This window comes from Pristiophorus japonicus, chromosome 7 (genome assembly GCF_044704955.1).
Source record: "Pristiophorus japonicus isolate sPriJap1 chromosome 7, sPriJap1.hap1, whole genome shotgun sequence".
NCBI classification, from domain to species: Eukaryota; Metazoa; Chordata; class Chondrichthyes; family Pristiophoridae; genus Pristiophorus; species Pristiophorus japonicus.
This window is the reverse complement of record NC_091983.1, coordinates 211,538,046-211,826,403: the sequence shown is the minus strand read 5'-3', so window position 1 is coordinate 211,826,403 and position 288,358 is coordinate 211,538,046. Positions and strand designations below refer to the sequence as shown.

The following is a 288,358-nucleotide window of genomic DNA, read 5'->3' as shown; positions in this document are numbered from 1 at the left end:
ACAAATTGAGACAAATGGGTCTGATCTGATAGTTATTACAGAGATGTGGTTGCAAGGTGACCAGGACTGGGAATTAAATATTCAGGGGTATTTGACAATCCGGAAGGACAGACAGAAAGGGAAAGGAGGTGGGGTAGCTCTATTGATAAACAATGAAATCACTGCAATAGTGAGAAATGATATTGGCTCAAATGATCAGGATGTTGAAACGGTTTGGGTGAAGATAAGGAATAATAAGGGGAAAAGTCACTGGTGGGTGTAGTCTATAGGCCCCCTAACAGTAGCAACTCTGTTGGTCGGAAATAGTGGGGGCTTGTAAAAAGGGAACAGCAATAATCATGGGTGATTTTAACCTCCATATTGATTGGACAAAGCAAATTGGTCAGGATAGCCTTGAGGAAGAGTTCATACAGTGCATAAGGGATGGGTTCCTTGAGCAGTATGTAACGGAACCAACCAGAGGACAAGCTATCTTAGATCTGGTCCTGTGTAATAATAAACAATGTCCTAGTAAAGAATCCCCTTGGAATGAGTGATCATAACATGATTGAATTTCAAATTCAGATGGAGGGTGAGAAAGTTGGATCTCTAACCAGCGTACTATGCTTAAATAAAGGAGACTATGAAGGTATGAGGGCTGAGTTGGCTAAAGTGGACTGGGAAAATAGATTAAAGTGTAGGATGGTTGATGAACAGTGGTGTACATTTAAGGAGATATTTCACAACTCTCAAGAAAAATATATTCCAGTGAGGAGGAAAGGGCGTAAGAGAAAAGATAGCCATCCGTGGCTAACTAAAGACTAAAGGACGGTATCCAATTAAATACAAGGGCATACAAAGTGGTCAGAAATGTTTGACAAATTTGCTGGAGTTCTTTGAGGATGTAACGAACAGGGTGGATAAAAGGGAACCAGTGGATGTGGTGTATTTGGACTTCCAGAAGGCATTTGACAAGGTGCCACATAAAAGGTTACTGCACAAGATAAAATATCACGGGGTTGGGGGTAATATATTAGCATGGGTAGAGGATTGGCTGACAAACAGCAAACAGAGAGTAGGGATAAATGGTTGATTCTCGGGTTGGCAATCAGTAACCAGTGGAGTGCCGCAGGGATCAGTGCTGGGAACCAACTATTTACAATCTATATTAATGACTTGGAGGAAGGGACTGAGTGTAACATAGCCAGGTTTGCTGACGAAACAAAGATGGGAGGGAAAGCACAATGTGAGGAGGACACAAAAAATCTGCAAAAGGACATAGACAGGCTAAGTGAGTGGGCAAAAATTTGGCAGATAGAGTATAATGTTGGAAAGTGTGAGGTCATGCACTTTGGCAGAGAGCAAGTTACTATTTAAATGGATGAAGATTGCAAAGTGCCGCAGTACAGTGGGACCTGGGGATACTTGTGCATGAAACATAAAAGGATAGTATGCAGGTACAGCAAGTGATCAGGAAGGCCAATGGAATCTTGGCCTTTATTGCAAAGTGGATGGAGTATAAAAGCAGGGAAGTCTTGCAACAATTGGTGAGGCCACTCCTGGAATGCTGCGTAAAGTTTTGGTTTCCATATTTACGAAAGGATATACTTGCTTTGGCGGCAGTTCAGCGAAGGTTCACTAGGTTGATTCTGGGGATGAGGGTGTTGACTTATGAGGACAGGTGGAGTAGGTTGGGCCTCTACTCACTGGAATTCAGAAGAATGAGAGGTGATCTTATCGAAACGTATAAGATTATGAGGGGGCTTGACAAGTTGGATGCAGAGAGGATGTTTCCGCTGATAGGGGAGACTAGAACTAGAGGGCCTGATCTTAGAATAAGAGGCCACACATTTAAAACAGAGATGAGGAGAAATTTCTTCTCTCAGAGGGTTGTGAATCTGTGGAATTCGCTGCCTCAGAGAACTGTGGAAGCTGGAACATTGAATAAATTTAAGACAGAAATAGACAGTTTCTTGAACGATAAGGGAATAAGGGGTTATGGAGAACGGGCAGGGAAGTGGACCTGAGTCCATGATCAGATCAGCCATGATCGTATTAAATGGCGGATCAGGCTCGAGGGGCCATATGGCCTACTCCTGTTCCTATTTCTTATGTTCTTATGTGATCCTGACCAACGGATCCATTAGCTCCGTTGGACGGGCCACATCATCCGCATGCCCGACAGTAGACTCCCAAAACAAGCGCTCTACTCAGAGTTCAAACATGGCAAGCGAGACCCAGGTGGGCAGACGAAACGTTTCAAGGACACCCTTGACATCCTTGAAAAAATGCAACATCCCCATCGACACCTGCGAATCCCTGGCCCAAGACCACCCTAAGTGGAAGAAAAACATCTGAAAAGACACTGACACCGCCAGCCTGTTCGCCGAGAACAAGCTGAAGCCAAGCATCGACAGCGGAAGGAGCGCAGGGCAACCCAGGCACCCCAACCTCCCGTTCCTCCAACTACCGTCTGCCCCACCTGTGACCGAGACTGTCGGTCCCGCATTGGCCCCTTCAGTCACCTGAGAACTAATTTCTAGTGTGGAAGTGTGGAAATATCAGAATGAATTCACGATTAATAAGAATATAGCTCATGCATGAGTTTAAACTGAAAACAACAGGCACTTACCTCGGGGTGAAGGAGATAAGGATAAAAGCTGCAGAATAGTAAAGCCAAATTCAAAAATGTAAGAGATAGTATGTGAATAATGGATGTCAGTTAACAGGGTCCCTATAAATGCTAGTGAACGAACAAAAGGTCAGTTGTAGGAATAACAGATGTGGCCAAATGGGAGGGGAAGTTTACCTTAGCAGAAACACACTGTAGGAACAGCAGGGGTGGGAAGGAATGGAAAAATACCTAACTGATCAAGATATGGGGCACACACCCGTAACGAAGGCACCAACAATAGTAATAACTCATGGAGACAAGACAGGGTTACGATAACAGAAGAATATATATGTACAAAGTTGAAATGTCAGCAGAATCTGTCGAAACCAACACGTGTTTAACTGAGAGAAGAAAGGGTATAACTAGAGACAAGGTTTTGGAGGAAGTTAGCAAGAACCTAGAGCAACACTCGACAGCAGGAACCTGGGATAGAATCCCTAAGCTGAAGTCAGACGGCGATTGATCACCTCGGACCGAATCGGGTAATATCTATAGAGGTTGTGAGTACTATATTCTGTAATCCATATAGGTTGTGAATCCTATATTCTGTAGTAACTAATGAGCAGTGTTTGTTAAAGCATTTATTAAAAATAAGTTGGCTTGTGAATCTAGTGTTATAGTCTTTTGTTCAGGTTTAACTTACTGTGGGAACCCTAAAAGGAAAATTGCGAACCTATTTGTTCGATTTTTCGAACATCTAGCGAATTCGGCGCAACAGAAGCAAGTCATCCTCGACTCCGAGAGATTGCCTAAGTGAGAGAAGAGTCTCTGACCCTGTCACTCAGCAGCTTTTCACTAGCCATGCTGCAGCCACAGGGGACTTAGAATAGGTCAACTAAAGAGGGGATATAAGGAACTGCACCAGGGTGATGAATAAATACACATTCAAATTTTTTTTACTGTTTGATACATCATAAATGTTGATTGGAATGTTTAATGTTTGTTGTTGTCTCTCATTTCAGTTTTGGGGATTTGGTATGGAAGGGCAAATTGATGCGGTGGTGGGCGCCCCCAGGAACCGGGAAGCGGGATGGAAATCAGTAAAAACGAGCTCTGATGAGACAGTCGCGGACCTCCCTTGCAGGATCGCGATGGAGTCGCTGCCTCCACCATCGTGGCTGTTGCTGCTCCTGGTCCTCCTCATCCTCCTGCTGTTGCTCCTCCTCCTGCTCCTGGTCCTCCTGGTCCTCCTTCTGGCCCTCCTCCTGCTCCTGGGTGCTGGGGCAATGCCTGGTGGCAATGACCGTGCCCTCATGATGGCCAGGTTGTGCAGCATGCAGCTGACGACGATGAATAGAGACACCCACTCTGGCGAGTACTGTAGGGCTGTCGAGTGGTCAAGGCAGCAGAACCGTTGCTTCAGCTCACCGATGGTCTGCTCAATGATGTTCCTGGTGGCGGCATAGCTCGTATTGTACGAATGCTGGGCAGGAGTGGTAGGGTTGGGGAGGGGAGTCATGAGCCAGGTGCATAGCGGATACATGGTGGGCCGACCCGACCTGTGTGAGAACACCACCGCAGGTCGGGGCTATAAATAGAGCTGGAGCGCGGGCCCTGGAACATCATGGCGGAGATGCGACGAATGAGGGTACGGGGCCCAGAAGAGCCGAGGGCCCAGGGGCAGCACGGGTTTGCCCAAACAGCGACATGTGTGTGCATTAGGTCCGTGCAGCAGAGCAGGTCTCCAGTCATCCTGGTTAATCCTTGCCACTGGATAAAGGCCTTGCTCTGTTAAGCCTGTGTGGTGGCTGATGTGCAACGGTCACCACATGTTAAAAAAATTCACGCCCAGGCATCTTCCACCCCTTCGACTGGAGTTCAGGACTGGAACATCGGGTCCTTCATTGAAACATCTGTGCACTCATGTGGAAGCAAGTCATCCTCGTTCGAGGGATTGCCTATGATGATGATGCATAGCGGATAGTCCTTCTCTGCGAGCAGCCAGCTGCGAGCTTCATTTGGGAGCTGGAACAGAGCTGGCACACCGGTCTGGCACAGGATGAAGTCATCGTGGCTGATGCCAGGATGGCAGGCATTAACGGTGAATATTCTGCATGTGTGGTCGCACACCGACTGTACATTCAATGAGTGGTAGCCTTTGCGGTTATGGAATAGCGATGTAGTGCCCTCAAAGCGACATGATGCAGTCAATGGCACCCTGCACCATGGGGAGGCTCGCTATCCTGGCAAAGCCTCGTGCACGCTCATGCTGCTTCTCTCTGCTCATGGGGAAAGAGATATAGTCCCTCCTTCTTCTGTACAGGGCATCTGTGACCTCACTGATGGAGCAATGGATGCCAAACTGGGAGATGTTGGAGATGTCTCATGTTGCCCCCAGGAAAGACCCATTGGCGTTGAAATTGAGCACAATGTTGACCTTGAGAGAGACGTCCTCACCCTAGCATGATGTCTGGATGTGCTCACTGTGGGGCGCGCTTTGGGGAGTACAGGTCAGGCAAGAGACAAAACTCACGCCGGTGTCGCACCAAAGAACATTGCACACCGGCGCAGCTCTTCCGGGTTGTGCTGCCCCGTGCTGCCGCAAAACTGGACCCGAGGATCGCCGTAGGGTGCAGGAGGCTGACCACTCAGCCAGAACACCTCACCGTCGCCATTGCCGCTGCTCCAGGGTGAAAAACGAAGCAGAGAGGAGCCGAAAATCCGCCTCAAAGACTCATATTAGGAAACTCTATTTCACACAAAGATGATCAACGTGTGATATAAACTCTCAAATAGACTCCAATGACTGATGTATCATGCCACCCAGGTCTCGTTGCACCTCCCCTTTTACTAATCTGCCGCCATTCAGATAATATTCTGCCTTCATGTTTTTGCCACCAAAGTGGATAACCTCACATTTATCCACATTATACTGCATCTGCCATGCATTTGCCCACTCACCTAAACTGTCCAAGTCACTCTCTTAGCATCCTCCTCACAGCTCACACCGTCACCCAGCTTAGTGTCATCTGCAAACTTGGAGATATTACTCTCAATTCCTTCATCTAAATCATTAATGTATATTGTAAATAGCTGTGGTCCCAGCACTGAGCCCTGCGGCACCCCACTAGTCACTGCCTGCCATTCTGAAAAGGACCCGATTATCCCAACTCTCTGCTTCCTGTCTGCCAACCAGCTCTCCATCCACGTCACTACATTACCCCCAATACCATGTGCTTTAATTTTGCACACCAATCTCTTGTGTGGGACCTTGTCAAAAGCCTTTTGAAAGTCCAAATACATCACATCCACTGGTTCTCCCTTGTCCACTCTACTAGTTACATCCTCAAAAAATTCCAGAAGATTTGGCAAGCATGATTTCCCTTTCATAAACCCAAGCTGACTTGGACCGATCCTGTCACTGCTTTCCAAATGCGCTGCTATTTCATCTTTAATAATTGATTCCAACATTTTCCCCACTACTGATGTCAGGCTAACCGGTCTATAATTCCCCGTTTTCTCTCTCCCTCTTTTTTTAAAAAGTGGTGTTACATTAGCTACCCTCCAGTCCATAGGAACTGATCCAGAGTCGATAGACTGTTGGAAAATGACCACCAATGCATCCACTATTTCTAGGGCTACTTCCTTAAGTACTCTGGGATGCAGACTATCAGGCCCTGAGGATTTATTGGCCTTCAATCCCATCAATTTCCCTAACATAATTTCCTGGCTAATAAGGATTTCCTTCAGTTCCTCCTTCTCACTAGACCCTCGGTCCCCTAGTATTTCCGGAACATTATTTGTGTCTTCCTTCGTGAAGACAGAACCAAAGTATTTGTTCAATTGGTCTGCCAATTCTTTGTTCCCCATTATAAATTCATTTGATTCTGACTGCAAGTGACCTACGTTTATCTTCACTAATCTTTTCCTCTTCACATATCCATAGAAGTTTTTGCAGTCAGTTTTTATGTTCCCAGCAAGCTTCCTCTCATACTCTATTTTCTCCCTCCTAATTAAACCCTTTGTCCTCCTCGGCTGAATTCAAAATTTCTCCCAGTTATCAGGTTTGCTGCATTTTCTGGCCAATTTATATGCCTGTTCCTGGGATTTAACACTATCTCTAATTTCTCTTGTTAGCCATGGTTGAGCCACCTTCCCCGTTTTATTTTTACGCCAGACAGGGATGTACAATTGTTGAAGTTCATCCATGTGATCTTTAAATGTTTGCCATTGCCTATCCACCGTCAACCCTTTAAGTATCATTCACCAGTCTATTCTAGCCAATTCACTATCAAAGTTACCTTTTCTTATGTTCAGGACGCTAGTCTCTGAATTAACTGTGTCACTCTCCATCTTAATAAAGAATTCTACCATATTATGGTCACTCTTTTCCAAGGGGCCTCGCACAACAAGATTGCTAATTAGTCCTTTCTCGTTAAACATCACCCAGTCTAGGATGGCCAGCCCTCTAGTTGGTTCCTTGATGTATTGGTCTCGAAAACCATCTCCAGGAAATCCTCCTCCACTGTACTGCTACCAGTTTGGTTAGCCCAATCTATATGTAGATTAAAGTTGTCCATGATAACTGCTTTACCTTTATTGCATGCATCCCTAATTTCTTGTTTGATGCTGTCCCCAACCACACTACTACTGTTTGGTGGTCTGTACATAACTCCCACTAGCGTTTTCTGCCCTTTGTTATTCCGCAGCTCTACCCATACAGATTCCACATCGTCCAAGCTAATGTCCTTCCTCACTACTGCATTAATTTCTTCTTTAACCAGCAGCACTACCTCCCCTCTTTTTCCTCTCTGTCTATCCTTCCTGAATGTTGAATACGCCTGGATGTTGAGTTCCCAGCCTTGGTCAGCCTGGAGCCATGTCTCCGTAATCTCAATTATATCATATTCGTTAATAGCTGCCTGCGCAGTTAATTCGTCCACCTTATTACGAATACTCCTCGCATTGAGGCACAGAGCCTTCAGACTTGTCTTTCTAACACACTTTGTCCCTTTAGACTTTTGCTGTAATGTGGCCCTTTTTGATTTTTGCCCTGGGTTTCTCTGCCCTCCACTTTTACTTTTCTTATTTCTATCTTTTGCTTCTGCCCCCATTTTACTTCCCTCTCCAGCACTGTAACATCCTCCTTAACCAATCCTGCCACACCACCTCCTATCTTTCCTTCCCTATCTTTCATGAACACCTTATAACCAGGAATATTTAATACCCAATCCTCGCTTTTTTGGAGCCAGATCTCAGTTATTGCCACATCATATTCCCATGTGGCTATTTGTGCCTGCAGCTCACCTACCTTGTTTACTACACTTTGTGCATTCACATACATACACTGTAAACCCATCTTAGACTCTCCTGTGTTCTCTCTTAGTTTGACCCCACCCAATACCTTACTATTTCTTACTCTAGTGCTCTTTGTCTCTCCCAATCCATTGTGCACCTTGTTTTTCCTTTCTAATGCTACAACCTGGTGCCCATCCCCTTGCCAAAAACCTTTCCCAATGGCACTAGCAAACCTATCCGCAAGGATATTGGTTCTGGCTCTGTTAAAGTGCAACCCATCCAGCTTGTACAGATCCCACCTCCCCTAGAACCGGTCCCAATGCCCGAGGAATGTGAAGCTCACTCTCCTGCAACATCTCTCCAGCCCCCCTCCTATTTCAGTGCTCACAAGCACGTGGCACTGGGACTAATCCAGAGATTACTACCTTTGAGGACCTTCTTTTTAATCTCTTTCCTAGCTCCCTAAAATCTGCCTGCAGGACCTCATCCCTCTTTCTGCCTATGTCGTTGGTACCGATATAGGCCACGATCTCCGGCTGTTCACCTTGTCCCCTCAAAATTCTCTGCAATCGCTCAGTGACATCCTTGGCCCTGGCACCAGGGAGGCAACATACCATCTTGGTTCACGTCTGCGGTTGCAGAAACACCTCTCTGCTCCCCTAACTACCAAATCCCCTACCGCTATTGCTTTCCCACTTTTCTTCTTACCGCCCCTCCCCGTACAGCTGAGCCACACATGGTGCTGTGTGCTTGTCTCCGTCCATACTCCCCAGAGGCACCATCGTTCTCACCAGTACTCAGATTAGAATACTGGTTGGATAGCGAGATTCACTCAGGGGACTCCTACACTACCTGCCTGGTCCTCCTCTTCTGTCGGGTGGTCACCTGTGCCCTCTCTGCCTGCACACTCTTAAGCTGTGGGGTGACCACCTCCTGAAAAGTGCGATTTACGAAGTTCTCAGCCTCGCGGATGCACCGCAGTGATGCCAGCTGCTGCTCAAACTCTGGAACCCGGAGCTCGAGCTCCTCCAGCCGCCGACAGTTCCTGCACATGTGGTTGTCCAGGACATGGGAAGCTTCCTGGAGTTCCCACATGGCACAGGATGTGCATTCCACGGGACTGAGCTGCCCTGCCAAGCGTTTATTTAATAGACTATTAGCTAGGAACACTTACCAGCTACTGACCAATCAGCTCCTTTCCTAGTTGTGAGGTCACCTTAGCTGTTTTGCAGTTGTTGCTTTTGTTGTTGTTTTCGCTGACGGTTCTCGACCTCCTCACTTTCTCCTCACTGCCTCCTCCCTCGCTCCTCTGTGCCTCCTCTCTGCTGCCGCTGCTCTGAATTAAGTTTCGCCAAATGTCCTTTCTCATTACCTTGTGAACTTCAACAGTAGAAGAATGTATTCTCCTGTGTTAGTTTTAATGGGCCCAAGTTAGCCCCCCCCCCCCCCCCCCCGCTTAGAACAGCGCACCTCCGTGAGGTGCAGCGACTTTGTAGAAGAAAAACCGCGCTTAAAACTTACCTCAGTATTCTTCCCCCTGCTAGAACGTGCAGGCCCTTGGCGTGGCGCAGCACAAGCAGTGGGGAGCGGAGCCAAGTCCCGACGCTGAAAACAGTGCCGGGACCACCGCACATGCGCACTAGAGTACGCGCGCATGTGCAGTAGCTCCTCGCCCCCACAATCTCTGCAGGCTGTGTGGGAGGGGCCCAAAGCACGCTGCCCCTAGCCCTGGCCAAATGGACTCCCCCATTGGCGGCTGGCTGCCTTATCCATCCACACACACCTTGACCTGGGAAACCCGGCTGCTGAAGGGAGATGAGATCGGCCGGATGAAACAGGTTAAGTGTCTTTCCAGCACTGCTTGTGGATCAGGGGGAGCAGGAATGCTACCCCCGGCCCACCAAACTTACCTGTAAACCACCCGTGATCAGACCCCTGTAATCAGCCGACTCCCCCCAAGATCGGACATGCCTCCCCCCACCCTTCCCAATGTCAGCTCCCCTCCCGATAACGGATGCCAGCTGTGGCCTGGAGCCGCAGGCTTACCCACCCGACAGCCAGGGGAGGTGCGTCGGAGGCCAAAGTCGGTCAAAGAACCCGGCATTGTCAGGGACGTGGAGGCCCAGCCCCACCACCCCACCCCGCCCACTTACAGGCCTCCCTACCTCTCCGTCCAACCGGTAGCTTCCCCCACACCCTCCGCCTCCCCCGCAGGTCTCCCAATTGACAGCATCCCCCCAGCCTTTCTAATCGTCGACCAAGGCTGATGCTTCCTTCCTAGTACTGGGGACCAACCCAAGGGGACCAAACCCAAGGGTCCCAGGCTGCAGTCTCCTGCCACTGGTGGTCCCTCTCACCCACCAGCCGGACTGTCCATTTGTCTGGCAGCTGGGCAGGAGACAGTATAGACTCTGTGCAACAGTACCCAGCTGCTAGTGTTTTTCTGCAATAAAGCTTTGCTGAAGGTAGGATTTCTATTTTTTATTTGTTTATTTATTTATTGATTGATTGATTATGTGGTCCTAAATTCTTGTTTGATTTACATTCAAGTTTACTCTTCATCTGCTTTCAAAAGGAATTCTGTGAAATAGTTTGGCTGAAACTTTTATTTACAGGACTTGCTATATTGTATTTGCTAGTTTACCGATCCATTTTTAATCTAGTTGCTTAGTGCTTTGTAAGTCTTGGTGCTACTGCAGGTCCTTTCAGCTTCCTTGTATTTTTTATTTGTTTTTGGTGCTTTAAATGTACCTACCTGCGCTGATTTCTTAGCTCACCGTAAGGTTTTTCTGTGCAGACACAAGTAGCCACATACACTGGCCTAAGTTAGTTTGAAGTAACTTTTAGCTGTCTAAACTTGCTTAAATAGCCAAAACAGGCATAAGTGGCTGGTAACACCCCCTTTTGAAAAAAAAACTAAACTTAAAAAAAAACTTAACTAACTCACTTACACTGGTGCAAATGAAATGGGCAGAATTGCGATTTTTAAGATACTCCAAAAAAATCTAGTTGCTCCAAAAAAACCGGAGCAACTCCTGGGCAAACTTGGGCTCATTGGATCTTTTTTTAAATCCAGTGCAACTTGAATGATAAGACAGCCGATATAAGGAAGCACTTTGTGTTTGATTTTTAATTTACATTTTCCATATAACTACCAAACTCCCGCTGGAGTATCACGTTACAGAATATAGAAATCAAACAATATGGACAGGGACAGTGTGACAAAGATGATCAATAGAATTAATTGTGAAATCCAATATTGGTTGAGTAGACATTTCCTCCCATTGAATATTGGGAAGCTGTTGCCTTCGGCACCAGCCACAAACTTTTTTCCCTAGCTACAGATTCTGTCCCCCTTCCCTGGCCATTGTCTGATGTTGAACCAGTCTGTTCACAACCTCAATATTCTATTTGACCTGAGTCGAGCTTCTGGCCCCATATGCTCTCTATTACCAAGACCGCCTACTTCACCTTCATAATATCGCCCATCTCCACCCCGCCTCAGTCTATCTACTGCAGAAACCCCCATCCATGCTTCTGCCCAATATTTATTCCTCAATCAACATAACCAAAAAAAACAGATTATCTGGTCATTATCAAATGGCTGTACCATTGGTAGTGGGGAAAATGATGGAATCAATTATTAAAGATATAATAGCAGCGCAGTTTGAAAGCAGTAACAGGATCGGTCCCAAGTCAGCATGGACTTATGAAAGGGAAATCATGCTTGACAAACCTTCTAGAATTTTTTGAGGATGTAACTAGTAGAGTCGACAAGGGAGAACCAGTGGATGTGGTGTACTTGGACCTTCAAAAGGCTTTAGACAAGGTCCCACACAAGAGATTGGTATGCAAAATTAAACCACATGGTATTGTGGGTAATGTATTGACGTGGATAGAGAACTGGTTGGCAGACAGGAAGCAGAGAGTTGGGATAAATGAGTCCTTTTCAGAATGGCAGGCAGTGACTAGTGGGGTGCCGCAGGGCTCAGTGCTGGGACCCCAGCTATTTACAATATACATTAATTATTTAGAAGAAAGAATTGAATGTAATATCTCCAAGTTTGCAGATGACACTAAGCTGGGTGGCGGTGTGAACTGTGAGGAGGATGCTAAGAGGCTGCAGGGTGACTTGGACAGGTTAGGTGAGTGGGCAAATGCATGGCAGCTGCAGTATAATGTAGATAAATGTGAGGTTATTCACTTTGGTGGCAAAAACATGAAGGCAGAATATTATCTGAATGGTGACAGATTAGGAAAAGGGGAGATGCAACGAGTCTTGGGTGTCATGGTACATCAGTCATTGAATGTTGGCATGCAGGTACAGCAGGTGGTGAAGAAGGCAAATGGCATGTTGGCCTTCATAGCGAGGGGATTTGAGTATAGCAGCTGGGAGGTCTTGCTGCAGTTGTACAGGGCCTTGGTGAGTCCACACCTTGAATATTGTGTTCAGTTTTGGTCTCCTAATCTGAGGAAGGACATTCTTGCTATTGAGGGAGTGCAGCGAAGGTTCACCAGACTGATTCCCGGGATGGCAGGACTGACATATGAAGAAAGACTGGATCGACTAGGCTTATATTCACTGGAATTTAGAAGAATGAGAGAGGATCTCATAGAAACATAAAATTCTGACGGGATTGGGCAGGTTAGATGCAGGAAGAATGTTCCCGATATTGGGGAAGTCCAGAACCAAGAGTCACAGTCTAAGGATAAAGGTTAAGCCATTTAGGACCGAGATGAGGAGAAACTTCTTCACTCAGAGAATTGTGAACCTGCGGAATTCTCTACCACAGAAAGTTGTTGTGGCCCGTTTGTTAGATATATTCAAAAGGGAGTTAGATGTGACCCTTACGGTTAAAGGGATCAAGGGGTATGGAGAGAAAGCAGGAATGGGGTACTAAAGTTGCATGTTCAGCAATGATCATATTGAATGGTGGTACAGGCTCGAAGGGCCGAATGGCCTACTCCTGCACCTATTTTTAACTTTCTCTTTCTTTCTTTCTTTCTTTCTCTCTTTCTCTCTCTCATTCTCTCTTTCTCTTTCTCTCTCCATATTCGATTTTTCCAGACTTTAGCAATTTCAGATTGTTATGTCTCAAATAAAGCAATGTGACTGAGTACTGTAGAATTGAGTAAGTGTGACCTTAGTCTCTTTATTCTGACTCCAGAGTGCCGGCACAACATGGGAGGCCTGCTTATATGCAGTGCTCCCAAGAGATGTTGGGATCCCTTGGGACTCCAACAGATGCGCTCTCTGGTGGTGGTAGAATGCTGGTTACATTGGATTGCATATATAACATCACTCCCCCCGCCACCCCCCCCCCCCCCAAGTCAATAGTACACTTATTTACAGGGTGAGATGATCTGGGGCTTTCCGCTCCCTAGTCGATCCCTAGTACAAACACAGGTACAGGTGAGTTGGTTGGTTTGTCGCTGGTCTTGCTGGGCTGCTGGGAATGATGAGTTCAGCTTTGTGGTCAACCGTGATGTCGGTTGCCACTTGTGTGTGTATCGGAGGGTCGAAGTTGGTGGTGTCCTCTTCAGGATGCTCGTGGCCATCTGTGAATTGCAGTTTGGTTTGGTCCAAATGCTTTCTGCAAGTTAGTCCATTTGCGACTTTGACCTGAAACACCCTACTCCCTTCTTTGGCTACGAGAGTGGCAGCAAGCGATTTTGGACCATGTCCATAGTTGAGTACAAATACAGGGTCATTGACTTCAATATGACGTGACAAACTTGCGCGATCATGGTACATGCTTCGTTGATGCCGCCTGCCCTCGACATGATCATGGAGATCAGGGTGGACTAGAGAGAGCCTTGTGTTGAGTGCCCTTTTCATGAGCAGTTCGGCAGGGGGAACCCCGGTGAGAGAGTGGCGTCTGGTAGCTGAGCAGGACTCGGGACAGGCGGGTCTGCAGGAAGCCTTCCGACACGTGTTTCAAGCTTTGCTTGATGGTTTGGACTGCCCATTCTGGCTGTCCATTGGATGCGGGCTTGAACGGGGCAGATGTGACAAGCTTGATCCCATTGTGGGTCATGAATTCCTTTAATTCAGCGCCGGTGAAGCACGGCCCATTGTCGCTGACAAGGATAAATCAGGCAGGCTGTGTGTGGCAAACATGGCTCGTAGGCTTTCGATGCTGGCAGTGAACGTGCTTACAGACATTATTACACAAACAATCTATTTTGAATAAGCATTCACAACAACCAAAAACATTTTGCCTAGAAATGGGCCTGCAAAGTCAACGTAAATCCTAGACCACGGTTTGGAGGGCCATGACCACAAACTTAGCGGTGCCTCCCTGGGTGCATTGCTCAGTTGAGAGCAAGTGTTGCATTGGCGCACACAAGACTCCAATTCTGAGTCGATGCCGGGCCACCACACATGGGATCTGGCTATAGCTTTCATCATTATTATACCTGGGTGGGTACTGTGTAGGTCACATACTAACGTTTCCCTGCCTTTCTTAGGTAAAACTACACGATTACCCCACAAAAGACAGTCCGCCTGTGTAGGGGAGGATGAAAACCCCCTCATTTTACCCAGAAGGAAAAGGGCTGTGGGATCAGTCTGTGCAGTGAATTGAAACCGATAACAGTTTGACCTTGGCAGAGCAGTGATTGGACGGGGGAGGACACCGGAGGGCCAATGGTGAGACAGAGTCAGCCCGAAGCATGGGGCTTTCAAGCCAATGGGAGAGCACTTGCTCGAAAACTGTGGGACTGACTTACAGCCATTATCGGACTATTGTCTTCCCCATGTTTACACTATGGAAGGAAATTATGCAGATCTTCAGAAAACTAGGGAACCCAAAACAAACCAAGGACCTACACAATGGCTACAGGAGGCCAACCCAATTAACACCTACTCAAACCTTGAGTAGGTTAGAAAACCTGAATTGGAGGAACATTATGCAGACCTTTAGAAACCAGGGAACCCAAAACACCCCAAGGGCCTACACAATGGCTACAGGAGGCCAACGCAATCAACACCCATTCAAACCTTGAGTAGGTTAACATCAGTGGAAAAAACCCGCAATAATCTAAAACTGCTGCATTTTTCAAAATCACAAAGCCCACCAATGGGAAGAATCGATTTCAGCAGGAGAGGCGGACTGTACAATCTGGCTATAAAAAGGGGTTTCTGACGTAGTGTGGGTGGTTCCCTGCCCTCGTCATCCAACAACCACAACCAGCAAGACTCTCGACACTGAAGGAAAACCAGTGTCCGAAGATAGAAGAAACAAACCACTAGACTGCAGAAGGCACAGTAGTGAGTATAATCTCTGGTCCCCAGAACTCCCAACTCAGTTAGGCCAGGAAAGGTGGGAGGTTGGGCATTGTACTGCTAAACTTGTGTAAAGATTTTCGTTGTATCCGTTTAGTGGGATTTAGGGGGATTGTTTTGTTGGTGTATTGCTGTTTGTTGAGGTACACCTTGTCAAATAAATTGGAAGCCTAAAGTTCCTCTTGGAATCACCTTGTCTCAGTTCTATTGTATTACATCTCCTGATTGTGAGTCTTATGTCAGAAAAGTGTAAGGGAAGCTAGGAACGTCTCGAAAACGCTCAACTGTGTGTCACAGGCTAGAGAAGAAGGGATGAGGCGTGTTTGACACTCACAGGTGCCTCACAGGCTAGGCATAAGCTGTGGGGACGCACGAGTCTCAAAACCCCCTTCATAAGCTGTGGACACAGTCTCTCCAGGGGTGCTCTTGCAGCACTCAGAGTACCTCACAGGCCAGGCATAAGCTGTGAGGGCAGAAGCCCAGATAGAGAGACCCAAGGCACAACAACACTCCCTGAGAAAACCCCTTACAGAACATGGTGACCGTGGCAGGACATAAGCAAACAGGAGATGTTAATATAACAGATGAGGTGATAAGAGAGGAAACTAAAATGGAGGAGAGAATTTCCTCATACATTTTTGGCAAGGTGAACCTCACCAAACCTTGGGTGCAAGCCCTCACTCGGGCAGAGCGCCCAGTGGATGCTGCTGCCCAGTGGACAGCAGGGAAGGACCACAACCGCAGGGTGGAAAAGGCCATCTGGCTTATCTGCTTCACTCACCAAGTCCGAAAGCTCGACCAGCGGGTGAAGGACTTAGAACAGAGTCTTCAGAAATCAGAGGAGCTCTCTGCTATCCGGGCTGCGGTTGGGGACAACCTGCTGGCCGAATTAGCTGAGGAGCAGCAAGGGAAGAGGCAGTTGGAGGAGACCTTCAGAAATAGCCGGGACTATCTTCAGTGTCAGGTCACTGAGGCCAAGGGTAGTGAGGGGTCCCTCCGGGAACAGAACTCTCGGTACACCCAGAAAATTTGGGAACGAGAGAATAAATTAAAAGATGAACAGGCAGCGTATAAAGTGGCCAGTAGCAGTGAGTTTGCAGATCACGGTCCCTGCCAGGAGAGGATTAAAACTCTCACCCACGCTCTATCCCAGGCAAAGGGGATGGTCGCCCTGATGGGACCCAGAGGGTCCACAGGGGACAAAGGAGAGTATTGGGGGGTAGAGGAGAATCCAAAGGCAAGAGACGCCCGACCACCTCCTGAGGCACCGGTGGTTTGTCCGGCAGGGTACCAGGATGAGCGGGGCGCGCAGGTAGTAGCATACCCAGGGCTGGGGGCAGGACCAATGTGTCCCGCTTGGCAGCAGGGATGTGAGGCTCCAGCCGAGGGTCAGTTAAAGGCTGGATCAGGAGACCAGGCACTGTCTGCTGCACCGGGTATGGTGGGACAGCCGGAGGTAGAGGGACCAGCGCAGAAAGAACCTGAACCAGGGCGGATGTGCCCTGTCAGGCAGCGCAAGTACGGTCCTCCACAGGGAGGTGGCCAAGGTCGGGGAGCGCTGGAGAGCGACTTTATTATTCCCCATAGACTTCAATCACTCAGGGCCATGGTGGCCCATTTGGCCAAACTCACTCGCAGCGGGGACCCTTCTATCCACTTCATGAAGGTGATGCAGGCAGGGGAAATTAATGGGTGTGACGAGGAAGAGACAGCCAAGCTGCTGCTCTTCTCTCTGGACAGTAAATTGTACCAGGCCCTACCGGCAGAATGCCGGAGGGGACAGCGTACATTTGCTGAGGTCCAGAGGGCCGTCCTTGAGGCTATGGGTTTCGATGATGGCAGTCCTTTCGAATGGGTCGAAAGGACAAGGCAGCTCGCAGGGGAAACCCCGCAGGCGTTTGCGGACCTGCTGTGGGTGGTATACCACGCAGCCTGTGGGGAGCTCCTCGACCGGGCGAATCTTTCCGCGGTACAGACTGGCCGCTGGCTGAGGATGCTGGTGGCAAACTGCTTGCCCCGGCTCAAGGCCAGGGCAGAACTGTGGTTCGATTCCCGGGACCCCAACCTCACCGAGGAAGCAGTGGTCAGCCAACTGGCACTGGTCCAACGGAATGGAGGAGGGGAGGAGGAGAAAACCTCCAAAGGTCGGGTAAATGAAGTAAAACCCAACTCGATTCCCAAAAGGGAATGGCACCAGGAGGGTGGCCGCTCGATTGATAAGGAGGGAGTGTGCTACGGGTGCGGGAAAGCTGGGCATTTTAAAAGGGATTGCAGGAGCCCAGTAAAGAGATATGGGGGGAGAAGTCCTTCAGGAGCCGCCCAGAGTAGGGGAAGTGGAGCGAGCCCCTCACCATCCCTTGATGAGATAGTAGCTGCAGTGAGGACAGCACTGGAGGGGACTGGGAAGGTAGCCACGGCAACAGGCAGGGAAGCATCAGCAACCCTGCCAGTACAGAGGCCGTGACTAGCCCAGGCCCAGCCTGCATACCTGTGCCCACTAAAATACGACCCCTGGGGACGACCCTGGGTCAAGATGGAGGTTGAGGGTGTATTGGGTACCTACCTTTTGGACACTGGTGCTTCCAACACGATAGTCCATTCGGAAGACCCCGCAACCTCACCTCGATCAAACGCGGTGCCGTATCAATTAGTTGGGTTCACAGGAAATGAGAAGGCTGGGTTTTCTCAGTCCCGCTCGCAGTTCGTTTAGGAGCACTCCAAACACAATGGAATTGCGTCCTGATGAACTGGGAGCAGGTGGGAAAAGAGGTCTTGGGGGCTGATTTCATCATCGCTCGCCAGATCCTAGTAGACTTGAGGAATCACTGTCTATGGGGCACAGTGGGCACGGGAGCAGAGGGAGAAGTCATGGTTATTGATAAGAAACAGGGAAAAGGGACTCTGTGTACAATGAAGCCAAAAGGGGGTTACGACCTGGAGGTTCTGGTCTGTAACACCCCGGCCGAGTACCGGGCCTATGTGCAAGCAAATCTTGCAGCATTTGCCACCCATAAACACGACTGTGGGAGAGTCACAGGAGTGTAGGTTAGAATAGATGGGGATCCCATGTCCCGCCCGCAAAAGCAGTATTGCTTTCCCCGAGAGGCAGAAGCAGACTTGGAGACAGCTTTAAGCTCGCTTGTCGAGCAGGGTGTTTTGAGACTCATAGCCACCCATGTCAACTCCCCGCTTTGGCCGGTTAGGAAACCGGATAATTCTTGGAGGGCTACGGTGGATTATAGGGTGCTCAATAAAAACATCGCAGTTTGTGCCCCCACAGTAGCGCCGGTTGCTGATCTGATAGGGGAAATCCCTGCATCCGCAACCACGTTCACAGTGTTGGACATATCCAACGGGTTCTGGTCTATCCCTGTACGGAGGGAAGACCAGTACAAGTTTGCCTTCACCTTCCGGGAACAGCAGTATACATGGAGCTGCCTCCCACAGGGCTTTCATAATAGTCCCAGCATCTTTCACCAATGCATGGCGAACTACTTAAAAGGCTTCAGCCAACCACACCAGCTGGTCCAGTATGTGGACGACCTATTGTTGTTCACAGACAGCAGTGAGGAACACGGTCCACTGCTGGCCGAACTGCTGGTCTTACTGAAGGAAGGGGGTTTTAAAGTTAACCCCAAGAAAGCCCAGATTGGTCTAGGAGAGGTAAAATTCCTGGGCCTGACGATAAGGGCAGGAGAAAGGGCCATTGATGAGGCTAGAAGAAAGGCAGTGCAGGAACTCCCTGTCCCTAGGGATGTGTCGGGGGTAAGGTCTTTCCTGGGAATCAGTGGCTACTGTAGGGACTTCATCAAGGACTATGCAGCCACTGCCGCCCCTCTGCTCAGACTCCTACATAAGGGGGTCGAGTGGGAATGGGACAAGGGCTGTGAGCAGCATTTGTCCGTCTTAAGAGAGACCTGCAGGTAGCACCAGCCTGAGGGGCAATTGATGGGGGGGAGGAATTCTTCCTGGAGGTGGCAGCCAGTGGCGACAGCTTAAGTGCAGTGTTGCTCCAGGGGCGAAACGGTCAGCTGAGGCCAGTGGTGTACTTCTCCAGGGTCCTCACGGAGGTAGAAAAGGGATACTCCAATTGTGAGAGGCACTTGCTTGCCACCCACTGGGCAGTAAAGAGAGCTCAGATCTTTACCGGAATATCCCCATTACACTCCTCACTCATCATACCCCGACGCAGATGCTATTGGACGGGAGGATTAAGGACGGGACAGTGAGCAGTGCTAGAATCACTCGCTGGACCCTCCTCCTCTCCCAAATGACTTTAAAGGTCAAGGGCCTCTGCGAGCCCAGGCTCGCAGCAAATTTAATCTATCCAGGGCAGCCGCATCGATGCTCTGTGGAGCGGGTATGGGACATTAACTTTGGATTTCAGGCAGGGATACACCCCACAGGCCGCGAGATCTATGTTGATGGCTCCAGTTCAGTGTCCGCGGGTACAAGACTCACGGGCTGCGGAGTTTGGGATCCCAAGGCAGGGATTGCCTTGGCTCTTAAACTCCCATGCACCCTGAGCGCTCAACAGGCGGAACTCTCAGCGGTGATGTATGTGGTCACACACCCCGAGGAATTCCCTACCCCATACACGATTTGCTCGGACAGCACTTGCACTTCGTGTACAGAGTATCTGGCGATTTGGTCACGCCGGGGGTACACCTCTGCGGATGGGAAGCCCCTTGTGACCAAACCCCTGCTAGAAAAGATCGTGGCTGCAGTGGGAGAAACCGGGGATGTATATATCCATAAGGTAAAGGCCCACTCCAAAGCTGAGCCACGGGGGGAAGGTAACCAGCAGGCAGACCTGCTGGCAAGGGAAGGTGCTCGCACAGGTCGCCCATGGGACCCATACGAGGCAGGCAGGATAGCAGCAGCAAGAAGCAAGCCAGGGACACAAGGGAGCCCTCTGCCTCCTCCGGAGCCTCCAAATCCACTGGGGCCTGTTCTTCCCCAAGTGCCTGATTCCCTTCCCTTGCTCGTCCCCTCTGTTTTTTACCTCTTTTGGGGTCAAACAATTTACACTGATTAATGTGATACCACTTCACCCGGCGAGGCAATCGAACCGCATAGACCATAGGGCTATCCTTGTCGACTAAAGTAGTCCAGATGCAGGATCCGATCCTGAAGGCTGCCTTGGCTGCTATCAAAAAGGGGGAAAAGGCTGAGGGCCCATACAGTGCTGCAGATATTGCTGTGAGGGAAGGCATGTTGTTTAAAGGGGACATATGGGTAGTGCCGCCACAACACCGGAGGGAATTCCTTCAGCTGGCCCATGAGGGTCCAGGTGCGGGACAACCTGGGCCGGAATCTACCTGGCAACGGGTAGAAAAGGCAGGGTGGTGGCCAGGCCTCCGGGAAGACGTCCGCAACTTCTATGCGGGCTGTCTGGTTTGCGCTGCAAACAACCCAGACCCTCAGAAAAGGAAGGTGTCTATGGGACACGTCAGGCGGGTAGAGGGACTATGGCAGTCGATCCAGATCGACTACATCGGAGCCCTACCGGCCGCCCAGGGAGGTTATAAATACTGCCTCGTCCTGGTGGATGTGTTTTCCAAGTGGGTGGAAGCCTTCCCTTGCCGAACAGCTACCGCGGTGGGGACTGCAAAAATCCTGGTGAGGGAGATGTTCTCTCGATGGGGTCTACCTCAAATCATGGAGTCCAACCGGGGAGGCCACTTCACCGGCCAGGTGATGCAGGCCACCCTAAAGGTGCTGGGGATAAGAGCCAAATGGCATGTCGCCTACAACCCTCAGTCCTCAGGCCCCGTAGAACGCCTGAACTGGACCCTAAAGGAAAGGCTGTGCAAGGAGACGGGAGACTCACCGAACAAGTGGGTGGAGGTCTTACCGTTGGTCCTCAGGGAAATCCGGGCCAATCAGTCAAAGAGCACAGGGTACTCACCCCATGAGCTGATGGCGGGCCGGATCATGAGAACCCCAGTGCATGTGTTGGCGCCGGTTCTCACCGAAGGGCAGCTTCGAGAGGTGAACCAGGACCGGTTTGTCAGGAACCTGTTTGAACAGCTTCAACAGATTCACTGGCAGGCGGCCAACAACATGGGTAAACAGCACCGTGCCAATCGGCTGCTGCTGGATCCCCGCAGTCACCATGATTGGGAGGTGGGCGACCAGGTGATGGTGAGAAGCTTCGCCCGGGTCGGGGTTTTTGAACCACTGTATATGGGACCATACAACATAGTCGACAAGGCTAGCCCTATGGTCTATGCGGTTCGATTGCCTCGCCGGGTGAAGTGGTATCACATTAATCAGTGTAAATTGTTTGACCCCAAAAGAGGTAAAAAAACAGAGGGGACGAGCAAGGGAAGGGAATCAGGCACTGGGGGAAGAACAGGTGGATTTGGAGGCTCCGGAGGAGGCAGCGGGCCCCGAAGCTCTACAGCCGGGGCTAGTTCACTGCTCCTGTAAGGCTATCCCACCACTGGGTAGAGGTTCCCAGCCCACTAACAGAAGTAGGGAGAAAGGCTCTACCATTAGCAAGGTCCAAGGGGAAGCTGAACCTCCCATGGTGGATCAGCTGGGGCTAGCCCAAGAGGTGGAGGAGATAGCATTGCAGCCCATAACGTGGGACTCTGCACCGACTGTAAGGAGGAGTGACAGAGTGCCACAGCCCAGGGCGCCGTGGTCCCCTGTTTACTTAGCCTCCCGCCCCAGACCGATAAGGCGAAAGACAACAGGGAGGGTGCTCTGTTGCGCTAGCAAGGGTCTCCCACCGATTATCCGGGGCTCGGGACGGCCTTGGAGGGCAGCACAAGACTTATTAAGGGGGACTATACGAGCCCCTCAGCGGAGGGCATCCTGGTCCCCAGGGTACGGTCAGCCGAGTGGTCGACGACGCCTGTACAGTGACAGGATACAGCCTGGCCACCCAAGGACGGGTGGCGGTGTATATATTTTCCCTTCCTGTTTTGTTACTTTGTGTTGTGTGCATATGTGTTTAGGTAAGGCAGTGACGGTTGGGTACAGCATTTTATGTTCGGAACATGTTACGCGGGCCGAGCCTGGAGAGGTCTCTCAAGGCAAGGCCATGTTCTTCTTGCCTTTCAGATGTCCACACCTCCCTATTGGACGTTAGTGATGCTGGTATCGCTAAGGATCTGCACCGGGCACCGAGGGGACACCGAGGACTCCCTGGTTTTCAGATGCTCCGGGGGAAGAGCGCCGACAGTGACCACAGGAGAAGGGACTCTGGCAGCGGATGGCCGGGTCACCTACTCCCACGAGGGGAGATGGCCTGGGTGGTTGGGATCGAACTCCACCAAGTACTCCAACCATAAGGACTTTACCTACAGAGAGGCCTCCATCCCCTGCCCGGAGATCACTGTGGCCACTTCCAGAGTGAGAGTGACAGAAGGCAGGAAGGTATGCCTAACTTGCCAAGGGGACATACCTCTGGGACGGTGGTGGTGGCTCAGAAAGCTCAAGAGGGACGTGGGAGACCGATACTCAGACTGGGAACGTCTGGATAATGATATCTACCGAACCATCATGGGGTCATCTGGCGGGGTAACGGTGTGCTGGGAGAAATGGTGGGCGTACGACCAAGGAATTTATTTCTGTATGTGGGGATCCAATCGCGTGTGTTCAGAGGGGGTCTCCATTGTTTTCTATAGGTGGTGGTCAGGATGCCCGTGATGGGGGCGTCCCCACAACCAGCACCCCTATACCGAGTGGAGAATGTGGGAGTCATTCGTGGAGGGGTGCATGTTCGATTCCAAGAGGTCCCACCTTATGTCACAATGTGGGAGCACACTGTGACAGGTACAGACCTCTCGGGTTGTCAGAGCAGGGGAGCACAGGTAATCCTGTGCCCCCAGCACTTGAACGCTTTTGCAAGGCCACAATGCGGGTTCAGCACTGCTGGGGCAGAGCCCATCAATTGCACAATGGAGGTAATAGCCCCTAACCACATGCCTCCACAGGTACCATATGTAGGCAGTGGGACATATTGGGCCCAGGTTTCCACATGATTTGCGCCTGATTTTTAGGAGCAACTGGTGGAGAATGGACTATCTTAGAAATCGCAATTCTCCACATTTTTTTTTCTGCAGTTCTAGTCAGGTAGAACAGTTCTACTTTGGAACAGAATTTTTTCTTCAAAAGGGGGTGTGTCCGGCCACTGACGCCTGATTTGAAAGTTTCCACAGTGAAAACGTACTCCAAACTAAGTTAGAATGGAGCAAGTGAAGATTTTTGTAGAACTGAAAAAACCTGTTCTACACTTTAAAAAATCAGGCGCAGGTTACAAATTAGGCGTCCAGAACGAGGTGGGGGGGGGGGGGGAGGAAGGGAAGTCATTAAATTCTACAACAAATCCTTATTTATACTTCTACAAATATTATACAAATAAATCCAACCTGAATAAACATTTATAAGCAAAGAAAAGATTAAATAAACCATCTTCCTACCTGTGTGAAAGTGCTTCAGCCAGGGAGAATTCTGCAGTCAGCCTGAGTCTCCCGTTCTTCCCGCGGGGGGGAGGGGGAGGCGCCCGTTCTTCCCGCAGGGGGGGTGGGGGGGAAGGAGGCGCTCGTTCTTTCCCGCGGGGGGGAGGAGGCACCCGTTCTTTCCCGCGGGGGGGGGGGGGAGGAGGCACCCGTTCTTTCCCGCGGGGGGGAGGAGGCACCCGTTCTTTCCCGCGGGGGGGGGAGGAGGCACCCGTTCTTCCCCGGGGGGGGGGGAGAGGAGGCGCCCGTTCTTCCCGCGGGGGGGAGGGGGAGGCGCCCGTTCTTCCCGCAGGGGGGAGAGGAGGCACCCGTTCTTCCCGCGGGGGGGGGGGGAGAGGAGGCGCCCGTTCTTTCCCGCGGGGGGGGGAGGAGGCGCCCGTTCTTCCCCGGGGGGGGGAGGAGGCGCCCGTTCTTCCCGCAGGGGGGGTGGGGGGGAAGGAGGCGCTCGTTCTTTCCCGCGGGGGGGAGAGGAGGCGCCCGTTCTTCCCGCGGGGGGGAGGGGGAGGCGCCCGTTCTTCCCGCGGGGGGGAGTGGAGGCGCCCGTTCTTCCCGCGGGGGGGAGGGGGAGGCGCCCGTTCTTCCCGCGGGGGGGAGTGGAGGCGCCCGTTCTTCCCGCGGGGGGGAGAGGAGGCGCCCGTTCTTCCCGCGGGGGGGAGAGGAGGCGCCCGTTCTTCCCACGGGGGGGAGAGGAGGCGCCCGTTCTTCCCACGGGGGGGAGAGGAGGCGCCCGTTCTTCCCACGGGGGGGAGGGGGAGGCGCCCGTTCTTCCCACGGGGGGGGAGAGGAGGCGCCCGTTCTTCCCACGGGGGGGAGAGGAGGCGCCCGTTCTTCCCGCAGGGGGGGAGAGGAGGCGCCCGTTCTTCCCACGGGGGGGGAGAGGAGGCGCCCGTTCTTCCCGCAGGGGGGGAGTGGAGGCGCCCGTTCTTCCCACGGGGGGGAGTGGAGGCGCCCGTTCTTCCCGCAGGGGGGAGGGGGAGGCGCCCGTTCTTCCCACGGGGGGGAGTGGAGGCGCCCGTTCTTCCCGCAGGGGGGGAGAGGAGGCGCCCGTTCTTCCCGCGGGGGGGAGTGGAGGCGCCCGTTCTTCCCGCAGGGGGGGAGAGGAGGCGCCCGTTCTTCCCGCAGGGGGGGAGTGGAGGCGCCCGTTCTTCCCACGGGGGGGAGTGGAGGCGCCCGTTCTTCCCACGGGGGGGAGTGGAGGCGCCCGTTCTTTCCGCGGGGGGGAGTGGAGGCGCCCGTTCTTCCCGCAGGGGGGGAGAGGAGGCGCCCGTTCTTCCCGCAGGGGGGGAGTGGAGGCGCCCGTTCTTCCCACGGGGGGGAGTGGAGGCGCCCGTTCTTCCCACGGGGGGGAGTGGAGGCGCCCGTTCTTTCCGCGGGGGGGAGTGGAGGCGCCCGTTCTTCCCGCAGGGGGGGAGAGGAGGCGCCCGTTCTTTCCGCGGGGGGGAGTGGAGGCGCCCGTTCTTCCCGCGGGGGGGAGTGGAGGCGCCCGTTCTTCCCGCAGGGGGGGAGAGGAGGCGCCCGTTCTTTCCGCGGGGGGGAGTGGAGGCGCCCGTTCTTCCCGCAGGGGGGGAGAGGAGGCGCCCGTTCTTCCCGCAGGGGGGGAGTGGAGGCGCCCGTTCTTCCCGCGGGGGGGAGTGGAGGCGCCCGTTCTTCCCGCAGGGGGGGAGAGGAGGCGCCCGTTCTTCCCGCAGGGGGGGAGAGGAGGCGCCCGTTCTTCCCGCGGGGGGGAGTGGAGGCGCCCGTTCTTCCCGCGGGGGGGAGTGGAGGCGCCCGTTCTTCCCGCAGGGGGGGACTGGAGGCGCCCGTTCTTCCCGCAGGGGGGGAGTGGAGGCGCCCGTTCTTCCCGCAGGGGGGGAGTGGAGGCGCCCGTTCTTCCCGCGGGGGCGGGGGGGGGAGAGGAGGCGCCCGTTCTTCCCGCGGGGGGGAGTGGAGGCGCCCGTTCTTCCCGCAGGGGTGGAGAGGAGGCGCCCGTTCTTTCCGCGGGGGGGAGTGGAGGCGCCCGTTCTTCCCGCAGGGGGGGAGAGGAGGCGCCCGTTCTTCCCGCAGGGGGGGAGTGGAGGCGCCCGTTCTTCCCGCGGGGGGGAGTGGAGGCGCCCGTTCTTCCCGCAGGGGGGGAGAGGAGGCGCCCGTTCTTCCCGCAGGGGGGGACTGGAGGCGCCCGTTCTTCCCGCAGGGGGGGAGTGGAGGCGCCCGTTCTTCCCGCAGGGGGGGAGTGGAGGCGCCCGTTCTTCCCGCGGGGGCGGGGGGGGGAGAGGAGGCGCCCGTTCTTCCCGCAGAGTGGGGGGAAGGAGACAGTGAGATGGCTGCAGGAAGCCTCAGTGCTGATGTGCTGATGGCAATGTGCTTTTTAAAAAAAATGTTCAAAAATTAAACAGCTACAAAAAACTACAAAAATGGCCGAGTGCCAATGTTTTTTTCACACAGAGCATGCGCGAACGCTCCAACGCGCACGCGCAGCGTTGCCGGCAGGAAAAAAACTAATTTAAATAGTACCCACCCCCTCCCACTTACAAAATCGCCGCGAGTGTAGGCTCCGCCCCCCTGGGCGCTGGGCCAGGCAGACAAGGAGCTGCAGAACGCTCCAGAATCGCGAGTTTTTTTTAGGCGCCGTTTTAGGCGCGAAAAACGGGCGCCCAGCTCGGAGGGGCGCCCGTTTTTTATCGTGTGGAAATTTGGACCCATTGTGTCACCACAAGTGCCCAATGGTATGAACACGGACCGGGAAGGTGGTGTCCAATATTGTACAGCAGCTTTTGCTTTAAACCCAGGGCAGAGGTTCAAGTGGCACACACCAGAATCACACCCATCCCTGAACCTTCCACGATTCACCTCACGGTACAAAACAACCTCAGACACCTACAACAATATGTCGCCCATTTTGGCTACCCCATTGCCCCACTACCTGAGAAACTTACAGCCCTCCTCCAGGCAGTGGATTTGTCTCAAAAACATTTTTACACCATGGAGCAGAAAACTGAAATTCTAGCAGGGGAGATTGCCCAGATTAAACCCCCAGCATGGTGGGATTTGGGAATACGGGCAGACATACCTGCGTGGATCCGGGTGGGATCGCATGCCTTAGTAATCGGCCAACTCCTGATTGTAGCTTATCTGCTAGTTACAAGCTGTATGCTCAGGAGAAAAAGAAAAAGAAAGCAGTTCCTCAGGCTACTACACAGACAGGAGAGCCGTTGCTAAACACTCAAGGTGTGTAAACAAAGCTTGACCGCAACACTCAGGCAGCTTTGTTATTCCCAGGGATGACTGCGTTTTCATACATGGCCCCTGGGGAGTTTGCAGGACAGGTTTCTTTGTTTTACGGTTAAGACTGAAATGAGACTCAATGCACAATTGCTGCTGTAACCTTAAGTACATATATGTATATTGCTGTCGTATATTGTAACCGGTTGGATTCTGTGTTTTATACCGCGTTAAAAGGAATTACGATATATATCGACGGGATCAGTTTAGAGTTAAACTGGGGAAAGTTGGGCAATTTGGGAGACCGAGGGTTTTCTCACCACCCTGAACTTTGACACACTCGAGTGGTGTCTGACTGTGTCAGATGGGGGATTATGTAGGGGAGGACGAAAACCCCCTCATTTTACCCAGAAGGAAAAGGGCTGTGGGATCAGTCTGTGCTGTGAATTGAAACCGATAACAGTTTGACCTTGGCAGAGCAGTGATTGGATGGGGGAGGACCCCGGAGGGCCAATGGTGAGACAGAGTCAGCCCGAAGCATGGGGCTTTCAAGCCAATGGGAGAGCACTTGCTCGAAAACTGTGGGACTGACTCACAGCCATTATCAGACTATTGTCTTCCCCATGTTTAAACTATGGAAGGAAATTATGCAGATCTTCAGAAAACTAGGGAACCCAAAACAAATCAAGGACCTACACAATGGCTACAGGAGGCCAACCCAACTAACACCTACTCAAACCTTGAGTAGGTTAGAAAAACTGAATTGAAGGAAAATTATGCAGACCTTCAGAAACCAGGGAACCCAAAACAACCCAAGGGCCTACACAATGGCTACAGGAGGCCAACGCAATCAACACCTACTCAAACCTTGAGTAGGTTAACATCAGTGGAAAAAACCCACAATAATCTAAAACTGCTGCATTTTTCAAAATCACAAAGCCCACCAATGGGAAGAATCGATTTCAGCAGGAGAGGCAGACTGTATAATCTGGCTATAAAAAGAGGTTTCTGACGTAGTGTGGGTGGTTCCCTGCCCTCGTCATCCAACAACCACAACCAGCAAGACTCTCGACACTGAAGGAAAACCAGTGTCCGAAGACACCGAAGATAGAAGAAACAAACCACTAGACTGCAGAAGGCACAGTAGTGAGTATAGCCTCTGGTCCCCAGTTAGGCCAGGAAAGGTGGGAGGTTGGGCATTGTACTGCTAAACTTGTGTAAAGATTTTCGTTGTGTCCATTTAGTGGGATTTAGGGGGATTGTTTTGTTGGTGTATTGCTGTTTGTTGAGTTACACCTTGTCAAATAAATTGGAAGCCTAAAGTTCCTCTTGGAATCACCTTGTCTCAGTTCTATTGTATTACATCTCCTGATCGTGAGTCTTATGTCAGAACAGTGTAAGGGAAGCTAGGAGCGCCTTGAAAACGCTCAACTGTGTGTCACAGGTTAGGGAAGAAGGGGTTAGGAGTGTTTGACACTCACAGGTGCCTCACAAGCTAGGCATAAGCTGTGGGGACGCACGAGTCTCAAAACCCCCTTCATAAGCTGTGGACACAGTCTCTCCAGGGGTGCTCTTGCAGCACTCAGGGTACCTCACAGGCCAGGCATAAGCTGTGAGGGCAGAAGCCCAGAGAGAGACACCCAAGGCACAACAACACTCCCTGAGAAAACCCCTTACACCTGTATGGGCATTTCAACTTTGCGCCGCTGGAACAGCTTGATCTCTTCATGCATCTCCGCTGGGACGCTGGACCAGCTCCCATGGAGGACACAGTTTTTTACAAGGGACAGTAAAGGATCCTGGCTGGTCCAGGTCCTGATCTGGCAGGCCTTAATGGGTGACTTTTCGTTTTCAAATGCATCCATCACCAAGAGCAAGTCTGCAGGCTGTGCCATTTCCACCCCGGTGGTGGGCAATGGAAACCGACTGAGAGCATCAGCACAGTTCTCTGTGCCTGGCCTGTGGCGAATTACATAGTTATATGCAGACAGTGTGAGCGCCCATCTTTGGATGCGAGCAGAGGCATTGGTATTAATACCTTTACTCTCTGAGAATAACGATAGGAGCGGCTTATGGTCAGTTTCTAACTCGAACTTAAGCCCAAACAGAAACTGGTGCATTTTTTTCACCCCATAAACGCATGCTAGAGCTTCTTTTTCAATCATTCTGTAGGCTCTTTCGAATTGGACAAACTCCTTGATGTATAAGCGACCGGTTGCAATGTTCCCGATTTGTTTGCTTGTTGTAACACACACCTAAAGACGCATCGCAAGCTAGCACTAAATTATACATGGGTCATATGGAACAAGCAGTTTGTTGGAACATAACAGATTTCTGGATTTCTCAAAAGCAGTCTCTTGTGATTTCCTCCATACCCAATCATCTCCCTTGCATGTAGAGATTCTAGCAAGGTGCTTCACCCGGGTTGGAAATTATCAAAATAATTGAGGAGAACCAGGAACAAAGGCAGCTCCGTCACGTTCTGTGGTCTCGGCGTGTTCTTGATGGCCTCCATCTTGGATTCGGTGGGTCTGATGCCGTCTGCCGCGATTCTTCTCCCTAAGAACTTGACCTCTGGCGCCAGGAAAACACACTTCGAGCGTTTCAACCTCAGTCCCATCTAGCCGACTTCGAACCTCTTCCAGGATCTGCAAGTGTTCGATGGTGTCCCGACCCGTGACCAGTATGTCGTTCTGGAAAACCACAGTGTGTGGAACCGACTTTAGCAGACTCTCCATGTTCCTTTGAAAAATAGCCATGGCCGATTGAATCCTAAACGGGCATCTATTGTAGATGAACAGACCTTTGTGCGTGTTGATGCAGGTGAGGCCTTTCGAAGATTCCGCCAGCTCCTGCGTCATGTAGGCTGAGGTCAGGTCCAACTTGGTGAATGTCTTCCCTCCTGCCAGCTTCACAAATAGGTCATCTGCTTAGGGTAGCAGATCATGTTAAAAGCTAAACTGGTGGTCCTGCAGGGAAAAACAGTTAATCGTTACTTTATAGTCCCCACAAATTCTGACCGTGCCATCGCCCTTGAGAACCGGAACAATCGGACTGACCCACTCATTGAACTCAACCGGCGCGATGATGCCCTCTCATTGCAACCTGTCCAGCTCGATCTCCACTTTCTCTCGCATCATATATGGCACCACATGTGCCTTGTGGTGGATGGGTCATGTACCGGAACCAAGTGGATCAGCACCTTCGCCCCAGGGAAACCTCCGATGCTTGGGTCAAACAATGATGGAAACTTGCTCAGAACCTGGGCACATGAGGCGTCGTCGATGGACGAAAGCGCTCATGTGTCGTCCCAGTTCCAGCGGATTTTTCCCAGTCAGCTTCTGCCGAACAGTGTGGGGCCATCTCCTAGTACAATCCATAGTGGTAGTTCGTGCACCGCTCCATCATAGGAGACTTTTACTGTTGCACTGCCAATTACAGGGATCAGCTCTCTAGTGTAAGTTCTCAGCTTGGTAAGAATAGGGCTCAGCTTGGGCTTTTGTGCCTTGTTGCACCACAGCCTTTCGAAGGCCTTTTTTGCTCATGATAGACTGACTCACACCCGTGTTCAATTCTATGGATACTGGAATTCCATTCAGTTTAACTTTTAACATGATCGGTGGACATTTCGTGGTGAAGGTGTGAAGCCCGTACATTTCTGCCTCCTCGGTTCGAGTCTCTAGTTCAGTTTGATCTGCCATGGATCGGTCTTCCTCTGTAACGTGGTGGTTTGCAGAGTTTGCAGCTCGTCTGCACATTCACTGGAGGTGTCCCATTGTTCCACAGCCCTTGCACACATAGTGTTTGAAGCGGCATTGATGGGCTCGATGATCACCTCCGCAACGCCAACAAGGTGTTAATTGCCTCATATTCACATTTGATGGCGGACTCTGAGTCATCTGAGGTCATGCAGCTGCAGGCGTGTACGTTCTACCATATGCATTCCTGCCTGAAAACGACGTTACTTTGTGTACAGTACTTGCCGATGCATCTTTATGTTGCGAAATTTGTTTGGTGTTATCACTGGTGGACATAAATGCCTGGGCTATCATTATGGCTTTTCTCAGGTTCAGTGTTTCAACAGTCAGTAGTTTGCGAAGGATAACTTCATGGCCAATGCCAAGCACAAAGAAGTCTCTTAGCATTTGCTCCAGGAATCCACCGAATTCGCAATGTCCTGCAAGGTACTTTAGTTCGGTGACGTAGCTCGCCACTTCCTGGCCTTCAGACCGTTGACATGTATAAAACGCTCAGACCGTTGACATGTATAAAACCATCAGAAGGCTCTCCTTTGGATTTAGGTGCTCCCAGACTAGCGTACACAGTTCTTCGTACGATTTGGTTGTTGGTTTCACCGGAGCAAGAAGATTCTTCATGAGGCCATAGGTTGTTTCCCCGCAGACGGTGAGGAGGATCGCCCTTCGTTTGGCAGCGTTCTCATTCCCTTCCAGCTCGATGGCCACGAAGTATTGGTCGAGTCGCTCCACGAAGGATTCTCAATCATCACCTTCTGAGAATTTCTCCAGGATACCAACAGTTCTCTGCATTTTCGCGTGATGGTTCATTATCTATTACTTGTCGCCAGTTGTTAAGTCTCAAATAAAGCAATGTGACTGAGTACTGTAGACTTGAGTAAGTGTGACCTTAGTCTCCTTATTCTGACTCCAGAGTGCTGGCACAGCATGGGAGGCCTGCTTATATGCAGTGCTCCCAAGGGATGCTGGGATTCCTTGGGACTCCAACAGATGCACCCTCTAGTGGCGGTACAATGCTGGTTACAAGGTGTTGCATACATAACACAGATCATAACCACTGCTCCCATTTTTTTGGACAGCAGCTGTTGGGAATGATTATGCTATTGCCATTTACACCTCCTCCAGGAACAATCTTTTATTTCTTTCCTTGTTCAATTACCACCCCCATTGCTGTGCACTATCGTCCCTTTTGTCATTTAATCTCTCCTGCCTTCCACCCATCACAGACCTTCTCTTTTTTTCTTTCCTCCCCCTCCCCCCACCTCCACTTGCTTAAAACCTGTTGCAGCTTTAACTTTTTCCAATTCATGGCTGATCTGATCATGGACTCAGTTCCACTTCCCTGCCCGCTTCCCATAACCCTTTACTACCTTATCGCTCAAAAATCTGTCTATCTCCGCCTTAAATATATTCAATGACCCAGCCTCCACAGCTCTCTGGGGCAGAGAATTCCATAGATTTACAACCCTCTGAGAGAAGAAATTCCTCCTCATCTCAGTTTTAAATGGGCAGCCCCTTATTCTAAGACTATGTCCCCTAGTTTTAGTTTCCCCTGTGAGTGGAAATATCCTCCTTGCATCCATCTTGTCGCACCCTCTCATTATCTTATATGTTTTGATAAGATCACCTCTCATTCTTCTGAACTCCAATGTGTATAGGTCCAACCTACTCAACCTATCGTCTTAAGTCCACTCCCTCATCTCAGGAATCAACCTGGTGAACCTTCTCTGAACAGCCTCCAATGCAAGTATATCCTTCCTTAAACATGGAGACCAAAACTGCACGCAGTACTCCAGGTGTGGCCTCACCAATACCTCAGTGGTAGGCTATTTCACTGCAAACTGTCCACATACACTTTCAAGCAGCAGTCCCTGGATAGCAATTACGAGCAGGAACCCTTGCTGATTTTTACCCTCCCGAGCCTCAGGTTATTAAGGCCAATAGTATGCTGCCCCAGTGAGGTTAGCTAGTTCAGCATAGACCTGTATTTTCTCTTTATATCTGCAATGTTGGTCAATTTACCAAAGAGACTTATGTATCCAATTCCCTTTTGAATGTTACTATTGAATCTGCATCAACCACCCTCAGGCAGTGCATTCCAGATCACAACAATTCTGTGCATAAATGAATTCTCCTCATCTCCTCCCTGGTTCTTTTGCCAATTATCTTTAATCTGTGCCCTCTGCTTATTGACCCTTCTGCTGCTGGAAACAGTTTCTCCCCATCAATTCTATCAAAACCCTTAACGATTTTGAACACATCTATTAAATCTCCTTTTAACCTTCTCTGCTCGAATGAGAACAACCCCAGCTTCTCTAGTCTCTCTGAAGTCCCTTATCCCCGGTACCATTCGAGCAAATATTCTCTGCATCCTCTCCATGGTCTTGACATCCTTCCTGAAATGCGGTGCCCAAAATTCGACACAATAATCCAGCTGAGGCATTGACTTGTCTGTTCCGACTGACATTGAAACATAGAAAATAGGTGCAGGAGTAGGCCATTCAGCCCTTCGAACCTGCACCACCATTCAATAAGATCATGGCTGATCATTCCCTCAGTACCCCTTTCCTGCTTTCTCTCCATACCCTTTGATCCCCTTAGCCGTAAGGGCCATATCTAACTCCCTCTTGAATATATCCAATGAACTGGCATCAACAACTCTCTGCGGCAGGGAATTCCACAGGTTCACAACTCTCTGAGTGAAGCAGTTTCTCCTCATCTCGGTCATAAATGGCCTACCCCTTATCCTAAAACTATGTTCCCTAGTTCTGGACTTCCCCAACATCAGGAACATTCTTCCCACATTTAACCTGTCCAGTCCCGTCAGAATCTTATACGTTTCTATGAGATCCCCTCTCATCCTTCTAAGCTCCAGTGTATGAAGGCCCAGTTGATCCAGTCTCTCCCCATATGTCAGTACCCCCATCCCAGGAATCAGTCTGGTGAACCTTCGCTGCACTCCCTCAATAGCAAGAACGTCATTCCTCAGGTTAGGAGACCAAAACTGAACACAATATTCCAGGTGAGGCCTCACTAAGGCCCTGTACAACTGCAGTAAGACCTCCCTGCTCCTATACTCAAATCGCCTAGCTATGAAGGCCAACATACCATTTGCCTTCTTCACTGCCTGCTGTACCTGCATGCCAATTTTCAATGACTGATGAACCATGACACCTAGGTCTCGTTGTACCTCCCCTTTTCCTAATCTGCCGCCATTCAGATAATATTCTGCCTTCGTGTTTTTGCCCGCATGTTACCTTTCCTTAAGTTCAGGACCCTAGTTTCCGAATTAACTGTGTCACTCTCCATCTTAATAAAGAATTCTATCATATTATGGTCACTCTTCCCCAAGGGGCCTCGCATAACAAGATTGCTAATTAGTCCCTTCTCATTACACATCACCCAGTCTAGGATGGCCAGCTCTCTAGTTGGTTCCTCGACATATTGGTCGAGAAAACCATCCCTAATACACTCCAGGAAATCCTCCTCCACTGCATTGCTACCAGTTTGGTTAGCCCAATCAATATGTAGAATAAAGTCGCCCATGATAACTGCTGTACCTTTATTGCACACATCACTTATTTCTTGTTTGCTGCTGTCTCCAACCTCACTACTACTGTTTGGTGGTCTGTACACAACTCCCACTAGCGTTTTCTGCCCTTTGGTATTCCGCAGCTCCACCCATACCGATTCCACATCATCCAGGCTAATGTCCCTCCTTACTATTGCATTAATTTCCTCTTTAAAAAGCAACACCACCCCGCCTCCTTTTCCTCTCTGCCTATCCTTCCTAAAAGTTGAATACCCCTGGATGTTGAGTTCCCAGCCTTGGTCACCCTGGAGCCATGTCTCTGTGATGCCAATTACATCATACCCGTTAACTGCTGTCTGCGCAGTTAATTCGTCCATCTTATTCCAAATACTCCTCGCATTGAGGCACAGAGCCTTCAGGCTTGTCTTTTTAACACACTTTGTCCCTTTAGAATTTTGCTGTAATGTGGCCCTTTTTGTTTTTTACCCTGGGTTTCTCTGCCCTCCACTTTTACTATTCTCCTTTCTATCTTTTGTTTCTGCCTCCATTTTATTTCCCTTTGTCTCCCTGCATAGGTTCCCATCCCCCTGCCATGTTAGTTTAATTCCTCCCCAACAGCATTAGCAAACACTCCCCCTAGGACATTGGTTCCAGTCCTGCCCAGGTGCAGACCGTCCGGTTTGTACTGGTCCCACCTCCCCAGAATTGGTTCCAATGTCCCAGGAATTTGAACCCTCCCTTTTGCACCACTCCTCAAGCCACGCATTCATCTGAGCAACATGCGATTCCTACTCTGACTAGCACCTGACACTGGTAGCAATCCTGAGATTACTACTTTTGAGGTCCTACTTTATAATTTAGCTCCTAGCTCCCTAAATTCGCCTTGTAGGACTTCATCCTGTTTTTTATCTATATCGTTGGTACCTATATGCACCACGACAACTGGCTATTCACCCTCCCTTTTCAGAATGTCCTGCACCCGCTCCGAGACATCTTTGACCCTTGCACCAGGGAGGCAACATACCATCCTGGAGTCTCGGTTGCGGCCGCAGAAACGCCTATCTATCCCCCTTACAATTGAATCCCCTATCACTATAGCTCCCCCACTGTTTTTCCTGCCCTCCTGTGCAGCAGAGCCACCCACGGTGCCATGAACTTGGCTGCTGCTGCCCTCCCCTGATGAGTCATCCCCCTCAACAGTACCCAAAGAGGTGTATCTGATTTGCAGGGGGATGACTGCAGGGGACCCCTGCACTACCTTCCTTGCACTGCTCTTCCTGTTGGTCACTCATTTACTATCTGGCTATGTACCCTTTTCCTGCGGTAAGACCAACTCGCTAAACGTGTTATTCACGTCATTCTTAACATCGAGGATGCTCCAGAGTGAATCAACCCACAGCTCCAGTGCCACAATGCGGTCCGTCAGGAGCTGGAGGTGGATTCACTTCCCACACACGTAATCGTCAGGGCCACTGGAAGCGTCCCTGACTTCCCACATAGTGCAGGAGGAGCATAATACGTGTCCGAGCTGACCTGCCATGACTTAGCCCTTAGATAAACTTAATTTGGCAACAACAATGTTAAATGTTACTTACTGATAAAGAAAAAAAAAGCTACTTACCAATCACCAGCCAATCACTTACCCCCTTGGCAGTGACATCACCTTTCGCTTTCTTTCTACTTCTTTTTTGCCTTCTCTCCTCGCTGCAGCTGCACCAGTCGGCCTCTGCCTCCACGACCTCCCACCTCTCGACTGCCATCGCCTGTCCGACCTCCCGCTGGGCCTTTTGTTGGCCTGCTTGCTGTGCTTTCCATCATTTTATTTTTTGTTTTTGTTTCAAATTTGCAACTTTTGCTTTTCATTTGTATTTTTTTTAAGTTGTTGCTCTGTTGATTTGAACAACCTGTGACCTTCTTGATCCAGCTCTTTGGTAAATTGACCAACATTGCAGATATTCCCAGTGCTAGCCTGGCAGGAAGCAATGCATAAAAGTTGAAGGTCAAAATTACGTTGATAGCCCCTGACAGTGCGGACTGGATGTGGGCTGGAGGTTATTGTCCCTTTATTAAAACCTCTGCTTTCTTAGGCATGGTCTACTGTAACTTGTAGACAGGTGTGTCTAGTATGGCATAATTCACTGGGGGTGAAACTTAAGTTTTTCAGTCTGGAAAGGAGGCATCTGCGAGCTGATCTTATAATTATACAATATTGTTGAGGGGATAGAGAAGGTAGTTCTAGAATATTATTTTAGATTAAATAGTGCGAGTAGGACAGGGTGATACAGGTTCAAATTAACAAAAGACAAATTTAGATCTGATATCAAGAAATTCATTGAGTGATAGAAACAAAGAAACATAGAAAATAGGTGCAGGAGTAGGCCATTTGGCCCTTCGAGCCTGCACAACCATTCAATATGATCATGGCTGATCATGCAACTTCATTACTCCATTCCTCCTGCTTTCTCTCCATACCCCTCGATCCCTTTAGCCGTAAGGGCCATATCTAACTCCCTTTTGAATATATCTAACAAACTGGCCTCAACAACTTTCTGTGGTAGAGAATTCCACAGATTCACAATTCTCTGAGTGAAGAAGTTTCTCCTCATAGAAACATGGAAACATAGAAACATAGAAAATAGGTGCAGGAGCAGGCCATTCGACCCTTCGAGCTTGCACCGCCATTCAATGAGTTCATGGCTGAACATGCAACTCGTCTCGGTCCTAAATGGCTTACCCTTTATCCTTAGACTGTGACCCCTGGTTCTGGACTTCCTCAACATTGGGAACATTCTTCCTGCACCTAACCTGTCCAATCCCCTCAGAATTTTATATGTTTCTATGAGATCCCCTCTCATCCTTCTAAATTCCTCAACAACAGCAACTTGCATAATGTCATAAAACGTCCCAAGGCGCATCACAGGAGCGTTATCAAACAACATTTCACACCAAGTCACATAAGCAGATATTGGGGCAGATAACCAAAAGCTTGGTCAAAGAGGTAGGTTTTGAAAAGTGTCTCAACGGAGGAGATAGAGGTGGTGAGGTTTAGGGAGAGAATTCCAGAGCAGAGAGTATTAACGAATGTAATAGATTTTATTGTGTTCCTAACACAGATGAGACTGCACACAGGGAGGTTAAAGTAAGAGTGGCCTCAGTCTTTATTAAGACACTGCAGTGTGAGGAACAGGCCTTAGGGGCCGGCTTATATACAGTGCTCCCAAGGGATGCTGGGATCCCTTGGGACTTCAGGGGATGCGCTCCCTGGTGGTGGAACATGGGAGTGCATGCTTTACAGATGCACAACATCACTCTCCCCCAAAGTCAAAGTGAAAACTATTCACAAGGTGAGGCGGTCAGGAGCCTTTCTTTCCCTGCCTCGGTACAAATGTCTGTTCTGGTGTGTTGGCTGTGCCCTCGCTGGACTGGCGTGTTGTTGGCCCTGCAGGGCTGCTGGGTGAGCCTGGCCTTGCTGAGCTGTTGGGCGAGATGGGTTCAGTTTCCTGGTCCGGGGTGGTATCGTTGGTCCTTTGGGTGTGTGTTGTGGGCTCGAAAAAGGTGGTGTCTGCTGTTGGTTGTTCAGGTCAGTCTGTGAACCGCAGCCTCCAGGTGCTTTCTGCAAATTTGTCCATTGTCCAATTTGACTACAAACACCCTACTCCCTTCTTTAGCTATCACTGTGTCCGTGATCCACTTGGGACCATGTCCATAGTTTAGCACACACACAGGGTCATTCAGATCAATTTCCCGTGACACAGTGGTATGACCATTGTTTACATTTTGTTGCTGCCGCCTGCTCTCTACCTGATCATGCAGGTTGGGGTGAACCAGCGAGAGTCTGGTTTTAAGTGTCCTTTTCATGAGTAGCTCAGCCGGGGGCACCCCTGTGAGCGAGTGGGGTCTCGTGCAGTGAGCAGTTCTCTGGAAAGGCGGGTTTGGAGTGAACCTTCTCTGACTCATTTAAGGCTCTGTTTGATTGTTTGTACTGCCCGCTCTGCCTGCCCATTGTAGGCTGGTTTAAACGGGGCCGAGGTGACATGTTTGATCCCATTGCAGGTCATGAATTCTTTAAATTCAGCACTGGTGAAACATGGCCCGTTGTCACTGACCAGTATGTCAGGCAGGCTGTGGATGGCAAACATGGCCCTCAGGCTTTCAATGGTGGCAGTGGCGGTGCTTCCCGACATTATTTCATATTCAATCTATTTTGAAAAAGCATCCACCACTACCAGGAACATTTTACCAAGAAACTGGTCCGCATAATCGACATGGATCCTCGACGATGGTCTGGAGGGCCAGGACCACAAACTTAGTGGTGTCTCTGGACGCGTTGCTCAACTGAGCACACACGCTGCATTGCCGTACACAGGACTCTAAGTCACAGTCAATATCGGGCCACCACACGTGGGATCTGGTTATCGCTTTCATCATTACTATACCCGGGTGTGTGCTGTGGAGATCCGAGATGAACGTCTCCTTGTCCTTTTTTGGTTGCACTACGCAGTTACCCCACAACAGGCAGTCTGCCTGAATGGACAGCTCGTCCTTTGCCGCTGGAACGGCTTGATTAGCTCTTGCATTTCAACGTGGATGCTGGCCCAGCTCCCATGCAGTACACAGTTTTTTACTAGGGACAGCAGAGGGTCTTGGCTGGTCCAAGTCCTAATCTGGCGGGCCGTGACAGGTGATTTATCATTTTCAAACGCTTCCATGACCATCAACAAGTTTGCAGGCTGCGCCATTTCCACCCCCGTGGTGGGCAATGGTAGCCGACTGAGAGCATCCGCACAGTTCTCGGTGCCTGGCCTGTGGCGGATGGTATAGTTATAAACTAATAGCATGAGTGTCCACCTGTGTATGCGTGCTGAGGCATTAGTATTTATCCCCTTGTTTTCAGCGAACAGGGATATGAGGGGCGTGTGATCGGTGTCCAGCTCAAATTTGAGGCCAAGCAGGTACTGATGCATTTTCTTTACCCCGAACACACATTCTAATGCCTCTTTCTCAATCATGCTGTAGACCCCCTCGGCCTTAGACAAGCTCCTGGAAGAATAGGCGACAGGTTGCAACTTCCCCGCAACGTTAGCTTGTTGTAATACCCACCCGACTCTGTACGACGACGCATCGCAGGCTAGCACGAGTCTTTTACATGGGTTATACAATACAAGCAGCTTGTTGGAGCATAAAATGTTTCTGGCTTTCTCAAAAGTAGTTACTTCTTTTTTTTTTCCCCATACCCAGTTCTCACCTTTACGCAATAACACATGTAGGGGCTCTAAGAGGGTGCTTAACCCTGGTAGGAAGTTACCAAAATAGTTTAGGAGTCCAAGGAACGACCGCAGCTCTGTGACGTTCTGTGGCCTGGGCGTGTTCCTGATAGCCTCTGTCTTGGCGTCTGTGGGCCGAATGCCATCTGCCGGGATCTTTCTCCCCAAAAACTCCACTTCTGTTGCCATGAAGATGCATTTCGACCTCTTCAGCACCAGTCACTGGAGGACCTCCTCCAGGTTTGTAGGTGCTCGACGATGTCCCAACCCGTGACCAGTAAGTCGTCCTGAAAAAGCACCATGCGTGGTACCGACTTGAGTAGGCTCTCCATGTTTCTCTGTCAGATAGCAGCAGTCGACCGAATTCCAAACGGGCATCTGTTGTAGATGAACAGTCCCTTGTGTGTGTTGATGCATGTGAGGCCCTTCGAAGACTCCTCCAGCTCCTGCGTCATGTAGGCTGAAGTCAGGTCAAGCTTGGTGAACATCTTGCCTCCTGCCAGCGTTGCAAGTAGGTCGTCTGCCTTCGGTAGCGGGTATTGGTCCTGTAGCGAGAAATTATTAATAGTTACTTTATAATCGCCGCAAATCCAAACCGTGCCATCACTTTTGAGTACTGGAAGAATCAGGCTGGCCCACTCGCTGAATTCCACTGGGGAGATGATGCCCTCACGTTGCAGCCTGTCCAGTTCGATTTTTTCCACACTCTCCCTCATCATCTGAGGTACCACTCGTGCCTTGTGGTGAATGGGTCGTGCCTCTGGGACCAAGTGGATCCGCACCTTCGCCCCGAGAAGTTTCCAATGCCTGGCTCAAAAAGGGAAGGAAATTTGTTCAGAACTTGGGTACATGAGGTTTTATTGACATGTGATAGCGCTCGGATGTCATCCAGTTCCAGCGGATTTTGCCCAGCCAGCTCCTTCCAAGCAGTGTGGGGCCATCGCCCGGGAGAATCCAGAGTTGCAGTTCGTGCACCGTGCCCTCGTAGGTGACCTTGACCATGGCGCTGCCCAGGACAGTGATAAATTCTTTGGTGTACGTTGTCAGTTTCGTATGGATGGGGCTCAGGACTGGTCTGAGTGTCTTGTTGCACCACAGTCTCTCAAACATCTTTTTACTCATGATGGATTGGCTAGCATTATAGGTGGACATTTTGTCAAAAATGTGTGTACCCCGTGTACTTCAGCATCTGCCTCCTATCTCTGAGGCTCGAAATTGCTTTGATCCACCATGGACCGATCTTCCTCTGCCACGTGGTGGTTAGCAGGTTTTGCAGAGCTTTAAGCTCGTCTGCGAGCTCATTGGAGGTGCCCCATTGTTCCACAGCTCTTGCAAACATGCCCTTTGAAGCGGCATGAATCGGCTGAATGGAAGCCTCCACAACGTCAACAAGGTGTGAATTGCCTTGCATTCATCCTTTGTTGCGGACTCTGAGTCATCTGGGTCACCTGAGGCCTGCTGGCAGTTGCAGACTCGTGGTTTCTGCCCTGCACATTTCTGCTCGCAAACACAGCTCCAGTTAATTTATGAACATTGCTAGCACTTGTGTGCTGAGAGATTTGTTTTGTGTTATCATTGGTGGACATAAACGCCTGTGCTATCGCAATGGCCTTACTGAGGGTCGGTGTCTCTGCTGTCAAAAGTTTTCGTAGGATGGTCTCGTGGCCAAGGCCCAGTACAAAAAAGTCTCTGAGCATTTGCTCCAGTTGCCATCAAACTCACCTTGTCCTGTAAGTCGCCTTAGCTCGGCGACGTAGCTTGCCAGTTCCTGACCTTTAGATCGCTGGCACAGGTAGAACCGATACCTCGCCGTCAACACATTCTCCCTCGGGTTAAGATGCTCCCGAACGAGTGTAGACATAAGAACATAAGAACATAAGAATTAGGAACAGGAGTAGGCCATCTAACCCCTCGAGCCTGCTCCGCCATTCAACAACATCATGGCTGATCTGGCCGTGGACTCAGCTCCACTTACCCGCCCGCTCCCCATAACTCTTAATTCCCTTATTGGTTAAAAATCTATCTATCTGTGACTTGAATAAATTCAATGAGCTAGCCTCAACTGCTTCCTTGGGCAGAGAATTCCACAGATTCACAACTCTCTGGGAGAAGAAATTCCTTCTCAACTCGGTTTTAAATTGGCTCTCCCGTATTTTGAGGCTGTGCCCCCTAGTTCTAGTCTCCCCGACTAGTGAAAAAAACCTCGCTGCCTCTATCTTGTCTATCCCTTTCATTATTTTAAATGTTTCTGTAAGATCACCCCTCATCCTTCTGTACTCCAACGAGTAAGGACCCAGTCTACTCAATCTATCATAAGGTAACCCCCTCATCTCCGGAATCAGCCTAGTGAATCGTCTCTGTACCCCCTCCAAAGCCAGTATATCCTTCCTTAAGTAAGGCGACCAAAACTGCACGCAGCACCCCAGGTGCAGCCTTACCAATACCCTGTACAGTTGCAGCAGGACCTCCCTGCTTTTGTACTCCATCCCTCTCGCAATGAAGGCCAACATTCCATTCGCCTTCCTGATAACCTGCTGCACCTGCAAACTAACTTTTTGGGATTCATGCACAAGGACCCCCAGGTCCCTCTGCACCGCAGCATGTTGTAATTTCTCCCTATTCAAATAGTATTCCCTTTTTTTGTTTTTTGTTCCCAAGGTGGATGACCTCACACTTTCCGACATTGTATTCCATCTGCCAAACCTTAGCCCATTCGCTTAACCTATCTAAATCTCTTTGCAGCCTCTATGTGTCCTCTACACAACCCGCTTTCCCACTAATCTTTGTGTCATCTGCAAATTTTGTTACACTACACTCTGTCCCCTCTTCCAGGTCATCAATGTATATCGTAAACAGTTGTGGTCCCAGCACCGATCCCTGTGGCACACCACTAACCACCGATTTCCAAACCGAAAAGGACCCATTTATCCCGACTCTCTGCTTTCTGTTAGCCAGCCAATTCTCTATCCATGCTAATACATTTCTACTGACCCTGCGTACCTTTATCTTCTGCAGTAACCTTTTGTGTGGCACCTTATCGAATGCCTTTTGAAAATCTAAATACACCACATCCATCGGTACACCTCTATCCACTATGCTCATTATATCCTCAAAGAATTCCAGTAAAATACGAATTATCTGTGTGTTTCACCGGAGCCAGAAGATTCTTCATGAGGCTGTAGGTCGGTGCCCCGCAGACCGTGAGGAGGACCGCTCTCCTTTTTGCAGCGCTTCCTTCTCCGTCCAGCTCATTGGCTACAAAGTACGGGTCTAGCCATTTAACATAGACTTCCCAGTACTCACCCTCCAAGAGCTTCTCCAGGACGCCCACAGTTTGCTGCATCTTTGCGTTGGATTCGTATACTCGTCGCCAGTTATTGTGTTCCTAACACATCACACTATTGAAGCACATCCAGACGCCTGACCACTACCCCCCCCCCCCCACTCCCAGTGACTGAGGTCACACCTGGTCTCCCCCCACCCCCCCACTCCCAGTGACTGAGGTCACACCTGGTCCCCACCCCCCACTCCCAGTGACTGAGGTCACACCTGGTACCCCACCCCCCACTCTCAGTGACTGAGGCCACACCTGGTCCCCACCCCCCACTCCCAGTGACTGAGGTCACACCTGGTCCCCACCCCCCACCCCCACTCCCAGTGACTGAGGTCACACCTGGTCACCACCCCCCACTCCCAGTGACTGAGGTCACACCTGGTACCCCACCCCCCACTCTCAGTGACTGAGGCCACACCTGGTCCCCACCCCCCACTCCCAGTGACTGAGGTCACACCTGGTCCCCACCCCCCCCCCCACTCCCAGTGACTGAGGTCACACATGGTCACCACCCCCCACTCCCAGTGACTGAGGTCACACCTGGTCCCCACCCCCACTCCCAGTGACTGAGGTCACACCTGGTTCCCACCCCCCACTCCCAGTGACTGAGGTCATACCTGGTCCCCCACTCCCCACTCCCAGTGACTGAGGTCACACCTGGTCCCCACCCCCCACTCCCAGTGACTGAGGTCACACCTGGTCCCCACCCCCCACTCCCAGTGACTGAGGTCACACCTGGTCTTCCCCCACCCCCCCACTCCCAGTTACCGAGGTCACAACTGGTTCCCCACCCCTCACTCCCAGTGACTGAGGTCACACCTGGTCCCCCACCCCTCCCCCACTCCCAGTGACCGAGGTCACACCTGGTCCCCACCCCCTCACTCCCAGTGACTGAGGTCACACCTGGTCTTCCCCCCTTCACTCCCAGTGACTGAGGTCACACCTGGTCTTCCCCCCTTCACTCCCAGTGACTGAGGTCATACCTGGTCCCCCACCCCCCACTCCCAGTGACTGAGGTCATACCTGGTCCCCCACCCCCTCACTCCCAATGACTGAGGTCATACCTGGTCCCCCACCCCCCACTCCCAGTGACTGAGGTCATACCTGGTCCCCCACCCCCCACTCCCAGTGACTGATCACACCTGATCTCCCCATCCCCCACTCCCAGTGACTGAGGTCATACCTAGTCCCCACCCCCCCTCACTCCCAGTGACTGAGGTCACACCTAGTCCCCACCCCTCCCCCCACTCCCAGTGACTGAGGTCATACCTGGTCCCCACCCCCCACTCCCAGTGACTGAGGTCATACCTGGTCCCCACCCCCTCACACCCAGTGACTGAGGTCACACCTGGTCTTCCCCCACCCCCCCACTCCCAGTGACCGAGGTCACAACTGGTTCCCCACCCCTCACTCTCAGTGACTGAGGTCACACCTGGTCCCCCACCCCTCCCCCACTCCCAGTGACCGAGGTCACACCTGGTCCCCACCCCCTCACTCCCAGTGACTGAGGTCACACCTGGTCTTCCCCCCTTCACTCCCAGTGACTGAGGTCACACCTGGTCTTCCCCCCCTTCACTCCCAGTGACTGAGGTCACACCTGGTCTTCCCCCCTTCACTCCCAGTGACTGAGGTCACACCTGGTCTTCCCCCCTTCACTCCCAGTGACTGAGGTCATACCTGGTCCCCCACCCCCCACTCCCAGTGACTGAGGTCATACCTGGTCCCCCACCCCCTCACTCACAATGACTGAGGTCATACCTGGTCCCCCACCCCCCACTCCCAGTGACTGAGGCCACACCTGGTCCCCACCCCCCAATCTCAGTGACTGAGGTCATACCTGGTCCCCCACCCCCTCACTCCCAGTGACTGAGGTCACACCTGGTTCCCCCCCCCCTCACTCCCAGTGACTGAGGTCACACTTGGTCTCCCCCCACCCCCCCACTCCCAGTGACCGAGGTCACACCTGGTCCCCCCCCCCCCACTACCAGTGACCGAGGTCACACCTGGTCCCCCACCCCCCCCCACTCCCAGTGACTGAGGTCACACCTGGTCCCCCACCCCCCCCCACTCCCAGTGACTGAGGTCACACCTGGTCCCCACCACCCCCCCACTCCCAGTGACTGAGGTCATACCTGGTCCCCCACTCCCTCACTCTCAGTGACTGAGGTCACACCTGGTTCCCTCCCATCCCCACTCCCAGTGACTGAGGTCACACCTAGTTCCCACCCCCCCCCCCCACTCCCAGTGACTGAGGTCTCACCTGGTTCCCTCCCACCCCCACTCCCAGTGACTGAGGTCACACCTGGTCCCCACCCCCCACTCCCAGTGACTGAGGTCACACCTGGTCCCCACCCCCCACTCCCAGTGACTGAGGTCACACCTAGTCCCCACCCCCCCACTCCCAGTGACTGAGGTCACACCTAGTCCCCACCCCCCCCCCACTCCCAGTGACTGAGGTCACACCTGGTCCCCACCCCCCACTCCCAGTGACTGAGGTCACACCTGGTCTTCCCCCCTTCACTCCCAGTGACTGAGGTCACACCTGGTCTTCCCCCCTTCACTCCCAGTGACTGAGGTCACACCTGGTCTTCCCCCTTCACTCCCAGTGACTGAGGTCACACCTGGTCTTCCCCCCTTCACTCCCAGTGACTGAGGTCATACCTGGTCCCCACCCCCCACTCCCAGTGACTGAGGTCATACCTGGTCCCCCACCCCTTCACTCCCAATGACTGAGGTCATACCCGGTCCCCCACCCCCTCACTCCCAGTGACTGAGGTCATACCTGGTCCCCCACCCCCCACTCCCAGTGACTGAGGCCACACCTGGTCCCCACCCCCCACTCCCAGTGACTGAGGTCCACCTGGTCCCCCACCCCCTCACTCCCAGTGACTGAGGTCATACCTGGTTCCCTCCAACCCCCACTCCCAGTGACTGAGGTCACACCTGGTTCCCTCCCACCCCCACTCCCAGTGACTGAGGTCACACTTGGTCTCCCCCCACCCCCCCACTCCCAGTGACCGAGGTCACACCTGGTCCCCCACCCCCTCACTCCCAGTGACTGAGGTCACACCTGGTCTTCCCCCCTTCACTCCCAGTGACTGAGGTCATACCTGGTCCCCCACCCTCTCACTCCCAGTGACTGAGGTCATACCTGGTTCCCTCCCACCCCCACTCCCAGTGACTGAGGTCACACTTGGTCTCCCCCCACCCCCCCACTCCCAGTGACTGAGGTCATACCTGGTCCCCCACTCCCTCACTCTCAGTGACTGAGGTCACACCTGGTTCCCTCCCATCCCCACTCCCAGTGACTGAGGTCACACCTGGTTCCCTCCCATCCCCACTCCCAGTGACTGAGGTCACACCTGGTTCCCTCCCACCCCCACTCCCAGTGACCGAGGTCACACCTGGTCCCCCACCCCCTCACTCCCAATGACTGAGGTCATACCTGGTCCCCCACCCCCCACTCCCAGTGACTGATCACACCTGATCTCCCCATCCCCCACTCCCAGTGACTGAGGTCATACCTAGTCCCCACCCCCCCCTCACTCCCAGTGACTGAGGTCACACCTAGTCCCCACCCCTCCCCCCACTCCCAGTGACTGAGGCCATACCTGGTCCCCACCCCCCACTCCCAGTGACTGAGGTCATACCTGGTCCCCACCCCCTCACACCCAGTGACTGAGGTCACACCTGGTCTTCCCCCACCCCCCCACTCCCAGTGACCGAGGTCACAACTAGTTCCCCACCCCTCACTCCCAGTGACTGAGGTCACACCTGGTCCCCCACCCCTCCCCCACTCCCAGTGACCGAGGTCACACCTGGTCCCCACCCCCTCACTCCCAGTGACTGAGGTCACACCTGGTCTTCCCCCCTTCACTCCCAGTGACTGAGGTCACACCTGGTCTTCCCCCCTTCACTCCCAGTGACTGAGGTCATACCTGGTCCCCCACCCCCCACTCCCAGTGACTGAGGTCATACCTGGTCCCCCACCCCCTCACTCCCAATGACTGAGGTCATACCTGGTCTCCCACCCCCCACTCCCAGTGACTGAGGCCACACCTGGTCCCCACCCCCCAATCTCAGTGACTGAGGTCATACCTGGTCCCCCACCCCCTCACTCCCAGTGACTGAGGTCACACCTGGTTCCCCCCCCCCCCCCACTCCCAGTGACTGAGGTCACACTTGGTCTCCCCCCACCCCCCCACTCCCAGTGACCGAGGTCACACCTGGTCCCCCCCCCCCCCACTACCAGTGACCGAGGTCACACCTGGTCCCCCACCCCCCCCCCACTCCCAGTGACTGAGGTCACACCTGGTCCCCACCACCCCCCCACTCCCAGTGACTGAGGTCATACCTGGTCCCCCACTCCCTCACTCTCAGTGACTGAGGTCACACCTGGTTCCCTCCCATCCCCACTCCCAGTGACTGAGGTCACACCTAGTCCCCACCCCCCCCCCCCACTCCCAGTGACTGAGGTCTCACCTGGTTCCCTCCCACCCCCACTCCCAGTGACTGAGGTCACACCTGGTCCCCAACCCCACTCCCAGTGACTGAGGTCACACCTGGTCCCCACCCCCCACTCCCAGTGACTGAGGTCACACCTGGTCCCCACCCCCCACTCCCAGTGACTGAGGTCACACCTAGTCCCCACCCCCCCACTCCCAGTGACTGAGGTCACACCTAGTCCCCACCCCCCCCCCACTCCCAGTGACTGAGGTCACACCTGGTCCCCACCCCCCACTCCCAGTGACTGAGGTCACACCTGGTCCCCACCCCTCACTCCCAGTGACTGAGGTCACACCTGGTCCCCACCACCCCCCCCCACTCCCAGTGACTGAGGTCACACCTGGTCCCCACCCCCCACTCCCAGTGACTGAGGTCATACCTGGTCCCCCACCCCCCACTCCCAGTGACTGAGGTCATACCTGGTCCCCCACCCCCTCACGCCCAGTGACCGAGGTCACACCTGGTTCCCCCCCCCCACTCCCAGTGACTGAGGTCACACCTGGTCTTCCCCCCTTCACTCCCAGTGACTGAGGTCACACCTGGTCTTCCCCCCTTCACTCCCAGTGACTGAGGTCACACCTGGTCTTCCCCCTTCACTCCCAGTGACTGAGGTCACACCTGGTCTTCCCCACTTCACTCCCAGTGACTGAGGTCATACCTGGTCCCCACCCCCCACTCCCAGTGACTGAGGTCATACCTGGTCCCCCACCCCCTCACTCCCAATGACTGAGGTCATACCCGGTCCCCCATCCCCTCACTCCCAGTGACTGAGGTCATACCTGGTCCCCCACCCCCCACTCCCAGTGACTGAGGCCACACCTGGTCCCCACCCCCCACTCCCAGTGACTGAGGTCATACCTGGTCCCCCACCCCCTCACTCCCAGTGACTGAGGTCATACCTGGTTCCCTCCCACCCCCACTCCCAGTGACTGAGGTCACACCTGGTTCCCTCCCACCCCCACTCCCAGTGACTGAGGTCACACTTGGTCTCCCCCCACCCCCCCACTCCCAGTGACCGAGGTCACACCTGGTCCCCCACCCCCTCACTCCCAGTGACTGAGGTCATACCTGGTCCCCACCACCCCCCCCACTCCCAGTGACTGAGGTCATACCTGGTCCCCCACCCTCTCACTCCCAGTGACTGAGGTCATACCTGGTTCCCTCCCACCCCCACTCCCAGTGACTGAGGTCATACCTGGTCCCCCACTCCCTCACTCTCAGTGACTGAGGTCACACCTGGTTCCCTCCCATCCCCACTCCCAGTGACTGAGGTCACACCTGGTTCCCTCCCACCCCCACTCCCAGTGACTGAGGTCACACTTGGTCTCCCCCCACCCCCCCACTCCCAGTGACTGAGGTCATACCTGGTCCCCCACTCCCTCACTCTCAGTGACTGAGGTCACACCTGGTTCCCTCCCATCCCCACTCCCAGTGACTGAGGTCACACCTGGTTCCCTCCCACCCCCACTCCCAGTGACCGAGGTCACACCTGGTCCCCCACCCCCTCACTCCCAGTGACTGAGGTCACACCTGGTCTTCCCACCCTCCACTCCCAGTGACTGAGGTCACACCTGGTCTCCCCCCACCCCCTCACGCCCAGTGACTGAGGTCATACCTGGTCCCCCACCGCCCCACTCCCAGTGACTGAGGTCACACCTGGTCTTCCCACCCCCCTCACTCCCAGTGACTGAGGTCACACCTGGTCTTCCCCCCTTCACTCCCAGTGACTGAGGTCACACCTGGTCTTCCCCCTTCACTCCCAGTGACTGAGGTCACACCTGGTCTTCCCCCCCTTCACTCCCAGTGACTGAGGTCATACCTGGTCCCCACCCCCCACTCCCAGTGACTGAGGTCATACCTGGTCCCCCACCCCTTCACTCCCAATGACTGAGGTCATACCCGGTCCCCCACCCCCTCACTCCCAGTGACTGAGGTCATACCTGGTCCCCCACCCCCCACTCCCAGTGACTGAGGCCACACCTGGTCCCCACCCCCCACTCCCAGTGACTGAGGTCACACCTGGTCCCCCACCCCCTCACTCCCAGTGACTGAGGTCATACCTGGTTCCCTCCAACCCCCACTCCCAGTGACTGAGGTCACACCTGGTTCCCTCCCACCCCCACTCCCAGTGACTGAGGTCACACTTGGTCTCCCCCCACCCCCCCACTCCCAGTGACCGAGGTCACACCTGGTCCCCCACCCCCTCACTCCCAGTGACTGAGGTCACACCTGGTCTTCCCCCCTTCACTCCCAGTGACTGAGGTCATACCTGGTCCCCCACCCTCTCACTCCCAGTGACTGAGGTCATACCTGGTTCCCTCCCACCCCCACTCCCAGTGACTGAGGTCACACTTGGTCTCCCCCCACCCCCCCACTCCCAGTGACTGAGGTCATACCTGGTCCCCCACTCCCTCACTCTCAGTGACTGAGGTCACACCTGGTTCCCTCCCATCCCCACTCCCAGTGACTGAGGTCACACCTGGTTCCCTCCCATCCCCACTCCCAGTGACTGAGGTCACACCTGGTTCCCTCCCACCCCCACTCCCAGTGACCGAGGTCACACCTGGTCCCCCACCCCCTCACTCCCAATGACTGAGGTCATACCTGGTCCCCCACCCCCCACTCCCAGTGACTGATCACACCTGATCTCCCCATCCCCCACTCCCAGTGACTGAGGTCATACCTAGTCCCCACCCCCCCCTCACTCCCAGTGACTGAGGTCACACCTAGTCCCCACCCCTCCCCCCACTCCCAGTGACTGAGGCCATACCTGGTCCCCACCCCCCACTCCCAGTGACTGAGGTCATACCTGGTCCCCACCCCCTCACACCCAGTGACTGAGGTCACACCTGGTCTTCCCCCACCCCCCCACTCCCAGTGACCGAGGTCACAACTGGTTCCCCACCCCTCACTCCCAGTGACTGAGGTCACACCTGGTCCCCCACCCCTCCCCCACTCCCAGTGACCGAGGTCACACCTGGTCCCCACCCCCTCACTCCCAGTGACTGAGGTCACACCTGGTCTTCCCCCCTTCACTCCCAGTGACTGAGGTCACACCTGGTCTTCCCCCCTTCACTCCCAGTGACTGAGGTCATACCTGGTCCCCCACCCCCCACTCCCAGTGACTGAGGTCATACCTGGTCCCCCACCCCCTCACTCCCAATGACTGAGGTCATACCTGGTCCCCCACCCCCCACTCCCAGTGACTGAGGCCACACCTGGTCCCCACCCCCCAATCTCAGTGACTGAGGTCATACCTGGTCCCCCACCCCCTCACTCCCAGTGACTGAGGTCACACCTGGTTCCCCCCCCCCCCCCACTCCCAGTGACTGAGGTCACACTTGGTCTCCCCCCACCCCCCCACTCCCAGTGACCGAGGTCACACCTGGTCCCCCCCCCCCACTACCAGTGACCGAGGTCACACCTGGTCCCCCACCCCCCCCCACTCCCAGTGACTGAGGTCACACCTGGTCCCCACCACCCCCCCACTCCCAGTGACTGAGGTCATACCTGGTCCCCCACTCCCTCACTCTCAGTGACTGAGGTCACACCTGGTTCCCTCCCATCCCCACTCCCAGTGACTGAGGTCACACCTAGTCCCCACCCCCCCCCCCCCACTCCCAGTGACTGAGGTCTCACCTGGTTCCCTCCCACCCCCACTCCCAGTGACTGAGGTCACACCTGGTCCCCAACCCCACTCCCAGTGACTGAGGTCACACCTGGTCCCCACCCCCCACTCCCAGTGACTGAGGTCACACCTGGTCCCCACCCCCCACTCCCAGTGACTGAGGTCACACCTAGTCCCCACCCCCCCACTCCCAGTGACTGAGGTCACACCTAGTCCCCACCCCCCCCCCACTCCCAGTGACTGAGGTCACACCTGGTCCCCACCCCCCACTCCCAGTGACTGAGGTCACACCTGGTCCCCACCCCTCACTCCCAGTGACTGAGGTCACACCTGGTCCCCACCACCCCCCCCCACTCCCAGTGACTGAGGTCACACCTGGTCCCCACCCCCCACTCCCAGTGACTGAGGTCATACCTGGTCCCCCACCCCCCACTCCCAGTGACTGAGGTCATACCTGGTCCCCCACCCCCTCACGCCCAGTGACCGAGGTCACACCTGGTTCCCCCCCCCCCCACTCCCAGTGACTGAGGTCACACCTGGTCTTCCCCCCTTCACTCCCAGTGACTGAGGTCACACCTGGTCTTCCCCCCTTCACTCCCAGTGACTGAGGTCACACCTGGTCTTCCCCCTTCACTCCCAGTGACTGAGGTCACACCTGGTCTTCCCCACTTCACTCCCAGTGACTGAGGTCATACCTGGTCCCCACCCCCCACTCCCAGTGACTGAGGTCATACCTGGTCCCCCACCCCCTCACTCCCAATGACTGAGGTCATACCCGGTCCCCCATCCCCTCACTCCCAGTGACTGAGGTCATACCTGGTCCCCCACCCCCCACTCCCAGTGACTGAGGCCACACCTGGTCCCCCACTCCCTCACTCTCAGTGACTGAGGTCACACCTGGTTCCCTCCCATCCCCACTCCCAGTGACTGAGGTCACACCTGGTTCCCTCCCATCCCCACTCCCAGTGACTGAGGTCACACCTGGTTCCCTCCCACCCCCACTCCCAGTGACCGAGGTCACACCTGGTCCCCCACCCCCTCACTCCCAGTGACTGAGGTCACACCTGGTCTTCCCACCCTCCACTCCCAGTGACTGAGGTCACACCTGGTCTCCCCCCACCCCCTCACGCCCAGTGACTGAGGTCATACCTGGTCCCCCACCCCCCCACTCCCAGTGACTGAGGTCACACCTGGTCTTCCCACCCCCCTCACTCCCAGTGACTGAGGTCACACCTAGTCCCCACCCCTCCCCCCACTCCCAGTGACTGAGGTCATACCTGGTCCCCACCCCCCACTCCCAGTGACTGAGGTCATACCTGGTCCCCACCCCCTCACACCCAGTGACTGAGGTCACACCTGGTCTTCCCCCACCCCCCCACTCCCAGTGACTGAGGTCACAACTGGTTCCCCACCCCTCACTCTCAGTGACTGAGGTCACACCTGGTCCCCCACCCCTCCCCCACTCCCAGTGACCGAGGTCACACCTGGTCCCCACCCCCTCACTCCCAGTGACTGAGGTCACACCTGGTCTTCCCCCCTTCACTCCCAGTGACTGAGGTCACACCTGGTCTTCCCCCCTTCACTCCCAGTGACTGAGGTCATACCTGGTCCCCCACCCCCCACTCCCAGTGACTGAGGTCATACCTGGTCCCCCAACCCCTCACTCCCAATGACTGAGGTCATACCTGGTCCCCCACCCCCCACTCCCAGTGACTGAGGCCACACCTGGTCCCCACCCCCCAATCTCAGTGACTGAGGTCATACCTGGTCCCCCACCCCCTCACTCCCAGTGACTGAGGTCACACTTGGTCTCCCCCCACCCCCCCACTCCCAGTGACCGAGGTCACACCTGGTTCCCCCCCCCCCCACTCCCAGTGACTGAGGTCACACCTGGTCTTCCCCCCTTCACTCCCAGTGACTGAGGTCACACCTGGTCTTCCCCCCTTCACTCCCAGTGACTGAGGTCACACCTGGTCTTCCCCCTTCACTCCCAGTGACTGAGGTCACACCTGGTCTTCCCCCCTTCACTCCCAGTGACTGAGGTCATACCTGGTCACCACCCCCCACTCCCAGTGACTGAGGTCATACCTGGTCCCCCACCCCCTCACTCCCAATGACTGAGGTCATACCCGGTCCCCCACCCCCTCACTCCCAGTGACTGAGGTCATACCTGGTCCCCCACCCCCCACTCCCAGTGACTGAGGCCACACCTGGTCCCCACCCCCCACTCCCAGTGACTGAGGTCATACCTGGTCCCCCACCCCCTCACTCCCAGTGACTGAGGTCATACCTGGTTCCCTCCCACCCCCACTCCCAGTGACTGAGGTCACACCTGGTTCCCTCCCACCCCCACTCCCAGTGACTGAGGTCACACTTGGTCTCCCCCCACCCCCCCACTCCCAGTGACCGAGGTCACACCTGGTCCCCCACCCCCTCACTCCCAGTGACTGAGGTCATACCTGGTCCCCACCACCCCCCCCCACTCCCAGTGACTGAGGTCATACCTGGTCCCCCACCCTCTCACTCCCAGTGACTGAGGTCATACCTGGTTCCCTCCCACCCCCACTCCCAGTGACTGAGGTCATACCTGGTCCCCCACTCCCTCACTCTCAGTGACTGAGGTCACACCTGGTTCCCTCCCATCCCCACTCCCAGTGACTGAGGTCACACCTGGTTCCCTCCCACCCCCACTCCCAGTGACTGAGGTCACACTTGGTCTCCCCCCACCCCCCCACTCCCAGTGACTGAGGTCATACCTGGTCCCCCACTCCCTCACTCTCAGTGACTGAGGTCACACCTGGTTCCCTCCCATCCCCACTCCCAGTGACTGAGGTCACACCTGGTTCCCTCCCATCCCCACTCCCAGTGACTGAGGTCACACCTGGTTCCCTCCCATCCCCACTCCCAGTGACCGAGGTCACACCTGGTCCCCCACCCCCTCACTCCCAGTGACTGAGGTCACACCTGGTCTTCCCACCCCCCACTCCCAGTGACTGAGGTCACACCTGGTCTCCCCCCACCCCCTCACGCCCAGTGACTGAGGTCATACCTGGTCCCCCACCCCCCCACTCCCAGTGACTGAGGTCACACCTGGTCTTCCCACCCCCCTCACTCCCAGTGACTGAGGTCACACCTAGTCCCCACCCCTCCCCCCACTCCCAGTGACTGAGGTCATACCTGGTCCCCACCCCCCACTCCCAGTGACTGAGGTCATACCTGGTCCCCACCCCCTCACACCCAGTGACTGAGGTCACACCTGGTCTTCCCCCACCCCCCCACTCCCAGTGACCGAGGTCACAACTGGTTCCCCACCCCTCACTCCCAGTGACTGAGGTCACACCTGGTCCCCCACCCCTCCCCCACTCCCAGTGACCGAGGTCACACCTGGTCCCCACCCCCTCACTCCCAGTGACTGAGGTCACACCTGGTCTTCCCCCCTTCACTCCCAGTGACTGAGGTCACACCTGGTCTTCCCCCCTTCACTCCCAGTGACTGAGGTCATACCTGGTCCCCCACCCCCCACTCCCAGTGACTGAGGTCATACCTGGTCCCCCACCCCCTCACTCCCAATGACTGAGGTCATACCTGGTCCCCCACCCCCCACTCCCAGTGACTGAGGCCACACCTGGTCCCCACCCCCAATCTCAGTGACTGAGGTCATACCTGGTCCCCCACCCCCTCACTCCCAGTGACTGAGGTCACACTTGGTCTCCCCCCACCCCCCCACTCCCAGTGACCGAGGTCACACCTGGTCCCCCACCCCCTCACTCCCAGTGACTGAGGTCACACCTGGTTCCCCCCCCCCCCCACTCCCAGTGACTGAGGTCACACTTGGTCTCCCCCCACCCCCCCACTCCCAGTGACCGAGGTCACACCTGGTCCCCCACCCCCCCACTCCCAGTGACCGAGGTCACACCTGGTCCCCCACCCTCTCACTCCCAGTGACTGAGGTCATACGTGGTTCCCTCCCACCCCCACTCCCAGTGACTGAGGTCATACCTGGTCCCCCACTCCCTCACTCTCAGTGACTGAGGTCACACCTGGTTCCCTCCCATCCCCACTCCCAGTGACTGAGGTCACACCTGGTTCCCTCCCACCCCCACTCCCAGTGACTGAGGTCACACTTGGTCTCCCCCCACCCCCCCACTCCCAGTGACTGAGGTCACACCTGGTCTCCCCCCACCCCCTCACGCCCAGTGACTGAGGTCATACCTGGTCCCCCACCCCCCCACTCCCAGTGACTGAGGTCACACCTGGTCTTCCCACCCCCCCCACTCCCAGTGACTGAGGTCACACCTGGTCTTCCCCCCCCCCCACTCCCAGTTACTGAGGTCATACCTGGATTCCCCCTCCCACTCCCAGTGACTGAGGTCACACCTGGTTTCCCCCCCCTCCCCACTCCCAGTAACTGAGGTCACACCTCGTTCCTCTTCGCCCCCCCACAGTTCCTAGGATGAGCTCGCCCTGTCACCAGGCCCTCCTCCACGGCCTCTCCCTTACCCACGCCAGTTGTCGTGCTCCCAGGCATTTCAGGCACCGACAATCCAGCAGTACGAGCTTTGCCGGAAATTCAGAAAGCACAATCGACACATGCGCAGAAAGACCGCCCAGTCACGCATGCGCAGTACGTCACTCTGGCCGCTGTATAAGTTGTTGTTTAATTTAGCCTTAGGACCGCAAACAGGCAGCTCGGGGGTACACTCACTACTCGGGGGTATACTCACAGCTTATGGATACATTTACTGCTCAGGGGTACATACAGCTCAGGGGTACACTCAAGCTGTGAGTGTACCCTCGAGCTGTGTGTACACCTGGCCAGTGAGTGTACAACCAAGCTGTGAATGTACGCCCGAGCTGTGAGTATACCCCCGAGCTGTGAGTGTACCCGTGGGGGTACATTCACAGCTATGTGTACCCCTGGGCAGTGCACTCACTGCCCAGGGGTATACACACAGCTCAGGGGTACACTCACAGCTCGGGGGTGCACTCACAGCTTGTGGATACACTCACTGCCCAGGGGTACATACAGCTCAGGGGTAAACTCACAGCTTGGGGGTGCACTCACTGCCCAGGGGTACACCTCGGGATGAGCTTTGTGAAGAAGGGATTCATATGGGGAGTTGTCATGGTGCACCTTGGTACCAACAATATAGGGATGAGGTCCTACAAGACGAATTTAGGGAGCAAGGAGCTAAATTAAAAAGTAGGACCTCAAAAGTAGTAATCTCAGGATTGCTACCAGTGCCACGTGCTAGTCAGAGTAGAAATCGCAGGATAGCTCAGATGAATACATGGCTTGAGCAGTGGTGCAGAAGGGATGGATTCAAATTCCTGGGATATTGGAACCGGTTCTGGAGGAGGTGGGACCAGTACAAACTGGACGGTCTGCACCTGGGCAGGACCGGAACCAATATTCTAGCGGGAGTGTTTGCTAGTGCCGTTGGGGAGGGGTTAAACTAATATGGCAGGGGGATGGGAACCTATGCAGGGAGACAGAGGGAAGTAGAATGGGGCAGAAGCAAAAGATAGAAAGAAGAAAAATAAAAGTGGAGGGCAGAGAAAGCCAAGGCAAAAAGCAAAAAAGGGCCACATTACAGCAAAATCCTAAAGGGGCAAAGGGTGTTAAAAAGACAAGCCTGAAGGCTCTGTGCCTCAATGCGAGGAGTATTCGGAATAAGGTGGACGAATTAACTACGCAGATAGCAGTTAACGGATATGATGTAATTGGCATCACAGAGACATGGCCCCAGGATGACCAAGGCTGGGAACTCAACATCCAGGGGTATTCAACATTTAGGAAGGATAGACAGAAAGGAAAAGGATGTGGGGTGGCGTTGCTGGTTAAAGAGGAAATTAATGCAATAGTAAGGAAGGACATTAGCTGGGATGATATGGAATCTGTATGGGTGGAGCTACGGAACACCAAAGGGCAGAAAACGCTGGTGTGAGTTGTGTACAGACCATCCAACAGTAGTAATGAGGATGGGGACAGCATCAAACAAGAAATTAGGGATGCGTGCAATAAAGGTACAGCAGTTATCATGGGCGACGTTAATCGACATATTGACTGGGCTAACCAAACTGGTAGCAATGCGGTGGAGGAGGATTTCCTGGAGTGTATAAGGGATGGTTTTCTAGACCAATATGTCGAGGAACCAACTAGAGGGCTGGCCATCCTAGACTGGGTGATGTATAATGAGAAAGGACTAATTAGGAATTTTGTTGTGCGAGGCCCCTTGGGGATGAGTGACCATAATATGGTAGAATTCTTTATTAAGATGGAGAGTGACAAAGTTAATTCAGAGACTAGGGTCCTGAACTTGGGGAAAGGTAACTTCGATGGTATGAGAGGTGAATTGGCTAGAATAGACTGGCGAGTGATACTTAAAGGTGAATAGGCAATGGCAAACATTTAAAGATCACATGGATGAACTTCAACAATTGTATATCACTGTCTGGAGTAAAAATAAGACGGGGAAGGTGGCTCAACCGTGGGAACAAGGGAAATTAAGGATAATGTTGAATCCAAAGAAGAGGCATATAAATTGGCCAGAAAAAGGAACAAACCTGGGGACTGGGAGAATTTTGTAATACAGCAGAGGAGGACAAAGGGTTGAATTAGGAGGGGGAAAACAGAGTATGAGAGGAAGCTTGCTGGGAACATAAAAACTGATTGCAAAAGCTTCTATAGATATATGAAGAGAAAAAGATTAATGAAAACAAACAAAGGTCCCTTGCAGTCAGATTCAGGTGAATTTATAATGGGGAACAAAGAAATGGCGGACCAGTTAAACAAATACTTTGGTTCTGTATTCATGAAGGAAGACACAAATAACCTTCCAGAAACACTAGGGGTCTGAGGGTCTCGTGAGATATCCTTATAAAGCGGGAAATTGTGTTAGGGAAATTGATGGGATTGAAGGCCGATAAATCCCCGGGGCCTGATAGTCTGCATCCCAGAGTACTTATGGAAGTGGCCATAGAAATAGTGAATGCATTGGTGATCATTTTCCAGCAGTCTATCGACTCTGGATCAGTTCCTATGGACTGGAGGGTAGCTAATGTAACACCACTGTTTAAAAAAGGAGGGAGAGAAAATGGGTAATTATAGACCGGTTAGCCTGACATCAGTAGTGGGGAAAATGTTGGAATCAATTATTAAAGTTGAAATAGTAGCGCATTTGGAAAGCAGTGACAGGATCGGTCCAAGTCAGCATGGATTTATGAAAGGGAAATCATGCTTGACAAATCTTCTGGAATTTTTTGAGGATGTAACTGGGAGAGTGGACAAGTGAGAACCAGTGGATGTGGTGTATTTGGACTTTCAAAAGGCTTTTGACAAGGTCCCACACAAGAAATTGGTGTGCAAAATCAAAGCACATGGTATTGGGGGTAATGTACCGATGTGGATAGAGAATTGGTTGGCAGACAGGAAGCAGAGAGTCGGGATAAACGGGTCCTTTTCAGAATGGCAGGCAGTGACTAGTGGAGTACCGCAGGGCTCAGTGCTGGGACCCCAGCTCTTTACAACATACATTAATGATTTAGATGAAGGAATTGAGTGTAATATCTCCAAATTTGCAGATGACTATAAACTGGGTGGCGGAGTGAGCTGTGAGGAGGACGGTAAAAGGCTGCAGGGTGACTTGGCCAGGTTAGGTGAGCAAATGCATGGCAGATGCAGTATAATGTGGATAAATGTGAGGTTATCCACTCTGGGGGCAAAAACACAAAAGCAGAATATTATCTGAATGCAGCATGATAGGTCCTTACAATACAGTATAAATGCACACGAGGCCCATGCTTGAGAGAAGGTCAGTCTGTGACCTGTCCTTTATTCCTTAGCACTCAAGTGATGAAGGTGGGTGGAGCTTCCCCTTTTATACCTGAAGGTCCAGGTTAGGAGTGTCTCCCACCTAGTGGTCATTGTTCTCACAGTGTACAACTTAGGTTAGATTATACATGGGTTACAATGCTGGTTGAATACATGACATCACCTCCCCCCCAAAGTCTTATTGGGATCACAGGTTGAGTCTCTGGTGGTTTACGCTCTCTTGTCGAGCGCCTGAGTTGGGGCTCCGGTTGTTGGGCGCTGGCCTGAGTGTCTGCTGTTTGCGGTGCCTCAGGCCTGTCCGGACTGCCCACAGTGACTGGGGTCTCCTCCCTTTGGTTCTGGTGTTCGGTCACCTGTGGTGGAGTGAACTCTACATCATGTTCTTCCTCTGCTTCTTCTATGGGGTTGCTGAACCTCCTTTTTGTTTGATCCACGTGTTTGCGGCAGATTTGTCCATTGGTAAGTTTAACTACCCTCATCCCACTGTAGTCCCCTTTGTTTAAGCATAGTACGCTCGTTTGAGACACTACTTCCTGACCCTCAATCTGTATTACAAATTCAACCATACTGTGATCACTCATTCCTAGAGGATCTTTTACTAGGAGATCGTTTATTATTCCTGTCTCATTACACAGGACCAGATCTAAGATAGCTTGCTCCCTTGTAGGTTCTGTAACATACTGTTCTAAGAAACAATCCCGTATGCATTCTATGAATTCCTCCTCAAGGCTACCCCATGTGATTTGATTTGACCAATCGATATGTAGGTTAAAATCCCCCATGATTACTGCCGTTCCTTTTTCACATGCCTCCATTATTCCCTTGATTATTGCCCGCCCCACCGTGAAGTTATTATTTCGGGGCCTATAAACCACGCCCACCAGTGACTTTTTCCTCTTACTATCTCTAATCTCCACCCACAATGATTCAACATTTTGTTCATTAGAGCCAATATCATCTCTCACAACTGCCCTGATATCATCCTTTATTAACAGAGCTACCCCACCTCCTTTCCCTTCTTGTCTATCCTTCCGAATTGTCAGATACCCCTGTATATTTAATTCCCAGTCTTGGCCACCCTGCAACCACGTTTCTCTAATGGCCACCAAATCATACCCATTTGTAATGATTTGTGCCGTCAACTCATTTACTTTATTTCGAATGCTGCGTGCATTTAGGTAGAGTGTTTTAATACTAATTTTTAAACCATGATTTTTAGTTTTGACCCCTCCTGCAGCCCCTTTATATGCATACATATTGTCCCTTCCTATCACCTTGTGGTTTACACTTACCCCAGTGCTACTCTGCTCTGTTGCCTCCTGCCTTTTGCATTCTTTCTTGGGGTCCTGTTCATCTGAGCTCTCACCCACTCTAACTAGCTCAGAGCCCTCTCCTGGGTTCCGAATACTCCTTGCATTGAGGCACTGAGCTTTCATGCTTGCCTTTTTATTACACTTTGACCCTTTAGAATTTTGCTGTACAGTGGCCCTTTTTGTTCTTTGCCTTGGGTTTCTTTAACCTCCACTTTTACTCATCTCTTTTCTGTCTTTTGCTTTTGTCTCCATTTTGTTTCCCTCTGTCTCCCTGCATTGGTTCCCATCCCCCTGCCATATTAGTTTAACTCCTCCCCAACAGCACTAGCAAACACTCCCCCGAGGACATTGGTTCCGGTCCTGCCCAGGTGCAGACTGTCCAGTTTGTACTGGTCCCACCTCCCCCAGAACCGGTTCCAATGCCCCAGGAATTTGAATCCCTCCCTGCTGCACCACTGCTCAAGCCATGTATTCATCTGAGCTACTCTGCGATTCCTACTCTGACTAGCACGTGGTACTGGTAGCAATCCCGAGGTTACTACTTTTGTGGCCCTACTTTTGAATTTAGCTCCTAGCTCCTTAAATTCGTCTCGTCGGACCTCATCCCTTTTGTTACCTATATCGTTGGTACTAATGTGCACCACGACAACTGGCTGTTCGCCCTCCTTTTTCAGAATGTCCTGCACCCGCTCCAAGACATCCTTGACCCTTGCACCAGGGAGGCAACATACCATCCTGGAGTCTCGGTTGCGGCCGCAGAAACGCCTATCTATTCCCCTTACAATTGAATCCCCTATCACTATCGCTCTCCCACTCTTTTTCCTGCCCTCCTGTGCAACAGAGCCAGCCACGGTGCCATGAACTTGGCTGCTGCTGCCCTCCCCTGATGAGTCATCCCCCTCAACAGTACTCAAAGCGGTGTATATGTTTTGCAGGGGAATGCACTACCTTCCTTGCACTGCTCTTCCTGCTCGTCTTCCATTCCCTAACTGGCTGTGGACCCTTCACCTGCGGTAAGACCAACTCGCTACACGTGCTACTCACGTCATTCTCAGCATCGTGGATGCTCCAGAGTAAATCCACCCTCAGCTCCAATTCCACAACGCGGACCGTCAGGAGCTGGAGGCGGATACACTTCACGCACACGTATTCGTCAGGGACACCAGAGGCGTCCCTGATTTCCCACATAGTACAGGAGGAGTATAACACTTGTCCGAGCTCGCCTGCCATGACTTAGCCCTTAGATTAACTTAAATTGGCAACAACAGTGCTAAAAGTTACTCACTCTCATAAAAACTTATAAGATTCTGACGGGACTGGACAGGTTAGATGTGGGAAGAATGTTCCCGATGATGGGGAAGTCCAGAACCAGGGGACATAGTCTAAGGATAAGGGGTAGGCCATTTAGGACTGAGATGAGGAGAAACTTCTTTACTCAGAGAGTTGTTAAACTGTAGAATTCCCTGCCGCAGAGAGTTGTTGATGCCAATTCATTGGATATATTCAAGAGGAATTTAGATATGGCCCTTATGGCTAAGGGGATCAAGGAGTATGGAGAGAAAGCAGGAAAGGGGTACTGAGGTGAATGATCAGCCATGATCTTATTGAATGGTGGTGCAGGCTCGAAGGGCCGAATGGCCTATTCCTGCACCTATTTTCTATGTTTCTATGACACCATTCTCGGGTGATCAGATTAAAGCATATTATGTCTCTGCTTATGGATAGGATAAACTCACTCAGCATCTTCTTGTGTTGATTTCATTTCAAGCCAGATATGGAGGCTTCAGGAAACAAGAATTTAAAAAATTTATGGGCCAAAGTAAATGCTGCAATTAATTTAGATATATTACTTAGGTATACAAGCAATGGTGTGATGGAATGTGAAGGATTCTGCCCTCCTTAACATTTTCCTGCATATGTGCTGCCAACTCCTTCCATGTTGCATGGAAGATGTCTATTCACCCTTCTCTTTGGTATACTAGTTTCATGTCTGCAACAGCCCCTTAGGCATGGATGGTGTCTGCCTTGCCTAGTATCTTGATATGACTAATTTGAGAAGTCATATGTTAAGACAGCAGTGTATCTTGTTTTTCTAGCCCCATTGAGAGTTTGCATTGACCAACAATTAAATGGAAACCTGTTGGGATCACTTTGAATATGCACGGCATTCCATCCAGCACTTTATAGCTTGCCACTCCCACAGAACCTACATGAACATACCCCCCACCCACCCCGGTATCTCCAATGTCCATCTGTTCTTTTAAGTGGGTGGTGTGGGGAGAAAAGCAACATTTTGTGTTGCTTTCACATGTCTTTTTATTTCCCTACCTCAAATATGTGCTCTCCTCCAGGAACCCCCTCCACCCCCCTCACTCCGCACACCCCCACCCTCATTCTGCTGACTCTACCTGTCCTCCCTGACCTGTTTCTCGACACTTTGCATTGCCTTTCCCATGACCTGCTCGAATACTTTCCCTGAAAAATGGATCTATCAGGCTTTCCATGAAGTATTTCACTGCTGACTGAAGCATTGGTTTCAATCCGAGTAGAGCGCTTGCTTTGGGAGTCTTGTGTCGGGCATGCGGACAATGTAGCCCGTCCAACGGAGCTGCTCGAGTGTAGTCAGTGCTTCGATACTGGGGATGTTGGCCTGATCGAGAACACTGACATTGGTGCGTCTGTCCTCCCAGGGATTTGCAGGATCTTGCGGAGACATCGTTGGTGTTATTTCTTCAGTGATTTGAGGTGTCTACTGTACATGGTCCACGTGTCTGAGCCATAGAGAAGGGTAGGTATCACTACAGCCCTGTAGACAATAAGCTTAGTGTCCTGGTCTTCAAACACTCTCTTTCTCAGGCGACTGAAGGCTGTGCTGGTGCACTGGAGGCAGTGTTGGACCTCATCATCAAGTCTGCCCTTACTGATAGTAGGCTCCCGAGATATGGAAAGTGGTCCACGTTGTCCAACGCTGCGCCATGGATTTTGATGATCCAGGCGATCCCCAGGTGGGCGGAGGAAATGTTGCAAGGACACCCTCAAAGCCTCCTTGATAAAGTGCAACATTCTCACCGACACATGGGAATCCCTGGCCAAAGGCCACCCTAAGTGGAGGAAGAGCACCTGGGAGGGCGCTGAGCACCTAGAGTCTCATTGCTGAGAGCATGCAGAAATCAAGTGCAGACAGCGGAAGGAGCGTGCGCAAACCAGTCCCACCCATCCTTTCCTCCACCCACTGTCTGTCCCACCTGTGACAGAGACTGTAATTCCCGTATTGGACTGTACAGTCACCTGAGAAGTCACTTTTAGAGTGGAAGCAAGTCTCTCTCGACTTCGAGGGACTGCCTATGATGATGATGGTTTCAATCCCTGAACCAGAGATAAACTGATGCAAATCCTTGTCATATTTAGTTTGTATTTGAGAAAAGGGCATACGGTGTAAGTTGTGGCTCAGTGGGCAGCACTCTCGCCTCTGAATCAGAAGGTTGTAGGTTCAAGTCCCACTCCAAGGACTTGAGTGCAAAATCTAGGCTGACACTACAGGCAGTACTAAGGGAGTTCTGCACTATCAGAGGTGCCGTCTTTTGGGTGAGACAATAACTGACGTTGACTGCTCTCTCAGGTGGAATTAATTGGACAGCTCTTTCAAAGACCCGGCACAAGCATGATGGGTTGAAAGCCTCCTTCTGCACTGTAAGATTCTATGATCACACCGCACTATTTTGGAGAGAGCAGGGCAGTTCTCCCTGGTGTCCTGGCCAATATTTATCCCTCAACCAACATCACTAAAACAAATCATCTGGTCATTATCTCATTGCTGTTTGTGGGGCCTTGCTGTGAGTAAATTATCTGTTGCTTTTCCTACATAACAGCAGTGATTGCACTTCAAATGTACTTCATAGGCTGTAAAGCACTTTGGGACACCCTGAAGTTGTGAAAGAGACTCCATAAATGCAAGTGTTTCTGCTTGTATTGTGGTGGGATAAATAAGATACTATCAAATGAAAAAGGCAAAAAGCCTGTTGCTTCCACAAACCATGTAAAATCTACGCAAAAGACTTGCTTCCACTCCCAAAGTGAGTTCTTTGATGGCTGAACAATTCGATTTGAGAGCCTCAGACGCTGTTACTGTCATGTATCTCACATTACTATACAAACTGTATCTTACCATGCTATACATAACTGTAATAAGATATGACCTGTAACCACCAGCATACCTTACCACCAGGGGTGCACTTGCAGGAGACACTGGACACCTGTCCCAGACAGGTATATAAGGACAGGTCTCAGGCAAGTGCAGCATTCGAGAGCTGTGTAATAAAGGTGCATGTCCAGAGTGACCTTGACTTCACTACATGCCTCGTGTGAATCTGTACTGAGGGGACAGGACTTTACAGTGGCGACGAGTTACCGGATTATAGAATCCACAGAATGGCGAACAACGGCTCAGATGAAAAATACAATGCTGGAGACAATTGGGAGGACTTTATAGAAAAGCTCCAGCAAAGCTTTGTAACCAAAGACTGGTTAGGCGGCGACAAAGCAGACAAGAGCCCATCTCTTGACCAGCTGTGGCTCGAAAACATATGCTTTAATGAAGGATCTGCTGGCACCCGAGAAACCAGCAAGCAAGTCGTTTGAAGAGTTGAGCACACTGGTGAGAGACCACCTGAAGCCAGCGAGCAGCCTACACATGGCCAGACACAGGTTCTACAACTACAGACGCTGTGTGGGCCAGAGCATACCCAACTTCGTGGCAGAACTTCGGAGGTTGGCTCGTTTATGTGAGTTCTCCGATGAACTAAGGAGAGAAATGCTGAGAGACTTTTTCATTGAAGGAATAGGCCACGCAGGCATATTCCGAAAGCTCATTGAGACCAAGAACCTGACCTTAGAGGCAGCAGCACTGGTTGCACAGACAATCTTGGCAGGGGAAGAAGAAACGAGGTTGATCTACACTGCAGGTACGACAACTAACGAAATATCGGAACAAGGGGTACCCCCACACACAGACAAAAGCAGGAGAGCAGGCCCTCGACAGCAGGCAGTGGAGCCAGAAGCCATCAAGGGCCACATGAACGGCCATTCACACCTCATCAACCCACAATGCGAGCAATCAACTACAAACTGAGTGAAGCTCAAGGGAGATCAGCCAGACGCAGCTCATTCTTTGGAAACAATGGAAGCGGTCTGTGCTGGAGGTGTGGGGTTAGGCACTCATCAAGGGGGTGTCGATTTCAGCAGGCTGTTTGCAGAAACTGCGACTACACAGGGCATCTGGCCCGCATGTGCAAAAAAATGGCAGCTCGGCTGGTATACGAATCGGATGGGTCGGAAAACGGACCAGAAGACGGTGGGGACAGTACCCGGGACACCGATGTACAGCGGGTCAACATGATCAATGGCCGCTGCTCCTCCAACAAGATGCCTCCAATAATGATGAGGGTCCTACTCAACGGGATACCTGTCAACATGGAGCTGTATACGGGAGCGAGTCAATCTCTCATGGGCGCTCAACAATTTGAACAACTGTGGCCGCATAAAAGAGACAGACCAAAACTCACAAGGGTCAACATCAAACTAAGGACCTATACCAAAGAAATCATCCCAGTCCTCGGCAATGCCATGCTCTCCGTCACACACAAAGGGACAGTGAACCGACTTCCCCTGTGGATTGTCCCAGAAAACCCCCGAGCACTGCTGGGGAGAAGCTGGCTGGCAAAACTAAACTGGAAATGGGATGATGTTCACGTCATGTCGTCAGAGGAACGGACCTCCTGCTCAACAGTTATAAAGCAATTTGAACATCTCTTTCAGCCAGGTGTGGGCACTTTCAAAGGGGCCAAAGTCAAAATCTACATCACACAGGATGCTAGACCAGTCCATCACAAGGCCAGAGCTGTACCCTATGTGATGAGGGAAAAGATTGAACACGAACTAGACAGGTTTCTGCGGGAAGGCATTATATCATCTGTGGAATTTAGCGACTGGACAAGTCCCATCGTCCCAGTCATGAAGCCTGATGGATCCGTACAAATCTGTGGGGACTACAAATCTACCATAAACAGAGTCTCCCTACAGGACCAGTACCCGCTGCCCAAAGCGGAGGACTTATTTGCCACATTGGCTGGAGGTAAACTTTGCTCAAAGCTAGACCTCACATCTGCATATATGACGCAAGAATTGACTGAGGAATCCAAGCTACTCACCACCATCAACACACATCGAGGCCTTTTCATGTACAATCGATGCCCATTCGGCATCAGGTCAGCAGCTGCCATATTCCAACGCAACAGGGAGAGTCTGCTCAAGTCCATCCCAGGGACGGTTGTATTTCAATACTTATCACGGGCAGGGACGCCGACTCCCATCTCCGTAACTTGGAGGAAGTACTAAAGCGGTTGGATCAGGTAGGCCTACGAGTTAAGAAATCCAAGTGCCTGTTTCTCGCACCCGAGGTTGAATTTTTGGGCAGAAGGAATGCCGCTGATGGAATCCGCCCAACAGAGTCCAAAACAGAAGCAATTCGCCTGGCACCCAGGCCCCGGAATGTCTCAGAACTGCACGCCTTTCTCGGGTTACTCAATTACTTTGGGAACTTTATGCAGAACTTAAGCACGCTGCTGGAGCCTCTCCACGTGCTACTCAGGAAGGGGTGCGATTGGTTTTGGGGGGACGCCCAGGAATGCGACTTCAATAAGGCACGCAACCTTCTGTGTTCCAACAGTGTTTTGGCTTTCTTTGATCCAGGTAAAAAGCTAGTTCTCACATGTGATGCATCAGCGTATGAGGTCGGGTGCGTTTTACAACATGTCAATAGTGCGGGTAAATTACAACCCATAGCTTATGCCTCCAGGACACTTTCGCGGGCGGAGCGCGGATACGGAATGGTAGAGAAGGAGGTGCTCGCGTGCGTGTACGGTGTCAAAAAGATGCACCAATACTTTTTCGGGACCAAGTTCGTGTTAGAAACCGACCACAAGCCCCTCCTATCCGAGAGCAAGGCAATAAACGCCAATGCCTCGGCGCGCATTCAACAGTGGGCACTCATGCTGGCGTCCTACAACTATACCATAAGGCACAGACCAGGCACAGACAACTGTGCCGACGCGCTCAGCAGGGTACCCCTGGCGACCACGGAAGGGTCTGATGAACAGGACTGTGAGATAGTCATGGCAATCAATGTCTTTGAGTCCACAGGTTCGCCCATGACGGCTCACCAAATCAGAGCCTGGACGGCCAGCAACCCCACGTTACCCTTAGTAAAAAGATGTGTCCTAACCGGTGACTGGGCAGAGGCTCGCAATGCCTGCCCCGAGGAGATCAAACCCTTTCACAGGCGCATGCATGAGCTATCACTACAAGCAGACTGCCTGATGTGGAGCAGCCGAGTAGTCATGTCTCTGCGAGGCAGAGAGGCATTTGTCCGGGAGCTCCACCGCGAGCACCTGGGATCGTCCTCATGAAGGCCATAGCCAGATCCCACGTCTGGTGGCCTGGTATTGGCGCGGACTTGGAGCTCTGCATCCGACGATGCACCATTTGTGCCCAACTTAGCAATGCCCCCAGGGAGGCTTCCCTGAGCCCCTGGCCTACCAAACAGTGGTCGCGGGTGCACGTAGACCATGCGGGCCCATTCATGGGCAAAATGTTCCTCGTAGTTGTAGATGCATTTTCAATGTGGATCGAATGCACCATTTTAAACTCGAGCACAACCTCCACCACTGTGGAGAGCCTCGCAACCATGTTTGCAACGCACGGAATCCCTGACATATTGGTCAGTGACAATGGTCCGTGCTTCACCAGCGCAGAATTCCAAGATTTTATAATTGACCACGGCATAAATCACGTCAAGACGGCACTGTTCAAGCCGGCCTCCAACGGCCAGGTGGAGCGAGCAGTGCAAATCATTAAACAAGGCATGCTTAAAATCCAAGGTCCCACGCTGCAGGGTCGCCTGTCACGACTGCTGCTGGCATACAGATCTCGTCCGCACTCATTGACTGGAGATCCCCCTGCGCAACTGTTGATGAAAGGACTTTAAAAACAAGGCTCTCATTAATCCTCCCAGACATGCACGAAATTGTTGAGGCAAAGCGCCATAAGCTGACCGAGTACCATGACAGAAATTCGAGGGGGAGATGGAATGAGATAGGGGACAAAGTGTTTGTATTAAACTATGGCAGGGGTCCCAAATGGCTTGCAGGGACAGTAATGGGCAAGGAAGGAAACAGGCTACTGGTAGTACAAATGGACAATGGCCAAACCTGCCGGAGGCATGTAGACCAAGTCAAAAGCAGATTCACCAACAACACTGCGGAACCAGAGGCAGACTACAATGTGGAACTCACACCACACCTGGTGGACAGACAGAGGGAACAACCTGAGGAAAGGGCAATCCCAACAGACAACCCAGGCGAGACACCAACAATCACACCAATCGAAACAGACAGCCCAAGCGAGATACCAGCAACCACACCCAAAGAAAAACAGACACCAAGGCAAACAACTGAACCACAACTCAGACGCTCCACGCGAGAGCATAGACCACCTGAGAGACTGAACCTATAAAGACAATAAGACCATGGGGGAGGGTGATGTCATGTATCTCACATTATATATATAACTGTATCTTACCATGCTATACATAACTGTAATAAGATATGACCTGTAACCACCAGCATACCTTACCACCAGGGGTGCACTTGCAGGAGACACTGGACACCTGTCCCAGACAGGTATACAAGGACAGGTCTCAAGTAAGTGCAGCATTCGAGAGCTGTGTAGTAAAGGTGCAGGTCCAGAGTGACCTTGACTTCACTATATGCCCCGTGTGAATCTGTACTGAGGAAGCAGGACTTTACAGTTACAGGTGGGACAGACATTCATCGAGGGAAGGGGTCGGTGGGGCTGGTTTGCCGCATGCTGCTTCCGCTGCCTGCGCTTGACCTCTTCACGCTCTTTGCGTTGAGACTTGAAGAACTCAACGCCCTCCCGGATGCACTTTCTCCACCTCAGGCGGTCTTCGGCCAGGGTCTCCCAGGTGTCAGTGGTAATGTCGCACTTTACCAGGGAGGCTTTGAGGGTGTCCTTATAACGTTTCCGCTGCCCACCTTTGGCTCGTTTACCATGAAGGAGCTCCGCATAAAGCATTTGCTTAGGGAGTCTCGTATCTGGCATATGAACTATGCGGCCTGCCCAGCGAAGCTGATAGAGTGTGGTCAATACTGGGGATGTTAGCCTGGACGAGGACACTCATTGGTGATATATCTCCAGCGACTTGAAGTGCCTTCTATACATCGTCCATGCCTCAGATCCATACGGAGGGCGGATATTACTGCAGCCCTGTAGACCATGAGCTTGGTGGTAGATTTGAGGGCCTGGTTTTCAAACACTCTTTTCCTCAGATGGCTGAAGGCTGCACTGGCGCACTGGAGGCGATGTTGAATCTCCGCTTCAATGTTTGCCTTTGTTGATAAGAGGCTCCCGAGATGTGTAAAATGGTCCACGTTGTCCAGGGCCGCACCGTGGATCTTGATGACTGGGGTGCAGTGCTGTGCGGCAAGGACAGGCTGGTGGAGGACCTTTGTCTTACAAATGTTAAGTGTAAGGCCTATGCTTTCATATGCCTCAGTGAATACATTGACTATATCCTGGAGTTCAACTTCTGAATGTGCACAGACGCAGGCGTCGTCTGCATACTGCAGCTCAACGACAGAGGTTGGGTGATCTTAGACCTGGCCTGGAGACGGCGCAGGTTAAACAGCTTCCCACTGGTTCTGTAGTTTAGCTCCACTCCAGCGGGGAGCTTGTTGACTGTGAGGTGGAGCATGGCGGTGAGGAAGATTGAGAAGAGGGTTGGAGCGATGACGCAGCCCTGTTTGACCCCGATCCAGCCGTAAATTGGGTCTGTAATGGATCCGTTGGTAAGGATTCACGGCCTGCATGTCATCATGAAGCAGGCGAAGGATGTTGACAAACTTTTGGGGGCATCTGCAACGGAGGAGGACGCTCCATAGACCTTCACGGTTGACAGTGTCAAAGGCCTTTGTAAGATCGAAAAAGGCCATGTATAAGGGCCGGCGCTGCTGCCTGCATTTTTCCTGCAGCTGTCATGCTGCAAAGATCATGTCCGTTGTGCCCCGTAAGGGACGAAATCCGCACTGTGGCTCCGGGAGGAGCTCCTCAGCCACAGGGAGAAGACGATTGAGGAAAATAGTCCAAGTCTAGAGCTAATAAAGGCACGGATGAGAGTTTCAGCAGCAGATGAGCTGAGGCAGCAGCGGAGATGGGCGATGTTACGGAGGTGGAAATAAGAGATCTTAGTTATGGCGCAGATATGTGGTTTAACCCTGTCCAGTTGCTTCACAGTTTACATTTCCATTGTCTCAGTAACGGAAATCATTGCATTATCTACACTGGTCATTCATATCTTCGTACACTTTATAGATCATTAATTTTACTATTTGTACTAAATTCACTTTTCAACAAGAGTCTACTCTCCATTAAGTTTCATGACTGTTCTTAAACCTTCTAATGGTATATATAAAGCACCCTGCAATCACTATGTAGCTCCAACACAGTTGATTCTAAATGCTGTCTGTAGGGATTTTTGTTTGAGCTTGCTGAGGTTAGATTACAGGAGATGGTGCCTGCATGCTAACTTCCAGTGTTTACATAGCTAAAAGATTGAGAAGAGCGTTGGCATGATGACGCGGCCCTTCTTGACCCTGGTCTGGACGTAGATTGGGTCTGTGATGGATCCGTTGGTCAGGATCATGGCCTGCATATCATCGTGGAGCAGGCGGAGGATAGTGACAAACATTTGGGGGCAGCCGAAATGGAGGAGGACGCTCCATAGTCCCTCACCGTTGACAGTATCAAATGCTTTTGTGTGGTCGAAGAAGGCCACGTACAAGGGTTGGTGCTCATAAAATCATAGAAGTTTACGGGCCCATCGTGTCCATGCCGGCCAACAAGAGGCTATCCAGCCTAATCCCACTTTCCAGTTCTGGGTCCGTAGCCCTGCAGGTTACAGCACTTCAGGTGCACATCCAAGTACTTTTTAAATATGGTGAGGGTTTCTGCCTTTACCACCCTTTCAGGCAGTGAGTTCCAGACCCCTACAAACCTCTGCGTGAAGAAATTTCCCCTCAAATCCCCTCTAAACCTTCTACCAATTACTTTACATTTATGTCCCCTGGTTGTTGACCCCTCTGCTAAGGGAAATAGGTCCTTTCTATCCACTATATCTAGGCCCCTCATAATTTTATACACCTCAATGAGGTCTCCCCTCAGCCTCCTCTGTTCCAATAAAAACAAATCCAGCCTATCTAATCTGTCCTCATAGCTAAGATTCTCCACTCCCAGCAACATCCTCATAAATCTTCTCTGTACCCTCTCCAGTACAATCACGTCCTTCCTGTAATGCGGTGACCAAAACTGCACGGAATACTCCAGCTGTGGCCTAACCAGTGTTTTATACAGTTCAAGCATAACCTCCTTGCTCTTATATTCTATGCACCAGCTAATAAAGGCAAGCATTCAGTATGCCTTCTTAACCACCTTATCTACCTGGCCTGCTACTTTCAGGGATCTGTGGACATGCACTCCAAAATCCATTTATTCCTCTACACTTCTTAGTACCCTACCATTTAATGTGTATGTCCTTTCCTTGTTAGCCCACGCCAAATGCATTTCCTCACACATCTCCGAATTAAATTCCATTTGCCATTTTTGTGCCCACTTGACCAATGCAGTCCGCAGCTTTCTTCTTCATTATAAGAACATAAGAAATAGGAGAGGAGTAGGCCATACGGCCCCTCGAGCCTGATCCACCATTTAATACGATCATGGTAAATCTGATCATGAACTCAGGTCCACTTCCCTGCCCACTCTCCATAACCCCTTATTCCTTTATCGTTTAAGAAACTGTCTATTTCTGTCTTAAATTTATTCAATGACCCAGCTTCCACAGCTCACTGAGGCAGTGAATTCCACAGATCCACCATCCTCAGAGTAGAAATTCCCCTATCAGTGGAAACATCCTCTCTGCATCCATCCTGTCAAGCCCCTCATAATCTTATACGTTTCGATAAAATTACCTCTCATTCTTCTGAATTCCAATGAGTAGAGGCCCAACCTACTCAACCTTTCCCCACAAGTCAACACCCTCATCTCCGGAATAAACCTTGTGAACCTTCGCTGAACTGCCTCCAAAGCAAGTATATCCTTTTGTAGATATGGAAACCAAAACTGCACGCAGTATTCCAGGTGTGGCCTCACCAATACCCTGTATAACTGTAGCAAGACTTCCCTGCTTTTATACTCCATCCACTTTGCAATATAGGCCAAGATTCCATTGGCCTTCCTGATCACTTGCTGTACCTGCATACTAACCTTTTGTGTTTCATGTACAAGTACATGTACAGGTGCATCTGCCAAATTTTTGCCCACTCACTTAGCCTGTCCATGACCTTTTGCAGATTTTTTGTGTCCTCCTTACACATTGCTTTTCCTCCCATCTTTGTATCGTCAGCAAACTTGGCTACATTACACTCGGTCCCTTCCTCTAAGTCGTTAATATAGATTGTAAATAGTTGGGGTCCCAGCACTGATCCCTGAGGCACCCCACTGATTGACAACCCGAGAATGAACCATTTATCGCTATTCTCTTTTTTCTGTTCGTTTGCCAATCCTCTATCCATGCTAATATATTACCCTCAACCCCATGAACTTCTATCTTGTGCAGTAACCTTTTATGTGGCACCTTGTTAAATTCCTTCTGGAAGTCCAAATACACCATATCCACTGGTTCCCCTTTATCCACCCTGTCCGTTACATCCTCAAAGAACTCCAGCAAATTTGTCAAACATGACTTCCCCTTCATAAATCCATGCTGACTCTGCCTGACCAAATTTTGCTTTTCCAAATGTCCTGCTACTGCTTCTTTAATAATGGACTCCAACATCTTCCCAAACACAGAGCTGATGGTGCTGTTCCTTGCATTTCTCTTGTAGTTGTTGTGCGGTGAAAATCGTGTCTGTTGTATCCCTTAGTGGACGGAATCTGCATTGTGACTCTGGGAGGAGCTTTGCAGCCACAGAGAGAAGACGGTTGAGGAGGATTCTTGCGATGACTTTCCCTATGGCCGACAGCAGGGAGATTCCTCTAGTTCCGCAGTCGGATTTGTTTTCTTTTTTGAAGATGGTCACGATTATGGCATCTCTGAGATCTCCCGGCATGCTCTCCTGCTTCCAGATGAGAGATGAGGTAATGCATTCGTGCCATTAGCCCTTCTCCGCCATACTTTAGTGCCTCAGCGGGGATCCATCTGCTCCTGATGCCTTGTTCTTGAGCTGACGGATAGCCTTTTCTACCTCACTACAGGGCAGTAGTGATACCCGCCCTGCTATATGGCTCAGAGATGTGGACCATATACAGTAGACACCTCAAAGCGCTGGAGAAGTACCACCAGCACTGCCTCCGCAAGATCCTGCAAATCCACTGGGAGGATAGTCACACCAACTTCAGTGTTCTCGCTCATACCAACATCCTCAGCATCGAAGCACTGACCACACCTGATTAGCTTCGTTGGGTGGGCCAGATCGTGCGCATGCCCAACACGAGACTCCCAAAGCAAACGCTCTACTTGGAACTCCGACACGACAAGTGAGCCCCAGGTGGGCAGAAGAAACGTTTCAAGGACACCCTCAAAGCCACCTTGATAAAGTGCAACATCCCCATCGGCACCTGGGAATCCCTGGCCAAAGACCGCCCTAAGTGGAAGAAGAGCATCAGGGAGGGTGTTGAGCACCTCGGGTCTCGTCGCCAAGAAAACAATCGCAGGCAGAGGAAGGAGCATTCGGCAAACCAGACTCCCCACCCACTCATTCCTTCAACCACTGTCTGTCCCACCTGTGACAGAGACTATAATTCCCGTATTGGACTGTACAGTCATCTAAGAACTCACTTTTAGAGTGGAAACAAGTCTTCCTCGGTTTTGAGGGATTGCCTATGATGATGATGATGATGACATAGCTAAAACGGAGTCAATTATGCCAATGGCAGAATTGTAGGCTTATGGTCTTCGATTCACTGGGATAAAGGAACGAATTTTAGTACTTTAAATGCGAGCACCCAGTGCACAAGGAACTCTTCTATGAACTAAACAAGCACCAAAAAAAGCAACTCCAGATAGTGTTATGTGAAGAAATACTATGAGAGGGAGTTTCACTGGGAGATAGTTAATCTCAATCATTAGCCGGAGTTTTAACTTGGAGACTGGTAGGGAGCAGGGGAGGCTGGAATGTGGATGGGCAACACAGAAAAACAGGTTTCCCTTAGATTTAATTTTTTTTAACTGTTTCCTGCCTACAGTCAGTCAGATTGAGAGGCTGGTGGAGTAGAGAGGAGGAAGGCTGGCATCATTGGAGGTGATCGGATGCCAAAGATCATGGGAGGGACTTGGGGGCCAGGGATTGTTGGAAGGGTGGGGAGGGGCGGGGGGGGGGCGGCGGGGAAGGGAGGATGGAGATCGGGGGGATCGGAGATCGGACCATTCTATCAGACTCTGAATTTGTATAGAGAAAATGGCCTAACTTGTTCTATTTCTACTTCTTTACTATGGTCTCCTCTCTCACCTCAAGAAATAAATCACAGCTGTGGATAAATTGCAGGAAAGAACTACCAGAATTATATCCAACCTCTTAGTTAGAAGGATGGGCCTAAAAATTAGGACTATCTACTATTAGAGATCTCTCATCGGCGGTCCCTTGAACGAGGATGACTTGCTTCTACAAGAGTGCACAGATGTTTCAATGAAGGACCCGATGTTCCAGTCCTGAACTCCAGTTGAAGGGTTGGAAGATGCCTGTACGTGGATTTAGGCCTTTATCCAGTGGCAAGGATTGAACCAGGACGACTGGAGACCTGCTCTGCTGCACGGACCTAGTGCGCACACATATCGCAGTATGGGCTGGCCCATGCTGCTTCTGGGCCCCGTACCCTCATTGGCTGCACCTTCGCCTACGATGTTCCAGGGCCCGGCGCTCCAGCTCCAGCAGAGAAATGATGCTTTGAAGGGGATATAACTTAATTTTTTTTTAAGTGATAAAAGTATTGGATGTCAGATTGGATTGGTTATTTGAGATAGATTGGGATGATAGGCTAAGAGTTAAGTTAGATGCACTGATGACTTAAGTCACAGATTCATCTCGGGGCATCTCCACAGAGCAAGTACTTGACACCAGCCCAGATGACAACTCAGGGGTAGCGAAGCTAAAAAATGTTAATTCTAGCTGTGTACTACTATTTTCTTCTTTAAATGCACCTCTACCTTTGCACAGTTTCTTTGTTTCCAGGGAAATAAAACAAATTTTCACTTCCCCAAAAGTTTAGAAGAGCAGATTTTAAGTTGTTTTTTATTTTAAAACAATCTCTCATTTTTCAGACCAACTGTCATTGATGAGTGCACAAAACAGTGCTTTATATGCATGGCAAAAAATTATGAATCAGCAAATGTACAAATATCGCACCTTAAGATAAGAAAAAAAGCTTGGAACAAGGAACAGTAATTTGGTCCATTAAATCCACAACTTCCACACCAGTCTATGCACCTCAATCCTGTACCGTTCCCCCTCACCCTAACCTCCATGGGAATCAAAGAGATTTGTATACTTCACCCCATTTCCTTACAGGTATTGATTCAATTCCTTTTTAAAGCTATCCATTGATCGAGAACCACGCTTTCTGGCAACCAGTTGCACGTTACTGTATCAAACGTAAGATTTTTTAAGAAAATCTGAACCTGAAATTTTTCCCAGTTTGAATTTGCTGCTAATCGAGGTTATGAACATGGATAAATATCTGCCTCCAAGTCTTAGTGATCTGCATTAATTCCATTTAAGTAAAAGAAATTAATCATTTTTAGAGGGAAAGTTCTTTTTATTGGTCTATATAAAGAGAATGGAAATAATTAACCAGCCACATGATGTTAGCGACGTCATAAAATTCACGGGCATGCAAAAAATCTCGGGACCGAAATTGAGCCCCGCTCCAAACGGGGCGCAACTACTGTTTTTGAAAGTTTTTCTCCACCCCATTTTGAAATTTTTTTGGCTCGGAGCGGAAGTTGTGGCGGCTGCCCTTGCCCTTGCAGCGGGTCCGCCGCCCGACCAGTTATCAGCGCCGCACTGAGGACGTTAGCGCGACGCGGACTTGCCGCGTCACAACGTTCCACCCCCTTCAGTTAAAGGGGAGGCCCGCTTTGAACTCTGCAGCCACTTTAGTGGCAAACATTGGGCCACCAGGGATGGTTTCGGCCAGGCCAGTGGCCTGGCACCCAAGAGGGGGTGCCAGGCTGCCTGCTGGCGGCCCAGCTGAACCCGCGGACATAATTGTCGGCCCGACTTGGCAGTCAGCCGACAAAAAAAAATATCATGGCGTCGCCGGCAGTGCCACTTCCCCTTTAAGGGCGGCCGTGCTGCCAAGCCACAGAGAGGGTACTGACTACAAAAGCTGTTGGGGGCACCGACTGTCGGCGGCACCACTCCCACGGGGCAATTCCGGGAAAGGGACAATTTCCCGAGGGGCAATTCCGGGAAATAGGCAATTTCCCGAGGGGCAATTTCAGGAAGGGATGAACGCCGGTCGGTAAGTGGTCAGCATGTGCACGCCTCAACGGGAAAACGGGTGGAGCGGTCCCTTACACCGCTCTAAAACGGAGGAAGGGCAATTTTTTAAATGGCAGCCCCTCTGCGGAGACTTGGCGGCCATTCCGCACCGACCCGGAATGGCCGCCACTTTCAATTTCGGCCCCCAAATATCTGTACAAATAATCTCCTTTTCACTGTACTAAATTTAATAAAAATTACCAGTACCCACAAAAACAATCACAGTAAGATTGTAACAGTGTTCAATATGTTATAATAGTTAATGCTATAATGGCAACTAGGCTCATACAGCTAGGTCGCCAGTCATCTTGGACTCCCTTGCCACTGGACCAAGACCTTGCTCAGCTAAGCCCGTGTGGTAGCCAGTGTGCAATGGCCACCCCACGTTAAAAGAACTCATGCACAGGCATCTTCCACCCTTCAATGTGAAGTTCGGGACCTGGAATGTCAAGACCTTTATGGATTAAGAATTCATTTTTGGAGTGGATATAAGTTTTTCTCGATTTCGAGGGACTGCCTATGATGAATAGTTAATATTAATTTGACTGCAAGATACATTTCAAAGGGTCACCGTCAAGAGCCCAAATTTATGAAAAATGGACAAACGCTGAATAAGATCACTGAAGTCCCAATGAAAATCCTGGATTCCCATGCAATAAAAATAGAATTTGACTTATTCAAACACTGCAAGCCAATGGCCCAGGTCAACACAAGATGCACTCAATGCAGCTTTTTAAATGTTTTTCTTTACAAGCATATCAACTTGGTTCAGTACATAGGGCCACTGTAAACAAAATTAAGGAGTGTTATGTTTGATTTGTACAACACACTGATTGGCCACAGTTGGATAACTATGTGCAGGTACAAATTAGTGCACATGTACATTAGTTTACTGGCTATATCAGACTAGCAACCTTGGAGGTCATGAGTTCAAATCCCACCATGGAATATTGTGAAATAAATGTGGCTTTGCCCATGCCATCCACGTCAATGTGTGTTTATTTTATTCTGGGCATCCTATTATAGGAAGGATATTAGAATGTGGAAACGGTACAGTGAAGGTTTAATTGAAATTGTACAAGATATAATTATGAAGAGCAGCTAAAATTGGAGTTTTTTTCATCGGAACAGGACTGGTTCCAAGGGGAATCTAAAAGAGGTTTCTGAGATAATGAAAGGTTTTGAGGAGTTACATAGTGAAAGATTGTTTTCATTGGTTGGGGAATTGGTAACAAGTGAGCATAAACTCACATTATCATAGGATAAGATAAAATAAATGTTTTTCATACATAGGGTTATTGAAACATGGAATGCTTTACTAAAAGCAGCAACTGCAGCAGAAACAACATCATTTAAATGAATTGAATAAGTATTTGAAAAGGAAGAATACAAAAGGATTGAAAAGCTAGCATCAGCAGAGATGCGAGGGGCCATATAGGCTCTATCTGTGCTGTGATGTCTCTTGAGTCTATGATAACATAAACCAGGCTAAAATACCACCACATACCACTTCTGAGGGTAAAACTGACAAGGTTACGTTTGGCTCTCTTCCCTCCCAAACAAATACAAAGCGTTTTGATGAACATTTTTTCATGAGAATATTTCCTTTTAATGAAGGATTCATGCGTCAGTCGACAGCAACAGTCTTTCTGGTCATTCCCAGGAAATCGTAGCTTATCTCTGAAATATCAAACGCATGATAAGCATGTTCTGGAGAAAGCAGACCGTAAAGGGAGCCATTTCTCTCTTGGCTTTGCTGTAAAAAGTTAGCAATATTCTTCCAGCGGCTAATTTCAACTTCTTCATCAGCCCATTTGTTTGCTGGTAGAGTAATGGAACGAAGAAGAGGATATACACTGTCATGGTACACTTGGACAAATGAATGCTTCATAAACTCTTGATCTCTCTGTAAAGAACAGAAATAAATTGTAAACTATTTCAATAATAAGGATCTTTAATATATTAATTTAAACACAATAACAAAATGCTTTTGTTACGATTTAGTTGTCAAAAGATGTAAACAATTAAAAACAAAATAAAAAATCAAATCAAATCTTGAGTTAATAGTATCCTGTAGGACAGGATCCTGATCTAAAAAAAACACCTTAACTTGTTGAATCTTGCAAATATCAAATTAAACGCACTAATGTAAAATAAACAACTACTGATTAGAATCAAGTGCCAGGTATTGGCAGGATTGGGCAACTTTATATATAAAAACAAGCTGAGATTTGCCACTTTGGCATCATTTTCAATTTTACAGCAATACAAAAGTGGCAGTACAATTCTGAAGTCAGATTGATGATCAATTTCAATTTATAGTTATACTTTAAGGCATAGCAATTGGATAAAGCCTGAAAACGGGCGTGGAGATCATGATGTGCCCATTCCTTCCAATGCGGGCAGCATGCAAACGTGCTGTTGAGTGGCTGCGCGCCTCAGCAGGGGGCCCAAGTTCGTGCAAGGCTAGCACCAATTAAAGTTAGCCTGCACTTCTTAAAAGGGAGGTGCATTCTGGCTGCATCAGGTACTGGAAGTTGTTGTAGAGGAGTGTGTGAACTTCAGAAAAGGTGACGATGGCGCAATATAGCAGAGAGATGGCTCCCAAATTTACTGAGGCAGCGCTCGAGGCCCTGCTGCAGGAAGTGGCCAGGCAGAGAGGTGTCCTCTGTTCATAGGGGGCCAGGAGGCCCTCCAGTCAGACGCTGAGAAGGGAATGGGAGCAGATAGCTGTTGCTGTCAATGCAGTGTAGCCCCGAAGACCTGGATGCAGTGCAGGAAGAAGTTTAATGACATGAGTGGTCAAGGACAGTGAATTCATCTTCAAATGCCATATCCCACAATCTGCACCACTAGCCTCAAGCACTGCTCAATGCACCATACCCACTCACCTACCAACAATCTCTACCAAACATGAATCATGCCTCACATTCATAGCTTCACCTCACCCTCTCACACCTACCACTTACACCCACATCTCACAGCTTGCACACACTGTCAGCTATTCAACTATGACAGGCATCAACCAAACACATTGCACCACACTCACTGACACACTTCCCTTTCTCTTGAAGGACAAGGTGGCTCATAATGGGAGGCAGCAGGACCTAATTGGTGGGGACAGGCGCGCCTGTATGAGCTAAGCCCCGTGGGGGAAGTCAGTGCTGGAGATTATTGGCAGGACTGAAACAATCCAAGATGACAACATGCTCATACTTAATCCTCCTTCCCACATCCCACTCATCCCACAATCTCATGTGACTTAAAAGCTGCAGATGGTGTAAGCATTCACCTCTCCCCACTCCCACCCCACCCCTCACCACACCATAACCCTACCCTTGTGCCTTTCTCCTTTCAGATACCCAAAACTGCAAACTGGCCAGGCAGTGGTGGAGCAGCAGGAAGTGCAAGAGAAGGAAGTGATGCAGAAGGCGAACCATAACACGATTTCACACTTGGAGCCACCAGATCAGATACTGATAATCCTGACTTTAGAGGATAGGCTAGACGTGGGATTTGCACATGGTGAGACACAGGGCACGAGGGAGGGGGAGAAGGTAGCCTAGGTGCCAGCTTCCCGGAGGGCAAAGTCGCACACGGCTTTTGCTGCACAGGACCCAGATGAGGACTTCGATGGGGCGGCCTACAGAAGAAAGCCGATGGGTATACACAATTAAATGCTTGGTGCATTGGCAGGCCTGCCGGAAAGCCCGAGTGCAACGTCAAGGGTCATCGAACTGAAACGTTAACTCTGTTTTCCTCTCCACAGATGCTGCCTTACCCGCTGAGATTTCCAGTATTTTCTGTTTTTATTACCTTCTCGGGCCAGAACTGCTAGTGGTCAACCTCCAAGGCCATCTGCAATCTTCACCAGGGAAAGTCAGCAGCTTTCCACCAGCCATGCTGCAGCCACTGGGGTAGCACTGCTTGGAGCACCAGGGCAGGCAAAGGCACAAAGAAGAAAGGCACACGGGGAATCAGCAAGGGTGTTTAGTTGACTTTGTTACGGAATATGGATGTATTGATGTACAAAGTTGGTTTTGAATGTGTTTTTGTGGTGGCTTTTATTTTAGCATTGTGGCCAAGAGGACACTGTGATGGTCCGTAACAGAGGGAAGGTAAGGTGCAGGACTGTGGGTGAAAGGGGAATTCAGGTTGCATTCACTGGTACCACAGTCGGATCAGTTGATCACAGGCAGCCTGGCCACAAAAGGGCTGTGTTGGCTGCCTCCTACCTTCCTCGTCCTCCTCCAGTTCCCGCTCCTCTTCCTCCTCCTGTTCAGCTCTTTGCCGTATCCCTGGTGGCAACGGCTGTGCCCTCATGATGACAAGGTTGTGCAACTTGCAGCAGACCACGACGATTCTTGAGCTGAGCTCTGGCAAGTACTGCAGGGATCCTCCAGAGCAGTAAGGCAGTGGAAACCCCAATGGTCTGCTTGATTCCGTGCGGCTTTCATTATAGGCAGGTTGCCCATGTGTGGTTGGGTTGGGCACTGGAGTCATGAGACAAGTGGTCAACGGTTCGCACTTGTCGTCCAATAGCTATCTTCTGGTTTGTCGTAATGGCTGAAATGCGGATCGTACAGCAGACAGCCGCAGAATGAAGGCATCATGGCTGTTGCCAGGATACCAAGCATTAACTTGCATGATGCGCTGAGTATGGTCGCACACTAGCTGGATATTGAGGGAGTGGAATCCCTTCCGGTTGCAGTACATCTCTGAGTTCACATGCGGCGCCCACAAACGACATGTGTGCAGTCAATGGCACCCTGGACCATGGGAAAGCCTGCTATCCTGGTGAAGTCTCATGCTCGCTCTGCCTACTTTTCTCTGGCAAGAGAGTGTCTGTCTTTGCATACAGAGCCTCAGTGACCTCCCTTATGCAACCGTGAATGGCGACTGTGAGATGTTGCAAATTTCGGAAAGGGTACAATGGCGGGAGGAGCAGCAACCCTACAAAGGTATCGAGAGAGCCGAGCAGCGGGAGTTCGGAGAGAGCGTGAGGACCAGCAACCCTACAAAGGTATCGAGAGAGCCGAGCAGCGGGAGTTCGGAGAGAGCGTGAGGACCAGCAACCCTACAAAGGTATCGAGAGAGCCGAGCAGCGGGAGTTCGGAGAGAGCGTGAGGACCAGCAACCCTACAAAGGTATTGAGAGAGCCGAGCAGCGGGAGTTCGGAGAGAGCGTGAGGACCAGCAACCCTACAAAGGTATTGAGAGAGCCGAGCAGCGGGAGTTCGGAGATGGCGTGAGAGCGGGAGGACCAGCAACCCTACAAAGGGATCAAGAGAGCCGAGCAGTGGGAGTTCGGAGATGGCGTGAGAGCGGGAGGACCAGCAACCCTACAGAGGACGCAAGAGCAGGAGCAGCAGCAACCCTACAAAGGACGTGAGAGAGCTGAGCAGCGAGGCCCAACCAGCATCAACTGATCTGCAAAGATAAGAAGTTAAAAGAATCAACGTGTGACGTCACAGGAAAGCAGGGGAGTGATTGATTGGTTAGTTTTTCTCTCTTCTCTTGGGCATTGGTTTAAATTAAGAGCTGGGATTAAAAACTAAATGTTGAAAACTTCAAAAGCTAATTAATTAAACACATTAGAGATGGCAGGGGAGGCGATGTATTACTGCTGCTGCATGTGGGAGCTGGGTGACCCCATTGAGGTCCATGGCGACCACATCTGCAGCAAGTGTCTGCAGCTCGAGGAACTTCAGCTCCGTGTTGATGAGCTGGAGTCCGAGCTTCAAACACTGTGACACATCTGGGAGGGGGAGAGTTACCTGGACGCGGTGTTCCAGGAGGCAGTCACACCCCTTAGGTTAAATAATTCAAATTTGGTCCGTGGTCAGGGACAGGAGGGTGTGACTACAAGCGAGGCAGGTATGTGAATCCAGGAGGTAGTGATGGAGGAGCCTCAGCACTTGCTCTTGTCCAACAGGTACAAAGTTCTTACTCCCTGTGTGGACAAGAGCAGGGACTGCAGGGAGGCTGAGCAAACTGACCACAGCACTGTAAAGTAAATGTTGGTCCCTTAGAAGATGAGAAGGGGGATTTAATAATGGGAAATGTGGAAATGGCTGAGACCTGAAACAATTATTTTGCTTCGGTCTTCACAGTGGAACACACAAAAACCATGCCAAAAATTGCTGGTCACAGGAATGTGGGAAGGGAGGACCTTGAGACAATCACTATCACTATCACTAGGGGGGTAGTGCTGGACAGGCTAATGGGACTCAAGGTAGACAAGTCCCCTGGTCCTGATGAAATGCATCCCAGGGTATCAAAAGAGATGGCGGAAGTTATAGCAGATGCATTCGTTATAATCTACCAAAAGTCTCTGGACTCTGGGGAGGTACCAGCGGATTGGAAAGCAGCTAATGTAATGCCTCTGTTTAAAAAAGGGGGCAGACAAAAGGCAGGTAACTATAGGCCGGTTAGTTTAACATCTGTAGTGGGGAAAATGCTTGAAACTATCATTAAGGAAGAAATAGCGGAACATCTAGATAGAAATAGTGCAATCAAGCAGACGCAGCATGGATTCATGAAGGGGAAATCATGTTTAACTCATTTACTGGAATTCTTTGAGGATATAATGAGCATGGTGGATAGAGGTGTACCGATAGATGTGGTGTATTTAGATTTTCAAAAGGCATTCGATAAGGTGCCACACAAAAGGTTACTGCAGAAGATAAAGGTACGCGGAGTCAGAGGAAATGTATTAGCACGGATAGAGAATTGGCTGGCGAACAGAAAGCAGAGAGTCGGGATAAATGGGTCCTTTTCGGGTTGGAAATCGGTGGTTAGTGGTGTGCCACAGGGATCGGTGCTGGGACCACAACTATTTACAATATACATAGATGACCTGGAAGAGGGGACAGAGTGTAGTGTAACAAAATTTGCAGATGACACCAAGATTAGTGGGAAAGCGAGTTGTGTAGAGGACACAGAAAGGCTGCAAAGAGATTTAGATAGGTTAAGCGAATGGGCTAAGGTTTGGCAGATGGAATACAATGTCGGAAAGTGTGAGGTAATCCACCTTGGGGAAAAAAAAAAGTAAAAGGGAATATTATTTGAATGGGGAGAAATTACAACATGCTGCAGTGCAGAGGGACCTGGGGGTCCTTGTGCATGAATCCCAAAAAGTTAGTTTGCAGGTGCAGCAGGTAATCAGGAAGGCAAATGGAATGTTGCCTTCATTGCGAGAGGGATGGAGTACAAAAGCAGGGGGGTCCTTCTGCAACTGTATAGGGTATTGGTGAGGCCGCACCTGGAGTACTGCGTGCAGTTTTGGTCACCTTACTTAAGGAAGGATATACTAGCCTTGGAGGGGGTACAGAGACGATTCACGAGGCTGATTCCGGAGATGAGGGGGTTACTTTATGATGATAGATTGAGTAGACTGGGTCTTTACTCGGAGTTCAGAAGGATGAGGGGTGATCTTATAGAAACATTTAAAATCATGAAAAGGATAGACAAGATAGAGGCAGAGAGATTGTTTCCACTGGTCGGGGAGACTAGAACTAGGGGGCACAACCTCAAAATATGGGGGAGCCAATTTAAAACCGAGTTGAGAAGGAATTTCTTCTCCCAGAGGGTTGTGAATCTGTGGAATTCTCTGCACAAGGAAGCAGTTGAGGCTAGCTCATTGAATGTATTCAAGTCACAGATAGATAGATTTTTAACCAATAAGGGAATTAAGGGTTACGGGGAGCGGGCGGGTAAGTGGAGCTGAGTCCACGGCCAGATCAGCCATGATCTTGTTGAATGGCAGAGCAGGCTCGAGGGGCTAGATGGCCTACTCCTGTTCCTAATTCTTATGTTCTTATGGTACAGGGGGCCATTCAAGTGGGGGGAGTAAAAATAAATGTTGTAGTTGTAGGGGACAGTATCATAAGGAGGATAGATACTGTTCTCTGCAGCAGACAGCGTGAGTCCCGAAGGCTGTGTTGTCTGCCCGGATTAAGGACATCTCCTCTTGGCTGGAGAGGAACTTGGAGTGGGAGGGAGAAGATCCAGTTGTCATGGTCCACGTAGGTATCAATGACATAGATAGAACAAAGAAAGAGGTTCTGCTGAGGGAGTATGACCAGTTAGGGGCTAAATTAAAACGCAGAACCAGTAAGGTAATAATCTCTGGATTACTATCTGAGCCACGAGCAAATTTGCACAGGGTAAATAAGATCTGAGAAATGAACACGTGGCTCAAAGACTGGTGTGGGAGCAATGGATTTCTATTCCTGGGACACTGGCACCAGTACTGGGGTAAGAGGGAGCTGTTCCATTGGGACGGGCTCCACTTAAACCATGTTGGGACGAGAGTCTTGGCGAATCGAATAACTAGGGCCGTAGAAAGGGTTTTAAACTAAATAATGGGGGGGGGGGCGGTAGGGTTCAGGTGAGCGAAAATCTAAAAGGTCAAAGAGAAAGGAGAAGGCACTAGAGCAAGGCAGCGATGGGGGAAATGATAATCTCCAGCATCGAAGCAGTGACCACACTCGACCAGCTCCGTTAGGCGGGCCACATCGTCTGTATGCTGGACACGAGACTCTCAAAGCAAGCGCTTTACTCGGAACTCCTACATGGCAGGCAAGCTCCAGGTGGACAGAGGAAATGTTTCAAGGACACCCTCAAAGCCTTCTTGATAAAGTGCAATATCCCCACCGGCACCTGGGCATCCCTGGCCCAAGATCGCCCTAAGTGAAGGAAGAGCATCCGGGAGGGCGCTGAGCAACTCGAGTCTCGTCGCCGAGAGCATGCAGAAAACAAGCGCAGACAGCGGAAGGAGCGTGCAGCAAACCAGACTCCCCACCCACCCTTTCCTTCAACCACTGTTGGTCCCACCTATGACAAGAGACTGTAATTCCCGTATTGGACTGTACAGTCACCTGAGAACTCATTTTTGGAGTGGAAGCAAGTCTTCCTCGATTTCTGCCTATGATGGATGATGAAGATGATGATGATAACCAGAGTGTGACAGGAAGGGACAGAATGTATAAAAATGAGAAGGTATCAGAAAGTGGGGTCAAATTAGGGAAAAATGGTAAAAACTCAAAATTAAAAGCTCTTTATCTGAATGCATGCAACATTCGTAACAAGACAGATGAGTTGACGGCACAAATAGATATAAATGGGTATGATTTGATAGCCATTACAGAGACGTGGTTGCAAGATGACCAAGGCTGGGAACTGAATATTCAGTGGTATTTGACAATTCGGTAGGATAGACAGAAGGGAAAAGGAGTTGGGGTAGCTCTGTTAATAAAGGATGAGATCAGTGTAGTAGTGAGAAATGATATTGGCTCAGAAGATCAATGTGGGTGGAGATCAGAAATAATAAGGAGAAAAAGTCGCTGGTGGGAGTCGTCTATAGGCCCCCTAATAGTAGCTACACTGTTGGACAGAGTACAAATCAAGAGATAATGGAGGCTTGTAAGAAAGGCATGGCAATAATCATGAGTGATTTTAATTTTCATATTAATTGGACAAATCAAATTGGCCAAGGTAGCCTTGAGGAAAAGTTCATAGAGTGTATCCGGGATAGTTTTGTTGAACAGTACGTTGCAGAACCAGGGAGCAGGCTATCCTGGATCTGGTACTGTGTAATGAGACAAGATTAATAAATGATCTCATAGTAAAGGATCCTCTAGGAAAGAGTAATCATAGCATGGTTGAAGGTCAAATTCAATTGGAAGGTGAGATAGTTGAATCTCAAACCAGTGTCCTGATCTTAAATAAAGGCGATTACAAAGGTATGAAGGCAGAGTTGGCTAAAGTGGACTGGGAAAATAGATTAAAGTATAAGATGGTTGATAAGCTGTGGCAGACATTTAAGGAGATATTTCATAACTTTCAACAAAAATATATTCCGTTGAGAAGGAAAGACTTTAAGAGAAGGGAATACCATCCATGGCTAACTAAAGAAGTAAAGGATGGTATCAAACTCAAAACAACGGGATACAAAGTGGCCAAGATTAGTGGGAGGACAGAGGATTGGGAAATTTTTAAAAACCAGCAAAGGATGACTAATAAAATAATAAAGAGAGGGAAGGTAGATTATGAGAGTAAACTAGCAAGAAATATAAAAACAGGTAGTAAGAGCTTCTACAGATATATAAAAAGGAAGAGAGTAGCTAAAATGATCCCGCCGGGAAAAGCTGTCGGGGGCACCGAACGGAGGCGGCTCCGCTCCTGCGGCGGTCGGGACGTGCCAGACGGGGCGGGAACACAGGGCACGGCGGAAATGGACCTTAAAGAGGGGGCCAATTTCAGCCTCAAACATGTTCTTGTAATGTACAAAGTATAGATTCAATTATTCTCCACCAAATATTCCAACTCCTCACAGCTGAAGCACAACTCTTCCTCTCTTAATTCCCAATCCACCTTCCTTGTTATTCTCATTAATGTGATGAATTTTAGCATTTTCACACTGTGGTTCATGAGACTGAAGGCTGTGTGTTCTCCAAATTCTGTGTCCTTTGTTCTAAACATAGATCTGGCCAAGTCCATGAGCAGGATTTCTAACGATCGCAGAGAGTGGGCCATTTTCTGTACACCAATTTCCCCATCCTCCAGCATCTCCATTTGGACTTCAACTGCCTTTCCTTTGTTATATTCTTTACCACATGCTAGATTTTATCAAAATGGAACCCTAGGCGCATCCACACAGATCGGGAATGGAAACATTTAAAGTAACAACATTTAAGTTTACATTCCTCATTCCTAGCAGCAGACTACTGAATGTGGCTGAGACAGGTATGGGAACAGCTTATCTACTTGATTTCCTAGCCAGAGAATTGTATGTAGGACAAGCAGACCTAAAAAAAAGGTTAGAGAAAGAAGACTGTGTGCTTTCCAAAGTATGCTCTTTTAGAGCTAGGAGCCAGATAGTTATAAAATAGCTTACTTTTTTTTTTAAGTTCTATTTTTTTCTATTTATTCTCATCATAGCAGTCCTTCCAGCTACATCCCTCCTGTAGGTTGCCAATGTTGTTTTTGAACAACCAGTAAGAGGAGCTGTTTAATGAACCCCATCTGATAAATGTTGTTTGATAATGCTGCTGTGAAGCGCCTTGGAACGTTTTACTACATTAAAGATGCTGTTGTTGTTGATAGTGACTCCCCCTTCCACCTCAACAAAAAACAGCCTGGCCTGTTTGATACTTTTTCATAGCAGTGCAGCAGAAATTGGAAACCTTTCAGAATGGAGGAATCAAATCTATTATAGGCAGGGTCTTTCTTTCTAAATTAACATTATTTCACGTTACTGTTAATTTACAGGCAAACCAGACTGTTTTAGAACATACACCTAAAAAGCCAACATTACCTTCACGGACCGCGTTAAAGTTATTTCCTTTTCAGACCAAGCACTCTGATAAATGGAAAACAAACAGGTATCAGTAATGGCAAAGAATATTTTTAACATTTACAGTGCTTTATAAAACAGCAAAAGAAAATATCCTTACCCTCAGTTACAGAAATAAAAACATTTAAATAAAGAAAGAGTATATTTAAATACTACACAACAGAACTCTGGAGAGGAATATAGCCGAATCATGACCTACTACACTGATTAAGTACAAAGCCATTTTAATAATACCTATAGTAAATCATTACTTTAAAAAGCATATTAGGGTGATTGACATCAGTGTTGGGTTAAAAGAAAGACTATCTCTGTTTTGGTAATCAGTGCGAGCACTGTGCATTCGCAGGTAAGCTATAACACATTTGGGACCTTCTCAAAAGGAAGATACAAATCATCTGCCACTTTTAAATTTAGAGTCAGGCTCCGGAGGGCAGAGAGTGCAGAGCTTGAAATGTAGCCTTGTAATCCCGCACATAGGCGATCGTACCCCTGAGTAGCGCCAGGCTATCAGAGATCTTCCTGCCGGGAACAGCGCAGGTCTGGTCCGGGTGAATCACCAGCTCAAGAGCAGACTTGACCCTGTTGACGATGACCTTTGAAAGGTCTTGTAGTCCACATTGAGCAGCGAAAAGGGCCGGCAGTTTTTGATTTCTTCCCTCTCCCCCTTCTGCTTGTAGATGAGGGTGATGATGCCTTTCCTCATTGATTCTGACATACTGCCAGCCAGAAGCATACCCCCATACACTTCCAGCAGGTCTGGGCCCATCCAGTCCCACAGAGCCCAATACAACTCGACCGGTAAGCCATCGCTTCCGGGAGTTTGATTCGTCTCGAAGGACCGGACGGCCTTTGTCAGCTCGTCCAGAGTTAGCGGGTGGTCCAGACTCTCCTGCTCGCTGTCGTCTAGGACCTCCGTGATAGACGACAGGAACGACTGGGAGGCCGCGCGGTCTGTGGGCTTGACGTCGTACAGCCCAGCATGTCAGGCTGCGAAAACGTCACAGAAGTGTCTTCTTCCTTTAGGTTGGTGATCACAGAGCACCCCGTGTACCTTTTGGAAGAAGCGCGAACACGTCTCATCCTACTCGACGGAGCGGACTCTGGAGTGGAAAATGATTTTGGAGGACTCTGAGGCAAAGAGCGAGGCTTGCTGGCCCTTCACCTCTTCGAGTTCCTCCGCGACATCGACCCCCATCGACTGCAACAGGAGCAGGTTTTGCATATTTGTCTGGAGTTGGGACAATTCCCTCTGTCTCCCTCTCGCCTCCTGAACACCTTTGAGGATGAAGAACCTCTTGATATTTGTCTTGATTGTTTCTCACCAGTGCATCGGGGAATCGCAAAGAGGTTTTACGGTTCTCCAACCTTTGTAATCCCTCGAGTTCCTCCACGTTTTCCGGAGTCAACAGTTTCACGTTCAGCTTCCATATCCCTCTGCCAACTTTCTGGTTTTCCTATGGGCGACAGTCGGCCAGTAGGAGGCAGTGGTCAGAGAAGAACACCGGCGTGACGTCGGTGGATCTGACCTTGAGCGTGTGGGACACAAACAGGAAGTCTATTCTGGAACGGACGGACCCGTCTGGTCTCGACCAGGTGTATCTGCGCGGTGCTCCGTCTGCAGGGTTGCTGAAGACGTTGCACAGCTTGGCATCTTTTACCGCGTCCATCAGGAGTCTGGACGTGGCGTCCAGCTTGCTGTCGGCTCTGCTGGATCGTCCAGCCGCATCGATGATGCAGTTGAAGTCACCGCCCAGAATGACCGGCCTGGACGTCGCCAGCAGCAGTGGGTGCTGCTGGAAGAGGGCCAGCCGCTCGCTTCTGAGGGGCGAGGCATACACGTTATAGCGATGTTTAAAAAATTATACCACTTCTTTAATCGTTGGATTTTCAGCGCTAACACCAATTGACCTGTAGGAGCTGCAGAACCATGATTACATGGCAACGGTGTGGGAATCCAGCTCCTCACATTTACAATCATATTTGCAGGAGTCATAGACTTTGATTGTAAACACTCAACTAGAATTAATCTGAACATTTTGATTGCAAATTCTAACTGATCAAATCTCACTTACCTTCACTATTGTGTTTTACATCAAATGAAGAGCGATTTGCAATTGAACTCAGTTTATTTTCACATATGCATACTCCATATAGCTGAGCTGAGCAAACTAAAGCCATGAGGCAAATGTGACTTAAGACTATAATTCTGAATTTGACCTTTAGATCAAAATTATTTAATTTATTTACTTCAATCAATCTCTTGAGGCAACCTTTCAGGGCTGGCCCAGTTCTAATCCCTGCACTCGCCCCTTTCTTGTAAGCCAAAGAAGACTTGGCTGATTAGGTGTGTGTAGTGATTAAAATTATTATAATCATATGTGGTAGGGTTGAGCAATCAACTGGCACCAGATCTGTTTTACCAAAGTAGTGTGGGTGTTCATATGACAAGCTGCAAGGTTGCTGCAGCTTTCATTTTTATAAAAAGCCCAATCCAATCATTGCCTCCACCCCTGCTTCAGTCCATCTGCTGCTGAAACAGTCACAGTAACATAGAAAATAGGTGCAGGAGTAGGCCATTCGGCCCTTCGAGCCTGCACCACCATTCAATATGATCATAGCTGATCATGCAGCTTCAGTACCCCATTCCTGCTTTCTCTTCATACCCATTGATCCCTTTAGCTGTAAGGGCCACATCTAACTCCCTTTTGAATATATCGAACAAACTGGCCTCAACAACTTTCTGTGGTAGAGAATTCCACAGGTTCACAATTCTCTGAGTGAAGAAGTTTCTCCTCATCTCGGTCCTAAATGGTTTACCCCTTATCCTTAGACTGTGACCCCTGGTTCTGGACTTCCCCAACATGGGGAACATTCTTCCTGCTTCTAACCTGTCCAATCCCGTCAGAATTTTATATGTTTCTATGAGATCCCTTTTCATTCTTCTAAATTCCAGTGAATATAAGCCCAGTCGATCGAGTCTTTCTTCATATCTCAGTCCTGCCATCCCGGGAATTTGTCTGGTGAACCTTCGCTGCACTCCCTCAATACCAAGAATGTCCTTCCTCAGATTAGGAGACCAAAACTGCGCACAATACTCAAGGTGTGGTCTCACCAAGGCCCTGTACAACTGCAGTAAGACCTCCCTACCCCTGTACTCAAATCCCCGCGCAATGAATTCCAGCATGTCATTTGCTTTCTTTACTGCCTGCTGTCTGTACTTGCATGCCTACCTTCAATGACTGATGTACCATGACACCCAGTCTCGTTGCACCTCCCCTTTTACTAATCTATCACCATTCAGATAATAATCTGCCTTCCTGTTTTTGCCACCAAAGTGGATAACCTCACACTTATCCACATTATGCTGCATCTGCCATGCATTTGCCCATTCACCTAACCTGTCCAAGTCACCCTGCAGCCTCCTAGCATCCTCCTCGCACTGCCATCCAGCTTAGTGTCATCTGCAAACTTGGAGATATTACATTCAATTCCTTCGTCTAAATCATTAATGTATATTGTAAATAGCTGGGGTCCCAACACTGAACCCTGCGGCACCCCACTAGTCACTGCCTGCCATTTTGAAAAGGACCCGTTATTCCCACTCTTTGCTTCCTGTCTGCCAACCAGTTCTCTATCCACGTCAATACATTACCCCCAATCCCATGTGCCCTAATTTTGCACACCAATCTCTTGTGTGGGGCCTTGTCAAAAGCCTTTTGAAAGTCCAAATACACCACATCCACTGGTTCTCCCTTGTCCACTCTACTCGTTACATCCTCAAAAAATTCAAGAAGATTTGTCAAGCATGATTTCCCTTTCATAAATCTATGCTGACTTGGACCGATCCTGTCACTGCTTTTCAAATGCGCTGCTATTATATCTTTAATAATTGATTCCAGCATTTTCCCCACCACCGATGTCAGGCTAACTGGTCTATAAATTCCGTGTTTTGTCTCTCCCTCCTTTTTTTAAAAAGTGGTGTTACATTAACTGCTCTCCAGTCCTTAGGAACTAATCCAGAGTCGATAGACTGTTGGAAAATGACCACCAATGCATCTACTATTTCTAGGGCCACTTCCTTAAGTACTCTGAGATGCAGACTATCAGATCCTGGGGATTTATCAGCTTTCAGTCCCTTCAATTTCCCTAACACCATTTCCTGACTAATAAGGATTTCCCTCAGTTCCCCCTTCTTGCTAGACCCTCGGTCCCCTAGTATTCTCAGGAGGTTATTCGTGTCTTCCTTAGTGAAGACAGAACCAAAGTATTTGTTCAATTGGTCTGCCATTTCCTTGTTCCCCCATTATGAATTCACCTGATTCTGACTGCAATGGACCTACATTAGTCTTCACTAATCCACAACTATTACAATGCTCTTCTGGCTGGCCTCCCATCCTTCACTCTCCATTACTGAGCTTATCCAAAACTCTTCCGCCTGCATCCAATCTCGGACCAAGTCCTGTTCACCCATCACCCCTGTGCTTGCTGACCTACCTTGGCTACTGGTCCAGCAATGCCTCCAATTTAAAATTTTCAACATCGTGTTCATATCCCTCGTGGGCTCATTCTACCCCCATAACCTGCTCCACTCTTACAAATGTGCGAGAATTACTTGTTCCTCCAACGTATCCTGGCTCCCTTTGCCCACCACTGGTTGCCGTGTTTTCAGCTGTCTCGGCCCAAAGCTCTGGAATTCCCTACCTAAATGTCTCCCCCATCTTTCCTCCTTTACATTATGTGCATATAGGCACAACTACATGAAGAGGAAAAGAAGAATCTCAGCCATGAAGTAATCACTTTAACCAATAATCTAATGGAAGCCAAGATGACCATGGATAGAACATAAGAACATAAGAATTAGGAGCAGGAGTAGGCCATCTAGCCCCTCGAGCCTGTTCCGCCATTCAACAAGATCATGGCTGATCTGGCCGTGGACTCAGCTCCACTTACCCGCCCGCTCCCCATAACCCTTAATTCCCTTATTGGTTAAAAATCTATCTATCTGTGATTTGAATACATTCAATGAGCTAGCCTCAACTGCTTCCTTGGGCAGAGAATTCCACAGATTCACAACCTTCTGGGAGAAGAAATTCCTTCTCAACTCGGTTTTAAATTGGCTCTCCCGTATTTTGAGGCTGTGCCCCCTAGTTCTAATCTCCCCGACCAGTGGAAACAATCTCTCTGCCTCTATCTTGTCTATCCCTTTCATTATTTTAAATGTTTCTATAAGATCACCCCTCATCCTTCTGAACTCCAACGAGTAAAGACCCAGTCTACTCAATCTATCATCAAAAGGTAACCCTCTCATCTCCGGAATCAGCCTAGTGAATCGTCTCTGTACACGCACCAAGGCTAGTATATCCTTCCTTAAGTAAGGTGACAAAAACTGCACGCAGTACTCCAGGTGCGGCCTCACCAATACCCTGTACAGTTGCAGCAGGACTTCCCTGCTTTTGAACTCCATCTCTCTCGCAATGAAGGCCAACATTCCATTCGCCTTCCTGATTACCTGTTGCACCTGCAAATTAACTTTTTGGGATTCATGAACAAGGACCTCAAAAGAGTTTCACTCAAAAGAGTTTCATGAACAAGGACCCCCAGGTCCCTCTGCACCGCAGCATGTTGTAATTTCTCCCCATTCAAATAATATTTCCTTTTACTGTTTTTTTTTCCCCAAGGTGGATGACCTCATATTTTCCAACATTGTATTCCATCTGCCAAACCTTAGCCCATTCGTTTAACCTATCTAAATTTCTTTGCAGCCTCTCTGTGTCCTCTACACAACCCGCTTTCCCACTAATCTTTGTGTCATCTGCAAATTTTGTTACACTACACGCTGTCCCCTCTTCCAGGTCATCTATGTATATTGTAAACAGTTGTGGTCCCAGCACCGATCCCTGTGGCACACCACTAACCACTGATTTCCAACCCAAAAAGGGCCCATTTATCCCGACTCTGCTTTCTGTTAGCCAGCCAATTCTCTATCCATGCTAATACATTTCCACTGACTCCGCGTACCTTTATCTTCTGCAGTACCTTTTGTATGGCACCTTATCGAATGCCTTTTCTAAATTTAAATACACCACATCCATCGGTACACCTCTATCCATCATGCTCATTATATCCTCAAAGAATTCCAGTAAATGAGTAAAACGTGATTTCCCCTTCATGAATCCATGTTGCGTCTGCTTGATTGCACTATTCCTATCTAGATGTCCCACTATTTCTTCCTTAATGATAGTTTCAAGCATTTTCCCCACTACAGATGTTAAACTAACCGGCCTATAGTTACCTGCCTTTTGTCTGCCCCCTTTTTTAAACAGAGGCGTTACATTAGCTGCTTTCCAATCCGCTGATACCTCCCCAGAGTCCAGAGAATTTTGGTAGATTATAACGAATGCATCTGCTATAACTTCCGCCATCTCTTTTAATACCCTGGGATGCATTTCATCAGGACCAGGGGACTTGTCTACCTTGAGTCCCATTAGCCTGTCTAGCACTACCCCCCTAGTGATAGTGATTGTCTCAAGGTCCTCCCTTCCCACATTCCCGTGACCAACAATTTTTGGCATGGTCTTTGTGTGTTCCACTGTGAAGACCGAAGCAAAATAATTGTTTAAGGTCTCAGCCATTTCCACATTTCCCATTATTAAATCCCCCTTCTCATCTTCTAAGGGACCAACATTTACTTTAGTCACTCTCTTCCGTTTTATATATCGGTAAAAACTTTTACTATCTGTTTTTATGTTTTGCGCAAATTTACTTTCGTAATCTATCTTTCCTTTCTTTATTGCTTTCTTAGTCATTCTTTGCTGTCGTTTAAAATTTTCCCAATCTTCTAGTTTCCCACTAACGTTGGCCACCTTATACGCATTGGTTTTTAATTTGATACTCTCCTTTATTTCCTTGGTTATCCACGGCTGGTTATTCCTTCTCTTACCGCCCTTCTTTTTCACTGGAATATATTTTTGTTGAGCACTATGAAAGAGCTCCTTAAAAGTCCTCCACTGTTCCTCAATTGTGCCACCGCTTAGTCTGTGTTTCCAGTCTACTTTAGCCAACTCTGCCCTCATCCCACTGTAGTCCCCTTTGTTTAAGCATAGTATGCTCGTTTGAGACACTACTTCCTCACCCTCAACCTGTATTACAAATTCAACCATACTGTGATCACTCATTCCGAGAGGATCTTTTACTAGGAGATCGTTTATTATTCCTGTCTCATTACACAAGACCAGATCTAAGGTCACTTGCTCCCTTGTAGGTTCTGTAACATACTGTTCTAAGAAACAATCCCGTATGCATTCTATGAATTCCTCCTCCAGGCTACCCCGTGCGATTTGATTTGACCAATCGATATGTAGGTTAAAATCCCCCATGATTACTGCCGTTCCTTTTTCACATGCCTCCATTATTCCCTTGATTATTGTCCGCCCCACCGTGAAGTTATTATTTGGGGGCCTATAATCTACGCCGACCAGTGACTTTTTCCCCTTACTATCTCTAATTTCCACCCACACTGATTCAACATTTTGTTCATTAGAGCCAATATCATCTCTCACAACTATCCTGATATCATCCTTTATTAACAGAGCTACCCCACCTCCTTTCCCTTCTTGTCTATCCTTCAGAATTGTCAGATACCCCTGTATATTTAATTCCCAGTCTTGGCCACCCTGCAACCACGTTTCTGTAATGGCCACCAAATCATACCCATTTGTAATGATTTGTGCCGTCAACTCATTTACTTTATTTCGAATGCTGCGTGCGTTTAGGTAGTGTTTTAATACTAGTTTTTAAACCATGATTTTTAGTTTTGACCGCTCCTGCAGCCCCTTTATATTCATACATATTGTCCCTTCCTATCACCTTGTGGTTTTCACTTACTCCAGTGCTACTCTGCTCTGTTGCCTCCTGCCTTTTGCATTCTTTTGAGCTCTCACCCACTCTAACTTGCTCAGAGCCCTCACCAGGGTTCCGAATACTCCTCGCATTGAGGCACCGAGCTTTCAGGCTTGCCTTTTTATTACACTTTGACCCTTTAGAATTTTGCTGTACAGTGGCCCTTTTTGTTTTTTTCCTTAGGTTTCTCTGCCCTCCACTTTTACTCATCTCCTTTCTGTCTTTTGCTTCTGTCTCCATTTTGTTTCCCTCTGTCTCCCTGCATTGGTTCCCATCCCTCTGCCATATTAGTTTAACTCCTCCCCAACAGCACTAGCAAACACTCCCCCTAGGACATTGGTTCCGGTCCTGCCTAGGTGCAGACCGTCCGGTTTGTACTGGTCCCACCTCCCCCAGAACCGGTTCCAATGCCCCAGGAACATGAATCCCTCCCTGCTGCACCACTGCTCAAGCCACGTATTCATCTGAGCTATCCCCGGACAACCCTCCTTAAACATACCTCTTTAATCTCGCTTTTAGTCACCACTCCCAATATCTCATTCTTTAGCTCAATGTCAATTTTTGTCTGATTATACTTCTGTGGAATGCCTTGGAATGTTTGCCAACATTAAGGGTACTATATAAATTGCAAATTGTGTGCTGTTGTCACTGTCCATCCATATCCCAGATAACCTACTAAAGGAGGATGTATTTGTCTGTATTTAAAAATAACCACAAAATTGCCTTAACATCTTGCATTTCTATAGCACTGTTAACATATTAAAAAAATCCAACAGCACTATAGTAATGCATCAGCAGACTGAACAGTAGGAGAATTAGGTTAATTGACCAAATACAGTTGTTGAGGCCAATTCATTAAATATATTCAAAAAGGAGTTAGATGTAGTCCTTACTACTAGGGGGATCAAGGGGTATGGCGAGAAAGCAGGAACGGGGTACTGAAGTTGCATGTTCAGCCATGAACTCATTGAATGGCGGTGAAGGCTCAAAGAGCCGAATGGCCTACTCCTGCACCTATTTTCTGTGTTTCTGTGTTACACAATCCAACAGATATGTTTTGAAGAAAGTAAAGGCAGGGAGACAAGTAGCAAATCGAAGACTTGGGAGTTCCAAATAACCGAAAGATCTGTCTCTAATCAAGAGTGCCGTGGATAGGGAAGGATGGATGTACTGGAGGCCAGATTCAGGTGACCATGGATCATGGGCTAGAATGTAGGGCTGGAATGAAGTTACTGAAATAGAGTAGGGCAGTGCCATGGAGGAATCTGTTAACAAAAACAAGAATTTTGAATTCATCGTGGTGGTGAAAATGGAGCCCGTGGAAGTCAGCGAGGACACGGGTAATGCATGAGCATAACTTAGTGCGGGAAAGGATGCAGTTGATGGAGATTTGGATGAGAGGAGTTTGCGTAAGATGGAGCATGGGAGACTGGTGAGGAGGGCATTGGAGTAGTCGAGTCCTAAAGTAACAAAAGCATGGGTAAAGGTTCCGCTGGTGGTATTAGTGAGGAGGAGGCAGGTGCATGCAATGGTATAGAGGTGGAAATAAGCAGTCTTAAAATCTGCTGAAACTAACTGTGGGTTTGAGCATGCTTGGAAAATGGTAGTGTTGAGTAACAACAGACTTACCCGAAGAGCATCAAAAATATCAGTTTGTTCCAGCAGTTCTGGAAACGTAGCCAACACTGGGTTACAGATGAGATCTGCAATGAAAGTAAACAAGGAAAATCATGCTCATTGGTGTACATTATCATAATTCATGAGTCTTTGTGTTCAAAATAATTAGACAAAGTACAAGAACTGGCCCAACTGGCTCAAAAGCAGTAGCTTCCTCTGGCGATGAGAATCATTCCATTGCCATTGTGGTTTGGGCGGGGAATGTAATGGAATGTGTAGTTAATGGAGCTGCTTCAGTGAGGCGAAAACAATCAGTATTAGTCAGTTAGATTTTAGTCAAGCTTAACATGTCGATGGAAGAGTCATTGATTGGAGATGGGGGCCCTTATTAAAAGGGAACAGGCATTAAGGAGAGACTTGGGATACTAGGACTAGTTCTACAGGAGCAGAGAAGGCTAGGAGGAGATTTAACGATGAGGGGTTTTGACAGAATGAGTAGTAAAAAAACTATTTCCTCTGGTTCGGAAATCAGTGTTGAATAGTCATTCATTTAAAATTGACACCAAAAGAGGAGAGAGATTAGGACAGATTTCTTTACACAGAAGGTTGTTTAAGCAGAGAATAGGGAGTGGTTGAGCCAGAGATCATTGCATTTTTGAAAGGTACATTAAATAAATATTTGAAGCAGAGGAAGATACAGGGTTATGGGGACAGAGTCGGCAGTAGGATTAGTTTTAGATTGCTCTTCCCAAGAGCCAGCACAGAAACAATGTGCAAAAGAAATGATTCTCATTCTGTGCTGTAAACTTCTACCGTTCTATGAGACTATATTCCTTTGTGACAAAATTGACAATACGTGCAATTGTGCCATAGAGTTTTTCATTGAAATATTTTTACTTTATTTTCTTATTTCACCCCCACACAACAAATTGCTGGACTCAGTAGCTCATCACCCTACATGCCATGGCATTGGTACTCTCTCATCACTAATAGTTTTTACTCATTTTAAAAGATCAAACAGTACCAATGTACTGATCAGTGCTGTTGGAACAATTCCCAGTGATGGCCACCCCAGTTACAAATCTTACATAATTTTAAGCCAGCTGAGATACCAACAGCAGTGGATCAACAGTATTTTGAATTACAGGGCCTGCAGCAATGAGGTTTCACTCTCACTAATTTGCTCTCCTTCCTTACTCTGATTGCTAAGGCACTATTCTCCCTCCATTAGTTTAGCAAGTGGGCTTGATTCATATGTAAGCCTTGACGATGAGTGAGGACAAGATATCCCAAGCTGGACAGATCACAGCGGAGCTCAATCTTGACTTCACCTGACATTTGCCTGTTCCTATTTCCAGTAACAATAACAACTTGCATTTAAATATCACTTTTAACATAGTGAAACATCCCAGGGCGCTTCACAGGAGCATTATGAGATAAAAGATTTAACACCGAGCCGCATAAGTAGAAATTAGCGCAGGTCAAAGAAGTAGGTTTTAAGGAGCGTTTTGAAGGAGGAAAGAGAAGAGAGGTGGAGAGGTTTAGGCAGGGAATTCCAGAGCTTAGGGCCTAGGCAACAGAAGGCATGGCCAGCAATGGTTGAACAATTATAATCAGGGATGCTCAAAAAGGCAGAATTAGAGGAGCGCAGACATCCCAGGGGGTTGTGGAGCTGGAGGAGATTACAGAGATAGGGAGGGGCGAGGCCATGGAGGGATTTGAAAATAAGGAAGTCAATGTAGGTCAGCGAGCACAGGGATTATGAGTGAGCGGGACTTGATGTGAGTTAGGACACGGGCAGCTGAGTTTTGGATCACCTCTAGTTAACATAAGGTAGAGTGTGGGAGGCCAGCCAGGAGTGTGTTGGAATAGTCAAATCTAGAGGTAACAAAGGCATGGATGAGGACTTCAGCAGCAGATGAGCGGAGACGGGCGGAGACGTGCGATGTTACGGAGGTGGAAATAGGCGGTCTTAGTTATGCTGGAATTTGGGATCGAAAGCTAATTTCAGGGTCAAATATGACACCAAGATTGCGAACAGTCTGGTTCAGCCTCACACAGAAGTTGGGGAGAGGGTTGGAGTCAGTGGCTAGGGAACAGGGTTTGTGGCGGGGACCAAAAACAATGGCTTCAGTCTTCCCAATATTCAATTGGAGAAAATTTCTGCTCATCCAGAACTGGAAGGGGTCACCGGACAGCAATCAGGAGCAGAAGACCTGTCCAATCCTCCCTTCCCCAACCCATGAGCATCTTGGGCAATTGTGGCACTCCTGCTATCTCCACAGCTGAGATTAGCCAACTCAGCACAGACCAGGGTTTGAACCTGGCTCATTCCTGCCCTTTATGGCTCAGCTACTCGCTGTGTAAACTCGATCAACCATCAGTTGAACCTGAAAATAAATTGCTTTTAGTAGAGAATTTTTCTAGTGTAATACATTGGAACGAGCCAAAACACACAGTAACTTTCACTTTTGCAGGCTTTTGGCCTAGTGTTCTCACCAGCACTTTGCATATTAATTCGGTCTTTAAGAAGCACATCTGCAAGTAACTGTCGATAAAATGCCAGCAGTTGGATGTAGCACTTGGGGCCGACCAGAGTATCTGGAAGCAAGCTGCAAATAAAGTAAGCGATTATTTAATAGGAGTTAATCACCAGGAACAGAACTGTAACTGCTACACCAGATTTCCAGGCTGCAGGGCGATACTTTTCCACAGCTTCTGCAGTGTCCACACAAGGATATAGGCTCAGCTGCTAATAAACTGATTAAATCGCCGCATGTGATTATACTATTGTTTAAACTTTGGGCCGAATTTACTGAATTTTCCATTGCATTCTTTTCAACTTGTATTAATTAGAGAGTATTATATGTGTTTCTCTATGACACAACACTCATCCATCTCATGGGCCTGGCTGGCCATCCATTACATAATTGGGTAAAACTCATTTCAGTGTTTAATCACACTGTGAATTGTGTGGCAGGTTCTATCGCATATACATTACTTTTTATGCTGAAGTTCATTATCATCTAAAATGCTCTGGTGAAGTTTTTTTTTTAAAGTCAGTTACTACAAAAAAAAATCTACTGAAATTTCAGATCTGAAGAACTGTGGCTGCTTTGATCAATGCAAATGTATGACATAGAGTGACTTTATTTTAAAATTAGCAGCTTAAAGCCACAGTAATGTTTAAACTGGATCAAGGGCTAATTTTTATCCCACTTGCAGACTTGTGGAAAATGGTAGTCCAGGCATTAAGGTTACTTTGGAAGATCCTAATGCCACTTTATAAATTCTAATGTAATTTATTTTTTATTCTGTCCTTTTTCAGCTAATTTTCTCCCCTCATTAAGCCATGGTTTCCTTGTTGTAGTAGTCCTACAGTTAATGGTTACTCTCCAGTACCTCATTAAGGTGACCCTCTTGAGTGTGAGAGACTGGTCTGTGAGCATCAGCAGGCCATTTCAACCATACTAGCCATCATATCCAATTCCGATCCTGTTCTCATCCAACATCCAGGGGCAGGGACAAGGGAAGATCATTTTCCTCGTTAAAGGTTAAAACCCTATGCATTGTGACAGTGTAAAAATAACTAGTATGTACTGGTAGCAATGTGGTGGAGGAGGATTTCCTGGAGTGCATTAGTGATGGTTTTCTAGACCAATATGTCGAGGAACCAACTAGAGAGCTGGCCATCCTAGACTGGGTGATGTGTAATGAGAAGGGACTAATTAGCAATCTTGTTGTGCGAGGCCCCTTGTGGAAGAGTGACCATAATATGGTAGAATTCTTTATTAAGATGGAGAGTGACACAGTTAATTCGGAAACTAGGGTCCTGAACTTAAGGAAAGGTAACTTCGACGGTATGAGGCGTGAATTGGCTAGAATAGACTGGCAAAGGATGCTTAAAGGGTTGACGGTGGATAAGCAATGGCAAACATTTAAAGATCACGTGGATGAACTTTAGCAATTGTACATCCCTGTCTGGCGTAAAAATAAAACGGGGAGGGTGGCTCAACCATGGCTAACAAGGGAAATTAAGGATAGTGTTAAAGCCAAGGAAGAGGCATATAATTTGGCTAGAAAAAGCAACAAACCTGAGGACTGGGAGAAATTCAGAATTCAACAGAGGAAGATTAAGGGTTTAATTAACAGGGAGAAAATAGAGTACGAGAGTAAGCTTGCAGGGAACTTAAACACTGACTGCAAAAGTTTCTATAAATATGTGAAGAGAAAAAGGTTAGTGAAGACAAACGTAGGACCCTTGCAGTCGGATTCAGGTGATGTTATAATGGGGAACAAAGAAATGGCAGACCAATTGAACAAATACTTCGGTTCTGTCTTCACGAAGGAAGACACAAATAACTTTCCGATTATACTAGGGGACAGTAGGTCTAGTGAGAAGGAGGAACTGAAGGATATCCTTATTAGGCAGGAAATTGTGTTAGGGAAATTGATGGGATTGAAGGCCGATAAATCCCCGGGGCCTGATAGTCTGCATTCCAAATTAGTTAAGGAAGTGACCCTAGAAATAGTGGATGAATTGGTAATCATTTTCCAACAGTCTATTGACTCTGGATCAGTCCCTATGGATTGGAGGGTAGCTAATGTAACACTACATTTTAAAGGAAGGAGAGAGAAAACGGGTAATTATGTACCAGTTAGCCTGACATCAGTAGTGGGGAAAATGTTGGAATCAATCATTAAGGATGAAATATAAGCACATTTGGAAAGCAGTGACAGGATCGGACCAAGTCAGCATGGATTTATGAAAGGGAAATCATGCTTGACGAATCTTCTGGAATTTTTTGAGGATGTAACTTGCAGAGTGGACAAGGGAGAACCAGTGGATGTGGTGTATTTGGACTTTCAAAAGGCTTTTGACAAGATCCCGCACAAGAGATTGGTGTGCAAAATCAAACCGCATGGTATTGGGGGTAATGTACTGAAATGGATAGAGAACTGGTTGGCAGACAGGAAGCAGAGAATCGGGATAAACCGGTCCTTTTCAGAATGGCAGGCAGTGACTAGTGGAGTGCCGCAGGGTTCAGTGCTGGGACACAGCTCTTTACAATGTACATTAATGATTTAGATGAAGGAATTGAATGTAATATCTGTAAGTTTGCAGATGACACTAAACTGGGTGGCGGTGTGAGCTGTGAGGAGGATGCTTAGAGGCTGCAGGGTGACTTGGACAGGTTAGGTGAGTGGGCAAATGCATGGCAGGTGCAGTATAATGTGGATAAATGTGAGGTTATCCATTTTGGGGGCAAAAACACGAAGGCAGAATATTATCTGGATGGCGGCAGATTAGGAAAAGGGGAGGTGCAACGAGACCTGGGTGTCATGGTTCATCAGTCACTGAAAGTGGGCATGCAGGTATAGCAGGCGGTGAAGAAGGCAAATGGTATGTTGCCCTTCATAGCTAGGGGATTTGATTATTGGAGCAGGGAGGTCTTACTGCAGTTGTACAGGGCCTTGGTGAGGCCCCACCTGGAATATTATGCACAGTTTTGGTCTCCTAATCTGAGGAAGGATGTTCTTGCTATTGAGGGAGTGCAGCGAAGGTTCACCAGACTGATACCAGGCATGGCTGGACTGTCATATGAGGAGAGACTGGATCAATTGGGCTTTTATTCACTGGAGTTTAGAAGGATGAGAGGGGATCTCATAGAAACATATAAGATTCTGACGGGACTGGACAGGTTAGATGTGGGAAGAACGTTCCCAATGTTGGGGAAGTCCAGAACCAGGGGACATAGTCTTAGAATAAGGGGTAGGCTATTTAGGACTGAGATGAGAAGAAACTTCGTCACTCAGAGAGTTGTTAACCTATGGAATTCCCTGCCGCAGAGAGTTGTTGATGCCAGTTCATTGGATATATTCAAGAGGGAGTTAGATATGGCCCTTACAGCTAAGGGGATCAAGGGGTATGGAGAGAAAGCAAGAAAGGGGTACTGAGGGAAGGATCAACCATGATCTTATTGAATGGCGGTGCAGGTTCGAAGGGCCGAATGGCCGACTCCTGCACCTATTTTCTATGGGCCCAAGTTTCCACATGATTTGCGCCTGATTTTTAGGAGCAACTGGTGGAGAACGGACTATCTTAGAAATCGCAATACTCCACATTTTTTTTTCTGCAGTTCTAGTCAGGTAGAACAGTTCTACTTTGGAACAGAATTTTTTCTTCAAAAGGGGGCGTGTCCAGCCACTGACGCCTGATTTCAAAGTTTCCACAGTGAAAATGTACTCCAAACTAAGTAAGAATGGAGCAAGTGAAGATTTTTGTAGAACTGAAAAAACCTGTTCTACACATTAAAAAATCAGGCGCAGGTTACAAACTAGGCGTCCAGAACGAGGTGGGGGGGGAAGGGAAGTCATTAAATTTTACAATAAATCCTTATTTATGCTTCTAGAAATGTTATATAAATAAATCCAACCTGAATAAACATTTATAAGCAAAGAAAAGATTAAATAAACCGTCTTCCTACCTGTGTGAAAGTGCTTCAGGCACGGAGAATGGTGCAGTCAGCCTGAGGCGCCCGTTCTTCCCGCGGGGGGGGGGGGGGAGGAGGCGCCCGTTCTTCCCGCGGGGGGGGGGGGGGGGGGGGGAGAAGGCGCTCGTTCATCCCGTGGGGAGGGGAGGAGGAGGAGGCGCCCGTTCTTCCCGCGCGGGGGGGGGGGGGGGAGGCGCCCCTTCTTCCCGCGCGGGGGGGGGGGGGGGGGGGGGAGGAGGCGCCCGTTCTTCCCGCGGGGGGGGGGGGGGGGGGGGGAAGGCGCCCCTTCATCCCGCGGGGAGGGGGGGGGGGGGGGGGGGGGGAAGGAGGAGGCGCCCGTTCTTCCCGCGCGGGGCGGGGGGGGGGGGGGGGGGGGGGAAGGCGCCCGTTCTTCCCGCGGCGGGGGGGGGGGGGGGGGGAAGGAGGAGGCGCCCGTTCTTCCCGCGCGGGGGGGGGGGGGGGGGGGGGAGGCGCCCGTTCTTCCCGCGGGGGGGGGGGGGGGGGGGGGGGGGAGGAGGCGCCCGTTCATCCCGCGGGGAGGGTGGGGGGAGGAGGCGCCCGTTCTTCCCGCGGGGGGGGGGAACGGGACAGAGAGAAGGCTGCACGTATCTGATGTGAATGTGCTTTTATTAAAAAAATGTTCAAAAATTAAACAGCTACAAAGAACTACAAAAATGGCCGAGTGCCAATGTTTTTTTCACACTGAGCATGCACGAACGCTCCAACGTGCACGCGCAGCGTTGCCGGCAGGAAAAAAACTAATTTAAATAGTACCCGCCCCCTCCCACTTACAAAATCGGCGCGAGTGTAGGCTCCACCCCCCTGGGCGCCGCGCCAGGCAGACAAGGAGCTGCAGAACGCTCCAGAATCGCGAGTTTTCTTTTCGGCGCCGTTTTAGCCATGATCTGATTGAATAGTGGTGCAGGCTCGAAGGGCCAAATGGCCGACTCCTGCACCTATTTTCTATGTTTCTATTATGTTCCTAACACATTTGAGACTGCACATAGGGAGGTTAAAGTAACAGTGACCTCAGTCTTTATTAAGACACTCCAGAGTGAGGAACAGGCCTTAGGGGCCGGCTTATATACAGTGCTCCCAAGGGATGTTGGGATCCCTTGGGACTTCAGGGGATGCGCTCCCTGGTGGTAGAACACGGGAGTGCCTGCTTTACAAATACACAACATCACTCTCCCCCAAAGTCAAAGTGAAAACTATTTACAAGGTGAGGCGGTCGGGAGCCTTTCTTTCCCTGGTGGACCGCCTCGCTACAAATGTCTGTGTTGGCTGTGCCCTCACTGGGCTGGCGTGTTGTTGGCCCTGCAGGGCTGCTGGGTGAGCCTGGCCTTGCTGGGCTGTTGGGTGTGATGGGTTCAATTTCCTGGTCCGGGTGGTGTAGTTGATCCTTTGGGTGTGTGTTGTGGGCTCGAAAAAGGTAGTGTCTGCTGTGGGTTGTTCAGGGCAGTCTGTGAATCGCAGCCTCGTTTGGTCCAGATGCTTTCTACAAATTTGTCCATTGTCTAATTTGACTACAAACACCCTACTCCCTTCTTTAGCTATCACAGTGCCCGCGATCCACTTGGGACCATGTCCATAGTTTAGCACATACACCGGGTCATTCAGATCAATTTCCCGTGACACAGTGGCGCGGCCATCGTTTACATTTTGTTGCTGCCGCCTGCTCTCTACCTGATCATGCAGGTTGGGGTGAACCAGCAAGAGGCTGGTTTTAAGTGTCCTTTTCATGAGTAGCGCAGCCGGGGACACCCCTGTGAGCGAGTGCGGTCTCGTGCGGTAGCTGAGCAGTACTCGGGACAGGCGGGTTTGGAGTGAGTCTTATGTGACTCGTTTCAAGCTCTGTTTGATTGTTTGTACTGCCCGCTCTGCCTGCCCACTGGAGGCTGGTTTAAACGGGGCTGAGGTGACATGTTTAATCCCATTGCGGGTCATGAATTCTTTAAATTCGGCACTGGTGAAACATGGCCCATTGTCACTGACAAGTATGTCAGGCAGGCCGTGGGATGCAAACATGGTCCTCAGGCTTTCACTGGCGGCGGCAGCAGTGCTCCCTGACACCACCACCAGGAACATTTTACCGAGAAACGGGCCCCATAGTCGACATGGATTCTCGACCATGGTCTGGAGGGCCAGGACCACAAACCTAGTGGTACCTCTCTGGGCGTGTTGCTCAACTGAGCACACACGCTGCATTGCCGTATACAGGACTCTAAGTCAGAGTCGATACCGGGCCACCAAACGTGGGATCTGGCTATCGCTTTCATCATTACGATACCCGGGTGTGTGCTGTGGAGATCCGAGATGAACGTCTCCCTGCCCTTTTTGGGTAGCACTATGCAGTTACCCAACAACAGGCAGCCTGCCTGAATGGACAGCTCGTCCTTTCGCCGCTGGAACAGCTTGATTAGCTCTTGCATTTCAACGGGGATGCTGGCCCAGCTCCCATGCAGTAAACAGTTTTTTACTAGGAACAGCAGAGGATCTTGGCTGGACCAAGTCCTAATCTGGCGGGACGTGACAGGTGATTTATCATTTTCAAACGCTTCCATGACCATCAAGAAGTCTGCGGGATGCGCCACCATCAACAAGTTTTCAGGCTGCGCCATTTCCACCCCGTGGTGGGCAATGGTAGCCGACTGAGAGCATCCGCACAGTTCTCGGTGCCTGGCTTGTGGCGGATGGTATAGTTATACGCTGATAGCGCGAGTGCCCACCTTTGTATGCGGGCAGAAGCATTAGTATTTATCCCCTTGTTTTCAGCGTACACGGATATGAGGGGCTTGTGATCGGTTTCCAGCTCAAATTTGAGACCAAACAGGTACTGATGCATTTTCTTTACCCCGAACACACGCGCTAATGCCTCTTTGTCAATCATGCTGTAGGCCCTCTCGGCCTTCGACAAGCTCCTGGAGGCATAGGCGACAGGTTGCAACTTCCCCGCAACGTTAGCTTGTTGTAATACACACACGACTCCGTACGACGACACATCACATGCTAGCACAAGTCTTTTACACGGTTTATACAATACAAGCAGCTTGTTGGAGCATAAAATGTTTCTGGCTTTCTCAAAAGCAATTACTTGGTGTTTTCCCCATACCCAGTTCTCACCTTTACACAATAACAAATGTAGGGGCTCTAAGAGTGTGCTTAACCCCGGTAGGAAGTTACCAAAATGGTTGAGGAGTCCCAGGAACAACCGCAGCTCCGTGACGTTCTGTGGCCTGGGCGCGTTCCTGATAGCCTCTGTCTTGGCGTCTATGGGCCGGATGCCGTCCACCGCGATCTTTCTCCCCAAAAACTCCACTTCTGTTGCCATGAAGACGCATTTCGACCTCTTCAGCCGCAGCCCTACACGATCCAGTCGCTGGAGGACCTCCTCCAGGTTTTGTAGGTGCTCGACGGTGTCCCGATCTATGACCAATATGTCGTCCTGAAAAACCACCGTGCGTGGTACCGACTTGAGTAGGCTCTCCATGTTTCTCTGGAAAATCGCTGCAGCTGACCGAATTCCAAAAGGGCATCTGTTGTCGATGAACAGTCTCTTGTGTGTGTTGATGCAGGTGAGGCCCTTCGAAGACTCCTCCAGCTCCTGCGTCATGTAGGCCAAAGTCAGGTCGAGCTTGGTGATCGTCTTGCCTCCTGCCAGCGTCTCAAATAGGTCGTCTGCCTTAGGTAGCGGGTATTGGTCCTGTAGCGAGAAACGATTAATAGTTACCTCATAATCGCCGCAAATCCTGACCGTGCCATCACTTTTGAGTACTGGAACAATCGGGCTGACCCACTCGCTGAATTCCACTGGGGAGATGATGCCCTCGCGTTGCAGTCTGTCCAGCTCGATTTCCACTCTCTCCCTCATCATGTGAGGTACCGCTCGCGCCTTGTGGTGAATGGGTCGTGCCTCTGGGACCAAGTGGATCCGCACCTTCGCCCCGGAAAAGTTTCCAATGCCTGGCTCAAAAAGGGAAGGAAATTTGTTAAGAACCTGGATACATGAGGCCTCATCGACATGTGATAGCGCTCGGATGTCATCCCAGTTCTAGCAGATTTTGCCCAGCCAACTCCTTCCAAGCAGTGTGGGGCCATCACCCGGGACAATCCAGAGTGGCAGTTTGTGCACCGTGCCCTCGTAGGTGAGCTTGGCCATGGCGCTGCCCAGGACCGTGATGAGCTCTTTGGTGTACGTTCTCAGTTTCGTGTGGTTGTGGCTCAGGGCTGGTCTGAGTGCCTTGTTGCACCACAGTCTTTCAAATATCTTTTTACTCATGGTGGATTGGCTAGCGCCAGTGTCCAGTTCCATGGCTACGGGTAAGCCATTCAATTTTACATTTAGCATTATAGGTGGTCATTTCATCGAAAATGTGTGCACCCCGTGTACTTCAGCATCTGCCTCCTCTCACTGCGGCTCGAAATTGCTTTGATCCACCATGGACCGATCTTCCTCTGCCACATGGTGGTTAGCAGGTTTTGCAGAGCTTGCAGCTCGTCTGCAAGCTCGTTGAAGGTGCCCCATTGTTCCAAACTCTTGCAAACATACCCTATGTAGCGGCATGAATAGGCTGAATAGAAGCCTCCACAACGACAACAAGGTGTGAACTGCCTTGCATTCATCCTTTGTTGCGGACTCCGCGTCATCTGGGTCACCTGAGGCCTGCTGGCAGTTGCAGACTCATGGTTTCTGCCCTGTACATTTTTGCTCGCAAACACAGTTGCAGTTAATTTATGAACATTGCTAGCATTTGTGAGCTGTGAGATTTGTTTGGTGTTATCACTGGTGGACATAAACGCCTGTGCTATCGCAATGGCCTTACTGAGGGTCGGTGTCTCTACAGTCAAAAGTTTTCGTTGGATGGTCTCGTGGCCAATGCCCAGTACAAAAAAGTCTCTGAGCATCTGCTCCAGGTAGCCATCAAACTCACATTGTACTGCAAGTCGCCTTAGCTCAGCGACATAGCTCGCCACTTCCTGACCTTCAGATCGCTGGCATGTGTAGAACCGATACCTCGCCATCAGCACGCTCTCTCTCGGGTTAAAATGCTCCCACACCAATGTACACAGCTCCTCACACGACTTATCTGTGGGTTTCACCGGAGCCAGAAGATTCTTCATGAGGCTGTAGGTCGGTGCCCCGCTGACCGCGAGGAGGACCACTCTCCTTTTTGCAGCGCTTCCTTCTCCGTCCTGCTCGTTGGCTACAAAGTACTGGTCTAGCCGTTTGACATTGGCTTCCCAGTCCTCTCCCTCCGAGAACTTCTCCAGAATGCCCACAGTTTGCTGCACCTTTGCGTTGGATTCGTATACTCGTCGCCAGTTATTGTGTGCCTAACACAGATGAGACTGCACACAGGGAGGTTGAAGTAACAGTGACCTCAGTCTTTATTAAGACACTCCAGAGTGAGGAACAGGCCTTAGAGGCCGGCATTTATACAGTGCTCCCAAGGGATCCCTTGGGACTTCAGGGTATGCGCTCCCTGGTGGCGGAACATGGGAGTGCATGCTTTACAGATACACAACAGTTTCTATAAGACATTGAAGCAGAACATACACTGCAATTAGCAATGCCAGAAGAAGCTTGTCTAAAGAAGAAGGACGTCCAGAGAGAACAAGACCTCAAGTGCTACAGAAGCTGATCACTCCATTGCTTTGAGGTAGATCCTTGCTTTAAGGTTGTATGTATTGCTTCTGTGAACTACTGAATCATTAAATCTGTTTGATTAAGTACAGAGTAGTCCAAGTGTCTTTATCGACTGGTCAGGTCCACACATCATTGGAAAATCAGTAATCATCGAATTATAGGATCGTTATGGCACAGTAGGAGGCCAATCAGCCCGTTGAGTCCGTGCCGGCTCTCTGCAAGAGCACTTCTAGTCCCAATCTCCCGCGCTTTCTCCGTAGCCCTGCAATTTTTTTTCTTTGAGTTACTTATCTAATTACCTTTTGAAAGCCACAATTGAATCTGCCTCCACCACCCTTTCAGGCAGTGCATTCCAGATCCTAACCACTCACTGGGTAAAAAGTTTTTCCCATGTCGCCTTTGGACTTTCTGCCAATCATCTTAAATCTGTGTTCTCTGGTTTTCGACCCTTGCACCAATGGGAACAGTTTCTCTCTATCTACTCTGTCCAGACCCCTCATGATTTTGAACACTTCTATCAAAACTCCTCTCAATCTTCTCTGCTCTAAAGGGAACAACCCCAGCTTCTCCAGTCTATCCACGTAACTGGTCCCTCATCCTAGATCTTGTTGAATGGCGGAGCAGGCTCGAGGGGCTAGATGGCCTACTCCTGTTCCTAATTCTTATGTTCTTATGTATCCCTGGAACCATTATTATAAATCTTTTCTGCACCCTCTCTAAGGCCTTTACATCCTTCCTAAAGTGCAGTGCCCAGAATTGGACACAATCCTCCAGTTGTGGCCAAACCAGTATTTTATAAAGGTTCATCGTAACTTCCTTGCTTTTGTACTCTATGCCTCTATTTATAAAATCCAGGATCCCATATGCTTTTTTTAAACTGCTTTCTCAACCTGTCCTGCCACTTTCAATGATTTGTGCACAAATACTTTTTGTTCCTGCACTCACTTTAGAATTGTACCTTTTAGTTTATATTGCCTCTCCTCGTTCTTCCTACCAAAATGTAATCTCTTTGCACTTTTCTGCTTTAAATCCAAGTTTTGCATCATCTGAAAATTTTGAAATCGTGCCCTGTACATCTCGGTCCAAATCATTAATATATGACAAGAAAAGCAGTGGTCCTAGCACCTTCCTCCAGTCCGAAAAACAACCGTTCACCATTCTCTGTTTCCTGTCACTCAGTGAATTTCGTATCCACTGTCCTTTTTATTTCTTGGGCTTCAATTGTGCTGGCAAGGCTATTATGTAGTACTTTATCAAATGCCTTTTGGAAGTCCATGTATACCACATCAACCGCATTGCCCTCATCAACCCTCTCTGTTACCGCATCAAAAAATTCAATCAAGTTGATTAAACACGATTTGCCTTTAACAAATCTGTGCTGGCTTTCCTTAATTAATCCTCACTTGCCCACTAATCCTTACACCACTTAGACCCATTCCCTTGACCTTTTACAACTTATTTTTCAAATATTTATCCACATCCTTTTAAAAGCTATTATGGATTCTGCTTCCACCACTGTTTCAGGTAGGGCATTCCATGTCCTAACAAGTTTCTGTCTGAAAATAAATTCTCCCAATCTCTCCTTTCGTTCTTTTGGTGATGAATTGAAATTTATGCCCTATAGTTACTGACTCAGTGACCAGTGGAAATAGTTTCTCCCTACTTACCTGATTTAAACCTAGGGAATGAACCTTCACAGGCGTCCGCTATAACTTTGGCAGAAGAGCCGCGGAAACCCTGGAATAACATTGTTGAGGCTATTTTCTGGGTTTCCGCAGCTCTAACGCCGAAGAGCGGTAGATCTCCTACAGAAATTCATCCCCCGCCCACCCCGCTCCCCTCCACTCTAAATGAATGATAAACAATTTTAATAATCAGATCCCATCAGAGTTACTTGCAAATCTCAGTAGGGGTAATGTCCAGACTCCATTTCTTATTTACTTCAATAAAAAGAACAGCTAATTCACAAAAAAAAGTACTGTTAGATTTGACTTGGTTTGGTCACGCTAAAAGTATGTCTTACAAGATAAATGAACATGTCACAGATCTGAAATACCTACTTTAGGATAGTTCTCATCTGAGTAGTTGGTAACTGCAGCTTCACTAGGAGTTTAGGTTGTTTCCTGGACACCATCATCTGTTGGAAAAGAGAAGCTAAAACAGGAAGGCAAAACAAGATTAGGAGATAGTTCAAGGAATCAGGAATATTTGCATAAAAATAGATATGCCTCACCTCTCTTCGAAAGTGTTGGATCCACTTCTAATCCTTTTTCATAAGGTGTTCCACCATTTAATACAATTTCATAGGTCCTATAATAATGAAAAATACCAAACAATCGGAACAATGTACAAGCATTAATATTTCTGGTAGTCAACTGAGAAATCTACTTCAATAAAATCACAATCATTAAACTTGTGTGGACATTTATACAGTGCTTGTCACGTACCAAGGAGCTTTGCAGGAGTAAGAGTGGCACGGAGCACAAAATACAAGTGAAGGCAAGGGTGGTAACTAAAAGCAAGGTTGAAAAAGTAAATTTCAAGAGCCTCTTGAAGGAGGAGATATGACGGTAGCAAGGTTAAGAGCTTTAAGATTCCAGCATACATGATACTTGTGGAGGGAGAAAGGGAACAAACAAGGAAAATGGTACAAAATAAATGTGTGATTTTTCTTTTGCAATCACCATCACTAAACTGAGCTAAAATTGCTTAACACAATTTTATGACAATTTAAAATAATGGCGCAAAATTCACATGGACCACATGTCCAAATGCACCATATGAAGTGGGATAGGACCCCTCCCATGTCCCTACCAGCAACAGGTTCAAAAAATTACCCCTTTGTAAAAAATATTTTCTATATGCTTTCTCTTCATATGCCCCAAATACAGAGCAGAGATCTACAGACAGATACAGATTATATGCAGGATGTTAAAAAGACATTAAAGGAGAAGTTTCAAGGTTGTAATCTGATTTTACGGTCATGACTTTATGACTTTACAAAGTATTCAGACCTGCCCCTACTGTGATTCAGCACATTGATCCATTGAGTAATGTTTACTGTAGCAGTTGTTACAATTGAGTGGCTTGCTAGGCCATTTCAGGGGGCAGATAAGAGTCAACCACATTGTTGTGGGTCTAGGCCAGACCGGGTTTTACGGCCATCCGGTAGTTTCAGGGTCACAATTACTGACACTAGCTTTTTATTCTTTAATTCTATTGCATTATTAGTCCAGGCCTCTGGATTACCAGTACCGTAACTTAATCACTATGCTACCACTACAGAAAGCAATAGTACGAATAAAACCAGATAGACCACTCAGCATTGACCTCGGCAGGCTTCGGGCACGACAGCGGCACACCCAGCCCAGTCAACCCTGCAAAGTCATCCTCACTAACATCTGGGGACTTGTGCCAACATTGGGAGAGCTGTCCCATAGACTAGTCAAACAACAGCTTGACATGTCATACTCACAGAATCATGCCTTTCAGCCAATGTTCCAGACTCCTCCATCACCATCCCTGGGTATGTCCTGTCCCACCAGCAGGGCAGATCTACCTGAGGCAGTGGTATGCATGAGGGAGGGAGTGGCCCTGGGTGTCCTCAACATTGACTCCGGACTCCATGAAGTCTCATGGCTTCAGGCTAAGCATGGGCAAGGAAAGCTCCCGCTGATTACCACCTACCACCCTCCCACAGCTGATGAACCAGTACTCCTCCATGTTGAGCAGCACTTGAAAGAAGCACTGAGGGTAGTAAGGGCGCAGAATGTAGTCGGGGTGGGGGTAGTTCAATGTCCATCACTAAAAGTGGCTCGGTAGCAGCACTACTGACCGAGCTGGCTGAGTCCTGAAGTATATAGCTGCCAGACTGGGCCTGCAGCAGGTGGTGAGAAAACCAACACGAGGGAAAAACCTACTTGACCTAATCCTCATCAATCTACCTGAAGCAGATGCATCTGTCCCAACAGCATTGGTAGCAGTGACCACCGCACAGTCATTGTGGAGACGAAGTTCCGTCTTCACATTGAGAACACCCTCCATCGTGTTGTGTGGCACTACCACCGTGCTAAATGGGATAGATGCAGAACAGATCTAACAGCTCAAAACTCGGCTTAGCACATCTATGTGGTGCTGTGGGCCATCAGCATCAGCAGAATTATATTCCACCAGAATCTGTAACCTCATGGCCCGGCATATCCCTCACTCTACCATTACCATCAAGGCAGGATACAAACCGTGGTTCAATGAGGAGCGCAGAAGAGCATGCCAGGAGCAGCACCAGGCGTACCTAAAAATGAGGTACCAACCTGGGGAAGCTGCAACACAGGACTACATGTATGCTAAACAGTGGCAGCAGCATGCTATAGATCGAGCTAAGCAATCCAACAATCAACAGATCAGATCAAAGCTCTGCAGTCCTGCCACATCCAGTCGTGAATGGTGGTGGACAGGAGGAAGAGCCTACATGAGTATCACCATCTTCTAGGTTGGGGCCCATAGACATTGCTGTATCCAGTGTGCTCAGTCGTTTCTTGATATCACCTGGAGTGAATCGAATTGGCTGAAGACAAGCTTCTGTGATGGTAATGTACTCTGAATCATCAGCAAAATGATGGAAGGCGTCATCGACAATGCTATCAAGCGGCACTTACTCACCAATAACCTGCTCACCGATGCTCAGTTTGGGTTCTGCCGGAAGCACTCAGCCCCTGACCTCAGTAATGGGGAACATGGAGATGGCAGAAACTCGGAACAAATATTTTCTATCAGTCTTTACGGTAGAGGACACTAACAATATTCCAACAAGGGGCTATGGGGGGGAGGGGGGGGGGAGGAACTTAACAGAATCACAATCACTAAGCGGGTGGTACTCAGTAAGATAATGGGACTAAAGGCAGATAAATCCCCAGGACCTGATGGCTTGCATCCTAGGATCTTAAGAGAAGTAGTGGCAGGGATAGTGGATGCATTGGTTGTAATTTACCAAAATTCTCTGGATTCTGGGGAGGTCCCAGCAGATTGGAAAACCCTATTTAAAAAAGGAGACAGACAAAAAGCAGGAAACTATACACCAGTTAACCTAACATCTGTGGTTGGGAAAATGTTGGAGTCCATTATTAAAGAAGCAGTAGCAGGACATTTGGAAAAACAAAATTCGGTCAGGCAGAGTCAGCATGGATTTATGAAGGGGAAGTCATGTTTGACAAATTTGCTGCAGTTCTTTGAGGATGTAACTAACAGGGTGGATAAAAGGGAACCAGTGGATGTGGTGTATTTGGACTTCCAGAAGGCATTTGACAAGGTGTCACATAAAAGGTTACTGCATAAGATAAAAGTTCACAGAGTTAGGCGTAATACATTAGCATGGATAGAAGATTGGCTAACTAACAGAAAACAGAGAGTTGAGATAAATGGTTCATTCTCTGGTTGGCAATCAGTAACTAGTGGGGTGCCGCAGGGATCAGTGCTGGGACCCCAACTATTTACAATCTATATTAATGACTTGGAAGAAGGGACTGAGTGTAAGTTACCAAGCTTGCTGACGATACAAAGATGGGAGGAAAAGCAATGAGTGAGGAGGACACAAAAAATCTGCTAAAGGACATAGACAGGCTAAGTGAGTGGGCAAAAATTTGGCAGATGGAGTATAATGTTGGAAAGTGTGAGGTCATGCACTTTGGCAGAAAAAAAATCCAAGAGCAAGTTATTATTTAAATGCAGAAAGATTGCAAAGTGCCGCAGTACAGCGGGACCTGGAGGTACTTGTGCATGAAACATAAAAGGATAGTATGCAGGTACAGCAAGTGATCAGGAAGGCGAATGGTACCTTAGCCTTTATTGCAAAGGGGATGGAGTATAAAAGCAGGGAAGTCTTGCTACAGCTATACAAGGTATTGGTAAGGCCACACCTGGAATACTGCGTGCAGTTTTGGTTTCCATATTTATGAAAGGATATACTTGCTTTGGAGGCAGTTCAGAGAAGGTTCACTAGGTTGATTCCGGGGATGAGGGGGCTTGACTTATGAGGAAAGGGTGAGTAGGTTGGGCCTCTACTCATTGGAGTTCAGAAGAATGAGAGGTGATCTTATCGAAACGTATAAGATTATGAGGGGGCTTGACAAGGTGGACGCAGAGAGGATGTTTCCACTGATGGGGGAGACTAGAACTAGAGGGCATCATCTTAAAAAAAGGGGTCGCCCATTTAAAACAGAGATGAGGAGGAATTTCTTCTCTCAGAGGGTTGTAAATCTGTGGAATTTGCTGCCTCGGAGAGCTGTGGAAGCTGGGACATTGAATAAACTTAAGACAGAAATAGACAGTTTCTTGAGTGATAAGGGGATAAAGGGTTATGGGGACCAGGCGGGAAAGTGGAGCTGAGCCCATGATCAGATCAGCCATAATCTTATTGAATGGCGGAGCAGGCTCGAGTGGCCGTATGGCCTACTCCTGTTCCTATTTCTTATGTTCTTATTACAGCCCTGGTCCAAGCATGAACAAAAGAGCTGAATACCAGAGGTGAGATGAGAGTGACTGCCCTTGACATCAAGGCAGCATTTGACCGAGTGTGGCATCAAGGAGCCCTAGTAAAATTGAAGTCAATGGGAATCAGGGGAAACTCTTCATTGGCTGGAGTTAAATCTAGCACAAAGGAAGATGGCTGTGGTTGTTGGAGGTCAATCATTCCAGCCCTAGGATATCCTCAGGACAGTGCCCTAAGCCCAACCATAAGAACATAAGAAATAGGAACAGGACCATACGGCCCCTTGAGCCTGCTCCGCCATTCAATAAGATCATGGCTGAACTGATCATGGACTCAGCTCCACTTCCCTGCCCGCTCCCCATAACCGTTTATCATTTAAGAAACTGTCTATTTCTATCTTAAATTTATTCAATGTCCCAGCTTCCACAGCTCTCTGAGGCAGTGAATTCCACAGATTTACAACCCTCAGAGAAGAAATTTCTCTTCATCTCTGTTTTAAATGGGCAACCCCTTAGTCTAAGATCATGCCCTCTAGTTCTAGTCTCCCCCATCAGTGGAAACATTCTCTCTGCACCCACCTTGTCAAGCCCCCTCATAATCTTATACGTTTCGATAAGATCACCTCTCATTCTTCTGAATTCCAATGAGTAGAGGCCCAACCTACTCAACCTTTGAAAACCTCAACCTACTAAACCATCTTCAGCTACTTCATCAATGACCTTCCCTCCATCATAAGGTCAGATGTGGGGATGTTTGCTGATGATTGTACAGTGTTCAGTTCCATTCGTAACTCCTCAGATAATGAAGCAGTTAATGCCCACATGCAGCAAGACCTGGACAACATTCAGGCTTCAGCTGATAAGTGGCAAGTAACATTCACGCCACACAAGTGTCAGGCAATGACCATCTCCAACAAGCGAGAGTCTAACCACCTCCCCTGGATATTCAACTGCATTACCATCACCAAATCCCCCACCATTAACATTTTGGGGTTACCATTGACCAGAAACCTAACTGGACCAGCCACATAAATACTTTGGCAAGAGGAACAGGTCAGAGGCTGGGTAATCTGTGGCAGGTGTTTCACTTCCTGTCACTCTGCTGAATGCTCACTTTTCAGAGTGAGCTTAGAAACCCAGTACTGAACTCAGCGCTGAGTTCGAAGCTCGCAGAGCGTAATGTTAAGTGACGTCACGCTCTCACCATTTGCATGTCCAGGGCCAGCACTGATTTTGGCAACGCTAAGGCACTCACCAAAATGATGCTCGCCGAGTCCCTCGTCAGAGAAGTGCATTAGGGTGGTAGCCACCATTTTTTGCCAGGATAGTGTGGCAAACAGGTGGCGCTAAGGTAGGGAATTTGTTGGCCTTTGTAATTTTAAGAAATTGGATCATATTGCGCAGGTTTCACAGGCGCCCAAGGGTCCCATATGGCAGGCGACGTCAACAAGCTCATTCCGCACCAGGAGTGTGCTGATCGCCATATTGGTAAAGATTCATCCAGGGCGCGAAACTAAAACAGGCATATACAAATGGGAGCCTAATGCCCGTTTCAGGCCCCCTTTGCAAAACTAGATTGCAAATGACTACAGCATGTACCGTGCATCCTGCGGTCAATCACTTAAATCCCTTTGCAGCCAAATCAGCGGTCCTTAAGTTTGACCTGTTGTACTTACCTTATTTTGAAGCCCACTTTAAATCTGTTGGGTGGCTGCCAGCCAGTGCTCACCTCCCATCCGATTGGCTCCACTGACCCAACTCAGCTGGGTTCTCCAAGACCGCCGACTTCCACCTCTGTGATATCGTCCCTCTCTGCCCTGCCTCAGCTCATCTGCTGCTGAAACCCTCATCCATGCCTCTGTTACCTCTAAGACTGGATTATTCCAAGGCTCTCCCATCCTACACCTTCCGTAAACTTGAGCCCATCCAAAAATCTGCTGCCCGTATTCTATCTCGCACCAAGTTCCGTTCACCCATCACCCCTGTGTTCGCTGTCCGGCAACGCCTCGTTTTAAAAATTTTCATCCTTGTTTTCAAATCCCTCCTTGGCCACTCCCCTCCCCAACTCTGTAAACTCCTCCAGGCCGCCAATCCTCTGATTCTCTCCAATTCTGGCCTCTTGTGCATCCCCAATTTATTCGTTCCGCCATTGGCTGCCATTCCTTCAGATGCCAAGATCCCAAGCTCTGAAATTCTCTCTGCCTCTCTTACTCTCTCTCTTCCTTTAATACGCTCCTTAAAACCCACCTCATCTGTTCTAATATCTCTTAAAGTGCCTCGGTGTCAAATTTTGTTTCATAAGCTCCGTTAAAGGCACTATATAAATGGAAGTTGTTGTTGTTGTTTCAGCCTGCTGATCTTACTAGCCCTGGGACAAGCAAGCTGCGCCTGGGGTCATGATTGGCACCCGGCGGACCAATTTGTCATGGTCCCTCATCATTAAGCACATCCAGCATGTGCCGTGCCACGATTCAGGCTCTATCCCATTTCGAGGCTCAAGAATCTTCGAACTAATGAAGAGCTTTTGTATTCTAATGTAATCTAATTTGCTGTATTTTAATCATTCTATCTCATTTTTTAAAAAATTGATTAATGATTTTAGCGTGTCCAATCATTTGCCTGTGAGTAATATTTTCTGGCGTGAGTGTGAGAGCGTAGCAGTTGAATGCTTAATTTAGTAGCAATACTGCATCTAGGATCATTATTAATCTCATGGTCAACATACTCAATTAGGACAGAAAGCAAAAAAAAACCTCTTTCAGATATTAAGGGATATGGCTCACATACGGGAAATGTTGTCAAACTGTTGAATAAGTAAACAGTGCTAAAGAACCCCTCATCATCATCATCATAGGCAGTCCCTCGGAATCGAGAAAGATTTGCTTTCACTCTTAGCATGAGTTCTTAGGTGGCTGTACAGTCCAATACGAGAACCACAGTCTCTGTCACAGACAGTGGTTGAAGAGAAGGATAGGCGGGGAGCCTGGTTTTCCGCACACTCCTTCCGCTGCCTGCGCTTGATTTCTGCATGCTCTCGGCGACGATACTCGAGGAGCTCAGCGCCCTCCCGGATGCATTTCCTCTACTTAGAGCGGTCTTTGGCCAGAGACTCCCAGGTGTCAGTGGGGATGTCGCACTTTATCAGAGAGGCTTTGAGGGTGTCCTTGTAACGTTTCCTCTGCCCACCTTTGGCTCGTTTGCCGTGGACGAGTTCCAAGTAGAGCGCTTGCTTTGGGAGTCTCGTGTCTGGCATGCGAACTATGTGGCCTGCCCAGCAAACCCAAACTTATAACAAAATGTATAAAGTTAAGATTTGCTTTTAGTGTTCTGTTGATTGGGAGGTTCTGTTTTACAAAGCATTTGTTTACCTGTGGGGAACAGCATCTCCATTAACAGTAAACAGCTGCAGAAAAGCCCAGCCACAGCTTAACTCCCCTTGGTGTCCAGTTACCTAGGATGTAAAAGAGGTTCAATTAAAAAAACATGTAGAACATAAGAGGAAAAGATTTTCTGTTCAACTTAGAAGCTTTATTCAAGCTCACACATTACAATATAGAACTATAAAGCATTGCACTATGCATCAAATTAATTCAAATGGAAGAAAATTAATCGCCTCCACGAAGTCATAAGAAAATAATTTCTGCACTGATATTTCATTCGATTAGGTAGACATAAGTGAGGTCTACTGGATTTCACAATAAACATTTAATTGAATAAAGTGTGCAGCTATATTGCAATCTGATTATTCTGGAATTGCAAACTATTTGTAAATTATCAACAATCTTTTCAAAAACAACTTACATTACGAATGTAGGTAAGACCCAGTTCAAAGAGAATACCAATACCCGAAGACTGGGAATTTGACCTAACAAAACAATCACCATCCAGCAGGCTAGGAAGTATGCCAGTAACCTGCAACATTACAGAAAAATAAGTAAATAGAAATAAAATATTTAGTTATCACAGCAACTATAGATTGTCTTACTTGTGGAAAAACAAAATGCGTTGAATAAGGTGTCATCTGTCTGGTGCCATTTACAATAAGTTTTAAACAACATTAATTATCTTACTTTATAAACCAGAGATAAGCATAAAGTTATTTCCGAACAAAACACTGGCTTTGGAAGTCTAGATTAATATTCAATCTTCGTAGTAGATGTTGGAAGGAAGCTAAACATTTCAATGCATTGCACATTCAAGAGCTATGGGTAGAACCACAGGGAAAATGTTAAAAGACTGACATATAAATATCCCAAACAATGGTTTAAAATTAATTCACACATTGTAAGAGTAAATCAGATTGTCTTCCTCATTATTCTCCACATACCACACGAATAGCCTAATTGTCCCAACAGCGAAACATCAAATGGTCTTTTTTGAGAACTTTGCATGCGGGAAATGTTACATATGCCAAGTAATTCTTTATATCCTTGAGGACTTGAAGATAACTAACTATCATGCCAAGAATGGTGTGGAATTCGCATGTGAGAAAATGTAAGCCCCCAGCTGACCAGTCGCTAAATGTGAAGAATTTTACAAATATTTGGGAACACTCAAGTTTCCTCTCAGCATCATCATGCTGCCCACATTCATCAAATTTGGTATACTGCAGAAGACTAGCAATTAGCACAGATTAGCAACATTACAAACAAGAAATGAGAATTCTGATCTCTATTTGCCAATACAGATGGGCCGAGGAGAAACTTTAGAATGAGGATGGAAAAATCAAGTAGAGACAGATTTGGCGAATGCATTGCCAAATTTGATTGTGGTGCTTACTCACCAATAACCTGCTCACTGATGCTCAGTTTGAGTTCCACCAGGACCACTCCGCTCGAGACCTCATTACAGCCTTGGTCCAAAGATGGACAAAAGAGCTGAATTCCAGAGGTGAGGTGAGGTGACAGTGACTGCCCTTGACATCAAGGCAGCATTTGACTGAGTGTGGCATCAAAGAGCCCTAGTAAAAATAAAAGTCAATGGGAATCAGGGCGAAACCCCCCCCCCCACTGGCTGGAGTCATACCTAGCACAAAAAAAGATGTTTGTGCTTGTTGGAGGCCAATCATCTCAACCCCAGGACATCGCTGCAGGAGTTCCTCAGGGCACTATCCTAGACCCAACAATCACCTTCCCTCCATCATAAGGTCAGAAATGATGATGTTCGCGGATGATTGCAGTGTTCAGTTTCATTCACAACTTCTCAAACAATGAACCAATCCATACGCGCATGACATTCTGACTTGGACTGATAAATGGCAAGTAATATTCACACCACACATGTGCCAGGTAATGACCATCTCGAACAAGAGAGTCTAACCACCTCCCCTTGATATTCAATTTTATTCCCATCACCAAATCAACATCCTGGGGGTCACCATCAAGCAGGAATGCGTCATCGCCCCAACCCTCTTCTCAATCTTCCTCGCTGCCATGCTCCACCTCACAGTGGACAAGCTCCCCGCTGGAGTGGAACTAATCTACAGAACCAGTGGGAACTTATTCAACCTTCACCGTCTCCAGGCCATCCAAGACCACCCCAACCTCTGTCGTCGAGCTACAGTACGCGGACGACGCCTGCATCTGCGCACACAGAGAGGCTGAACTCCAAGACATAGTCGACGTATTTACTGAGGCATACGAAAGCATGGGCCTTACGCTAAACATCAGTAAGACAAAGGTCCTCTACCAGCCTGTCCTCGCCACACAACACTGCCCCCCAGTCATCAAGATCCACGGCGCGGCCCTGGACAACGTGGACCACTTCCCTTATTTTGGGAGCCTCCTATCAACAAGAACAGGCATTGATGACAAGGTCCAACACCGCCTCCAGTGTGCCAGTGTAGCCTTCAGCCGCCTGAGGAAAAGAGTGTTTGAAGACCAGGCTCTCAAAACTGTCACCAAGCTCAGAGGAAGACTTGCTTCCACTCTAAAAGTGAGTTCTCAGGTGACTGAACAGTCCAATACGGGAATTTCAGTCTCTGTCACAGGTGGGACAGACAGTCGCTGGAGAAAAGGGTGGGTGGGGAATCTGGTTTGCTGCACGCTCCTTCCGCTGCCTGTGCTTATTTTCTGCATGCTCTCGACGATGAGACTCAAGGTGCTCAGCGCCCTCCCGGATGCTCTTCCTCCACTTAGGGCGGTCTTTGGCCAGGGATTCCCAGGTGTCGGTGGGGATGTTGCACTTTATCAAGGAGGCTTTGAGGGTGTCCTTGCAACGTTTCCTCTGCCCACCTAGGGCTCGCTTGCCATGTAGGAGTTCCGAGTAGAACGCTTGCTTTGGGAATCTTGTGGCAGACAAGTGAACAATGTGGCCCGCCCAACAGAGCTGGTCGAGTGTGGTCAGTGCTTCGATGCTGGGGATGTTGGCCTGATTGAGAACACGGATATTGGTGCGTCCATCCTTCCAGGAGATTTGCAGGAATGAAGGAATGCAAAATTCACAAGAAACCCCCCCTGTGTTTGGGCTCATTCGAAAGGAAATTTAATTTGGGACTATCTACCAAAAAGTTTGGAACTCTAAAGTGCTTATGGAAGAAACTACGAACTTTAATAGAATTTTGGATTTTAAAAGATAAACTTAAGGCTGTGGGCGGAGCCACGGAACTAGCAAGAGACAATCTAATTAAGTAAAGCTACCTGGGTGTGAGGACTGAGTTAACCTGTCTGAAGAATGAGTATTCGAAAATCCTTCCCCCACAAGAGACATTAACATCACAAAATCACCCAGAGGTAGCTCCCCATCAACATGGGTCTGGGCAACCATTTCAGCATATACATCACAAAGAAGCGCAATTCAGCTTGTATGCAAAAGACTAAGCACAAAAGGACATTGCAATTACCAAACTAATATTTCCATCAGGAAACAGTTTTCAAACATCAACCCACCCAAGACATATCAACTTTTAACGAGCCCGACAAAATATTACAAAGAACCAAGCCCGCCAAAATTATACAAAGGATTTTGAACAGATTTGGTGGCAAGATTAGAACACTGGAATCATATAACTGACCCCTGTTTTCAACAGAGGTGAGGTGGTTGCTAGGTAGCTACAAGGCTGCTACTACCTCAGATGCCATACTACACCAGGTGCTATACTGCGAGTATGTCATCAAGACAAGGAGAGAAACCAACGTGACAGTTGTAAACTAACTTCTCCAGCCTCGAAGTCCTGAAGGAAGATCACCATCGCAGCAGCGACCGACCACAGTCAACGTTGTATCAAGGGGAAAACAACCGCGACCTACCGTTAACTATCAAAAGGGTTGGTAAGCATAGTCCCTGCATGCCGTGGAGTCTAACCTAGCTAGAATTAGGTATTGAGAGGTGGGAGGTATAAGTTACTGTGACCCCCCCTTTGAATGTGCAGTGCATGGTTCTTTATTTGAGTGATTTGTGATTTTAAGTTTGACCTTGTACCTTTCCTTGTATTGTTCTTTATTAGAGTGCTTTGGCCTTGTATTTTCTTATGAGAATAATAAGCCTGTATTACCTTGACTGTAATAAAAACAAAGTTCTTTGCATCAAACCAGTGTCCTTTGCACTTTTGTCACATCCCCCAAATAAATCCAGAGTCTAGAACCCAAGGGAGTGGGAGCGATTCGAACCGCTCAAGTTGGTCAGAAGGGAACCTGACCCCCTCATAGAGACCACCCCCCTTACAGATCTTGCGGAGACATTGTTGGTAGTATTTCTCCAGCGATTTGAGGTGTCTACTATATATGGCCCACGTCTCTGAGCCATACAGGAGGGCGGGTATCACTACAGCCCTGTAGACCATGAACTTGATTCCAGATTTGAGGGCCTGATCTTCGAACACTCGTTTTCTCAGGCGACCGAAGGCTGCGCTGGCTAGATCCAAGACCGTCCCATCCTCTGTCGTCGAACTACAGTACGCGGACAACGTTTGCATCTGCGTATATTCAGAGGCCGAACTCCAAGCCATCGTCAACATCTTCACCGAGGCGTACGAAAGCATGGGCCTCACACTAAACATCCGTAAGACAAAGTCCTCCACCAACCTGACCCCACTCCACAGCACTGCCCCCGCAGTCATCAAAATCCACGGCGCAGCCTTGGACAACGTGGACCATTTTCCATACCTCGGGAGCCGATTATCAGCAAGGGCAGACATCGACGACGAGGTTCAACATTGCCTCCAGTGCGCTGGTGCAGCCTTCCAGTGATATGCAGGAGACATTTGCAGAATCTCGCAATCTGATGCCCATTAATGCATCACAGGTGACCGTTGCCATGTTTGCCAGGGCCAGCAATTATTTGCACTTTGCAACCAATGAGGCCAGTCAAAATGAGCGGGTGCTCGGCTTTGCGGATCTCGCTGGTTTCCAACCGGTCCAGGGAGTCATCGATTACACACATGTGGCAATCAAGGCACCCTACAGATCACCCTGGAGTCTTCATCAACTGTAAGGGCTTCTACTCCATCAATGTTCAGTTCATATGTAACCACAAAAAGATCATGATGCATGTGTGTGTCAAATTCCCAGGCAGTTACCATGATACTTTCATCCTGCATCAGTCCACCCTCCCAAAGCTCTTCATACCTTTAGAACAGAGTTAATGGCTGGCCCCTTGGAGATTACGCTACCCCTGAAGATTTGGTTGATGACACCCGTTAGGTGTCCAAACAATGAGGCCCAGAAGAGATACAATCAAAGCCACATGACCACAAGAACTATCATTGAGCAAGCAATCGGAATGCTGAAGATGCACTTTAGATGTCTGGAGAGATCGGAATGATGCAAATGCAAGGTAAGTATGTATGAAGAATGATGTGCTGGAGTCAGCTTGGGAAGAGAATCTCCCTGCAGGCCCTTACAGAACACAGCATCAGCTCTAAGGAGGCATGTTGGGACTCCATTAATGCAGTTCCTTCCTCTGTTTCCCCACCTGGACAATCCTTCAACTTTCATCTTTGCAGGGTCCCGTTAAATAGTTCAGCTGAAATAGACTCATGCATGCCGCCATCACGTTTGCTGACGCTAATTGGTTGGGAAACCTGGACATCAGATGTTAATACAGGGGCATCGTTAAAAAGCCACTGACAGACACACTGCTGAAACTTCTGGTTCCCCATGCGCTACACGGTTCTCCTGTGTCACAGAGTTAAAATTCCGGCCTTATTCTCAACAATGAGTCAACATAAAATGCTAATATTGGACTGAAGTTTCCACCCCCCTTAAAAACAGCGCATCTCACGGAGGTCCGCCGACTTCCTGGGAGAAAAAATCCGCCGAAAAGATAACGTGCAATTCTGGCCGATCCTCGGGGCATCTTCAGCCACAGCGTGGCGCAGGAGAGTGAGAGGGCAGCGTAGCTATCGACGTGCTGGCTAGAAAGAGTTGGCAGGGGGGGTGGCGGGGCAGGGCTAGGGTCCAGCGTCGGTTTCAGTGCCGGTAGCGTTGCGCATGCACAATGGAGCGGTCGCGCATGCGCAATGGTCTATTAACATTGGCAATCGGCCATTTTTAAAGGGAAAGCCTAGAGAGAGTTTTGGTACCTGCCTGCCACGTTGAGCATTCTCCCTCCCTCCGCACCACCCCACCCCCCCCACCCACCCCACCCCACCCCACCCCACCCCCACCCACCCACCCCCCCCCACCCCACCCCCGCCTGCCGATTTCAGCCTTCTCCCTCTCCCCACAAGCCGCCTGCTGATTTCAGCCTTCTCCCTCTCCCCACAACCCGCCTGCCGATTTCAGCCCTCTCCCTCTCCCCACAAGCCGCCTGCTGATTTCAGCCTTCTCCCTCTCCCCACAACCCGCCTGCCGATTTCAGCCCTCTCCCTCTCCCGCCCTCCCCCCCCACCTGCCGATTTCAGCCCTCTACCTCTCCCCCCACCCCCACCCCACCTGCCGATTTCAGCCCTCTCCCGCTTCCCCCCCCCACCCCACCTGCCGATTTCAGCCTTCTCCCTCTCCCCCACTCGCCGATTTCAGCCCTCTCCCTCTCCCCCCACCTGCCGATTTCAGCCTTCTCCCTCTACCCCCTACCCCCACCTGCAGATTTCAGCCTTCTTTCTCCCTCCACTTCAGATGCCGCATTCAGCACTCAGCAACCCCCCCCCCCCCCCACCCCCGCCTGCCACGCTTAACGTTCTCCCTCTCTCTCCCACCCCCCACCTGCCGATTTCAGCCTTCTCCCTCCCTCCACTTCAGATGCCAGCACCCACCACCCCACAGCCCGCCCTCCCCCCCAGCCTGTCGCGTTGAGCCTTCTCCCTCCCTACCCCCCGTTCAGATGCCTCGTTCTCTCTCCCCTATCCCAGGCCGAAGGGACTCCAGCACGGACAGCCGCTGCCGACTTTAGTTCAAGGTAAGATTTACTTCAGTTCTTTACTTGTTAATTTAATTATTTACTTCAGTTCTTTATTTTTTATTGAATGCTTAGTACTTTTTGTACTTTGTTTGGTCTTGCTGGTGCTTTAAATGTAGTTACTTGCACCGATTCTTTAACTCTAGGTAAGGTTTTTCTGTGCGGACAAAAGTGGCAACATACGCTGGCCTAAGTTAGTTTGGAGCAACTATTTGCTGGCCAAATGCTAAAACAGGGGTAACGCCCCCTTTTGAAAAATAAATCTGAACTAAAAAAAACCTAACTAACTCACTTACACTGGCGCAAATTAAATGGCCAGAATTGGCACTACAAAGATAGTCCAGAAAAATCAAGTTGCTCAAAAAAAAAAGGAGCAACTCCTGGGGAAACTTGGGCCCAGATCTGTCTTATATCAATCAACGCTCCTATCTAAATAAAGGCAACGAAGAGTGTAGAACAATGACTAGTCTTGCCTAATTTCTGGGAACATTGCCCAATTGTAGCTGTTCTGTGATGCAATGGCAATAATTTATTTAAATTATTACATGATAGTTTTTGGAAATTAGGCAATATTCTGCAATACTGATGAATAACTAGGCAGTAAAACCAGTGAAACAGTTTAGTCACCATAAAATACATTTTCTTGCAACTGCATAATAATTGAATAATAAATATTTGCATTTATATAGCATCTGGTCCTGTCGTCAAAAAATCTCAAACTGTTTTATTGAATGAATCATTCTTGGGAGTGCAGTGACGGTCACTATTTACGCAAATGTTGTTTTTTGGTAGTAGTGGTTAAGGCCAGTTTAAGTTTTGACAAGCACTGTGAATCTATTATCTATAATCTATTATTAAGGACGTGGTAACAGAGCACTTAGAAAATAATAATAGGATTGGGCAGAGTCAACACGGATTTATGAAAAGGAAATCATGTTTGACCAATCTGTTAAGAGTTTTTTTGAGGTTGTAACTAGCAGAATAGACATGGGGGAACCAGTGAATGTGGTGTATTTGGATTTTCAGAAGGCATTCGATAAGGTGCCACACATTGGGGGCAATATATAAGCATGGACGGAGGATTGGTTAACGGACAGAAAACAGAGAGTAGGAATATACGGGTCATTTTTGGGTTGGCAGACTGTAACTAGTGGGGTACCACAAGGATCAATGCTTGGGCCTCAGATATTCACAATCTATATCAATGATTTGCATGAGGGGACCAAATGCAATATACCCAAGTTTGCTGATGACAACATAGCTAGGTGGGAATGCAAGTTGTGAAGAGGATACAAAGAGATTTCAAGGGGATACAGACAGGCTAAGTGAGTGGTAGGAAAATAGAAAAGCAGAGTATTTTTTAAATGGCAAGAGGCTGGGAAATGTTGGTGTTCAGAGGGACCTGGGTGTCCATGTACACCAATCACAAAATTAACTTGCAGGTACAGCAAGCAATTAGAAAAGCAAATGATATGTTGGCTTTTGTTACAAGAGGATTTGAGTATAAGAGAAAAGACGTCCTAATGCAATTATATAGGGCTCTGGTGAGACTACACCTGGAGTATTATACTTGCTCTAAAGGGAGTACAATGAAGGTTCACCAGACTGATTCCTGGCATGGGAGCATTGTCCTATGAGGAGAGATTGAGTAGACTAGGCCTATATTCTCTAGAGTTTAGAAGAATGAGAGGTGATCTCATTGAAACATACAAAATTCTTACAGGGCTTGACAGGTTAGATGCAGAGAGGATGTTTCCTCTGGCTGGGGAGTCTAGAAACCGGGGTCACAGTCTCAGAATAAGGGGTTGGCCATCTATGGAATGAGGAGAAATTTCAACTCAGAGGATTGTGAATCTTTGGAATTGTCTATCCCAAAAGGCTGTGGAGTCGTTGAGTATATTCAAGACAGAGATCGATAGATTCTTGGATAGTAAGGGAATCAAGGGATATGGGGATAGTGCGGGAAAGTGCTGCCATAATCTTACTGAATGGTGCAGCAGGCTCAAGGGGCCAAATGGCCTACTCCTCCTCATATCTCTTATGTTCTTATGTGAGGGCCTTTGGGATAAGAGACACATCAGTCTGAAGACTAAGGTCAAAATACACAGGGCTGTCATTCTGATGACCCTACTTTATGCCTTTGAAATGTGGACAACATATACACGCTACACTAAGAAACTGAATCACTATCATCTAGGCTACCTGAAACGATTAATGAAGATCAGATGGCAAGACACAATCTCTGACACTGAAATTTTTGAAAATGCTAACATGCCAAGCATAGATGCTCTAATCATGAAGGCATGGATACACTGGTCAGGCAATGTGGTGCTAATGTCTGATGAACGCATCCCAAAGGTGATTATTTATGGCGCATTGTGAACTACAAAGCAACCTCATGGTGGACAGCAAGAGATATAAAGATTACTTAAAAGCAACTCTGAAATAGTGCAAAATAGACATCTATAAGTTGGAACTGCTTGCTCAAGATAAGAAAGCATGGACAAAAAACATCCATGAATGTACTTCTTACTATGAGGCCCATCACATTGCAGATACTGAATGTAAATCCAGCTGAGGAAATTGCACCTGAAAATTCCAGATCCCCAACCTTGTATATCCAGGATCCACTGTTCACTCTATGGATGCTGATTCCTAGCAAAAAATTGGAAATTCTTCAAATACTGTCATAGGATATTCAATGTCCACCTGAACCAATAGACTGGACCCAGTTTAATATCTCATCTGCCAATTCAGGACTCCCTCATTACTACACTGGATAATTATGTAAAATATTCATCTGAAAATCAACAGTAACGTATGTGCTTCAGATATATATAGTTCTCTCTATCAGAATTATAACAGTCAAAGCTGTGAACATTTGCCCTGTGGAAAAACACGTTGTCCATTCAGCATCTTCATACTCTACATGCAAAACAGATCCAAAGAAAACAGCTTGTACCAACATTACAAAATTCATTAAAGAAAAAGATCTATGTAAAGTCTGGGTTTGTATATAATTGTATGTCATGTATGGAGTCAGCTGTTGATTACATAATGGGTGCTAATGTATTTTAGGCATCCTAAGATTCAGAATTAGGTAACAACACAATATTTGGCAACAAAGTCAGACAAATTTAGTTGATAAACAAGGTGGCAAAAAATACATGTGATACCTTAAACAATGGTATTTCTAGTACCAGTTGGGACTACTGCTTATGTTATGCACAAGACCACACTACAAGTTCAACTTTGTACCAAGGCTCAACTTGTAAATTGGATGTTAAGGTCCAAGCTGAGACCAAAGTGCAGCAGCGTGAGACTCCCTCCTGTAGGGAGCTTCACCCTCTGTGATTCAGTGTCAGGTCGGGTTCCGACTCTGGATTCGGCTACATTTACATTCTAACTATAGCGTTGTTGTGAAGCGGAACTGCAGCCATAAACAGTGGTATGTTCACAGAAACAAAAGAAGCATATTGGACAGCAACAATGGTTTCAGAGATAAACATTGGATGGTGATAAATACTCCCTTGAAAGCTTTTTCCTTTCACTGAATTTACTGAAATCAATTTTACATAGAAGCAATACAGAAACAAACCATTTGGCTCAAGTAGTCTATGTTGGTGTTTATAATCTACATAAGTAGTCCCAATCCTTTGTGCTTGCCCTATTCCTCTACTCCTTTATTCCCCTTTCCTTCAAACACAAATCTAACTAATTCTTAAATACTGACTTGGCCTCTGCTTTATCAGTAACTCTGGTTGTGCATTCCACAGCCTCACTATGAGAACGACCAGGAGATCCAGGAGCTAATAAACCGCAAGTGCAAGGCATTTCTGAACTTAAAGCAGTAACCAAATTCAGAAGCAGCAAAGCAGCTCTACAGGCGGCTGAAGGCCGAGGTCCAACAAAAAACCTGAAAGAATAGATGGTGGGAGATTCAGCAGCTGGCTGACAGCCATGACGTGCGAGGATTCTTCACCGCAATTAAGTCCACCTATGGCCCAAGCACCCAAAGCCCTAACCCACTGCTGGCTAAGAACGAGGAGCCACTCATTAAAGACACTGAGGCAGTCAGGGCCCACTGGAAGGAGTACTTCGAAGATCTCCTTAATCAAGACTCTGCCTTCGTCAAGAGTGTCCTGCCACCATCTCAGCAAAACCCAGCCCTGCACGTGGTAGAAAAGGCCATCCGTCAGCTCAAGAACAAGGCATCAGGAGCAGATGGAATTCCCGCTGAGGCACTAAAGTATGGCAGAGAAGCACTATTGGCACGAATGCATGACCTCATCTCTCTTATCTGGAAGGAGAGCATGCCGGGAGATCTCAGAGGTGCCATAATCGCGACCAACTTCAAAAAAGGGGACAAGTCCGACTGCAGCAACTACAGAGGAATCTCCTGCTGTTGGCCATTGGTAAAGTCATCACAAGATTCCTCCTCAAACATCTTCTCCCTGTGGCTGAAGGGCTCCTCCCAGAGTCACAATGCAGATTCTGTCCACTTAGGGGTACAACGGACGTGATCTTCACCGCGCGACAACTATAAGAGAAATGCAGGGAACAGCACCAACCCTTGTACATGGCCTGCTTTGACCTCACAAAGGCCTTTGACACTGTCAACCGTGAGGGATTATGGAGCATCCTCCTCCATTTTGGCTGCCCCCAAAAGTTTGTCACCATCCTCCGCCTGCTCCACAACGACATGCAAGCCGTGATCCTGACCAACTGATCCATCATAGACCAAACCCACGTCAGCACTGTGGCCAAGCAGGGCTGCGTCCTCGCGCCGACGCTCTTCTAGATCTTCCTTGCTGCAATGCTCCATCTCACTTTCAATAAGATCCCCGCTGGAATAGAACTAAACTATAGAACCAATGGGAACCTTCAACCTTCATCGTCTCCAGGCTAGATCCAAGGTCGTCCCATCCTCTTTCATCGAACTACAGTACACGGACGACGCTTGCATTTGCGCACATTCAGAGGCCAAACTCCAAGCCATCGTAAACATCTTCACCAAAACGAACGAAAGCATGGTCCTTACAGTAAACATCCTTAAGACAAAGGTCCTCCATCAACCTGATCCCACCACACAGCACTGCCCCCCTGGTCATCAAAATCCACGGCACGGCTTTGGACAACATGGACCATTTTCCATGCCTCAGGAGCCTACTATCAGCAAGAGCAGACATTGACAGCGAAGTCCAACACTGCCTCCAGTGTGCCAGCGGAGCCTTCGGTCACATGAGGAAGAGAGTGTTTGAAGACCAGGACCTCAAATCTGGCACCAAGCTTATGGTCTACAGGGCAGTAGTGATACCCGCCCTCCTATTTGGCTCAGAGATGTGGACCAGTAGCCACCTCAAAGCGCTGGAGAAGTACCACCTGGAGAAGTCTCCCAAGATCCTGCAAATCCACTGGGTGGATAGACGCCCCAACGTCAGTGTTCTCGCTCCAGCCAACACACCCAGCAGCGAAGCACTGACCACACTCGACCAATTCCGTTGGGCGGGCCACACTGCCCGGATGCCCGACACGAGACTCCCAAAGCAAGCACTCTACTCGGTACTCCTACACGGCAAGCGAGCCCCAGGTGGGCAGAGGAAACGTTTCAAGGACACCCTCAAAGCCTCCTTGATAAAGTGCAACATCCCCACCAGCATCTGGGAATCCCTGGCTCAAGACCGCCCAAAGTGGAGGAAGAGCATCCGGGAGGGCGTTGAGCACCTCGAGTCTCATTGCTGAGAGCATGCAGAAAACAAGCGCAGACAACGGAAGGAGCATGCGGCACACTAGACTCCCCACCCACCCTTTCCTTCAACGACTGTTTGTTCCACCTGTGACAGAGACTGTAATTCCCGTATTGGACTGTATGAGGGACTGCCTATGATGATGACCATGTATTAAAAACCAAGTTGTGGAATGTAAACCTACTCTTGGAGAAAAGGTCCATGTTTTGGGATTCTTTGGTTGCCAGGTTGCTCTGATGGTATGTATATTGCTGAGAACCTGAAACACAGTAACAATGAAGGTAAGTAAGTACTAACCATAGTGTGTAATATGAAAAGTTCACTGCTGCTTCATCTTATTCCTTGCTTTCCCCAATATATGTTTTCACAAACACACACATGAAAATAATGGACTGGAAAAGACTTGCTGATGCATCAACCGTCATGGCACAATTGAGTATCGTGATCCCCAATGCACACCACTCACCAGCAGCCACATAATCTCATCGGAGAAGCAAAAAGAGAGAAAAAAACCCCGAAGTCAATTCAGGGAGGGTATAGTAGATTCCTCTCTCGCCACCAAAGGCAATCAAAGTGAGTTCAAGGAAACATGTCAGGCAAGATCCCACCTACCTTTCGTTCGCTGTAATATCAGCCACGGCAAGGAACCTGTGCAGCTCCCTTTAGAACACTTGCAGCGAATCTATACTCATTACCCAAGCCGGCACCTTCTTCCAAAGGTCAATGATCCTCTGTGAAATACTTAGAATCATAGAATCGTAGAAATTTACAGCATAGGAGGAGGCCATTCCACCCACCGTGTCTGTGCCAGCTGAAAAAGAGCTATCCAGCCTGATTCCACACTGGATCACGTAGCCTTGTAGAAAAGAAAGACTTGCATTTATACAGCGCATTTCATGACAACCGGACGTCTCAAAGCACTTTATAGCCAATGAAGTACTTTTGGAGTGTAGTCACTGTTGTAATGTGGAAAACACAGCAGCCAATTTGCACACAGCAAGCTCTCACAAACAGCAATGTGATAATGACCAGATAATCTGTTTTTGTTACATTGATTGAGGGATAAATATTGTCCAGGACACTAGGGATAACTACCTTGCTCTTCTTTAAAATAGTGCCATGGGATCTTTTACATCCACTTGAGAGAGCAGATGGGACCTCAGTTTAATGTCTCATCCAAAAGACAGGACCTCCAACATTGCAACACTCCGTCAGCATTGGACTGGAGTGTCAACCTAGATTTTTGTGCTCAAGTATCTCGAGTTGGACTTGAACCCACAACCTTCTGACTCAGAGGAGAGTGTGCTACCCACTGAGCCACAGCTGACACTGTCAGGAAATAGGTGCTTCCTATCCATCTCTATCTAGGCCGCTCATAATGTTATACGCCTCAATTAAATCTCCCCTCAGCTTCCTCTGTATCAAATAAAACAAACCCAGCCTATCCAATCTTTCAGCAAAGCTAAAATTTTCCAGTCCTGACAATAACCTCATTAATGTCTTCTGTACCCGCTCTGGTGCAATCACATCTTTCCTGTAATGTGATGACCAGAACTGTACGCAGTACTCTAGCTGTGGCCTAACTAGTATTTTATACAGTCCAAGTATAACCTCCCCGCTCTTGTATTCTATGCCTCGGTGAATAAACAAAAGTATCCCGTATGCCTTCTTAACCACCTTATCTACCTATGATACCTTCAGGGGTCTGTGGACCTGCACTCCACAGTCCCTCTGTTCCTCTGCACTTCTCTCTATCCGACCATTTATTGTGTATTCCCTTGCCTTGTTAGCCCTCCCCAAATGCATTACCTCACACTTCTCCGGATTGAATACCATTTGGCACTTTACGCCCACCAGACCAACAATGTTCCCTGTAATTTTTTGGGGGGGGGGGGGGCCACAAGGCCTCTTCAATGGGCTGCATGGTCCATTTAAAATACCACTCGTGTGCAGTTTTTCTATGTAAAAGGAGGATTGTGATATTCTGGATGAAATAAATATAAAGGAAGTATTAAGGGGTTTAACAGCTTTGAAATGCACCCCAGGCTGTTGAGCGAAGTAAAAGAGGAAATAGCAGAGGCCTTGACCATCATTTTCCAGTCCTCTTTGGATTTGGGCATGGTGCCGGAGGATTGGAGGACTGCTAATGTAGTACCCTTGTTTAAGAAGGGAGAAAGGGATAGGCCGAGTAATTACACGCCTGTCAGCCTAACCTCAGTGGTGGGAAAATTATTGGAAAAAATCCTGAAAGACAGGATAAATATACATATGGAAAGGTAAGGATGAATTAGCGACAGTCAGCACAGATTTGTGAAGGGAAGATCGTGTTTGACTAACCTGATTGAATTTTTTGAGAAGGTAACCAAGAGGGTCGATGAGGGTAGTGCATACGATGTAGTATATATGGACTTTAGCAAGGCTTTTGATGAGGTCCCACATGGTAGACTGGTCACGAAGGTTAAAGCCCATGGGATTCAGGGCAAAGTGGCAAGTTGGATCCAAAATTGGCTTGAAGGTAGGAAGCAAAGGGTAATGATTGATGGGTGTTTTTGTGACTGGAAGGATGTTTCCAGTGGGGTTCCGTAGGGCTCAGTACTGGGTCCCTTGCTTTTTTTGGTATATATCAAGGATTTAGATTTGAATATAGGGGGTATGATTAAGGAGTTTGCAGACGACACTAAAATTGGCTGGTTGATAATGAAGAGGAAAGTCATGGGCTGCAGGAGGATATCAATCTACTGGTCAGGTGGGCAGAGCAGCGCAAATGGAATTTAATTCAGAGAAGTGTGAGGTGATGCACTTTGGGAGAGCTAACAAGGAAAGGGTATACACATTAAGCTGTAGGCCACTTAATAGTGTGGATGAACAAAGGGACCTTGGAATGCTTGTCAACAGATCCCTGAAAGTAGCAGGCCAGGTGGATAAGGTGGTTAAGAAGGCATACTGAATGCTTGCCTTTACTGGTCGAGGCATAGAATATAAGAGCAGGGAGGTTATACTTAAATTGTATAATACTTTGGTTAGGCCACAGCTGGAGTACAGCGTGCAGTTCTGGTTGCCGTATTATAGGAAGGACGTGATTGCACTAGAGAGGGTGCAGAGAAGATTTACTAGAATGCTGCCTGGAATGGAGAATCTTAGTTATGAGGACAGATTGGATAGGATGGGTTTGTTCTCATTGGAACAGAGGAGGTTGAGAGGAGACCTTATTGAGGTGTACAAAATACTGAGGGGTCTTGACATAGTGGATAGTAAGGGCCTATTTCCATTGGTAGAAGGGTCTATTACGAGGGGGCATAGATTTAAGTTGATTGGTGGAAGGTTTAGAGGGGATTGAGGGATGGGCTTCTTTATGCAGAGGGTTGTGGGGATCTGGAATTCGCTGCCTGGAAGAGTGGTGGATGCAGAAACTCTCACCACTTTTAAGAGATGGTTTCATGGGCACTTAAAGTGCAGTAACCTTAAAGTGCAGATGACCTTTTGTTAGACGGCACAGATATAATGGTAAGTTGGTAAGTACTGCAGGGAATAGAATACGGCCAGGGTGATCTCCTTTTTTGATCACCTGGATGGGTCGGGGAGGAATTTTCCCAGATTTTTTCTCCCTAAATTGGCCTGGGTTTTTATCTGTTTTTTGCCTCTCTCAGAAGATCACATGGCTCCAGTTGGGGTGGAGGGTAGAATGTTTCAGTATAAGGGGTGTCGCAGTTGAGCTGGATGTTCTTTGCCTTTCCGTCATTGTTCATAGGTTTATATGTAACCTTTAGGGCTGCTGACCGAGGGCAGAGCGGCTCTTTGTCAGCCGGTGTGGACACAATGGGCCGAAATGGCCTCCTTCTGCGCTGTAAATTTCTATGTTTCTAAGTTTCTAAAAGGTGGCAAGACGGCTGCACGGGATCTTCAGAGAGCCGCGCAGCTTAAAGGGAGCATTGCTGACCAGTCCATTGATATCTTCCTGCAGTCTGCAGCTTTCTTCCTCACTATCAACCACATGGCCAATTTATGTATCATCTGCAAACTTCTTAATCATGCCCCCTCCCTGACATCTAACCAGTTCTATGCTTACGTAACTTATATTCTCCCTAACCTATCTTACTCAAATAGTTTATCCACATGGACAATCTTGTTCCTTCATTATTTTTTTTATGATTTGTTCACAGCATGTGGGCATCGCTGGCAAGGCCAGCATTTATTGCCCATCCCTAATTGCCCTTGAGAAGATGGTGGTGAGCCACCTTCTTGAACCGCTGCAGTCCATGTGGTGATGGTACTCCACAGTGCTGTTAGGGAGCGAATTCCAGGATTTTGACCCAGCGACGATGAAGGAACGGCGATATACTTCCAAGTCAGGATGGCATGTGACTTGGAGAGGAACTTGCAGGTGGTGATGTTCCCATTCATCTGCTGCCCTGTCCTTCTAAGTGGTAGAGGTCGCGGATTTGGGGGGTGCTGTCGAAGTTGCTGCAGTGCATCTTGTGGATGATACATACTGCAGCCAAGAACACCAGCGGTGCAGGGTGTGGATGTTTAAGGTTGTGGATGGGGTGCCAATCAAGTGGGCTGCTTTGTCCTGGATGGGGTTGAGTTTCTTGAGTGTTGTGGGAGCTGCACTCAGCCAAGCAAGTGGAGAGTATTCCATCACACTCTGACTTGAGTCTTGTAGATGATGGAAAAGCTTTGGGGAGTTAGGAGGTGAGACACTCGCCACAGAATACCCAGCCTCTGACTTGCTCTTGTTGCCACGATATTTATGTGGCTGGTCCAGTTAAGTTTCTGGTCAATGGTGACCCCCAGGATGTTGATGGTAGTGGATTTTGCGATGGTAATGCCATTGAATATTAAGGGGCGGTGGTTAATCTCTCGTTTGTTGGTGATAGTCATTACATGGCACTTGTGTGGCACGAATGTTACTTGCCACTTATCAGCCCAAACCTGAATGTTGTCCAGATCTTGCAGTATGTGGGCATGGATTGCTCCATTATCTGAGGAGTTGCGGATGTAACTGAACACTATGCTGTCATCAGCGAACATTCCCACTTCTGACCTTATAATGGAAGGAAGGTCATTGATGAAGCAACTGAAGATGGTTGGGTCTAGGACACTGCCCTGAGGAACCCCTGCAGCGATGTCCTAGGGCTGTGATGATTGACCTCCAACCAACCACAACCATCTTCCTTTGTGCTAGGTATGACTCCAGGCAGTGGAGAGTTTTCTCCCCGATTCCTATTGACTTCAGTTTTACTAGGGCTCCTTGATGCAACATCGGTCAAATGATGTCGAAGGTAGTCACTCTCACTTCATCTCTAGAATTCATCTCTTTTGTCCATGTTTAGACCAAGGCTGCAATGAGGTTATTTTAAAGGCCTCTATCAAATCTTCCTAAAGTCTAGGCTTTTCTAGAGTAAAAAAACCCAGCTCTCTAATCATATTGTTTAGATAGCTAAAGGTATTTAAGGTATCAATCTAGCAGCTTTCCTCAACTTTTTCCATGGCCTCTATTACCCGCCATTGAAGGGACCAAAACTGAACACAGTATACTGGTTGAGGCCAAACTAAGGTTTTGTACAAGAACCGTATAGTGCTTTTTGTCTTGTATTGGATCATTCTAGCAATATATCAGAGTACACTGTTTGCTTTTGCAATAGCCTCGCAGTCGTGAGCCTTTGGAGATTCATTTTCTATAGCACCTAGGTCTTTTTCCTGCTCATACACATGCTAAGCCTTAGCCCCTACCCACGTGCATAACACTACATTTATCTATATTAAATAACATCTGCCAGACACGGGCTCATTCCCCCATCACATCTCAATCTAACTTTCCTCATCTAAGGTCCTAACACTCACACAAATCTTTGTATCATCTGTAAACTTGGAGCCAGTTCCCTTAAGCCTCACACAGATCATTAAGATTAATGCACAGGACATTAGCATGTAGGACATGAAAACAGAAAATGTTGGAAAAACATAGCACGGCGGAGACCAGGATTTCAGATGCTGCTGGACCTGTTGTGTGATTCCAATATTTTCTGTTTTTACTTCAAATTTTCAGTACTTGCAGCTTTTCTCTTTATCTCTACTTTAAGACATGGTTAGTTTCTCTTTGTATACATACTTTGCCTCTATTTTCTACCAATCACACTGAAACCTAAAATTAAGGTCATGAATTGCTCAGCAGTCAAGATTAGTTCTATTAACATATTGTTTACTTTTCACAGCTAAAATAAACCTAAATTGTTTTAAATTAAAAAAATTTTTTTAAATCACTTCAGCTCAGCTGTTTCTCACTTACCTCCCATTCTTTTTATGCTAAACTTTTACTTTACTTCTTATTACTAAGTCCCAGTCATTGGGCTGGCGTCTCTATGGACACCACGGAGAGGCGGTAATGATTTCCGGCTGGGCGGCCAACTTCCAGCGCCCTGCCTGAGCAGTGCTGCCCAGGAATATCCAGCCAGTGTGCAACGCCCCCGGTTGAGACAGGGTGGTGAAATCTGTTTCGAACGGCAGTCAGAGTTGTCCCGGTGACGGTGAGGGAAGGAATTACTGCATTACGTGTGATTTTTTTTTTGCGATTTATCTTTATGTAGGGTGACCAAGGTATTAGGAATGTTGTTTAACATAGAAACATAGAAACATAGAAAGTAGGTGCAGGAGTAGGCCATTCGAGTCTACACCACCATTCAATACGATCATGGCTGATCATTCACCTCAGTACCCCTTTCCTGCTTTCTCATCATACCCCCTGATCCCTTTAGCCGTAAGGGCCATATCCAACTCCCTCTTGAATATATCTAACGAACTGGCATCAACAACTTTCTGCGGTAGAGGATTCCACAGGTTAACAACTCTCTGAGTGAAGAAGTTTCTCCTCATCTCGTAGCGATTTTTTTCCCTCTAGGGAAGCCTCTCTTATTGCGCTTCAAAGCCTGCTCATTCACAATGGATTTTCAGTTGCTCAGCCGGCCTAGCACCCTAAAAGAGATGTGGAACGCCTCCCTTAGCGTTCCGCTCCCCACTCAGGGCCCAGCAGCTGAATGTTGTGGCTGCAGACGCAATCCATTTTCTGGCGCAAACTTTAGCACCCTGCCTCCATTATCGCCCGAAAAAGCCTCCAACCAAATATCCAGCCAGTATCTTTAAACTTCCAGATATAAAAAAACATTACCATACCCATTTTCCTCCACCCCCTCCCCCCAATCTTAACAGGCGGGAACAATATCCAAAATAGTAGTCGCCGGTTGGCTAACTAATTAATGTTTCAACTAATCAAGGCTAGAAACTCCCAAGACTGGTTATAGGAGCAGAAAATGAATCTTTGACAGGAATTTCAAGGATGAAACATTCAAGTGTTAGACCTTCACAAGTTATCTTGTCTGAATTGACAGTAGGTTGAGAGCATCTACATTAGTGAGCTCCTCAAAAATTTCAAGCCTGTTAGTTAGACATGATTTACCTTTTACAGATCCTTGCTGGCTCTCTCTGATCAGTTCATATTTGTCCAAAGTGTAATAACAGATTATAATAACTTCCCCACAACAGACGTTAGACTACTAGGTCTATATTTATCTTTTCCACCCTTCTTAAATACTGAAGTGACATTGATAATTTTCCAGTCCAATGGAACAAATCCTGAATCGAGAGTGTTTTGGAAGATCATGGCTAAATCATCTACAATTTTATCATTTACTTATTTTAATAGCCTAGGGTGAAAACCATCAAGTTGTGGGTTCAAGTTCCACTCAGAGACTTGAGAACAAAAATCTAGGCTGACACTCCAGTGCAGTAATGAGGGAATGCTGCACACCCTACTGTTGGAGGCGTCATCTTTCGAATAAAACCATAAACCAACGTAAAAGGTCCTACAGCATTATTTCAAAGAACAAGGGAGTTCTCCCTGATGCCCTGGCCAATACTTATCCCTCAACCAATATCACTAAAACATATTAGCTGGTCATTAATCACATTACTGCTTGTGGGAGCTTGCTGTGCGCAATGTTCCCGACAACACAACAGTGCTGTCACTTAAAAAAAGTACTTAATTGACTGTAAAGCACTTTGGGACACCTTGCACTCATGAAAGATACTGTACAAATGCAAGTCTTTCTTTCAACGGGCTCCATTACAGACATATGATCCTTGCTACCCACTTGTCCTCTTTACACTCTACGCAGATGACACTTTGGGCCCAAGTTTCCATATGATTTGCGCCTGATTTTTAGGAGCAACTGGTGGAGAACGGACTATCTTAGAAATCGCAATTCTCCACATTTTTTTTTCTGCAGTTCTAGTGAGTTTAGAACAGTTCTACTTTGGAACAGAATTTTTTCTTCAAAAGGGGGCGTGTCCGGCCACTGACGCCTGATTTCAAAGCTTCCACAGTGAAAACGTACTCCAAACTAAAGTAGAATGGAGCAAGTGAAGATTTTTGTAGAACTGAAAAAACCTGTTCTACACATTAAAAAATCAGGCGCAGGTTACAAATTAGGCGTCCAAAACGAGGTGGGGGGGAGGGGGGGAAGAGAAGTCATTAAATTCTACAATCAATCCTTATTTATACTTCTACAAATATTATACAAATAAATCCAACCTGAATAAACATTTATAAGCAAAGAAAAGATTAAATAAACCATCTTCCTACCTGTGTGAAAGTGCTTCAGCCATCGTTCGTTCCCGTGGGGGGTGGGGAAGGAAACCGCCGTTTGTTGCCGCGGAGGGGAGGGAGGGGAAGGAGACAGCGGTTTGTTGCCGCGGAGGGGAGGGAGGGGAAGGAGACAGCGGTTTGTTGCCGCCGCGGAGGGGAGGGAGGGGAAGGAGACAGCGGTTTGTTGCCGTGGAGAGGAGGGAGGGGAAGGAGACAGCGGTTTGTTGCCGGCGTGGAGGGGAGGGAGGGGAAGCAGACAGCGGTTTGTTGCCATGGAGGGGAGGGAGGGGAAGGAGACAGCGGTTTGTTGCCGGCGTGGAGGGGAGGGAGGGGAAGGAGACAGCGGTTTGTTGCCATGGAGGGGAGGGAGGGGAAGGAGACAGCGGTTTGTTGCCATAGAGGGGAGGGAGGGGGAGGAAACTGCCGTTTGTTGCCGTGGAGGGTGGGGAGGGGAAGGAGACAGTGAGAAGGGTAGCCTCAGTGCTGATGTGCTGATGGCAATGTGCTTTTATTAAAAAATGTTCAAAAATTAAACAGCTACAAAGAACTACAAAAATGGCCGAGTGCCAATGTTTCCTTCACACTGAGCATGTGCGAACGCTCCAACGTGCTCGCGCAGGGTTGCCGGCAGGAAAAAAACTAATTTAAATATTACCCACCCCCTACCACTTACAAAATCGGCGCGAGTGTAGGCTCCGCCCCCCTGGGCGCCGCGCCAAACAGACAAGGAGCTGCAAAGCGCTCAAGAATAGCGCGTTTTTTTTCCGGCGCCATTTTAGGCGCGAAAAACGGCCGCTCAGCTTGTAGGGGCGCCCGTTTTTTATCCTGTGGAAACTTGGGCCCTTTGTGTCCAGATGGTACAGACAAGAATCTGCCCCTTAGAATCAGAGAATCTGCCCCTTAGAATCAGTTACAAATGAAGAACTTAATCAGTAGGTGACTTACCCGTTGGCCATCAAAAAGACAGAACCGAACATGCCTGCTGAGCACCTGCACAGCAGGCCCAGGCAGAGGAATCATTCGACAGCTCCACAATGTAAACATGTGTGTTAAATGTGTCTTCCTTGGGCGGACCTGCAGATATCAAAATAAATTAAATGATAACCTCATATGGATAAAAGATACATAAATGTTTATTACCTGTATTTCCTTCCTCGCCTGAAAGCTGGGTTATGGTTCTGTGGATACCAGATGCACTCTGGTACCTTGCCCAAGTGAACTTTCTTCTCATGTGAACATAGACAGTAAGTTGTGGCATGCAATTTGAGCATGAAAGGCATCATTTGCCCTTGGATGAGATATTAAACCAAAGCTGTTCTGGTTAGGGGTAAATATTAATGGCACTACTGGAAGAAGTGTTGCGGCCAACAATACTCCCTCACCAAAACAACCCAAAAATAAGCCAAAAGTACTTATCATTTATCTTATTGCTGTTTGTGGGGTCTTGCAGGCACAGCCTGGTTACCATGTTTGCCTACATTACAACAATCCCAGGAAGGAGTCTTCAGGACATTAATCCGCCCCCCAATTTTGATAAGATCTCCCAGGCACTCTGGACCATCAGATCAGCCATGATCTTATTGAATGGCAGAACAAGCTCGAGGGGCCAAATAACCTACTCCTGCTCCTATTTCTTATGTCCTTATGACCTACAGCAGCCACTTGGCCCTGTGCAGGTTGCCAACGTAGCAGATCCCAGAATCAGGACATCCCTTGCTCAATGGAAAAGCACCCTGGGATGGCAATGAACTGGGAAACCCAATTACCAGAAAGTGCACTGAAATCACATCCCACTAGCAGGGCACCAGAGTTAGACACGATCCCCGGTGAGAGCGAAAAATAGAAAGAATGCCACAGGAGATACAACCAATCCTGGGATATCTGGCTCATCTGGTTTATTGTACGTACTAGGACCATTTTGAAAATAAGGACACCTGCAAATAAAGGACACCTGAAGCAAGTTCCTTAGATTACCCTAATTTACAGGTTTCACTGTTCTATCAAAACAAAGAGACACAATACAAGAATATTGTAACAAAGCATTGAATGGTAAAAGGTTATTCAGCCCATCTAGCCCATTCCTGCTTTAAACTATGTGGAACCCATTCTAATCTGAACTTTTATTCAATTCAAAATCAGCTGAAAGGTTGGCCTAACTTCAAAATCTGGATTTTCACTACTGGTCTCTTTTTAAGTTTGAAATCAAAGCACAGAATATAAAAGAAGTCACACTGCAATTAGTTTAATTTATATCAAAACTACAAATTCCAGTCTCATTCCTACCCATAACATTCAGAACACTGAAGGAGAGCAATGCAGATTATGAGGCCTTTATGATAGGTGTCTCTAAAATTATTAAAGGATGGGACAGGGTAGATAGAAACAAGACCATTTACAGTAGTTGAGTGGTCAAGAACAAGAACAATAAATGCAAAAGATTTATAACAGAGGGCAGGGGAAACTTCTATGCACAGGGAGTCATGAGGATGTAAAATTCACTTCCAGAGTTAGCGATTGAGGCAAAAACTATTGAGCTGGATTTTCCCAGGTCCCACCCGCATGGTACGGGGGGGACCCGGGAGACAGCGGGAAACCTGAAATTCGTGTTTCGCGGCACTCTGCAGCGTGCATGCGACGGAAAGGGCGGGTTCCTCACCTGGAAGTCAGCCTGACTGACAGGCCGGCATCCAGTTGTGCAGGGAACACGGATAAGGAGACCACAGGACAAGCACTGGGTCCAGGGTGGTGGTGGTGGGGGCGGGGCTTCCGATCCCTGACCCTGGAGCCAAGTCGCAATCCGGTGGGAAGGGGGGGGGGTGACCGATCCCGTTGGGGGGGGGGGGGGGGGGGGGGCGAATCCCCAAACCCAGGGAGGGGCAGGCTGCTGGTGGGAGAGCTTGGGGGGCCTGGGAAGAATCATTCCTGCTCCTTTCGGCCCACAAGGATTGCTCCCGAGGCTGAGGCTGCCTCGTTGCACCCGAGCCCTGGGACCCCAGCTACCAGCAGCTAATCCTGGAAAATCAGACGAAAGTAGAGGCTTCAGGCCTCATTCTAATATTTAAATTGCCAACCCACCTCCTGGCAGCAGGTTGGCAGCCCACCACCCCGCCCTCTCCCCCCCAATCCCAACCGTCCCTCCTGAGTGAAAGATGAAAGTGGGCAGGTTGGGGTCGGGTTTTACATTTGTACAACTTTCACTTTCCCCCACGTCTCCAACCCACCCGTTCATACCTCTGAAAATTCAGGCCTATGTCAACATTGAAGACTAGATTGGATATGTGGATGAAGGAAAGTGGTTAAAGATATATGGAAACAGGGTGGGTAAATGTGATTAGAACTGTTTGCTCGCCTAGGGGGTATATGCCAACATGGACTGGTTGGGTCAAATGGCCTGTTTCCATGTTGTAACTTCTATGTATTTCTAAATAACATTCCATATGGTCATGGCATACAAATGAATGATAACCAAAATATGTTTTACTCACGCCACCATGCACTTGGTCCCAGTGAAGGTCTTTAAACGATAACTTGGACTGGGTTAACGTAGGCTGCAAATAGTAGCTCATGTGGAATTCATTTCCTGTGGGGAAAAATGCAGAAGAAGACCATTTGCATGATTATTTGAATAGTCGTGGGGGTAACTAGTAGAGGTATCAGACAATATTCCCTCCAAGCTGCACACGTGTACGGCCACAGTAATCTGCAAGGTCCCATGCAAGCCCCTCACACACTTTTACATTGGAAATACCCTGCATACGCAGAAATTTAAAGGGACTGTGCATTGAAAGAAACACGCCGCACAGAACAATGTGCAGCTTACAGGGAGCATTGTATCCCATGTTTGATATCAATCAGCCTACACGATACCAAACCTGGACCAAAATCACTACTGAAATTTAAAAAAAACATGATGGAAAACTCAGCAGACTAATGCCACATATCTCCAAGTAGCTGGTTCAAGGGTGGTTGTAAACTGGGAGTAGGTCAACCAGTGAGACCTGGAGGGTAAGATAATCGAGGGGAAATTTCCAAAAAATAAAGCACTCATCGGTTCGAGATAGAATCTGCCATTACTCTGCGAATGTCTAAACAGTGATCACACTGAAAAGTGGAGGCTTTTGAACTAGAGGCTTTGCTCTCAAGGCAAAGACCAAAACTCACCATGCCGTTGCTGGAACCCTTTCGCGCAACTCGTCACCCCTAGGCTCAACTGCTCCATTAGTCTCCTTGCCTCCTTCCCATCCTCCACCCTCCATAAGTTACAATTATTCGAAATTACCACCATTTGTGTTCTGCTCTGCACTAAATTTCACTCGCCCATGGTTCTCTCACCCAACAAATTTAAAGCATTTGTCCTCTCTTCCCATGGTTTGGCTGCACCAAGAAAAATGTTGGCTGCCAATCACTATCTAGAAACCCCTTCCGGAAGTGCAGGTGTACGTGTGTCAGGTGTAAACAGGATTAAGTTTGGCTGTGATTTTTTGTGTCTTATACTCCTGTGAATCACTTTGAGACATTTTATTACGTTAAAGGCAAGTTGTTGTTGTTGTGATGCCTTCCAACAATTACGAACGCTAATTCGGGACTTGGATCTTAAATACGGTTACTTGCACAAGATGCTAGAAAGCTACTGATGCTTTTAGTACCTCAGCAAGTGTCAGTGCTTTCAAGGGTGGAAAAGAAATTGAAAACAAAAGCCTAAACAAAATCAGAATAAAGAATTCCTTTAAAATTAGTGCTATTTCATTTGGCATGCCAAAAAATGATACTGCTGCAATAAAAGACCTCCTTTTTGTTTATGGATGCAAACCGGCTTTACAATCACCCACTTAAAAATCCAGGAAACCTACTCGGCCTCTGTCAATACTTTTCTGTAACTAGCCATTCTGATGTGTGCCAAATTAGCAAATGAGGACTCCTCCTCTGACTTCGCTCTATCCCCGAGAAGAAGTTTCTCACATAGATTTGACACCTTCTCTAATAACACAGTCCAGATCAGGAACTCACCATGCAGCTAATATTACTGTTGCAAACATACCTCTAAGACGCAGACCAGTTTGTGTACTAATGTGTGGCCTCCACTGGGATTCATTTTACATAAACACACACTATAAATCAGCATAATCTATTGTACATGGATTACAGTTAATATCACACAAGAGTACAAGCTAAGCTTTCATACCTTCTGCCAACAGCTGTGCAAGAGTAGATGCTCTGAATCCTTCTGGAATGGCTCCCATTGTCATTAGAACATCTGTGGCATTAAGCTGAAGATCAAGTAAAAGATTCCAGGTTAAAGCTGTTCATTACAAATTGAAGTAGATATCAGTTAAATGGGACACCAAATCTAGCTGTTCTTCCTTGAAGAGAGATATGGGATCTGTCACGTCCATGTGAACAGGAATATGGAAGCTGGGTTTAATATTTCATCTGAAAGATGCAGCTTCCAACAATGCAACACCCCCCAAGTACTACAACAACAATTTGCATTTATATACCGCCTTTAACATAGTAAAGACATCCCAAGGCGTGTGATCAAGAACTAAAATAGATTATGGGCTCCAGTGTAATACAGTCTACTCTTAGTCAGTTGTTTATTTTAAATTAGCTAACAATCCAATTTTTCAGCATTAAATTCGTACTTTGCTGTGATATTTAAATTGTTTTATTTATATTATTGGAAAATTCAAATTTTTGTCACAAAATAATTTTGAGTTCTCAGGAGTAGACAATAGATAGGCAGATTGCAATATAATGATTAGGTAAAGCATAAGTAACTGATTAATTTATCATCATATGCAGCTAACACATGGCATAGGGGTTAATAGGTTCACAGAATCATATAAATTTACAGCATGTGCAGAATGGGCGTTATTTTTCATAGAATCATAGAAGTTTGCAGCACGGAAGGAGGCCATTTCAGCCCATCGTGTCCATGCCGGCCAACAAGAGGCTAGCCAGCCTAATCCCACTTTCCAGCTCTAGGTCCGTAACCCTGTAGGTTACGGCACTTCAGGTGCACATCCAAGTACTTTTTAAATGTGGTGAGGGTTTCTGCCTCTACCACCCTTTCAGGCAGTGAGTTCCAGACCCCCACCACCCTCGGGTGAAGAAATTTTCCCTCAAATCCCCTCTAAACCTTAGACCAATTACTTTAAATTTATGCCCCCTGGTTGTTGACCCCTCTGCTAAGGGAAATAGGCCCTTTCTATCCACTATGTCTAACCCCCTCATAATTTTATACACCTCAATGAGGTCTCCCCTCAGCCTCTTCTGTTCCAAGGAAAACAAACCCAGCCTATCTAATCTGTCCTCATAGCTAAGATTCTCCACTCCTGGCAACAACCTCGTAATTCTCCTCTGTACTCTCTCCAGTGCATTCACATCCTTCCTGACCAGAACTGCCGCAGTACTCCAGCTGTGGCCTAACTAGTGTTTTATACAGTTCAAGCATAATCCCCCTGCTCTTGTATTCTATGCCTCGGCTAATAAAGGCATGCATTCCGTATGCCTTATCTACCTGGCCTGCTACTTTCAGAGATCTGTGGACATGCACTCCAAGGTTCCTTTGTTCCTCTACATTTCTTAGTATCCTACCATTTAATGTGTATTCCCTTTCCTTGTTAGCCCTCCCCAAATGCATTACCTCACACTTCTCCGGATTAAATTCCATTTGCCACTGTTCTGCCCACCTGACCAGTTTTTTGATATCTTGCTGCAGTCTACAGCTTTCTTCTTCATTATCAACCACACAGCCGATTTTAGTATCATCTGCAAACTTCTTAATCATACCCTCTCTATTCAAGTCTAGATCATTGATGTATACCACAAAAAGGGACCTAGTAATGAGCCCTGCAGAACCCTACTGAAAACAGCCTTCCAGTCACAAAAACATCCATCAACCATTACCCTCTGCTTCCTGCCTTTGAGCCAATTTTGGATCCAACTTGCCACTTTGCCCTGAATCCCATGGGCTTTTACTTTTGTGACCAGTCTGTCATGTGGGACCTTATCAAAAGCCTTGCTGAAATCCATATACACTACATCAAACCCTCATCGACCCTCCTTGTTACCTCCTCAAAAAATTTAATCAAGTTAGTCAGACATAATCTTCCCTTAACAAATCCATGCTGACTGTCTTTGATTAATCCGTTTCTTTCTAAATTAAGATTTATTGTGTTCTTCAGAATTTTTTCCAATAATTTTCCCACCACCGAGGTGAGGCTGACTGTCCTGTAATTACTCGGTCTATCCCTTTCTCCCTTCTTAAACAAAGATACCACATTAGCAGTCCTCCAGCACCAGACCTGGAGCCAGAAAGGATCGGAAAATGATGCAGTCTCCATTCAGTTCCCGATCTGGAATGCACTGATCAGAGAGTTACTCAGTAGAAGCTGTAGCTTTTACATGTATGGGAGAAGTAAGGGATGGAGAGCAAGAAAAAAAAACGAAGCGAAAAATACATTTTCTGGACTGGTTTCGGATGTCAATTAGAATAGCGATCAGGTGAAGAAGCTTTATTCAGCGTTTAAAATTACAAGTTATTCGTTTCTCTATAGAACAGCAGCCAATTTGCTGTTAGTGGAGACAGCAAATATTGTACAAATCCACTGCAGTCTGTATAATAACAATGTTTAGAATGAAATGTGCAGTTTTAAAGAGAAGTGTTTACATGAAGACTTCAGCTTTGAAACTGTTCTTAAACACCATTATTATCAAAAACAAGGCAGATTTACATGTCCACTATTAGCTTTGTTATTCCTGCCTGGCCACCGTACGCATTACAGCTACAACAACTTGCATTTATATAGTGCCTTTAAAAGTAGGACAACATCCACTTCCCAAGGTGCCTCAAAAAGGCACAATCAGACAAACTTAGATGCCAAGTCAAAAAAAGAGAGGGGTAACCAAATTTTTTGTCAAAGAGGTGGGTTTTAAGAAGGGTCTTAAAGGAGTAATGGGAGGTATAGGGGTTTAGGGGTGGAATTCTAGAGTTTGATACCTAGGCGGCTGAAGGTTTGGCTGCCAGGGGTGCGGCAAAGCGAGCGGGAAATGCAGAAGACACCAGAGTAGGAGGAATGGAGAGTTCGAGAAGAGAGGGGGCAGGTTGCAGGGCTGGAGTAGTTTACAGATAAAAAGAGAGGCAAGGCCACAAAGAAATGTATTCATAAGGATGAGAATTTAAAATGAGGCCTTGGCAGACTGGGAGTCAAAGTAAGCCAATGACGACAGACATGGTGTGGGATCAGATAAGGTACATTATATGGGTAATTTTGAACAGCTCCACTCCCTGCATAACTCTCACTTGGCAGGAATGCAGGTTGCAGGATCAGCCCTAAAATGTTACAGCCATATCTCCGACTTGCGCTCCTATCTAGCAAGGGTCCAAGCCAAGGACAACCCTCACATAAATTGGGCTGAATTTTCGCCACTATTCTGCGCTGTTTTTTTGGCATCCGCTGTTTTTTTTTTGGAACAGACTAAAATCTGCAAGTTTCGCCAAAGGTTCTGCACCATCCTAAACTACTACTGGCCGATTTTTATAGTTCCGATTTTTTGACATGACTGGGGGTGCCGGCTGCCGGCAGCGCCATTTCTGGCCATTTAAACACGTTTGGCCAACTAGAATTTTTTGAAAAACGGCCAAGTGCAGCGTCCTGAAAAACCTTACCTAAACTTAAGAAAATCGGCGCAGAGAAGAGAAAGTCAGCGCAGAGAAGATGCCATTGTTTTAGCGGAACTGAGTTAGGTTTTGGAGGGAGGGAAGACACAGAACTGGGGGCTGGGGCCTTTTGGCCCAGGATAGAAATGGCACCAGCACTGGGGGGGGGGGGGGGCATTCGGCCAGGGATAGCAGCGGCATTGAGGGCAGGGCCATTCAGCCCGGGATAGCAGCAGCACTGGCACTGGGGGGCCATTTGATCCGAGATAGCAGCGGCATGGGCACTGGGGGTGGGGGAGCATTTGGCCCGGGATAGCAGCGGCACCGGGGCTCTACAATGGCTTTTGTCTTGCTGCATCTTGTATGTTTCACTATGCAGCATCAGCCCTTCAGAGTGTCCCTTGTTACCTTGGCAACCTCAGTTTTTCGGCGCAGACCTTCAGCTCCACCCAGAGCTTAAGGACAATTTGCACCGCTCCAAAATGAAAGTTTACTCCGGCGAAACTTGCAACTTGTTTTTTGACGCAGTCGGCCACTAAAGATAAAATCGGACGTACCTCTACAACTGCGCCAAAAATTGGCCCTTATTGTTTATAAATCAGATATTTCTAAAAATCATCCTTAAATTAACAGTAATGAACTAGTTTGTATTACTTTAGCTCTTACAACCCTTCAGTTTAACATAGAAACATAGAAAATAGGTGCAGGAGTAGGCCATTCGGTTCTCATTAGGAGCTCATTCTGTTGGTTACACAAGTTAAAACAGTTTGTCTAGTTCCAGTGTACCTTTGGCTCCCTCTGCTGCATGCAGTTGCCATACCAACAATGAAATAACTGTTAAAATCTATTGTCTATCTAGGTTTACACACAGCAGAATGGCCACTTGGGTGAGAGACTGGATAGCCATGCAGTCACTGTAGAACCACATTCGAGGAAGAAAAGAAGTAAGAATGGGAAAAAAACAAGATCTAAATAAAAACAAGGCATCAGGGATAGAATTTCTACATTTACGAATAGCAGCGTTTTTTGGTGTTGTTTGCAAATAACAGCCGTTTTTTATTCCGAAATAATGCCAAAAAAAGGCTTAATTTTCGCCAAAAGTTTTTAAAATTTTGGCGTTGCGTTAAAATATCACCGTTTTTAAGGATGGAGGTAAATTTTTTAGCGTGGAAAAAATCCTGAAGGACAGGATAAATCTTCACGTAGAAAGACATGGATTAATCAAGGACAGTCAGCACGGATTTGTTAAGAGAAGGTCGTGTCTGACTAACTTGATTGAATTTTTCGAGGACGTAACCAGGAGAGTCAATGAAGGCAAAGCATATGATGTAGTGTATATGGATTTTAGCAAAGCTTTTGATAAGGTCCCACATGGCAGATTGGTCACAAAAGTCATCATCATAGGCGGTCCCTCGAACGAGGATAACTTGCTTCCACAAGAGTTCACAGATGTTTCAATGAAGGACCCGATGTTCCAGTCCCAAACTCCAACTGAGGGGGTGGAAGATGCCTGTGCGTGGATTTTTTTAATGTGTGGTGACCATTGCACATCAGCCACCACACGGGCTTGACAGAGCTAGGCCTTTATCCAGTGGCAAGGATTGAACCAGGATGACTGGAGGCCTGCTCTGCTGCATGGACCTAGTGCGCACACATATCGCAGTGTGGGCAGGCCTGTGCTGCCCCTGGGCCCTCGGCTCTTCTGGGCCCCATACCCTCATTCGCCGCACCTTCACCCACAATGTTCCAGGGCCCGGCACTCCAGCTCTATTTATAGCCCTGACCTGCGGTGGTGTTCTCACACAGGTCGGGACGACCCAACAAAAGTAAAAGCCCATGGGATCCAGGGCAAAGTGGCAAGTTGAATCCAAAATTGGCTCAGAGGCAGGAAGCAATGGGTAATGGTTGATGGGTGTTTTTGCGACTGGAAGGATGTTTCCAGTGTGGTTCCGTAGGGCTCAGTACTAGGTCCCTTGCTTTTTGTGATTATACATCAATGATCTAGCCTTGAATATAGGGGGTATGATTAAGAAGTTTGCAGATGATACTAAAATCGGCTGTGTGGTTGATAATGAAGAAGAAAGCTGTAGACTGCAGGAAGATATCAATCAACTGGTCAGGTGGGAAGAACAGTGGCAAATGGAATTTAATACAGAGAAGAAGTGTGAGGTGATGCATTTGGGGAGGGCTAACAAGGAAAGGGAATACACATTAAATGGTAGGATACTGAGAAGTGTAGAGGGACAAAGAAACAAAGGAGTGCATGTCCACAGATCCCTGAAAGTAGCAGGCCAGGTAGATAAAGTGGTTAAGGATGCATACGGAATGCTTGCTTTTATTAGCCGAGGCATAGAATACAAGAGAAGGAGGGTTATGCTTGAACTGTATAAAACACTGGTAGGTCACAGCTGGAGTACTGCATGCAGTTCTGGTCACCGTATTACAGGAAGGACATGATTGCACTCGAGGGTACAGAGGAGATTTACGAGGATGATGCCTGGACTGGAGAACCTAAGCTTTGAGGACAGACTGGATAGGCTGGATTTTTTTCCTTGGAACAGCAGAGGCTGAGGGGAGACCTCACTGAGGGGCCTAGATAGAGTGGATAGAAAGGGCCTATTTCCCTTAGCAGAGGGGTCAACAACAAGTGGGCATAAATTTAAAGTAATTGGTAGAAGGTTTAGAGGGGATTTGAGGGGAAATTTCTTCACGCAGAGGGTTGTGGGGGTCTGGAACTCACTGCCTGAAAGGGTGGTAGTGGCAGAAACCCTCACCACATTTAAAAAGTACTTGGATGTGCACCTGAAGTGCCGTAACCTGCAGGGTTACGGACCTAGAGCTGGAAAGCGGGATTAGGCTGGATAGCCTCTTGTTGGCCGGCATAGACACAATGGGCTAAAATGGCCTCCTTACGTGCTGTAAACTTCTATGATTCTATGAGAAATAACACCCGTTCTACACATGCGCAAAAAGAGAGGGGAAAAAAATCGCCCGTGCGCATTACACTTCCTGGTCTGGATCAGTCATTTTTAAGACCATTGTAAGTTTTAGGAGACGTTGGAGCTGCAAAATGAAAAATGGAGTGTGATTTGGAAAGGAAAAGGGCCAGGAAGTTTAACCAAGACCCAATGAGGCCCTGGTAGGCACTGTGGAGATAGGATGGCGCCAGATTGGCAAGACGGGTCCTGGTAAACCTAAACCAGCAGCATTAGTTCAAGCTTGGCAATGCGTTGCAGAGCAGGTTTCCTCAGTGAGGTCCATCAAGAGGACTGGCCAGCAGTGCCAGAAGAAGTGGCAGGACCTTTGCCAAGCAGTTAGACTAAGTAATACTTTTATTTATGCACTACAATTACTTGAATTGTAAATGTGACTATCTGTGTATGCCACGACAGCAGAAGGCCCCTCTCTTAAAAAGTTCTATTGCCACCTTTTCAGAAGAAGGTGTCCGACAACTACCGAAAGCAGACGAAAACTGGTGGAGGTCTGCCAAGACTGCACCCACTAACAGCCTTGGAAAGTAGAATCACAGGTATTATTGGTGAGCCCCAAAGATTGACCACCCGTGTGGATACTGGGCCCAGGTTGCAGAGAGAGGGTAAGTCCTGCAAAATCCAGTCTGGGTTGGCACAAGTGGGCTACGCTTCAGTTTATGAGATGTACTCTCCGTCGGCTACGCTTCAGTTAAGAACCTAAGAAATAGGAGCAGGAGTGGGCCCTCGAGCCTGCTCCGCCATTTAATACGATCATGGTGATCTGATCATGGACTCAGCTCCACTTCCCTTATTCCCTTAACGGTTAAGAAACTGTCTATCTCTGTCTTAAATTTTTTCAATGTCCCAGCTTCCACAGCTCTCTGAGGCAGCAAATTCCTCAGATTTACAACCCTCTGAGAGAAGAAATTCCTCATCTCAGTTTTAAATGGGTGGCCCCTTATTCTAAGATTATGCCCCTTAGTTTAAGCGATATACTATCGTTCGTCGTGGTCCTTCAGATGAGCCTGCGCTATGTGAGCCTACTCATGTCACCTTGTCCCCTCCCCTGCTGCTAACCATTCATGTGTTTGGTTATATTTTGCAGATATTTCACAGACATCCAATAATGAAGGATAAGACCCCGCCACCTTGCCACAAGCAGAAGTGGATGACCCCGATGACCTTGGCCATACTGAACAAGTTCCACAGGGCGATCAGGAGGATGAGGAGGAGCAGGAGGCTGACAATACTTTCCATGAGGGGTGGGTGGTGGGGGGGAGGGGGAGTGGAGGAGGATGATCAGAAGATGCTATTGCAATTGGAGGGGGTGCAGGCCACGGATGTACCAAGCTTTTTCAAAAGCTCTACGTGCGAGGGGACATTTCTGGGTTGTCCACCCTATGAGGTCGCGGGTCCCAGTGGGTTGCAGGAAAGCACACCCAAGGCAGCAGCAGGCCCGTCTGTACGGAGGAGGAGGAGACCTGAACAGCGCTCTCCTGAAAAGCAGGCTCCACGGGAAGTGGTAGAGCTCATGGGAATGAGTGGGGAGAGCGTTCGGCTTATAAAATCGCTCCTTGAGGTTATGAGATCAAGGGAGAAATAGCAGCACTATCAGCTGACATTAGGGAGGGCATGTTGGGAGGAATAGCAGCACTATCTACAGGCATGTCAGAGATAAATGGCCCTAAAAACACATTTTAAACTCCCTCCAAAACAGCTCCGTTTCCCAAGATGGCACCGTTAACGCCAATTTCGATCGGAATTTCAAATCGGTATTTATCACTGACCTTAAAAATCTCCTTATTGGGGAAATTCTCAAAAACGGCATTATCGTTGGTTTTGCTGTTGAGTGCCGTCACAAAAACGATTTTTTTTTAAAATCGTCCCTTATTTTTTAATGATGAAGTTACACCACTGGCGAAACTAACAAAATGGCCTTACATTTATTTAGCACCAAAAAAATATTTTAATGCCAAAAAATGGAGCTAAATCGATCGTTATGGTGATGAATTTCTAGCCCCTAGGGTTAGTTTTTCACGGAAGGGGCTGTCTATCTTAATCCTCTTTCCCTGCCCTTCCCCTTTTATATTCTTCCTTTTCAAATACATGTCTAAATCTCTTTTAAATGATAGCGCCATCTCAATAGCCACTTGTGCATGTACTAATAATCCTCTGTGTGAACAAATTTCTTCTAACTCCCTCTTTCATTGTTCTATTGATAATATCCTAAAATTTATGCGCTCTTAGCCAACTAGTTCCATTGTTAACTCATTCAAATTATTTAGCTACCAGAAGAAAAGTAGGCATTAGATGGAGAGTAGAAGGAAATAATTTGATTGCCATACGAAATATTATTTTACTTTAATTTAGTACCAAGGAAATGTTTGTCCCGTACTCCTGCTTCACCATTCATCTTTCTGAAAACTGTTGAGCACCAGATGATATCATATTGCTATTGTGGCTAAAATACCAGGAAAATTACAAACATAAAGGAACATCATTTTTTTCAAAATCGGGAAATTTAATTTTGAAGTTATTTACTGATTAAACAGAAGCGACAGTTTCTGTTATCTTAGTGAAAGAAAAGACTTAGGCCGGAATTTCCCAGTTCCGAGCATGCGGGTTTGGGGGCAGGTCAGCAGTAAAAATCGCCGAAATTACCAGCGCGTTGGGAACTTGTCGGCATCCCACCAATCTCCACATTTAACTCGGACGTGTTTCCCAGCTCAGCAGACATTAGTGACCTCATTGAAGTATTTAAATCCTTGTTGAGACTCTCAAGAGGCTTTTTAGTAGCAGCTTTTGGCTTTAACTGGTTGAGTAAAGGATTCACGCACCTCGGGAACTTCATCTGTGAAGAACAGGCAGAAGCTCAGTGGCTATTGTGCGAATCCAGTAATTGACTGCTTGGAAAAAAACATAAATACTCCCACATTACACTTATTTACTTAGCTAATGGAAAGGCTCTTGCTGTTTCCATTTTGTGGAGAGATTAAGCTGTCAGGAGTTTGTCGGTCATTTCTGCTACCACATTGCCACTCACCATCAGAATATTGAGGCACTGGGCCTCTGATCTCCAGCTCACCTTAGACCTCAGAACTGGGCCCAGATGAGCCCCATCACCAGCAGCATCCATATCAGCAGCCTTCTCCTCAACGACCTGATGCTCCACAGGAGAGAGAGAGAGAGAGTCAGCACAGGCTGCACCATGCCGTCGGCGAGACTCTCAACACAGGGTATTACAGGCAGAGGATGAGCTTCCTGGACATGACTGTACATCAGTGCTTCAGGAAGCTCAGGCTATCGCATCAGGTCATCACAGACATTTGTAGCTTGCTGGAACAAGACCTGCTGCCCAGAGGATCTGGTGGCCATGCTTTACCAGTGGCTGACAAAGTCACCACCACCCTCAACTTCTTCGCCACAGGCTCTTTCCGGGTCTGCAACAGACATTTGCAGGATCTCACAGCTGGTCGCCCACAGATGCATCACCCAAGTGATCGATGCCATGTTTGACAAGTCAGCCAATTATGTACACTTTGCCACTGATGAAGCCAGTGTTACTGAGCAGGTGCTCGGCTTTGTGGCTCTGGCTGGCTTCCCACAGGTGCATGGCATCATCGACTGCACACGTGACCATCAATGCAACCCCACATCACCCAGGAGTGTTTGTGAACCGCAAGGGCTTTCACTCCCTCAATGTGCAACTCACCTGCAACCATAAAAAAATCATGTATGTGTGCACCAGATTCCCTGGTAGCTGTCATGACTCTTTCATGCTGCACCAGTCCACGCTCCATCAGTTCTTCGCATCTCCAAACAGGCTTACCGGCTGCCTACTTGGAGACAATGACTATCCAATGAAGTCGTGCCTCATGGCATCAAGTTCCGAAGCCCAGAGTGTTATATTGACAACCACATGTCCACCAAATGTGTCATACGGCAACAATAGACATGCTGAAGGTGCGCTTCAGATGCCTCGAAAGATCTGGAGGAGCCCTTCAGTACGCACCAGTCAGGGAGAAACAGGTGGAAGATGATGATGAGGAGGAGAAGGAACTGGAGGTGGAGATGGCACCAGCAGCGCCGCAAACTGCTGCCCAGAAGGCCCAGGATAGTCTCATAATGGCCAGATTTACTTAACTTGCTCCAATGCACCCATATGGCTGCCACATGCTGTACTAAGTTTCCCTCCCTCTACCATCCCCAACACCATAGAACTACAATGACCAAGCCATTCCTCGCACCCAAACCCCCATTTCTTGAGGTTAAGTAATGTCTCACCATTCACTCTAAGTGACAAGGCCACTTCCCAGATAGCAGGCAAAAATGGACAAGACCGGAAAGTGATGCAAAGAAATAAATTTATCTGTGTCATAAATATAACTGAAACTTAGTACTAACATTTATTTATACACCCAGGTACATACCCATATGCATTTAGGATTGTGTACTTTTACTTTTCCGAATGCTTCTATGAGGTGCAACCCTTGTGGCTTCAGCGAGTGTCTCACCGCCTGACTCCCAAAGCCTTTCCACCATCTACAAGGCACGAGCAAAGAGCGTGATGAAATACTCTCCACTTGCCTGGATGAGTGCAACTCCAACAACACTCAAGAAGCCAACACCATCCAGGACAAAGCAGCCGGCTTGACTGGCACACCATCCACCACCTTAAACATTCACCCCCACCACCACCGGTGTACCATGGCTGCAGTGTGTACCATCTACAAGATGCTCTGCAGCAACTCGAAAAGGCTTCTTCGACGGCACCTCCCAAACGCACGACCTCCACCACCTAGAAGGACAAGGGCAGCAGGCGCATCCGAACACCATCACCTACAAAGTCCTCTCCGAGTTACACATCATCCTGACTTGGAAGTTATCGCCGTTCCTTCATTGTCGCTGTGTCAAAATCCTGGCACTCCCTCCCCAACAACACTATAGCAGTACCTTCAGCACACAGACTGCAGTGGTTCCAGAAGGCGGCTCACCACCTCCTTCTCAAGGGCAATTAGGGATGAGCAATACATGCTGGCCTTACCAGCGACGCCCACATCCCAAGAACAAATTTTAAAAAGAGGTAGAGGCAGGCTGCTCACTTCCCTGCTGCAACTGCTTAGACAATTTTGGCGGACGTCCTCTGGGTTTGGAGGGCTGTGATGGCCGCACCAAAGACTGCTCCTCCTGCGGCTGTTCAGGGGAAGACTCAGCTAGCGGGATCCAAAGAAGCATGTGGGGCCCTGACTGAGTGGGAGGCAACAGGGAAGAAGTAAGAGCACTTTGAGAAGAGCCACCACTTACATGTTTTCTCTCACCATCATCCCTCTCATGGGCCATCCAAACTTCCCTGCTAGCAAGGAGCTGGAAAGCACCTTGTGCACACATCAGTGGGGTGATAAACGCCCAAGTCTACGTTTATATCTCTCCTCGAGATGAGGTCAATGAGCATCTGCCATCTGTTGTCCACAGCAAGCATGTTCTCATGTGACTGGCATATTTGCTGCTCCATGCAGGTGGCCATCCTTTTCATGGAACAGCACATTGTCACCATTGCCTGTGAGATGGTGGTGCTCATGTTGGAGATGGACTCCTCCATTCTCTATACAGTTACAAAACATCGCTGCTGCAAAAACTGCTAGAGCCTCATGCAATTGTTACTGCACCTCCAAGATCACCTTCTTTCTCGACGGTCCCGAGGTTCAGCAACTGCGTGCAGCTCAGCAGAACTTGGAGTGTCCTATACCCTCCAGCGGGGAGTTTCCACTGCTGTCTCTGTTAACACCATCTGCTCTTGCTCACATCTTGTGATGTGAGAGACACCAGGTGACAACACTACTCTATCTCACACAGGATACACCCCCAAGGTGTGCATATCTACGCTGGTGTTGGCTGCGCTTGGGTCTACTAACAGTGCATCCTCAGAGGCTTGAGCTTCCTCTGAGGAGTCGTCTTCCTCCTCCAGCTCGACAGTGGAGGGGCACTTGATCGATCTGTGGGGGAGTAAAGAAAATGGGTAACGTTACCATTGTGCACATAATGACATTTCGGTGACTGCTGTATACCATGTGGCTGTATGAGATGTCACCAGGTTGCTGGGATGACCCCTCTGTCTCCCACCGCCAGCAGCTCTACAACTCCAGAGATCTTCAGGGCCTCCTCCTCTGCTGGAGTCAATTGACTGAAGACTGGAGGGCCAACTCCGGTTCTCTGCCTCTCCCTATTGTTGTGGGCTCTCTTCTCCTGCAAGAAGGGAAAGAAGATAACTTTTGAGTGAAAGTGATGGAATGAATGTAAGGAATGGATGGGCTACATCTGTAGAGGGTGACTATGAGGGAGTGGCGTGACATTGCCAAATGGCCTCCTTCTGTGGTGTTACTTGCTATGATTGCATTAGGATAAGGATGAGGTGGTTAGTCAGATGGGGATGTGAGTAAGTACATAGACAGAGAGGGATGGATGGACCTGCGAGGTTGGTTGGTGCGAGGAATGATGTGCAGGAGTAAGCTTGGGAAGGCAGAGTGTGGAGTTGTGGTGACAGGCACATCAGGAGGTAGGTGAGTGTGGCATTGCACTCACCTTTCCTGACCTCATTAGATCATTGAATTTTTTCCCTCACTGGATCCATGTCCTCCTGACCACATCCCTGCTACTGATCTCCTCTGCGATCTCCAGCCATGCCCTTTTGTGTCTTTGGGTAGTCGTTTTCATTGATCGCCAGAGAAGAGGACCTTCCTGTGTGCTCTTACTGCCTGCACCAGAAATTCGAGGGAGGCATCGTTGAATTTTGGTGCGGCCCTCTGCTTTGTCTCCATAACCCACAGTTTTATCATGTTAGAGACCTCTGGCAACCAACTTTTGCACTCCTACATCAATCTACAAATGTGTGCAAGGATTCTTTAAATACCCACACTGGAAACGAGTCAAAAGAATTGTAACATCAGAAACTGGTGATAAGAGGTGTCAACAATCCCTCCACTCATATCTTCAAGGGCTTCATACATCAAGCCACTGTAACACCAACATGGTCACTATTGAAACTCAGATTAGTCTTATGACAGCCACCAATGAGCCTCATACTTTGGGTAATGCAGCAATGTGGTGTCACAGTGCAGCTACGTCATGTTATTCAATACAGTACAACAGAAGTGCGTTAGTGTTAAGGGGTGGGGTAGAATTCTGTGTATTAAATATTTCATCCCATAGGTTTGCCAGTGTGACAACAGTGCCATCCAAATCACCAAGCTCCCTTCATACTCAAATCAACAGTAACCACAAACATGAATGATTCTCGAAGAGCAGTGAGTTGATGCAGGGTGTTCATCCTTAAATAAAAAGTATTGGGGTATAAAAGAACGCAAATTTCTCGTGTGTAAAACCCACTGAGGCAGGAATTTGTCCACTCACCCTTTCAGAAGAGGAATTGGAAATAATTAATCTTAAAATATGCTTACCTCTGAAACAACTTTTTTGACAGCAATCCTTTGCGATTGTGTTTTTTTACTGTGGAAATAGTTAATGATAATTCAGTAAATATCTATATTAACATAAAACATACATGTTTGAAGATAATTAGCAAAAGATCTCGAGGGAAGATGAGAATTTTTTCACACAGTGAATTATGATGATCTGGAATTCACAGCCCGAAAAGGGCGGTGGAAGCAGATTCAGTAGTAACTTTCAAAAGAGAATTGGATATCTACTTGAAAAGGAAACATTTGCAGTTCTATGGGGAAAGAGCAGTGGTGTGGAACTAATTGGATAGCTCTTTCAAAGAGCCGGCACAGGCCGATAGGTCTCATGGCCTCTTTCTGTGCTGTATCATTATATGTGATATAGAGCACTAAACAGAATGGTAGTCACAGGTTACTTGTATATCCCCGAAGAGAACTTGTTACCAAACTGAGCCAATAGATTTCCTCTGTACCTACACAATGGTTGAAATCAGTAGTGGAGATAAAATGGAAGTGGTAGACTAAACATCCTGTTTCTGCTCACCTCCATTTTTCTGCTGGGTGCCACGTCGCCCACCTGAACAAGGTGGGAAGCTCATTAATCTATGCGAATCGGGATCCCATGTTGTACATAGGACCCCAATGCCATTTTTAAATTGACAGTGGACGGGGCATGAGCCATGGACAGCTCACTCAGTAAAACCTGGCAGTACAGGGAAAGGACTCGAGAAAGTAAGTGCTGAAATTATTTTTGTGGGGCCAGGAGGAGCAGACTGCAGCCCCACCCCATCCTACCTTTTTCTTGGCCCAGTTGGCCTCTGAGCCACCCGATATTGCGCTGGTACTGGAACCAATGAGCTACGTCGGGACATCCGTTTGGTGCATGCAGTGTGTCACATATATGTTAATGAGGCCCAGCCCTCAAAGTTAGCCTGTGGACAATTGGCCAGCATGTTCCACCTGTCACCCATCCAATGGTTCAGATCTACCCTAATATTTTTAGTCAGAGTCAATACCAATACAGCAACAGATACAAACATTGTGTCCAAGGAATCTGGCGGGAAGTTTTTACGTGTAAACTAGATGGACCAACAGTCTTCCCTGCCAAAAAACATTCCTATGGCCGGGATTTTGCTCACCTCGGCGGGTCCGGTGTGGGTGATATCGCTGGCGGGTCATGGCCCCGCTGCTGGCTCCAACCCGTTGCCTAAACTGAATTTACATTGAGCCCACCCAGCACATTTCCCAGTCCAATTAGAGGAAGTGGAATTCAGGAGGCATCATCAGCTGGTTTCCTTACAGGAACCATGGCCAGCTTACTTTTGAAGTTTGTGCAGTCAGTATTATATAGCAGTGAAGTGCTGCAAACACTGACAGAGGTGCAGGGCTACGGCCAGGTTTTCCCATAACTCCCTCCATATGCTTATGGAAGGGATCACAGCACGCAAGGAGGTCCTCTTCCCTTCCCATGGGAGGAAGAGACCTCCCCAGGAGACCAACCTGGCAGGACATTGCACAGGAGGTCACAAAAGCAGGGATGTCGTCAAGAGGACCTGGGTGCAGTGCCGCAAACGTTTCAATTATCTCATTAGATCACAAAACATTAGTACAAAGCCACATTCGCCTTCATCCTGCTGTGCCGCTCATCACATCCCCATCAGTCTGCCTTCCCTACCCTACTCCTGCACATCCTTGCTCACACTAACTTACTGTGCACCTCCACCCATTCCTCGATCTACATTATCACATCCCCATCTCACTTGCCACCCCTCACACGCACCCTCATCCTAGTCCAATCATACCAACTAACAACACACAAGGGTAGCCACTTGGCTGTTTTATCTGATGTTCATGTAAAGTTTCTGCTAATGTGTTGTCAAACATGGAAACCTTTATTTTGAACACTTTGCGTTCTTGGACAGATGTGTGTGCATCTTTGGAAATGGCTTAGTGAGTTGCAGTGAATGGTGAGACATAATAGTACCCCCTCAATAGTGGTGAGAATGAAAGGAATGGCTTGGACATTTATGCTTTATGGTGTTGGTGTGGGATGGTGCCAAATTGATGCATCATTCGGCAGCCAGGATGTACAGCCTCAAGTGAAGTTAATCTGGCCATGGTGAGGCCATCCCTGGCCACCCGGGCAGCAATGTGGTCGGGCGCCGATGCCCTGTGTCCGGTATAGCATCAGGTGATTGCGGAGAAGGTTAGTGTTGTTGTTGGTGTTGCTGGTGTCCTGGTGCTGCTGGTGTTGGGGGTGATCGTGGTCGGATTTTGAAAACCAAGGTGAGACAGTATGAAGGGCACCTATGTTGATGGAATAAATGGCAGGTGAAGTAGAGATGACAAAAGCATTCTGTCAATGGTGAGAGAGTTCTTCCAATGAGGTGAGAGTGGATGGGGAGTGGAAAGTGGAAAGCCTGCAGAATCTGTGCTGGAAATGCACTGAGAAACAGCTTGTGGCTGAGGAAAGTGATCATCTGTCAGATGGGAGCTTTTACTGTACATTTGAAACTGTCAAGTAATCAGGTGGACTAATTGCCACTGATCTCCCGCCTCAGGTTGACAGATATGGTCCCTGAACAGCGTGGTTCCTATGGCTATGAAGTTAAAGTTAAAAAATAAGTTAAAAAAGCCTCTTATGGGTCTGTTAAGTACATTATAAGAACTGCTTAACACCGACAGACCCGACATTAGGAAAGGCGGGTTGCAGCCCGTTCCCGACCCGTCGTAAAAAAAAACACTTTCCCACGCAACCCGGCACCAATCCCACCCGCTGACACCCCGAGAAATTCCGGCCTATGTTACTGCAGTGGAAAAAAAATTAATCAGAGAGAACCTAATTAATCAGAGGGAATCTAATTAAGTAAAGTTAAAACCATAAGCCAGGCTGTAAGAAAGTAAAAACAGAAAAGACACGTGCTAATACAGGGAAACTGCTGAACTAGACATATTGAGACTTACCAAGGGTCGTGGCTGAGGTCAATAGAACTCTCAGGAAGATAAATCACAGAAAAAAAGACTTTTGGGCTAGGTTGGAGACATTATTCAACAAAAAATAAACTCCAAGGCTAGGTCACATGGGGTGGTAAGAGATTACGGGAAACAAAGGATGATTGAGAACATCTCAGCTGGTTGTGGGCAGATTGGCCAGGAGGAGAAGAGTTCACAGGCATGAAAATTATGTAGCACGTAACTAATCAGATAAAGTGCGCACAGGGGAGGCAACAAAGCTTTCTGTCAGTATAATTGTATTAACCAATGTAATCATAGTAGGTAGGCAAAAATTTGTGATGCATCAGGGAAACAACAAATAGAAAGCTTCCGCGCATAACTTCATGATTTTGTATGTATTTTGACTGTATAAAGACAGTAATCTGACGATTGTTCAGTGAGCGCGGTGGGGGTATATCCAGTGCGGGACTGGTGCAAGCCATTTCTCCCTTGATCGATCGAGTGAAAATAAACAACTCTTCTCCATATACACACTTGTGTCGAGTGTTATATTTAAATACTCCACAACAGTTACTATGTTTGTTACTATCTAATTGATTGTTAAGAAATCTGAATCTGCCTGTAACTCTCTGGGGTGGATGGTGGTCTTCGCCATCAAATATAATAGTGAGGCCAATGAGCCCTCTAGAACACAGCAACCCCCGCCCCCCCCCCCCCCCCCACCCCAACACAACCTTTCCAAGTAAGACTGTGAAAAAGCACAAGATCTTTTCCCTTCTTTCCCTCAGCACTGGAATGCCCTACTAGCTGGTGGCATGTCCAGGTGATTAAAAAGAGTTGTACTCACTGACTGCCCTAATAGAGCCTTAATTACCACAATAGAGGGAATAATCAAGAACCCTGTAATTAGCCTGACACAGTTTAGCTTCAGACAGGTCTATTTGGATTGTTATCTTACATTAACCAAGTTCCCAAGATGTGCAGATGAAGACCCAGATTTTTCCATTTTAAAATTGCAGATTGTCTGTATTTCTCAGTAGCTTAATTTGGAAACTCTTAAGCATGGCCGAGAGTTTCCACCTGTGTCAAACATCTATCGCACCAAAAAACAATTAGATATTCTTGACAATAAGTGTCCACAGCCTGACTCTTGATGCTCTCCCAGACCTCAACCAAATTACCAGATCTACAAAGAAAGTAAATTCTACCAAGTACTGGATGCCCAGATAACAGCTACCTATCCTGCTGGATGAAGAAACCAGGATCTGTGAAAAATCAATTAAAATGTATTTTTTGCTGGTTTATGGAAAGTTAAGTCTCGAGTCCCTTGAAATTTCGTGTGACTAATTGAGGTGGAAGTTAATGGGAGTGAAATAACCAAGGTCCCACTGTATACCAGAAATAGTTCAGCCTTTTTTTTAGCTACAGCCAAAATTCTCAGTGTGTGCAATTTTACTTGTATATGTGAAGAAGTGGAGTTGAGGCCAAGATCAGATCAGCCATGATCTTATTGAATGGCAGAGCAGGCTCGAGGGGCCAAATGACCTACTCCTGCTTCTATTTCTTATGTTCTTATGTTCTCACTCATTTGTTTTCTTCCTGCCCTTGGAACTGGATGAAGCATGTATTATGACATGATTGTAATAAAGTGTAAAAGTCTTCAGTAAAAATATTTAAAAGGAGTAGGATTCATTTACTGCTGCTGTGTTACATTCACCAGTATTGTGATTATTCTGTCAATAAGCTGCCAATTAATTACAAGCAATAATCTGACGTGGTGAAAGAAAGAGGCTGTCGCTAGACGAAAGGAAACAAATACATCATTCCTTTTGAAAAAGTCTGATCCAAACTTCACACCTGGGGATTCCAAACTGCATTATATGTTCCTGCCTACTGTATTTCTAGAGCACAAAAATGCTGAAGGATTAACACTGGCCAGGAAGTCACCTCTCTCCAACCGACTTTTTGGTAGATTTTGAAATTGTACACCATTTGGTAGGAAAAATAGAAGAGCAGTGTATTTTTTAAATGGTGAGAGATTGGGAAATGTTGGAGTTCAGAGGGACCTGGGTGTCCTTGTAAACAAATCACTAAAAGTTAACATGCAGGTACAGCAAGCAATTAAGAAAGCAAATGGTATGTTGGCCTTTAATTCAAGAAGATTTGATTATAAGAGTAAAAACGTCTTACTGAGGCCGCACCTGGAGTATTGTGTACAGTTTTGGTCTCCTTATCTAAGGAAGGATATACATAACATAAGAATTAGGAACAGGAGTAGGCCATCTAGCCCCTCGAGCCTGCTCCGCCATTCAACAAGATCATGGCTGATCTGGCCGTGGACTCAGCTCCACTTACCCACCCGCTCTCCGTAACCCTTAATTCCCTTATTGGTTAAAAATCTATCTATCTGTGATTTGAATACATTCAATAAGCTAGCCTCAACTGCTTCCTTGGGCAGAGAATTCCACAGATTCACAACCCTCTGGGAGAAGAAATTCCTTCTCAACTCGGTTTTAAATTGGCTCCCCCGTATTTTGAGGCTGTGCCCCCTAATTCTAGTCTCCCCGACCAGTGGAAACAAACTCTCTGCCTCTATCTTGTCTATCCCTTTCATGATTTTAAATGTTTCTATCAGATCACCCCTCATCCTTCTGAACTCCAACGAGTAAAGACCCAGTCTACTCAATCTATCATCATAAGGTAACCCCCTCATCTCCGGAATCAGCCTAGTGAATCGTCTCTGTACCCCCTCCAAGGCTAGTATATCCTTCTTTAAGTAAGGTGACCAAAACTGCACGCAGTACTCCAGGTGCGGCCTCACCAATACCCTGTACAGTTGCAGAAGGACCTCCCTGCTTTTGTACTCCATCCCTCTCGCAATGAAGGCCAACATTCCATTCGCCTTCCTGATTACCTGCTGCACCTGCAAACTAACTTTTGGGGATTCATGCACAAGGACCCCAAGGTCCCTCTGCACCGCAGCATGTTGTAATTTCTCCCCATTCAAATAATATTCCCTTTTACTGTTTTTTTTTCCAAGGTGGATGACCTCACATTTTCCAACATTGTATTCCATCTGCCAAACCTTAGCCCATTCGCTTAACCTATCCAAATCTCTTTGCAGCCTAGATAGATAGCATGCCAGGTGTGGGTGCACCAGTGCTTTTTACAAACCCATCATCACCTCCTGGGATTTGTGCTCTATCCCTTTGACTATACATCTAGAGATACTGTTAGTTTTCCTTGCTGCTGTCACATACTGTACCATGTGCAGCACCAATAAGGAAAGCTAGCCAGATTAAATAACAGTATTACAATGTGACACTAAATTAGACAACATTTGTAAATGAAAAAATTAGTGAATAATCAATGTTAGCTGTCCGAATCTACTCTGATTTGACAATATGGACAACCTTGACCTGCTGTACACAAAGCTGGCAACATTTCCACCCATACATCTCTGACAGTCTGTTTTGCTGCAAACACCTGGCTGTAAAGAATAATTCTGCACCCAGGAAGTTGTGGAGAATTGTTCACTGCAAGAAATACAAGGTTCTACTGTGGCTATGGTTTAGGACAGGGTGTTGCAATGAATTAGCACATCGGTGAGCGTAGATTGATACCAGCCAGACTGACAGAATGAAAATAAATCTCCTTTCTCCGATGACTGTAATAATCTTCAGTGAAATCTGTCTTGGACAATTTCACCCTGTTATGACTGGGCTTGAGGCAACAAAATAAAACTACTCAAAATTAAGCACAAATTAGCACTAAATCGTCCAGTGCACTCACAGAAGCCAAAAAGGTGGGTGATGTGGGTAATGGAATACTATCACACTGTTAAATAGGAGTTCTGAGGTTGGGTTTAAGTCATTGTTGAGAGAGTGTAGAAGGATCATTACTCTGCATCAAGCCATTTCTACCTGATGATATGTGAATCTTGCACTGCAAAACCCAGAAATATTTTATTCCTCAGAACTGGCCTCCCTCAGTTTGGTGACTAATTTCACTTTGGCAGGACACCTGGGGGGCCGAAATTCACCCCCGCCGAAAACGGGTCGCACCTACCATTTTTCTTGTCTTTTGGCCGCCGCAATGGATGCGGCCGCCCATCTTGCGAAATTCAGCTTTGGTCGGTTTTTTTTTCGAGCTGGGTGGAAGTCAGTCATAATGAAGGCAGAAGTGGAGGCGGGATAGACTCTCCGCCGCTGTCAGTCATCAGCGCCGGGCTGGTGACATTATCGAGCTGGCGCGTCAACACGTCTCTCCCCATCAGTTAAAGGGGAGGACCGCTGGAGCTCTGCAGCTTTTTAAAGTTAGGTCCACTGGGCCACCAGGGGGGGTTTCGGCCGCGCCAGCGGCCTGGCACCCAAGAGGGCGTGCCAGGACACCTATTGGCGGCCCAGCCGAACCGGGAGGCACAATTGTCAGGCCAACATGGCACAAAAAAAATAAGATAGCGGCCGCGGCAGTGCGCCCTCCACTTTAATGGCAGCCGCACCACCATTTCACACACACTGCAAACACAATGCAAGCACAGTGCACCGACAAAACAAACTGCCGGGGACACCAAGCAGCAGCCGGAGGATTTTCAAAGGTGAATTTTGCTTGCGAGGCGGGACATCGGCGGCGCTTGCTTTGATGACGCGTTTAGGAGGGTTCGGCAGCAATGGGGACCGCCCAAAAAACCACCGTGGAGAATTTTGTGAGCGGCGGCTATTCGAGTACAAATCGGCGGCCATTCGAGACCACCGCGTGGCCGTCGCTTTCCGGTGGTAACAGGCCTTATCGGGAGGCTGAATTTCGGCCCCTTGGATTGAGTAATTTTTAATGCAATATTAGAAAACAGCGATTGCTTGATTGTTTAAGTACACGTCTTCCTAACTTTCTAAAACCTGTATGTTTTTTCTTTTCAAATTTCTCAACTAGTTCTCTTCAACCTTTTAAATATTGTAATGGCAGTCTTAATCTAACCAATACTAGTTTAAAACAAGGAGGTAATAACCTAGTACTGTAATAGGATACCTTTGTGCTTTAGATCCTTTTATTTTAACATTTTGGGGTTCACTTTCCTCTTCTTCATCTTCAGCATCTTCAGCATCATCCTCCTCCTCCTCCTCCTCCTCCTCCTCCTCATCTTCAACCGCATCTGCAACATTTGGTGTTCCCTGATTGTACTTTTTGTACACCTATAATAGAGAAATTGGAAATGTAGTTAGAGTTGTACATGAAGTATGATTAAAATAGAAATAAAATAGGTTAAGTACAAGTAGGTTTAAGTCGGGTTATCTGAATGTACGCAGCATTCGTAACAAGATAGATCAGTTGATGGCACAAATAAAAATAATTGGGTATGATCTGATAGCCATTACAGAGACGTGCTTGTAAGGTAACCAAGGCTTGGAACTGAATATTCAGGGGTACTTGACATTTCGGAAGGATAGGCAGAAAGAAAAATCTGGTGGCGTAGCTCTATTAATAAAGGATGAGATCAGTGCAGTAGTGAGATATTGGCTCAGAAGATCAAGATGCAGAATCAGTTTGGGTAGAGATAAGAAATAATAAGGGAAAGAAGTCACTGGTGGGAGTCGTCTATAGGCCCCCTAACAGTAGCTACACTGTAGGACAGAGTATAAATCAATGGAGGCTTGTAAGAAAGGTACTGCAATAATCATGGGCGATTTAAGCTTCACATGGATTGGACTAGTCAAATTGGCAAAGGTAGCCTTGATGAAGAATTCATAGAGTGTATTCGGGATAGTTTCTTAGAACCAACCAGGGAGCAGGCTTTTTTAGATCTGGTAACGTGTAATGAGACAGAATTAATAAATGATCTCATAGTAAATTATCTCATAATATCTCCAAGTTTGCAGATGACACTAAACAGGGTGGCAGTGTGAGTTGTGAGGGGGACGCTAAAAGGCTGCAGGGTGACTTGGACAGGTTAGGTGAGTGGGCAAATGCATGGCAGATGCAGTATAATGTGGATAAATGTGAGGTTATCCACTTTGGGGGCAAAAACGCAAAGACAGAATATTATCTGAATGGCGGCAGATTAGGAAAAGGGGAGGTGCAACGAGACCTGGGTGTCATGGTTCATCAGTCATTGAAAGTTGGCATACAGGTACAGCAGATGGTAAAGAAGGCAAATGGTATGTTGGCCTTCATAGCTAATTTGAGTATAGGAGCAGGGAGGTCTTACGCAGTTGTACAGGGCTTTGGTGAGGCCTCACCTGGAATATTGTGTACAGTTTTGGTCTCCTAATCTGAGAAAGGACATTCTTGCTATTGAGGGAGTGCAGCGAAGGTTCACCAGACTGATTCCCGGGATGGCTGGACTGACATATGAGGAGAGACTGGATCAACTGGGCCTTTACATTGGAGTTTAGAAGGATGAGAGGGGATCACATAGAAACATACAAGATTCTGACGGAATGGGACCGGTTAGATGCAGGTAGATTATTCCCGATGTTGGGGAAGTCCCGAACCAGGGGACACAGTCTTAGGATAAGAGGTAGGCCATTTAGGACTGAGATGAAGAGAAACTTCTTCACTCAAAGAGTTGTTAACCTGTAGAATTCCCTGCCGCAGAGAGTTGTTGATGCCAGTTCATTGGATATATTCAAGAGGGAGTTAGATATGGCCCTTACGGCTAAGGGGATCAAGGGGTATGGAGAAAGCAGGAAAGGGTACTGAGGGACTGATCAGCCATGATCTTATCGAATGGTGGTGCAGACTCGAAGGGCCGAATGGTCTACTCCTGCACCCATTTTCTATGTTTTCTATGATACTCTAGGAAAGAGTGATCATAGCATGGTTGAATTTCAAATTCAGTTGGAAGGCGAGAAACTTGGGTCTCAAACGACAGTCCTGAACTTAAATAAAGGTAATTACAAAGGTATAAGAACATAAGAAATAAGAGCAGGAGTAGGCCATACGGCCCATCGAGCCTGCTCCGCCATTTAATACGATCATGGCTGATCCAATCATGGACTCAGGACCACTTCCCTGCCTGCTCCCCATAACCCCCTATTCCCTTATCGGTTAAGAAACAGTCTATCTCTGTCTTAAATTTATTCAATGTCCCAGCTTCCACAGCTCTCTGAGCCTGTGAATTCCACAGATTTACAAACCTCTGAGAAAATAAATTTTTCCTCATCTCAGTTTTAAATGGCCCCTTGTTCTAAGATTATGCCCCCTAATTCTAGTCTCCCCCATCAGTGGAAACATTCTCTCTGCATCCATCTCGTCAAGCTCCGTTCATAATCTTATACATTTCGATAAGATCACCTCTCAATCCTCTGAGTTCCAATGAGTAGTGGCCCAACCTACTCAACCTTTCCTCATAAGTCAACCTCCTCATCTCCAGAATCAACCTAGTGAACCTTCTCTGAACTGCCTCCAAAGTAAGTGTATCCTTTCGTAAAACTGCATGCAGTATTCAAGGTGTGGCCTCTACAATATCCTGTATAACTGCAGCAGGACTTCCCTGCTTTTATACTCCATCCCCTTTGCAATAAAGGCCAAGATTCCATTGGCCTTCATGATCATTTGCTGTACCTGCATACTAGCCTTTGGTGTTTCGTGCACAAGTACCCCCAGGTCCCGCTGTACTACGGCACTTTGCAATCGTTCTCCATTTAAATAATAACTTGCTCTTGGATTTTTTTTCTGCCAAAGTGCATGACCTCACACTTTCCAACATTATACTCCATCTGCCAAATTTTTGCCCACTCACTTAGCCTGTCTATGTCTTTTTGCAGATTTTTTGTGTCCTCCTCACACATTGCTTTTCCTCCCATCCTTATATCGTCAGCAAACTTGGCTACGTTACACTCGGTCCCTTCTTCCAAGTCGTTAATATAGATTGTAAATAGTTAGGGTCTCAGCACTGATCCCTGCGGCACCCCACTAGTTACTGATTGCCAACCAGAGAATGAACCATTTATCCCGACTCTCTGTGTTTTGTTCGTTAGCCAATCCTCTGTCCATGCCGATATATTATCCCCAACCCCGTGAACTTTTATGTGGCACCTTGTCAAATGCCTTCTAGAAGTCCAAATACACCACATCCACTGGTTCCCCTTTATCCACCCTGTTCGTTACATCTGCAAAGAATGCCAGCAAATTTGTCAAACATGACTTCCCCTTGATAAATCCATGCTGACTCTGCCTGACCGAATTATGCTTTTCCAAATGTTCTGCTACTACTACTTTAATAATGAACTCCGACATTTTCCCCACCACAGATGTTAGGCTAACTGGTCTATAGTTTCCCGCTTTTTGTCTGCCTCCTTTTTTAAATAGGGGCATTACATTTGCAGTTTTCCAATCTGCTGGGACCTCCCCAGAAACCAAGGAATTTTGGTAAATTACAACCAGTGCATCCACTATCCCTGCCACTACTTCTCTTAAGACCCTAGGATGCAAGCCATCCGGTGCAGGGGATTTATCTGCCTTTAGGTGCATTATCTTACTGAGTACCACCTCCTTAGTGATTGTGACTGTGTTAAGTTCCTCCCTCCCTATAGCCCCTTGACTGTCCACTGTTGGGATATTGTTAGTATCCTCTACTGTATAGACTGGTACAAAATATTTGTTCAGAGTATGAAGGCAGAGTTGGCTAAAGTAGACTCGGAAAATAGATTAAAGGGTAAGACATAAGCAGTGGCAGACAGAAAGCAGGAAACTATAGACCAGTTATAGCCTAACATCTATCCTTGGGAAACTGTTGACGTGCATTATTAAGGAAGTTGCAGCAAGACATTTTGAAAACCATAATACAATCAAGCAGAGTCAGTATGGTTTTATGAAAGGAAAATCGTGTTTGACAAATTTGCTAGAATTCTTTGAGGATGTACCGAGCTGGGTGCATAAAGGGGAACCAGTAGATATAGCGAATTTGGATTTCCAGAAGGCATTCGATAAGGTGCCACATAAAAGGTTACTGCACAAAGAAGAGCTCACGGGATTGGGGGTAATATATTAGCATGGATAGAGGATTGGCTAACTAACATTAAAAAAAGAGTCAGGATAACTGGATCGTTTTCAGGTTGGCAAACTGTAACTAATGGGGTGCCATAGGGATCAGTGCTGGGGCCTCAACTACTTACAGTCTATATTAACGACTTGGATGAAGGAACTGGGTGTAATGTAGACAAATTTGCTGATGATACAAAGATAGGTGGAAAAGCAAGTTGTGAAGAGATACAAAGAATCTGCAACGGGATAATAGATAGGTTAAGTGAGTGGACAAAATTTTGGCAGATGGAGTATAATGTGGGAAAATGTGAGGTTATCCACTTTGGGAGGAAGAATAAAAAAGCAAATGATTATTTAAATGGAGCGACTACTCCTGCACCTATTTTATATGTTTCTATGTTTCTTATGTTCTTTGTTTCTATAATGCCGCGGTGCAGAGAGATCTGGGGGTCCTTGTACATGAAACACAAAAAGTTAGCATTCAGGTACAGTAAGTAAGTAGGAAGGCAAATGAAATGCTGGCCTTTATTGCAAGGGGGATGTAGTATAAAAGTAGGGAAGTTTTGCTACAAGTGTACAGGCCGTTGGTGAGACCACACCAGGAATACTGCGTACAATTTTGGTCTCCTTGTTTAAGGAGGGATATACTTTCACTGAAGGCAGTTCAGAGAAGGTTCAATAGGTTGATTCCTGAAGAAAGGTTGAGCAGGTTGGGCCTATATTCATTGGAGTTTAGAAGAATGAGAGGTGATCTTAGTGAAACATATAAAATTCTGAGGGAGCTTGACAGGGTAGATGCAGAGGGGATGTTTCCCCTCGTGGGCAAATCTAGAACTAGGGGCTATAGTATCAGAATAAGGGAGCGCCCATTTAAAACGGAGATGAGGAGGAATTTCTTCTCTCAGAGGGTCGTGAATCTTTGGAATTCTCTACCTCAGAGAGCTGTGGAGGCTGGGTCATTGAATATATTTAAGGTGGAGATAGACAGATTTTTGAACGATAGGAGAGTCAAAGGTTATGGGGAGCGGGCAGGGAAGTGGAGCTGAGGCCAAGATCAGATCAGTCATGATCTTATTGAATGGCGGAGCAGGCCGGGGTGGGGGGGGGGGGGGGGGGGAGGGCAAATGGCCTAATCCTGCTACTATTTCTTATGTCTTATGTTCACTTGATTTTCAATATAGTGAATTATTATAAACAAAATCATAGACAAATAGTCTTACCTACAGGATCAATATTGTCTAGAGTGAAACTAACAGACCAACAGTATTTATTCACTAATCTGTTTGTTTCTCGCAGCCAAATTTTACATACAACTAGGGGTTTCAGAGTCAATTTTTTTACATTTTAGCTTGTCCTATATTACAACAGTGACTACACTTCAAAAAGTACTTCATTGGCTGTAAAACACTTTGGGATGTCCAGTGCTCGTGAAGGGTGCTATATAAACGCAAGTCTTATTTATGAACATGTAATGTGCTCAGATCAAATTTGTCTCTACTATTTTAACTATCTATTTTAAATGAAAGGTCATCGACTTGAAAGGTTAACTGTTTCTCTCTCCACAGATGCTACCTGACCTGCAGAGTATTTCCAGCATTTTCTATTTTTATTCCAATTATCCAGTCAATAGTTAAGGTAAGACACATCTGGACTTTCCATACTTCTCACCATGAGTATGTGCTCTTTGTGAAATTCCAGATCATGCAAGGACGTGATAATTATGAGATACTTCCAAAAATCAGTCCTGCGTCTGTGCTGAGTTGCTGATCTCAGTGCCCCTGGGTTACGGAGGGTAAAACAGGCCAGGGTTCTCGCTCTTGATTGTAGCCAGCAATCCTAGATGGCAGCGCACATGTGAACATCTGACAAGGACTGAATCAACATAAGATGCCACCTCCTCTACCTGCATTCATATTGCCTAATGGCATTGTCGGGGCTCGCACGTGAAAATAGCCAATGGGCGGGATTGGGGGGGGCGGGCTGTGATAGCTCAGTGCACATGGCACCATATCCCAGCACTGAGTCAAGCCTTCGAGAGAGGAAGGGGGTAAATTGGCAAGAAGAAAAGAAAACTTCAAACAACTCAGCACAACTGCTGCTGAAAGTTAAATGTGCATGGAATATACAGGTTGAACCTCTCTCTTATCCGGCACCCTCGGGACCTGGCCTGTGCCGGATAAGGGAGTTTGCCAGATGAGGGATGATCACGTTAAATTGGATGGTACAGGTACTGAGCAAGGGGATAGCAAAGCGGGCTGGCTTGGAGCTGGGAGTGCGACAGAGAGATCGTTGGTGGTTGGGGGGGCGGGGAGGGGGGGAAGAGGGGCGGTGGATCGCAGGGTCAGGTCAACGATTGCGGGAGTCGGTAGCGAGGAAGGACTTCAATTTGTTCATGTCGGAGTTCTGCGCATGCGCCACCCGGTGGCCAGGAATGGTGCCGGACGAGGGGTACTGCCGGATTAAGGGAGTCCCGGATAAGGGAGGTTCAACCTATATTAGTTTGACTAGGTTACCGCAATTGTGTTTAAGTGATTCTATTTATAATGAAATGGTTGATTTGTGGCGACTTTTATTTTTACTCAGTGGGCTGCTGTTCATCGATGATCACCTGGTTACAGAATTAACTTATGTCAACATTCGCAACATTTTGTGATTTAAAGGATAGTCCAGTAAAATTAGGTCACAAACCAGCTATTTGCTGACCTTTGAATTAAAGCCGAGGAAATTGAAGTTCTCTCTTGCTGGAATTTTTTGCTGCAATTCTTTGAGGATGTAACGAACAGGATGGATAAAGGGGAACCAGTGCATGTGGTGTATTTGGACTTCCAGAAGGCATTTGACAAGGTGCCACATAAAAGGTTACTGCACAAGATAAAAGTTCATGGGGTTGGGGGTAATATAGTAACATGGATAGAGGATTGGCTAACTAACAGAAAACAGAGAGTCGGGATAAATGGTTCATTCTCGGGTTGGCAATCAATAACTAGTGGGGTGCCGCAGGGACCCCAACTATTTACAATCTATATTAACGACTTGGAAGAAAGGACTGAGTATAACGTAGCCAAGTTTGCTGACGATACAAAGATGGGAGGAAAAGCACTCTGTGAAGAAGACACAAAAAATCTGCAAAAGGACATTGGCAGGCTAAGTGATTGGGCAAAAATTTGGCAGATGGAGTACAATGTTAGAAAGTGTGAGGTCATGCACTTTGGCAGAAAAAAATCAAAGAGCAATTTATTCTTTAAATGGAGAAAAATGTCAAAATGCTGCAGTACAGCAGGACCTGGGGGTATTTATGCATGAAACACAAAAGGATAGTATGCAGGTACAGCAAGCGATCAGGAAGGCCAATGGAATCTTGGCCTTTATTGCAAAGGGGATGGAGTATAAAAGCAGGGAAGTCTTGCTACAGTTATTCAGGGTACCTGGAATAATGCGTACAGTTTTAGTTTCCATAGTTACGAAAGGATATACTTGCTTTGGAGGCAGTTCAGAGAAGGTTCACTAGGTTGATTCCGGAGATGCATTCAAGAGAACTTTTTTAGTCAGTATGTAGCAAGCCCTACACGAGAGGGGGTGGTCTTTGATTTAGTTTTGGGGAATGAAGCTGGGCAGGTTGAAGGGGTATTAGTGGGAGAACACTTGGGCACCAGTGTCAGTCAGATTCAAGTTGGTTATGGATAAGGACAAGAATAGGCCTGGAATAAAAGTTCCGAATTGGGGAAAAGCTAATTTTAGGAATGATAAGTTAAGGAATGACTTGGCCATGGTGGATGGGAAACAGCTACTTGTGGGTAAATCAGTGTTGGAACAGTGGGAGGCATTTGAGGAGGAGATCCGGAAGGCTCCAGCCAAACATGTGCCCTTAAAGAAAAAGGTTGGGAAAAATAATTCTAGAGCCCCCTTGATGTCGAGGGACTTACAGGGGGGTATTAAGAAAAAAAGGGACGCTTATGTCACATATCAACGGCTAAATACTATAGAATCTTTCGAGGAATATAGAAATTCTTGGCCAGTAAAATTAAGGAAAACCCCAAGATGTTCTATAAATATATTAAGAGTAAGAGGTTAACTAAAGATAGACCATGAGGGTAATCTTTGTGTGGAGGCGGAAGATGTTGGGAGGGTTCTTAAGGAATACTTTGCACCTGTTTTCACAAAGGAAAGGGGCAATGCAGATACTGCTATCGAGGAGGAGTGTGATATTGTGGATAGAAACCTGGGCCCCAAGTTTCCACATGATTTGCTCCTGATTTTTAGGAGCAACTGGTAGAGAACGGAGTATCTTAGAAATCGGAATTCTCCACATTGAAGTTTTCTGCAGTTCTAGTCAGGTAGAACAGTTTCACTTTTGAACAGAATTTTTTTTTCCAAAAGGGGGCGTGTCCAGCCACTTACGCCTGATTTGAAAGTTTCCACAGTGAAAACGTACTCCAAACTAACTTAGAATGGAGCAAGTGAAGATTTTTGTACGCTTGAAAAAACCTTGTCTACACATTAAAAAATCAGGCGCAGGTTACAAATTAGGCGTTGGGAACGAGGTGGGGGTGGGGGGAGGGGGGGAAGGGAAGTCATTAAATTCTACAATAAATCCTTAGTTATACTTATACAAATATTATACAAATAAATCCAACCTGAATAAAAATTTATAAGCAAAGAAAAGATTAAATAAACCATGTTCCGACCTGTGTGAAAGTGCTTCAGGCAGGCCTTTCAGGCAGCGGTTTTCCGTCAGGACCGACCGACGGCAGGGGGAGGGAGAAAGCTGCAAGAAGCCCAAGTGTTTCAGGCAGCCGTTTGCCGTCGGGACCAACCGACGGCAGGGGGAGAAAGCTGCAAGAAGCCTCAGTGCTGATCATGGAAGGGCAATGTGGTTTTATTAAAAAATGTTAAAAATTGAACAGCTACAAAGAATTTGAATAGTCTCAAACAAGTGAATGTGTCCCGTTTATCACAGTCTATCTTTAATTACAGAATGCACTCCCTCACACACAGAAATATCAAGAAAATTAAAATACAAGCCTTTGCAAGGGTTCAATAAACAAATTTTCACTTTTTCTGCGGCACTTTTTAAAATGGCCGACTGCCAATGTTTACTTCAGACTGCGCGTGCGCGAACGCTCCAACGCGCACGCGCAGGGTTGCCGGCACCAAAAAAAACTCATTTAAATTGTACCCGCCCCCTCCTACTTACAAAATTGTCGCGAGTGGTAGGCTCCGCCCCCTGTGCGCGCGCCAAGGAGACATCGAGCTGCAAGGCGCTCGAGAATACCGCAATTTTTTTTCAGGCGCCGTTTTCGGCGCGAAAAACGGGCGCCCAGCTCGGAGGGGCGCCTGTTTTGCCGCGTGTGGAAACTTGGGGCCATAGAAACATAGAAAATAGATGAAATAAATAGAATGAGAGAGAAAGTACTAAGGGGTTTAGCAGCTTTGAAAGTAGCTAAGTCGACAGGCCCGGATGAAATGCATCCCAGGCTGTTGAGCGAAGTAAAAGAGGAAATAGCAGAGGCCTTGACCATCATTTTCCAGTCTCTTTAGATCTGGGCATGGTGCCGGAGGATTGGAGGACTGCTAATGTAGTACCCTTGTTTAAGAAGGGAGAAAGGGACAGGCCGAGTAATTACAGGCCGATCAGCCTAACCTCAGTGGTGGGAAAATTATTGGAAAAAATCCTGAAAGATAGGATAAATCTGCATTTGGAAGGCAAGGATTAATTAGGGACAGTCAGACAGAGATGGTAATTGGGATTAGACTGGATGACCTTTTGTTGGACGGAGCAGATATAATGGTAAGTACTGCAGGGAATAGAATACGGCCAGGGTGATCTCCTAGACTAGTTTCAATTGCCTGGATGAGTCAGAGAAGAATTTTCCCAGTTTTTTTCTCCCTAAATTGGCCTGGGTTTTTATCTGGTTTTTGCCTCTCCCAGGAGATCACATGGCTCCAATTGGGGTGGAGTGTAGAATGTTTTAGTAGAAGGGGTGTCGCAGTTGTGGTGAGGCGGATTGGTTGGGCTGGGTGTCCTTTGCCTTTCCATCATTGTTCATAGGTTTATATGCAACCTTTAGGGCTGCTGACCAAGGGCTGTGAGGCTCTTTGTCGACCGGCGCGGACACGATGGGCCGAATTGGCTTCCTTCTGTGCTGTAAATTTCTATGTTTCTATGAGGGGGTTGACATGAGGAAAGGTTGAGGGAGAACCAGTGGTTGTAGTGTATTGGGATTTTCAGAAGGCGTTTGATAAAGTCCCACGTAAGAGGTTAGTGTGCAAAATTAAAGCACATAGGATTGGGGGTAATGTATTGACATGGATTGAAAATTGGTAAACTGACAGGAAACAGAGAGTAGGAATAAACGGGTCTTTTTCAGGGTGGGGGTAAGTGACTAGTGGAGTACCACAGGGATCAGTGCTTCGGCGCCAGCTATTCACAATATATATATATCAATGATTTCGATTAGGGATCCAAATGTAATATTTCCAAGATGGCTGATGACACAAAACTAGGTGGGATTGTGAGTTGTGAGGAGGATGCAAAGATGCTGCAAGGCGATTTAGACAGGTTGAGTGAGTGGGCAAACACATGGCAGATGCAGTATAATGTGAATAAATGTGAATAAATGTGAAGTTATCCACTTTGGTAGCAAAAACATCAGGACAAAGTATTATTTAAATGGTGATGGCTTGGGAAGTGTCGATGAACAGAGGGACCTGGGTGTCCTTGTACACCAGTCATTGGGCTCAAGTTTCGGCCTGAGTTGCTCCTATTTGTTTGGAGCAACTAGTTTAGAATGGGGCATCTTAGAAATTGCAATTCTCGGCATTTAGTTTGCTCCAGTTCTAGTGAGTTAGAATAGTTCCATTTTAGAACAGATTTTTTTTTCAAAAGGGGGCGTGTCCAGCCACTTACGCCTGTTTTGCAAGTTTAGGCAGCGAAAACTTACTCCAAACTAACTTAGAATGGAGTAAGTGTAGATTTTTATCCGCTCAGAAAAACCTTGCCTACATTTATAAATCAGGCGTAGGGAACGAGAGATGGGGGGGAAGGGGGAAGAGGGGGTTTACAAACATTAAACACTTCACTTTTACAAAAAGAGCCATCATCAATAATAAATGATAAATAAATCAATAAATCAATCAAAAATAAATCAAAAAATTAAAAATTAAAAAAAATCAATCAATAAATAAAAAATTAAGTTCCTACTCACCGACTGCAGGACCGGGAGCCCTCCAACAGCGTGCAGGGATGCACACCCCCTCCCCCCACAGTGTCTCTCTCTCTCTGTCTCTCTCTCTCTCTGCCTCTGTCAGTGTCTCTCTCTCTCTGTTTCTGACAGCAAGGGACGGGGGAGGGGGAGAGAGGGAGAGAGGGGAGAGGGAGAGAAAGGGAGGGTGGGGGAGAGAAGGGGAGGGGGGATAGACGGGGAAGGGGGGAGAGAGGAGAGAGGAGTGGGAGGGAGAGGAAAGGGGAGACGGGAGACGAGGGGAGAGGAGGGGAGGGGGAGAGGATGGGGGGAGGGGAGAGGATGGGGGGAGAAGGGAGAGGAGGGAGGGAGAAGGGAGAGGAGGGAGGGAGAAGGGAGAGGAGGGAGAAGGGAGAGGAGGGAGGGGGAGGGGGGGAGAGGAGAGGGGTTGAACGGGTAGGGATGGGGGCTGAACGGGGGGGTGGGGGGGGGAGGGGGGCTGAACGGGGTGGGGGAGGGGAGAGACTGAGCGGGCCACACTGCCATCGCCCCCCGCCGGCTCCCACGGAGGACTTCGGGCGGGGCCCACCCCCAGCAAAGGTAGGGCGGGCGAGCCCCGCCGCCGATGATGTGGAGGGAGGGAGGGAGAGGAGGGGGAATGGCTGAACGGGAGGGGGTGGGGCGCGGGAGCTGAACGGGAGGGGGAAGAGGGAGTTGAATGGGAGGGAGGGAGGGAGGCCGGAGTCCGATCTTCACCCAGTGAGCCCATTCGTCCAGGGCTAGGGGCGGCGTGCTTCGGGCCCCTCCCACGCTGCCTTGGGTGCCTGGAGCTACTGCACATGCGTGCACACTCTAGCGTGCATGTGCAGAGGTCCCGACACTGTTTTCAGCGCCGGGATCTGGCTCCGCCCTCCACGCGTTCTGCTGCGCTGCGCCAAGGACCGGACGGAGGGGAGAATACCAAGGTAAAGAATAGGCGCCGTTTCTGTTCTAAAAAGTCGGCGCACCACACGGAGATGCACAGTTCTCCGTGGGGGCAAACTTGGGCCCATTGAAAGCAAACATGCAGGTGCAGTTAGGAAGGCAAATGGTACGTTGGCCTTCATTGCAAGAGGATTTGAGTACAGGAGCAAGGATGTCTTGCTACAGTTATACAGGGCATCTGGAGTATTGTGTGCAGTTTTGGTCTCCTTACCCAAGAAAGGATATACTTGCCATAGATGGAGTGCAGCAAAGGCTCACCAGTCCGATTCCTGGGATGGCAGAACTGTCGTATGAGGAGAGATTGGATCGACTAGGCCTGTATTCACTTGAGTTTAGAAGAATGAGAGGGGATCTCATTGAAACATATAAAATTCTGACGGGGTTGGACAGATTGGATGCGGGGAGGATGTTTCCCCTGGCTGGGAAGTCTAGAACAAGGGGTCACAGTCTCAGGATACGGGGTAGGAAATTTAGGACCAGGATGAGGAGAAATTGTTTCACTCAGAGGGTGGTGAACCTGTGGAATTCTCTATCACAGAAGGCTGTGGAGGCCAAGTCACTGAATATATTTAAGAGGGATAGATAGATTTCTCGAAACAAAAAGCATCAAGGGGTATGGGGAAAAAGCGGGAATGTGATGTTGAGATAGAGGATCAGCCATGATCATATTGAATGGTGGTGCAGACTGGCCTACTACTGCTCCTATTTTATATGTTTCTATGTTACTCATTGGAATTCAGAAGAATGAGAGGTGATCTTATCGAAACGTATAAGATTATGAAGGGGCTTGACAAGGTGGAAGCAGAGAGGATGTGTCCACTGATGGGAGAGATTAGAACTAGGGGGCATAATCTTAGAATGAGGGGTCGTCCATTTAAAACCGAGATGAGGAGGAATTTCTTCTCTCGGAGGGTTGTAAATCTGTGGAATTTGCTGCCTCAGAGAGCTGTGGAAGCCGGGACATTGAATAAATTTAAGACAAAGATAGACAGTTTCTTAAACGATATGGGATTAAGGGGTTATGGGGAGCGGGCAGGGAAGTGGACCTGAGTCCATGATCGGATCAGCCATGGTCGTATTAAATGGCGGCGAGGCCGTGTGGCTTACTCCTAATTCTTATGTTCTTATGTTCTTGGAAAACCAATAGCAACTTATTTCCCATGGCGGGGTGGGGGGATATCACCTTCAAAGTAATTTTTTCTAGCTGTGATGCTAAAAGCATCAAAAAATGCTCGTTTTATACACAAGGCAGTGATATGGCACAGCACAAAATCCTTCAACATATCCTGTAAATTTCTTGGCTTGGCCAGTAATGGGAATTCTTATCCAATTACCTCATTTTTGCAATAAAGGTCCTGCAGACAGTAAAAATGCCAGTTCTGCATGGATTCGAATGATGAAAAATCAATTGCCTTACAGTGCAATACATACATACTTTATTATAAAATCTATACAACAATCTTTAAGGCTTTTTGATGTATTGTATTTTTTATTTATTTTTTTGATCGATTTTTGCACAAATCAAGGAGACACGATTCCACTCTTAGGGCCCAAGTTTCCACACGATAAAAAACGGGCGCCCCTCCGAGCTGGGCGCCCGTTTTTTGCGCCTAAAACGGCGCCAGAAAAGAAACGCGTGATTCTGGAGCGCCCTGCAGCTCCTTGTCTGTTTGGCGCGGAGCCTACACTTGCGCCAATTTTGTAAGTGGGAGGGTGCGGGTACCATTTAAATTCGTTTTTTTCCTGCCGGCAACGCTGCGCGTGCGCGTTGAAGCGTTCGCGCAGTGTGAAGGAAACATTGGCACTCGGCCATTTTTGTAGTTCTTTGTAGCTGTTTAATTTTTGAACATTTTTTAATAAAAGCACATTGCCATCAGCACATCAGCACTGAGAAGGCTGCAGGAAGCCTCAGAAAGTTGAGGCAGCCATTTCCCTCCCCCTCCCCGCGGGAACAAACGGTTTTCTCCTCCCCCCCCCCGCGGGAACAAATGGCTTTCTCCTCCCCCCCCCCCCCCCCGCGGGAACGAATGGCTTTCTCCTCCCCCCCCGCGGAAACGAACGCCTGCAGCATTCTCCCTGGCTGAAGCACTTTCACACAGGTAGGAAGATGGTTTATTTAATCTTTTCTTTGCTTATAAATGTTTATTCAGGTTGGATTTATTTGTATAATATTTGTAGAAGTATAAATAAGGATTTATTATAGAATTTAATGACTTCCCTTCCCCCCCCCCACCTCGTTCTGGACGCCTAATTTGTAACCTGCGCCTGATTTTTTAATGTGTAGACAAGGTTTTTTCAGTTCTACAAAAATCTTCACTTGCTCCATTCTAACTTAGTTTGGAGTACGTTTTCACTGTGGAAACTTTCAAATCAGGCGTCAGTGGCCGGACACGCCCCCTTTTGAAGAAAAAATTCTGTTCCAAAGTGGAACTGTTCTACCTGACTAGAACTGCAGAAAAAAAATGTGGAGAATTGCGATTTCTAAGATAGTCCGTTCTCCACCAGTTGCTCCTAAAAATTAGGCGCAAATCATGTGGAAACTTGGGCCCTTAGAATTTAGTGTCAGTATACATACACCCCTCTCAGCTTCGAGACAGTTCCGGCTAGAAGCACAGTGAAGCTCCTTCAATTTCACTCCAATGTACCTTTTACATTCCAAAAAGGTACCAGCGTGAATATTTCCAATACAACACCAGCTATTTTTGTAGATTATGCAAATGAGCCTGAAAATTTTGTATTGTAGACTTGCAGCAAACCAGATCAAGTCTGAAATGCAAACTCTTTCATCTAGCAAGGAATTTGTTGCATCAATCAGTCTGACTGGAGTTTAGCACATGAAAGGGCTGTGCACCAGCACTACTGCACCATCTCGGCATTTATTTCATAAGAACATAAGAAATAGGAGCAGGAGTAGGCCAAATGTCCCCTCGGGCCTGCTCCGCCATTTAATAAGATGATGGCTGATCTGATCATGGACTCAGCTCCACTTCCCTGCCTGCTCCCCATAACCCTTTATTCCCTTATCACTCAAAAATCTGTCTATCTCTGCCTTAAATATATTCAATGCCCCAGCCTCCACAGCTCTCTGGGGCAGAGAATTCCATAGATTTACAACCATCTGAGAGAAAAAATTCCTCCTCATCTCAGTTTTAAATGGGCAGTCCCTTATTCTGAGACTATGTCCCCTAGTTTTAGTTTCCCCTATGAGTGGAAATATCCTCTCTGCATCCACCTTGTCGAGCCCCCTCATTATCTTATATGTTTCGATAAGATCACCTCTCATTCTTCTGAACTCCAATGTGTATTGGTCCAACCTACTCAACCTATCGTCATAGGTCAACCCCCTCATCTCCAGAATCAACCTAGTGAACCTTCTCTGAACAGCCTCCAATGCAAATATATCCTTCCTTAAATACGGAGACCAAAACTGTACGCAGCACTCCAGGTGTGGCCTCACCAATACCCTGTACAGTTGTAGCAGGACTTCTCTGCTTTTATACTCTATCCCCCTTGCAATAAAGGCCAACATTCCATTTGCCTTACTGATTACTTGCTTTACCTGTGTATTAACTTTTTGTGTTTCATGCACAAGGACCCCAGGTCCGTCTGTACTGCAGCACTTTGCAATTTTTCTCCATTTAAATAATAATTTGCTTTTCATTTTTTTTTGCCAAAGTGGATAACCTCATAGTTTCCCACATTATACTCCATCTGCCAATTTTTTGCCCACTCACTTAGCCTGTCTATATCCTTTTGCAGATTTTTTGTGTCCTCCTCACAATTTGCTTTCCCACCCATCTTTGTATCATTAGCAAACTTGGCTACATTACACTCGGTCCCTTCATCCAAGTCATTAATATGGATTGTAAATAGTTGAGGACCAGCACCGATCCCTGCGGCGCCCCACTAGTCATTGTTTGCCAACTGGAAAATTACCCATTTATCCCGACTCTGTTTTCTGTTAGTTAGCCAATTCTCTATCTATGCTAATATATTACCCCCAACCCCGTGAACTTTTATCTTGTGCAGTAACCTTTTATGTGGCACCTTATCGAATGCCTTCTGGAAATCCAAATACATCACATCCACTGGTTCCCCCTTATCCACCCTGCTCATTACCACCTCAAAGAACTCCAGCAAATTTGTCAAACATGATCTCCCTTTCATAAAACTGTGCTGACTCTGCTTGATTGAGTTATGCTTTTCAAATCTCCCGCTACTGCTTCCTTAATAATGGACTCCAGCATTTTCCCAACGACAGATGTTATGCTAACCGGTCTATAGTTTCCTGCTTTTTGTCTGCCTCCTTTTTTTAAAAATAGGAGCGTTCCAAACCACTGGGACCGCCCCAGAATCCAGGGAATTTTGGTATATTACAACCAATGCATCCACTATCTCTGCGGCCACTTCTCTTCAGACCCTAGGATGTAAGCCATCAGGTCCAGGGGACTTGTCCGCCTTTAGTCCCATTATTTTACCGAATACTATCTCTTTAGTGATAGTGGTTGTATTAAGTTCCTCCCTCCCTATAGCCCCTTGATTATCCACTATTGGAATGTTTTTAGTGTCTTCTACCGTGAAGACCAATACAAAATATTTGTTCAATGTCTCTGCCGTTTCTCTGTTCTCCATTATTAATTCCGCAGTCTCATCTTCTAGGGGACTAACATTTACTTTAGTCACTCTTTTCCGTTTTATGTACCTGTAAAAACTCTTACTATCTGTTTTTATATTTCGTGCTAGTTTGCTTTCATAATCTATCTTCCCTCTCTATCATTTCACTGCATTCCATAGATAGGAATTTAATACAAGCATGTTCACCAGAGCATTAAACAGAGGTAATTAAATAACTTAGTAGCTCGATAGAAAGTTCTAGACAAAAAATTTTGTAAGTAATTTTTCTCCAAAGCAATCTTATTTGGAAATCTGAGTGCAATTTTACTGCAAGCTATTTTTTTCCACTAAATTCTAAACTTATATGTTAAATCAAACCACAATGGGCCCAAATTTGGTCAAACCTAAGTTCCACCCATTTACCGTGGAAAAGACCGCTAAGATCCTGATGGTACTTTGGGCGGAAGTTTGGGGAAAAAATGGGGGAAAAACCGCCCAGTGGAAAAAATGGGAGTTACACGCCGATTCTGGGCGGCAGGTCGGATTCTGGGCGGCAAATGCAATCCTCGACAAAGTAACACCGAGGCCGGAGTCAAAGCCCAGGGAGGAGAGAACACAAAAAAAAATGTTCAACAAATAAAAAACAAAACCTTCAGAGGGCTCTTTCAACCAGAATTAAAACAAAACATCTCACTGATATTTTCTTGCAGGTCTTCATACCATCCGTCCAGGTAAGACCTGCTTCCACCAGTGGCGGTCTTTTCTCCCGCTGGAGCGGAGGACCGCTGGGATGAATCTCGGGTGGGAGGACTTTTTTCGGCGTTGCGCACCGGTGCACGCCAGCGGACGCTCCCCAGCGGTCCTTTCAAACCGCCGGCGTGAGGGCCTCAGCAAACTTGCTCAGAGGGGAGAGCGCCGAAAAAGCGGTGGAAGGTTGATCAAATTCGGGCCCTATGAATTTTCATTTTTTTCAATGGACTAATATTTCACACGTTAATCTCATCGAAATCAAATGTTAAAGTTAAGCAGGGTGAAGGGTTTTGAATGCTGATTTAAAAGAAGTCTACTGTTGCAAAGACACCCTCAGCTGATTGGAGGCGGTGGGGGGTTGTGGGGGGCGGGGGAAGTTGTTTAACACCTAGCCCATAGCCAAACCTTTGAATAGTCCAAGGAACAGCTCTGAATTTAAAATAAATTCCTCCCAAAATTAACTGTCAAACAGCTGAACTGCTGGCACGAACTGAAAGACGCAGATAGCACTGCCAGCTCTTAAAAAGGAGGGCCGCTGTGATCGGAGCAGCAACTTCAGTGCCGCCCACTGGGCCACCAGGGAAGGTGTTGGCCGGGCCAGTTGCCCAGCACCCAAGAGGGGTCGCAGGGCTGCACGCTGGTGGCCTAGCCGCACCAGTGGCTGCCATTGTTGGCCCAACTGGAAAGTTGTCCAACAAAAAAAAAATGCCAGCCGTGGTGCAAGGCCCGCCCCTTGCTGTCGGTGGCATCGCCCCGCTCCAACCTCGCTCCTGCGGGGCAATTTCTCCCACAGGGCGCAAAGGAGTTAGCGCGGGGCAATAAAGGGTCAGTGCGCCCAGCAATGACATCATTGCCGGGGCACAGCGCAATCCCTTTCCGGCCACCGACCCCTAGGGGCAATTCCAGGGGTGAGCATTATGGGCGCCGCGCTCGGGCGAAAACCCTTTAGCGTCCCGTTAACGTCTCCGGTATGCACTAATGAGCCTTGAGCAAAGGGGCAATTTCGGCCCCTTAACGCGTTTGTATTTTATTTTAAACAAGACCAAAGAATTTCTTGTGAGCACATTTGTAGCTAACATTCATACAATGTAACTTCATTCCTTATATTATCTGAAGTGGCCCAGTTATTAACTCAACAGTGCAAATGTGAATAATTATCCACTAGTAATTTATCATTGATTTTACAGGTAACATTAAAAAAATAAGCAAGGGCATCACAAACTGAAAATACAGCGATACGAAATAGAAATACTTCAAATAGCATTACATACAGTGCCTACAGAAGATAGCACACAGGTCCCACTGTCTGAAATTATATTTGTGCGAGCAAAATGGCTGCTCCACAAGTTATTCTATCATTACTTTTGCTTTATTTTAATCTGTTCACAGAAAAGCGCTAACTTGTTCTACATTGACACAGGATATTTCACATGAGGTTACATGATAATCAACGTTCCCCCACTGCGCAGCCCATTCAAATTTTTCCGCATGCGTGGTATCTACAATGTAAAAGCTGGTGAATGGCCTTCGCGGGAGTTTGCAGATGACTGCGTGGAACTTAGCCGATCACTGCGTGGATATGCTTGTGGTGTATGGGATGCTAATGTGCATCAGAGGTGGTAGAGAGAAAAGAAGTAAAGTAAGATAGCGAATAGATCAGAAAGAAACCAAGATATAGGAGAAATCAGACAGAAAGATAAATATGGAGGTTGGGCAGGTGGAAGGAAAGAGAGACAAATATTTGAAGCAACTAAATAAAATTAGTGACAGCAGAAGAAAAATGGAAAGGATTGAGCTCAGTTAGGAGAACCAGATTTGGAGATGGAGAGCAAACTGGGCAAAAGCAGCATGCCAAAAAAGTAGAAGCTTGTAAGAATGTGTTAATCCTTGTCTGTGGTGTTTATTTTACAGTTTGTGCTTGGTGTGGTTTGTTCGCTGCTCCTGTGGAGCACATGGGAACCTGTTCTGATCCGCCCTTCGGATGAGATACTAAACCATTTCTGCCTGTTCTTGTGGAAGTTAAAGATCCCATGGCCCTACTCAAAGAAGAGCAGGGAGTTCGACTGGTTCTCTAGTCAATATTCCACCTCAGCAAGCACCACCAAAAGACAGATTAACCGGTCACTCATCTCAGTTATTAATGGGATGTTGTTGGTGCAGAATGGCTACCCTGCTTCCCTGCATAAGTCAGTGCACTCCTCATCAATGTAATTGCCATGTGAAATACTTTGAGGCTTTTCGAAAGCTGTGAGGATACAGGTAGCTTTTTTCCTTTCTATAGTGTCAAAGTTGTTTTGTGGAAAAAGTATTATAATGCTGCTCTAGAGGCCACAACTACTGTACAAAATATACTAGAAATCTGAGTGGTAAAAGACTACTAACCTGTAAATACGTTTTAGGGACCAGACCTTGAATTCCCTGAGCATTTTCTCCGAGCCACCAGCCATCAGGTTTTTCATTAAGAATTGTTAAAATTTCACTTTTCTGCAACATTAGATCAAAGCAAGAAAACAATTAAACTGTACAATGAGCAAATAAACTGGGTTTAATTTTAAACAGTCTGAGTATTATTTCAGTCGATTAAGGTTCTTTTAATTTGCAGAGGTAACATCTCATGATGGTCTCATTTTAGGATCTGTGTGAACTTCTTTTGGCTCTGTGACTTACAAATATAGCGTAAGATATATGACAAGACCCATTAAAGAAATTGTAAGTGTTAAAAATTTAAATTATTTTCTTGCCCATTTCTCTCATATATCTTCCGCTTCATTTCCCTCCATCTTGGAAGATTTTTCTTTCCCATTTCATTACCTGACATGCCTTTTCTACATAGTTTTGTTCTTATAATGCCTTTTTGTCTCACTGAACATAAGAACATAAGAAATAGGAGCAGGAGTAGGCTATTTGACCCCTCGAGCCTGCTGCGCCATTCAATAAGATCATGGCTGATCTGATCCTGGCCTCAACTCCACTTCCCTGCCTGCACCCCATAACCCTCGACTCCCTTATCATTCAAAAATCTGTCTATCTCCACCTTAAATATATTCAATGACCCAGCCTCCACAGCTCTGAGGTAGAGATTTCGAAAGATTCACGACCCTCTGAGAAAATAAATTCCTCCTCATTTCTGTTTTAAATAGGCAACCCCTTATTCTGAAACTATGCCCCCAAGTTCTAGATTTCCCCATGAGGGGAAACATCCTCTCTGCATCTACCCTATCAAGCCCCCTCAGAATCTTATACGTTTCAATAAGATCGCCTCTCATTCTTCTAAACTCCAAGGAGTATAGGTCTAACCTGCTCAACCTTTCTTCATAGGACAACCCCTTCATCTCAGGAATCAACCTCATGAACCTTCTCCGAACTACCTCCAATGCAAGTATCCTTCCTTAAATGAGACCAAAACTGTACGCAGTACTCCAGGTGAGGTCTTAGCAACGCCCTGTACAGTTGGAGCAGGACTTCCCTACTTTTATACTCCATCCTGTTTGCAATAAAGGCCAGCATTCTATTTGCCTTCCTGATTACTTGCTGTACCTGCATACTATTTTTTTGCGTTTCATGCACAATAACCCCCAGATCCCTCTGTACGACAGCATTTTGTAATCACTCCCCATTTAAATAAAAATTTGCTTTTTTATTTTTCCTTCCAAAGTGGATATCCTCATATTTTCCCACATTACAGTCCATCTGCCAAATTTTTGCCCACTCACTGAGCCTATCTATATCCCTTTGTAGATTCTTTGCGTCACCCTCACAACTTGCTTCCCCTTCTATCTTTGTATCATCAGAAAATGTGGTACGTTACACTCGGTCCCTTCATCCAAGTCATTAATATAAATTGTAAATAGTTGAGGCCCCAGATTGGCAAAAGGGCCAGAGGTGAGAGGAGAAAAAAAATTGAACACAGTGAGTTATAATTATCTAAAATGCACTGCCTGAAAGGGTGCTGGAAGCAGATTCAATTTTCAACAGGGAATTGGAAACTACTTGAAAAGAGAGAAAATTGCAGAGCTATGGGGAAAAAGCGCGGGCAGTGGGACTAATTGGATAGCTCTGCCAAAGAACTGGCACAGGCACGACGGGCCAAATGGCCTTTCTCTGCTGTAAGATTCTATGATTCTAACAGGGCCATAATTTAAAATCAAAATATTGCAAAGAATTATGATTAGCTGGGATGCAATTTATATTTCTATTTTGAAATGTCTTTTTTTTTTTAAATAGCCTCAGGTCTTCGCTGTGCTTCCATGACTAAATGACACACAATCACACAGACCAGGAAGATCTCAGGGGTCTAAATTCAGGAGTGCCAGGAAGCTGGCGCACCTATGATTTTTAGAGTGGTACTTACCACTGGAATTCTTGGCACGATAAGTAGAGCCATTTTCAGGACTTTGACATTTTTTCAAAGTCGCACAAGAAATGGATCATAATGGGGGCGGGCCTTAGAATCAAAGCCAGGCTGACTGGCTGAAAATGGGTCGGTCGGGGCCTCCGCCGCTGTCAATCAGCAGTGGAGTCGTGATGACTTCACAGCGTGTGTGCGTTAAAGGGGAGAGATTCTATCATTTTTTTTTATCTTCGGTCACTGGGCCACCCAAGGAGGGTTTCGGTCGGGTCAGCAGCCTGGCACACAAGAGGGAGTACCAGGCTGCCCTGCCGAATCCGGGGACAGTATTTTGCCAGCCAATCGGCAAGCTGGGCCGCACTCAGTGCGGAGATGAGGCACCGGCAGAAAATCCTGTCGGGGGCACCACGTAGCGGGGTATCGACAAGTTCAGCTGAATATCGATAGGAAGTATTTTTATTGAAAAAAAATTGGCGGTGCAACCACTCGGACGGGACGGGGTCCAGACCGAAAAATCCCTGACTTGAATTGAGGTCAGGTTGGCAGTTGACCCCAGAGCAACGGCCATTCAATTTTTAGGAATGGCCACCGCAAACAGGCATTAACGGGTCTCTTTGAGACCCTGAATTTCGGCCCCCAGAATTCATATCTGGTCTGTGCTGAGTTAATTGATCTGAACTAGAGTGGCTGTGGGAATGGTACAATTTGCATTACTGTTCCTGGGCTGTGGAGGGGAAAGCAAAAAGAATAAGAAAATCAGCCAGATTTTCCACTCCCAGTTGCTATCTAGTGAGCTACTGTTACTAACCACAGTGCTTCAGCTATATATTAAATGATTTCAGACATACCACTGGGCCCAATAACTTTATCCCTCAATGCTGCCTGCCATCAGCACAACTTAAACAAAACTTTTGAATAATCAGAGCTGAAGTTGATTTTAATTCTTTTCACCCAGTTAATCTGTAAAAGGCTTGAAGGAGTCTCTGGAAGCAAGGTTCTTTAACTGTCCTGCCATGTCCTATATTGTATAGGTGTAATGATCCTTTGAGATTCATACAAGAGCTGACATCCAATTCAACAGTCCTTTTTAGTTAGGAAAAAGTGGAGTGAGATTTCTCACTGAAATTACAATTTAGTGTTAAGGGGCAGACAGACAGTGCCAAACTATAAAGTTGCCCTATGTTTCCATAAGGTCAAAATACAATATTCCAATATTTTTCTCTTCAATAACATAATGGGTTCAATTTTCCCCAATTATCTGCACCACTTTTTTGACGTGCACCGTTTTTTTTTGGAGTAAATTAAAACCTCCCCAAAGTTTCTGCGCTAGCATAATTCACTAAAGTAGGATTTTTTTAGGCTACGATTTTTTTTACTTCATTGGGGGAGTAACCTGCCACTCGCGGCAATTCTGGCCATTTAAGCAAGTTTGGCCAGTTCCAATTTACTCCAATTTTTCTTAGGACAGCGTATGTGACCACGCTGGAAAATTCTTCTGGGCAGTTAACAAAATCAGCGCAAGTAAGAGAATCAGCGGAGAAGATCCAGTTCCACGGTCCGGACTGCAGCAGCAGATACGGAGAGAGGGGGAGGGAGGGGGGGGGGGGGGGGGGGGAGAGGAGAGAGGGGCGAGGAAGATGGGGGAGGGAGGTCTTCCGGCAAGGGCAAGGAGCGGCAGCCAGCACCTGGAGAGGAGAGAAACCTTTTGGCGAGGGTTAGGAGCATAGAAACAGAGAAAATAGGTGCAGGAGTAGGCTATTCGGCCCTTCGTAACTGCACCACCATTCAATATGATCATTGCTGATCATGCAACTTCAGTACACCATTCCTGCTTTCTCTCCATACCCCTTGATCCCTTTAGCCGTAAGGGCCACATCTGACTCCCTTTTGAATATATCTAACAAACTGGCCTCAACAACTTGCTGTGGTAGAGAATTCCACAGGTTCACAATTCTCTTGAGTGAAGAAGTTTCTCCTCATCTCGGTCCTAAATGGCTTACCCCTTATCCTTAGACTGTGACCTCTGGTTCTGGACTTCCCCAACATTGGGAACATTCTTCCTGCATCCAACCTGTCCAATCCCGTCAGAATTTTATGTGATTCTATGAGATCCCCTCATTCTTCTAAATTCCAGTGAATATAAGCCTAGTCAATCCAGTCTCTCCTCATATGTCAGTCCTGCCATCTCAGGAATCAGTCTGGTGAACCTTCGCTGCACTCCCTCAACAGCAAGAATGTCCTTCCTCAGATTAGGAGACCAAAACTGTACAGAATATTCAAGGTGTGGCCTCACCAAGGCCCTGTACAACTGCAGTCAGACCTTCCTGCTCCTATACTCAAATCCTCTCACTATGAAGGCCAACATGCCATTTGCCTTCTTCACCACCTGCTGTACCTGCATGCCAACTTTCAATGACTGATGTACCATGACACCCAGGTCCTGTTGCACCTCCCCTTTTCCTAATCTATCACCATTCAGATAATATTCTGCCTTCCTGTTTTTGCCCCCAAAGTGGATAACCTCACATTTATCCACATTATACTGCATCTGCCATGCATTTGCCCACTCACCTAACCTGTCCAAGTCACCCTGCAACCTCTTAGCATCTTCCTCACAGCTCACACTGCCACCCAGCTTAGTATCATCTGCAAACATGGAGAGATTACATTCAATTCCTTCATATAAATCATTAATGTATATTGAGCGGCACCAGGAGGGAAGGGAAGCCTTTCGGCCAGGGTTAGGAGCAGCACCCGGCATCAGGAGGAGGGAGACCTTTCGTCCAGGGTTAGGAGCAGCACCAGGAGGGGAAAGAAGCCTTTCAGCCAGGGTTAGGAGTGGCACCAGGAGGGTGGGAATAGGGATAGACTTTTGGCATAAACTCTTCAATAATTTAACGCTGGTAAGCTGCTGCAATGTGTAAGGTGCTTGTGCAGGTTGCTGTGAGCTGGCCAGAATGTGTTATGTATTTCACTTTTCAGCCTCAGCCCAGTGTATCCCTCATTACCCTGGCAACCCGATCATTTTGGAACAGATCTTAGACTCCACCCACAAAGCTAAAGGATAGGCTAGGCGGCGTCAAAATCAACAATTCAAACAGGGAAAGTTGGATGATTTATTTTTGGCATAGTTGGCCCCCAAAAAAACATGCGTAACTCTTCAAGTATGCCAAAAAATGGCTTTGGGGAAAATTGAGCCCAATATATTTACCTTAAATGACAAATCATGTTCCTCCTGAGCTTCAAAGTCACTGATTGCAATGAATAGATTAGCGGTATCTTCTTCTTCGTCAGATTCCTCTTCATCCTCATCATCACCATCATCGTCCTCGTCCTCATCCTCGTCATCGTCAACATCAACAGTATCTTCCGTATTTTCCTGTTTCGTTGCAGCAGCCTGGCTCTTTGTATTCCTAGTAAAAGCAATTTAGGATAGATATTTCGACAGGTTATGAGTCACACAGCCACAAATCAAGCTCCAATTCGCACATTTAGATACAGTCTTATTGACTCCCAAAGCCAGCGCTCTACTCGGAACCCCTACATGGCAAGCGAGCCCCAGGTGGGCAGAGGAAACGTTTCAAGGGCACCCTCAAAGCCTCCTTGATAAAGTGCAACATCCCCACCAACACCTGGGAGTCCCTGGCCCAAGTGGCCTAAGTGGAGGAAAAGCATCCGGGAGGGTGCTGCGCACCTCGAGTCTCGTCGCTGAGAGCATGCAGAAACCAAGCGCAGGCGCGGAAGGAGCGTGCGGCAAACCAGGCTCCCCACCCACCCTTTCCTTCAACCTCTGTCTGTCCTACCTGCGACAGAGACTGTAATTCCCGTATTGGATTGTTCAGTCACCCGAGAACTCACTTTTGGAATGGAAGCAAGTCTTCCTCAATTTCGAGGGACTGCCTATATGATATTGAGGCTGTTGTGACATCATCACATCATTTGAAACGTATAAGATTCTGAGGGGGCTTGACGGGGTACATGCAGAGAGGGTGTTTCCCCTCGTGGGGTAATCTCGAACTAGGGGGCATTGGGCTAGATCCTCCATTTTTTTTGCATGCTTAACGCCCATTTTACCGCTGAAATGACGTATAACGGCCATTTTGACACAAAATGGAAACTGATGGGTTTTTTTAGGAGCCTTATTGCCGAGCGTTATTTTCCCAATGGGCTTAACGGCGAGAAAAAATATTCCCGCCTGCCCACTTTTTTGGGGCGGAATCAGCAGAATGGGCGAATTCAACGCCCATAATATCGCCCAGCGTTACTTTCCTCACGGAATTAACGCTGAGATTCAATATTAACGCCCGCCGACTGTTTTTTGTCGTAAAGAGCATAATAACCCAAACTAGCGGCCATGGAGATCGCCCATCTTCAATTTCATCACCTCGCACACATATCGCCCACAATATCGCTCGCCCAAAAAAACACCCACAAAAAGTGCAACTGACCAGAGGTGTGGCTGGCATTGTTAAATCACACTCTTACGTGAGGAGCTGATATCGAAAAGATTTGCGTGAAATAGTGCTGATGTGAGTGACAACGCTGACACACTGCTGTGTGTGCACAGCTCAGACATTAATGGCGCCCATCACCTTGTTAAAGTTTACGTTGATTGATGTGAAGTTGTATTTAACACTTTCATGTTAAGGAATCACCAGTGTGTAACAGTCCAGCTATCTGAGACAATGTTATGTTCAATAACAAAAGTTTAATACCAACATTGGTCTGCAATTATAAGTATCACAGCCATTAACACTCAACCCCTCCCCACACCCCACTTTTTCCACCATTGACATAAATCACATGTTCAACATGTCTACCAACACAGAATAAAGATAAGCAGGAGCGTGGTCCCCAGCCCCCATACATTGCAACAAATTGCATACACCCAGATGGAGATATATCATCGCCATCACCTGCGGACATGCACCTCACTTTCCTTTCCCCCTCTCCTCCTTCTCCCCACCTCTACCCCTTCCCCTCCTCGCTCCACGGCATCAGGCCGAGGAGCTCCTCAGGTGGTGCCTCATTGGGGGGGGGGGGGGGGGAATGAAGGCAGATGTGGTCGTTGCACAGGTACAGGAGCGGGGGAGTGCTGAGGGGGCAACATTTTCTGATGCAGAAGCAGGATCTTGGTCCTTGCTCTCATCTGTCGTTCCCAGTGGTGGTGTGGAACCTAGGGGTGGAGTGCTGCGCTCGGGGACCACTGGGAGGCCTGTGGCAGCAGTGTTCCTGGCTATCACATCCAGGGCCTCCGCGATGCGCAGAATGTACTCGGTCATGGTGGCCAGGTGTCAGGATATGCCCCCCCCAATGCTTCGATGAACTGGTCACAAATGTCTACAGTCCTCCTGGACAACTGTACCATCTCTCCGCTGTCATGTTGCGCTCGTGGAACAGGCATGCTATGTCAAGTCTCTGTGGGATCGGCGCTGTCCCGGGAGCAAATGGGGTGCCCTGTGGAGAAATGCTTGGGGCCGGCACCTCCAGAGTGGAGGCGGGAATGACCGGAGGACTACTAGATGGCCTTGGGGTGGAATGGCTCCTGGAGCATGGCGATGCAGCTTCTTCGAAGTCCGCGCTCTCATCCATCGAGAACGGATCCAGTGGATTGACGGGTGACAATCGGAGCTCCTCAGCACCAGAGGTAGTAGGATCGTCCGCCAACTCCTGCCCCATGGCCCCACCTTCTGGCCTCTGTGGCCTTGCCTGCGGCCGCGCTGCAAGACACAAATGAAGTTATTAGAGGAGAAGGGGGTGCTAGGGTGACAAGGTGAGTCTAGCGCTACACACAGCATATGCACGACAAAAGCACCACCGCTCTTAAAATCATCGCAGATATCACATTTTATGACCATCAATACAGTGTGCATTGCAATGATTTTCATTCGGCCAGGATTATTTCCATGACATTTTTAGAAATCATCTATCATATATGATTGTTTGGATATGAGTTGGTATGGCATCTACTGACTTTACATCACGCAATGGTGTAAGCTTTACTCACGTGGCAGCACTTCAGAGTCTGCAGATGGCTGTCCGGGGGTGCTTCTTCACAAGTGCGAGTACTCGCTCCTCCATCTCAGTGATGTCGCTGGGGACTGGTGGCCCCCCACCCGTTCGCCTCTGCACGGACCTCATTGTCGATAGCTTCTTCTGTAAAAGGTGACAGGACGACATGGCATTAGATCATTGCGTGATATCATTGCTAGGTACTGTCACAGAGACTGATACAACACATAACCTACAGAAGTAATCATGATTATTAAGAAAGCAAATGGCATGTTGGCCTTCATAGCGAGGGGATTTGAGTACAGGGGCAGGGAGGTGTTACTACAGTTGTACAGGGCCTTGGTGAGGCCACACCTGGAGTATTGTGTACAGTTTTGGTCTCCTAACTTGAGGAAGAACATTCTTGCTATTGAGGGAGTGCAGCGAAGGTTCACCAGACTGATTCCCGGGAAGGCCGGACTGACATATCAAGAAAGACTGGATCAACTGGACTTGTATTCACTGGAGTTCAGAAGAATGAGGGGGGATCTCATAGAAACGTTTAAAATTCTGACGGGTTTAGACAGGTTAGGTGAAGGAAGAATGTTCCCAATGTTGGGGAAGTCCAGAACCAGGGGTCACAGTCTGAGGATAAGGGGTAAGCCATTTAGGACTGAGATGAGGAGAAACTTCTTCACCCAGAGAGTGGTGAACCTGTGGAATTCTCTACCACAGAAAGTTGTTGAGGCCAATTCACTAAATATATTCAAAAAGGAGTTAGATGTAGTCCTTACTACTAGGGGGATCAAGGGGTATGGCGAGAAAGCAGGAATGGGGTACTGAAGTTGCATGTTCAACAATGAACTCATTGAATGGCGGTGCAGGCTCGAAGGGCCGAATGGCCTCCTCCTGCACCTATTTTCTATGTTTCTATTATGATTATTATCATTCTTTACCTAAAGAAGTACACCGGGACCGCAGACTTTGAGTAAAACATTCCCAGTATAAGTGCAAGACCTCACAGCTGTTGATAGTCACTCATGACTGTTACAAATCAAATTATATAAATACATAAGTGCATGTAAATCAATGTAATACTTACTCTTGCGGATCCCACAAGGTCGTTCCATCGTCTGCGGCATTGGTTGCCATCAAGCACCTCGTGGGTCACCGACAAGACCACCTCTGCTATCTCGGTCCATATCCTCTGGTAGGCCTTTGGGGTGAGCTTCCCATGCCCTCCCTGAGTCAAATCACCCCAGCGTAACTCGACGTCCTGCAGGAGAGAGGAAATTGCCTCGTCCGAGAACCTCCTGGCGCTTTTGCAGCCTCCAATGTGCTCCTCTCCCACCTCACTGCTCTCTCCAGCATCAGTCTCCACAGCATGCTGTGATGCCTCCTCCTCTCCCTCCATTATAGGGCAAATTCGGTCAAATATGTGACTGGTAACAGCTAATTTTTGTTTGCCTACTTGCTATGAAGCTCTACAGTCTCCCTCCCTCTTCCCAAACCAGCCACACCACACCCAGCCACGCCTTCGGTCCCTCTGAGCTCCCTCTCTCTCTGTCTCCTCTTCTGCGCATGTCATGGTGACCCTTGACTTCCAGAATCGCTGGAATCGAGCGTTGCCATGCCGTTGCTAAGGACGGCCACACTATATGGCAGTAGGTCAAAAAAATTAAATACTGCCGCCCATTTGATATCGCTCACGGTAACGCCCATTTTCAAAAATGTAAACTAGGTGTTTTGAGAATGGGCAAGAAGCCGTCGATCTGAAAACCCTTTTTTGCCGCCCACGCCAGAAATAACGCCCATTCTTGGGCGATAAGCACAAAAGTGGAGGTTCTAATCTTCAGAATAAGGGGTCGCCATTTTAAAATGGAAATGAGGAGGAATTTCTTCTCTCAGAGGGAATTCTCTACCCCAGAGAGCTGTGCAGGCTGGGTCATTGAATATATTTAAGATGTAGATAGATAGATTCTTGAACAATAAAGAGAGTCAAGGATTATGGGGAGCGGGCAGGGAAGTGGAGTTGAGGCCATGATCTTATTGAATGGCGGAGCAGGCTCAAGGAGCCAAATGGCCTACTCCTACTCGTATTTCTTATGTTCTTATGTTCTTATGCTGCTGCTTAAAAGCAAGTCAATAATGGGTGTCTTAAGTTATAGATTTTACCAAGAGTTACCTGGAAAACGATTCCTCACAGAGAGCTACTCCCGGAGCCCAAGGATCAATTAGCAATACTTGCCGAGTGATTCAATTCTTGACTTGGGCTTTGCTGCAGTCAGAAAAGGTTTCCATCAAGGATGCATAGCCCAGAGTCCAACAATGCATGCATGTGATATATTTTAAATTATACCACCACATTCTGAGATGCAGGATTAACCTTTTCCACACCATTTACTATCTTATATACCTCCAGAACATCAGTTCTCAAACTCCTCCTTACCAAGCTGAAAAGCCCAAGGGGCCAAAATTGCCCCTTTTATAGCCCTGATAGTGCCTTTGGGAGATTTGGGGGGGGGGGGGGGGGGGAACACTGTGCCGGTAGCACCACTCCCCGCGATTAGCACCCCAGGCAGTGCAAACCAGCGATGACCTCATCACCGTGCACACCGAACCCTTACCGCCCGGCGCCGACCTCTTTGCACCCCGAGGAGCGCGAGACTGGCGTGGGCCAATGTCAACGCCAGTTTCGCGAGACGCGAAGGTAGCGGACATCTGCCGCTGGGGCACCCCTTAAAAGGGGCAACTTTGGCGCCCCCGGCTACCATTTTATTTTGTCGGACGACTCTTGCGCCGCCCCGACAATAGCAGCCCTCGCGTCAACTGGGCCACCATCATGCAGCCTTCCTCAGATTAGGAGACCAAAACTGTACAGAATATTCAAGGTGTGGCCTCACCAAGGCCCTGTACAACTGCAGTCAGACCTTCCTGCTCCTATACTCAAATCCTCTCACTATGAAGGCCAACATGCCATTTGCCTTCTTCACCACCTGCTGTACCTGCATGCCAACTTTCAATGACTGATGTACCATGACACCATTTTGGGTGCCGGGCCATTGGTCCGGTCGATAGTGTCCCTCGTGGCCCAGTGGCTGACCACTAACAGGCCTGCAGAGTGCGAAGCAGCCCTCCCCTTTAAATGAAGGAAAGCGGCATGTAGCATGTCAGCGCTATGCAGATGCATTACGTAACACTGGCACCCTCTGCGCAGTGCTGGACTCAGTGCTGTTCTGCCGCCCCGGGAGCGCCCCTCCAAGAAAGCGGAGCGCCGGAGACAGCGCTCCGCATCCTTTGAAGGGCTTAAGGCCCAATTCAAATGTCCTGGCCCCGGAAGGTTACCACCCACCAATCAGGGCGAGAGACAATTTCGTCCTACAGGTTCCTCATCACAATATCCAACTGTCCCTTGAATAACTGCACAATCTCCAGGTATTAGTCACTCTTTGTATGAAAAGTTAACTCCTGGCATCAGTCCTGAACTTGCCTTTTAACAGTTTGTCTCCTTATACTGCAGTCATTGTTTATCTTATAATAAATACTGCCCAGAACTTATTTTTTCTATTCTGATTAGTATATTGTAAACCACTACAAGGGTCCCGCTCAGATGTCTCCTGCCCAAGCTGAATAACATAATCAGGTGTCTGAACAGGTTTATTCAGCTGGAACTAGAAAATGTTTTGCAATTTAATTCAGCAGTCTCTTTATCTTACTTATCAATGTCATCCATTTTCTGTTTGGTACGCTCTTTAGCTAGTCTCCGAGCAAGTTCCCGAAGCAGTTCTGACATGCCTGTCAGTCGCCTTTCTTCACTTCGCTTCCGTTGATCATAATTACTTACATTAGTAAGTTCATTTGCCTGAGAAAAGATACATGCCTTGTGAGAACACATTAGAAGATGCTAAGAATGATTAAACCTAATTGCAGCTATATTTAAGTATATGAGCAAAGTGTCAGCTTTGGCTCGGTGGCAGCACCTCTAAGTTGGGCGGTTGGTTTCAAGGCCTACACCAGAGGTTTGAGCACATAATCTAGACTGACACTTCAGGGTAGTACTCAGGGAGCACTGCACCATCAGAAGTGCCATTTTTCAGATAAGATGTTAAATTGAGTCCCTATCTGTCCTCTCGGGAGGGCGTAAAAGATCGCATGGCACTATTTGAAGATGAGCAGGAAAGTTTGCCTGGTGTCCTAGCCAACATTTATCACTCAAATAGCATCACTAAAATAGGTTAGTTAGTTATTTATTTAATTGTTGTTGCGCTACCTTGCTGTCCACAAATTGCCTGCCGCATTTCCTTATATTACAGAAGTGGTTACAGTTCAAAAGTATTTCATTGGTTGTGGGATGTCCTGAGGATGTGAAAGATCCTGTATAACAAGTTCTTCTTTCTTGTATACACCTGCATAATTAAAACTAACCCACTCGCTTATACATAGGTTCCATTCTGACTAAGCTATTTTTATACTTTCCAAAAAGTAATTGATTTAGTCTAACTCCGCTGGGTTTGTTGTTCGTCACAGTCCTTTAACACTCCTGAAGTCCAGTCTCTGGGGCCTGAACATTTGGATGGATGGACCGGACAGACAAAACAAATAAATAAAGTAATTCTCCAACAGATAGAAGACAAATATTTCAGTTCCCCAAGCATTAAGGCACAACAGTGCCTGGGTGCTCCAACAATACTTCTAATACTTCTTGGAGCCAAGATGTATTAGTCCGCCAACAGCGAGCTCCCAATCTCAGCTGCATTGTCAGCATGAGGTACCAAAAGGAGGATCAGTGACCCTTCTAAAAGAGGAAAATAAATTCCTATGCCAAGAGTCATAAAGAGGCCTTGAGTGAAGCCTGGGAGCTGCACATGGGCGAGAAAAAGATATTTAAAAATAAAATGGCTGGTGTCTTCCACCGTGTTAGAGGAGAACATAAAAATACATTTTTCTTTTAATACAATTGAATTCAAAGCAATCATTTAAGCTTAAACGCATCTTTTGACTTTTAAAATGTACTATATCAGCTAAAGATAAATTTCCATACATCAATGTTGTCAGCCATACATATACCTTTTTTTGAATTACAATATAAAAACTGTAACATTTTGTCTTCAATTGGTGTGTTGTAGCAGGGTGGTTGAGGGTTGGTACGTCAGCCACAGGCTGATGAAGGCTCTCATCCCAGAGTAAGGCGATGGCCCCTTTCAGGACCGCAACTGTAAAGATAATTGCACCTGGTGTGGGAGGAGACTTTCCCCAGCCAGGTGAGCATAAAAGGGGAGGATCAGGGACATTAAGGGGGGGGGGGGGGGAGAGAGGCTCTGAGTTGAAGAGCTAAAAGAGAGTGTGTAATCTTGCTGCGTGTTATGTGAATTAAAAGGTGTTTGGAACTTTGATCAAAGACTACAGTTTGCATAAGAAGGTGATTGGATAAACTGAAAGTTGAAAATGAGTGGCAGAATGTCGAGCTGCAGAGTGAAATCAATTAGCTCCATGCAAAACTTCTGGAGACTGAACAGCAGTTTGGAGATGTACAAGGCAGGTTGAAGGAGCAGAGGGAGCTGTCACATGAGAAGTTGAAGGACATGGAACAGCAAGAGGCTGACCTGTAGCTCAAACTGTCCTGCACTGAGGAACAAGTAAAGGAAAGTACAGCTGCTGTGACTGAAATTGAACAAACCAAGACAACAGCACCAGGGGTCACAGCCTGGTCAGCAGACCATCACAGCCCAGCTGAGAGAAACATGGAATGATCTGGAACAAGTGCTGTGCCAGATCGGGAACAAAGACCGGAACCTAGAGGCTCTACTGCAGAGGAGCCAAGACAGCATAGTTTAGCTTGAAATGGAGTGGGAGGAGCTTTTTACTGAAATCCAAGATGGTGAGGATGAAGTGGCCATTTTGAATCAACTGCAGGAGCAGAATCATACTCTGCAAGACCAGTTTGTCCAGTGACCTAAAAAGCTGGAATCTGACATTGTGAAGGCCAAAAGGTGTGAGAAACCGGCCCAAAATTACCAAAACCATCCCCAGTGTCGGCTAGGGGGAACCAAATCAAAGCACTGAAGCAAAAGTTTGAAGCTGAGAAGAAAATTGTTTGTCGTGTAAACCAGTAATTGCAGGAGAAATCTGAGGCCGTGAACAAGACTAGGAAACAAGCGCTTGAGTATGAGAAAGAGAAAGTTCAGCTGGGTCAGGGGCTCGAGTTCCTGATGGAGGACTTGAAGAAAAAGGTGGAGAGTGAGAACATACTGCAACGGGAACTTGTGGTGCTCAGACTGGAGAAAGAGGCTTAATTCAAGGAGCTGACAGAAACCAAAAAGCACAGCCTCAACAAGGCTTCAAAGGCTCGCGCTGAACCGTGAGCAGAATTGAAGAAAAGGACCCATTTATCCCGACTCTCTGCTTCCTGTCTGCCAACCAGTTCTCTAGCCGCATCAGTATATTACCCCCAATACCAGGTGCTTTGATTATGCACACCAATCTCTTTTGTGGGACTTTGTCAAAAGCCTTTTGAAAGTCCAAATACACCGCATCCACTGGTGCTCCCTTATCCTTTATCCACTCTACTAGTTACATCCTCAAAAAATTCCAGAAGATTTGTCAAGCATGATTTCCCTTTCATAAATCCATGCTGACTTGGACCGATCCTGTCACTGCTTTCCAAATGCGCTGCTATTTCATCTTTAATAATTGATTCCAACATTTTCCCCACTATTGATGTCAGGCTATTCCCCGTTTTCTCTCTCCCTCCTTTCTTAAAAAATAGTGTTGCATTAGCTACCCTCCAGTCCATAGGAACTGATCCAGAGTCGATAGACTGTTGGAAAATGATCACGAATGCATCCACTATTTATAGGGCCACTTCCTTAAATACTCTGGGATGCAGACTATCGGCCCTGGGGATTTATCGGCCTTCAATCTCATCAATTTCCTGACTAATAACGATTTTCTTCAGTTCCTCCTTCTCGCTAGACCCTCGGTCTCCTAGTATTTCCAGAACGTTATTTGTGTCTTTCTTCGTGAAGACAGAACCAAAGTATTTGTTCAATTGGTCTGCCATTTTTTTGTTCCCCATTATAAATTCACCTGATTCTGACTGCAAGGGACCAACGTTTATCTTCACTAAGTGAGGTTTGGGACAGCATCAAACAAGAAATTAGGGATGCATGCAATAAAGGTACAGCAGTTATCATGGGTGACTTTAATTTACATATTGATTGGGCTAACCAAACTCGTGGCAATGCAGTGGAAGATGATTTCCTGGAGTGTATGAGGGATGTTTTTCTAGACCAATATGTCGAGGACTGGCCATCCTAGACTGGGTGATGTGTAATGAGAAAGGACTAATTAACAATCTTGTTGTGCGAGTCCCCTTGGGGATGAGTGACCATAACATGGTAGAATTCTTTATTAAGATGGAGAGTGACAGTTAATTCAGAGACTCGCGTCCTGAACTTAAGGAAAGGTAACTTCGACGGTATGAGACGTGAATTGGCTAGAATAGACTGGCGAATGATACTTAAAGGGTTGACGGTGGATAGGCAATGGCAAACATTTAAAGATCACATGGATGAACTTCAGCAATTGTACATCCCTATCTGGAGTAAAAATAAAACGGGGAAGGTGGCTCAACCGTGGCTAACAAGGGAAATTAAGAATAGTGTTAAATCCAAGGAAGAAGCATATAAATTGGCCAGAAAATGCAGAAAACCTGAGGACTGGGAGAATTTTGTAATACAGTAGAGGAGGACAAAGGGTTTAATTAGGAGGGGGAAAATAGAGTATGAGAGGAAGCTTGCTGGGAACATAAAAACTAACTGCAAAAGCGTCTATAGATATGTGAAGAGAAAAAGATTACTGAAAACAAACGTAAGTCCCTTACAGTTAGATTCAGGTGAATTTATAATGGGGAACAAAAAAATGGCGGACCAGTTAAACAAATACTTTGGTTCTGTCTTCACGAAGGAAGACACAAATAACCTTCCGGAAATACTAGGGAACCGAGGGTCTAGTGAGAAGGAGGAACTGAAGGAAATCCTTATTAGGTGGGAAATTGTGTTAGGGAAATTGATGGCATTGAAGGCCGATAAATCCCCAGGGCTTGATAATCTGCATCCCAGAGTACTTAAGGAAGTGGCCCTAAAAATAGTGGATGCATTGGTGATCATTTTCCAACAATCGACTCTGGATTGGTTCCTATGGACTGGAGGGTAGCTAATGTAACACCACTTTTTAAGAAAGGAGGGAGAGAGAAAACGGGGAATTATAGAACGGTTTATGAAAGAGAAATCCTGCTTGACAAATCTTCTAGAATTTTTTGAGGATGTAACTAGTAGAGTGGACAAGGGAGAACCAGGGGATGTGGTGTATTTGGACTTTCAAAAGGCTTTTGACAAGGTCCCACACAAGAGATTGATGTACAAAATTAAAGCACATCGTATTGGGGGTAATGTACTGATGTGGATAGAGAATTGGTTGGCTTATGTTACACAGGAAGCAGAGAGTTGGGATAACCGGGTCCTTTTCAGAATGGCAGGCAATGACTAGTCGGGTGCCGCAGGGCTCAGTGCTGGGACTCCAGCTATTTACAATATACATTAATGATTTGGATGAGGGAATTTAGTGTAATATCGCCTAGTTTGCAGATGACACTAAGCTGGGTGGCGGTGTGAGCTGTGAGGAGGACGCTAAAAGGCAGCAGGGTGACTTGGACAGGTTAGGTGAGTGGGCAAACGCGTGGCAGATGCAGAATAATGTGGAAAAATGTGAGGTTATCCACTTTGGTGGCAAAAACACGAAGGCAGAATGGTATGTTGGCCTCCATAGCTAGCGAGTTTGAGTACAGGAGCAGGGAAGTCTTACTGCAGTTGTACAGGGCCTTAGTGAGGCCTCACCTGGAATATTGTGTTCAGTTTTGGTCTCCTAATCTGAGGAAGCACGTTCTTGCTATTGAGGGAGTGCAGCAAAGATTCACCAGGCTGATTCCCAGAATGGCAAGACTGACATATGAGGAGAGACTGGATCGACTGGGCCTGTATTCACTGGAGTTTAGAAGGATGAGAGGGGATCCCATAGAAATATAAAAAATTCTAACGGGACTGGACAGGTTAAATGCAGGAAGAATGTTCCCGATGTTGGGGAAGTCCAGAACCAGGGGACATGGATAAGGGGTAAGCCATTTAGGACTGAGATGAGGAGAAACTTCTTCACTCAGAGAGTTGTTAACCTGTGGAATTCACTACCGCAGAGAGTTGTTGATGCCAGCTCATTGGATATGTTCAAGAGGGAGTTAGATATGGCCCTTACGGTTAAAGGGATCAAGGGGTATGGAGAGAAAGCAGGAAAGGGCTACTGAGGTGAATGATCAGCCATGATCTTATTGAATGCTGGTGCAGGCTCGAAGGGCCAAATGGCCTAATCCTGCACCTATTTTCAATATTTCTATGTAATATTTTCCTCTTCACATATCTATAGAAGCTTTTGCAGTCAGTTTTTATGTTCCCAGCAAGCTTCCTTGGTGAGAGGGGAGCGACCTGTCAAAAGCCCAGCGGGAGATCGAGAGCCAGCGGCAGTTGGTGAGAGGGGAGCGACCTGTCAAAAGCCCAGCGGGAGATCGAGAGCCAGCGGCAGTTGGTGAGAGGGGAGCGACCTGTCAAAAGCCCAGCGGGAGATCGAGAGCCAGCGGCAGTTGGTGAGAGGGGAGCGACCTGTCAAAAGCCCAGCGGGAGATCGAGAGCCAGCGGCAGTTGGTGAGAGGGGAGCGACCTATCAAAAGCCCAGCGGGAGATCGAGAGCCAGCGGCAGTTGGTGAGAGGGGAGCGACCTATCAAAGGCCCAGCGGGAGATCGAGAGCCAGCGGCAGTTGGTGAGAGCGGAGCGACCTATCAAAAGCCCAGCGGGAGATCGAGAGCCAGCGGCAGTTGGTGAGAGGCGGGAGCGACCTATCAAAAGCCCAGCGGGAGATCGAGAGCCAGCGTACCGGTGCAGCTACAGCGGGAGAGAAAGCAAAATAGAAGTAGAAAGTAATCAAAAAGTGACGTCACAGCCAATGTGGTAAGTGATTGGCTGGTGATTGGTGAGTAGCTTTTCTTTTCTTTTTTATATCAGTAAGTGAACTGCAACATTGTTATTACCAATTTAAGGGTATCTAAGGTTAAGACATGGCAGGAGAGCTCGGCCATGTGATATGCTCCTCCTGTACCTTGTGGGAACTCGGGGACACTTCCGGTGTCCCTGGGCGCTACGTGTGTGGGAAGTGTATCCGCCTCGAGCTCTTGACGGTCCGCGTTGCGGAATTGGAGCTGAGGGTGGATTCACTCTGGAGCATCCACGATGCTGAGAATGACGTGAGTATCACGTGTAGTGAGTTGGTCTTACCGCAGGAGAAGGGTCCACAGCCAGATAGGGAATGGAAGACCAGCAGGAAGAGCAGTGCAAGAAAGATAGTGCAGGGGTCCCCTGTGGTCATCCCCCTGCAAAACAGATACACTGCTTTGAGTACTGTTGGGGAGGATGACTCATCAGGGGAGGGCAGCAGCAGCCAAGTTCATGGCACCGTAGGTGGCTCTGCTGCAAAGGAGGGCAGGAAAAAGAGTGGGAGCGCGATAGTGATAGGGGATTCGATGGTGAGGGGAATAGATAGGCGTTTCTGCGGACGCAACCGAGACTCCAGGATGGTATGTTGCCTCCCTGGTGCAAGGGTCAAGGATGTCTTGGAGCGGGTGCAGGACATTCTGAAATGGGAGGGAGAACAGCCAGTTGTCGTGGTGCACATTGGTACCAACGACATAGGTAAAAAAAGGGATGAGGTCCTACGAAAAGAATTTAAGGAGCTAGGAGCTAAATTAAAAAGTAGGACCTCAAAAGTAGTAATCTCGGGATTGCTACCAGTGCCACGTGCTAGTCAGAGTAGGAATCGCAGGATAGCGCAGATGAATACATGGCTTGAGCAGTGGTGCAGCAGGGAGGGATTCAAATTCTTGGGGCATTGGAACCGGTTCTGGGGGAGGTGGGACCAGTACAAACCGGACGGTCTGCACCTGGGCAGATCCGGAACCAATGTCCTAGGGGGAGTGTTTGCTAGTGCTGTTGGGGAGGAGTTAAACTAATATTGCAGGGGGATGGGAACCTATGCAGGGAGACAGAGGGAGACAAAAATGAGGCAAAAGCAAAAGACAGAAAGGAGATGAGGAAAAGTGGAGGGCAGAGAAACCCAAGGCAAAGAACAAAAAGGGCCACTGTACAGCAAAATTCTAGAAGGACAAAGGGTGTTAAAAAAGCAAGCCTGAAGGCTTTGTGTCTTAATGCAAGGAGTATCCGCAATAAGGTGGATGAATTAACTGTGCAAATAGATGTTAACAAATATGATGTGATTGGGATTACGGAGACGTGGCTCCAGGATGATCAGGGCTGGGAACTCAACATCCAGGGGTATTCAACATTCAGGAAGGATAGAATAAAAGGAAAAGGAGGTGGGGTAGCATTGCTGGTTAAAGAGGAGATTAATGCAATAGTTAGGAAAGACATTAGCTTGGATGATGTGGAATCTATATGGGTAGAGCTGCAGAACACTAAAGGGCAAAAATCGTTAGTGGGAGTTGTGTACAGACCTCCAAACAGTAGTAGTGATGTTGGGGAGGGCATCAAACAGGAAATTAGGAGTGCATGCAATAAAGGTGCAGCAGTTATAATGGGTGACTTTAATCTGCACATAGATTGGGCTAGCCAAACTGGAAGCAATACGGTGGAGGAGGATTTCCTGGAATGCATAAGGGATGGTTTTCTAGACCAATATGTCGAGGAACCAACTAGGGGGGAGGCCATCTTAGACTGGGTGTTGTGTAATGAGAGAGGATTAATTAGCAATCTCATTGTGCGAGGCCCCTTGGGGAAGAGTGACCATAATATGGTGGAATTCTGCATTAGGATGGAGAATGAAACAGTTAATTCAGAGACCATGGTCCAGAACTTAAAGAAGGGTAACTTTGAAGGTATGAGGCATGAATTGGCTAAGATAGATTGGCTAATGATACTTAAGGGGTTGACTGTGGATGGGCAATGGCAGACATTTAGAGACCGCATGGATGAATTACAACAATTGTACATTCCTGTCTGGAGTAAAAATAAAAAAGGGAAGGTGGCTCAACCGTGGCTATGTAGGGAAATCAGGGATAGTATTAAAGCCAAGGAAATGGCATACAAATTGGCCAGAAATAGCAGCGAACCTGGGGACTGGGAGAAATTTAGAACTCAGCAGAGGAGGACAAAGGGTTTGATTAGGGCAGGGAAAATGGAGTACGAGAAGAAGCTTGCAGGGAACATTAAGGCGGATTGCAAAAGTTTCTATAGGTATGTAAAGAGAAAAAGGTTAGTAAAGACAAACGTAGGTCCCCTGCAGTCAGAATCAGGGGAAGTCATAACGGGGAACAAAGAAATGGCAGACCAATTGAACAAGTACTTTGGTTCAGTATTCACTAAGGAGGTCACAAACAACCTTCCGGATATAAAAGTGGTCAGAGGGTCTATTAAGGAGGAGGAACTGAGGGAAATCTTTATTAGTCGGAAAATTGTGTTGGGGAAATTGATGGGATTGAAGGCCGATAAATCCCCAGGGCCTGATGGACTGCATCCCAGAGTACTTAAGGAGGTGGCCTTGGAAATAGCGGATGCATTGACAGTCATTTTCCAACATTCTATTGACTCTGGATCAGTTCCTATCGAGTGGAGGGTAGCCAATGTAACCCCACTTTTTAAAAAAGGAGGGAGAGAGAAAGCAGGGAATTATAGACCGGTCAGCCTGACCTCAGTAGTGGGTAAAATGATGGAATCAATTATTAAGGATGTCATAGCAGCGCATTTGGAAAATGGTGACATGATAGGTCCAAGTCAGCATGGATTTGTGAAAGGGAGATCATGCTTGACAAATCTTCTGGAAATTTTTGAGGATGTTTCCAATAAAGTGGACAAAGGAGTACCAGTTGATGTGGTATATTTGGACTTTCAGAAGGCTTTCGACAAGGTCCCACACAGGAGATTAATGTGCAAAGTTAAAGCACATGGGATTGGGGGTAGTGTGCTGACGTGGATTGAGAACTGGTTGTCAGACAGAAAACAAAGAGTAGGAGTAAATGGGTACTTTTCGGAATGGCAGGCAGTGACTAGTGGGGTACCGCAGGGTTCTGTGCTGGGGCCCCAGCTGTTTACATTGTACATTAATGATTTAGACAAGGGGATTAAATGTAGTATCTCCAAATTTGCGGATGACACTAAGTTGGGTGGCAGTGTGAGCTGCGAGGAGGATGCTATGAGGCTACAGAGTGACTTGGATAGGTTAGGTGAGTGGGCAAATGCGTGGCAGATGAAGTATAATGTGGATAAATGTGAGGTTATCCACTTTGGTGGTAAAAACAGAGAGACAGACTATTATCTGAATGGTGACAGATTAGGAAAAGGGAAGGTGCAACGAGACCTGGGTGTCATGGTACATCAGTCATTGAAGGTTGGCATGCAGGTACAGCAGGCGGTTAAGAAAGCAAATGGCATGTTGGCCTTCATAGCGAGGGGATTTGAGTACAGGGGCAGGGAGGTGTTGCTACAATTGTACAGGGCCTTGGTGAGGCCACACCTGGAGTATTGTGTACAGTTTTGGTCTCCTAACTTGAGGAAGGACATTCTTGCTATTGAGGGAGTGCAGCGAAGATTCACCAGACTGATTCCCGGGATGGTGGGACTGACCTATCAAGAAAGACTGGATCAACTGGGCTTGTATTCACTGGAGTTCAGAAGAGTGAGAGGGGACCTCATAGAAACTTTTAAAATTCTGACGGGTTTGGACAGGTTGGATGCAGGAAGAATGTTCCCAATGTTGGGGAAGTCCAGAACCAGGGGTCACAGTCTAAGGATAAGGGGTAAGCCATTTAGGACCGAAATAAGGAGAAACTTCTTCACCCAGAGAGTGGTGAATCTGTGGAATTCTCTTCCACAGGAAGTAGTTGAGGCCAATTCACTAAATATATTCAAAAGGGAGTTAGATGAAGTCCTTACTACTCGGGGGATCAAGGGGTATGGCGTGAAAGCAGGAAGTGGGTACTGAAGTTTCATGTTCAGCCATGAACTCATTGAATGGCGGTGCAGGCTAGAAGGGCTGAATGGCCTGCTCCTGCACCTATTTTCTATGTTTCTATGTTTCCTCTCATACTCTATTTTCCCCCTCCGAATTAAACCCTTTGTCCTCCTCTGCTGAATTATAAATTTCTCCCAGTCCTCAGGTTTGCTGCTTTTTCTGGCCAATTTATACGCCTTTTCCTTGGATTTAACACTATCCTTAATTTCCCTTGTTAGCCACGGTTGAGCCACCTTCCCCGTTTTATTTTTACTCCAGACAGGGATGTACAATTGCTGAAGTTCATCCATGTGATCTTTAAATGTTTGCCATTGCCTATCCACCGTCAACCCTTTAAGTATCATTCGCCAGTCTATTCTAGCCAATTCGCGTCTCATACTATCGAAGTTACCTTTCCTTAAGTTCAGGACCCTAGAATTAACTGTGTCACTCTCCATCTTAATAAAGAATTCTACCATATTATGGCCACTCTTCCCCAAGGGGCCTTGCACAACAAGATTGCTAATTAGTCCTTTCTCCTTCCACATCACCCAGTCTAGGATGGCCAGCCCTCTAGTTGGTTGCTCGACATATTGGTCCAGAAAACCATCCCGAATACACTCCAGGAAATCCTCCTCCACCGCATTGCTACCAGTTAGGTTAGCCCAATCAATAGGTAGATTAAAGTCTCCCATGATAACTGCTGTACCTTTATTGCACACATCCCTTATTTTTTCTCCTCCTCCCCCCCACTCTCCTTTCCCCCCCCCCTCTCTTTCCCCTTCTCCCCCCTTCTCCTCCCCCCCTTCCCCCCCTCTCCTTTCCCCCCCTTCTTCTCTTTCCCCTTCTCCCCCCCTCCCCATCCCTCCCCCTTCCCTCCCTCCTCCTCTGCCCCCCCTCTCTCCCTCTACCCCCCTCCCCTCGCTGTCAGAAACACAGACACTGGCAGACAGAGAGTGAGAGACACAGACAGACAGACAGACAGACAGACAGACAGAGAGATAGAGACACTGACAGAGACACACTGGGGGGGCATCCCAGCACGCTGTTGGAGGGCTCCCGTTGCTGCAGTCGGTAAGTAGAAAATGTTTTATTTATTGATTTAAAAAAAAAATTATTTCTTATTAATTTTTTTGATTGATTTATTGGTTGATTTATTGATGTTTTTATCATTTATTATTGATGATAGCTCTTTATTTGTAAAACTGAAGTGTTTAATGATTGTAAACTTCCCTTTAAACCCCGCTCCCCCCCGCCCATTCCCTAAGCCTGATTTTCTAAAGTGTAGACAAGATTTTTTCGAGCGTACAAAAATCTTCACTTACTTCATTCTAAGTTAGTTTGGAGTAAGTTTTCAATGCCGAAACTTTGAAAACAGGCGTAAGTGGGCGGACATGCCCCCTTTCGAAAAAAAAATTCTGTTCCAAAGTGAAACTGTTCTGACTGACTAGAACTGGAGCAAACTAAATGGCGAGAATTTGAATTTCTAAAATACTCCGTTCTACAAAAAATCAGGAGCAACTGAGGCCGAAACTTGGGCCCATTATCTGGATGGCAGCAGATCAGGAAAAGGGGAGGTGCAACGAGACCTGGGTGTCATGGTTCATCAGTCACTGAAAGTTGACATGCAGGTACAGCAGGCGGTGAAGAAGGCAAATGGAATGTTGGTCTTCAGAGCTAGGGAATTTGAGTATAGGAGCAGGGAGGTCTTACTGCAGTTGTACAGGGCCTTAGTGAGGCCTCACCTGGAATATTGTGTTCAGTTTTGGTCTCCTAATCTGAGGAAGGACGTTCTTGCTATTGAGGGAGTGCAGCGAAGGTTCACCAGAATGATTCCAGGGATGGCTGGACTGTCATATGAGGAGAGACTGGATCAACTGGGCCTTTATTCACTGGAGTTTAGAAAGATGAGAGAGGATCTCATAGAAACGTATAAGATTCTGACGGGACTGGACAGGTTAAATGTGGGAAGAATGTTTCTGATGTTGGGGAATTCCAGAACCAGGGGACATAGTCTTAGGCTAAGGGGTAAGCCATTTAGGACTGAGATGAGGTGAAACTTCTTCACTCAGAGAGTTGTTAACCTGTGGAATTCCCTACCGCAGAGAGTTGTTGATGTCAGTTCACTGGATATATTCAAGAGGGAGTTAGATATGACCCTTATGGCTAAGGGGATCAAGGGGTAAGGAGAGAAAGAAGGAAAGGGGTACTGAGGGAATGATCAGCCATGGTCTTATTGAATGGCGGTGCAGGCTCGAAGGGCCGAATGGCCTACTCCTGCACCTATTTTTTATGTTTCTAGAATTTGAGGAGTGAAGATATCTTGGGGGTTTGTGAGGCTGAAGGAAATTAGAGATAGGCGAGGACATGGAAGGATTTGTAAACAAGGATAAGAATTTTGAAATCGAGGCGTTGCTTAACCGGGAGCCAATGTAGGTCAACGAACACAGGGGTGATGGATGAGTAGGACTTGGTGCGAGTTAGGACATGGGCTGCTGAGTTTTGGATGACCTCAAGTTTACGTAGGGTAGAATGTGGAAGGCCAGTCAGGAGTGCGTTGGAGTAATCAAGTCTAGAGGTAACAAATGCATTTGGAAAGCAGTGACAGGATCGGTCCAAGTCAGCATGGATTTATGAAGAGGAAATCATGCTTGACAAATCTTCTGGAATTTTTTGAGGATGTAACTTGCAGAGTGGACAAGGGAGAACCAGTGGATGTGGTGAATTTGGACTTTCAAAAGGCTTTTGATAAAGTCCCACACAAGAGATTGGTGTGCAAAATCAAAGCACATGGTATTGGGGGTAATATACTGATGCGGATAGAGAACTGGTTGGCAGACAGGAAGCAGAGAGTCGGGATAAACGGGTCCTTTTCAGAATGGCAGGCAGTGACTAGTGGAGTGCCGCAGGGCTCAGTGCTGGGACCCCAGCTCTTTGCAATATACATTAATGATTTGGATGAAGGAATTGAGTGTAATATCTCCAAGTTTGCAGATGACACTAAACTGGGTGTGAGTGTGAGCTGTGAGGAGGACACTAAGAGGCTGCAGGGTGTCTTGGACAGCTTAGGGGAGTGGGCAAATGCATGGAGATGCAGTATAATGTGGATAAATGTGAGGTTATCCACTTTGGGGGCAAAAACGCAAAGACAGAATATTATCTGAATGGCGACAGATTAGGAAAAGGGGAGGTGCAACGAGACCTGGGTGTCATGGTTCATCGGTCTTTGAAAGTTGGCATACAGGTACAGCAGGCGGTGAAGAAGGCAAATGGTATGTTGGCCTTCATAGCTAGGGGAATTGAGTATGGGAGCAGGGAGGTCTTACTGCAGTTGTACAGGGCCTTGGTGAGGCCTCAACTGGAATATTGTGTTCAGTTTTGGTCTCCGAATCTGAGGAAGGACGTTCTTGCTATTGAGGGAGTGCAGCGAAGGTTCACCAGACTAATTCCTGGGATGGCCGGACTGACATATGAGGAGAGACTGGATCAACTGGGCCTTTATTCACTGGAGTTTAGAAGGATGAGAGAGGATCTCATAGAAACGTATAAGATTCTGACGGGACTGGACAGGTTAAATGCGGGAAGAATGTTTCTGATGTTGGGGAAGTCCAGAACCAGGGGACATAGTCTTAAGATAAGGGGTAGGCCATTTAGGACTGAGATGAGGTGAAACTTCTTCACTCAGGGAATTGTTAACCTGTGGAATTCCCTGCCGCAGAGAGTTGTTGATGCCAGTTCATTGGATATATTCAAGAGGGAGTTAGATATGGCCTTACGGCTAAGGGGATCAAGGGGTATGGAGAGAAAGCAGGAAAGGGGTACTGAGGGAATGATCAGCCATGATCTTATTGAATGGTGGTGCAGGCTCGAAGGGCCGAATGGCCTCCTCCTGCACCTATTTTTTATGTTTCTATGTTTCTATGGATGAGGGTTTCAGCAGCATTTGAGCTGAGGCAGGGGCGGAGACAGGCAATATTACTGAGGTGGAAATAGGTGGTTCAAGATATGCTGCGGATCTGTGAGCGGAAGCTCATTTCAGGGTCAAATATAACACCAAGATTGCGAACAGTCTGGTTCAGCCTCAGACAGATGCTAGGGAGGGGGATGGAGTTGGCGGCTAGGAAATACAGCGCCTTTCATGACTACCGGCCATCTCAAAGCGCTTTACAACCAATTAAATACTTTTGGAGTGCAATCACGGTTGTAATGTGGGAAACGCGGAAGCCAATTTGCACACAGCAAGCTCCTGCAAACAACAATGTGATAATGACTAGATCATCTGTTTTTGTTATGTTGGTTGAGGGATAAATATTGGCCAGGACACCAGAGATAACGCCCCTGCTGCTCTTCGAAATAGTACCATGGAATCTTTTACATCTACCTGTGAGAGCAAACGGGACCTCAATTTAACATCTCATCCGAAAGATGGCACCTCCTACAGTGCAGCACTCCCTCAGCACTGCACTAGACTGTCAGCCTAGATTTATGTGCTCAAGTGCAACCCACAACCTTCTGATTCAGAGGCGAGTGTGCTACCCACGGAGCCACGGCTGACAGGAGAACGAGTAGGAGGCCCATCTGAAAGACTTAAAAGATTTAATTCTCAAAAGGCTGACCATTTCCCAGATGCAGCAGCAGGTGGCAGCAGTGAGCAAGCTGTGAACAAAGAGGGACGACCAAGCCCCGAAAACCAACTTGGTGAAGCTTCAATCAGATATTTACGAAAAAGAATCGGAACTGGCTTCAACCAGACATAACCTGAAGGCTGAGGAGAAGTTGTTCCGAGTTGAGGAGGAGCTGGTTACCAGCAGGAATCCAATGAGCAGCATCGAGAAAGACACGGGTTAATCAGGGACAACCAGCATGGATTTGTTAAGGGATCATCATAGGCAGTCCCTCAAAACAAGGATGACCTGCTTCCACGTCAAAAAGGGAAGAGTTCACAGGTGTTTCAATGAAGGACCCAATATTCCAGATCTCGAACTACATGTTGAAGGGTGGAAGATGCCTGTGCGTGGATTTTTTTACCGTGTGGTGGCCGTTGCACACCAGCCACCACGCGGGTTTGACAGAGCTAGGTCTTGATCCAGTGGCAAGGATTAACCAAGACGACTGGAGACCAGCTCTGCTGCACGGGCCTACTGCGCACACATATGGCAGTGTGAGCAGGCCCGTGCTGCCCCTGAGCCCTCGCCTTTTCTGGCCCCGAACTCACGCCTCTCCTGGGCCCCGATCACGTCCCTCTACATTCTCTCGCCGCTCATTAAGGTCCAGGTCGGTGATTGGAGCGTGGGCAGAAACAGCAGGAGCGGCGAGAGAATATTAAGGGAAGGTCGTGTCTGACTAACTCGATTGAATTTTTCGAGGCGGTAATCAGGAGGGTCGATGAGGGCAGTGCGTATGATGTAGTATATATGGATTTTACAAAAACTTTGATAAGGTCCCACATGGCAGATTGGTCACGAAAGTAAAAACCCATGGGATCCAAGGAAAAGTGGCAAGTTGGATCCAATATTGGCTCAGAGGCAAGAAGCATAGGGTAATGGTTGACGGGTGTTTTTGTGACTGGAAGGAAGTTTCCAGTGGGGTTCCGCAGGGCTCAGTACTAGGTCCCTTGCTTTTTGTGGTATACATCAATGATCTAGACTTGAATGTAGGGAGTATGATTATGAAGTTTGCAGATGATACAAAAATAGGCTGTGTGGTTGATAATGAAGAAGAAAGCTGCGGACTGCAGGAAGATATCAATCAACTGGTCAGGTGGGCAGAACAGTGGCAAATGGAATTTAATACAGAGAAGTGTGAAGTAATGCATTTGGGGAGGGCTAACAAGGAAAGGGAATACACATTAAATGGCAAGACATTGAGAAGTGTAGAGGAACAAAGGGATCTTGGAGTGCATGTCCACAGATCCCTGAAGGTAGCAGGCCAGGTGGATAAGGTGGTTAAGAAGCCATACGGAATGCTTGCCTTTATTAGCCGAGGCATAGAATACAAGAGCAGGCGGGTTATGCTTGAACTGTATAAAACACTGGTTAGGTCACAGCTGGAGTACTGCGTGCAGTTCTGGTCACCGCATTACAGGAAGGGTGTGATTGCACTGGAAAGGGTACAGAGGAGATTTACGAGGATGTTGCCGGGAGTGGAGAATCTTAGCTATGAGGACAGATTGGATAGGCTGGGTTTGTTTTCCTTGGAACAGAGGAGGCTGAGGGGAGACCTCATTGAGGTGTATAAAATTATGAGGGGCCAAGATATAAGGACCTATTTCCCTCAGCAGTGGAGTCAACAACCAGGGGGCATAAATTTAAATTAATTGGTAGAAGGTTTAGAGGGGATTTGAGGGGATATTTCTTCACGCAGAGGATTGTGGGGGTCTGGAACTCACTGCCTAAAAGGGTGGTAGAGGCAGAAACCCTCACCACATTTAAGAAGTACTTGGATGTGCACTTGAAGTGCTGTAACCTGCAAGGCTGCGGACCGAGAGCTGGAAAGTGGGATTAGGCTGGATAACCTCTTGTTGGCTGGCAGAACACGATGGGCCGAAATGGCCTCCTTTGTGCTGTAATTCTATGTAACCAGATGGTCCAAGAACTGAAGCAACCCAAGGCTTCAGTGGACACGGACCTGGCCAACAGAGAAACTGACACAAAGGATAAGAACACTTTGATGCAGACGAAGGAAGAAAAGACTTTGAAAGAAGAGGAATTAATAAAAGAATTACTCAAAACGACAAGCTTCAAGGGGTCAAGAAAGGTCTGGAAAAACAATTGAACAGACTTGCTGAGAACTTGAGAATCTGCAAACAGGATTATGAGAAGGAGTTTATGGTGCTGAAAAGGGCCAAGTAGTTACTGATTGAGCAGAAGCTGGAGCTTCAGGCTAATGCAGATGGCATGAGGTCGGTGCTGGAGCAGAAGAGGAGCAACCACCAGCTCACCAAGAGTAAAATCGATGAGGCACAAGTTGACTTGAAGAAACAAATGCCAGTTATCCAGTGTTTTTTTGTTCATTTCAGCCTTATTGTTTGGACGTGGGACACCAGGCAGGAGCGGCACATAGGAATGCCAAAGCCCTCTCCGAGCATACAGCCTTGCGTGCAGGCCCCTAGAGCCGATAGCTCTATGCCGGGGGGAGGGGGGGGGGGATATGTAGTAGGGTGATTGAAAACCAGTGTCAGCCACTGACTGATACGGACTCTCATCCCCGAGTAAGGGGATGGCCCCTTTAAAGATCATTGCACCTGGGAGGGGACTTTTTCCAGCAAGGTGAGCATAAAAGGGGAAACTCAGGGGAAGCAAGAAGGGAGAGGCTGGGAGCTGAAGAGCTAAAAAGACATTGGCCCCGAACTTGGTGAAAGCTAAGTTCCACCCAAGTGCCACCCAAAGGACCGCTGAGATACCCAATGGTACTTTGGGTGAAAGTTTTGTGTGATCTTGCTTTATGTTATGGGCATTAAAAGGTGTTTTTAAACTTGGATTGATCAAGGACTAGTTTGTAAAAGAAAGAAGGCTCCATGATGGTAGGACCTTATAATCATGTGTTGAAAACTATATTTTTCTCTTTGTTTTTGAAAAAATATCAGGGTCCAAATCCTAATAATCTGACTGCAAGCTATAAAAATGTTATTAAGTTTTCTAGATCGGACAAACTTCTCACCAAGTGCACACATAAAGGGATAACCCATAAACATTACTCTACTACAATTTAAATATGGAATAGGCTCCATTACAAACATCAGCCTAGATTTTACATCGATAATAATGGCAAGGCTAATGATGCTAACCGTTATAATGGAGTAAATTAGACAGCAACTTCTGGTGTCCACATGTGTGCAGTTTAAATATGGAAATCCGGGGGTTGCTATCGGATACCCTGCTCCTCCACCAGGTGCAATGTAACAGTCCTCACCGTTAGACTCTGCACTGAAATCTATGCAATGACATGAACTTTGAGTACATATCCATTAGTTCCCTTCTAAAAATGCCAGAAAAAGTTAGGGATGGTGCATTCAGGAGTAAGTGAATTTATAACGGCATCAGTGATAATTACTGCCAAACAACTTCACTGCACATGAGAATGTTATTTTACAAGTATGGAGTCTTATTTTTTGAAAAGTTAATTGGTGTTGGAGATTTGAAAAATAAAAATACTTCTGCTTTTTCTGTCCTTTATCTCTCTCTCTCTCTCTCATAAGAACATAAGAAATAGGAGCAAGAGTAGGCCAATTGTCTCCTCGAGCCTGCTCTGCCATTCAATATCATGGCTGATCTGATCTTGGCCTCAACTCCACTTTCCTGCCCGCTCCCCATAACCCTCGACTCCCCTATAGTTCGAAAATCTGTATCTCCATCTTAAATATATTCAATGATCCAGCCTCTACAGCTCCCAGAGAACTCCACAGATTCACGACTCCGAGAGATGGAATTCCTCCTCATCTCCGTTTTAAATGGGCGACCCCTTATTCTGAAACTATGCCCCCTAGTTCTAGATTCCCCCATGAGGGGAAACATCCTCTCTGCATCTACCCTGTCAAGCCCCCTCAGAATCTATGTTTCAATAAGATCACCTCTCATTCTTCTAAATTCAAATGAGTATAGGCCCAACCTTTCTTCATCTCAGGAATCAATCGTGAACCTTCTCTGAACCTTCTCTCCAATGTAAGTATATCCCTCCTTAAAATAAGGAGACTAAAACTGTATGTAGTACTCGGGTGTGGTCTTACCAACATCCTGTACAGTTGTAGCAAGACTTCCCAACTTTTATACTCCATCCCCTTTGCAATAAAGGCCAACATTTCATTTGCCTTCCTAATTATTTGCTGTATCTGCATGCTAACCTATAAGAGCATACGAAATAGGAGCAGGAGTAAGCCATACGGCCCCTCGAGCCTGCTCCACCTTTCAATAAGATCATGGCTGATCTGATCATGGATTCAGCTCCACTTCCCCGCCCGCTCCCCATAACGCTTTACTCCCTTATCGCTCAAAAATCTGTCTATCTCCGCATTAAATATATTCAATGACCCAACCTCCACAGTTCTCTGGGGCCGAGAATTCCATAGATTTACAACCCTCAGAGAAGAAATTTCTCCTCATTTCAGTTTTAAATGGGCGGCCCCTTATTCCAAGACTATGTCCCTAGTTTTAGTTTCCTCTATGTGGAAATATCCTCTCTGCATCCACCTTGTCGAGCCCCCTCATTATCTTATATGATTCAATAAGATCACCTCTCATTCTTCTGAAGTCCAATGTGTATAGGCCCAACCTACCCTCATAAGTCAACCCCCTCATCTCCAGAATCAACCTAGTGAACCTTCTCTGAACAGGCTCCAATGCAAGTATATCCTTCCTTAAATACGGAGACCAAAACTTTGTGTCATCAGCAAATTTATCTACAGTACACTCGGTCCCTTCATCCAAGTCGTTAATATGGACTGTAAATAGTTGAGGCCCCAGCACTGATCCCTATGGCACCCCACTAGTTACAGTTTGCCAACCTAAAAATGACCCATTTATCCTGACTTTTTTTTTAATGTTAGTTAGCCACTCACTTAGCTTGTCTATGTCCTTTTGCAGATTTTTGTGTCCTCCTCACACATTGCTTTTCCTCCCATCTTTGTATCATCAGAAAACTTGGCTACGTTACACTCAGTCCCTTCTTCCAAGTCGTTAATATAGATTGTAAATAGTTGAGGCCCCAGCACTGATCCCTGTGGCACCCCACTAGTTACAGTTTGCCAACCTGAAAATGGCCCATTACTCCCGACTCACTGTTTTCTGTTAGTTAGCCAATCCTCTATCCATGCTAATATATTACCCCCAACCCCGTGAGCTCTTATCTTGTGCAGTAACCTCTTATGTGGCACCTTGTCGAAAGCCTTCTGGAAATCCAAACACCACATTTACTGGTTTTCCCTTATCTACCCTGCTCGTTACATCCTCAAAGAAATCTAGATTTGTCAAACATGATTTCCCTTTCATAAATCAATGCTGACTCTGCTTGACTGCATTATGATTTTCTAAATGTCCTGCTACCACTTCCTTAATAATGGACTCCAGCATTTTCCCAATGATAGATGTTTGGCTAACTGGTCTATAGTTTCCTGCTTTCTGTCTCCCTCCTTTCTTGAATAGGGGCGTTACATTTGTGGTTTTCCAATCCGCTGGGACCTCTCCAGAATCCAGGGAATTTTGGTAGATTATAACCAATGCATCTACTATCTCTGCAGCCACTTCTTTTAAGACCCTAGGATGCAGGCCATCAGATCTAGGGGACTTGTCCATCTTTAGTCCCATTAGTTTGTCTCGTACTATCTCTCTCTCTCTTAATCCCATCGGTCTTTCCCCAATCTTTAATTTGCTTTCTGTACATGATTTAAATCTAATTTATATTGCCTGCTTTATAGACTCTTCAGTAAGAATTCTTCAATTTGATTTAAGAGCTTTGCTGTTTCTTGCCCTGCTCACAGATGCCCTGTAGAGGGTGCCGTAATGGATCAGATTAGAGCAAGTCTCCGCTCAAAAGCCCGAGTAAACTTTGTGGGCGGCTGTGGGCATAGTGAACGGCAAGCATGTGCCTTCACTACTGACCGCAAAATCTGGGCTAATGCCGTAACTAACAGTTTCTGAAATCAATTGAATTATCGTTTGTTCATTCCTAACCAAGTATTACTCTAAATAATATAATGCTAGTCAATTTCTCTGAGTGATGCACATGGGGAGTCAAGATCAAGTAGCCTTCGAATGAAGTGGGTGGTGGATAATTGGATCAAGACGTGCTGATGTAATTCAGTCCCCATTTTAAAAGTTCTATATTGTGTGTGTAATTTAGAATAATACTTCTATTTTAATTATTTACTTCAAATGCCAAACATACTATCTGAGAAATAGAGAAGCAGAGTTAGTTGGCGCATAGGAGTTTCTCTGCACTACAGGCAGAGGAGCTAGAAGTTGCAAAACTGAAATGCAACAAGACAACCACTAAAGGAAGAGATACAATCAATAAGCTTATTATATTTAAACTTACTTTCTTCAACTTGTGTAGAATGTCCAAGGTTTCATCCACTGATTTCTTTAGCTGGATACAGCTATAGAAACCAAAAAAAATCCATTAAAAGTAAATAGTATATAGAAAGATCATAAGCATCAATATACAAACCATAAAACTGATGGCTCCAAACACATTTTGATGCATTTGTAAATTGTGTGATGAAGGTATCATGATTTTAGATTGCTGTTTTTTCATTCAAATTATGAGAGTTAATTATAAACTGTAACTCTATAATGTTCTAATGGCTGCTGCAAAGTGAACATTATTTCATACAAAAGCTACACCATAGTAATTAAATTCCACAATGTTGTCTCTAATTGCTGTTTCTTCGTGACATTGGTGCATGTGAGCAGTCCAGTCCCTGTGAAAGGATAATTATAGAAAGGAGATAAAAGCCTTGGAGCACGTACAGCATAGATTCACCTAGGTGGTGCCAGGAATGAGAATCTATAGTTACAAGGAGACTTGTGATACTGCAGCAGAAAAGGCCATGGTTTTTAACATTGAGAAGATTTTGATAAAGTGATTGGAAAAATCTATTTCCTCTGATTGTAGAGTCCGTGATCAGGGGTCATCAATTTAAAACTGTCACTAAGAGTGAACAGAAGTTGGAAATGTTTCTTTGTGTGTTGCTGTAGCATGGAATGCTTTGCCATAACTTGCATTTATACAGTGCTGTGTCATAGTAAAACATCCAAAGGCGCTTCACAGGAACGTAATCAGACAAAATTTGACACTGTGCCACATAAGGAGATATTAGGACAGGTGATCAAAAGCTTCGTAGGTTTCAAGGAGTGTCTTAAAGGAGAGGCAAAGAGGCGGGAGGTTTAGGGAGGGAATTAGAAACATAGAAAATAGGTGCAGGAGTAGGCCATTCGGCCCTTCTAGCCTGCACCGCCATTCAATGAGTTCATGGCTGAACATTCAACTTCAGTACCTCATTCCTGCTTTCTCGCCATACCCCTTGATCCCCCTAGTAGTAAGGACCTCATCTAACTCCTTTTTGAATATATTTAGTGAATTGGCCTCAACAACTTTCTGTGGTAGAGAATTCCACAGGTTCACCACTCTCTGGGTGAAGAAGTTCCTCCGCATCTCGGTCCTAAATGGCTTACCCCTTATCCTTAGACTGTGACCTCTGGTTCTGGACTTCCCCAACATTGGGAACATTCTTCCTGCATCTAACCTGTCTAACCCCGTCAGAATTTTAAATGTTTCTATGAGGTCCCCTCTCATTCTTCTGAACTCCAGTGAATACAAGCCCAGTTGATCCAGTCTTTCTTGATAGGTCAGTCCCGCCATCCCGTGAATCAGTCTGGTGAACCTTCGCTGCACTCCCTCAATAGCAAGAATGTCCTTCCTCAGGTTAGGAGACCAAAACTGTACACAATACTCCAGGTGTGGCCTCACCAATGCCCTGTACAACTGTAGCAACACCTCCCTGCCCCTGTACTCAAATCCCCTTGCTATGAAGGCCAACATGCCATTTGCTTTCTTAACCGCCTGCTGCACCTGCATGCCAACCTTCAATGACTGATGTACCATGACACCCAGGTCTCTTTGCACCTCCCCTTTTCCTAATCTGTCACCATTCAGATAATAGTCTGTCTCTCTGTTTTTACCACCAAAGTGGATAACCTCACATTTATCCACATTATACTTCATCTGCCATGCATTTGCCCACTCACCTAACCTATCCAAGTCGCTCTGCAGCCTCACAGGATCCTCCTCGCAGCTCACACTGCCACCCAACTTAGTGTCATCCGCAAATTTGGAGATACTACATTTAATCCCCTCATCTAAATCATTAATGTACAGTGTAAACAGCTGGGGCCCCAGCACAGAACCTTGCGGTACCCCACTAGTCACTGCCTGCCATTCTGAAAAGTACCCATTTACTCCTACTCTTTGCTTCCTGTCTGACAACCAGTTCTCAATCCATGTCAGTACACTACCCCCAATCCCATGTGCTCTAACTTTGCACATCAATCTCTTGTGTGGGACCTTGTCGAACGCCTTCTGAAAGTCCAAATATACCACATCAACTGGTTCTCCCTTATCCATTCTACTGGAAACATCCTCAAAAAATTCCAGAAGATTTGTCAAGCATGATTTCCCTTTCACAAATCCATGCTGACTTGGACCTATCATGTCACCTCTTTCCAAATGCACTGCTATGACATCCTTAATAATTGATTCCATCATTTTACCCACTACCGATGTCAGGCTGACCGGTCTATAATTCCCTGTTTTCTCTCTCCCTCCTTTTTTAAAAAGTGGGGTTACATTGGCTACCCTCCACTCCATAGGAACTGATCCAGAGTCAATGGAATGTTGGAAAATGACTGTCAACGCATCCACTATTTCCAAGGCCACCTCCTTAAGTACTCTGGGATGCAGTCCATCAGGCCCTGGGGATTTATCGGCCTTCAATCCCATCAATTTCCCGGCTAATAAGGATTTCCCTCAGTTCCTCCTCCTTACTAGACCCTCCGACCCCTTTTATAACCGGAAGGTTGTTCGTGTCCTCCTTCGTGAATACCGAACCAAAGTACTTGTTCAATTGGTCCGCCATTTCTTTGTTCCCCGTTATGACTTCCCCTGATTCTGACTGCAGGGGACCTACGTTTGTCTTTACTAACCTTTTTCTCTTTACATATCTATAGAAACTTTTGCAATCCGTCTTAATGTTCCCTGCAAGCTTCTTCTCATACTCCATTTTCCCTGCCCTAATCAAACCCTTTGTCCTCCTCTGCTGAGTTCTAAATTTCTCCCAGTCCCCAGGTTCGCTGCTATTTCTGGCCAATTTGTATGCCACTTCCTTGGCTTTAATACTATCCCTGATTTCCCTTGATAGCCACGGTTGAGCCACCTTCCCTTTTTTATTTTTATGCCAGACAGGAATGTACAATTGTTGTAGTTCATCCAAACTTTGGGCCCTGGCTGAAGGTATAGCAGTCAATGGTGAAGCAATTTACAATTAGGGATGTGCAAGAGGTGGAGGCGTGCAGAAATATCTGAGGGTTGTAAGGCTGCAGGAGGTTAGAGATGGAAGGAGTGAAGCCAAGGAAGGATTTGAAACCAGGATCAGAATTTTAAAATCTAGGCGTTGCTGGACAGCTGCTTTCTATGCTGTAAATGTATGGCTCTAATTAGTTTTAAATGGTTTCAGCCTTGTAGTGCAATCTATGACAGGAACTGTAACTTCCTCCTACTCCAACATGTGCAGAAAGATGCAAAGTGATTAAACCAGGAGAGAAAAAAGGAAACAAGTGAATAAAACATTAGAGCTGAAGGACAGGCTAGGGTGTATGGCCCAATGAGCATTCTTTAAACAAACGCACAAAGTATGAGGAATAAATTGAATGAACCTAGAAAAAGGATTGAGGTCCTGCAGGCAGAGTTTAGGGAGCTAAGAAAGAGATTAAAAAGCAGAATCTCAAAGGTAGTAATCTCTGGGTTAGTGCCTGTGCCACGTGCCAGTGAGTATAGAAATAGGAGGATAGAGAAGATGAATGCGTGGCTGGAGAGATGGTGCAGATGGGAGGGCTTTAGATTCCTGAGGCATTGGGACCGTTTCTGGGGCAGGTGGGACCTGTGCAAGCCGGACGGGTGGCACCTCAACAGAGCCGGGATCAGTATCCTCACGGGAGGGTTTGCTAGTGCTGTTGGGGAGGGTTTAAACTAGCTTGGCAGGGGGATGGGAACCCGAGAATAGATTCAGTGCGGAGAGAAGGAAAGCTGGAATTGGGCAGCAGAAAAGTAAAAAGTGAATTTGGAACACAGAGGAAACAAGGTCTGGCAAATAGACAACAAGGGAGTTTGGCACCACTAAATTGTATATACTTCAATGCAAGGAGTATAGGGAATAAGACAGATGAGCTGAGAGCACAGATAGACACTTGGCAGTCCGATATTATAGCCATAACTGAGATATGGCTGAAAAAAGGACAGGTATGGCAGCTCAACATCACAGGGTTTTCAGATGGGAGGTCGCAGTATTAATTAAAGAAACAATTACAGCTGTGAGAAGGGATATGTGAAAGGGGTCATCAAACAAGGCCATATGGGTTGAATTGAAGAACGAAAAAGGGACAATCACACTACTGGGAGTGCACTATAGACCCCCAAACAGTCAGAGGAAGGTAGAAGAATATATATGTGGGCAAATTGCTGCGAAGTGCAAAAACTATAGAGCTGTAATAGTGGGGATTTCAACTATCCTAATATTAACTGAGAAAAAAATAGTGCGGAATTCCTAAAATGCATTCAGGAGAACTTCTTTAGCCAGTATGTAACAAGCCCAACAAGGAAAGGTGCGGTTCTGGACATGATTTTGGGGAATGAAGAGGAGCAAGTGGAAGGGGTATCAGTGGAAGAGCATTTTGGTGCAAGAAAGATTTAGGGTGGTTATGGAAAAGGACAAAGGTGGGCCAGGAAAAGAAGTTCTCAATTGGGGTAAAGCCAATTTTGCTGAGCTGAGATGGGATTTGGTCAAGATGGACTGAAAATGGCTACCTGATGGTAAATCAGTATCAGCAGTGGGAGGCATTCAAGGAAGAGATCCTAAGGGTACAGAGCGAGTATGTTCCCTTAAAAAAAAGGGTGGGGTTAACAAATCTAGAGCCCCTGGATGTCAAGGGACATACAAGGTAAGAAAAAAAGGGAAGCTTATGACAGATTCCGAGAACTCAATACTGCAGAGACTCTAGAGGAGTATAAGAAGTGCAGGGGTGCAATTGAAAAAGATATCAGGAAAGCAAAGAGAGAGCATGAAAGAATGTTAGCGTAAAATCAGGGACAACCCAAAGATGTTTTATAAATACATTAAGAACAAGAGGATAACTAGAGAAAGAATGGAGCCTATTAGAGACCACAAAGGAAATGTGTGTGTGGAGGCAGATGTGGGTATGATTCTCAATGAATACTTTGCATCTGTTTTCACAAAAGAGGGGGGTGATGCAGACTTTGCAATGAGAGAGTAGGAGTGTTCAATTTTAGTCGAGATAAACATAGTGAGAGAGGAAGTAATGAGGGACTTAGCAGTTTTGAAAGTGGATAAATCCCTAGACCCGGATGAAATGTATCCTAGGCTGTTATGAGAAGCAAAAGAGGAAATAGCAGAGGCTCTGACCATCATTTTCTAGTCCTCTCTGGCTACAGGTGTGCAGCCAGAGGACTGGAGGACTGCTAATGTTGTATCTTTGTTTAAAAAGGGAGAAAGGGATAGATCAAGTAATTACAGGCCAGTCACTCTAACCTCAGTGGTGGGAAAATTATTGGAAAGAAATTCTGAGGGACAGGATAAATCTTCATTTGGAAAGATATAGATTAATCAAGGACAGTCAGCATGGACTTTTTAAGGGAAGGTCATGTCTGACTAACTTGATTAAATTTTTCGAGAAGGTAACCAGGAGGGTCGATGAGGGCAGTGCAGATGTGGATTTTAGCAAAGCTTTTGATAAGGTCCCACATGGCAGACTGGACACGAAAGTAAAAGCGCATGGGATCCAGGGCAAAGTGGCAAGTTGGATCCAAAATTGGCTCAGAGGCAGGAAGCAAAGGGTAATGGTTGATGGGTGTTTTTGTGACTGGAAGATTGTATCCAGTGGGGTTCCGCAGGGCACAATGCAGGGTCCCTTGCTTTTTGTGGTATATATCAATGACTGTACCATTTAATGTGTATTCCCTTGCCTTGTTAGACCTTCCCAAATGCATTACCTCACACTTATCTGGATTGAATTCCATTTGCACTGTTCTGACCAGTACATTGATATCTTCCTGCAATCCGCAGCTTGCCTCCCTGTTTTTACCACCAAAGTGGATAACCTCACATTTATCTACATTATACTGCATCTACCATGCAATAGCCCACTTTTGGAGTGTAGTCACTATTGTAATGTAGGAAACGTGGCAGCCAATTTGCGCACAGCAAGCTCCCACAATCAGTCATGTGATAATGACCAGATAATCTGTTTTTTGTTATGTTGATTGAGGGATAAATATATTAGCCAGGACACCGGAGACCTTTTACATCCACTTGAGGGAGCAGATGGGGCCTCGGTTTAACGTCTCATCCAAAAGACAGTACCTCCAACAGTGCAGTGCTCCCTCAGCACTGCACTGGAGTGTCAGCCTAGATTTTTGTGCTCTGACACTCAGAGGTTTCTTCACAACCCTGAGTGAAGAAATTCTTCCTCATCTCAGTCTTAAAAGGCTTACACCTTATCCTGAGACTATGGCCCCTAGTTCTCGACACTCCAGCCAGGGGAAACAATCTCTCAGCATCTACCCTGTCAATCCCCTTCTGAAACTTGTATGTTTCAATTAAATCATCAATTATTCTTCTAAACTCCAGGGGCTATAGGCCCATTCTACACAATCTTTCATCATAGCACAACCCTCTCATTCCACAAATCAATCTAGTGAACCTTTGTTGCATAGCCTCCAAGACAAGTATATCCTTCCTTAGATAAGGAGACCAAAACTGTGCACAGTACTCCAGGTGTGGTCTCACCAAGATCCTGTACAATTGTAGCAAAACTTCCTTACGCTTGTACTCCAACACCCCTTGTAATAAAGGCCAACATACCATTTGCCTTCCTTATTGCTTGCTCAACCTGCATGCTAGCTTTCTGTTTCTTTCCTGTGGGCACCCAAATCTCTCTGAACACCAACATTTAAAAAATATTTATGTTTTTCTATTCTTCCTACCAAAATGAATAACCTCATATTTCTCTGCATTATATTTCATCTGCCCACTCACTTAGTCTATCTATGTCCCCTTTCAGACACTTTGTGTTCTCTTCACAGCTTACTGTGCCACCTAGTTTTGTATCATCAGTAAACTAGGATACATTACACTCGGTCCCTTCATCTAAATCATTCATATAGATTGTAAATAGCTGAGGCCCCAGCACTGATCCTCGCGGCACCCCACTAATTACAGCCTGCCAACCTGAAAAAGACCCGTTAATTCCTACTCTGTTTTCTGTCAGTTAACCAATTCTCTATCCATGCTACTATATTAGCCCCAATCCCATGAGCCCTTATCTTGTATAATAACCATTTTATGTGGCACCTTATCGAATGCCTTTTGAAAATCCAAATATATCACATCCACTGGTCCCCTTTATCTACCTTGCTAGTCACATCCTCAACAAACTCTAATAAGTTTGTCAAACACAATTTCCCTTTCATAAAACCATGTAGACTCTGCCTAATCATGTTATGATGTTCTAAGTGCCCTGATACCACTTCCTTAATAATGGATTCCAGCATTTTCCTGACAACAGATGTCAGGCTTAACTGGCCTATATTTCCTGTTTTCTCTCTCCCCCTCCCTTCTTGAATAGCGGTGTTATATTTGCTATCTTCCGATCATAAAAGACTGTTAACTAAGGTAGAAGCCCATAGAATTGAGGCCAAATTATTGACCTGGTTAGGAAATTGGCTGAGCAGCAGGAGACAAGCAGAAGGGATAATGGATAGATACTCAAATTGGCAGGATATGACTAGTGGTGTCCCGTAGGGATCGGTGTTGGGACCTCAACTATTCATAGTATTTAGTAACAACTTAGATGATGGCATAGAAAGTCATATATGCAAATTTGTCAATGACACAAAGATAGACAGCATTGTCGATAAAAACAAAGGGAAATTGACAGATTAAGTGAATGGGCAAAACTGTGGCAAATGGATTTCAATGTAAGCAAATGCGAGATCATCCACTTTAGACCTAAAAAGGATAGAACAGGGTACTTTCTAAATGGTGAAAAGCTAAAAACAGTGGAGGTCCGATCAAAATTTTCAAGCTATTGAAGGGAACAGGTAGGGTAGGCAGAGAGAAACTATTTCTGTTGGTTAAGGATTCTAGGACTAGGGGGCATAGTCTAAAAATTAGAGCCAGACCTTTCAGGAGTGAAATTAGGAAACACTTCTACACACAAATGTTGGTAGAAGTTTGGAATTCTCTTCCGCAAACGACAATTGATGCTAGATCAATTGTTAATTTTAAATCTGAGATTGATATTTTGTTAACCAAAGGTATTAAGGGATATGGGCCAAAGGCAGGTATATGGAGTTAGGTCACAGATCAGCCACGATCTTTATGAATGATGGAACAGGCTTGAGGGTCTCAATGACCTACTCCTGTTCCTATGAATCTTTTTTTCCACTGGGGAAAACAATGTTGAAAGTTAGCACTCAAGAACTTTGGTACGAGTTATAATATCAACATCTAAATCAACAAACGAGCAACTTACCCCTCATAAACTTCATCTCTTTTATCAGTCTGTTTAATTTTCTTTAGCAAGACATCAACCTTAACAAACAAAATACAAAATAATGTAAACATAATTTCTGTGTGTTATGTCACTGCTTTGTGTATTTGTAGATCAGTGAAAACATCTTTGTCAAACATTTTCCATGGAGCCACAATACTGCTGCATTATTGGCTGGTTGAGAATGCAAAATAATCATGAAATTCAGGGATATTCCATGGTTTAGCCTAATGGATAATCCCACATTTCTTTGAAAATTGTAACAGCATGGGGATGGGGCACAGATTAAGTATATTTTGTGAGGCATCATGAATAACCATGGTTTTAGGACCTTGATTGTCGTAGGAAGTTATAGAATCACAGGATGATACAGTATTTGGGGAGGAATTTCCTAAAATAGCCACAAATGGTATTTTTTCCCCCAGAAAATAGTATTACCAGCAATTGGGGAGAATGGTGAATATGGTTGCACCTAACGGATCAGTTGGGCATTAATGGGCCTAATGTTATAAGGCTGATTCCTACAAGCACAAGTTCAATGTGGTACGATTGCACAGTTGAACACAATGAAGTGTTGATTTTTTTTGGCATAGATGATACAAATTTAAAGGGGATCATTAACTTCAATAAAACCACTTCATTTCTTTGAATATGCACAACTTAATGGTATTTTAAATCATGACAGATCACAGATGACTCTGGTCAGAAGAACAGAGCACACACAACTTTTCAATCTCTTATTTCTGCCACTCCCATCCCCCTCAAACACCCCCACCAAAAAAAGTTTAGCACTTTTTTTTTAAACTTGACATTTTTCACAGGTGTGGATGATACTTCCAAAGCTGGATTTATTATTCATCCTTTACAAATGATTCAGTTGGGATTTTAGTGACAAAACAGCAGACTTATTGGTCAATCATTGGCAGTGCAATTTATCAGATTCATCAAATTCAATTTCCCACTTTATCATAGTGAGATTTGAGCTCACTGATCCTGCATCATTAGTCCAGTACAATAACCACTTACACTACACTATTATACACAATAAATTTAGCTGCTCCATCTAGGTCGCCTTCGACCATCCTCGTAGTCACATGATACAATAATGGAGTTGTTGACTAACCATAAAAATCAATCTTCCCCCCACACTCCATAATAAATTTTAATTTAATTTGGTAAGTTTACTTTAAGAACATAACAATTATGAGTAGCTGATCTTCGACCTCAGCTCCTTTCCCACCCGATCCCAATGTCCCTTGATTCCCCTAGAGTCCAAAAATCTATCTCAGCCTTGAAAATACTCAGTGACTGAGCACTAGAGAATTCCAAAGATTCAAAACCCTCTAAGTGAGGAAATTCCTCCTCTTCTTAGTCTTAAATGGCCTACCCCTTATCCTGAGACTATGCCCCCTAATCCTAGACACTACAACCAGGGGAAACAATCTCTCAGCATCTACCCTGTCAATCCCCTTCAGAATCTTATATATTTCAATTCGGTTTTAATTTATGGTTTATTGGTTGTGCCCCTATAAAAGTGGGCGCTTGCTTCTTTTGTTGTGATGGCACCAGCCATCAGTCAAAGCAAGCAACCAATAAGAAGTAGCAATCAAATCACTATCAATTAGTCTATAACACACCTGTAAAAGAGACAAGCAAAACCCCCCATGTTTAGTGAGAAAGTTTCTGTGCAGAAATCAAAGGGATATCATCATCATAGGCAGTCCCTCGAAATCGAGGAAGACTTGCTTCCATTCTAAAAGTGAGTTCTCAGGTAACTGCACAGTCCAATACAGGAATTACAGTCTCTGTCAGAGGTGGGACTGGTTGAAGGAAAGGGTAGCTGGGGAGTCTGGTTTGCCGCACTCTCCTTCCACTGTCTGCGTTTGGTTTCTGCATGCTCTCAGTGATGAGACTCAAGGTGCTCAATGCCCTCCCGGATGCTCTTCTTCCACTTAGGGCGGTCTTGGGCCAGGGATTCCCAGGTGCGGGTGGGGATGTTATACTTTATCAAGGAGGCTTTGAGGGTGTCCTTGAAACATTTCCTCTGCCCAACTGGGGCTCGCTTGCCGTGTAGGAGTACCAAGTAGAGCGCTTGCTTTGGGAGTCTCATGTCTGGCATGCGAACAGTGTGGCCCGCCCAACGGAGCTGGTCGAGTGTGGTCAGTGCTTCGATGCTGGCCTGATCGAGAACACTGAAGTTGGTGCGTCTATCCTCCTAGTGGATTTGCAGGATCTTGCAGAGGCAGCGCTAGTGGTACTTCTCGTTGCATTCGAAACGATGTTGAAAGACCAGCAATCTTCAGCCCTACAGATGGTGTGAAGGTGAAGAAGAGACAAGTTCACTTTCATTCTCTGCCCCACTCCTACTCTGACCTCAGCCTTACACTGTTCCAAAGCTCAATGCAAGCTCCAGGAACAGCGCCTCATAGAAACATAGAAAATAGGTGCAGAAGTAGGCCATTCGGCCCTTCGTGCCTGCACCGCCATTCAATGAGTTCATGGCTGAACACGCAACTTCAGTACCCCATTCCTGCTTTCTCGCCATACCCTTGATCCCCCTAGTAGTAAGGACTACATCTAACTCCTTTTTGAATATATTTAGTGAATTGACCTCAACAACTTTCTGTGGTAGAGAATTCCACAGGTTCACCACTCTCTGGGTGAAGAAGTTTCCCCTCATCTCGATCCTAAATGGCTTACCCCTTATCCTTAGACTGTGACCCGTGGTTCTGGACTTCCCCAACAATGGGAACATTTTTCCTGCATCTAACCTGTCTAAACCCATCAGAATTTTAAACGTTTCTATGAGATCCCCTTTCATTCTTCTGAACTCCAGTGAATACAAGCCCAGTTGATTCAGTTTTTCTTGATATGTCAGTCCCGCCATCCCGGGAATCAGTCTGGTGAACCTTCGCTGCACTCCCTCAATAGCAAGAATGTCCTTCCTCAAGTTAGGAGATCAAAACTGTAAACAATACTCCAGGTGTGGCCTCACAAAAGCCCTGTACAACTGTAGTAACACCTTCCTGCCCCTGTACTCAAATCCACTCGCTATGAAGGCCAACATGCCATTTTCTTTCTTAACCGCCTGCTGTACCTGCATGCCAACCTTCAATGACTGATGTACCATGACACCCAGGTCTCGCTGCACCTCCCCTTTTCCTAATCTGTCACCATTCAGATAATAGTCTGCCTCTCTGTTTTTAACACCAAAGTGGATAACCTCACATTTATCCACATTATACTTCATCTGCCATGCATTTGCCCACTCACCTAACATATCCAAGTCACTCTGCAGCCTCATAGCATCCTCCTCGCAGCTCACACGGCCACCCAACTTAGTGTCATCCGTAAATTTGGAGATACTACACTTAATCCCCTCGTCTAAATCATTAATGTACAGTGTAAACAGTTGGGGCCCCAGCACAGAACCTTGCGGCACCCCACTAGCCATTCTGAAAAGTATCCATTTACTTCTACTCTTTGCTTCCTGTCTGCCAACCAGCTCTCAGCACACTACCCCCAATCCCATGTGCTTTAACTTTGCACATTAATCTCTTGTGATGTGTTACATACACATGCCGTGTGATGTGTTACAGTATACACACGTGTGCTGTTACAATATACACACTGTGTGATGTGTTACAATATACACATGTGTGGTGTTATAACATACACGGTGTGATGTGTCACAGTATACACACGTGCTGTGTTACAATATACATACTGTGTGATGTGTTACAATATACACATGTGTGCTGTTATAACATACACGCTGTGTGATGTGTCACAGTATACACACGTGCTGTGTTACAATATACACTCACGTGTGATGTGTTACGATATTCACGTGTGATGTGTTACAATATACATCTTTTGATTCGGCACTTTACGCCTTCTGGACTCAACATCGAGTTGAACAATTTCAGACCCCAACCTCTGCCCCTATTTTTTCCACATGGCAGCTGTTGATGATTCTGTCATTCCGATTGCCACCTCTTCTAGACACATCATTTGTTTGTTTACTTGTCCCATTACCATTTCCTTTTGCCTTGCACCGTCAATCTTTTCGTCATTGAATCACTCCTGCCTATTGTTCTTTCCTTCCCCCTGCGCCTGCTTAAAACCTGTTACATCTCTACACTTTGTTCCCGTTCTGGTGGAAGGCCACCAAACGTTGTGCGGGCCCTCTGGCCAGATCTGTGGCGGTGAAAAGGCTCCGCTCCTGAAAACTCTGAAGCCGCCCGCCTGTTGTCTCGGCAGATGCTGCCCGCTGATCTGCGGCATGTGCCCTGGTTGGGTTTTGAGAGTTGCAGCATGTTGCCGCGCACGGCTGGTCGTCCAGCCTGCGGGCGGAGTGAGCGAGCGAGCCAGCGAGTCTGCCGTGTGCCGGTACCTGGCTCTGCAGGCCGTCGCTGGTCGCCTGCACGGAGCGCAGCGACCCTCTCCGCAAGGAAGCCATGGCGGCTCAATCGAAGATAAAAGGCAGAGAGGGGTGGGGGTGGAGCAGGTCTGTGGTCCCCGGGCCCAGGGCCACGGTTTAACGGCAGCGCCCGCCCTCGGCCCCAGCCCGGGCCGTCACCATGGCAGCGGCCTCCTTGCCTGCCGTGACGTTAGGGCCGCGCCCCCTCTTCCCAGAGCCTGCAGAATCGCCGCCTCGCGCTGCTGCGCTGGGCAAAGCGCTCTCTGCCCTGGGCATTCTGCACTGCACTGCACTCTGCAATGCTTGGTGCAACTTGTGTTGATGAGCTTGGATAGAAAATGACGATGGCTGTGGGGCTGATGGGTCTTAAGGACTTCAACCACTTGACATCAATATTCACATAGAAACTTACTAGTTTGCTAGGTTTGAGCGCGAATACACAACCTCATCTCTCTTATCTGGAGGAGAGCATGCCGTGGGATCTCAGGGCTGCAGTAATCGTGACCATCTTTTAAAAAAAGGGACAAGTCCAACTGCGGCAACGACAGAGGAATCTCCCTGCTATCAGCCACAGGGAAAGTCGTCGCTAGAGTCCTTCTCAACCGTCTTCTTCCAGTGGCCGAGGAGCTCCTCCCCGAGTCACAGTGTGGATTTCATCCCCTACGGGGCACAACAGACATGATTTTTGCAGCGCGACAGCTACAAGGAAAATGTAGGGAACAACGCCAGCCCTTATACATGGCCGCCTTCGGCCTTACAAAGGCCTTTGACACTGTCAACCGCGAGGGTCTATGGAGCGTCCTCCTCCGTTTCGGATGCCCCCAAAAGTTCGTCACCATCCTCCGCCTGCTCCATGACGACATGCAGGCCATGATCCTTACCAACGGATCCATCACAGACCCAATCCACATCCGGACCGGGGTCAAACAGGGCTGTGTCATCACCCTCTTCGCAATCTTTCTCGCGGCCATGCTCCACCTCACTGTCAACAAGCTCCCCGCTGGAGTGGAACTAAATTACAGAACCAGTGGGAACCTGTTCAACCTTCGCCATCTCCAGGCCAGGTCCAAGACCACCCCAACTTCTGTCATTGAGCTGCAGTACGCGGACGACGCCTGCATCTGCGCACATATAGAGGCTGAACTCCAGGAGATAGTCAACATATTTACTGAGGCGTACGAAAGCATGGGCCTTACACTAAACATCTGAAAGAAAAAGGTCCTCCACCAGCCTGTCCTCGCCTCACAGCACTGCCCCTCAGTCATCAAGATCCACGGCGCGGCCCTGGACACTGTGGACCACTTCCCATATCTCGGGAGCCTCCTATCAACAAGAGCAGGCATCGACGCCGAGATCCAACACCGCCTCCAGTGCGCCAGTGCAGCCTTCGGCCGCCTGAGGAAAAGAGTGTTTGAAGACCAGGCCCTCAAAACTGCCACCAAGTTCATGGTCTACAGAGCTGTAGTAATACCCGCCCTCCTGTATGGCTCAGAGACATGGACCATGTACAGTAGACATCTCAAGTCGCTGGAAAAATATCAACAATGCCTCCGCAAGATCCTACAAATCCCCTGGGAGGACAGTTGCACCAACATTAGCATCCTCGTCCAGGCCTACGTCCCCAGCATTGAAGCACTGACCACACTTGATCAGCTCCGCTGGGCAGGCCACATAGTTCGCATGCCAGACACGAGACTCCCAAAGCAAATGCTCTACTCGGAGCTCCTTCACGGCAAACGAGCCAAAGGTGGGCAGCGGAAATGTTACAAGGACACCCTCAAAGCCTCCCTGATAAAGTGCGACATCCCCACTGACACCTAGAAGTTCCTGGCCAAAGACCGCCCTAAGTGCATCCGGGAGGGCGCTGAGCACTTCGAGTTTCAACATCGAGAGCATACAGAAATTAAGCGCAGGCAGCAGAAAGAGCGTGCAGCAAACCAGTCCCACCCACCCCTTCCCTCAACGACTATCTGTCGCACCTGTGACTAAGTCTGTGGCTCTGGTATTGGACTGTTCAGCCACCAAAGAACTCACTTCAGGAGTGGAAGCAAGTCTTCCTCGATTGCGAGGGACTGCCTATGATAAGATGATGATGAGTTTGCTAAATACTTGAGCAAGCCAGACATAGCAGCACAATGGTTATATTGGGCAGGTCTTGTGTGTTGGTGCTTTGTACCAATTTTGCAGTCTACTTGTTACAAAATGTTCCTTATTTGTGATCTTTCATAAAGCTAGTCACTTCTTCAATGGATAGTAATGTAGGCTGTTATTTTCTCTGCATTGGAGGTGTGGCAAATGAGAGTGCGGGGCCCAGAAGAGCCGAGGGCCATGGGGTAGCACGGGCCAGCCCACACTGCGATATGTGTGCGCACTCGGTCCGTGCAGCAGAGTAGGTCTCCAGTCATCCTGGTTTACCCTTGCCACTGGACAAAGGCCGTGCTCTGTCAAGCCCGTGTGGTGGCTGATGTGCAGTCACCACACTTTAAAAGAATCCACGCATGGGCATCTTCGAATGACACTGAACACTGTGCAGTCATCAACAAACATCCCCACTTCTGACCTTGTGATGGAGGGAAGGTCATTGATGAAGCAGCTGAAGATGGTTGGGCCTAGGACACTGCCCTGAGGAGCACCTGCAGTGATGTCCTGGGGCTGGAAATGATTGACTCCCAACCACTACAACCATCTTCCTTTGTGCTAAGTATGACTCCAGCCAGTGAAGAGTTTTCTCCCCGATTCCTATTGACATCCGTTTTACTAGGGCTCCTTGATGCCATAGTCAGTCAAAATTCTCCCATGATGTCAAGGGCAGTCACTCTCACTGCACCTCTGGAATTCAGCTCTTTTGTCCATGTTTGGACCATGGCTGTAATAAGGTCTGTAGCCGAGTGGTCCTAGCAGAACCCAAACTGAGCATCGGTGAGCAGGTTATTGGTGAGTAAGTGCCGCTTGATAGTACTGTCAATAATACCTTCCATCACTTTGCTGCTGATTGAGAGTAGACAGATAGGGCAGTAATTTACCAGATTGGATTTGTCTTGCTTTTTGTAGACTGGACATACCTGGCAAGTTTTCCACATTGTCAGATAGATAGAAACATAGAAACATAGAAAATAGGTGCAGGAGTAGGCCATTCGGCCCTTCTAGCCTGCACCGCCATTCAATGAGTTCATGGCTGAACATTCAACTTCAGTACCCCATTCCTGCTTTCTCGCCATACCCCTTGATCCCCCTAGTAGTAAGGACCTCATCTAACTCCTTTTTGAATATATTTAGTGAATTGGCCTCAACAACTTTCTGTGGTAGAGAATTCCACAGGTTCACCACTCTCTGGGTGAAGAAGTTCCTCCGCATCTCGGTCCTAAATGGCTTACCCCTTATCCTTAGACTGTGACCCCTGGTTCTGGACTTCCCCAACATTGGGAACATTCTTCCTGCATCTAACCTGTCTAACCCCGTCAGAATTTTATATGTTTCTATGAGGTCCCCTCTCATTCTTCTGAACTCCAGTGAATACAAGCCCAGTTGATCCAGTCTTTCTTGATAGGTCAGTCCCGCCATCCCGGGAATCAGTCTGGTGAACCTTCGCTGCACTCCCTCAATAGCAAGAATGTCCTTCCTCAGGTTAGGAGACCAAAACTGTACACAATACTCCAGGTGTGGCCTCACCAATGCCCTGTACAACTGTAGCAACACCTCCCTGCCCCTGTACTCAAATCCCCTTGCTATGAAGGCCAACATGCCATTTGCTTTCTTAACCGCCTGCTGCACCTGCATGCCAACCTTCAATGACTGATGTACCATGACACCCAGGTCTCGCTGCACCTCCCCTTTTCCTAATCTGTCACCATTCAGATAATAGTCTGTCTCTCTGTTTTTACCACCAAAGTGGATAACCTCACATTTATCCACATTATACTTCATCTGCCATGCATTTGCCCACTCACCTAACCTATCCAAGTCGCTCTGCAGCCTCACAGCATCCTCCTCGCAGCTCACACTGCCACCCAACTTAGTGTCATCCGCAAATTTGGAGATACTACATTTAATCCCCTCTGTTGTAGCTGTACTGTTGTAGCTGTACTGGAACAGCTTGGCTAGAGGAGCGGCTAGTACTGGAGCATGTCTTCAGCACAACAGCTGGGATGTTGTTGGGGCCCATAGCCTTTGCTGTATCCAGTGCGCTCAACCTTTTCTTGATATCACCTGGAGTGAATCGTATTGGCTGGATTGGCTTCCATGATGGTGGGGTCCTCAGGAGGAGGCTGATATGGATCATCCACTCGGCACTTCTGGCTGAAGATTGTTTTTTGCATTTGCGTGCTGGGCTCTGCCATTGTTGAGGATGGGAATATTCATGGAGCCTACTCTTCCCGTCAGTTGTTTAGTTGTCTACCACCATTCACGACTGGATGTGGCAGGACTGCAGAGCTTTGATCTGTTCCGTTGATTGTGGGATCGCTTAGCTCTGTCTACAGCATGCATATAGTCCTGTGTTGCAGCTTCCCCAGGTTGGCACCTCATTTTTAGGTATGCCTGGTGCTGCTCCTGGCATACTCTTCTACACTTCTCATTGAACCAGGGTTGCTCACCTGGCTTGATGGTAGTGGTAAAGAGATATGCCGGGCCATGTGATTACAGATTGTGGTGGAATAAAATTCTGCTGCTGCTGATTGCCCACAGTACCTCATGGATGCCCAGTTTTGAGCTGCTAGATCTGTTCTGAATCTATCCCATTTAGCACGGTGTAGTGCCACACATGATAGTGTGCTCAGTGTGAAGACGGGACTTCATCTGCACAAGGACTGTGCGTGGATCACTGCTACCAATGCTGTCATGGACAGATGCATCTACAACAGGTAGATTGGTGAGGACGAGTTCAAGTAGGTTTTTCCCTCATGATGACAGCCATGTCCTTCAGGACGTTGCCAGCTCAGTCAATAGTGGTGCTACCAAGTCACTCTGGGTGATAAGACATTGAAGTCCCCACCGAGAGTACATTCTGTGACCTTGCAACTTTCAATGCCTCTCCAAGTGGCTTTCAACATGGAGGAGTACTGATTCATCAGCTGAGGGAGGGCAGTCGGTGATGATCAGCAGGAGGGTTCCTTGCCCCTACTTCAGCTGAAGCCATGAGACTTCACGGGGTCTGGAGTCAATGTTGAGAATGCCCAGGGCCACTCCCTCCCGACTGTATACCACCGTGTTGCCACCCCTGGTGGGTCTGTCCTGCCTGTGGGATAGGACATACCCAAGGATGGTGATGGAGGAATCTAGGACATTGGCTGAAAGGTACGATTCTGTGAGTATGATTGTGTCAGGCTGTTGCTTGACTAGTCTGCGGGACAGCTCTTCCAATTTTGGCACGCAGCCCCAGATGTTAGTGAGGAGGACTTTGCAGGGTCGACTGGGCTGGGTGTGCGAGTAGTTGAGCCACATGACCAGGAAAGGTCCTAGATTTGATCTCCAGTCTGTGCTTAACTCACATCCACTGAAATGCCAATTGCTATCAGTGCCCCTGGATCAAGATGTTGAAACTGGATACAATCCAGCAATCTGTTGGATCTGCACATACATCAAGTCATCATATCATTGGGCCAAGTTGTGATGCACACGCCACTTCCCAAACAGCCCTTCCTCCACCTTGCGAGTAGCCGGCGAGGTCCGGAGGTCGGGGAGCAGCGGGAGGTCAGGAGGTCGGCGAGCAGCGATGAGGTTCGGAGGTCTGCGAGGAGCAGAGATCGGCGAGCAGCGGGAGGCCTGGTGGTCAGCGAGGAGTGGAGGTCAGGAGCAGCGAGGGGAAGTAGTGTGGAACGGAGGACGAGGCCCAGGAGCAGCGCATCGAGGACCAGCAACGGGGTCGTGGCCTAGGGAAGGAGCAGCATGAACCAACAGCGAGGTCATAAGGCCTACACTGTGTCCTATGAATCCCAGGAAGAGAGGACCTGTGCAAAGGAGAAAGGAGGACAGTAGGAGTATGTGTGTGTATATGCACTAGACCTATGCAGCGGAGTCTGGTCTTCAGTCATCTTGGACCCCCTTGCCACTGGACCAGGACTTTGCTCTGTCAAGCCCCTGTGGTAGCTAGTGTGCAACGGCCACCCCACGCAAAATAATTCACACACAGGCATCTTTCACCTTTCAAAATGAAGTTTGGGACCTGGAACGTCTGGACCCTCATAGCCAACCCCAACAGCGATGTACCGGAACGCCGTACTGCTATCGTTGCTCGGAAGTTCAAGACGCTTCGACGTTGACATCGCCGCCCTAAGCAAGACCCAGCAAACAGGGGGAAGGCCAGCTCAAGGAACAAGGTGGAGGTTACGAAGATCGAAGCCTCCATGGGGTAGGCATCACCATAAAAAATGAACTAGTTGGCCATCTTAGAGACTCCCTTTGCAGGATAAACGAAAGCTTCATGAATCTTCAGCTCACCCTAGCCTAAAACCAGTGCGCTAGAGTCTTCATCTCATACGCCCCAACACTGGAAACCTTAGATGAGACCAAAGAAGAGTTCTACTCCAGCCTCGGACAATCCCTATCCCGAGTCCCAATAGGCGACAAACTGATCCTCCTGGGCGACTTTAACGCCAGAGTTGGAAAGGACACAGAGCTTAGGGGAGGTTTGATCGGCGTGATCGGCAGAGAGGGGGTAGGGAAAACCAATTCCTCCTGACGAAATGCTTAAAACATGGCCTTGTCATAACCAACACCCTGTTCTGTCAGAAAGACAAGTATAAGGCTTCGTGGCAGCAACCTCGCTTCAAACACTGGCACCTTCTAGACTAAGTCAACATCTGAGCGGGGTCCACAAGGAAGTGCGCATCACCCGCGCCATGACAGGAGCTGATGACTGCTGGATGGACCACCGTCTAATCTGCTCCATCATCATCAACGTAGCCCCAAAACAGCAACAGAAGCAATGCCGCAGGAAAATCAACACTGGAGCACTCTCAAGACCTTGCTAAGAAAGCCCTATTCAGCCCGCGCTTCACTGCCAATCTGATCACTCCCAGTGATGCAAAGATGCAGAACCTCCACAGCGCCTGGTCTGCCTTCAAGTCCTCCATAATTAGCACCTGTGAAGAGACGCTCGGTCACTCGACCAGAAAACACCAAGACTGGTTCAACGAGAATGACCAGGAGATCCAGGAACTAATAAGCCGCAAGCGCAAGGCATTCTTGAACTGGTAACAGCAACACAACTCGAGAGCAAGAAAGCAGCTCTAAAGATGTCTGACGGTCAAGGTCCAACAAAAAACTTGCGACCTAAAGAATAGATGGTGGGTGGAGAAAGTGCAGGAGATCCTGCAAATAGCCAACAACTACAACGTGCATGGATTCTTCAGCGTAGTCAAGACCACGTGCGACCCAAGCACCCAAGGCCCTAACCCACTGCTGGCCAAGAATGGAGAGGTACTCATCAAGGATAGAAAGGCAGTCAGTGCCCGCTGGAAGGAGCACTTCAAAGATCCAGTGAATAGAGACTCTGTCTTCGGCACGAGTGTCCGACGCCATCCCGCAGCATGCTACCTGCCACTATCTCAGCACAACCCCAGCCCGCCATGAGGTAGGCAACTGAAGAACAAGGTCGCAGGAGCAGATGGAATCCCCGCCAAAGCACTAAAACATGGAGGAGAAACACTATTGACGCGAATACATGATTCATCTCTCTCATTGGGAAGGAGAGAATGCCAAGGGATCGGAGATGCGATAATCGTGACTATCTTCAAGGGGACAAGTCCAATTGCGGTAACTGCAGCGGAGTTTCCCTGCTATCTGCCACAGGGAAAGACATCACAAGAATCCTCCTCAATCGCCTTCTCCCTCTGGTTGAAGAGCTCCTCCCAGAGTGCAATGCGTATTCCATCCACTAAGGGACACAATGAACATGATCTTCACCACGCGGCAAATCCAAGAGTAATACAGGGAACAGCACCAACCCCTATACATGGCCTTCTTTGACCTCACATAGGCCTTCAACACTGTCAACCGTGAGGGATTATGGAGTGTCCTCCTCAAATTCGGCTGCCCTCAAATGTTTGTCACCATCCTTCGCCTGCTCCACGATGACATGCAAGCCGTGATCCTGACCAACGAATCCACCACAGACCCAATTCACGTTCGGACCAGGGACAAGCAGGGCTGTGTCATCGCACCAACGCTCTTCTCGATCTTGCTGCAATGCTCCATCTCACTCTCAGCTGGAGTGGAGCTAATCTACAGAACAAACTGGAAACTGTTCAACCTCCATGCCAGATCCAAGGTCGTCTCATCCTCTTGTCACTGCATTACAGTACACAGATGACGCCTGCGTCTGCGCACACTCAAAAGAGGCTGAACTCCAAGCCGTCAGAACCTTCACCGAAGCATACGAGAGCATGGGACTTACACTAAACATCCATAAGACAAAGGCCCTCTACCAACCTGCCCCCAGGTTATCAAAATCCACGACGAAGCCTTGGACAATGTGGACCATTTTCCATACTTCGGGAGCTATCACCAAGGGCAGACATCGACGACGAAGTCCAACACCACCTTTAGTGTGCCAGTGTAGCCTTCGGTCGCCTGAGGAAGAGAGAGTGCTTAAATACCAGGACCGAGTCCAGCACCAAGCTCATGGTCTACAGAGCTGTAGTGATTCCCGCCCTCCTCTATGCTTCAGAGACATGAACTATATACAGCAGGCATCTCAAAGTACTGGAGAAGTACCACCAACGCTGCCTCCGCAAGATCCTGCAAATCCATTGGCAGGATAGGTGCACCGACAGTGTGCTCTCTCAGGCCAACATCCCCAGCATCGAAGCATTGACCACGCTCGATCAGCTCCGATGGATGGGTCACATCGTCCACATGCCCGATACGAGACTCCCAAAACAAGCGCTCTACTCGGAGCTCCGACACGGCTAGCGAGCCCCAGATGGGCAGAGGAAACGCTTCAAGGACACCCTCATAGCTTCCTTGAGAAAAAATACAACATTCCCACCAGCACCTGGGAATGGCTGGCCCAAGACCGCTCAAAGTGGAGGAAAAGCATCCGGGAAGGTGCCGAACAACTTGCATCTTCACCGGAAGAAAGCTGAAGCCAAGCGTAAACAGCCAAAGGAGAACATGGCAACCCAGGCACCTCACCTACCCGTTCCTTCAACCACCATCTGCCTCACCTGTGACAGAGACTGTAGGTCCCGCATTGGACTGATCAGTCACCCGAGAACTCATTTTTAATGTGGAAGCAAGTCATCCTCAACTCCGAGGGACTGCCTGCCTAAGAAGCCTGGCAGCACTCAGTCCATGCCATATATGCCAATCTAGAAGACTAGCAAAAACTAAGCAACTGCTTTAAAAAAAAAGCTTCTCCCATAAAGCTGGCAACTCCAGAATGGCTCTAATTATAAGCATATGGCATTCCTAGCAACATTCCTTTACTTGTATGAGAGGAGAAAACATAACTACATGAAACACTGAAAGAGAAAGGCAAATGTTGAAGGCAGAAAATGTTGAGACATATTTGGGGCATTTTCTAATATTTTGACATTTTCAGTGAATGGGGTAACAAATAATCTATTACTGAGGGAAAGCAGCCGAGCACACCTGATCATTAGCCTTCTGGAAAGAAGACATGCATCAACGTTGGTTGACGGCAGGACTGGGCTCTTCCATGATTCCAATTAACCACTCCCAGTTAAATAGCCAGCTGCAATCACCGTATATGCTCACACATGAAGATTGGTCTCTTGGGCGAGATACCAGGGAATGACTGGCACCCATATCCCAGCACGGGTCAGTGTTGTAGTGGAGACTGAACAGAAGGAAGTAACCCATATGACCTTATCCTCATTTTCCTACGTGTTGTAGACACATGTCCATGATAGCATTGGTTGGTGATAAAGGCTTGTCTCCAACACGAGGACATTATCCATTGTATAGTGCAGCTCTGTGATCGCCGAGCCTCCCACCACCAATACTCTGAAGGTTACCAGTGACCAGAAGCTGAAATGAAGCATATCGATTCATGGAGCAGAGGACCATGGGCCAGCTCTTTGAAAGAGCTATCCAATTAGTTCCACTCCCCTGCTTTTTCTCCATAGCCCTGCAAATTTTTCCTTTAAGCATATATCCAATTCTCTTTTGAAAATTACTATTAAATTCACTTCCACCGCACTTTCAGGCAGTGCATTCCAGATCATACTCGCTGCATTAAACCCCCCCCCCCCCCGCCAAAGGTGATTTACTTTAATGTGTCCTCTGGTTACTGAATCTTGCCAGTGGAAAACACTTTCTCCTTAACTACTCTGTCAAAGCTCTTTAGAATGTTAAATACCTATTAAATCTCCCTTAACCTCTGTTCCAAGAACAATCCCATCTTCTCCAGATAACTGAAATCCCTCTTCCCTGTACTTTCTAGCAGATTGATGAAAAATAAGAACCATTGGCTGATTATCCCTCGCGAACCTAGATCCAGAATAGTCCAAGTCCTAGTTATGAAATCACTGAGGCTACTGTCAGAAATTACTTACAAGTAAAAAAGCAAAAAACTGCAGATGCTGGAAATGAAACAAAATGCTGGAAACGTGTTTCAGATCAGTCAGTATCTGTAGAAAGAACAGACAAGTTAATGCTTCGGGTGTGAAGCTTTTTTCAAAACAGGCTTTGAACAAGGGTGCGCATCCAAAATGTTAACTTGGCTGTTCTCTCTGCAGGTGTTGATTGACCCGCTGTGTGTTTCCAGAAAATAAAGACCTGTATGGAAAAATTGAATAATGTGTGACAAGTACAAATGACCAGCCTTTATTAAAAAAAAGTTCTGTATTGATGACAGATGGGTGCACCTGGAGTCACCTGCAGCATGTGCCATTTCTTCACATTTGCTAGTGTTCCATGCAGTACATTTGCACAACTCACAGCCCTGATAATACTTGGTACTGAATTCAGAACACCGAAAAATCTCACACCAATCCTTTGCTGGGGAGAATGAAAAACTTGTGCACCAGTGTAAATTGACTCAAAAAACAGTATAAACAGGATCGACCAGTGCAAAATGTGCCAACAGAACCCGACAGAAAAAAATAAAATATTTGGGGGCTCATCACTCCAAATCTATGCTAGAATTCTTATAGTATGGCTGGAGTTAGGCCAGAATCAGTACATATAATACCTCTGCTAATACAGGCAAGACAACATCATAAGAACATAAGAATTAGGAACAGGAGTAGGCCATCTTGCCCCTCGAGTCTGCTCCGCCATTCAAAAAGATCATGGCTGATCTGGCCGTGGTCTCAGCTCCACTTACCCGCCCGCTCCCCATAACCCTTAATTCCCTTATTGGTTAAAAATTTTTCTATCTGTGATTTGAATACATTCAATGAGCTAGCCTCAACTGCTTCCCTGGGCAGAGAATTCTACAGATTCACAACCCTCTGGGAGAAGAAATTCCTTCTCAACTCGGTTTTAAATTGGCTCCCCTGTATTTTGAGGCTGTGCCCCCTAGTTCTAGTCTCCCCGACCAGTGGAAACAACCTCTCTGCCTCTATCTTGTCTATCCCTTTCATGATTTTAAATGTTTCTATAAGATCACCCCTCATCCTTCTGAACTCCAACGAGTAAAGACCCAGTCTACTCAATCTATCATCATAAGGTAACCCCCTCATCTCCGGAATCAGCCTAGTGAATCGTCTCTGTACCCCCTCCAAAGCTAGTATATCCTTCCTTAAGTAAGGTGACCAAAACTGCATGCAGTACTTCAGGTGCGGCCTCACCAATACCCTGTACAGTTGCAGAAGGACCTCCCTGCATTTGTACTCCATCCCTCTTGCAATGAAGGCCAACATTCCATTCGCCTTCCTGATTAACTGCTGTACCTGCAAACTAACTTTTTGGGATTCATGCACAAGGACCCCCAGGTCCCTCTGCATCGCAGCATGTTGTAATTTCTCCCCATTCAAATAATATTCCCTTTTACTGTTTTTTTCCCCCAAGGTAGATGACCTCACATTTTCCTACATTGTATTCCATCTGCCAAACCTTAGCCCATTCGCTTAACCTATCTAAATCTCTTTGCAGCCTCTCTGTGTCCTCTACACAACCCGCTTCCCCACTAATCTTTGTGTCATCTGCAAATGTTGTTACACTACACTCTGTCCCCTCCTCCAGGTCATCTATGTATATTTCACCCCATCATGCCAGTGCTGATGCTAGCTCCACATCGGAGATATCTACTTCAATCTCATTTTCCTGCCTCCTTTCATATTTCTATTTTTCAATTGCTTATCTAATTTCCTCTTAAATGTTGTAATTGACTCAGCTTACAGTAACGTTTTCCATAGGCCCAACACCTCTGTCTGACAAATTCCTAATTCCCACTTTATGCTTCTAGTACTAATTCTAAGTTTTTGTCCCACTGGTTACCAATGTACTTCCAAGTAGAAATAACTTTTCATTATTTACTCTTTCAAACATTTTCATTTGCACGGTTCACAATGAACACTCAGTTCCTCCCTCAAAAATGAATGAACCAGCTTTGAATACAACTCTAGTTTAGGGCAAAGTTTCTCCTTGAAGACAGAAAGCAAAAGGTTCAGTACAGTATTCCCCTTCAAGCCATTCCAATGCTCATCACTAAAAAGTACTTACTGTAGGGCTATGTACCAGGAGTGGTATTTATTGTAGAAGAGTTCCAAGATAAATTTATTTTCAACTATAAACCTTTTCTTCAACTATAGACCAATTGGGATGAAGTACTTAAAAACCAAATCTCTGTACTCAATTTTATTTGATAGAAAGTACCGTTTAAAGAGATAAAAAAGTTATCTAGGAATTCACCCAAGGATATGTATTTGCCATTACTGGTACATACCCCTATAGCTTTTGTATGAGAAACAGTGGCTTGGTTAAGATGCAGAAATTATCCTGAAATTACAGGTAGTTTCACGTTCTATGTATAAAATAAAAAGCAACATAAGCAGCAAGTCAGCTTCTTCAGTAAAACAGTCAGCTTTCTGTATAAACGTTTCACGAATCATAAGATAAACCAGGCATCTTTTGCTCTAGGAAATGTATTGTAAATCAAGGTTGCTGCTCCAGCTAGTTGCTTCAGGACAGCGGATTCTTTTGGTATCTTCACAGCCACTATCAGCATCCCAAGTCCTAATTTCTGTGTGTCATTGGCCTATTTGCCTAAAGAAAGAATGACAACAGTAAGGAGGAAAATTATAACTTTGTAACACATTAAATACAAAGAAACATGCTAACTTTAACTTAAAATTTGTGAACGCTCTGCCCTAGCAAAGAATAGTAAAAATGATCCATGCTTTGCACTTGTCTTTCAAAGGGGATCCTTTATTATAAATTGTTTTAATTCTCTTTTTCTGTTGAGAAATATTGTTTTAACACAAGGAGAGGAAATATAAACTAAAGGGTACAATCCTAAAGGGGGTGCATGAACGGAGAGACTTAGGGGTATATGTGCACAAATCGTTGAAGGTGGCAGGGCAAGTTGAGAAAGCAGTTAGAAAAGCTTACGGGGTCCCATGCTTTAGGAATAGAGTACAAAAGCGTGGAAATTATGAACATGTATAAAACACTGATTCGGCCTCAACTGGATTATTGTGTCCAATTCTGGGCATGCACTTTAGGAAGGATGTGAAGGCCTTACTTAGAGAGGGTGCAGAAAAGATTCCAGGGATGAGGGACTTCAGTTACGGGGATAGACTGGAGAAGCTGGGGTTGTTCTCCTTGGAGCAGAGATGGTTGAGAGGAGATTTGATAGAAGTGTTCAAAATCATGAGGGGTCTGGACAGAGTAGATAGAGAGAGAAACTGTTCCCATTGGCAGAAGGGTCGAGAACTGGAGGACACAGATTTAAGGTGATTGGCAAAAGAAACAAGGAGGCGGTAAATGAAAAAAAAACTTTTTTTAATGCAGCAAGTGATTCGGATCTGGAACTCACTGCCTGAAAGGGTGGTGGAGGCAGATTCAATCGTGGCTTTCAAACGGGAGTTGGATAAGTACCGGAAGGAAAAAAAAATTACAGGGCTATGGGGAAAGGGCGAAGTAGTGGGACTAGTTGAAGTGTTCTTGCAATGAGCCGGCACGGGCTCGACGGGTCAAATGGCCTCCTTCCATGCTGTAACCATTCTATAACAGTACTCAGAAGCCTACGAAATTCTACTTTGGCTTCTTATGGATGAAGTCCACAAAATGGTTGGTGACGAGAATTTAGTGAAACACGGCATGGATTGGAACTGGAAGTTACCTGCCAGCCGCCTTTGCAGAATATAATGGGTGGTGTAAAGGAGAACAAATATTGGGGAGCAAAAATCAGTATAATTAGAACATTATATAAAGTAACAGATGCTGTGGAGGAAGTTAAAGAACAAACTGGCATCCATATTAATTCAGGTGATTGATACTAGCATTATAAAAATCTGACATATTCATGGAAAACATAAACGCTCACTGAAATATGAATGTCGACAAAAGTAAAGTGGAATTGGGAGTCCAGATGAACAACAAACCCTTTTATGGTTACTGGATAATGCACAGAATCTTCACTACACCTCCCCTCACTTTGGAAAACTGTTCATATTCACCACACCAGTTACTTTTTGTAAAAGGTTCAACTGTTAAAATCGCTTTATTTGTGGACAGATATTTACAGAACTGAGCAGTAAAAGTGACATGTGGAAATTGGTTACAAACAGCGGTCTAGACCCAGTCAATAAAGGGTTAAGCAGACAGACCAGCCAGCTGATAGGTTTTGAAAACTTCCTTCCTTGAAGACCCTGGCATAAAACAAAAACTTTGCACAGAGAGATGATAGCACTGATTTCTTGGTGAATCAACAGAATGCAGTCTTTGCAAGATTCATTCAGGTAAATATCTGCAGAGTCATGTTCTGTCCCCAATTCTCACTAGCCAGAACAAACAAAGCTGGCAACCCTGAAACACACATATATATATGTTAGTTGTTCTTGGGATATGGGCGACAGTCAAGGCAGCATTTATTGTCCATTCCCAATTGCCCTGACATTAGGAGTCAACTACATAGAGTGGGGTTGGAGTCACATGTAGGCCAGCCAGGTGAGGTTGGGTGTGGCAGCTTCCCTTCCCTGAAGGGTATTAGTGATCTCGTGTTTTTACAAAAATCTGGTAGATTTTGGTGCTAGCCCAGAAAATCACAAGGCACCTTACAATCAATGGATTAATTTGAAAGCGCAATAAATCACTCATTAGGTAGGTGAACACAGCAACCAATTTGCACAGAGCAAATGAATGAACGACCAGATAATCTATTCTTAGTGGAAATGCACCCACTATTAGGGCCTGGGGGGGGGGGGGGGGGGGGGAAAGAGAAGAGTGAAGGGTGGCAGCAGGTGGCCAGGGGGAATTTGTTCAGGGAGAGCTCCCGAGGCTAGGGAGTTATCATCCCGTCCGCCATCTTGAAAGTATATCCCATATCCCCCTAAAATCTGTGCTACAGGAGCAACTACCTCAGCCTACTGCCCATCCCCCAACCATGCCTGCTCACCCTTATCATTGAGCGGTGAACTTACCTTCCAGATCGACCTTCCTGCTACCAAGCCTTTCGCTCCCCACTAGACGTGGCCGACTCAGCTGCTTCACCCGATCCCCGACGGCGTCCGGTGAGTCTCCGACCACAGGTGTGGGCCCTATCTTCTCCCTCCGTCCTTGCACTCGGACCTCCCTCCCTCGGGCGATGTCTGAGCCTTCCTTCATCCCTCGGGCTACTGGGCCCAATCAACCACAGAGCCCCTGGCGAGCACGTGCTGTGCACAATGGCAGCGGCCACTGTGACCGCTCCTCCTTCCACGAAGTGAACCTCTGGCCATCCAAATGCCTACCCTCAATCAGGAGCTAAAAACCGGGGAGAGGGAAGCAGTACCTCAAATCTCTCACCCCCACTTCCCACGCCTAAGATCTCTCACCAAAGGGCGCTGCTCAGCTGCTGAGCTTACGGCTTGCATCCCACCTTAGGCAGCAAGGCCCATACAGCAGAGCCTGGTCTCCAGTCGTCTTGGACCCCCTTTATCTGCTAAGCCATGTGATAGCCGGTGTGCATCGGCCACCCCAAGTTAAAAGAACCCACGCACAGGCATCTTCCACCCTTCAAAATGAAGTTCTGGACCTGGAACGTCAGGACCCTCATGGACAACCCCAACAGCGACAGACCGGAATGTTGCACCGCCATCGTTGCCCAGGAACTCAGACACTTCGGTCTTTGACATCACCGCCCTAAGAGAGGCCTGGGGCTCAGGGAAAGGCCAGCTCAAAGAACAAGGTGGTGGTTACACCTTCTTCTGGAAAGGCAAACCAGAAGAACGCCGCCTCCATGGAGTTGGCTTTGCCATCAAGAATGAGCTGGTGGGCCATCTCAGAGACTTCCCCTGCGGGATAAGCGAACGTCTCATAACTCTCCGGCTCAGCCGAGCCCAGAACCAGTGCGCCACAGTCATCAGAACAAAGAGGAATTCTGCTCCAGCCTCGAACAATCCCTGTCCCGAGTCCCTACGGATGACAAACTGATCCTCCTCTGTGACTTCAACGCCAGAGTCGGTAAGGACACAGACCTCTGGGGGTGGTGTGATCGGCAGAGAGGGGGGTTAGTGAAAACCAACTCCAGCAGTACCCTGCTCCTGACAAAACGCCTGGAACATAACCTTGTCATCACTAACACCTTGTTCCACCAGAGGGACAAGTACAAGTACAAGGCCTCATGGCAACACCCTCGCTCCAAGCACTGGCACCTGCTAAATGACGTCATCATCTGAGCAAGGGACCACAAGGACATGCGCATCACCCGCTCCATGACAGGAGCCGACGACTGTTGGATGGACCACCACCTAATCAGCTCTGTCATTATCAATATAGCCCCAAAAACAGCGATGGCAACAGAAACAATGCCGCAGAAAAATCAACGCCGGGGCCACTCAAAGACCCAGCTAAGAGAGCCCTATGCAGCCAGCGCCTCAGTGCCAACCCTCGATGACCCCAAGATGCAGAGTGCCCACAGCGCCTGGTCTGCCCTCAAGGCCTCCATAATCAGCGCTTGTGAAGAGACGCTCACTCAACTAGGAAACCCCAAGACGAGAACGACCACGAGATCTAGGAGCTAATAAGCCGCAAGCGCAAGGCATTTCTGAACTTAAGCAGCAACCCAATTCGGAAGCAGCTTTACAGGCGGCTGAAGGCCGTGGTCCAACAAAAAACCCGTGATCTAAAGAATAGATGGTGGGTGGAGAAGGCACAGGAGATCCAGCAGCTGGCCGACAGCCATGATGTGCGAGGATTCTTCACTGGAGTTAAATCCACCTACGGCCCAAGCACCCAAGGTCCCACCCCACTGCTGGTCAAGAACAGGGAGGCACCCATTAAGGACACGAGGCAGTCAGGGTCAGTTTGGGCCACGGAAGGAGCACTTCTAAGATCTCAACAGAGACTCTGCCTTCGACACGAGAGTCCTCGACTCCATCCCGCAGCATGCTACCCGCCACCATCTCGGCAAAACCCCAGCCCTGCATGAGGTAGAAAAGGCCATCCATCAGTTCAAGAGCAACAAGGCATCAGGAGCAGATGGAATCCCCAATGAGGCACTAAAGTATGGCGGAGATGCATTATTGGCACGAATGCATGACCTCATCTCTCTTATCTGGAAGGAGAGCATGCCAGGAGATTTCAGAGATGCCGTAATCGTGACCATCTTCAAAAAAAGGGGACAAGTCGGACTGCGGCAACTACAGAGGAATCTCCCTGCTGTCGGCCACTGGGAAAGTCATCGCAAGAATTCTCCTGAACCGTCTCCCTGCGGCTGAAGAGCTCCTCCCAGAGTCACAATGCGGATTCCGTCCACTAAGGGGTATAATGGACATGATCTTAACTGCGCGACAACTTCCAGAGAAATGCAGGGAACAGCATCGACCCTTGTACATGGCCTTCGACCTTACAAAGGCACTTGTCACCATCAACCGTGAGGGATTATGGAGCGCCCTCCTCAGTTTCGGCTGCCCCCAGAAGTTTGTCACCATCCTCCGCCTGCTCCACAACGACATGCAAGCCGTGATCCTGACCAATGGATCCACCACAGACCCAATTCATGTCCGGACTGGGGTCAAGCAGGGATGTGTCATCGCACCAATGCTCTTTTTCCTTGCTTCAATGCTCCATCTCACTCTCAACAAGCTGGAGTGGAACTAAACTATTGAACCAATGGGAACCTGCTCAACCTTCGTCGCCTCCAGGCTAGATCCAAGGTCATCCCATCCTCTGTCATTGAACTACAGTACGCGGACGACACTTGTGTTGGCACACAGAGGCCGAACTCTAAGCCATCGTCAATATCTTCACAAAGCGTACGAAAGCATGGACCTTACATTAAACATCCATAAAACAAAGGTACTCCATCACCCTGACCCCACCACACAGCACTGTCCCCCGGTCATCAAAATCCACAGCACGGCCTTGGACAACTTTCCATGCCTCAGAAGCCTACTATCAGCAAGCGCAGACAGCGATGATGAGATCCAACACTGCCTCCAGTGTGTCAGCACAGCCTTCAGTCACCTGAGGAAGTGTGTGTTTGAAGACCAGGACCTCATATCTGGCACCAAGCTCATGGTCTGCAGGGCAGTAGTGATACCCGCCCTCCTACATGGCTCAGAGACGTAGACCATATACATTGGACACCTCAAAGCGCTCGAGAAGTACCACCAGCACTGCCTCCACAAGATCCTGCAAATCCCCTGGGAGGGTAGACACACCAACGTCAGTATTCTCGCTCAGGCCAACATCCCCAGCATCGAAGCACTGACCACACTCAACCAGCTCTGTTGGGCAGGCCACATCGTCTGCATGCCCGACACGAGACTCCCAAAGCAAGTGCTCTACTCGGAACTCCTACATGGCAATCGAGCCCCAAGTGAGCAGAGGAAACATTAGAGGCATCAAGGGGTATAGGGAGAAAGCGGGAATATGGTGCTGAGATAGAGGATCAGCAATGATCAAACTGAATAGCAGTGGAGGCTCGAAGGGACGAATGGCCTATCACTGCTCCTATTTTCGATGTTACAAGTACACCATCAAAGCCTCCTTGATAAAGTGCAACATCCCCTCCGGGAATCCCTAGCTCAAGAGTGCCTAAGTGGAGGAAGAGCATCTGGGAGGGCGCTAAGCACCTCAAGTCTCGTCACCGAGAGCATGCAGAAACCAAACGCAGACATCGGAAGGAGTGTGCGGAAATCCAGACTACCCACCCACCCTTTCCTTCAACGACTGTCTGTCCCACCTGTGACAGAGAGTGTACAGTCACCTTAGGATTCACTTTGAGAGTGGAAACATAGAAACATAGAAAATAGGTGCAGGAGTAGGCCATTCGGCCCTTCTAGCCTGCACCGCCATTCAATGAGTTCATGGCTGAACATACAACTTCAGTACCCCATTCCTGCTTTCTCACCATACCCCTTGATCCCCCTAGTAGTAAGGACCTCATCTAACTCCTTTTTGAATATATTTAGTGAAATGGCCTCAACAACTTTCTGTGGTAGAGAATTCCACAGGTTCACCACTCTCTGGGTGAAGAAATTCCTCCTCATCTCGGTCCTAAATGGCTTACCCCTTATCCTTAGACTGTGTCCCCTGGTTCTGGACTTCCACAACATTGGGAACATTCTTCCTGCATCTAACCTGTCTAACCCCGTCAGAATTTTAAAGGTTTCTATGAGGTCCCCTCTCATTCTTCTGAACTCCAGTGAATACAAGCCCAGTTGATCCAGTCTTTCTTGATAGGTCAGTCCCGCCATCCCGGGAATCAATCTGGTGAACCTTCGCTGCACTCCCTCAATAGCAAGAATGTCCTTCCTCAGGTTAGGAGACCAAAACTGTACACAATACTCCAGGTGTGGCCTCACCAAGGCCCTGTACAACTGTAGCAACACCTCCCTGCCCCTATACTCAAATCCTCTCGCTATGAAGGCCAACATGCCATTTGCTTTCTTAACCGCCTGCTGTACCTGCATGCCAACCTTCAATGACTGATGTACCATGACACCCAGGTCTCGTTGCACCTCCCCTTTTCCTAATCTGTCACCATTCAGATAATAGTCTGTCTCTCTGTTTTTACCACCAAAGTGGATAACCTCACATTTATCCACATTATACTTCATCTGCCATGCATTTGCCCACTCACCTAACCTATCCAAGTCACTCTGCAGCCTCATAGCATCCTCCTCGCAGCTCACACTGCCACCCAACTTAGTGTCATCCGCAAATTTGGAGATACTACATTTAATCCCCTCGTCTAAATCATTAATATACAGTGTAAACAGCTGGGACCCCAGCACAGAACCTTGCGGTACCCCACTAGTCACTGCCTGCCATTCTGAAAAGTCCCCATTTACTCCTACTCTTTGCTTCCTGTCTGACAACCAGTTCTCAATCCATGTTAGCACACTACCCCCAATCCCATGTGCTTTAACTTTGCACATTAATCTCTTGTCGAAAGCCTTCTGAAAGTCCAAATATAACACATCAACTGGTTCTCCCTTGTCCACTCTACTGGAAACATCCTCAAAAATTTCCAGAAGATTTGTCAAGCATGATTTCCCTTTCACAAATCCATGCTGACTTGGACCCATCATATCACCTCTTTCCAAATGCACTGCTATGACATCCTTAATAATTGATTCCATCATTTTACCCACTACCGATGTCAGGCTGACCGGTCTATAATTCCCTGTTATCTCTCTCCCTCCTTTTTTAAAAAGTGGGGTTACATTGGCTACCCTCCACTCCATAGGAACTGATCCAGAGTCAATGGAATGTTGGAAAATGACTGTCAATGCATCCACTATTTCCAAGGCCACCTCCTTAAGTACTCTGGGATGCAGCCCATCAGGCCCTGGGGATTTATCGGCCTTCAATCCCATCAATTTCCCCAACACAATTTCCCGACTAATAAGGATTTCCCTCAGTTCCTCCTTCTTACTAGACCCTCCGACCCCTTTTATATCCGGAAGGTTGTTTGTGTCCTCCTCAGTGAATACCGAACCAAAGTACTTGTTCAATTGGTCCGCCATTTCTTTGTTCCCCGTTATGACTTCCCCTGATTCTGACTGCAGGGGACCTACGTTTGTCTTTACTAACCTTTTTCTCTTTACATATCTATAGAAGCTTTTGCAATCCGTCTTAATGTTCCCTGCAAGCTTCTTCTCGTACTCCATTTTCCCTGCCCTAATCAAACCCTTTGTCCTCCTCTGCTGAGTTCTAAATTTCTCCCAGTCCCCAGGTTCGCTGGTATTTCTGGCCAATTTGTATGCCACTTCCTTGGCTTTAATACTATCCCTGATTTCCCTTGATAGCCACGGTTGAGCCACCTTCCCTTTTTTATTTTTACACCAGACAGGAATGTACAATTGTTGTAGTTCATCCATGCAGTCTCTAAATGTCTGCCATTGCCCATCCACAGTCAACCCCTTCAGTATCATTCGCCAATCTATCCTAGCCAATTCACGCCTCATACCTTCAAAGTTACCCTTCTTTAAGTCTGCCTCGATTTCAAGAGACTGCCTGTGATGATGATGTTGTTCTTGGTGGTATGAGTTGAGGAAAAAATGCTAGTCTAACACCTGGTGAACTCCATGCTCTTCAAATACAGCCACAGGCAGATTTTACATCTACATGGGCAGGCAAGAAGCGGGACTTGTTTTTAAACACGTCATCCAAAAGACTGCACCTTCCACAATACATCACTTCCTCAGTGCTGCACTTAAGCATCAGCCGAGGTTATCTGCTCAAGTCCATAGTGAGACTCGAACTCAAACTTCTGACTCCTGCAACTCACATTTTCTTTTGCCAGCACTCTGAAAGGTTGACCATCTCTGGTTTCGTTAGAAGGAAATGTGCCAGGTGTATTAAATATGAACGATATTAATGCAAATATTACAGCATGGCTCCTGCAATATTGTAATGTCTTTCTTAAAATATTTTCACAATGCAATATAAATTCCACTAAATTAGGTAGTAATCACGTCCCTTAACAAATACACTTGTTTTCAGCAGCTGCAAAACAGTTTAGCAAGGAGAAAATCCTAACTACTGAGAAGGTTTATAGTCCTATAATTGTAAGAATACGTAAACAGCGTGTATTAGCAACTACAGAGCGCCACACAGGGGCCAGCGGTCAGATATAACCCCACCAGTTGCCTGCTCACATTGAACGAGAAGCGAAGAAGTCCGCCCCTTGCCCCTGCGGATCAGAGGTTTTTTAACGTGTCCTTTAAGCCAAGTCCAGTTTCTTTTGCGTCTCCACCAGTTTCGACTGCAGCCGCCTCTTCCTCCAGTCCAGGAACCTCCTCCTCAGTATGTTGGCCTGCCAGCCGACGATGACCCCTGAAGTGAAGGACAGGACGATAGCCAGCTGCAGCGTCCTCTCCGACACTTCGGCCATGTTCACCTCGGCGCGGGGCAGGTGGCAGCGCGCACGCGCCGTCCGGGCCACGTTCCACAGCCCGAGCAGCTGAGGGGGGGGGGCGGGTGGAGGAAACGCTGCTCTCAGCCTGGCCGGGGCACAACCAACCATCTGAAAATAGCAAAAGCACTGTTCAAAATAGTGCTTTGTTTGCAAGGGGCAAATATATTTCTGGTGTGTCTGTTTCTTGTACTGAAACTAGGGTTGGAAGCATTCCTGGAGATTTAACCAGGTCACGTCCTGAGCACATGACCTCTGCAAAGGTTGCTGCTTTTACTTTTTTTTTAAATAAAGGTTGGGTCTCCTAGAGTCGGGCATCTTTGTGGTTTCATACCAGCAGCTGCTGTGCGAGAAGTTCCGAGAACCAGGATCGTTGGGACTGCCAACTCTGTTTGGAGGCATTTCTGAAGGTTTGATCATGTGACATTCTGCCCACGTGATGCTTTGTCACATGACAGCTGACCACGTGATGCCTTCCTCTGTAACATTTGATTACATGACTTCTTCCAATGTTACTGCATTTACTTTATAAATGTTGGGTCCCCTGTGGTCTACCATTTCAAAATTAGCCCAATTCCAAATTGTTGGACTGACAGGAGTTGTCAACGTACAATTTTACTTTCTCCTCAAAAACTTTCTTCCTTCAACACAGCATAGGGCAGGAACCACTTAGACTGGACTCTGTCAAAAATAAAATTTGATTATCCTCTTAAACTTCAGAAACAGCAACTCATATTAATTGATCTTATCAATTCCAATTCCAGAAACAAAGAATGTACAGGCTTGGTGGTTTTTCAGCAGAGACAGAAGTGCTTTAATTACAATTGGAAGTCCCTCCATACATCATCAGCCAGTGCCAGCTTGCATCACCCAGCTTAATAGTAATTTTTTTTAAACTTTGCAAATGAAAAGTAACCAAACTCCATGTTACAATTTTAAAAGGTCTTTCTCCCTTTAAAACTTGCACAAAGATCCTACCAAACTTTTTTTTTCCATTCTTAGGAATTGAAAATTGGTTAAAACAACAGAAATCATTAGTAACATTACTATTAACTCTAAACACTCTGTAACAATCCAACTACAAGATGTCTCCAGATTGCCATAAAGATAGCAGTAGATCCTTTTATCATTCACTTTTTCTTCCCGGTCACTTTCTTTTGACCACAGTCACTCACAAGATTAAAGGCTGCTGCCAGTTTGCGAACTGCTGTCACATTCTAGTACCACCAAGATGATTAAACAATCAGAATCACCAGAGGCAATTGAATACCCAGTCAGAAATTACATTGAAGTGAAAAGCAAAAATGACAAAAGCTGCGAGAAATCTGAACCAAAAGTAGAAAGTGCTGGAAAAATGCACTAGATCAGTCAGTATATGTGGAGCGAATAGACAAGGTAATGTTTTGGGTGTGGACTCAATTTCAAAACTGGTTTTCAAGGAGGGTGTGCATCCAAAATGTTAACGTGCCTCTTCTCAAATGGTATAAACAGGAACAACCAGTGCAAAATGTGCCAATAGAACTCAATAGAAAAAATAAATAGATATTCCAAATCTCTGGTAGCATTCTGGGCATGGCTGGAGTTAGGCCAGAAATAGTGCATGCAATACTTGCGGTAATACAAGCTAGACAACATCATAGACGATTCATCTCAGACAGAGGCCATTCGGCCCATTACGCCTCTGCTGCTGCTAGCTCATCAGAGTTATCTACCTGAATCCCATTTTCCCGCTCTTTCCTCTGTTTATTTTTCTTCTCCTTCAAAAAGTATAAAGTGATTCAAGAAAGAGGAGTGACAATATGAACTAAATGGTTCAATTTTGCAGGAAAAAAGAGACCTGGGAGTGTACGTACACAAGTCTTTGAAGACAGGACAAGTTGAGAAGGCTGTTAAAAAGGCATAGGAAATCTTTGGCTTTATAAATAGAGGCTTAGAGCACAAAATCAAGGAAGTTATCAGGAGTACAGTAGTATAGTGGTAATGTTACTGGATTAGTAATTTAGAGGTCTGAACTAATGATCCAGAAGCGTGAGTTCAAATTCCATCACGGCAGCTGGGGAATTTAAATTCAGTTAATTAAATTAATCTGGGATTAAAAAGTAGTATCAGTAATGGTGAACATGAAACCCATGTGGTTAATTAATGTCCTTTAGGGAGGGAAAACTGCCGCGCTTACCCGGTCTGGCCTATATGTGACTCCAGACCCACTGCAATGTAGTTAACTCTTAACTGCCCTCTGAAATGGCCTAGAAAGCCACTCAGTTGATCAAAACCGTTCCGAAAAATAATAAGAATAAAAACGGACAGACCACCCAGCACCGATCTCGGCACTGGCTTCAGATACGACGACAAAGGCACATCCAGCCCAGTTGACCCTGCAAAGTCCTCCTCACTAACATCTGCTACTTGTGCCAAAATTTTGAGAGCTTTCCCACAGACTAGTTAAACAACAGCCTGACATAGTCATACTCAAAGAATCAGACCTTACAGCCAATGTCCAAGGTCGACCGACCTGAAAAATTTCTACGAAAGTACCTGGTGGTCCCAGCGGAGTGTGGGATTCCGGTGGGGAGGCCCTCTCTTCCTGCGCTGCGAAGCGCGCTCCCATCCTCCTGGTTCCCACGCAGAAGGTGCAGTCATGTGTGACTGCACAAACAATCAGGTACAGTATTCCACAGCTTTCTCATTAATAGCAATGAGAACTCCATATCTACGAGTGCTATTAATGAGGAAAAAAACAAACACACTAAACACCATAATAAAAAATAAAAAAACACACCTCACGTAATAAAAGCCTTAAAAAATATGTATTTTCCAATATTTTTTTAAGTTTTGTAATTAGGGTTAAAAATAAACTTACTGTAGTGGGCAGGTGTTTTTAAAAGGTGTTTTTAAAGTTTTATTGTTTATGTTTTAAATGTGTTTTAAAACTCTTATGCCTGTAAAAGTAGGCTATGCGCCTGCTTTTATCATGCGCAAGAGTTTTGAGGACATTTGCTGGGCAAGATATGGGTAAATCCCGCAACATTGCCTTACAAATGTCCTCCCTCCTGATATGCGTTGGATCTGTCCAGCTCCAGCTTGACAAATTGGAAAAGCAGACTTTCAGCGCATGCGCATTGTGCGCTGAAAACCGGCTTTTGCGATGCTTTCCCGGGTCCATCAACACTCAGTACGGACCTGCGAAGGCTGGGATTTCTAGGCCATTGACAGGCTGGTGAAATGGGCAGACACGTGACAGATGAATTTTAAAGCAGAAAAATGGAAAGTGATACATGTTGTGTATCTGTAAAGCACGCACTCCCATGTTCCTCCACCAGGGAGCGCATCCCTTGAAGCACTGTATATAAGCCGGCCTCTAAGGCCTGTTCCTCACTCTGGAGTGTCTTAGCAAAGACAGAGGTCACTGTTTTTTTAACCTCCCTTTGTGCAGGCTCATCTGTGTTAGGAACACAACAGCTGGCGACGAGTATACGAATCCAACGCAAAGATGCAGCAAACTGTGGGCATCCTGGAGAAGTTCTCGGAGGGTGAGGACTGGGAAGCCTATGTTGAACAGCTAGACCAGTACTTTGCAGCCAACGAGCTGGACAGAGAAGGAAGCGCTGCAAAAAGGAGAACGGTCCTCCTCACGGTCTGCCGGGCACCGACCTACAGCCTCATGAAGAATCTTCTGGCTCCAGTGAAACCCACAGATAAGTCGTATGAGGAGCTGTGTACACTGGGTCAGGAGCATCTTAACCCGAGGGAGAGCGTGCTGATGGCGAGGTATCGGTTCAACACGTGCCAGCGATCTGAAGGTCAGGAACTGGCGAGCTACGTCGCCGAGCTAAGGCGACTTGCAGGACAATGTGGATGGCTACCTGGAGCAAATGCTCAGAGACTTTTTTTTACTGGACATTGGCCAGGAGACCATCCTACGAAAACTTTTGACTGGAGAGACACCGACCCTCAGTAAAGCCATTGCGATAGCACAGGCAGTTATGTCCAACAGTGATAACACCAAACAAAGCTCTCAGCACACAAGTGCTAGCAATGTTCATAAATTAACTGGAACTGTGTTTGCGAGCAGAAATGTACAGGGCAGAAACCATGAGTCTGCAACTGCCAGCAGGCCTCAGGTGACCTAGATGACTCAGAGTCCGCAACAAAGAATGAATGGAAGGCAATTCACACCTTGTTGGTGTTGTGGAGGCTTCCATTCAGCCGATTCATGCTGCTTCAAAGGGTATGTTTGCAAGAATTGTGGAACAATGGGGCACCTCCAACGAGCTTCCAGATGAGCTGCAAGCTCTGCAAAACCTGCTAACCACCACGTGGCAGAGAAAAATCGGTCCATAGTGGATCAAAGCAATTTCAAGCCTCAGAGAGAAGGGGCAGATGCTGAAGTACACGGGGTGCACACATTTTCAATGAAATGTTCAGCTATAATGCTAAATGTAAAATTGAATGGCTTACCCGTAGCCATGGAACTGGACACTGGTGCTAGCCAATCCATCATGAGTAAAAAGATGTTTGAGCGACTGTGGTGCAACAAGGCACTCAGACCAGCCCTGAGCCCCATCCACACGAAACTGAGAACGTACACCAAAGAGCTACCACTGTTCTGGGCAGCGCCATGGTCAAGGTCACCTACGAGGGCACGGTGCACAAACTGCCATTCTGGATTGTCCCGGGCGATGGCCCCACATTGCTTGGAAGGATCTGGCTGGGCAAAATCCGCTGGAACTGGGATGACATCCGAGCGCTATCACATGTCGATGAGGCCTCATGTACCCAGGTTCTTAACAAATTTCCTTCATTTTTTAAGCCTGGCATTGGAGACTTTTCCGGGGCGAAGTTGCGAATCTACTTGATCCCAGAGGCACGACCCATTCACCATGAGGCACGAGCGGTACCTCACGTGATGAGGGAGAGAGTGGAAATCGAGCTGGACAGGCTGCAACGCGAGGGCATCATCTCCCCAGTGGAATTCAGCGAGTGGGCCAGCCCGATTGTTCCAGTACTCAAAAGTGATGGCACGGTCAGGATTTGCGGCGATTATAAAGTAACTATTAATCGTTTCTCGCTACAGGACCAATACCCGCTACCTAAGGCAGACGACCTATTTGCGACACTGGCAAGACGTTCACCGAGCTCGACCTGACTTCGGCCTACATGACGCAGGAGCTGGAGGAGTCTTCAAAGGGCCTCACCTGCATCAACACGTACAAGGGACTGTTCATCTACAACAGATGCCCATTTGGAATTCGGTCGACTGCAGCGATCTTCCAGAGAAACATGGAGAGCCTACTCAAGTCGGTACCATGCACGGTGGTTTTTCAGGAGGACATATTGGTCACGGGTCGGGACACTGTTGAGCACCTACAAAACCTGGAGGAGGTCCTCCAGCGACTGGATCGCGTAGGGCTGTGGCTGAAGAGGTCGAAATGCGTCTTCATGTCAACAGAAGTGGAGTTTCTGGGGAGAAAGATCGTGGCGGACGGCATTCGGCCCACAGACGCCAAGACAGAGGCTATCAGGAACGTGCCCAGGCCACAGAACATCACGGAGCTGCGGTCGTTCCTGGGACTCCTTAACTATTTTGGTAACTTCCTACCGGTGTTAAGCACCTTCTTAGAGCCCCTACATGTGTTATTGCATAAAGGTGAGAACTGGGTATGGGGAAAAAAACAAGTAATTGCTTTTGAGAAAGCCAGAAACATTTTATGCTCCAACAAGCTGCTTGTATTGTATAACCCGTGTAAAAGACTTGTCCTCGCATGTGATGCATCGTCGTACGGAGTCAGGTGTGTATTACAACAAGCTAACGTTGCGGGGAAGTTGCAACCTGTCACCTATGCCTCCAGGAGCTTGTCTAAGGCTGAGAGGGCCTACAGCATGATTGAGAAAGAGGCATTAGCGTGTGTGTTCGGGGTAAATAAAATGCATCAGTACCTGCTTGGCCTCAAATTTAAGCTGGAAACTGATCACAAGCCCCTCATATCCCTGTTCGCTGAAAACAAGGGGATAAATACTAATGCCTCAGCCCGCATACAAAGGTGGGCACTCGTGCTATCAACGTATAACTATACCATCTGCCACAGGCCAGGCACCGAGAACTGTGCGGATGCTCTCAGTCGGCTACCATTACCCACCACGGGGGTGGAAATGGCGCATCCTGCAAACTTGTTGATGGTGGCGCAGCCCGCAGACAACATTGATGGTCATGAAATTGTTTGAAAATGATAAATCACCTGTCACGGCCTGCCAGATTAGGACTTGGACCAGCCAAGATCCTTGCTGTCCCTAGTAAAAAACTGTGTACTGCATGGGAGCTGGGCCAGCATCCCCGTTGAAATGCAAGAGCTAATCAAGGTGTTCCAGCGGTGAATAGACGAGCTGTCCATTCAGGCAGACTGCCTGTTGTGGGGTAACCGCGTAATGCTACCCAAAAAGTGCAGGGAGACGTTCATCTCGGATCTCCACAGCACACTCTCAGGTATAGTAATGATGAAAGCGATAGCCAGATCCCACGAATGATGGCCCGATATTGACACTGACTTAGAGTCCTGTGTATGGCAATGCAGTGTGTGTGCTCAGTTGAGCAATGTGCCCAGAGAGGCACCACTAAGTTTGTGGTCCTGACCCTCCAGACCGTAGTCGAGGATCCATGTCGACTATGCGGGCCCGTTTCTCGGTAAAATGTTCCTGGTGGTGGTGGATGCTTTTTCAAAATGGATTGAATGTGAAATAATGTCGGGAAGCACCGCCACCGCCACCATTGAAAGCCTGAGGGCCATGTTTGCCACCCGCGGCCTGCCTGACATACTGGTCAGTGACAACGAGCCATGTTTCACCAGTGCCGAATTTAAAGAATTCATGACCCGCAATGGGATCAAACATGTCACCTCGGCCCCGTTTAAACCAGCCTCCAATGGGCAGGCAGAGTGGGCAGTACAAACAATCAAACAGAGCCTTAAACGAGTCACAGAAGGCTCACTCCAAACCCGCCTGTCCCGAGTACTGCTCAGCTACCGCACGAGACCCCACTCGCTCACAGGGGTGCCCCCGGCTGAGCTACTCATGACAAGGACACTTAAAACCAGACTCTCGCTCGTTCACCCCAACCTGCATGATCAGGTAGAAAGCAGGCGGCAGCAACAAAATGTAAACGATGGTCGCGCCACTGTGTCACGGGAAATTGATCTGAATGACCCTGTGTATATGCTAAACTATGGACATGGTCCCAAGTGGATCGCAGGCACGGTGATAGCTAAAGAAGGGAATCGGGTGTTTGTAGTCAAACTGGACAATGGACAAATTTGCAGAAAGCACCTGGACCAAATGAGGCTGCGATTCACAGACTGCCCTGAACAACCCACAGCAGACACCACCTTTTTCGAGCCCACAACACACACCCAAAGGATCAACGGCACCACCCAGGACCAGGAAATTGAACCCATCACGCCCAACAGCCCAGCAAGGCCAGGCTCACTCAGCAGCCCTGCAGGGCCAATAACACGCCAGCCCAGCGAGGGCACAGCCAACACACTAGAACAGACATTTGTACCGAGCCGGTCCACCAGGGAAAGAAAGACTCCCGACCGCCTCACCTTGTAAATAGTTTTCACTTTGACTTTGAGGGGGGAGTGATGTTGTGCATCTGTAAAGCATGCACTCCCATGTTCCGCCACCAGGGAGTGCATCCCCTGAAGTCCCAAGGGATCCCAGCATCCCTTGGGAGCAGAGTATATAAACCGGCCCCTAAGGCCTGTTCCTCACTCTGAAGTGCCTCAATAAAGACTGAGGTCACTGTTATTTTAACCTCCCTGTGTACAGGCTCATCTGTGTTAGGAACGCAACAATACATTTTGGTCAGAAGAACGAGGAGAGGCAATATAAACAAAGGGGTACAATTCTAAAGTGGGTGTATGAACAGAGAGACCAGCGGGAATATGACTGGTGAGATACATACTTGATAAATACTTGCAATCAGTACTGGTGTATGAGAACAAACTAGTGCTTGAACTGCTGGATGGTGTCCAGGTAGTCTGGTGGCGCGGTGCCCAGTGCTGGCAGTGGGAGCCCAGTTGGCTCAAGTTGCCTGCTCTCGGGGCCTTTGCCACTGCTCCTAGCGTCGGGCAGGTTCACAGATGCCTGTGACCTCTCTGTCCTTTCCTTGCGCCCCGAGTCGCTGCTACTCCCTGAGGAGCAGTCGTCTGGCAGTGCGCAGGGAACTGCTGACTTGCTTGCCTGGACGTTATTTGGTTTGGGATCCTGGCTGGTCCCAGTCCCATTTGGGAGAACCGTTGCTGGTGACCCTTCGTTCCCTGGTGTAGCCTTGGTGGCAATAGGGTCTGGGAGCTGCACCTTAGCATGGTTTGCTCTTTCAGGCTCATGGCGGTTGGTGCCATCGGGTGCCTGAGAGGTGGGGCCAATCAGGGGCAGGGTACCGATACCGGTGCCGTTGTCCTCCTGCGATTGCTTGCTCTGCGGCTTGTATGTATTGGCTGCTTGTGGCCACACTCCATGGTGCATAACTCTGATCCCAGGGACAATAGCTACTACATTGGGTAGCTCGCTGGACCTGTGTGTGCCCGATGGGTGTTTACCCGCTGCATTGACTGTATGCAGTTGCAATCCTACCTCGCACAACGTTTCATTACTCATAGTAAAAACCTGTAGCTCCGATCGCGATCGTGCAACTTTTCCTTGCTTATTGCACGTACACAGCTCTGATCATCAATTACACATTTTATGTCTAACTCACAGTTGCTATTACATTGAGACTTTTCTTTGCTTATTGCATGTACACAACTCTGATCATCAATTGCACATTTTACATCCAACTCACAGTTGCTCTTACATCGATTGAGAGTGTGGAACTGTCCCTTTAATTGTAGTGGGTTGCATGCCTCCTTTAAGAGAGCCTTTCTATCTTCACCCCAATCCTCTTCTTCGTTTGGTGCCACGTGTTGCTCCATCAGCGCTGCACCTCGTGGTCTGGCCACTGCCATCTTTTTCTTCAGCGTATCACCTCATAGTTTGGGCGCCATCTTTCCTCCATCCACGATATCAACTGCGGAGATCCTCTTCTCCCCGGGTTCTGCCACCGAAGCTAGGAAGTCGCCTTTTGATCCGATTTTCTGCCTCCGGAGTCCTGCCACTGGAGACTGGAAGGTGCGTTCGGGTCATCTCAGCTGGATCATCTCCACGCAGTCATGCTTAACGGTCTGTGCCTCGGTGCTGTGCTTGTCTGCTCTTTGGTGCTGGGTCCACCCTCAAGTGAGGGCTTGCTGTGCCTCTGAGCACGGAGGACTTCGATCGCTGGAGGGATGAAATCTTCCCAACTCCAATGGATCTTCTCCATCCACCTTCTTCCGAGTAGCGGTGGCCCATCACCTGCAACAATCCACAGGGGTAACTTGTGCACTGCGCCATCATGGAGTACCTTTACATCAGCACTACCAACGACTGGTATAAGTTCATCGGTGTAGGTGCGCAGTTTTGCCTGAACCGGGACCAATGTGGGTCGTTCAGCTTGATTGTCCCATAGCCTCTCAAAGCCTTCTTGATTCATTACTGACTGGCTTGCCCTCATGTCCACTTCCATGAAGACTGGAATTCCATTTATCTTGACTTCCATCCTCAATGGGGAACACTCAGTGGTGCACGTAAACATGCTACATACCTCATCATGGGGCTGAGCTGCCTCGCTGAATATCGTTTCATAATCCGCGCTGGATTCATGGCCATCTGCAGACTCCTCATCAACACAGTGAGTCATATTTCTTTAAACATTCGCTGGAGGTGGCCCTTTGTGCTGCAGCCTTTACACAGATAACCTTTAAAGCGGCACTGGTGAGCCCTGTGATTTCCTCCGCAACGCCAGCATGGAGTTACTCAGTTAGCCCCCGTTGGCGGACTCTGAGTTATGGGACTCGGGAGCCTGTTCTCTCTCCCCTGGGAAGCTTCATGTTCCACAGTCCAGCCTCTAAAAGGCGCCACTCTGCACAGTACTTGCCGGGTTTGAGCCCTGAGGATGAGTTATCTGTCTCGAGCCACAGGTCAAGGTCACAAAGATGGCCTTCTGCAGTGTGACTGTGGTATCCGCAGACAGTAGCTTATGAAGAAGGCCCTCATGGCCGATTGCAATGACAAAGATATCCCGCAGCGCTTCGGTGAGGTGGTTGCCGAAATCACATGGAGCCGCCAGCCTCCTGAGGTCTGCGGCATGTTTCGCGATTTCCTGGCCTTCGGGCTGTCGCTGGGTGTAAAACCGGTGTCTGACAGTGAGGATGCTCTCGTTGGGCTTGAGTTGTTCGTGGATCAGCATTCCAAGCTCCTCTGTCTTCACGAAGGAAGACACAAATAACCTTCCGGAAGTACTAGGGGACCAAGGGTCTAGTGAGAAGGAGGAAATGAAAGATATGCTTATTCGGCGGGAAATTGTGTTAGGGAAATTGATGGGATTGAAGGCCGATAAATCCCCAGAGCCTGATAGTCTGCATCCCAGAGTACTTAAGGAAGTGGCCATAGAAATAGTGGATGCATTGTGATCATTTTCCAACGGTCTATCGACTCTGGATCAGTTCCTATGGACTGGAGGGTAGCTAATGTAACACAACTTTTTAAAAAATGAGGGAGAGAGAAAACGGGTAATTATAGACTGGTTAGCCTGACATCAGTGGTGGGGAAAATGTTGGAATCAATTATTAAAGATGAAATAACAGCGCATCTGGAAAGCAGTGACAGGATCGGTCCAAGTCAGCACGGATTTATGAAAGGGAAATCATGCTTGACAAATCTTCTGGAATTTTTTGAGGATGTAACTAGTAGAGTGGACAAGGGAGAACCAGTGGATGTGATGTATTTGGACTTTCAAAAGGCTTTTGACAAGGTCCCACGCAAGAGATTAGTGTGAAAAATTAAAGCACATGGTATTGGGGGTAATGTGTTGACATGGATAGAGAACTGATTGGCAGACAGAAAGCAGAGAGTCGGGATAAACGGGTCCTTTTCAGAATGGCAGACAGTGACTAGTGGGGTGCCGCAGGGCTCAGTGCTGGGATCCCAGCTCTTTACAATATATATTGTCATGTATTCAACTGTCATTGTAACCCATGTATAAACTGACCTAAGTTGTACACCGTGAGAACATTGACCACTAGGTGGTGAACTTGTGGGAGACACTCCTAACCTGGGCTTTCAGGTATAAAAAGGGAAGTTCCACCTACCTACTTCACTTCAGTGCTGGAATAAAGGTTACTGGTCACAGTGTGACCTTCTCTCAAGTATGGGCCTCGTGTGCATTTGTACTGTATATTAAGGACATATTATTGGCGACGAGAAACTGGGATTTAAACCACGCGAGCATGGCCACTAGCAGCACAGATGAGAGGTACTGTGTTGGTGATGATTGGGACGATTTTATTGAGAGGGTCTGGGGGGACAGCCAGGAAAGGGCTTTTGATAGAGAACGCAATTGTTATGCTCCAACAATCTGTTAACGCTATATGACCCATGTAAGAAACTTGTTTTAACGTGAGATGCATCGTCCTATGGGGTCGGGTGTGTGTTGCAGCATGTTAATGCCAAGGGTCAGTTACAGCCGGTAGCTTATGCCTCCAGAAGTCTGTCCCAGGCAGAAAGGAGCTACGGGATGGTAGAAAAGTAAGCGCTTACATGTGTATATGCAGTAAAAAAAATGCACCAGTACCTGCTTGACAGGAAATTTGAGCTGGAGACAGATCACAAACCCCTAAAGTCCCTTTTGGCCGACAACAAGGCCATAAATGCAAATGCGTCGGCCCGCAAACAGAGGTGGGCACTCACGTTAGCCGCCTATGACTATACAATTCGGCACAGACCGGGCACTGAAAACTGCGCCGATGCACTCAGCAGGCTCCCACTAGCCACCACCGAGGGGGCAACCGAGCATGCTGCTGAGATGGTCATGGCCGTTGAAGCTTTTGAAAGCAAAGGCTCACCCGTGACAGCCCGTCAGATCAAAGTCTGGACAAATAGAGACCCGCTACTGTCTTTAGTCAAGAAATGTGTCCTGAATGGGGACTGGGCAGCCACGTACGGGGCATGCCCTGAGGAATTTAAACCATTTCACAGGCTCAAGGATGAACTCTCGATTCAGGCCGATTGCCTACTATGGGGAAACCGAGTAGTCATGCCCCAATGGGCAGAGAGGTGTTCAACCGAGAACTCCACAAAGAGACCCGGGCATTGTCATGATGAAGGCAATTGCCAGGTCACACATTTGGTGGCCAAGGATAGATGCAGACCTGGAACTTTGTGTTCGCAGGTGCAACACGTGTGCCCAGCTGGGCAATGCGCCCAGGGAAGCCCCCCTTAGCCCCTGGTCCTGGCCCGCCATACCATGGTCATGCATCCATGTGGACTACGCAGTTCCTTTCATGGGAAAAATGTTTTTGGTTGTAGTAGACGCCTACTCCAAATGGATCGAGTGTGACATTCTCAATTCAAGCACATCCTCTGACACAGTAGAAAGTCTACAGGCAATGTTCTCCGCCCATGGTCTACCGGACATCTTGGTCAGCGACAATGGCCCGTGCTTTACAAGCATTGAGTTCCAGGACTTCATGGCAGGAAATGGTATCAACCATGTCAGAATGGCACCATTCAAGCCAGCCTCAAATGGCCAGGCGGAACGAGCAGTGCAGATAATCAAACAGGGGCTGCTCAGAATCCAAGTGGGTTCCCTACAAAGCCGCTTATCACGCCTCCTGTTGGCCAATAGATCCCGACAACACTCGCTCACAGGGGTTCCACCCACAGAGCTGCTAATGAAAAGGACGCTCAAACCAGGTTATCCCCTTATACACCCCACCATGAAAGAAATTATTGAGAGCAGGCGCCGGTCACAATGTGACTACCATGACGGGAATACGAGGGCGCGAAGTATTGATGTCAATGACCCTGTCTTTGTCCTCAACTACGCTGCAGGGCCCAAATGGCTCTCAGGCACTATGATTGCTAAAGAGGGGAATAGGATTCTGGTAGTTAAACTTACCAACGGTCAAATCTGCCGCAAACACGTGGATCAAACAAAAAGGAGGTTCAGCAACCCCATCGAAGAAGCAGAGGAAGAACACGATGTAGAGTTCACTCCACCACAGGTGACCGAACACCGGAACCAAGTGGAGGAGAGCCCAGTCACTGTGGGCAGTCCGGACAGGCCTGAGGCAGTGCAAACAGCAGACACTCAGGCCAGCGCCCAACAACTGGAGCCCCAACTCAGGCACTCTACAAGGGAGCGTAAACCACCAGAGAGACTTAGCCTGTGATCCCAATAAGACTTTGGGGGGGAGGTGATGTCATGTATTCAACTGTCATTGTAACCCATGTATAAACTGACCTAAGATGTACACCGTGAGAACACTGACCACTAGGTGGTGAACTTGTGGGAGACACTCCTAACCTGGACTTTCAGGTATAAAAGGGGAAGCTCCACCCACCGACTTCACTTCAGTGCTGGAATAAAGGTTACTGGTCACAGAGTGACCTTCTCTCAAGTATGGGCCTCGTGTGCATTTGTGCTGTATAGTAAGGACATATTATATATTCAAGATTTAGATGAAAGAATTGAGGTTAATATCTCCAAGTTTGCAGATGACATTAAATTGGGTGGCGGTGTGAGCTGTGAGAAGGATGCTAAGAGGCTGCAGGGTGACTTGGACAGGTTAGGTGAGTGGGCAAATGCATGGCAGATACAGTATAATGTGGATAAATGTGAGGTTATCCACTTTGGGGGTAAAAACACGAAGGCAGAATATTATCTGAATGGCGGCAGATTAGGAAAAGGAGAGGTGCAACGAGACCTGGGTGTCATGGTTCCTCAGTAATTGAAAGTTGGCATGCAGGTAAAGCAGGCGGTGAAGAAGGCAAATGGTATGTTGGCCTTCATAGCTAGGGGATTTAAGTATAGCAGCATGGAGGTCTTACTGCAGTTATACAGGGCCTTGGTGAGACCTCACCTGGAATATTGTGTTCAGTTTTGGTCTCCTAATCTGAGGAAGGACGTTCTTGCTATTGAGGGAGTGCAGCGAAGGTTCACCAGACTGATTCCCAGGATAGCTGGACTGACATATGAGGAGAGACTGGATCGACTGGGCCTGTATTCACTGGAGTTTAGAAGGATGAGAGGGGATCTCATAGAAACATATAAGATTCTGACGGGACTGGACAGGTTGGATGCGGGAAGAATATTCCCGATGTTGGGGAAGTCCAGAACCAGGGGACACAGTCTAAGGATAAGGGGTAGGCCATTTAGGACTGAGATGAGGAGAAACTTCTTCACTCAGAAAGTTGTTAACCTGTGGAATTCTCTACCGCAGAGAGTTGTTGATGCCAGTTTGTTAGATATATTCAAGAGGGAGTTAGATATGGTCCTTACGGCTAAAGGGATCAAGGGGTATGGAGAGAAAGCAGGAAAGGGATACGGAGGGTGAATCATTAACCATGATCTTATTGAATGGTGGTGCAGGCTCGAAGGGCCAAATGGCCTACTCTGCAACTATTTTCTATGTTTCTATGTTTCTATGGCGTAAAAATAAAAAAGGGAAGGTGGCTCAACCGTGGCTATCTAGGGAAATCAGGGATAGTATTAAAGCCAAGGAAATGGCATACAAATTGGCCAGAAATAGCAGCGAACCTGGGGACTGGGAGAAATTTAGAACTCAGCAGAGGAGGACAAAGGGTTTGATTAGGGCAGGGAAAATGGAGTACGAGAAGAAGCTTGCAGGGAACATTAAGGCGGATTGCTAAAGTATCTGTCGGTATGTAAAGAGAAAAAGGTTAGTAAAGACAAACGTAGGTCCCCTGCAGTCAGAATCAGGGGAAGTCATAACGGGGAACAAAGAAATGGCAGACCAATTGAACAAGTACTTTGGTTCAGTATTCACTAAGGAGGACACAAACAACCTTCCGGATATAAAAGTGGTCAGAGGGTCTAGTAAGGAGGAGGAACTGAGAGAAATCTTTATTAGTCGGGAAATTGTGTTGGGGAAATTGATGGGATTGAAGGCCGATAAATCCCCAGGGCCTGATGGACTGCATCCCAGAGTACTTAAGGAGGTGGCCTTGGAAATAGCGGATGCATTGACAGTCATTTTCCAACATTCCATTGACTCTGGATCAGTTCCTATCGAGTGGAGGGTAGCCAATGTAACCCCACTTTTTAAAAAAGGAGGGAGAGAGAAAGCAGGGATTTATAGACCGGTCAGCCTGACCTCAGTAGTGGGTAAAATGATGGAATCAATTATTAAGGATGTCATAGCAGCGCATTTGGAAAATGGTGACATGATAGGTCCAAGTCAGCATGGATTTGTGAAAGGGAGATCATGCTTGACAAATCTTCTGGAATTTTTTGAGGATGTTTCCAATAAAGTGGACAAAGGAGTACCAGTTGATGTGGTATATTTGGACTTTCAGAAGGCTTTCGACAAAGTCCCACACAGGAGATTAATGTGTAAAGTTAAAGCACATGGGATTGGGGGTAGTGTGCTGACGTGGATTGAGAACTGGTTGTCAGACAGGAAGCAAAGAGTAGGAGTAAATGGGTACTTTTCGGAATGGCAGGCAGTGACTAGTGGGGTACCGCAGGGTTCTGTGCTGGGGCCCCAGTTGTTTACATTGTACATTAATGATTTAGACGAGGGGATTAAATGTAGTATCTCCAAATTTGCGGATGACACTAAGTTGGGTGGCAGTGTGAGCTGCGAGGAGGATGCTATGAGGCTGCAGAGTGACTTGGATAGGTTAGGTGAGTGGGCAAATGCGTGGCAGATGAAGTATAATGTGGATAAATGTGAGGTTATCCACTTTGGTGGTAAAAACAGAGAGACAGACTATTATCTGAATGGTGACAGATTAGGAAAAGGGAAGGTGCAACGAGACCTGGGTGTCATGGTACATCAGTCATTGAAGGTTGGCATGCAGGTACAGCAGGCGGTTAAGAAAGCAAATGGCATGTTGGCCTTCATAGCGAGGGGATTTGAGTACAGGGGCAGGGAGGTGTTGCTACAGTTGTACAGGGCCTTGGTGAGGCCACACCTGGAGTATTGTGTACAGTTTTGGTCTCCTAACTTGAGGAAGGACATTCTTGCTATTGAGGGAGTGCAGCGAAGATTCACCAGACTGATTCCCGGGATGGTGGGACTGACCTATCAAGAAAGACTGGATCAACTGGGCTTGTATTCACTGGAGTTCAGAAGAGTGAGAGGGGACCTCATAGAAACGTTTAAAATTCTGACGGGTTTGGACAGGTTGGATGCAGGAAGAATGTTCCCAATGTTGGGGAAGTCCAGAACCAGAGGTCACAGTCTAAGGATAAGGGGTAAGCCATTTAGGACCGAGATAAGGAGAAACTTCTTCACCCAAAGAGTGGTGAACCTGTGGAATTCTCTACCACAGAAAGTAGTTGAGGCCAATTCACTAAATATATTCAAAAGGGAGTTAGATGAAGTCCTTACTACTCGGGGGATCAAGGGGTATGGTGTGAAAGCAGGAAGGGGGTACTGAAGTTGCATGTTCAGCCATGAACTCATTGAATGGCAGTGCAGGCTAGAAGGGCTGAATGGCCTGTTTCTATTTTCTATGTTTCCTACGTCTTGGTCGTTGTCTTCGCTGGTGCCAGCAAGTCCCTGATGAGGCCATAGACAGTGGGCCCACAACTGGTTAGCAGGATAGCTCTGCGCTTATCAGCCAGTGTGGCCGGATTGTCACCTGCCAGGTCGTTTGCTGTGAAGAAATGGTTGAGCCTCTCCACAAAGGTGTCCCAATCATCACCATCGGCGAACTGCTGCAATGTACCAAGGATAGCCATTTTCGCGTAAAGGTCCATAATCTCGTCGACAATTGTTATGTGTTTAGATGCCCTGATAATGACTCCACGAGGCAATGTGTTGTACTTGAACTGTCGTTACTTAGTCCTTTATTGATAACTCCAGAGCGAGGATCACACCTGGTGGCCTACCTTTTATACTAGGCCTGGCACACCTGTACAGGTAACCTACAAGTTTTCCCACTGAGGTGCCCCCTTGTGGCACACCTTCTAATAGTACAAGCAGTAACCATGTAGGATACATGACAAATCCAAAGGCAACATGAGGAAAAACTTTTTTACGCAGCAAGTGGTTAGTGTCTGGAATGCACTGCCTGAAAGGAATGGTGGAGATCGACTCAATCATGGTTTTCAAAAGGGAATTGGATAAGTACCTGAAGGAAATAACATTTGCAGGGCTATGGGAAAAGGGTGGGGGAGTGGGACTAGCTGACTTGCTTTTGCAGAGAGCCGGTATGGGCTCGACGGGCCAAATGGCCTCCTTCTATGCTGTAACCATTCTATGATTCTAAGATGTAGATGTTATCCTTAAATTCGTTCATGTTTTGCACATAAAACAAAAGGACGTGCTTATTTGCACTACAAAATGCTCTGATTGGTTCTCCATGATCACATGACCGGAATCCTCATTGGTCCCCTTGGAGGGTAAGACACACTCAGCAGTTTCTCTGGAATTTGTAATTAGAATCACCCAGTCCAAGTTCTCAGTGACTTTGCAAAGTGTAATTCGAGCCATTCTAACTGTCATCTCCGAACAGAATAGAGCACCTCCATCCCAGCCCAAGTTCCTGCCCCATCCCAGCCCAAGTTCATGCCCCCCCACCCCCCGCTGCTGAAGTTCCTGCCACATCCCAACCCAAGTCACGATCCCCCCAGCCCAAGTTTATGCTCACCAAGCCCAATTCATGCCCCACCTAGCTCAAGTTCTTGCCCCATCCCAGCCCAAGTTCCTGCCCCATCCCAGTCAAATTTCCTGCCCCATCCGAGCCCAAGTTCATGCCCCCCCCAGCCCAAGTTTCTGCCCCATCCCTGCCCAAGTTCCTGATCCACCCCAGCCCAAGTACATGTCCCCCCAGCCCAAGTTCATTCCCCCCAGCCCACGTTCCCTGCCCCACCCCAGCCCAAGTTCCTGCCCATGCATCCTAGCTCACATTCCTGATACCCCCAGCCCAAGTTCCTGGTGGGGGAAGGAGGTGATGGAAGGAGGTGGGAGGAAACATTTAGGACTGAGAGGAGAATTTTTTTCACTCGAAGAGTTGTGAATCTTTGGAATTCTCCATCCCAGAAGGCTGTGAATGCTCAATTGTTGAGTATAGTCAAAACAAGGTCGCTAACTTTTTGGAAATTAAGGGATTAAGGGGATAGTGCAGGAGTTGAGGTAGAAGATCATGATCTTGTTGAATGGCAGAGCAGGCTCGAAGGACCAAATGGCTTACGCCAGCTCCTATATCTTATATTCTTCTGAAAGGTCCTATATAAATGCAAGTCAATTTCTTTCTTATGTAGTGCCTTTAAAATAAAAAAAATTCCAATTCACTTTACATAAGGGGGAAGGAGGAAACATGACAGATAAACAGAATACAGGAGTGGACACTAGGCCACATGCGAGAGTTAGGTCAGAAGCCTGATTAGAAAGCTGGGTTTTTAAAGGTAGAGTGGCAGAGTGGTTTAGGCAGAGAATTCTAGAGAAAGGCCAAGGTGGCTGAAGATTATTTTACTGATGGCAGGATAAAGGGAGCGGAAATACACAAAATGTCACAAGAACACAAGAAGGATACAAGAAATAGGAGCAGGAGTAGGCTATTTGATCCATCGAGCCTGCTCTGCCATGGTTGATCTGATCTTGGGCTCAGCTCCACTTCCCTGCCTGCTCCCCATAATCCTTTATTCACTTATCACTCAAAAATCCGTCTATCTCCGCTTTAAATATATTCAATGACCCAACCTCCACAGCTCTCTGGGGCAGAGAATACCACAGATATACAACCCTCTGAGAGAAGAAATTCCTCCTCATCTCAGATTTAAATCGGCAATCCCTTATGAATAAGAACATAAGAACATAAGAAATAGGAACAGGAGTAGGCCGTACAACCACTCGAGCCTGCTCCGCCATTCAAAAAGATCATGGCTGATCTGATCATGGACTCAGCTCCACTTCCCCGCCCACTCCCCATAACCTCTTATCCCCTTATCGTTTAAGAAACTGTCTATTTCTGCCTTAAATTTATTCAATGTCCCAGCTTCCACAGCTCTCTGAGGCAGCGAATTCCACAGATTTACAAACCTCTGAGAGAAGAAATTTCTCCTCACCTCTGTTTTAAATGGGCGGCCCCTTATTCTAAGATCATGCCCTCTAGTTCTAGTCTCCCCCATCAGTGGAAACATCCTCTCTGCATCCACCTTGTCAAGCCCCCTCATAATCTTATATGTTGCGATAAGATCACCTCTCATTCTTCTGAATTCTAATGAGTAGAGGCCCAACCTACTCAACCTTTCCTCAAAAGTCAACCCCCTCATATCCGGAATCAACCTAGTGAACCTTCTCTGAACTGCATCCAAAGCAAGTATATCCTTTCGTGAATATGGAAACCAAAACTGCACGCAGTATTCAAGGTGTGACCTCACCAATACCTTGTATAGCTGTAGCAAGACTTCCCTGCTTTTATACCCCATCCCCCTTGCAATAAAAGCCAAGATACCATTGGTCTTCCTTATCACTTGCTGTACCTGCATACTAAGCTTTTGTGTTTCATGCACAAGTACCCCCAGGTCCCGCTGTACTGCGGCACTTTGCAATCTTTCCCTATTTAAATAATAACTTGCTCTTTGATTTTTTTTCTGCCAAAGTGCATGACCTCACACTTTCCAACATTATACTTCATCTGCCAAATTTTTTGCCCACTCACTTAGCCTGTCTATGTCCTTTTGCAGATTTTTTGTGTCCTCCTCACACATTGCTTTTCCTCCCATCTTTGTATCGTCAGCAAACTCAGTCCCTTTTTCCAAGTCGTTAATATAGATTGTAAATAATTGGGGTCCCAGCACTGATCCCTGCGGCACCCCACTAGTTACTGATTGCCAACCAGAGAATGAACCATTTATCCCAACTCTCTGTTCTCTGTTAGTTAGCCAATCCTCTATCCATGCTAGTATATTATCCCCATCCCCATAAACATTTATCTTGTGAAGTAACCTTTTATGTGGCACCTTGTCAAATGCTTTCTGGAAGTCAAAATACACCACATCCACTGGTTCTCCTTTATCCACCCTGTTCGTTACATCCTCAAAGAACTCCAGCAAATTTGTCAAACATGACTTCCCCTTCATAAATCCATGCTGACTCTGCCAGACTGAATTTTGCTTTTCCAAATGTTCTGTTACTGCTTCTTTATTAATGGACTCCAACATTTTCCAAACCACAGATGTTAGGCTAACTGGTCTATAGTTTCCTGCTTTTTGTCTGCCTCCTTTTTTAAATAGGGGTGTTACATTTGCAGTTTTCCAATCTGCTGGGACTATGTCTCCTAGTTTTAGTTTCACCTACGAGTGGAAATATATTCTCTGCATCCATCTTGTCCAGTCCTCTCATTATCTTATATGTTTTGATAAGATCACCTCTCATTCTTCTGAATTGCAATGTATATAGGCCCAACCTACTCAACCTATCTTCATAAGTCAATCCCCTCATCTCTGGAATCAACCTAGTGAACCTTCTTTGAACAGCCTCCAATGCAAATATATCCTTTCTTAAATACGAAGACCAAAACTGTACGCAGTACTCCAGGTTTGGCCTCACCAATACCCTGTACAATTGTAGCAGGACTTCTCTGCTTTTATACTCCATCCCCCTTGCAATAAACACCAACATTCCATTTACCTTCCTGATTACTTGCTGTACCTGCATACTAACTTTTTGTGTTTCATGCACAAGGACCCACAGGTCCCTCTGTACTTTGCAATTTTTCTCCATTTAAATTATAATCTGCTTTTCTATTTTGGATAGAAGTGGATAACCTCACATTTTCCTACATTATACTCCATCTGCCAAATTTTTGCCCACTCACATAGCCTGTCTATATCCCTTTGCAGATTTCTTGTGTCCTCACAATTCGTTCTCCCACCCAGCTTTGTATCATCAGCAAACTTGGCTACATTACATTCAATCCCTTCATCCAAGTCATTAATATAGATTGTAAATAGTTAAGGCCCCAGCACCGATCCCTGCGCTATCCCACTATTTGCCAACCGAAAAATCACCCATTTATCCCAACTCTCTGTTTTCTGTTAGTTAGCCAATCGTCTATCCATGCTAATGTATTACCCCCAACCCCTTGATCTTTTATCTTGTGCAGTAACCTTTTATTTGGCACATAGAAACATAGAAACATAAAAAATAAGTGCAGGAGTAGGCCATTCAGCCCTTCGAGCCTGCACCACCATTTAATATGATCATGGCTGATCATGCATTTCAGTACACCATTCCTGCTTTCTCTCCATACCCCTCGTTCCCTTTAGCCGTAAGGGCAACATCTAACTCCCTTTTGAGTATATCTAACGAACTGGCCTCAACAACATTCTGTGGTAGAGAATTCCACATGCCCACAACTCTCTGAGTGAAGAAGTTTCTCCTCATCTCGGTCCTAAATGGCTTACCCTTTATCCTTAGACTGTGACCCTGGTTCTGGACTTCCCCAACATTAGGAACATTCTTCCTGCATCTAACCTATCCAATCCCGTCAGAATTTTATATGTTTCTATGAGATCCCCTCTCATTCTTCTAAATTCCATTGAATACAAGCCTAGTCGATCCAGTCTTTCTTCATATGGCAGTCCTGTCATTCCGAGAATCAGTCTGGTGAACCTTCGCTGCACTCCCTCAATAGCAAGAATGTCCTTCCTCAGATTAGAAGACCAAAACTGTACACAATATTCAAGGTGTGGCCTTACCAAGGCCCTGTACAACTATAGTAAGACCTCCCTGCTCCTATACTCAAATCCTCTCGCTATGAAGGCCAACATGCCATTTGCCTTCTTCACCGCCTGCTGCACCTGTATGCCAACCTTCAATGACTGATGTACCATGCACCTTATCGAATGCCTTCTGGAAATCCAAATACACCACATCTACTGGTTCCCCCTTATCCACCCTGCTCGTTACATCCTCAAAGAACTCCAGCAAATTTGTCAAACTTGATTTCCCTTTCATAAAACCATGCTGACTGCTTGCTTGAAGTGTGCTTTTCCAAATGTCCTTCTATTGTTTCCTTAATAATGAACTCCAGCATTTTCCCAAATTAGAGAACCGATGTATGCCAGAAGGCATGTATGTTTTGAGGAAACAGAAATAGGGTGTAGCAAGCCCCTGGATAGAGTTGAGGATGGCGATGAAGATCTTAAATAAATGTATTGGGAATATGGACCTAATGTAGTCCGTCAAGAATGGGAATGATGAGTGACTTGGGCTGGCATGTTTTGAGATTATTGACGAATTTTCCACAGAAAAGATTTGAAAATAAGAGTCACTATTAATGTGTTTTTAAGTAGGGAGTATTCGCACTGTTGTAAAAAGGAAGCTTGACAGAAAATCCTGGTTCCCGGAACCTCTCGCACAACAGATGCCCGAGCAAAACCACAAGCAAAATACTCTACAGGGTCCCCAAACTTTATCAAGTAAATGCAATAACATTTTCAGGCAGAAGGTGTTGAGAATGTCAGGTGATGACACCTCCAGGAATACATCCAGTCAAGTTGGCAATTCTCGGTTCAATATAAGATAAAGCTAAATCAGAAACATATTTGCACCCCCCAAATTGATCACAGTTGAGTTTAATGTTGCTTGGGCTATTTTCAGATGGGTGGCTGGTTGCGCCCTCAGTTATGCTGAAAATAACTTTCTTACTCCTGCCCTCAGGTATTCTGGCTGGAGAACGCGACCCGGATGGAGCGTGCGCAGTTTGCATTTGTCCTCTCCTGGAGTCTTCGCTATTTTAGGCTTATGCGGAAGTGAAGATGGAAAAGGTGTCGTTACCGATCCTGAAACTTGCCATCGTTCTGTCCTTCATTGTCGCGTTGATTGCCGGGTTCGAAATTGGATGGCAGGCCAACAGTCTGACTAGATTCCTGGATTTGAAGAAGATGATTTTATGTTTATTCGTTCTCTTTTTGGTGGTTCTTCTTTGCATTATTCTCTGACCAGGAAGGTAACTTCTAGTTCCAATCCATGCCATATTTCACTAAACTCTCGTCACCAACCATCTGTGGACTTAACGCAGAAGAAGCCAAAGTAGAATTACCTAGGTCTTGTCAAATACTGTTAAAATAATATTGCTGGATAGGAAAAGAGAATTAAAACAGTTTATAATTAAGGATTCCTTTACAAGTGCAAACAATGGATAAGTTTCACTTTTCGTTCTTAGAACTAGAATTAGAAAGTTTATAAATTTTAAGTTAAATTTACCATTTTCTTTATATTTAATGGGCCTGAAATCCCGGTGCTGGGCTTCCCGCGGGCGCTCACCTGAAAATAGTAAAAAGGTTCCGCATCTATCTTTTGCTGCTGTGCCCGAAGGCCACAAACATCCAACCAACGCCAATGAAGCCCATTCCATGGCCACAAAGACCATAGAAACATAGAAAATAGGTGCAGGAGTAGGCCATTCGGCCCTTCGACTGTGGTTTTAAAAAGGGGGGAAATATGTTGTGTTCATACTCTATTTGTTTGTTACAGCTCACAGGACAGTTATTAGGATCCTGCGGGAGGTATTCACAGTTGCTCTACTCATGCTGGTTCATGCCGGTTTGGGGACTCTATTTTGGGAGTGTATAAAAGTACAGTTAAGTTACATTTCTCCGGGCTCAGTTTGTCTGTTATTTATGCATACACAACACGCTCTCCAGCGATCCCGTTCGGAGGCCTCCTCTCCCTGCGCAGCGGAGCGTGTTCACGTCTTGCAGATGCGCAGGGAGAAGCAGGAGTCACGCGGCACTGGACAACCAATCCAGGTAATGCAGCCCAAGTATAAAAGGCCAGCCATTTTGTATACTAGTCACTTTGGGCCTTATTAAAGCAGAGCCAAGGTCATACCACTTGGAGTTAAACAGTACTCAGTCTAACAGTTATTACATACACTACATTTGGCGATGAGGCAACAAGAACCTTTGTATGCAAAAATGAGCACAATTGGATTATTGGAGCGATTTGTGGAAGGAGAAGATTTTGTGAGCCGTTTAGAAACATAGAAACATAGAAAATAGGTGCAAGAGCAGGCCATTCAGCCCTTCTAGCCTGCACCGCCATTCAATAAGTTCATGGCTGAGCATGCAACTTCAGTACCCCATTCCTGCTTTCTCGCCATACCCCTTGATCCCCCTAGTAGTAAGGACTTCATCTAACTCCCTTTTGAATATATTTAGTGAATTGGCCTCAACAACTTTCTGTGGTAGAGAATTCCACAGGTTCACCACTCTCTGGGTGAAGAAGTTTCTCCTCATCTCGGTCCTAAATGGCTTACCCCTTATCCTTAGACTGTGACCCCTGGTTCTGGACTTCCCCAACATTGGGAACATTCTTCCTGCATCTAACCTGTCTAAACCCGTCAGAATTTTAAACGTTTCTATGAGGTCCCCTCTCATTCTTCTGAACTCCAGTGAATACAAGCCCAGTTGATCCAGTCTTTCTTGATAGGTCAGTCCCACCATCCCGGGAATCAGTCTGGTGAATCTTCGCTGCACTCCCTCAATAGCAAGAATGTCCTTCCTCAAGTTAGGAGACCAAAACTGTACACAATACTCCAGGTGTGGCCTCACCAAGGCCCTGTACAACTGTAGCAACACCTCCCTGCCCCTGTACTCAAATCCCCTCGCTATGAAGGCCAACATGCCATTTGCTTTCTTAACCGCCTGCTGTACCTGCATGCCAACCTTCAATGACTGATATACCATGACACCCAGGTCTCGTTGCACCTCCCCTTTTCCTAATCTGTCACCATTCAGATAATAGTCTGTCTCTCTGTTTTTACCACCAAAGTGGATAACCTCACATTTATCCACATTATACTTCATCTGCCATGCATTTGCCCACTCACCTAACCTATCCAAGTCACTCTGCAGCCTCATAGCATCCTCCTCGCAGCTCACACTGCCACCCAACTTAGTGTCATCCGCAAATTTGGAGATACTACATTTAATCCCCTCGTCTAAATCATTAATGTACAATGTAAACAGCTGAGGCCCCAGCACAGAACCTTGCGGTACCCCACTAGTCACTGCCTGCCATTCTGAAAAGTATCCATTTACTCCTTTGAGCCAGTTCTTCGTGGCCAACAAAATGGAGGACGTCGGCAACGCAGATCAGGCGGTGTTCTTCACGGTTTGCGGTCCAAAAGTTTATGGTCTAATAAAGAATCTACTCCTGCCTGTAAGTACAACAGAGAAGACGTATGAAGAATTGTGTACACTGTTACAGGACCACATTAAGCCAGACGAAGGCATCATCATCTTGAGGTACAGATTTTACACGCATGTTTGCTCAGAGGACCGGAATGCGGCAGAATTCGTTGCCGACCTGAGACGTGTAGCGGGACTGTGTAAGTTCGGGGCTGTGTTGACAGACATGCTGAGGGACTTCTTTGTAATCGGCATCAACCACGAGGTTATCCTGAGTAAACCACTGGCAGTGGAGACGTTGGACTTGAACAGGGCCATCACGATCGCTCAGTCATGCATACGACGGATAGAAGTCTAAAGCAGATATCAGTGAAAAATCGAAACTCGGCAAGTACTGTAAATATGATTGATTCGGCATTCGGCAGAGCAACACATGGCAGGGCCTACCCGACTGCGTACGCGAAATCTGTGGCTGCCCAAAGTCCGCCAGCGGGAATGCATCAGATTTCTCCGTGTTGGCATTGTGGGAGAAATCACAGGCACCAGCAGTGCCGATTTAAGCAATATAGTTGCAAAGGATGTCTGAGAGTAGGGCATCTCCAGCGCAAGTAACCACAGATGAGCAAGCGTGCTGCGACACACCACGTGGAGGATGATGGTCAGACTAGCGCAGATCCGGATATGCAATCCGAGATACCAGAGGAGGAAGTGTATGGACTGTACTCGTTCCTAACTAAGAGCAAACCGATAATGATCAACGTGAAATTTAATGGGGTGCCGGTATCGATGGAACTGGACACGGTGGTAAGTCAATCGATAATGAGCCAGAGGGCAATCGACAAGCTGTGGGAAATTAAAGCTGTGAGGCCCAGGCTGAGTCCAGTCAATGCCAAGTTGCGCACGTACACCTAAGAACTCATAACGGTCATTGGCAGTGCCACAATTAAAGTGTCGTTTGAAAGTACGGTTCACGAGTTACTGCAATGGATTGTCCCAGACAATGGCCCAGCACTGTTCAGCAGGAACTGGCTTGAAAAAATCAGATGCAATTGGAACGACATCAAGGCATCATCGGAGAAAGATGCATGTGCCCAAGTACTGAGCAAGTTCCCCTCGCTGTTCGAACCAGGCATCGGCAACTTCATGGGAGCCAAGGTGCAGATCCACGTGGACTCGGATGCAAGACCCGTCCATCATAAACATAGAAACATAGAAACATAGAAAATAGGTGCAGGAGTAGGCTATTCGGCCCTTCGAACCTGCACCCCTTTTCAATATGATCATGGCTGATCATACAATTTCAGTACTAAAGCTCGGGCAGGTCCGTATATGATGAGGGAGAAGGTCAAAATCAAATTGGACAGACTCCAGCGTGAAGGGATCATATCACCAGTTAAATTTAATGAATGGGCCAGCCCCATTGTTCCTGTGCTGAAAAGTGATGGCAGTCAGAATCTGTGGAAACTATAAGGCTACGATCAACAGGGTTTTGAAACAGGATCAGTACCTGTTACCGAAGGCTGATGACCTATTTGCAATGCTAGCCAGGGGGAAGTCGTTCACCAAACTGGACTTGACATCGGCCTACAGGACACAGGAGCTGGTCGAGACGTCGAAGAGACTTATGTGCATTAACACGCCTAAAGGACTATTTATTTATCACAGGTGCCCTTTTGGAATTCGCTCGGTGCAGCAATATTTCAGAGTAACATGGAGAGTCTACTGAAGTCCATTCCCAGAACCATCGTGTTCCAAGATGACATCCTGATCACAGGTCGTGACTCCGAGGAACATCTGAACAACCTAGAAGAGGTTCTACATAATCTGGACAAAGTGGGACTCAGACTGAAACGCTCGAAGTGGATCTTCAACAGACTAATTCCTGGGATGGCAGGACTGACACATGAGGAGAGACTGGATCGACTGGGCTTGTATTCCCTGGAGTTTAGAAGAATGAGAAGAGATCTCATAGAAACATATAAAATTCTGATGGGATTGGACAGGTTGGAGGCAGGAAGAATGTCCCGATGCTGAGGAATTCCAGAACCAGGGGTCACAGTCTAAGGATAAGGGGTAAACCATTTAAGATCGAGATGAGGAGAAACTTCTTCACTCAGAGAATTGTTAACCTGTGGAATACTCTACCGCAAAAAGTTGTTGAGGCCAGTTCGTTGGATATATTCAAAAAGGAGTTAGATGTGGCCCTTATGGCTAAAGCAATCAAGGGGTATCGAGAAAAAGCAGGAATGGGGTATTAAAATTGCATGATCAGCCATGATCATATTGAATGGTGGTGCAGGCTCGAAGGGCCAAATGGCCGACTCCTTCTCCTGTTTTCTATGTTTCTATGTTTCTAAGCTAATGAGTCGGGTAAACTTCAACCAGTCGCATATGCTTCAAAAAGTTTGTCTAAAGCGGAAAGAGCCTACAGCATGGTAGAGAAAGTAGCACTAGCCTATGTGTATAGGGTTAAAAAGATGCATCAGTACCTGTTTGGTCTTCGGTTTGAACTGGAGACAGATTACAAGCCGCTCATTTCACTGTTCTCTGAAAACAAAGGTATCAATACCAATCCCGCATCCAGACATTATCCGCTTATGATTATGTCATTTGCCATAGACCTGGCACCGAGAATTGTGCCGATGCTTTGAGCCATCTGCTGTTGCCCACACCGGAGGTGGAAACGTTACAATCGGCGGACCTATTGTTAGTTATGGATGCTTTTGAGAGTGAAGGAATCCCTGTCACGGCTCAACAAGTTAAGACCTGGACCAGCCTGGACCCGATTTTATCGGTGGTGAAGAGTTGCATCCTCAAAGGTGATTGGTCTGCCATACCCAAGCAAATGTGCGAGGAGACCAAACCTTACATTCGTCGCAAAGACAAATTGTCTATTCAGTCGGATTTTATACTGTGGGGCAATCGTGTTGTTATGCCCAAGAAAGGGAGAGAGAAATTTGTACGTGAGCTACATAGCACACATCCCGGCATTGTAATGATGAAAGCCATCACCAGGTCTCATGTTTGGTGGCCGAGAATTGACTCTGAGCTGGAATCATGTGTGCATCAGTGCAACACTTGCATGCAGCTCAGCAAAGCACCAGCGGAATCGCCGCTGAGTCTGTGGTCGTGGCCGTCTAAACCATGGTCCAGGATCCACATAGACTTTGCAGGTCCCTTCCTGGGGAAGATGTTTTTAGTTGTGGTGGATGCATATTCAAAGTGGATAGAGTGTCATCCAGCAAATCCACAACTACCATTGAGAATCTTAGTGTCACGTTCACGACACATGGTCTGCCTGACATCGTTGTTAGCGACAACAGGTCGTGCTTCACCAGTCAGGAGTTTCAAGTGTTCACGAAACTCAATGGTATCAAACATGTCAGGTCAGCACCGTTCAAACCTGCATCCAATGGGCAAGCAGAACGTGCTGTCCAAACCAGAAAGCAGAGTATGAAGTGAGTAACCCAAGGGTCACTGCAGACCCGCCTGCCATGCATACTGCTGAGTTACAGGACAAGACCACACACGCTTACCGGGGTCTCACCTGCTGAACTAATGATGAAGAAAGGTCTTAAGACCAAGCTGTCTCTTGTGTACACTGACTTCAATAATCATGTTGAATATAGAAGACAAAGTCAGCAAGGGTATCACGATCGCGCAGCTATGTCACGCGATATTTCTGTAAATGATCCTGTATATGTTCTGAATTATGGTCAGGGTCCTAAGTGGATCGCTGGTACTGTCATGGTCAAGCTCAAAAATGGGCAAACATGCAGGAAACATATGGATCAGACAAAGCTGTGGCACACAGACGAACCGGAATATTCGGAGGAAGAGACAATCGACGACCAACCAACCTACCCCCAGTCTTCGGAGGACTCATTGGTCATCAGTGAATCGGGACTTTCAATCACTGACATGTTCAACGAAATGGAATTTCAATCCCTGACATGGCCATTGCCACTCCCACCAGGTCAGCCACCCAGCCACCAGTCACAACAGACTCTGAACACTCACCTAAAGCTGGAGTTGAACTGAGACTGTCAACCCGGGAGCGTAAAACACCGGACCGTCTCAATTTGTAAAAGACTGTGTTAATATCTTAGAGGGGGGTATTGTCATGTATGTAGTTTTGGGATCACTAGCCACTAGATGGCTTCACTGTTGGAGGCCATTGGGCTGCACGCACGTGTGTGCAGTCCAAGTATAAAAGGCCAGCCATTTTGTATATTAATCACTTTAGGCCTTAATAAAGCAGAGCAAAGGTCATATCTCTTGGAGTTAAACAATACTCAGTCTAACAGTTATTGCATACACAACACAAAGTATTCTCATTCATAATAATGGGACCTCCGTAAGTAGGAGTTCTCAATGGGCCTGAAATCCCGGTTTCTTCTTCCCGCGGGCGTTCGACTAAAACTAGGAGAAAAAATGCGCACTTACCTTTTGGTCGAACGTTCACCAGAGATTCCGAACTCGAGACCTCCTCTTCTTGCACAACAGAGTGTGTTTGGGGGTGTTTCTCATTCATAGTAATAGGAGTTTCGTAAGTCTGAAGCTCCTATTACTACGAATGAGAAACACCCCCAAACACCCAAGCACTACATAAAATATTTTTAAAACACCTCACATAAATACATTCTAAAAATTAAAATGGATAGAAATGTTTTTGAAAAAAAAATATTTGCTGATTTAAAAAAAATGTTTTAATTATAATTTAAAATAAAATTACCTGAGTGGGCAGGGTTTTTAACATAAATATGTATTTTTAAATTTATTTTTATATGTTTTTGATATGTTTTAAAACCCTTACGCTGGTAAAAGTAGGCTATGCACCTGTTTTTACCAGGCGCAAGAGTTTTGAGGACATTTGCAGGGCAAGAGATGGGCACATACCGCAATCTTGCCCATGCGAATGTCCTTGCTGCCAAGATGCATTGGATCTGTCAAACCAGAACTTGTCAGATCGGAAAAGCCGTTTTTCAATGCATGCGCATTGCACGCCGAAAACCGGCTGTTACATGCCTTTCTGGAATTTCAGGGCCATTGTTTTACTCAGTTATTATTTTCCTCCTTTTACTTATTCTTTTATTCTTTCTTCAGGAAATAAGGACCTTTTGGGACCGAATGCTCGTAATTCCCAAATACCTCACTTTTGGCGCAGTCTGAGACGACACATGCTGGGTTAAAAGTTCAAGCAGCTTTTCTGATGAGCATGGATTGTACATTAGGTACGAGATCAAACGAGAGGATGTCTCCACAGGAAAGCCATTCGAATGTGTCAATTTGGTCACTTGTGTGTTATAGTAATAGAATTCATGGTAAGAGTCGATTGCAGCAATAAATCAATTTCAGGACGTTGAGTGCTGGTTATTTAGTTCACATTATCATTCTGTTAGTATTTGTATGTACTTTTGATGTACCATGATTTAGTGATAGTATGTACGAAATATAGAGTTCAAAGACCTGATTTTGTATAAGAGATGTGAGTGAACACTGTTTTAGCAGTACACACTAGAATTGGGGTGTGTATCTCAAGAGCAGGGAGCATGCACTGGTTTTGTGATGTGTATGTCTCAGTAACTTTCATACTGTTTTTTGTGTAGTATGAAGTTTAAATAAAGACCTGATCCTGCCATTACTACAACTGAGTGTGTGTGTAATCTGAGGTTTAAAGCAACAAAACAAAAAAGAGCAAGAAAGCAGTCTCCCCTTTGAGTTACGGTCATGGCACTCATTTTGGGACTGGCACTTGCCCTCAACAATGTCTGACAGGACTGGATGAATGAGGGACAGCCGAGTTTTAAGTGTACGTTTCATGAGTAGTTCCGCGAGCGGGACTCCCGTGAGCGAATGCGGTCGGGACCTATAGGCCAGCAGGAGGCGTGATAGGTGGCATTGAAGGGAGGGTCCTTGAATCCAGAGCATGCCCTGTTTTATGATTTGGACCGCACGTTCCACCTGCCCATTGGAAGCCGGCTTGAACGGTGCCGTCCTAACATGTTTGATGCCATTACCCAACATGAACTCCTGGACTTCATAGCTAGTGATACACGGGCCGTTGTCGCTAACCAGGATGTCCGGCAAGCCGTGAGTCACAAAGACCGCACGCAGACTCTCCACTGTGGTGGATGTCGTGCATGAATTCAATATGATGCACTCGATCCATTTCGAGTACGCATCAACGACAATGAGGAACATTTTTCCCATGAACGGGCCCGTGTAGTCTACGTGAATACGTGACCATGGCCTGGTGGGCCAGGGCCACGGGCTGAGTGGGGCCTCCCTGGGGGCATTGCCCAGCTGGGCACACATCGTGATGGCATAAATGTCCATTCAACCTGCCATTGTCTCTGTTGAGGACCCACTCTAGAGTCTGTTGCTGCCTGGGTGGTGTCGAATTGCCCTTGCCTGCCTGCGGGGTTCTGAGTTGCGTTACAATGTTAACTCCCTGATCCATCGCCATGTTGGAAACAGAGTTGTGCGCATATATTATCTTGGCTTCCTCCTCCCCCGCCATGAAGGTCTGAGCCATCAATGCCGCCTCTTCCAAGGTCAAGTCCTTGGTCTCAATTAGCTTTCTGAAAATCCCGGCATGACCAATGCCCCCAATAAAGAAATTCCTTAACATCTATCCCCTGCAGAGGCTGGCCAAGCGCCGAAGGTCCGCAATGAAGTCCGGCATGCTCTGTCCTTCCCGACGTCGGTGTGTATAGAATCGGTGTCGGACCATATGTATACTGCTCGCCGGTTTGAGGTGCTCACCGATCAGTTTGCTGAGCTCTTCAAAAGTTTTGTCCGCCGGCTTCTCGGGTGCGAGCAGATCTTTCATCAGCGCGTACGTCTTCAGTCCACAGCTGGTCAGTAGATGCGCCCTTCGCTTGTCAGCCGCTGCATCTCCCAGCCAGTCCTTTGTGACAAAGCTCTGCTGGAGCCTCTCAATGAAATTGTTCCAGTCCTCACCAACACAGTACCG

At 47.4% G+C, this 288,358-nt stretch overlaps 2 protein-coding genes, 1 long non-coding RNA gene and 1 pseudogene across 5 annotated transcripts; 1 reads left to right on the top strand and 3 right to left on the bottom strand.

Annotated features, from left to right (window-relative positions):
• Nucleotides 1-77,982: 77,982 nt before the first annotated feature.
• On the bottom strand, nt 77,983-233,868 carry nphp1 (nephronophthisis 1). 3 transcript variants are annotated; one of them, XM_070885763.1, is made up of 20 exons: nt 233,275-233,863; nt 229,219-229,277; nt 220,931-220,991; nt 199,518-199,663; nt 193,022-193,223; nt 187,845-187,946; nt 167,977-168,140; nt 159,997-160,045; nt 146,091-146,175; nt 144,394-144,488; nt 141,854-141,982; nt 132,452-132,526; nt 119,987-120,097; nt 119,554-119,636; nt 111,936-112,012; nt 111,763-111,856; nt 100,061-100,173; nt 97,574-97,647; nt 88,007-88,051; nt 77,983-78,593 (listed from the first exon to the last, which is right to left on the bottom strand). In XM_070885763.1, exons 1-20 carry the CDS (start codon nt 233,275-233,277, stop codon nt 78,315-78,317), a joined length of 2,046 nt encoding a protein of 681 aa, XP_070741864.1. In that variant the 5' UTR covers nt 233,278-233,863; the 3' UTR covers nt 77,983-78,314. The 3 variants fall into 3 exon arrangements, with proteins under 3 accessions (XP_070741864.1, XP_070741862.1, XP_070741865.1); XM_070885761.1 differs by having other exon boundaries at nt 233,633-233,863; XM_070885764.1 differs by lacking the exon at nt 132,452-132,526 and having other exon boundaries at nt 233,633-233,868.
• On the bottom strand, nt 195,028-197,257 carry LOC139267442 (uncharacterized). The gene is made up of 3 exons (XR_011593909.1): nt 196,904-197,257; nt 195,818-195,966; nt 195,028-195,530 (listed from the first exon to the last, which is right to left on the bottom strand). It is a non-coding gene; the product is annotated as an uncharacterized lncRNA (long non-coding RNA).
• Nucleotides 200,993-220,533, top strand: LOC139266988 (early endosome antigen 1-like; annotated as a pseudogene).
• A 10,556-nt stretch (nt 233,869-244,424) lies between the features above and the next one.
• LOC139266934 (mitoregulin) lies at nt 244,425-256,514 on the bottom strand. Its single transcript, XM_070884569.1, has 2 exons — nt 255,880-256,514; nt 244,425-246,832 (listed from the first exon to the last, which is right to left on the bottom strand). The coding sequence occupies exon 1, from the start codon at nt 256,245-256,247 to the stop codon at nt 255,945-255,947; it is 303 nt and encodes a 100-aa protein (XP_070740670.1). The 5' UTR covers nt 256,248-256,514; the 3' UTR covers nt 244,425-246,832; nt 255,880-255,944.
• Nucleotides 256,515-288,358: the final 31,844 nt, after the last annotated feature.

What these genes read in the sequence shown, in the direction of transcription:
- nphp1 (XM_070885761.1), bottom strand. Translation starts at nt 233,698, where the DNA reads ATGGCTTCCTTGCGGAGAGGGTCGCTGCGCTCCGTGCAGGCGACCAGC. An exon ending in AACATGATTTGTCATTTAAG is followed by an intron (nt 187,947 to 193,021) that starts GTAAATATATTG and finishes CTAATGTTGCAG; the next exon opens with AAAAGTGAAATTTTAACAAT. An exon ending in ATATTTTTGATGCTCTTCGG is followed by an intron (nt 88,052 to 97,573) that starts GTAAGTCTGTTG and finishes TCCATTTATCAG; the next exon opens with AGTGCTTGGTCTGAAAAGGA.
- LOC139266934 (XM_070884569.1), bottom strand. Translation starts at nt 256,247, where the DNA reads ATGGTTGGTTGTGCCCCGGCCAGGCTGAGAGCAGCGTTTCCTCCACCC.